The sequence below is a fragment of the Schistocerca piceifrons genome, chromosome X (genome assembly GCF_021461385.2).
Source record: "Schistocerca piceifrons isolate TAMUIC-IGC-003096 chromosome X, iqSchPice1.1, whole genome shotgun sequence".
Classification (NCBI taxonomy): Eukaryota; Metazoa; Arthropoda; class Insecta; order Orthoptera; family Acrididae; genus Schistocerca; species Schistocerca piceifrons.
In genome coordinates, this window is record NC_060149.1 from 690,170,361 (window position 1) to 690,458,718 (window position 288,358).

The following is a 288,358-nucleotide window of genomic DNA, read 5'->3' on the forward strand; positions in this document are numbered from 1 at the left end:
TAGTCCTACAGAAAAAATGAACAGCACCTTTCATAGGAAATGTAATGTATTTAGTTTTGTACTGGGATACTTTCTGCTAGAGGCCGTAGTTTTCGAGTTGTTCGAGAAAAACGTACAAAGGTGACCTACAAGCGTACACCGACTCACACACTCAGGCCCCACCGATCAGTATTATTTTATTGGAGGCACGAAGAGTCTGTCACATTTATTTTCTTAAGCAACACTTGTGGTGGCTTTCTGTTCAGAAAGAGTGAGCTTCGCAATCAGCACAGGTGTGTGTGTGTGTGTGTGTGTGTGTGTTTTGTACATATCATCTCTGAGGCACCGAGTGCGATGTTACGTATTTCTGTCGGCGGAAATGACGCCAAAGCTGCACATGCGCGGCTGAAGCAAACCAATTCTTTCCGCTTCGCTTCCTTGCTTGTAGACGCTTTCGCCGTACTGGATTTTGTAGCCTGATTAATCAATAACTAAACAGCTGTCGGAGCATTCGCCGTCAATATCATTTTGTGCTGCTACTCGGCAAACCAGACGGACGTGTTTGCACATAAACTTTGTTGAATCAATACAGCTACATGCGAAAGCATCAATACAGGTTTGACAGTCATGGCGCCTCAGCTCGCATTTGCATGAACTATTTTTATTTTCTTCAAGCAGTATGTCTCATTACCTTTCTCTGAGAGCACTTTCCGCGTATCATTTTTGCAAACCATGTTTTCGACGGTGAGCTGCACTGTGCCACAGCCTTATGGCCGAAAGCTTTGATGTTACTTTGCTTTTATTTAAATATGTTACTCTTGTCATACAATTTGTCCCGCAATTACCGAATCAATGAACAAATGGGAAAATCTAATCGTTTAGATATGTGTTTTATTATGTGTGAATTTGTTCTAAGTGCATGCTCGTATTTAGATCCGCCCAGTGGCGCTAGCAATAGGCCCAGATTACGACACTCAATTTATGGAGGTTTAGAAAAATTGCAAGTCTCAACAATTAGAGTCGTCTTGCATTTGATTGTTATCCTCATCAGACAAATTCAGAAAAAGCTTTTTCTGTTCCATTATTGATCTAATAATTTTGTAAACTTCCGTCCATTTCTCGCGTCCTGTGATTTTGGAGATACATTTTTCTGCAAGCGGCGGTCATCATCACAGGAACAATACAATGTTTCGGTGGCTCCACGAGATTCTACTAGACGTTGTGAAACACCTCTGCCATCTCGGAAATAAATACTTTGACTTAAGAGGGCGTACCGCAAAGTAATTCAGGACCTTTAACAAATAGCACGAAGATCACCCCTGTTCGAAAACATGGCACAATTCGTCCAGTACACGAAGAATTGTTACATGAAAACTAGTGACATTTAATCCAAGTGTACAGTCCTTGTAAACGCAGTTAGTACCGTACTGACAGAATTTCTATCTGAACCCCATTTATTACAACAAACTTGATTTCATCATGAAGCAGCTGTAGATAAGTCTCCGATTTTGAGCGCTGATATCTGTAGAGCTTAAATTCCCCGTCTCACTACTTCAGACTTGCTATATTGTGCAGATTTTTTTTTTTTTTTTTTTGACAGCACGTAGTTTTAGTGCATCGTTTGTAACACAGACGCTCACGGAATCTACGTCATCGAAAATTATTTTTATTGAAATTTTTGTAGCGATTTGCTCAATGCCTTCCCTTTAAGCGGGGCCTAGCTTTGATTGATGGCTGCTGTGTATGTCTTGCAAAAGGAAACAGTAATTCTACTTGTTGAATTGCACATAACGTCCATGCTGGCTGTGTAGTAAACGCAAGTTTTGTTACTACCCAACGGCTTCTGATGACGCTAATTTGTTTCTCTGGATTTGTGAACACCATTACAGTGGAACCGTTAGCTACATGTTGTGCACAAAATGATCCTAGAGTTTCGTGGCCTATGGGAATCTCTTGATAAACGGAGTTATGTTGACGCACGTAACGTCGTTCTGCATACGTATAGTTCGCGCAAAAACGAAAGGAGACCTAAACAGCTCATTTATTTCTCGTCTGCTGATCACAAATGAAAACAATAACAAGCAGAAAGCCCGCTCGAAACGCTGCGTTCTGCGCATGCGTATTTACACCTACTGAGCATGCGCAGAACCACGGCAAACTACAACACTTCCTATTTCTCCCCGGTGGATAAATCGTCCGCCAAATCCACAAGGTTAGAAATGACCGTGGCACAAGTGCCGTCCCCTGTACGCTAAGCTCCGCCCTCTGCCCTCCACAAACCCTGCCCAACCGTACTTTACATCAAAGTTGATAGATGCGCAGATATGAAAACCAAGGTTATATTATCCAAGGATTACGTTAAATACACAGACATGCTAAAAATATTCAGTAATTAGTACGAAATTTAATTGCATTCCTATACTATTGTAAAAATTAATGTGTGTTATTAACAAAAATAAAAGTATCTTAAGCGAATTCAGTAGCTGAAAATCACCTTCAGTAGAAAATAACTGAAGTATGAGTGTGATATTTGTTAATTCTAATGCGGGACGATTTTTGTAAAGTAATTCTCATAATATAATGTAGTCACGCAAGGAAATATCAGAGATAGCAAATCAAGAAGAACTAATGTTGGTAAAACTGTTACGTTGGTAGTTAAACCGAGGATACAGTCGAAATTCGATTTTCTTAAAGTTGTACAAAAAAATAAATATAGACTTTAGACCTTTTGGTTGTGTGTATGTGAATTCTGAGTAACTCATCAAAACTAAAGAATATAAGAGTTGCTCAAAGTAGAAATGCATGATAACAGCAGGAAGATATTTCAATACGAGTGATTATGTAGTTCATTAGTATTTGCGTCAGTTATACTTGAATATTAACTTACGAAGTTTTTATGAATGAAATTTAACTTGTGAAATAGGATTCTTGCCACATTAGGAACAAGGGATTAATTTAAGGGACTTTAAGTCATTGTGGCTGCTGCTGTGTGATCTGCTGGTGTTGTGGGAGCTGTTGAAAACTATGCAAACGCCTCAGTTAGATCATCTGTTTTTGTCACTATTAGAATTGCTGTGCCCATAGTTCCGCAACGGTTTCAATTTCGTCAGTGTGATTCCGACCAGATAGTTTTGTCACACAAAGGGCCGTATTAATATAAGAGACGCGCTGGAAGGGTGGGATCATGTGGCATTAATGAATGCTCATACTTTCCTTGATGGCTTTCCATCCATGAAATTCTTACGTAGATCGTACTGCGACAGCTTGAGTGACGCTGAGAACAACACAGTGATCTAACTGCCCAGTGAAAGTATAGTCAAAATTTGTATTTTGTCATATATACTGTCTGAATTCCACCTGCCAACTACTCAACAATTCTGCTTTCCCAAAGTTCTTCCAGTCATTCATATTTCAGGTTGTCACATAACATGCATCAGAACCAAGACTGCAGTTTTCTGTTTTTGCCTTGTGTGCTTTTCGTGTGGCTGTGCTTGCTGTCTGCAGGGGGGGTTTGTGGGGACTAGTGCAGCAGGGGATACAACCCGTCGGCTTTGGACATTGACGTCACAAGTCGCCAATCGCGAAGCGATTCTTCTTAGTGTTGTAGCTCCCTTCAGTGGCTGATAAGTGTTTTTTGGCTTTTTAAAAAAAAATCTCACGAGATAGAATAAACAGATCCACTTTATTAAGCAATCAGTAAAAAAAACGAAACTGAAACATAACAGCAAAAGCGAAAATGGTAAACTGCTATCTGGCGACTTGTGACGTCATTGTCCAAAGCCGACGGGTTGTATCCCCTGCTGCACTAGACCCGGTTTGTGTTGTGTGTTAATGTAAAGCCCTACTAATTTTGTTTTCCAGTTGACTCTGTTTAGTCCCAGAGCCATAGTAATATATTTTGAAGTGTATTTAACTTTCATAATTTTCATACTTTGCAGACCAGTAATTTCCCATGGACTTGTCGTGTACCTTCACAGACTGGTGGTCTTTCATATCTTGCCAGGGTTACTGAATGTAGAAAATGTGAAAGAAATCAGAAACGATTTAGTTGACTGTTTACATAGAGCAATCCATTAATGGGTCTGTTTTCATTGCAAAATTAAGCAGTTAGTCTCTTCCCCTCCCCCATTCCTTTTGTAAACCCTGTGACCTAAAATAATTCTTTGCAAGTTTTATGAAAAAGCAGGACAAGTAATTTAGCTGAGTTAAAACCCTCCTCCTACTCCCCCCCCCCTCCCACGCACTCTTCACTTTATACAGTTTCTTGGAATGTAGTAAGTAGGCTCTCACTGTATGATTGGCATATGATGTGAAGCATGTGCCAATCTAGGTTCTTCAGCATTTCCGTGACACCCTCCTGATAGTCACTTAAACCCGTGACAATTTGTGCTGACCTTCTTTGCAAACAACCAATATTGGCAGTTAGCCTTGTTTGGTATGGGTCTCGCACAGTTGAGTAATATTCCAAAATGGGATGCAGTAGTGATTTATAAGCTATCACCTTTACAAGCAGATTGCATTTCCCAGTTTCCTGCCAACAAACCAAAGTCTGCCACCTGCCTTGCCTACTATGGAGAGAATGTGATCATTTCATGCATAACCCTTAAAATTTTTACACCCAAATATTTGTACGATTTGACTGACTACAAGTGTGACTCATTGATGTTGTAGTCACGTGTTACTACATTTCCCAATTTTTGGAAGTGCACAGTTTTACATTTCTGGCCATTTAAAATGAGTTGCCAGTCTTTTTATCACTTTGCAATCTTACCAAAATGTGACTGGATATTTGTACAGCTTTCTCTGGACATTAATTGCTGTAAACAACTGCTTCATCTGCAAAAACTCTTGGGGTTACTAGTAATATTGTCTACCAGGTCATATACAACATGAGAGGCAAGGGTCTCAACTCACACTCCTGGGGCACACTTGATATTACCTATACTTCTGCCAATGACCCTCCATCTCAGATAATATGCTGCATCCACCCTATGAATAAATCCTCAAACGAGTCTAGAATTATGTCTGATATCACATAAAACTGTATTTTGATTATAACTGGTGGAGTACCAACTTGACAATAAATCCGTCTCTTTTGAAGCATAAGAATTCACCTGCTAACACTGACAGGCAATGCTAGCAACATAAATTTGCCCTGTGGTGCTTGTATCACATTGCACAGAAATTTTATGAACTCATATATGCTGGATGAGTCGAACAGCAGGGTTATGGTAGTAATACTTAAGAAATTATGTAGCAACAACTCTTTTGTGGATGAGTCGAACAGCAGGGTTATGGTAGTAATACTTAAGAAATTATGTAGCAACAACTCTTTTGTGTCCTGAAAAGCTTTATTAAGGTCTGCCTGTTACCGGTTTAGGATGCTTTTGTGCTATCTTCTGAAACTGTGCTTTTTATGCCATACTAACACGTTTTAGATGTACTGAAACATGCATCCCTATCTTCCATTGTGTGACAGTAACTAGTATTCGTTGTGCTGAGAAACGGCCATGAATATTTATTATGTCATGTGGACAATAGTTATCCTGTAAGGATGCAGCTCCAGAAATACATTGAAATGAAAAACAGTTACCGCTTCGAGGTCTACAGTGTCCCGGACGTAGTGGCCACTGTTGAAGATATCCAAATTTTGAAACAATACCCAGTGGGGATCCAGATCATTGCACCAAATGTGTATTCAGTATTATGCTTGATAACAATGTGGGCGACAACTTTCAGAAGTGCAGTATCACATAAATGTTCCACTATCATTGCAGTCCAAACTGTAGTAAAGATCCTTTAATAACAGTCAGTACACTAGTGCCTGTATGGATGTATTTGTCATGCCAAAGGTGTCTTTTGTATGATACCAGGGGTATCTGCACAGAAAATTAGACGCAGAGAAAATGTTGTTGTACTATAGTATCAAAGTAGATGCAGAGAAAATGTTGATGTACTATAGTACAAAAACAAGTAAAATATATACCTGTGCTTCTAGATTGTAGCCATATGCAAGGTGATGTTCATTATTCTATCTCAGTCATCCTGAGCTTGTATCAGGTTTCGTGATGCAATGTTGAATTTTTAACGTCTCAGGTCCCAATGGCCCACATCTTTTTTTCACAAATGTGTTGTAGTGTCACTAAGCCTTTTTTCTAGGCTGCAAATTATGACACAACAACCCACTACCACAAAGGCTGATCAAATTCACATTGAAGTTCTGTTAGCTGGCAATATGACATCTACAGTGAAAATAATTTAACGCAAAATTGAGAAAACCGCAATTTCTTGTGTAATAAAGTATGCAAAAAGGAACAAGAAAACAGTATTGTATTTCTGATCTTGTAAAATTTTATTAGAGTACTGTAATTCAGTTTTCTTACAAAAATTTACTTGTAGTTACATACTGTATATTGAAAGTGGAGAAAGAAACTACACTGTTGAAATCAATGTCAAATTTCCTGTCATGATATACATTGGTGTGATATTTCGTGGTGTGAATGATCTCCAAAATGTGTTTGTCTGTTGTAATCAGTGCTGTGCACACATCATCAATTACAAATTTGACTGGTGGTACCATAGGAAAGTAACAATATAGAAACTTGTCAACAATTAGTTGCTCCTTCACATTTTTCTTGTAGAAATCACTTATGCAAATAGAGAATGCAGTTGGTGAACATGAAGGCCATCCATGCTATCTTGTTCACTATATATTCCACTGGTAGTGTTCTCAAAATCTTAAAACAGCACAGTGTTTAACTTTTCCCAGTGATAAGGGTAGCTTTAGAGATCAATTGAAATTGCATCCTACCAATAACACATTTCTTTTCTTATAGGTTTTTACTTCTTATCCTGAACAATAAAACATTTATTGGATAAGCAGTAGTAAAATAAGGCAGTTTTGTCAGCTTTGATGTGTCACGATAGTTGAGTAATGATTGCAATGTAGACTGCAACCAATCTGTAGTCATAATAAAGCTTGATTATCTTTATTGAGAACATCTGTGAACTGTATTGTTCTATTTCTTGAAACGTACCAACCGAACCCTTAAGGTTTGCTGTTTTCTACCTCTATATTTCATTAACTGTCTGAAGCAGATTTACCTTCCATTTAAGTGAAATAGCATTTTGTTTTCATCTTGATTTCTCTGCCAATGCACACAAGAAATAAATGTACAGTACCTGTATTTAGAAACAAAACAAATAAATGTACAGTATCTGTATTTAAAAACAAAACAAAAAAACAAAAAATACCACAACATGATCTTGACACAGAATATATTGATTTCAACTCACTGTTCACCAAGTTCGACATATCCATCACTGGGTTCAAAAACTGACTGAAGTGTTTACATAATGGCGGAGACAAAAGGCAAGCAGTAACTTAACAGCAGCAGCAACCACTGGGTTCTTTGTTTCATTTGTGGCAGTCCCCTACTTGTATTATCCTGAATGACCAGATCCAGTTTGACATTTGCGTATCATATACAGGTAGGTACTGCACACTCCCATCTCCATTCGTGATCCAGGTAACACCATTTCAGAAGAGTGACACAAGAATCAGTGAACACACTGTAGAGTTGATACAGTGGAAATACATCACAACAAGCACAGTGCACGCATTTTTGACATGTTGAAAGGTATCAGCTTGATTAAAATATGCAGCAACTAGGTTTCCCAGAGCAGTTAAACTTAGATGTTGCATGTTTGCTATCACACACAATTGTAACATGAGATGTTACACAATGTCTAACTCGAGACTTTTTATCTAATAGTCTGACACAGGTATTACCTGTAAGCTTTTGGACTGTGGACTCATTATATGCAAACTGACATAATTGTTACTCATGTGATATCAAAGGGCAGACTCACATGGTTGTTAAATCAAGCACCAACTGATTATTTTGGGGTGGGGCTTGACTGTTTAAAGCCCGACCTAAGGATATTTTTTGATTTCAGAAACTGCTTAATGATTTGAAAAGTGTCTAGGTTAGATTTTTCATTTCTAACTGGGTTTTATACCAATAAAGTAATGTCATTTATAAAATTTGCTGAAAATTATTAAATTATAAACACACACAGAACCATCTTACGTAAGTGCGCTGGGAATATCCTACTTACGAGTGTGGCAGCGATCTTGAAAATGATGGTAAATTATGCAAAATTGTTAATTTGTGGATTTATTAATTAGTGAATTGTCTCATGTTACACAGAAAAGTTAGATCACCAAAAGTATAATATCAAAGTTCAGAATGTAGCGAGTACATAGATAAAAACAACAACAGAAAATTGTGAATGTCTGGAGGTCCAATATGAGTTATCGTATAAGTTAATTAGTTTCAGGTAATTTAAATTATGTTGCTGCAAATTTGCAATGCCAGCCATTTTAATATGCTGATTAGCTCACTACATATTGCACATAATGAACTGCAATATTAGACTTTAACCATATTTTCTAATTAATAATGTTGTAATGAAAGCTAGCTATCTTAATGAAATCAGCATATCCAAAATAATCACTTAAACAATGAATTTAAGTGAATCTCAGTCTAATTACTGATTTGAAATATCTGTGTGTATGTTACATATATATTACACAGTTAACAATATGAAAAGTGACTAATAATCAGGTAAAAAAATTAATACTTTAAGAAGTGCAGAAACATAACAGATTCCACCTTGCTATGTCACAAGTCTAATAATAATAATAAGGCTAACAAATCTGGGTGACATAGTGACAGCAGAAAGCAGGTATATTTGTTTATGTGAGAAGAAAAATCTTTTCATGTTACATGATTTTTGTTTTATGTCAAAAGTATATGTAATTACATAGTATTTTGTCTGGGCTGCAGTATTATTTTGTGTTACCTAATGTTTATGATAAGCATTTTTTCTGTGCTTCTATAAAAACTTGATCTTCAGTGGGTTTCCATAACAATTTGGACATCAATACTGTTGGAAATGAAATGTCATATTTATTAAATCTGCACTGGGCAGCTAACTTTTGAAATTGGTAAGTTTTAGAAAGCATAGACAAGGAAAAATGTACGTACTGCCTGGGTGGGGCATATTCATAGTGCGCATGCCAATATACAATGTAGTAATTACCTTGGTGAATAGAGGGAATTGTGGAGGGTAAAAATGCAGGGAAAGACAGAAGTCACTGATGTTGTTGAGGTGAATGGAGAGGGTAGCAAAGGAAAGAAGTAACTGGAAAATTGTCTCAAACTGTGACATATGGACACATTTGTTTACACCCAAAGCTTTATTGAAAATTGTGACACTCAAACCTTATGTTTTACCAACCTTTACTGTAATGATTCTGTTATAACTAACTGCAGTACAATTAATTTTTTGTCCTTTTTTATATGTTTGTTCACTTGAACTTTTTATATGTTTGTTCACTTGAACTTTACATTTCTATGCAAATACATTGTTAAGTAACAGTACAAAATAAAAATCAGTCATTATTGGATCCTCTTTCAAATATTCAATCACAGTCATACCCTATATGTCCAATAAATCAACCTATTTTTTCCTGCTGACTAAATGGGTTTTGGTATTTTGGGTGCTTTCACTTTGCCAGCCCACTGTTTAAAGTGCAGTTTTGTCATGAAGGTGTGATGGAATCACAATTTATTTAAGTCAAAAATTCAAATTATGATTCAGCTTTTTCTAATAATGTTTTGAAATTGCTTCGGCTGAGAAATTTTGGCTCTGGAATCAGTTGCATGTTTAGCTGCTTCGTTTGCAGAACTTAATTCAGGATATTATGTATCCAATCATAAGAGGTGCCTTCCCTCTCAACGGTCTTGTAAATCTTATGGCAAGTCTCTTCTTTCCTGATAGCATGAATGTTGTCAAACATTTCTTCAGAGATTTAAATATTTTATCCATTTATAAATGGTTTTCCATCTCCACAGAAAGCAGTCATTGTGTCCAACTGCCATGCAGAGGACTGGCGTTCAATTCCAGGCACTGTTAGGATCTTTGATGAGAGGACTGGAATACGGTGCACTCATCCTTGTAAGGACAATTGAAGAGCTAGATGAGCGAGAAGTGGAAGCTCCAAGTTCTGGAAATCTGACAACAGACAGGAGAGTGATGTGTAGAACCATGCCCATCCATAACTCAACCAAATGTCACCATATGACAAAGTACGGCAAGGCGGGTGGTCAGCGTCACTAGTTCCTCTGGGCATGGTCGTGGAGTTACTGATAAAGTGTTATGAATGCTGCCACAATTTTTTCCACCAAATTCCCTCTACTTGAGTTGTATCTAGGCCATAGTTCACTTCTTTAAATAAAAATATTTCTTTGCTGAACAAGAACCATCTTTGTCACTTTTTATCAAATGTTTGACATTGATCACATCAGATAGCTACCAACAAACAACTGCATGTTGCCTCCGTTTGAAAGCTAGCTAAAACTTGTTATAAGAACCACACTTCACATCAATAATGCCACTTAACAAAAATTTCCTGTTGGTTTTATAGAAGTTTATCAGACTTACCACGCCACACCTGTATTGTGTCAGGGGTTACAGTCAAATGTTTCTCAAATATCTGGCCTTCCTAAACACTGAAATTACACAACTCTTAATTGACCCAAATCAGATAATCACTCTCTAAGTATCAGATTTAAACTTGTGAGCAATTATATGTGCCTGCTCAGCAGCATGCAGCATCCCCCTTCATTTGGATATTGATGGCAACATATCATATGCTGGAGTCCACAAGATATCAGAAGTGTTTGGGAGCCATTCTGAACCATGAGTCCACTTGCTTAGCTGAGTGGTAACATGTTTGCTGGCCATGCAGCAGGCCTGGGTTTGATTCCTGGCCGGGCTGGGGATTTCTCTGCTCATGGACTGGGTGTTGTGTTGTCATCATCATTGATGCGCAAGTCACCTGAAGTGGTTTCACCCAAAATAAGACTTGCAACCCGACACCCGAAGCTCCCCACAAGGGGTGTCCTGGCCATCAATGCCACACCATCATTTCATTTTTTTCTGAACCATGAAAACTCAATTGTGGCCCCACAACTCACAGGGACTGGTCGGAGTTGGATGTAAGGTGCACACACCTTGCTTACTGTTGTCCCAGATGTGGTCAGTAGAACTGAGGTCAAGTGGCCTGGGGTGAGATACAAGTACCCTCATGTCCATGTAGCATCCTTCAAATAATTCCAATGTGATTTAAACACAGCGGAGTGATGTGCATGATTGGAAGGTTTGTTTAATCTCAAATAGTGTCATTATATTTAAATCATAGGATGAGACAAGCGCCTAAATTTCTCCAATGAATTGTCTTTAACACAGCACTGAAAGAACTTTGAACACCTTCCAATAATCCGAAACATCACTGGGATAAATTTGTGCTGAATCACATTTGTTGCCTTTTTGAAAGTTGTAGATTATTCGTGGGTTTAATTTGGGTTAATCCAAAATGTTTCTGGAGGAGCCATAATTGATTAAGAAGTTGATAATTGTATATCCAGTTTGAACAAAAAGTTCAAATGATTATATCTTCAGTTTTCATGAAGTTTTGACTGATAGCCATAGTGACTTATAAGTGGAAGACCATTAAAATTTCTAGTTGTTTAAATTAACTCGGTTCTCTTGATTGTAGTACAAGTAGTGCCTCTGGTGGTATTATAACATAGGCAATTGTCATAACATAAGCCAGCAACTACTATTGTTTGCACCCTTTTGTTGTATTTAGGCCTTCATTGTTTGTCATTGAGCCATCACAAAAAATCTGAGGAGTAAAATCTAAAGACCGTGTTAACCAACTCCACTCATTATGATAATAAAGAATGACATTCTGGGACAGTGCTACATTAAGGCATGAAGTAGTTTTGCACAACAGCATGCAGTAAGAATTTTATGTGATGCACATTCCCAGACCACCTATAAACAAACTGTCTTTACGTAACCTGTAATCATCCATTGTAACTAGGTGCCCGTAACATCTTAACAGATATTTAATAAGAAGGGACGCTATGCTGTGCATATTTTATCTTCATAGAATTTTGGTATTTGGTACATGATCTTATCATTTCATTTTAAAAAGGTAGATATCTTCAAGACAGAGGATCTTTAGGCTAATTCATTGATGGGTACTGTGTTTGGCTCTAAAGCATGAGATGTCAAAGACATCACTGCCACACCTAATTTTGAAGTTAATTTATTCATTGCCTTTCTTGAGGCCATCAGACATCACATCAGAGAAATAGAGGGTGGAACCCATCCCTGCTTGATACAATTTATGACTGGAAACTGATCTGTGAGGCTGTTGTCATGCTATATGCAGACAAACGTGCTGTCAGTTTCATGACATACTAAACAATTGAGTTTCTTATCCTTCTCCAGAACAGTCTGTATTGCAGCCATCAAAAACTAGTGCAAAGCACTTCTTTAGAGATAGCTGTTGAAGGCTTTTTCTCATGAAACTAACTACAGATATACATGGTCCAGTCACATTAACGTGGTCACCGCCTATGTTTGATGCCCACGTGCAATAACCACTCACAGACAGCCGGCGGCAGCATTAGTGGTGGAGGGTATAGGAAATGTATCAGGGGGACACAGGAAACAGTACAGTCATCATCATAATGTGGAAATGGAGCAGTTTATCTGATACCCAAAAAAACATGGTAATTGGCTTTCGGGCCAAAGATGGAAACATATCCAAAATGCCTAAGTTTGTAAAACGTTCACAAGCTGCTGTGGTTAAAGCATACTGTGCATGGAAAAATTGCACTATTCGACACTGGCACCAAGGCGACTGCGGTGCACCATGGGCCATGAATGACAGAGGTGAACGACAGCAGTGAATATGTGTATGGGCTGCTAACTGCTGAACTCAAAAAAGACATTATGCCATCAGTCAGCTTTCGAGAGAAGGTTGTGATCAAACCGGGGCTATGGCCCCATCTAATAAAGGAATAGGTTGCTTGGCAAATTCCAGTTCTTTCTCCCTAGCTGCAAGCCTATCATGCAAGTCTGCATTATCTGGTTTCAATCGCACCAGTTCAGCAACCAATGCTTGAACTGCTTCCCAACTAGTGAGACCCTATGCTTGAGACACTGTCACTGCATAACCATAACTTCCTGTACACACTAAGAACACAAAATACACTCAAAACAGGCTGTATGACACAAACTATATATATATATATTATGTCTTATCATTTTCATCATCCATTTTGACTCTGTTCCCTGATTGTCCATAGGAGGTCTGTTCAAAAAATTCCAGAACTTTGTCCACAAAATGTTTCTACTCTTACCTTTTACTTATTGTGCATGGTCTCCTTCAAGATACTCTCCTCTGCAACTGATACACAGCTCCAAATTCTGTTTCCATTTCTGGAAGCAGTCTTGGCACACTGCTTGTTGGATCGCATGAAGCACCGTCTGCAAATTTTCTTTTATCTCATCTATCGTTGCAAATCTTCATCCTTTCAATTGGGTTTTCAACTTTGGAAATAAAAAATGTCCACAGGGGCCAAGTCTAGAGGGTATGGAGGATGAGGCAGCACAGTGGTTTCGTTTTTTGTGCAACAGTCATGCACCAACAGGATGAAAGTGCAGGTGCGTTATCATGATGCAAGAGCCATGAATTGTCTTGCAACATTTCAGGCCATTTCGTTCTCACATTGTCTCATAGGCATCACAACACATCCCGATAGTACCACCAGTTGACGGTTTGTCCCTGTGGCATGAATTAATGATGAACTAATCCTTCAAAATCAAAGAAAACTATCAGCATGGCTTTGACATTTGCCTTGACCAACCTTTCCAGACCTATTGTGAAGATTGAACCTTGGTCTCTCAATATCATAACTGTAGACCCACGTCTCATCACCAGTTATGATTCTTTTAAGGAACATATTCTTCTCATTTGTGTGATCCAGAAGCTTTTCACAGATTGCTAGGTGAAGGTCTTTCTGGTCTTGAATCATGAGTTTTGGGATAAAGTTGGCAGCAACAAAATGCATTCCAAGCTGCTGTATCAGGATTTCATGACATGATCCAAGTGAAATGTTACATTATTCTGTAACCTCTTTGATTGGCATGCACAGGTTCATTGATGTTCCTGACATGAGCATTGTCGGCAGATGTTGAAGGACACCCTGAAAAAGGGTCATCTTTATATTTTTAAACCATGAGAACCATTTATAACATCGAGTATGGCTTAAGCACCGTAAGCTTCCTGCATCATTTGATGTGTCTCTGTAAAGCTTTCTTGAGTTTCATGCAAAATTTAATGCAGACACATTGCTCCTCTAACTCTGCCACCTTGAAGTTCACAAACTATGTGACACCATGTTCTACTCAATACGGCACTGAACAATATATAACAGGCATACAACAGTGAAACTTCTGGCAGTTACACATTAAACACAGGCATGTGCAGCAATGCCAACCACATTTTGCTCCAACACACCATTGGCATGAAATTATGAATGCTCCAGAATTTTTTGAACAGACCTTGTATACTCATACTGATGACAGTTAACAAAAGTTACTGATATTGACCCGTACAGGGTGCTGACTGCCCTGTCAAGTTGAGACTAAGCATATCTCACAGGTTGTAAATAGTGCTCCTTTGTATTACCATGGAATTCTGAAAAATCAGTGTTTCCCTGGCTGTATAAATGTAACCCTCAAATCCTTGTGCATCACTCACTTAGAACCCATGCCCTCTGCACATAAAACAAGGAAAAAACCAATAGTCTCTTTGATGAAATTGCGTGCTGTGGTAGCAAAGCTGTGCTGTGTGGAGGTTGACTGTGCTGGCACGAGTTACCAGACGAGGTCCACAAGTACTTCTGGAATTGTGGTGGTTCTGGTCAGGGGTGGCTAGGAAAACTCAACTGCAAAATAAAAATATTTTATTTGGTCTTGAGTTCCAACATCGGTGGGCTGCTCCACTCCTGCATATGCCGCCAAGTGCATGGTACACTGGTGGCTGATGGTGTCGGAAGGTCATGATGCCAGGATGGCCACTTGATGAGTGCATCCCGCTTTGCCGACACTGTCACTTAGCAGTGCCTACCACAGTTGTCATTACATGGCCATGAGTGGGCAGTGCATGCAATGCATAAGTCTGCTGAATTTTCTTAAGCACCCACTGCTACTAGGTTAGAATCTTGCCCTGATGCAGAAGGATGGCAGCAGTACTGCCCTGGCTGTGAACTGCTGCCCTCCAAGGTAGACGTTTGGGGCTGCCATGAAGTCTGGGGAACAGCTCATCTGTTGTGTTATTCTAAATCTACAGGTGCAGACTTATAACTGTGAGCTGATCTGGTGGAGCTGGCTGCCCAGACCAGCATAAGCTCCTGGATGGCCCATAGTGTGATGAACACTTGTGCAATTCTAGTGTCGCAGAGGATGCTGTCAGACAGCATATAAACGTGCTAGAACCAGAGAGTATTCATAGTGGTCAAGAGCACACTTGTTGTGTTGATACATTGCTTCCAGGCACGTCCTTTTGTGTTTCTGTGGTGTGCAAATACTCCACAGGGTGGCTAATAGTTGCATGGCCTTTCTGCAATGCCACCACGATTGTACGGCATGGTCTGACCACCTTGCAGCACATACACAGGCTTGCTTGTGAAACTACACACCAGTGCCTGCCTGTTTGCCTCACACACGGCTGCAATGGAGCTTCTTTTAATTCAGTAATGCCCAAAATTTATTGACAGCATTACAAAATTATGACAACATCCACATAGTGTTTCTTGTAAATGGTATTTTGCTTTAGTGTACTATATTTTTGAAAGAACTTGTTTTCCAGATAATTGACAAATATTTCAGCAAAGGTGCCAGAAAAACTATTGCTCATACTGAGCTCCTGTTTTGGTGATAAATCTTTGCATTAAAAGTAAAATAGTTTTACATTAGTGACAGCTCAATCAGCTCAGTGACCTCACCTGTACTGTTCTCCTTAGGTGACGGCAAATTTGTATTAATGTGTATAGATTTTGTGATTGGAACATTTGTAGTTCAGTTGTCAGTGTCTAGAGATACTCATTTTGCAAGATGTTATGAACATGCTTTACCTACAACTGAGTCTGTGTGATAATTCTTTTTCATAATCCTACAAACTGTTAGATCAAGGTATTTGTATTATTTGACCATTTACAATTGTGACTCATTGATATGGTTTTCATAGCATAATATATGTTTTGGATTTTTTGAAGTGCACGATATCACATTTCTTAACATTTAAAGCAAGTTGCCAATCTTTGCACCACTTTAAGTCTTATCAAGATCTGATAGAATATCTGTGCAGCTTTTCTCATCCGGTACTTCATTATACACTGAAGAGCCAAAGAAACTGGTACACCTGCCTAATATTGTGTAGGGCCCCCGTGAGCTTACAGAAGTGCCGCAACATCATGTGGCATGGACTCGAGTAATGTCTGAAGTAGTGCTGGAGGGAATTGACACCATGAATCTTGCAGGGCTGTCCATAAATGCATGAGAGTACGAGGGGGTGGAGATCTCTTCTGAACAATGCATTGCAAGGCATCTCAGATATGCTCAATAATAGTCATGTCTGAGGAGTCTGGTGGCCAGTGGAAGTGTTTAAGCTCAGAAGAGTGTTCCTGGAGCCACTGTATAGCAATTATGGATGTGTAGGGTGCCACATTGACCTACTGGAATTGTCCAAGTCCATCGGAATGCACAATGGACATGAACGGATGCAGGCAATCAGACAGGATGCTTACATATGTGTCACCTGTCAGAGTCATATCTAGATGTATCAGGGGTCCCATATCACTCCAACTGCACATGACCCACACCATTACAGAGCCTCCACCAGCTTGAACAGTCCCCTACTGATATGCAGGGTCCATGGATTCATGAGGCTGTCTCCATACCTGTACATGTCCATCCGCTCGATAAAATTTGAAACAAGACTTCTCTGACCAGATAATATGTTTCCAGTCATCAAAAGTCGTATGTCTGTACTGACAGGCGCAGGCGAGGCGTAAAGCTTTGTGTTGTGTAGTCATCAAGGGTACACGAGTGGGCCTTTGGCTCCAAAAGCCCATATCTATGATGTTTCGTTGAACGGTTTGCACACTGACGCTTGTTGCTGGTCCAGCATTGAAATATGCAGCAATTTGCGGAGGAATAGCACTTCTGTCACGTTTAATGATTTTCTTAAGTTGTCCTTGGTCCCTTTCTTGCACAATCTTTTTCCGACCGCAGTGATGTCAGAGATTTGATGTTTTACCATATTCCTGATATTCATGGTACACTCATGAAACGGTTGTGCAGGAAAATCCCCACTCCATTGCTACTCAGAGATGCTGTGTCTCGTTGCTTGTGCACCGACTATAACACCACTTTCAAGCTCATGTAAATCTTGATAATTTGCCATTTTAGCAGCAGTAACAGATCTAACTACTGTGCCAGACACTTGTTGTCTTATATGGGCATTGCCGACCACAGTGTCATATTCTACCTGTTTACATATTGCTGTTTTGAATACACATGTCTATACAAAGGTGTTCTGTAAGATTAAAGTCAGGACTTTGTGCAGGCCAGTCCATTACAGAGACGTTATTGTCATGTAAGCACTCCATCACAGGCCGTGCATTATGAACAGATGCTTGATTGTGTTGAAAGATGCACTCGCCATCCCCGAATTGCTCTTCACCAGTGGGGCCTAAGAAGGTGCTTAAAATATCAGTGCAAGCCTGTGCTGTGATAGTGCCATGCAAAACAACAAGGGGTGCAAGCCTCCTCCATGAAAAAACACGACCACACCATAACACTACCATCTCCGAATTGTTCTGTTGGCACTACACATGCTAGTAGATGATGTTCACTGGCCATTTGCCATACCCCGCCCTTCCATCAGATCACCACATTGTGTACTGTGATTCGTCACTCCACACAACGTATTTCCACTGTTCAATTGTCCAATGTTTATGCTCCTTAGACCAAGTGAGGTGTCGTTTGGCATTTACCGGTATGATGTGTGGCTTATGAGCAGCCGCTCGACCATGAAATCCAAGTTTTCTCACTTCCTGCCTAACTATCATAGTATTTGCAGTGGATCCTGATGCAGTTTGGAATTCCTGTGTGATGGTCTGGATAGACGTCTGCCTATTACACATTACGACCCTCTTCAACTGTCAGCGGTCTCTGTCACTCAACAGATTGAGGTCAGCCTATACGCTTCTGCGCTGTATGTGTCCCTTCACATTTCCACTTCACTATCACATCGGAAACAGTGGACCTAAGAATGTTTAGGAGTGTGAAAACCTCGCATACAGACATATGACACAAGTGACACCCAATCACCTGACCAAGTTCGAAGCCCGTGACTTCTGTGGAGCACCCCATTCTGCACTCTCATGATGTCTAGCAGCACAATGCATCTAATATGAAAAAGTATGTTTTTGGGGGTTTCCGGATATTTTTGATCACATAGTGTATGTATTCCACTCATCTTTACAGTGATACAAGTGTTAAATTTGGGCAGTACTCATGAATCTGATTTTGTAAACGAACATTTGAAATCAGGGTTCACAATTTTTGCTGCTATTTTTGTTTGAACACTATGCTGTTTCACTGAAAACTGACATTTTGCTCCCGTGGCTGTGTACAAAATACAGGTTGATTCTTGCAAAGAAGATAACAGCAACCACTCACTTTTTGTAGTGCTATTTATTTATTTGAATAGTGCCGTTACTGCTTTTGAACTGACAGGTTGATCATTAGACGGCATGTTCACATTCAGATACATTTTTGTTACTCTACGTTAGCTGAATGTGAACCTATCTGTTCGAAACCAGTAACAGTACTATTTAAATAAATAAATATTGCTCTAAAAAGCGGCTGGTTGCTGTTATCTTCTCTGCAAGAACCAACCTGTTTGGACACTAACTTTGGTGCCACTACTACCTTTAAATATTACTAGAATTTATTTGGGTTTTGTGAGAGAAATTTTGATAATATTCTGCTACAGTAGTCACTGAAGGCCTCATGTATTGCCTTCTTAACAGCCAAACCTGTTTCATTCATCATCTCTCTAGCTATAGCCCTATACATGGTTTTAGACCTATTATGCAGTTGTCTCCGTTTCTTTAGAAGTTCCTTTACGGTGACTGTATACCATGGAGGGTCCCTCCAATCATGAACTGTTCTAGGTAAATATCTGTCAAATGTATGGTCAACTATTGTTCTGTGTTTGAGCCACAGTTCTTCTGAATGATCCTGTCTAAAGCTAAATGTTTCAAGTTACTCGTTCAATATGACACTACTGCCTGTATCGTAGTGTGCTGAGCATATAGATCTCTCTACTTGTTTTAATTGTCCTTTGCACTTCGGTAATTATTATTGCTACAACTGACTCATGATCGCTGGTGCAATGTGGACATTGTCAAAGAGATCAAGTGTATTTGTTGCAATTATAACTAATAAATTTTCATCACAAGTGGGCTTCTGAAGTAGCTGGTCAAGGTTTTCAGGGAAGGCATTTAGTAATCTTTCACAGTATGTCTGGTTACACTCACCACTTGCAAAACTGTAATCATCCCAGCTGATTGATGGATAATTTAAGTCTCTTCCAATGATAATTGTATGATGTACATAGTAGCAAAATGAGGTTTTCTCTGAAGTTTTTGGTTACATTTGGGGCTGAGCCTGTTGGTCAACAGAAAGATCCAGCTGTAAGTGTATGCCCTCCCTTGATATAAGTCTTGCCTAAACAATGAATTTTGTTTCCTGCTGCATCATTTTCAACAACTGAATCTATATCTACTCACATCAGTTGTAAACCAGTGTGGAGTATTTAGTAATATTTTTATTGAATAAATTTTGTTGTTGGTAAATTAGCACTGTGCTGGTTATCACTGTTAAAATGTGCTTGCAACAGGCTTAAAATGTTTTTTATCTGCATTAATGGAACTGCTAATGTGGTGCTTTAATTTATTTGCAGAGTAGCACATTTAAACTGCCTAGTTAGTTAGCACAGTCGGGGGATGCTTGGGACGCATGACAAAAAATGCAAGAAACTATCAAACAATGTACTAACAACAATATCGTGGAAAGGATAGATTGCTTCTCATCACTTAGGGGAGACACTGAGCTGCAGACAGGCACAGTAAAAAAGACTGCTGAAATATATACTCATAAGCAAGTCCTCCTCCTGAAGTAGAACACACAAGGGGTCAGGCCTCAGTGCCTGTGTGTGTGTGTGTGTGTGTGTGTGTGTGTGTGAGAGAGAGAGAGCACTTTTTAGGTCTTTCTTTAATATCTCAAAAACCGTAGCAGAGGATGGAAAAATGGCAGATTATTAAATATAATGATTTCATAGTATAAAACTAATGTATATAATTAAATAACATGGATTAAGAACAAATATTAAGTTTTTGTACCACTTAAGAATGCAGTAGAACTGTATTAAGTGATAAATTGTGTTCTGGGGGTGTAACAGTGTGGAAAAACAGGTTGGAGTTTGGAAGTTTGAAGTTTGAGGGAAAGTAGGTCGCCAGATTGTGGTCATGCACTTCCCTCTTTCATAGGCCTGCAAAATTGAAAGCAACTTGGAAATTTCCCATACTGTCTACTGCATTATGTCACAAAAGCAACTGTGACGTGTTTCACAAAGTTATGCCAACCCTTTCACAGCTTGCCTTATGAAACACTGACAAACACTGTGCACAGACATGCCCTTGGATATTTATTTTCCACAAAGTTTGTTAACACTACGTGGAATGTGGATACAAATTACTAACAATGCTAATACAAAAATGCATATTGGCCATAATCTATGTACATCTCTGCACACTATTTTACAATGCTAGATGGAAATTGATTCTCAGTCATCCTGTACAACAGCTGTAGCATTTGTAGCATTCTTATGGGAAAGACAACTGCCCCCCACCTGGACATCATGAGTGCTGCACTTCTTTCAGTTTGCAGACAGACTGTACCTCCCCAGCATTTCATGTCCAGTTCTCTCATGTGAGTAGAAAAAAATAACTTCACTGGAGTTATTTTCAGTTTACTGAGTGAGTACTTACAGGGTGTTTCAAAAATGACCGGTATATTTGAAACGGCAATAAAAACTAAATGAGCAGCGATAGAAATACACCGTTTGTTGCAATATGCTTGGGACAACAGTACATTTTCAGGCGGACAAACTTTCGAAATTACAGTAGTTACAATTTTCAACAACAGATGGCGCTGCAAGTGATGTGAAAGATATAGAAGACAACGCAGTCTGTGGGTGCGCCATTCTGTACGTCGTCTTTCTGCTGTAAGCGTGTGCTGTTCACAACATGCAAGTGTGCTGTAGACAACATGGTTTATTCCTTAGAACAGAGGATTTTTCTGGTGTTGGAATTCCACCGCCTAGAACACAGTGTTGTTGCAACAAGTCGAAGTTTTCAACGGAGGTTTAATGTAACCAAAGGACCAAAAAGCGATACAATAAAGGATCTGTTTGAAAAATTTCAACGGACTGGGAACGTGACAGATGAACGTGCTGGAAAGGTAGGGCGACCGCGTACGGCAACCACAGAGGGCAGCGCGCAGCTAGTGCAGCAGGTGATCCAACAGTGGCCTCGGGTTTCCGTTCGCCATGTTGCAGCTGCGGTCCAAATGACGCCAATGTCCACGTATCGTCTCATGCGCCAGAGTTTACACCTCTATCCATACAAAATTCAAACGCGGCAACCCCTCAGCGCCGCTACCATTGCTGCACGAGAGACATTCGCTAACGATATAGTGCACAGGATTGATGACGGCGATATGCATGTGGGCAGCATTTGGTTTACTGACGAAGCTTATTTTTACCTGGACGGCTTCGTTAATAAACAGAACTGGCGCATATGGGGAACCGAAAAGCCCCATGTTGCAGTCCCATCGTCCCTGCATCCTCAAAAAGTACTGGTCTGGGCCGCCATTTCTTCCAAAGGAATCATTGGCCCATTTTTCAGATCCGAAACGATTACTGCATCACGCTATCTGGACATTCTTTGTGAATTTGTGGCGGTACAAACTGCCTTAGACGACACTGCGAACACCTCGTGGTTTATGCAAGATGGTGCCCGGCCACATCGCACGGCCGACGTCTTTAATTTCCTGAATGAATATTTCGATGATCGTGTGATTGCTTTGGGCTATCCGAAACATACAGGAGGCGGCGTGGATTGGCCTCCCTATTCGCCAGACATGAACCCCTGTGACTTCTTTCTGTGGGGACACTTGAAAGACCAGGTGTACCGCCAGAATCCAGAAACAATTGAACAGCGGAAGCAGTACATCTCATCTGCATGTGAAGCCATTCCGCCAGACACGTTGTCAAAGGTTTCGGGTAATTTCATTCAGAGACTACGCCATATTATTGCTACGCATGGTGGATATGTGGAAAATATTGTACGATAGTGTTTCCCAGACCGCAGCGCCATCTGTTGTTGAAAATTGTAACTACTGTAATTTCGAAAGTTTGTCTGCCTGAAAATGTACTGTTGTCCCAAGCATATTGCAACAAACGGTGTATTTCTATCGCTGCTCGTTTAGTTTTTATTGCCGTTTCACATATACCAGTCATTTTTGAAACACCCTGTATTTGCAGTTGTTGAATGAGATTTTATGTGAAAAAAACTCAAAAGTTGGAGCTCTCAGCTGTCTTATCATACTGAAGAGCTTGCCCCAAATGTAACATGCTGTCAATATGTATTCAACAATGTTAGTTTCATTGTCTCCACTATCAATGGCTGGAATACTTTTTGCAGACTGAGAATATCAAATGCATCACCACAGCCTCAGCTCTCCCAACTTCTGAAGAGGCACAGAGGCTTCAACTGTCTTCCTCTGTAAGAAGTAGGTCACCTAGGTGTTATGGAGCTTAAATATTTCAAGCAATGCATTACAGCTGATTATTGTTTCAGATTTAAATGTGATCTGTCCTATTCCATCAGTCATACTGATACCCACCTTGCAAGATATACTGTGCATGTGTGGTAAGCAACTCCAATCATTGCAGCCCCCTCTAGAACTGCCAGCAAATTCTGAATGGAAGAGATTTGTGCAGTCTACTAGTAACACAATTAATGGTGAGAGAAGTGCAGTAACTTTCTGGTATTCATTAATTCACCACCAAATGACTACATCATGGTTTTACAGCTTTAAATATGCCATCAGTGACAGACAGCAGCCAGATGCCACATTTACCAATCTAATCCCTTTCCCACCAAGTCTACATAGGCCAATGACAATATCACACTTACAGATTAATCCTTCACCAGCCACTGTTTAAAGAAAAGTATTTTATATAAAAAGCGCACTTAACAACTTCAAGTAAGTTCTCACTTAATAAACTAAAAACAGCTCCACTACACAAACATGAGCTCAGTGAAGTTCTTTTGTCTACTTAGAACAGTGTGCAGAGATTTCCATAGAATCTGTTCATATGCTTTTCTTTCATTTGTATTATTAGCAACTCATATCTGTATTCGATGTTACATTAACACACTTTGTGGAAAATCTATACCGCCCACCCCCATCCCCACCTTCTCTCCCCTGGGAGTGTCTGTGCACTGTGTTGCCAGTAATTCATAAGGCAAGATGTGAAAGGTTCAGTAGAACTTCATGAAATACCCTGCAGTTGCTTTTTGTGACATAGTGTGGCAGAGAGTAAAGGGAAATATTTGCTCACTCTTTGTTTTGGAGGCCTATGAAGGAGGGAACTGCATGACCACAATCCAATGACCTACCTTCCCTCATGCTTCTAACCTCCATCCTCACCTTACCACCCTGTCACACGCCCAGAACACAATTTATCACTCATGCGGTTCTACTGCACTTTGAAGTGGTACACATGTTTAATATTTGTTCTTAACCCACATTGTTTAACAATATGCACTAATATTATACCATTAAAATATTAATTTTAATAACCTGGTGCTTTTTCATTCTCTGCACTGTTAGAACTATTAGTCCTAGAGAAAAATTGAATAGCAACTTTTTGTAGGAAATTTAATGAGGTTTAATTTTAATTTGGTACTGGGAAACATTTTTGCTAGATGCTGTGGTTTTCAAGATATTCATGAAAAACCTAAAAAAAAGATAACTTTATGTGTCCCCTCCCCCCTCCCACCCGCCGCCCCTCCATCCCCATGCTAACACCCCACTGGTCAGGATTTTTAGTATGCTGTTCATTGTACTCTCCCATACCACTGTACCAAACTTTGTAACTACACAAATTTTTCCCCAGTTGACACATTTTGGATTTTATTGACTGGAGTATGAAACAAAAGCAAAACAATAATGAGCTGCTAGTCACATGTGCATGAGCTATTTATAAAATTTTAATTAAACAGAAGCATACTTACATGTTAACATGTCAAGTTACAGTCAAAACTATGAGGGCATGCTGAAAGGTAATGAATGCCTGCAATTTTTTACATGAAAACTCTTAGGGCCCTAAAATAAAACATATACTATTAAAATTCCACAAATTTATTCTTCATGTTCAAATATTGGTAATTATTTCTCAACATAATTATCCTGGCAACAACCACAGTTATTCCAACAAGAGACCGGTTTGTTGATACCGTCACTGTAGAAAGTTTGGTTTTGTTGACTCTCGCGTGTTGTCTGGCATTGTCATGCTGAAGGAGAAGGAGCTCCACAGCATGCTGTTACTCATGCACTGACACGGTTAAGTTACACGCTGCCATGTTACATGCAAAAACTCTGAGCTCGCTAGTGACAGAGGTTGCAAATATGTAGGAGTGAAGAATAAAAATGTAGAATGTTAATAACATTTTTTTCATTTAAAAAGCTTTAAGAGTTTTCACATAAAAATTTTAAAGGCATTACTTTTCAGCATGCCCTCATATTAATTTACAAAATGTTACAAATTTTTCATAATGTCTTTGTGTGACTGTTTGTGAATATCATAAATAACTAATGAATTACTTAAAGGATTGTGAATTTACAAGTCTAGTTTTCATATTAACAATTTACATATAAATCCATCCCAGATTTGGTACTAACATTTTCACAATGATTATTCATCATCCTTTACATTTCTGGATATGAAGTTTGTTAAAAAATTATCAAACCATCTCCTTAACTCATAACCTAATGTAGCATGGAAGACTGCCTTCAGTGAAGATGTGGTGGGGACATTCATGCCCAGTCATGAACCTGTTCCTGCCAGCAGAAGTCATCAGCTGCAGGCAGTTGGCCAATGAATGAGGATGTGTAGTGAGCACTATTTGGTGTATAGTAAAATGATGAAACAAATTGAGTGGCAATATGCACCAAATTTTGCTAAAAGCTTGACAACACCCAAGTGGAAATCATTCACAAGATTCAACAGACTTTCAGGATGATGCTGTGAAAATTATTGATCTACTTTAAATAATTTCATAGATTATAAGTGATTAACACTTTAGTTTTTATTAACTACACTTTGCACAAAGTAGAACACTTTTACTACATAATCAAAACATGGACCATCTCAAACAAGTACCAAAGTGGCTAGTACTACCGAAACTAAAGCCAGTTTGGATATCGCAAATGAATTACTATTTTAATGTTTGCATTTGACCTCTGTTGACTTCCTTTATTGTCTTCACTACACCAGAATCTCCCCCCCCCCCCCCCCCCACACACACACAAATTCCGCATCCGGCCATCCTCATTTAGGTTTTCTGTGATTTCCCTAAATCGCTTCAGGCAAATGCTGGGATGGTTCCTTTGAAAGGGCACGGCTGACTTCCTTCCCCGTCCTTCCCTAATCTGATGAGACCGATGACCTCGCTGTTTGGTCTCTTCCACCAAACAATCCAATCCAATCCCCCCCCCCCCTCTCACTCCCTCCCCCCCCCTCCAGTTTTTTCAGAGAAATGTGGCCTGGAAGACCTTGCAAAACATCACAAATATTACCCATGCAGTTCACTCCTCACTTGACAGAATTAGAAAATCTAGGAGCTCCTCTAAATAGCGGCTACTTACAAGCTACCTGTCTGTCAGACAGCATATACCCTAAATGGTTTTTAGAAGGATTTGGAATAGATGCCACGACTGACACATCATGCATTACATTTTGTGACTGAGGTATGGGTCAGATGGGCCAAGTGTCATTGGTGTAAGCAGGCTTGAGAAACTCAGTTAATACAGTATCTCGTTTCCTGTTACTTTCAGTTATGAATTTTTTATCCCTGTGATCTATGACCTTATAGGGGTCTATATACTGTGGAAAGTGTGGTGCTTCAACTGTATCATCTCTCAGGTACACAAAATCTCATCTGAATAAATATTTGTGAAAGAAAATGGACCTGTCACAATGTCAAAATATATTTGTTGGCAAGAGGTGGTGCATGTGCGACTGAAATCTGTGTAAGAATGCACCCAACTCCCCAACCAGTAGCCTAGGCTCAAGTGTGGGTAAGAAAAATTCACCAGGGACCTTTAATTGCTCACCAAAGACAAGTTGAATAGGTGAGCAACCCAAGTCATCCTACAGGACAGTGTGTAGCCCTAACAGTACTACAGGCAGTGCATCTGACCAGGCCTGATGTGGTAGGCAAAAGTTGTCTTCAATGTGTGACACATATGCTCTACCATCCAGTTACTAGAAGGTGGTAGTTCATGGTTTGAATATGTTTTCAACTGTACCATCTCATAAGCTCGTCAACAATTGGGATACTTGCGGAATGCCAAATCTTGAGAACCAGCAATTTAGGAGGGTCATGGTGACAGAGACTGCAGAAATATCTGGTAACTGCACAGCCTCAGGCCACCTAGTGAATCTATCTACCATAGTCACCAAAAAGTAAAACCCATCAGAGAGGGTGAGAGGACCCACAATATCAATATATAAATGGGAGAATCTCCCTGAAGGTGAGGAAAAGGAGCCTATGGGGGAAAAAACACGACAAGAAATCTTGCAACACGGACACTTCTGCAACACTGTGCCCAGCACTGATAATGTTTTTGCATTCCTGGCCGAACCACTTTGTCTCTCACCAGTTTAGCAGAAGCTTTGATACCAGGGTGTGATAAAGTGAGAAAGGCATTGAAAACGGTGCATCAACATCTTGCAACAATGAATATTGTTGTTTGAAGCATAGTGCCACACCTGTTCACTCATACTATGCATTGGTCAGCATAAGCTTGTCAGTTCAGGATTTGCATGATGTTGTAGAAGGAAGGTATCTGTCTCTTGCTGTGCTTCAGTTGCCGTCCAGTCAGTAGCAGCGAAAGCTGCACAGTTTTGAGACAGTCAGCCAAAACATTATCTTGGCCCAAAATGTGATTAATGTCCATTGTGAATTGAGCAATGAATGTAGCATGTCTACATTGTCATGGTGAATTAAGTTGTGTCACATGCTGGAATATGGAAGTTAAAGGCTTGTGATCACTGAAAATTTTAGAAACTTGTCCCTCCAACCATGACCATAAATGCTTTACATGGAAGTACATAGCAACAATCTCCCTGCCAAATGCACCCCCCTGTTGTTGCTGTGTACGCAGGTTCTTTGAAAAGAAAGACAGAGGCTGCCAGATCCACAGCTGTTTGGCTTGTGCCCACCAATGAAGCAATGAGGGCACCAGAAACAGTGTATGCCAACATGACAGCATTAACTAATACAGTTTTTAGGTATTGAAAAGCATTTTGAGCTTCATGAGTCCAAGGAATGTTTTTACTGCCAGATGTGTTTTTGCCTGCAAGCAGCTTATTTATTGGTTCTTGTATCTCAGCTAAATGTGGTAAGTGTTGCCAGTAAAAGTTTAATATTCCAGGGAATTGTTTCCTTCAGAAACTGGTGGTAGAAGCAGCTGCACCATATCATTGAGCTTCTCAGGCAAAGGTGAAAAGCTTGTGCGAGAGGCTGCATATGCTACAAATTGTACTTCTTCCTTGGCAAAAACATATTTTTCTCAGTAAACCACAGCCCTCCAGCCATTTAAATAGTGCATGTAAATACCTGAAGTGTTCATCTTTGATTTTAGAATATACTAATATGTCACCCATGTAATAAAATATGAACGGAATCCCTTGTAGCACTTCATACATGAAACGCAGCCAAGTTTAGGCAGCATTTTGTAGACCCAAGGGCATTGTGTTATGTTCAAAGAGCCCAAAGGCTGTAGTCATTGCAGTTTTATGCTTGTTGTTTCTGGCTGTGGGGTCTTGTGAGAAAGCCTTTTAACCATCTGGTATGCTGAAAAAACAAGCACCTACCACACTGTTGTTAAAGTCGGCACTGTTAGGAACCAGGTATGTGTCCAGAATTTTGTGAGTGTTTAAACTCCTATAATCACTACACATTCTCCATGAGCCATCCTTCTTCTTTACCATCTGCAAGGGTAATGCCCATGCACTGAGAGATCTTGTCTCAGATCTGTCAGAAATCATCTTCTCGAGCTCAGATTGCACAGGATGTAACTTATTGGGAATTAATCACCAAAGTCTACGGGCCACTCGTTTCCTTGTGTTGTTTGGATATGGCGTTGAGTTGAATGGCTTCTTTTTCTCTTCGTAGTTACTGAGTCTGTTAGCACTGCAAATTCTTGCAACAGCTGTTGGACAAGGTCACTGCCCACCCTTGCCGCATCCTTGACAGTGTGAGTGAGGGTAGCCACCTGGTCCATGATGCAACAGTGCAGTATAAATGGCAGAAAAGTTCAGGTGTTTTGTTTAGCTCACATTATGTAGCAGGAACTTTTCTCTTCTGTTCAGCATTGCCATCTTGTAACACCAAAATGGCAAACTGCTCTTTATTAAGTAATACATTGACTTCACAAATCTTTGCTTTAAGTACCTCACATGTCTCTCTCAACTGTGAAGCATCCATGAGTGCAGGCGATGTAGAACGAGGAATCATCTTGTGTAACACAAACGTGAGCTTTCTGCATTTAGGCAGTCGCAACATTGAGTGTTTAACACATGGCATGGAAGACTTCAGGTGATGTAGATCAGTGGCATTGTGCAACACATGACATAACAAGGTAGAAAGAAGAAGAGAGAGCGGCACTCTGATAAGCAATGGTTTAGCAGACCTGGAATCACACAAAAATGATGGAGAAAATTGGCCCTCAATATTGGGCCACTCACATCAGTAATAATAAATGTCGAAGTAGGGCAAAAGTCATCATCCGGTTCTAAAAGTCTTCCTGAATGTCTCAACTGCAGAATTGTTATCAGTGTTGAAAAGTGGAACTGTTGTCGATGGGCAGCATTCATTCAGCCTCTTTGGATCTACACTTATCTCAGACCCAGTGTCAATCAAGAATAGGTCGCCAGATTTTTTGTCCTTTATTAATAGTGTAGTCCAGACTGCAACTGCAGACACCATTGCATTTATGTTGCACTTTGAGTGTTCTGTGTGAGTGCATGTGCTTAATGGCACTTGTAATTTGCATTTTGGGTAGAGGCATGGCTTTGTGCACTATCTTACTGCCTCACCGAAGTGTCTGCAGTACCAACACCATATTAAATTTTGTTGGTTACTATTATGGTCTTGAAAACTTCTGTTGTCCTCCTGCCCCTGTAGCCTTGCTTTCAGCCTAGCAAACTCATGCAACAGTTGGCTCGTAGATGGCTCTGTTGCGGTGCTTGCATTTATGGTGAAGTAATGTGTGTATCTGGCCTCCCTGCCACTGCAAATGACTGACTGCATGGTTGGGGGTCTCCTGTCATAACCTCTTTAACTGCTGCACGTGTGCATGTGAATTATTGTCCATACATGCAATGGTAATAGTATCCACTTTGTGTGTCAGCTCATCGATAGGGAGCTCAGTGAAGATGATAAAATAGCCCCAACATTCTGTGGCAATCTATGTATCCAAAAAATCCTCAGAGATTGTTCAGATGAGAGTTCATTTCCAACCATCATGTGTAGCGAATGAAGTACTTGTGAATGAGAACTGCTGGAACATATGTCACTTTCAATAATTCTGTGAAGCTGTGATTCAGGTGGTATCACAAAATGTTGGAGCACTGCCTCCTTAAGAACTATATACGACTGTTGTTAGAAAACATCATCAAATTGTTCTTTAACTCTCAAATACAGCTGTGCTATAAGCACTGTAAATTGTTCAAAGTCTGACACTGGTCCATGTAAACAGAAAATGCCTTCCATCTGGGTCAGCTATAGCTCATCCTTTATAGACCAAAAAGACAGAAGTCTGATATTATTGTCCATGTTGCTGTTGCCTGAGTCATTGTTGTTGCTTGATGTAGCCGTTGAAGGCATAATGTTGCTATTACCGGCAAGCCCTAGGACACCTCTTTCATTGCTGTGTTATCAATGGGGTCCACTGTTCCACTTGTAAGTATAGAACATCGGTTTAAACATTCAGTACAGGGTCACCACTGTGGGAATTGTTGATCCACTTTAAATAAATACGTGGTTTATAAGCAATTAACATTTTATTTTTTATTAATTACACTTAGCACAAAGTAGAACACTTTTACTACACAACCAAAACATGGCCCATGAAAAACAGGTACCAAAGAAGCTAGTGCTACCAAAAACAAAGACAATTTGCATATCACAGATGACTCACTATTTTAATGTTTGCATTGTTTGTTCTTTGATGCTGCCACAATGCCATGAGGAACTCATGGATAAGTGACTAGTACAACCACTTCAAAGATTGCCACACATCAGTGGACGGCAGTCTGCAATGCTCAAAAACCCAAAATGGTATCACTGAGCAAGTGTGGATTTTGGTCATGGTAAACCATCCTATCACATTACGAGAACTTGCAAACAATGTAGGGGTAAGCAGTGGACTGGTACATTCAATTTTGACTGATGATTTGTGTATGAGGAGAGTGTCCATGAAATCGGTATTAAAACTGCTGACAATGGAGCAGAAGTAATGCCATCTGGAAATCATACAGTATATGCTGGACACTGCAAACAGTATGCCCATCTCAATGTGACTTTTGCCTATTTTCCCAGTGAAAATGCCCCTGAAAGGAATACGATTTCAGTCCAGAAGAGTCATGATGTGAAATGTTATTGCCCGGCTGATCAAAATACTGAAATTTGTGTTCCCGACAATGGTTTAAGTGCTAGGAGAAGTTTTTGCATTACCAAGGTGACTACTCTGAAGGGTATTAGGGCTCTGTACTTCCAAATCAATAAATGTATTTCTGTCAGAAGTGGGGTGGTTAGGAGATTGATGGATCAATGACAACCAAGAAGATACAAGGTGTGCTGATGGTAGAAGTTTGTTGGCAGTGATTTAAAACAATGCAGATCTTCTATTTATTAGCAAGTATTAATGAAGTGATCCCAAGTAGGACTAATGGGGAACATTGACTGTATACAGAACATGGCAGCATGAGTGATCATAGGTTTGTTTGACCCATGGGAGATTGTCATGGAGATACTGAAGAAGCTGAACAGGCCGACACTTGAAGATGCAAACTATCACAAGAAAGTCTAACTTACAAAATTTCAAGAGAAACCTTTAAAAGATTAATCAAGGAATATACTAAAACCCCTTACAGATAGATCCCAGGGATTGTGAGGACTAGATCAGATTAATTATGGTGAGCAGAGAGGCATTTAGTCAGTCATTCTTCACATGCTCCATACATGAATGGAATGGGAAGAAGCACTAATAACTGGTACTATGGGAAGTAATTTTTGCCATGCAGTTCACAGTGGTTTGCAGAGTATAGATGGAGATGTAGATTTATAAATGTAACATGTTATAAAAATTGAAATTAACACAAAATAAACATAAAACATAATTTGGTATGTAGAATTCAGAATCATACCCATTGGGCACCAAAATGTAGCATGATCTGAGGTAGCTGTGGGAAAACCAGAGCTAAACAGGAACACTTCTCGCTTGCCAGGATGGGTTCGAGTCTTTCTGTGGGTGTGGTAGAATCTGTAGATGGTTTGGGAAACATGGGGAAGCAGTAGACAGACCAGCAGTGGACATATGCACAGTACCTTAATTAAAAATTCAACTTGACTCTTCCGTAAACATGAAAAAGTATTTAATTAGACCATCTGGCTAGTACAGTCAGTGCAGGCTTCTTCACATGGTATTCCATGCTGAGTGGCAGGTGTGGTAACAGCCAGTGATGCAGAGAGGTGAAGTGCTTACTCAGTGGAGCATCAATGTGGTGCACCGGTTGGTGATGATGGCACAGATGCCGCACGAGGCTTCATATAGCTGTGGTGCACAGCAAGGCCAACTAACAGCATCTTCTGTCTTGATGGCGGCCTGTGGTGTTTCTGGTGGTGAAGCGATGGCATTGGCCACGAACAACCTGTGGACCAACGACTAGAGAACAGAGGTGGGCAGCTGGTAGTTTGTTGGCCATCTGGGCTGGGCAGACAGGCAGCTGTCATTTTTTCATGACCTGGTGGCAGCAGAGTTAGGCTAACAGCTCTGATTGACGCATACTGGGTTTCATATATTTCCCAGCCGGCCGAATGATGCCAAGTTGTTTTGGCCATGGTTAAATACTTCTTCCTCCTACTGATTTCTGCTGTTTACATATGTTAGTGTTGTACAAAACTGTCTGGGTGTGTTGGTGATCACTCTCCCTCCCTCCCCCCCCCCCCTCCAGCTGTTACAGTAGGGTTTCAACAGAAGTGTTGTGAAGCTGCTGACCAAGCAATCCCCTCACCAGCTGTGACCAACCTGGTGGTGGTCTGGTTTCACGAAAGTGCTCTGCTGGTTGCAAGTCTTGTTTATAACTTTATCCCTTTACATTCCTCCCTGCTATGAAGAAAATTTGCCCTAAAATTTTACTGAAATAAAAGCACTAGTTTATTTACACTTACTTACACTCCATATTTGTTTCTCCACTTAAGGTATCACTTTGATCCTTGCACTATTTGCGGTTTTTTAAACCACTGGCTCCATAAGTTCCCATTCACACACTTTTTACATCAGTTCACTTATAATTCTGTTGGTATCTATGTCAATTCTTCTCATGGGAGGGTGATGTACGTTTTGTGCACTCCTATGAGCCATGGACCTTGCTGTCGGTGGGAAGGCTTGCCTGTCTCAGTGACACAGATAGCCGTATCATAGTTGAGATGCCAGACAGATGTATGGTTCCTGAAGAGGGGCAGAAGCCTTTTCAGTAGTTGCAGGGACAACAGTCTGGATGACTGGCCTTGTAACATCAACCAAAACGGCCTTACTGCTCTGGTACTGTGAACTGCTGAAAGCAAGTGGAAACTACAACCATAATTTTTCTTGAGAGCATGCAGCTCTGCTGTATCGTTTAGTGATGATGGCTTATGGATCGGAGCGTGGAATGTGAGATCCTTTAATTGGGCAGGTAGGTTAGAAAATTTAAAAAGGGAAATGGATAGCTTAATTTAGATATAGTGGGAATTAGTGAGGTTTGGTGGCAGGAGGAACAGGCCTTCTGGTCAGTTAAATAAAGGGTTATAAATACTAAATCTAATAGGGTAATGGAGCAGTAGGTTTAATAATGAATGAAAAAAATAAGAAGACAGATAAACTACCACAAATAGCATAGTGAATGAATTATTGTAGCTGAGATAGACATGAAACCCACACCCACCACAGTAGCACAAGTTTATATGCCAACTAGCTCTGCAGCTGATGAAGAGATTGAAGAAATGTATGGTGAGATAAAAGAAATTATTCAAATACTTAAGGGAGATGAAAATTTAATAGTCATGGGGGACTGGAATTCGATAGTAGAAAAAGGAAGAGAAGGAAAAGTCATAGGTGAATATGGACTGGGTGAAAGGAATGAAAGAGGAAGCCGTCTCATACAATTTTGCACAAAGTATAATTTAATCATAGCTAATACTTGGTTTAAGAATCATGAGAAAAGGTTGTATATGTGGAAGAGACCAGGAGACACCAAAAGATTTCACATTGATTGTTTAAAGGTTAGACAGAGATTTAGGAACCAGGTTCTAAGTTGTAAGACATTTCCAGGTGCAGATGTGGACTCTGACCACAATTTGTTGGTTATGAACTTTAGGTTAAAGCTAAAGAAACTGCAAAAAGGTAGGAATTTAAGGAGACGGGACTTGGATTAACTGAAAGAACCAGAAGTTGTAGAGAGTTTCAGAGGGAGCATTGTGGAACGATTGACAAGAACAGGGGAAAGGAATATGATTGAAGAAGAATGGGTAGCTCTGAAAGGTGAAATACTGTTCGCAGCAGAGGATCAATTGATGGAAGGAGAAAATATAAAAATGCAGTAAATGAAACAGGCAAAAAGGAATACAAACGTCTCAAAAATGAGATCGACCAAAAGAGCAAAATGGTTAAGCAGGAATGGCTGGAGACAAATGTAAGGATGTAGAAGCAAATATCACTAGGGGTAAGGTAGATGCAACCTACAGGAAAATTAAAGAGACCTTTGGAGAAAAGAGAACCACCTGTATGAATATCAAGAGCTCAGAGGGAAAACCAGTCCTAGACAAAGAAGGAAAAGCAGAGAGGTGGAAGGAGTATACAGAGGGTCTATACACAGGAGATGTACTTGAGGGCAATATTATGGAAATGGAAGAGGATGTAGATGAAGATAAGATGGGAGATACAATACTGCTTGAAGAATTTGACAGAGCACTGAAAGACCTGAGTCAAAAGAAGGCCCCGGGAATAGACAACATTCTGTTAGACCTACTGATAGCCTTGGGAGAGCCAAATAGTGAGCAAGCAGAAAAGGAAACAAAATAAAAAAAATGGGAGTAGGAATTAAAGTCCAGGAAGAAGAAATAAAAACTTTGAGGTTTGCCGATGACATTGTAATTATGTTAAAGACTGCAAAGGACTTGGAAGAGCAGTTAAACAGAATGGACAGTGTCTTGAAAGGAGGATATAAGATGAATATCAACAAAAGCAAAATGAGGATGATGGAATTTAGTTGAATTAAATCAGGTGATGTTGAGGGAATTAGATTAGGAAATGAGACACTTAAAGTAATAAAGGAGTTTTGCTATTTTGGGAGCAAAATAACTGATGATGGTTGAAGTAGAGAGGATATAAAATGTAGACTGGCAATGGCAAGGAAAGCGTTTCTGAAGAAGAGAAATTTGTTAACAACCAGTATAGATTTAAATGTCAGGAAGTCATTTCTGAAAGTATTTGTATGGAGTGTAGCCATGTATGGAAATGAAACATGGACGATAAATAGTTTGGACAAGAAGAGAATAGAAGCTTTCGAAATGTGGTGCTACAGAAGAATGCTGAAGATTAGATGGGTAGATCACATAACTAATGAGGAAGTATTGAATAGGATTGGGGAGAAGAGAAGTTTGTGGCACAACTTGACGAGAAGAAGGGATCGGTTGGTAGGACATGTCCTGAGGCATCAAGGGATCACCAATTTAGTATTGGAGGGCAGCATGGAGGGTAAAAATGGTAGAGGGAAACCAAGAGATGAATACAGGAATCAGATTCTGAAGGCTGTAGGTTGCAGTAGTTACTTGGAGATGAAGAGGCTTGAATAGGATAGAGTAGCATGGAGAGTTGTATCAAATCAGTCTTTGGTCTGAAGACCACAACAACAACAACAAATTCATGTGTCCCACATTCTCATATTGCTTATATCACAATTCCTCTAACAACTCAAAAAGCAGTTTCAAATATGCTAAGTCATACCCCACATGTACACAAACCCTATGACATGCTATTTTTTTTAAAAAAAAAAAAAAAAAAAAAAAAAAAAACCCTAGGCACTTCTTGACCTGTACTTTTCTTTTCATTAATCTATACACGTACTATCCTATTGCTTTAGCACTATGGCTTAGTAAATGGTGAAAACTGTCTGCATATTTATGCTAATATCTTACAACTTACAACTGATGAACAAGGAGAATGCATGTACTGTGGCTACATTCTGCCTTAACCAAGGTGGAACAGAACTGACCTTTGCATCAGAATGATTTGTGCATTGCCCTATTGTTTAGTGATACTGGCCTGCATGAAATCTGCAGTTGTGTACGTCCTTTTGCTCCATATTCTTATACCTTAGCAATTCGGAAAAGTTTATTTACAACAGTAGGAGATCTATAGTAGCCTTGCTTGGGTCACAGTTTCAAAACACCTTGACTTGGGTATCTAACCAAACTTTGTTCCTCTTGTCACACATTATTAATTTATTAATTAATTCCTCTCATTCTGAGAGATTTATCCAGTGGCCCCACTTCAAGTGCTTTCTGATACCACTGATCCAGCTACAGGTGCTATAACAGATCCATCTGTACTGTATTGAAACCCTAACATTTACCAGCCAGAGGTGCTGTAAGAGCCTAACCTGTACTGCACAATAGCATATAACTTCCCAGTCACAGGTACTATAACCACCCCACCTGTGCTGTCCTTGATTCTTTCCCAAACCTCATGTGCTATAACAGCCTCACTTGTGGTGTGCTTAAATCTTCCCCAATCGCAGGTGCTATAACAGCTCCACATGTGTCATACAATAAAAAATCTCTTTAATTTCATTACTTCCACATCTCTTCCAACATATGACAGATTTTCTCATTTTTGTCACTTGTTTCACTTGGTCGGCTATTGCTGGTGGATCTAACACCATCATGAGCATTGCTTCTTGGGATCCTGCAACGCCTGAATGGACAACATCATGGCCAATGATGTATTTTGCATCTATTTGGTATCTCAGCACTTTGGCTGTATTGAGACAATGCCACATGATGTGAAGAAAGTGAAACCTTACAAAAAAATACTGGTTTGACACTTTTTTCTACTCCTACTCCCTTGGCACTGTACCACAGCTTAAACCTATATTAACAAACTAAGCACTACCTGTTAACTACACACATCAAAAAAAGTTTTGCATCACCTCGGTTCTGAGAGTTCCGGAACCTGAACAGAAAACTGGAATAGAGATCAACATAAACATCATTTCCACCCCTTTTATTATTCATGACAACCACACATTGCATGTTGCACCACAATACAGCAAGACTTTCAGAGGTGGTTGTCCAGATTGCTGTACAAACTGGTAACTCTAATACCCAGTAGCACGTCCTCTTGCATTGATGCATGCCTCTATTTGTCATGGCATACTATCCACAAGTTCATCAAGGCACTGTTGGTCCAGATTGTCCCACTCCACAAACGGCGATTTGACGGGTGGGTCATGTCATTCATAAACAGTCCTTTTCAATTTATCCCAGGCATGTTCAATAGGGTTCATGTGTGGAGAACATGCTGGCCACTCTAGCTGAGGAATGTCATTATCCTGAAGGATGTCATTCACAAGATGTGCACAATGGGGGTACGAATTGTAGTCCATGAAGATGAATGCCTTGCCAATATGCTGCCACTATGGTTGCACTATTGGTTGGAGGATGGCATTCACGTATCATACAGCCATTACAGCACTTTCCATGACCACCAGCAGTGTATATCGGCCCCACATAATGCCACCCCAAAACAGCAGGAAACCTTCACCTTGCTGCACTCGCTGGACAGTGTATCTAAGGCATTCAGCGTGACCGGGTTGCCTCCAAACATGTCTCCAATGATTTTCTGGTTGAAGGCATATGTGACACTCATTGGTGAAGAGAACATGATGCCAATCCTGAGCAGTCCATTCTGCATGTTGTTGGGCCCATCTGTACCACAGTGCATGGTGTCATGGTTGCAAAGATGGACCTTGCCGTGGACGTCAGGAGTGAAGTTGCACATCATGCATCCCATTGCGCACAGTTTGAGTCGTAACATGAAGTCCTGTGGCTGCACGAAAAGCATTATTCAACATGGCGACATTGCTGTCAGGGTTCCTCCGAGCCATAATCCACAGGTAGTGGTCATCCACTGCAGTAGTAGCCCTTGGGCGGCCTGAGCGAGGCATGTCATTGACAGATCCTGTCTCTCTGTATCACCTCCATGTCTGAATAACATCACTTTGGTTTATTCTGAGATGCCTGGACAGTCCCCTTGTTGAGAACCCTTTCCGGCACAAAGCAACAATGCGGACATGATTGAACCACAGTACTGACTGTCTAGGCATGGCTGAACTACAGATAACATGAGCCGTGCACCTCCTTCATGGTGGAATAACTGGAACTGATCGGCTGTCGGACCCTCTCCGTCTTATAGGCGCTGCTCGTGCACTGTTGTTTACATCTTTGGGTGGGTTTTGTGACATCTCTGAACTGTCAAAGGGACAGTGTCTGTGATACAATATCCACAATCAGTGTCTATCTTCAGGAGTTCTGGGAACCGGGGTGATGCAAAACTTTATTTGATGTGTGTATTTTCCCTTGGTGTCACATTTTCCAGGTTACATCTCCTACTTTTCCTGGCTTGCCGATGACCTTAAATCCTATATTGCCTGTCTCTAATTTCTCGTATATATTTGTACTCTTATTGTCATTTTTCATCCTAAAACATTTACTTTAAACAATTCCTTATTTACTGCAAAAATCCTTATTCCTCTTCTGGCTTATCCTTATGAAAATAACATAGTTTATGAAGTACTCAAGATTCTCCACACTTAAGCCAGGCACACTCCCTGTGCTGGCTGGCATAATGCCCATGATTATGCCAAACCCAACATACTATGGGCTGTGACTCAGAGCTTGGGGTGAAGTGCCCAGGTAAACTGTACTGGACGCATATTGCTCGAGTTAATAGTTCAGCCCTCAGGCCCTTACCAAATGTTACAGTGGTACCTCCTGAGATTATAGAAAACAGCAGAGAAAGGCAAACCAAAGGAAGTAGGGAATCCCGCAAGTGAAAGTAAAAAGATTGGTGGAGCTACTTATATATATTGCTATTCCTGTTGAATCACTGCTAGCAAACTTCTGCCATCAGCACACCATGTATCTTCTTGGTTGTCATTAATCCATCAGTCTGCTAATCACCCCATTTCTGACACCAAATATAATTGGTAGAGCACAGAGTTGTCCCCTAGGGTGCCAAACTGTAGGCATGTTCGGACGTAGCTGTAGAAAAACCAGAGTTAAACAAGACCAGTTCTTGGTTGGCAAAATGGGTTCAAGTCTTCCTGTGGGTGTGATAGGGCCCATAGATGGTTTTGAAGGCACTGGAGACTTGTGGAGAAGGGGCATACAGACCAGCGGTAGATATATACATAGTCCTTTATTTAATCATTCAACCTGACTCCTCTGCAAAAATGTGTTTAATCATTCCATCTGGCTATTACAGTCAATATGATGTGTTTCCTTCTTAATGTAATATTCCACACTGAGTGACAGGTGTGGTAATGGCCAGTGGCACAGAGAGGTGAGCTGCTTTCTCAGTGGAGCATTGACCCAGTGAGCTGACTCGGTGATGGTGGCACAGACGCTGCATGAGGCTTCATAAGGCTGCGGTGCAGAGCAAGTTCAGCCAGCAGCATATTCTGTCTGCATGGCAGCTGTGCTGTGCCTGGTGGTGCAACAGTGGTGTTTGCTGGGGTCAACCAGTGGACTGACGACTGGAGAGGAGGGATTAGCAACTGGTTGAGTGTTAGCGGTCCAGGCTGGGCAGACATGTGGTGGTCATGTGGTCATTGTTTCGTGACTCAGTGGCATGGTCACGGTTCCAAATGAAACAGACTGAGCATCACATATTGCCCAGCTGGCTGAAGTTTGAAGAGCTGGTTTGGCCACGTTTAAATACTGCTTCTACCTGCTGATTTCTGCTCTGCTGTTTACATTTGTTATTGTTGTACCAAATGGTTTGGATGTGAGAGCCCCCCCCCCCCCCCCCCACATGTCATAATTGGGTTTCAGTACTCCTGCAGGCTGCAGCACACGTCTGTGGCAAGTGTGGTCTGTTACCACAAATGTATTGCGGAGCTGCTGATCATGCAGTCCCCTCGCTGGCTGTGACCAACTTGGTGTTGACTGGTTTCATCGTGGCACTCTTCTGCTGGTTCCAAGCCTTGTTTATAACTTTACCCCTTTACACACACAAAGCTAGCATAAAACACACAAGGTGAATACAGATCATTGTAGTGAAATGAAATATCTTTGCTGAGCAAAATGATGTAATTATGAAAAAATACTTTCATAAGTACTCAGTAGCGGTATTCAATTATGATCTTGTATCAACAGTTAGATCCCACTGTGAACCTGAATACTGCTGAAAAAGTGTCTCAATAGCTGTTTCCATCACCAGCAAGCCATGGCAAACAATGCTCAAAATCCACAAGAGTTAATGTTGTTCTAAATTATGTGGAAGAGGCATCAACTGCTGGATATTTTTATAGTGTCCAAATGTTATGCATAATTGCGAAAAGAGGAAAATGCACAGAGTTGAAGTGAAGTGAGCACTTATTGTGAATGACTACTGACGTTTTGAAATAAGCAGCAATTGTGCTATCCCAATGTGAAAAGTGGTCATTCAAAGATGCTAAAACACACAATGTCTCAGTTTTGTTTGCTGTTTTATTGTGAAGTTTATAACATAATGCCACAACAGTATCATATGGACACTGCTTTGTGAGTAGACTCTTCAGACTACTTAAAATATGTCAGATGTAGATTGCAACCACAGTAGTGTTGAATGTGCCTCAATGTGTCATTGTAATGTTTTGGAAATGGTTCTGAGACACAAGAATATTCATCAAAGCCCAAACAAGGTTGACCAAAAGTAAGGACTTGAAAACGGGACCAATAGTCGTCCTTAGCGACATGATGAAATTGGATGATATTTCTAAGATGATTGTACACAGATCTTATAACTGTCACAGGATTATCCAGAAAACTATATCTTATAAACTCAAAATAGCTGGCCTCTATGAATGCCATTTTAGTTTACAGAATGAACTCCATTGCATGTTTATGTGGAGGGAAATTAGTAGCTGATACAATCCCAGGTATATAATGAAAATAGACCACTTTGATTGTGGTGGTGCCCTGGTTTGTGGGGTGAGCCAGAGCTTCACATTTGTGATGGCTTGAGAAATACTGAGTTAATGTCCAAATGTGCATTGATGAGGCACTGCAACCACACGTAAAAATTTTTAGAGGTGCAATTGGTCCAGATTTTCTCTTCAAGGATGATAATGCCTCTTTAATGAATAAACTTCTCCAAGGTGAAGATATCCTCTGCACAGACTAGTCTCTGAAGACTCTGCAACATACCTGATCTGGAATTCACCCTTGGTGGTCTCATAATCTGTTGTCCTTAATTACTCTTTTGTCATTAATTGGTTTGAATAACATTCATTAAAGAACATGCACTACACTGCACTACATAGTTTTCAATTTCTTCATATTTACTGAAATGCAAGTTTACTTTTATGATGATCATCATTTTAACAGTCAGAAGTCTCAATATTTAAACCAGATCAGTAAACTGCACTCATTAACAAAGTCTCACATTTCACTGGTGGCAGATTAAATCAGTGGTACATGAGTATGATACAAATAGGTACTTCTCCCACACACGTTGATTCATAATTAAATGGTGTTAACATAATGTTCGATACTGCAGAGTAATGACAACATGTTTTTGTGATTCATTCACAAGGAAGTATATATTATGACAGCTAACCATGGACTGTCTGATGACAACACAGAGATGCTAACATTTTGATGGCTAAACAAGAACTGACTTTAATACTGGTTACAAGGTGTAGATGCAGGTAATGTGAAGTGTTGACTGACTGGGTCAGTGTCCTGCACACTTACTTATAAATGAACATGAGAATAAAAATAAAAATCTGATGTTACATATAAATTATTGACAGAAAAAGTAACAAACTGAGTACACAAAATTGTAACAGGTAAAACAGTAAGTCTGTTTAAATATGATCTGTATTATCAGAAAGAAGCCAGAATTATGGGTACAATTTTATGGTATTCACAGAGCCCACCAAGAGAATGAGAGCTTTTGAACTACCTATACCAATTTAGAAACAAACATCTATTAGCTCACTCGTGTTCTTGACAAATCTCAAATTATTACTATTTCTTTATGAAAATTGTTTCCAGTTAAACTAATTACGCTATTGTCATCATTAATTGGGAAATTACACTTTGAGTAATAAAATTTTAGGAATTCCTGCTTGAATAAGAAAGCAACTATTTGTGTAATTGTCATATATGTGCTATTAAAAAACTAGAGCAACCTTCATTGGATTATATAGATAAATATTGAAATATATATAACTGGGTAATTCAATGTAAAAGACAAATTAGTCACACACGTACACATAGCAGTTAGCACCTATCAACTCAACACAGAAATTTTTAAGTGAATCATAATCATTACATACAGTATATAATTTTGTAGCAAAGTTCTGGTTGAATGTAAATACTTTAAGAGTAAAGGAGACAACTAACAGTAAAGCAGAAGCATTGAGTCATTGACAGGCGCACACAAAAAGGTGCGTATGCCCCTACAAATTACAGATTTCTTATGTGTTGTAGGAAAGTTCTTGTAGAGTGAAAATATTTTTGGATTAAAGGAGATTATTCAGTTATGCCTTCCAGTGAGTGGTCTCCTTTAATCCGAAAGTATTTATAAATTTCTTATGTTGCTATAAATATAATTTTAAATTTTTGAAAATGTGTTTTTCATAAATAAATCTGAAATACTTTTTTCTTAACTCTGCCACACTCACTGCACTGTTGAATTCATTTCTCCAGATGTCCATTTCTTAGCGTGACCCCCAGCATCCACAAGATCTTGGGGGAGAGTCCTTTCTAGTCTTTCATGGCACTTTTAGCACGTAACTCAGGATCTATGTTTGCAGGTACATGGAAACAAACAAAAAACATACATTACCAATCTGTATTATAAATTTACAACATACTTTCAAAAAAGGTTAAGTTGCTATCACAAAAACATAAGTCCTTAATTCAGTATAATAAATTTTAAATTAAGCAGTTGGAAGCACATCCTAATTGTAGTACCTGGCCACTTGCCTGGCCATAACCACCACGAAACACATCCACGACCAGTGCATTGCCTTACCCCTAGGCATCTTTGGCCTAAGGCAGACCCACGCTGAAATTCAAATTATGGTTGTACACACCATGTTCTTACAAACTGTGGCCGATGTCAACAGCAACATGCCATTCCATTCACATGCCGGACTCCTGCAGGCTCCACGAGAGGTAACAGCATTGCCCACCAGCAGTGCACACAGCTGACCATGGTGCAGTGAACATGGTACTACATTTTGTCCGCATCCCACATGTAATGCAGCCACATGTCACATAACACCGCATGAAAATCCTTCTGCCGAATTGTGTGAGATAATGCACAGCCACTACCTAACAGAACTCGTGCTGTGGGCTCAATGCCAACTGTTCCCCGCCATTCATCTGTCAGTAATGTCTTCAGTAGCAGTCTTCAGCACCACCTAGATTGTTGAACCAGGACTCCAACCAGCATGCACATGACCAAATCAGACACCAATCTGGATACTGGCTCGAACACCATTTAGGACACTGACCAGACACTGATCACGCATGCTGAGCTATACATCAGTGAGAGACATTATCATTCTAACAGAATACATATTATTTCCTGTTTTATGTCAGAACTGTGAACTGTTCATTTGTGTGTTTACTAATAAAGTGTTTCTTTCATTGCAATGTGTGGACCATCATTATTGTGTGCTGTCCTGGCCACCTCATGAGTACTAAGCTGTAAGAGTAACATCTTCACATCTGCACCCACTATTCGAGAACAAGTAATGGATTACCTGGAACATTCTGGTCATCCTGCACCATTTGGCATAGACTAGCAGCTGCTGGAATGTGGAACCCCACAACATGACCAGCTGTGTTTGGAGTGATGCTGTGACCAGAAAGCGTTGACTACTGATGAATGGCAACACACTGTGTTCAGTGATGAATCGCAATTGTTCACTATGCCAAATGACCATTGTCGATGAGTGTGGTGTGACCTGGGGAAAGGCCCCACTCTTCCAGTGTTTTGGAGAGACACAGCAGTGTTGCTCCTGCCATCAGGCTGTTGGGAACCGTTGGGCATGACTTGAGGTCATGGGTGATAGTGATTGAGGGAACCGTGATGACAATGGTACATCACAGCATCCAATGTCCTCACATGTTATGTCTCATAAGACAGTATCATGGTGCCATTTTTCAACAAGACAGTGCTCATCCATATAAGGCATGTTCTCTGTGAACTGTCTGCATGATGTTGATGTACTCTTGTGACCAGTAAGATCCACAGATCTGACCTTAATTGAACATGGGTGGGACCAGCTCAGATGTTAACTTTGTGCCAGTGCCAGTATCTAGTATATGAAGGACCAGTTACAACAGTAGTGGGCCAGCTTGCCTTTCGAGAGGATACAGTGTCTTAATGACACTCTTCTCTACTGAATCAGTGCATACATTTAGGCCAGAGAGGTTGCAGTATCTTACTGATTGGCGGGGGGGGGGGGGGGGGGGCTGTGGCTCATACTGCCAAGTTATTTGTATAGTCACAAAAATGACATCACATACATTCTCAATCCATGAAGTTCATTTAATTCCTCCTTCCATTGTGGGTGCTTCACTTTTTTGTCGGGCAGGGGCAGTGTATTATAGCGGTCCTGTAATTACTTTATTAAGACACAAAGGAATTAAAGACATTAGCTGCTAGTGGGTATTGATTTATATCAGTTGGACAAGCTGAAAATTTGTGGTGGATTGGAAATTGAATTCATGTCTCCTGCTTACTACATGAGTGCACTGACCACCATGCCATCCAGGTAAAATGGTAACCACAACCTTATGGACTACCACAGCATGCCTCCCTTTAAACCCGAATTCTCAGCTTATACCACATACTACTGATGTAGTGCCTCTGTTCATTAGCCTCATTGCTCATGGCATCTCGTTTATTCCTGTAAGAGTTCAAGTTTGGTATGCACCTGCTCTGAAGCAGTCACTGGATGACATCACCTTAATTATAAATATGTGTATTTTCATCCTGCAGTCATTATGAATCAAGAAACAAAGGAATTACAGATATTAGTTGCCAGTGGAAATTGCTTTATATCAATGGGGCAAGCTGGAAATTTGTACTGGACTGAGATTCGAACCCAGGTCTCCTGCTTCCTGGACAGATGCACTGACTGCTACACCATTTGGACATAATGGTCACCAGACCTGTATGGACTACTTCAGCATGCCTCCCATTTGACCCAAATTCTCAACTTATACCACACACTACTCATCTAGTGCCTGTGCTCGTTAGTTCCATTACTTGTGGCATCTTACTGATTCCTGTTAGGGTTTGAGATTGGTGTGCATCCACACTGAAAGTGTGGGGCTCTTCTGTTATGTTAATTTCATTCATAACAGGGTATCTGAACCCTGATTCTAACCTAAAGAAGTTACCTCCCTGATACCAGTAACCACAGGGATCTTGCTTTGTGTGACGATGGCTCATCAAACATTTTCTGCAAGACATTCAGCCAACCTAGCTTACCTTCTCTTATTCTACTGTGGGCCATGTCTAGTATACCCTGCCCCTCAGTTGTAGCAACAGGCACTACACTCATATGAGACTTCATATCATTCAGCAGCAGCTTGCTCAGCTCAATGTTCATGCGGCCCACAGCAGTGGTAACCCAAGGCTGTTCAAGGTGCTGTAAGAGCTCCACAAAAGCCATATTTGTGTGAGTAGTTAGTATACCTATTTTATCATTGTCACCCCTGTAGCTACAATATCTGTCTTTAGCCAGGCTGTTCCCTGCTCCACCTCCTATAATAACCTGATCCTATTTGTCAAAAACCTTTACACAGGTTTCCTATGTACTATTAACACTTGGATTCACAATACTTGTAACCTGGTACCCTGTTCCTTGTTTGTCCTGTACCATTTGTACATTACCTCTGTCATGGCCACTACCTAACAGCAAGATTGTCTTCCTGCTACTCTCTTTTGGTACTGACCTACATTTAGTTTCTTAGGTAGACGTCTGCTGCACCTTACTGTGACCAATAGCTGGATAGTGCCATTACGTCTTGAGATTGATTCTGGAATAACTAGAAAGGTATCAGTGGCATTTTGAAATGATGAAGTGTGTTTGGATGGCTGAAATGGTAGATGCTGCACACAAAAAATAGATATCCGGCTGCAAGTCCCATTGACACTCACAGTTTCAACTTGTAACATGCAAACCACAATGTCTTTTCTTGTTCTTCCACTCCCCTAAATGAAGATGAGTTTTTAGCAGTGGAAGAAATTTATCCGAAATGAGAATAAATGAAACATATAGGATATTTTCATATTGGTGACACAAAGTTTTGGTGATTTGTACAGGCTTCCAACTTGGAAGAGTACTTGTTCAAGCAAATAATATCACTGAGAGATGAAGGATAGATTAAGGGCAGACTGACAATTTCATAGTCAGATGGTGGCTTGTTGTAGCAACCTCTTGGTTTTCTGGCACATATTTTACCAATAGAGCACCAGGGCCAACACTGATTTGGATGAGAAGCCATCAATCAGCATTAAGTCAGTTGAAAATGAAATGGGTAATACATAAAGTATTGTATGGAAAGTGATACGGAAACCACAACTACCATTCACAGGAAGTACATACTTTTAACTCCTTATGAGGTTAGGAGAGCTCAGTGTTACTCCTGCTAGTGAATGACATATGTAGCATGCTATTGCTCCATGCTGGTCCAGTGTGCCAAGTGTGCTGGACTGCAGCAGAGCAAAGGCTGCACAAAGAAGAAAGCAGACCAGCTGTGCAGCAAGCCACCTGTCTCAAGTCACAGAGGCTGCAGTGTGTTCAAGAGACACAGAGCAGCAAAAAGACTGCAGTGAGGCACCATCTTTACAGACATCACCAGGGGGAAGGCACCTGCCTGCCCTCATCACCAAATGTTGTCTGCTCCACTTGCAACAGCAGTCATATGTGGTCACATTATAGGCTGCAGCAAGTGGTTGTAGACATTGTACAGGGCTTCCTAACCCCACAAGGCCAGACAGCAGTCATCAGCCACTGCCCAGTCATGGTCCACTGCCCCAGTACTGGAGTTTGCCGCCACGGCCACCCCTGCCCTGAGGAAGGACGGTAGTGATCTTAGAGTGCTCCTACAGTCACTGAACGAGTTCCTGAGTCAGCTACCATTCCTTGTCAACACAGTTAGCTGTGGCCACCAACAACTAGACTCATCATGGATAATGGCCATACCCATGGACTAAGCATTTGCGCGTATAATGCAAAAAGGGAAAGTTTTGCCAATTCCTACAGTATGAGGCAATTGACATACATTTCGTATAAGAAATTTTCCTCAAACCTGGGGTCAACATGCTGGCAGCCAGTTACAGCTGCTACCAGACTGACAGGCCAGCTATGGGATTCCACACTTCCTACGACATCACCAAGTCCAACTGCCGGAGTTAGGCTTGCTGGAAGCCACAGGAGTAGCAGTCAACACTACCGCTGCGAAGATCGTCTTTGTTGCAGTTTACAGGCCTTCCAAAGGACTGCTCCAGGAGGTGGACTTCAATGCCCCGCTGGCCCTCGGGTGTCGACTTTTCATTGTAGATGATTTCAATGCAAAGAACATGGAACAGATTTCTCATCTCACCAATACCAGTGGACATTGTCTTTTCCATGACGTGACACGAAACGGCGCTGTCAACCAGGGGCCATTCGACTCCCACTGCTTTCCCAGCAGAGGCCTGCTGCACGTGCTCGACATTGCCCTGCTGAAGAGCGTTGGCCATTTCAAGTCCACTATTATCTGATCTCATCCCCATTATTTTCGACATGGGCGTTGTCAGCCAGAACTGCCATCCAGCCAACCGCCCATACTACTGAAACATGGATGCTGAGCATTTCTGAGCGGAGGTGCTCATCTTACTTGACGATGTACCTGACCCTAATCGCGTGGGGTCCGATGTAGCGCTGGTCTCTCACAGCTGCAGAATACTCTGAGCAGCAGATGCAGCCTCCCTAAGGTGGCTACAATGGCTGTGATACTTACCACACTCAACCCTGAGGATGGCAGCTCCTGGAGAGTTGTCAAAAATTCCGTGCTTCGTGAGCCAGATGACAAGGCCAGCTTGCTGTCTGACACATTAACAGCCAACTTCACGCCAGTGGCCAACATTGTGGAAGAGAATCACATCCATCACGTCAAATAATAGCCGCCCACCTTCCTGGCAGCCAGGGCAGAAGAAGACGTCATTCAACCATTAGCAGAGAAAGATGTAGCTGCACACCTCCAGTCTCTGAATGGCAGGAGGCAGTCATAGGATCAACAACCATCTGCTGAAGAACGTTTCACCAGGGTCCATCAGCCGTTAACCAATATCTTCAATCAGATGCTTTGGTCAAGGTCTACCCCTCCGCAAGCAAAGATTAGGAAGTGGTGGCTATCCCAACAACTGACAAGGATCCAAGTCAGGCAGCCCACTGCAGGCCCATCAGCTTGCTCCTGTTCCTCTTAAACGTGTTCAAGAGGCTGTATTTGAAGACACTGTTGCAACACGTCACTCGAGAGAGTGTCAGACCAGGTGAATAATTTGGATTTTGAGTGGCCACTCCAACTCTCACCAGCTGCTGCGTCTGGAGGAGCCAGTGATGAGGGCGCTGGAAACAAGAAATTACCTTGGGGTGGTGCTTCTCGATGTGTCCAGGGCATTTGATTACATGTTGCACATTGGCTTCATGTGGAAACTCATTGTCCTTGGTATACCCATGTCACACGAGGTCCTTTGGTCCTTCCTTGCCGGGAGGTTCTTCCACATGAGAGGAGACGATGAGTCATCCATAGTGCGGAAGATACGTGCAGGAGTCCTGCAGGGGTCGGTGCTTGGCCCCTTGCTGTACTCTCTCTACACTGCCGACGCACCGCGGGTGGCGTGTGTAGAATTGGCGCTTTACGCCGACTATAGAACGCTGTTTATCCACAGCATCAACGTCCACGCAGTGAGACGCCACCTGTAACTTGGACGCGATGCAATGGGAGCATGAGCTACGAAGTGGCGACTTAAATTCAACACCGCCAAGAGCCAGGCAGTAGTCTTCAGCCAAAGGATGCTGCCGCCAGATCTCTCGCCTGACAACATCATGGGAGGTCCCATCCCATGGGCAGAGACCGTGAAATACCTTGAGGTGACCCTCGACCAGAGGCTCACCAGGGCGCAGCATGTATATGACGTCAGAAGCAGAGCAGTGGGACGTCTCTGCACTCTGTATCCTTTGCTTAATTCAAAGTCGTCGCTGCCTGAGCACCATGGTATTACACTCTACCTAACACTGGTCAGACCAGTGCTAGTGTGCGATACCGTGGTATGGGGGCTGCAAAGCGTGCGGAACTGAGCTATGAAACTCGCTTTGCATCCTACGAATCTGTATTCTACTCGTCTGCAGCGCGAAGAAAGAAACGGGCATATTGCTGCTGCGGGACAGAATGCGGCAGACTGCTGGCGCCTTCTACGAGAAATCTGTTCAATCCCGCAATCGTCTCGTCTTGGAACTGAGCCATCCACAACACCGCAGGTCAACAACACATTGCCTGCTGCAAGAATAATTTTCTCCGGAGCAGCCTGAGGACAACTCACCACCACATCACCAGAGGCCAATCTTGTTGCGAGAATAATTTTTTCCACAAGCATCTCCACATCACCTGAGGCCAATCCAGTAAGTCAGGACCTCATGAAACCACACCGAGAGGTTTAGCAGCATTAACATTTTAATGTTTAACCTGCACGCATGCCGAGGAAGGACTGCTCGCCAGATAAGCGACTAGCGACTTGGAGGTTATGGATGTGTAATGTTGAAGGTATGTGATGTTATAGGCATGGCATTGTACACTGATTTAAAAATTGTGGAAGGCGATGCAGTTGTTAGTATTGAGGCTATGGAATGTATAAAATATGCTTAGGTGTTATGTATGGATGACGAGGCAGACAAACGTACTGAGCCGTTAAAAGATTTTTGTATAGAGAAGAACTGTTAGTGGAGTGCACGGTCTTCAGGATTTGGAAGAAGTGACGGATTGGATCAGATGAAAATTTTATGATTCTCAGTAACACAGTTACAGTTCCAACATGCGAATGGTTATTATATTCGTCTATTCTGAGCATTCTGTTGACTAGGTAGTTGGTAGCTTTGGTTGATTTGGGGGAGGGGACCAAACAGCGAGGTCATCTGTCCTATCGGATTAAGGAAGGATGGGCAAGGACGTCGGGAAGTTCGCTGTGCCCTTTCAAACGAACCATCCCAGAATTTGCCTGAAGCAATTTAGGGAAATTACAGAAAACCTAAATCAGGATGGCCGGACGCGGGTTTAAACTGTCGTCCTCGCGAAAGCGAGTCCAGTGTACTAACCACTGCGCCACTTCGCTCGGTCGGTAGCTCTCAAATGGCTGTTAATCACAAGGTATTTCTGAGTGTTGTGCTTTTACTTCAGTATTCAGAAATCAGTAAACTTGTAGAGATAATATGTCAGCAATAAATGATCTTCTAGCTGGCGAAACTAGGATGTCTTTTTTGCACACTCTGCCCAAGAACAGTATAATTTATTCCCTATTCTCACACGACAAAAAAAGACGTATACACGTTATCTGCGGTACTGTACTCGTTATGTTTTGTTTGTCTGCTATCAGATGGGATTGCAACTCATAACGCGACACTGCTAAATTTTAGATAATACGTCCTTGCCGGACGATGTCACTTTCAAGTAAGCCGAGCGTGTCGCTAGTTTCTCCTGTCTCCTGTCGCGTTAAGATGTTCCATCTGGCGTATTTTCTATACGTATCGGCAGATGGTGCTACAATCTCTGGTATGAGGCCATAAATGCCATTTAACGCTTGTAGACGGAGCATACCACACCCAGGTGTCGAGCCGAGATGGGACTAGGGTATCATGGATGTTACGAACCTCCACCCACTCCACAAACACACCTCAGTAGAAGTATGCTTCGTCACTACTAAATAGCGAATCTATTCCACTCTAGGGCACTCCTTACAGTCCAATATCTGATTTCGGGATCTCTGTTTGATCTTACTAATCCAGGTGGAATCTTTGCGTGTTTCCAGACCTTGTCGAAGTATATATTCTCCACTTGTGATTTTTGAGCAATGTATTCGCAATTGCTAACTGAAATTTATTACAGACCTCAACTGGTCTTTCTCCTCTGTTATTCCTCCTATCGACAGCAAATTCTCCCGTAACTCTGTCGTCCGTTCCTGCCATTAGTACTGTGTTCCAGTAACCCATTATTATTAGATTTCACCTCCCTTTACATGCCAGTTTCCAAGTTCAATATCGTCATACACTTTGTACATACTCTCGTCTTCTTGTGACGTCGGCATTTATACCTGAACTATTGCTTTGGTGTTGGCTGGCTGTCGATTCTGATGAGAATAATCTTATCACTGAGCTGTTCACAGTAACTTATTCTCCGTTATATTTTCCTATTTATGACGAATCATACTCCCGTTACAGAATTTCTGTTGCTGTTGGTATTGTTCTGTATTCATCTGTCGAGAAACCCTTATCTCCTTTCTATTTCACTTAGCTGACCCCCACCATACCTAGATTGAGCCTTTGCATTTCCCTTTTTAGTTCTCAAGCTTCCAGACTCCGAGTATTGGTATATTATCCTTTCATCGATTATTCATGTTTTCCTCATGGTCATCTCTATATCTACATCTACATTTATACTCCGCAAGTCACCCAACGATGTGTGGCGGAGGGCACTTTACGTGCCACTGTCATTACCTCCCTTTCCTGTTCCGTTCGCGGGAAGAACGACTGCCGGAAAGCCTCCGTGCGCGCTCGAATCTCTCTGATTTTACATTCGTGATCTCCTCGGGAGGTGTAATTAGGGGGAAGCAATATATTCGATACCTCATCCAGAAACGCACCCTCTCGAATCCTGGACAGCAAGCTACACCGCGATACAGAGCGCCTCTTTTGCAGAGTCTTCCACTTGAGTTTGCTAAACATCTCCGTAACGCGATCACGCTTACCAAATAACCCTGTGACGAAACGCGCCGCTCTTCTTTGGATCTCCTCTAATTCTCTGTCAACCCGACCTGGTACGGATCCCACACTGATGAGCAATACTCAAGTATAGGTCGAACGAGTGTTTTGTAATCCACCTCCTTTGTTGATGGACTACATTTTCTAAGGACTCTCTCAATGAATCTCAACCTGGCACCCGCCTTACCAACAATTTATTTTATATGATCGTTCCACTTCAAATCGTTCCGTATGCATACTCCCAGATATTTTACAGAAGTAACTGCTACCATTGTTCGTTCCGCTGTCATATAATCATACAATAAAGGATCCTTCTTTCTATGTACTCGCAATACATTACATTTGTCTATGTTAACGGTCAGTTGCCACTCCCTGCACCAAGTGCCTATCCGCTGCAGATCTTCCTGCATTTCGCTACAATTTTCTAATGCTGCAACTTCTCTGTATACTACAGCATCCATCATCCGCCATGGCAGTCCCCTCCCACAGTTCCGAATGGGGGACTGATGTGGATTCTTTTGCCAATGGAGAGATCATTATAACGCATTTTTTTATTACCTGCCCGATTTGCTGTGGATGTACAGTAAGCGTCTTTAATGCAGGAGTTTCCACTGCCTTCTGCATCCTCATGTCGTTGGTCGCTGCTGTTTTTTCATATTTCCGAGGCCAGTTTTCCGCCCCAAGGGCAAGAAGGTGTCCCCAACCTCTATCCGCTCCTTCGCCCTCTTTGACAAGGCCGTTGGCAGAACGAGGGGATTCCTTACGCTGGAAGTATTCCGCCGCCATTACTGATGATTTTTTTCAGAATATAAATAGTGGCTAGGATCGAACCCTAGACCCAGGGAGCTTTAAGCACTACTTAAAGCCTCAACCCATAGATTTCCTATAAGGGGAAAAACCCAGTCAGACTGGCTTCCCGAACGTAGACGGAAACGACTGAAAGAAAAAAGAAACAGCGTTCCCCTAATTTACACTATCACATAGCCGTAGTCTTCCGACCTCTTCCAGTCATAGCGCTAAGTGGAATACTGATAATGGTGAGGATACACTTTTAGTTTATGCAGCGTAAAAGTAAATTAAGTACGTGATACATTTTGCTCTCAAATTTTTGAACGGGTGGTTTTCAATCGCAAATTGCAATTGAATTCCAATTTAATGGATTTTATGATAGAGCGGTGTGCTGTACTAAGTACTGATGTAAACAAAATACTACAATTTTTTCCCCGTTAAGGGCCATTTGATTCCACCCCAAGTGGAAGTCTTTTTTTCCACCCCAAAAACGTTTCATTCTTCCTCTGGCTGCCTGCTTCCTCTTCCCTGCCCACCTACTGTTCTGTTTCTGCTCATCGCGGAAGCCTTTCAAGTTGTTGATCACTGACCTCTACTTCGAGCGATTAGAGCTCTCTATAGTGCCTTGTTGTTTATTCCAGTTCGACAGTTTCCTCTGTGAGTTACTAATGCTGATATGCTGTCCTACTCGTAAAAGTGGCCACACTACTCTTCATGAAAAATGCCCAAAGTGTTTGACCTAATTGCAGTTAGTTACTTCCGTATATCACGCATAATACCACAAATCAGACTGACTTCTAAATAGTTTTATATACGAAGCTATCATACAGCAATCTATCCCTTTGAGATGATTTTGAATTAATGAATGTATATTACTTAAAGCCGTCTCTGTTCTGTTATATTTTGTATGAAACGAAAATCATATTGAATACAGTCCATACCAGCCGCTTGGTATTGTTTCAGATACTAGGACATCAAGATTCTTAGAAAATCTCTCCAAAAATCAAAATGACAAACACTGGATATTGTTGAGATGGCACTGGCTACTATAACCCCCCCCCCCCCCCCAGGTAAGGAAACTGGTCACTTCGTAAGCCTTCAGAAAAATTAATGTAGTTCCTATATATTATTTTTTCTTTCGCTTAAAAACATTTGGCGTGATACCTTATACGGTCGCAGGTTCGAATCCTGCCTCGGGCATGGATGTGTGTGATGTCCTTAGGTTAGTTAGGTTTAAGTAGTTCTAAGTTCTAGAGGACTGATGACCTCAGAAGTCCCATATTGCTCAGAGCCATTTGAACCATTTTTTTGATACCTTATAATATGTAACTTCAAAATGTGTAAGCGGCAAGTTTCTACCAATAACCATGGTATGGTGAAAAATGAAATTTCCCTTATAGCGTCCACTTTACACCACCTTCCCCCATATAAATAAAAAAACATACTACTGGAAATAGAGAAGTGACAGAATATTAATGACAGTCTCTGCATATAACGCTAGAAAACGTAAGTAGAGAAGCAGTAACAGCATAATTGATAGGTTAGAAGAGCTCGGTAACTTTGAACGTGGACTAAACATTGGATGTCACCTGACTTACCCGCGCGGACTAAGGCGCCTTCGCCTTGACACTGTTCGCCTGTTCGCGCGGCTCCCGCTCCCCTCCCCCCACCCCTACCCCCTCCCCCTTCCCCCAACGGAAGTTCCAGCCCTCCCTCGGGCATGGATGTGTCGATTGTCCTTAACGTAAGCTAGTTTAAGTTAGATTAAGTAGTGTGTAAGCCTAGGGACAGATGACCTCAGCAGTTTGGTCCCACAGGAACTTACCACCAGCATAAGAGAAATTTCAACCCTTCTAAAGCTCCGCAAGTCAAGTGGAAATGGGAAAGGAAAACCATAACTAAAGCAAGGCCTCATGTACTGACGGACAGGCACCGTCGAGCATTGCGGACGGAGCCTATTGAAAATCGCGTGAAATCAGCGGAAAGAATCACTCATGAGTTCCAAAGTGCTATTAGCAGTCCAGCTAGCAAAATGGATATTCGATCGGCTTCTCATAAGCCACACACACATTTCTGTAGTCAGTACTAAGCGGCGCTTGAGACGGTGTAAAGAGCGACGCCACTGGACAGTGGATGACTGGAAACGAGTGATTTGGAGTGACGAATCACGCTGTAACCTTTAACTATACGATGGAAGGGTTTGGGTGTGCCTAAAGCTTGGAGAACGTTACTCGTTGTCACACGTAAAGCCAGCAGTGAAGTACTCCCTTATTGCGCTTAAGAAGACGCTAAATGTGGAAGAATACGAACACATTTTACAGTATTGTGTACAACGTACAGTATAGAAACTGATCTGACACGATGACTGTTTCTGTCAGCATGACAATGCACATGGTCATAAAGCTACATCTATGAAGCAATGGTTTGTGGACAATAACACTCCTGTAATGGACTGGCCTGCCCAGAGTCCCGACCTGAGTCCAGTAGGTCACCTTTAGAACGAGTTACAACGTCGACTTCGCTCCAGACTCTAGTGTCCAACATTACTACATTCTCTGCTTTTGGCTCTTGAGGAAGAATGGGCTGCCATTCCCTCACAGAGAGACGTCTTATTCAAAGTGTTGCCAGCATAGTTCAGGCTGCCACAAAGACGAAGGGTGGACACACACCATATTATCTGTTAATAGGTGCCCCAATACGTTTGATCAGGTAGTGTATAGTTGGCTTGATAATAGCTATTTGAGAAAAATGGCGAGTAAGATGAAACTTACGACAAATTTATACTGTGCTGAAACGAGTCTTGAGCCTTGGACCATTCCAGGACTCGGCGACCGCTGTTAATAAGAGTCCCTGTCTGGCACATAATTCTTATATGGCCTGCAGTATCAGTACAACGCACATACAGGTTCATGCTGTGTAAAAACCGTTCACCCACAGTGCATTCTTCCCGTGAGAACAAAATAATACATTCTTGTGTAAGTCTCTTTCTCGTGTAGCAAATCAGAGTTATTCTTGCTTCAATTTTTTTAGCTGTTATAGAATAGCATCGTGTTAGTAGTAGCCGGAAATGATGAGATCTTCTAATCACTGGAAGCTAGATGGATTGTTTCTGGGAAGATTTCTACATCTGCACTATTATTGACAACCTGCATGCACAGTGCAGCTTTTACACAGTTTTACGGGCCGATTACACAAAATTTCAGGGCTGATGGCGAAGGGAAACTGTATCAATCTATGATCGGGAACCCCCTCCCAGAAACAATTGTCTCGAAAGGTATAAGCAAAAACTGAGACATTTTCAGTTTTATCTTTGTTCTACTCATGATGATAAAAATGCCAGTAGACACATTTTTATAATAATTTTATTCGTACGCACAAGTTGCTACATTCATAGCGCTTCAAAGTTGTATCCCACAGCTCCCATGCAGGCTTGACAAAATAGCACAAAATTCTGTCGTATCCGTTCGAACAACCGCGGTGAGTTGCAACAATGCCACTGTTGGTGAATATTCTTGCCGCGCGATTCTCTGTAGTCTCATCATGCCTTTCCCACACAAAACAGTTCATATCACCCACTCGAAGAAATCAAGTCAGATTACCTGAACATTAATGTGCGGACAGTGTAACGTGGAAGTCAGTCGCGAGCATAAACATGCGAGAGCTCCGAGCGCCCGAACGGGGAAGGGGCAGCGGTGCGAGGGAACAAGCCCCGCCTCCTGCCTACGTCCGTGTTCCGTGCTCCTGCAAAACAGAAGTGACACATTGTCCCACAGACCACCGATCCCTTCTGGTGTTGTGACAGTCGTACTCGAACACCATGATGGACCAGGATTAGTCTGTTCACTCATTTCAAAATAAGAAATGAAAACAAATAGCGACAGCGACGCACCAGTCACGGATCCATGGTTAGGTTTTGGGGGAAGAGGAAGGATCAAAGTATCTTACATACTCTCCCCCCCCCCCCTTCGTCTGATCCAATGAATAGTTTAGTCTCACTCATACTCAAGTCAAGTACCACAGTTGTCTAGGATTTAATAATAGCAACAAATATGTGAAACTTTTATTAGAATAATATTTTGTTTACGTTAATGCAATAAATCGCTTTGGCATAACTTACAAGAACTGTTGTTTTTTAATTGAATTGTGTTTTATTCATCTCATGATGTACATTTGCAATCCATTTGTTTTACGTACAGGAGACATGTCAAATATTTATAAAACAGTTACAATGATTTTTACATAAATACATAATAGCACTATAATAAATAATAACATTATAAGGATATTTCTTGGAATGTGTAACACATTGTATCCAGCTCAAATTTCCAGTTTGTCCTACATGAATTCATCCACTGAGTAATAACATTTCAGTGTCAGTGCCTCATATAACTTTCTTTTAAGTGGACCTAAATTCACCTACGTTAACTCATTCCCTTTTAATTTATTACAAATTTTCATTTCCATGTATTGAGGTCCCTGGGCATACAGTCTGAGGCGGTGAGTGGGGAGCATAAAATTTTCTTTGTTTCTAGTATCGTGTGAATGGACAAAATGGTTTCTCTCAAATAATTCATGTCTGGTGTACAAAAATATAATAATCTCATATATTTATAAAGATGACAGAGTTAATATTTTAAGTTTTCTAAATAATGGTCGACATGGTTCTTTGTGATTTGCAGTGCACATATTTCGAATGATTTTTTTCTGTATTTTTAGTATCCGCACTATGTTTGTCGAGTTACCTCAAAAAACAATACCATACCTAATAATGGATTCGAAGTAGCTTGTATATGCTACTTTTCGTGTCTCCATGTCACTTGCAGTTGATAATATTTGCGTTGCAAATGCAAAGCTGCTCAGTTTGTTTGCCAGATATTCAATGTGTGCCTGCCAGCTCAAATTTTTATCTACATTTAAACCTAAGAATTTTACAGAGTCAACTTCTTCTATACTTTGGTTGATGTGTACAATCTTAATCTGCTCACATTTTGACTGTTTGGTTTCGAACTGCATCACGTGAATCTTAGATATGTTTACATTCAACCCATTTAGCTGAAACCAAGTTTCTGATGTACTGAGGGTACTGATCACAGATTTGGCAATTTTTTCCGAATCCTGATCTTCGCCGCACGGTCAGAGGCGTCTTGTCACGGTCCGGGCGGCTTCCACCGTCGAAGGTTCGAGCCCTCCCTCGGGCATGGGTGTGTGTGTTGTCCTTAGCGTAAGTTAGTTTAAGTTACATAAAGTAGTGCGTAAGCTTAGGGACCGATGGCCTCAGCAGTTTGGTCCCATAAGACCTTACCACAAATTTCCAAAATTTTCCTGATCTTCAACTAAGACAGAAGTATCATCAGCGAACGGAGCTGATGGGGAGCTGATAGTTAATGGTAAGTCATTAACATAAAACAGAAATAGGACTGCGCCTAATATGGAGCCTTGTGGAACACCATGAGATAATTTTTTTCGTCAGAAAAATAATATGCGCCATTTGAAGAGTTGCTAAATCTTTGATTTCTGTTCGATAAGTAGGATTTAAACCATTGTAGGGCGCTGCCGCTAATACCATACTTTCCAAGTTCGTAAATAAGCAATGCATGGTCGCAGAAAATTCCTGCCACCTTATTTCTCTTGTCTAATGATGCACTTATTTTCTCAATGAAACTGTTTACTGCGTCTATGATGTTTTTCCCCTGCTGCAAAGCAAATTGATTGTTTAGAATAACAGAATATTTTGCAATGAATGTTTGGATTTGTGCAACAGCAGGTTTTTCGGATATTTTAGATAGGTCTGAGAGAATCGAGATAGGACGATAATTTCCCATTATCTCTCTTGATCCCTTCTTGAAGAGTGGTTTGACTTCAGCATATTTCAGTACCTCTGGTAAACAGCCCTCTTCAAAACATTGATTTATTATTTGAGCTAGTGGGTTTGCAATTTTGTTGTGTACTACTTTAATAACTTTGGTGGGTATTCCATCCCAATCTGCAGATTTTTTGTTTCCTGTAAAGGAAACAAAAGAAAAATTCGGAGTAGGTATTAGAATTCATGGAGAAGAAATAAAAACTTTGAGGTTCGCCGATGACATTGTAATTCTGTCAGAGACAGCAAAGGACTTGGAAGAGCAGTTGAATGGAATGGACAGTGTCTTGAAAGGAGGATATAAGATGAACATCAACAAAAGCAAAACAAGGATAATCGAATGTAGTCTAATTAAGTCGGGTGATGCTGAGGGAATTAGATTAGGAAATGAGGCACTTAAAGTAGTAAAGGAGTTTTGCTATTTGGGGAGCAAAATAACTGATGATGGTCGAAGTAGAGAGGATATAAAATGTAGGCTGGCAATGGCAAGGAAAGCGTTTCTGAAGAAGAGAAATTTGTTAACATCGAGTATAGATTTAAGTGTCAGGAAGTCATTTCTGAAAGTATTCGTATGGAGTGTAGCCATGTATGGAAGTGAAACATGGACGATAAATAGTTTGGACAAGAAGAGAATAGAAGCTTTTGAAATGTGGTGCTACAGAAGAATGCTGAAGATTAGATGGGTAGATCACATAACTAATGAGGAAGTATTGAATAGAATTGGGGAGAAGAGAAGTTTGTGGCACAACTTGACCAGAAGAAGGGATCGGTTGGTAGGACATGTTCTGAGGCATCAAGGGATCACCAATTTAGTATTGGAGGGCAGCGTGGAGGGTAAAAATCGTAGAGGGAGACCAAGAGATGAATACACTAAGCAGATTCAGAAGGATGTAGGTTGCAGTAGGTACTGGGAGATGAAAAAGCTTGCACAGGATAGAGTAGCATGGAGAGCTGCATCAAACCAGTCTCAGGACTGAAGACCACAACAACAACAACAACAATGTTAGGATAGCATTTTCTATATCCTCCACAGAAACTTTTAAGAATTTTGTAAAGTTTTCAGAGTTTTCACGTAGGCCAAATGAATTTACTTTGTCGTCATAATCTGTTACATCTGCATCAGACTTTGCTACATTTATAAAGAAGTCATTAAAGTACTCTGGTATTTGAGTTGGATTTACAATAGTATTTCCTTCAATGTCAATTTTTGAAATTTCTTGGCTACAGGCTTTAACATCTAACTCAGATTTAATGACTGATCACATAGTCTTCGTCTAATTTTTATGATTTAAAATTAGCATGTTATTTGCCAATTGTTTTGCTGCCCTGACAACTCTTTTAAATATGGTTTTATAGAGTCTAACATATTTAATGAAATCAATATCTTTATTATATTTTAGTTCTCTGTGCTGTTGCCTTTTCCTTACGTGGTTTATTTTTATGCCCTGGGTAATTCACTTTATTTCTACCACAGATGTTAAGTCCCATAGTGCTCAGAGCCATTTTGAACTTTATTTCTTATTTTATTGCTGCAGAGTCTAGGTGGAAATGTTTCATTAAAGACACCAAGAAAACTATTTAGGAATTTCTCAAAGTTTTACTCACTTGAGTTACAATGATCTAAAGGCCATGTTTTCTCTTTTAACTTCTCACTAAATGTTTATAAGTTTTCTTTGCTAAAGTTCCTGCTCACATGGGTTCTCATACGTGAAGTGGTCCTGTCTGTCTGTGGCAGCCCAATGAACAATGCACAATGATCTGAAATACTTAGATCTACACAAAATTTATACACATCTTCATATACATAATTAGTTAGAACTTTGTCAATACATGTTGCTGATTGCCCATTCTATCTGGTAGATTCAAAGAAATTCAATTTGAAACCCTATTTCTTTACCAAGTCAGTGAATCTTGAAGCGTGATATCAATATTAAAATCAGCAGCTATTACAATATTTTCTTTTTTCCTCTACAAAGGTCTTCTAGCATAATTTGAAGCCGAGATAAGAATAGTTTTGTTGTTGACGTCCCTGGAATTCTGTATATTGAGATTATTATAACATTTGCTAGTGAGTCCACTATTTCTACACAACAACTCTCACACACACATTCTTCATTGAAATAATTAAAACAGTTTCTGGTCTCATGATTTATATCACTATGTAGAAGTATATATGAGACTCCACGTGACTCGTTTCTTCTGCAAAAGCTACTTGCTAATCTGAAGTTCCCTATTTTGTCTTGAATTTTAATTGTGTCCTCAGTAAACCAATGGTCATTTAAACAAACAACTCTAATATTTGCACATTCCGACAAAATGATTTCCAATTCATCTATTTTGGAGCTTTTATTGTTAGAAGCATCAGTGTTTAAATCATTTATATTCCAGTGGATAACATACCTACTTTGATATTAGTTATGGGCTTAAGCACATTTCTTGCCAGATAACGGTTTGGTTTTGTTTTGTCTTTCTTAATGCTACACAATTGTTTTCACCCCCTTCACTACTTATCAGTTTCCCTTATTTTCTGTACTACTTTCTAAAGACAAGTCGTCGTTTAATGTTGCTCCCAAAAATCTGAATCTGAAAATGTACTTACCTCTCTATTTCAAATTTTTCTACGATTCGGAAGAACGTAGGCTATTTATATTTTTTAATATATGAATATATATGTAATATGTAAAAGGTAAACGTTGTCACCAAAAATCTCGAAAAGTTGTTGATCGATTTACTTCAGATTTTTGCATATTTCTCTAACGAACATTCAGACAGACATGGGTTATATAAACTCTATGGGCGGAGGGGGGGGGGGGGGGGGGAAGACGGACCACGAAGGCATTACTCGAACGGGACGGAAATCGGTAGTTGTGGTGTATATGCACAAACAAACAAACAGAGGATTACGATTTCAGAAGAATTGGATGATTTACTCAAGAAAAAGAACTTCACAAATTGAGGAAGTCAGTAATGTGTTGGTCCACCTCTGGCCCCTGTGGAAGCAGTTATTCATCTTGATATTGATTGAAACAGTTGTTGGATGTCCTCCTGAGGGATATCGTGCCAAATGCTGCCACACTGGCGCGTTAGTCGTCAGAATCCCGAGATGGTTGGATAATGCTCCAAACGTCCTTAGTTGGGGAGAGAACTGATGAACTTGCCGGCCAAGGTGGGATTTGACAACCACAAAGACAAGCAGTAGAAACTTTCGCCGTGTGCGGGCGGGTATTATCTTGCTGAAGTGTAAGTCCAGGACGGCTTGCCATAAAGGGCAACAAAACGGGGAATGGAATATCGTCGACTTACTGCTGTGCTGCAATGGTGCCGCGGATGACAACCAAAGAGGTCTTGCTATGAGAAGAAATGCCACCGCAGACCATCACTCCTGGTTGTCGGGCTGTATGGCGGACAACAGTCGGGTTGGTATCCCACCGCTGTCCGGGGCGTCTACGAAGACGTCTTCGCTGGTGATCGGGACTCAGTTCGAAGCGTGACTCGTCACTGAAGTCAGTTGTACCCCAATCAATGAGATTCCAGGCCGAAGACGTGTCTGGAGACGCCTCGGGCAGCAGTGGGATACCAGTCTATCATTCGCCGCACTGTCCGACAACCAGCAGCGACGGTCAAGGGTGCCATTTCTTTTCATAGCAGACCCTTTTTCGTTGCTCAATTTGTGAAGCTCTTTCTCTTGAATAAACCAATCAGTTTTTTTGAAATCGTATCCTTCGTTTATCTGTTCTCGTACATCACATCTACCGATTTCCATCCCATTCGAATAATTCCTTCGTGGTGCGTCGTTTTTTGTCTTAAAGTGTATTTTTAATACATATAATACATAAAAAATATATAAAGGGAAGACATACTTACCAAAAACATCGAAAAGTTGTTTACAGAATTACTTCAGATTATTAGACAATACTCTAATGAACACTCGGACGGCCGTGACTAAATATATTTTTTAATATGTAGCAAAGAAAAACGAAGTACACAATGAATTTGGTAATGGCCTCCGCGAAGTTGCTTGCTTGGGTTGACACTATCGTGAACATCGTAGTTCAAGCAAGGTGAGGAACAAGCCATGAATTTTTAATTCTGATTTATCGATGAAAGGCGATGTCTCTTCTCTATACGGATCTCTTACTTGCTGAAAATCCTGACGTGATAGATGATAGTTGATTTCCACGTAGAACAGTATGTGTTGTATACATTGCGCTTCTTCGGCATAGAACAATGAAAACAAAGGAACGCGCTGTCTGTGCTAATAAAGCGTAAGCTCTAAATAACCATTATGCTGTATCACTGGTGTTCTTACCGTTGAAAAAAGAAAAAAGATGTTATAAAATCACTGAAAAATTTGACTAGCGTTTCATCTTCCAAACCTTAAGCCTAACTATCATTTTTACTAGCGCCAAAGGCGTGTAGTTGTTGCTGACGTTGGGGTAAGCTGTTCGTTGTGACAAGAATGAATGATGGCAGAGGTTTAGTCACATTAAATTAAGGCATAAGTATTGTAGAAAAAGTTATCACGAAAAATTAAAAACCGTCCTTAATATTAAATCAAATTGTTCAAATGGATCTGAGCACTATGAGACTTAACATCTGAGGTCATCAGTCCCCTAGAACTTAGAACAACTTAAACCTAACTAACCTAAGGACATCACACACATCCATGCCCGAGGCAGGATTCGAACCTGCGCGGTTCGAGACTGAAGTGCCTAGAACCACTCGGCCACACAGGCCGGCAATATTAAATCAGTTCTGACTATCGTAGTAACATCACGTTGGGCATTAAGCTAGTGCGTTCTGTAAATCTAGACAGGACCGACTTGCACAAGGCCTCTTTAGAGCAGCGAAACGGTTTTTGTCACCCTGAAGGATACTGCTGCAAGTCGATCGAAACTTCCTGTTTAGTTGTACAGAATGGAGATGCCTAATGCCCAGACAAACGCCGTCCGAACAGGCCTTGAAGGCCCAAAGATACCTACCGGCCACCGTGTCATCCTCAGCTCTTAGGCGTCATCGGATGCGGATACGGAGGGGCATCTGGTCAGCACACCGCTCTCCCGGGTTCTCAGTTTTCGTGATCGGCTAATGCCCAAAAATATTTTGATCAGATTGGCAATGATCGCGGAAGCTTACACACTCATTTGAAAATCGTGCAGCTTCATAACTTAGACCTCTCACCGCCCTGACCGTGTTTCACATTCTAATATTTCATTCATGTAACCCCTTCCGTCGTCCCTGTTGTTTCATTTTTTTGTAGCGTATTTGTATGTAAAATTCATTCGTTTTTATTATTGAGTGATTATGCAGTCGACATTTTAATATTGTAGAGGTACTCTTACGGTGAAAAAGTCAATTAGTCATAAGGACAGGAGTGACAAACCCGATAAGTTCTTGAAACGCTTTGAACTGTTTTTAATCTTTTCTTGCTGGAAAATTACATTCTTGCTGGATCTGTTATACACAATACACAAGTCTACTTACAGAGCTGGGGTGTAATTGGACCTAAATTTCGTCTTTTTGCGGATCAAGCCAGCGAGGTGACTATGGGTTCGTCTGTGGGAAGAATCCCGTGCGGTATTCCGTGATTCTCCCAAATAACTCACGGCAAATGCTGTAGTGGTTCCTTTGAAGAGTGCGTCGCCGGTTTCTTTCTCTACCCGCGCTTGTGCTCAATCTGTTCACGGGACGTTAAACCCATAGCTTCCTCCCTCAATGAACACTGGCTGACAGCGAAGTTTTCCAATGAATTCTTCAAATCGATTTAATTCGTTAGTCAGATAAAATCAAAGTTATCTTTGTGAATTTATTACATTTCTAAATACAGAGACAGGAAACTTGTCACTGTATACTTTGTACCTGGAAGAAGCAAAGAGAAACGCAAACTGAAAATAGTGTATGAGGCCACTGTTTCCTTCATTTCTATGAACATGTTGTCAAATACCCCGTCGTAAAGATCTTTCCTTAAAAGCGCGCGTTCATGTGTCTCTCTACATTTCCATTTAGCATGACTGTCTTCAGAACTGTAAAATGTTCGCTGTTCTTTCGTAGTCTAGTGTTGCTTTCTTCGTTTATTGAACTTCCTTTGTACAAAACATTTAGTAATACACGTGCAGACAAGGAGGTGGCTCAGTTCTAGTCCGAAAAGTCTTCCGGGAAAACGGGTACAGCCACGGACATGAGTCACAGGCCATATCTGGTGTGACACGCAAGAAACACACCAACAGAGAAGAGAACGCCACCGAAGAAGAAAGCAAGAAACTTGTGTTTTTGCATTTCTGTGGTACAGTGTCGGGAAAGATTAGCTGGCTCCTGAAGAGATATAACATTTCATCGGTGTTCAGGCCCCCAGCAAAAATTCGACAGCTCATGAGGCCTGTGAAGGACGATCTAGGGCTTAGAACGCCTGGAGTGTACAAGATACCATGTCTGTTTGTGGCTGTTACTACGTAGGCCAAACAGTACGCACTGTGGAGCACGCCGGACGGAACACGAGAGGTGCTTACGCCTACGTTATCCAGAAAATTCAGCCGTGGCAGAACACGCCTGAGAAAATGGACACCGAATTCTATTCGACGAAACATCTGTCGTTATGAGGACGAAGGGATTTTGGGATAGCGTCATAAAAAAGCTGTTGGAATAAAAACCTCTGAAAACACCATCAACAAGGACGGCGGTTTGCAGCTCAGCACAGCCTGGAACCCGGCCATCGTGAGGTTAATACGGGCGCGACGGACGCGGTATGAAAACATTACCATATATGGCGAGGAAGAGAGCACTAGTGACGTCACAGCGAGCAGTCGGCTACATAACGACGCGGCCGCGGCGACACAGCAGTCATTCTTACCACTTGACAATGACTGAGGAGAGCTCGGTCGAAAGCTCGTGGGATTTTAACCACTTGACGCGGCTGGAAGCCCGAGAAAATTTTACTAAGTCTCAGGTGTATCGCAATAACCCTCATAATCCTCAAGAAATGCAGCAAAACATTTCAGATGAGACTGCAGCAATTCCAGCAGTCCAGCTTCGAACCACCTTCGGCAACTTGCTGACCAGGTTCAAATGGCTCTGAGCACTATGGGACTTAACATCTGAGGTCATCAGTTCCCTAGAACTTAGAACTACTTAAACCTAACTAACCTAAGGACATCACACACATCCATGCCCGAGGCAGGATTCGAACCTGCGACCGTAGCGTTCGCGCGGTTAGAGACTGAAGCGCCTAGAACCGCTCGGCCACATCAGCCGGCTGCTGACCAGGGCCCAGAAAGAAATGAATGGTGGTCACTATCAATATCTGCTATAGTCAAGTTAGTACTATTTCCTTTCCTCTGCTGTGGAACTATGTTCTCCGGGCCACTTTCGTTTGCCCCGCCCTGTAGCGGCAGTGTCACCCAACAGGCTAGAGAGCATCATAACGCAATTTTTCATCAGTTGGTGGAAAGAGTGTGCGCAAATATCGGAGTTCTCGGCTACACCCTGTTACGTCGGAGTCTGGAGGAAGGGCTATTCTGCAGACGACATGTTTTCGCTGGGATTTTTGCAGATATTTAGACGACTCTCTAGAGGCGTATTTTGTATCACTGTGCTACTAATGAAGTGTCGTTGGTTGGAGGCACCGGAATTTCATTGTGATGTCACATAATCTAGTACTGTAGTGTGGTATTTCTTATACAATATCTTTGGTTAGAAATGGGTGGTGCTTATAGCATTTTCTACGACGTCTCAACATGACGTCACTGTTTCTGTCAATGTGTTCCTTTCTAACACTATGACGTCACATACTACTAATGGAGTGGTGGCTTTGCAATCATACATAAATCGGGGCAATGATGAAGTGATGTCGTGAAGTGACGCGATGCAATGACGACACATGTCTCTCGGAATTGCGTACAATTGTAGAAAAATAAGAATAATTATATATCTGTCTGAGTGTGGCGTCTGCTGGTGCCTCAGAATATCAATTTTCTATTAAAAATGGACGTTGTTTGATGTAATTTGTTATTAACAAAGAGTCTAGAACCTATCCCTATGGTGAACTGCCCCATACAATCCCAGTTATAAAAGATGGAGTTGGGTTGGTGTGCTTCAATATAAGGGTATCTAATTAGGCCACATACTACATTGCGATTGCCGGAGAGCATCATGACGTCGACACGACGTTGGGAACAGTCTTTCATAACTGGGCGAAAAATTGTGGGAAAATCCTGTAAAAATGCGTAAAATTGAGGAAAACGTTGGAAAATACGTAAAAATGAGAGTATATTTGTATCAGGCTGGGTGTGGTGCCACGAAATATTGTTATTAACAAATAGACCTAGGGTGACGTAATTTGTTGTTGGCATGTAGACATAGCCTGCTCCAGAGTACACCCAATTATAAAACTCGGAAAACTACGAAAAACATGTAAAAATTTGTATACTTACATATCTACCTGATGCTTCGTAATATTGGTATTAACAAATAGAATTCAGATGGCATAATTTGTTATTAACAAATAGACCTCGAGTGACGTAATTTTTTATGAACAAATAGACACTTCCCAAACCTCTTCCGAGGGTATCCAGCTCCAGAGTGCCTCCAGTTATAAAATACGAAAAATGTGGAATTATGAGAGTACTTACAGGGCTATTACAAATGATTGAAGCGATTTCATAAATTCACTGTAGCTCCATTCATTGACATATGGTCACGACACACTACAGATACGTAGAAAAACTCATAAAGTTTTGTTCGGCTGAAGCCGCACTTCAGGTTTCTGCCGCCAGAGCGCTCGAGAGCGCAGTGAGACAAAATGGCGACAGGAGCCGAGAAAGCGTATGTCGTGCTTGAAATGCACTCACATCAGTCAGTCATAACAGTGCAACGACACTTCAGGACGAAGTTCGACAAAGATCTACCAACTACTAACTCCATTCGGCGATGGTATGCGCAGTTTAAAGCTTCTGGATGCCTCTGTAATGGGAAATCAACGGGTCGGCCGGCAGTGAGCGAAGAAACGGTTGAACGAGTGTGGGCAAGTTTCACGCGTAGCCCACGGAAGTCGACGAATAAAGCAAGCAGGGAGCTAAACGTACCACAGCCGACGGTTTGGAAAATCTTACGGAAAAGGCTAAAGCAGAAGCCTTACCGTTTACAATTGCTAGAAGCCCTGACACCTGATGACATAGTCAAACGCTTGAATTTTCGGCGCGGTTGCAACAGCTCATGGAAGAGGATGCGTTCAGTGCCAAACTCGTTTTCAGTGACGAAGCAACATTTTTTCTTAATGGTGGAGTGAACAGACACAATGTGCGAATCTGGGCGGTAGAGAATCCTCACGCATTCGTGCAGCAAATTCGCAATTCACCAAAAGTTAGCGTGTTTTGTGCAATCTCACGGTTTAAAGTTTACGGCCCCTTTTTCTTCTGCGAAAAAAACGTTACAGGACACGTGTATCTGGATATGATGGAAAATTGGCTCGTGCCACAACTGGAGACCGTCAGCGCTGACTTCATCTTTCAACAGGATGGTGCTCCACCACACTTCCATCATGATGTTCGGCATTTCTTAAAGAGGAGTTTGGAAAACCGATGGATCGGTCGTAGTGGAGATCATGACCAGCAGTTCGTGTCATGGCCTCCACGCTCTCCCGACTTAACCCCAATGCGATTTCTTTCTGTGGGGTTATGTGAAAGATTCAGTGTTTAAACCTCCTCTACCAAGAAACGTGCCAGAACTGCGAGCTCGCATCAACGATGCTTTCGAACTCATTGATGGGGACATGCTGCGCCGAGTGTGGGAGGAACTTGATTATCGGCTTGATGTCTGCCGAATCACTAAAGGGGCACATATCAAACATTTGTGAATGCCTAAAAAAACTTTTTGAGTTTTTGTATGTGTGTGCAAAGCATTGTGAAAATATCTCAAATAATAAAGTTATTGCAGAACTGTGAAATCGCTTCAATCATTTGTAATAACCCTGTATATATCTGGCTGGATGTGGTCTTTGCTGTTGTCATGTAATATTGTTATTAACACACAGACGTATCCTCTCCCTGTGCTGTCCAGACCTATAGTAACCCCTCCCCTATAAATGTCCCAGTTATAAAAGCTGAAGGTGTGGAGGAGATGCATGATCGTCATTGGTCTAGTGGAGTGGGAGGAGAAGATGGGAAGGAGGGGAGGGTCTGGTGATTCCCCTGGGTGACTTCGATCACTTCCTGGTAGCTGTCTGGGAGAGAGGGAGTGGGGGCACCAAGGAGCCCAAGTGTGTAATCTGAGTCTGGATGTGTAACACGATACCAGATATGATACGAAAGATATCTTGTTTCGTATGCCCACTGGTATCCTACTTATAGACCATATTGGCCATCTTGGACCATACTGGCGCATTAATTGAACTGTGCCCCGTCACACATCTACTGCAGTCTCCAATACTGGGCAAGGTAAAGTAGGTCAAGGATGAAATTTGAGCCCAATTACATGGGGACTTTATCGTAAAGTCTAAATTTCAGATACATTTCTACTAACCAGAGCAATATTTCTAACTGAAACCAGGGTCGGTTCGTAACTGCAATCACAGTTTTCTCGCAAACGGCTTGTTTGCGGACTCATGTTTACTGGAACGTTTTTGCTTGTGTATCATATGCTTGCACATACGAGTCAGTCATCGCTATTAATTTTGACCCACCCTGTATATTCAGCAACAAAATTTTTGCAATAATGCTTATAAATGAATGAATAAATAAATAATAAAACTCGTGTGGCACACAGCTTGGTGGAAATATTTTCATCTGGCGCATTTCAGTGACGCGTCATTTAGTTTAAAGTAGTGTAGTCGCCTGGAATCTAACGCAGGTCCACCTCGCGAAAAGCTCGAATACTACCACTGAACTATGGAGGGTGATTATTACATCAGCGACACGAGTCAGATGCTTGCTATTGGATGTTATTAACCTCAATGTATCTTGTGTAGTAAATTGCAACTGCTCATCACAACAAAATCCGAGCACTTCGCCAGTGCTGAGGAATAAACTGTTTGCGGACAGAATGACGGGCCCTAGCCAGCTTTGGCACCTCCCTCCTCTGCCCCATTGCAGGGCCGAGAATGACATCCCTACAATCTGGCTGCGACATATGAGTTCGGATGCAGCGTGTAATTGGTCTCCTAGGGCGCTCTTGTTCCATACTGACACTTTATTCTGTGTCCATCTGTCCAGCTCTTTTGTGAAATTAATCTGTGTTTTTACTGTATTCACAACAACAAGCGAACTGAAAAAAATATGTCTGTAAAAAGAAATCATCTGGTGCATGTTATCGAAAAAGAAGAGAACAGGAAAGGAAAGAAAATGAAGACCAAGCTAAGAATAAGGAAGCTTTTTTACGTCGCTTTTTACAAGCAGTGAAAAATCTCGTAAACATATTATTTCTCCTAATAGAAATTCCACGAGCTTAGACGGTGACCTCGCTACAGCTACAACTGACCCTTCATGAGTTGAACCATTGCTGGTGCAGGTAAGAGGTTTTTTTGTGTAGGCCTACTAGCTGCCTAATTTAGTTTCTTGTTCCAAAAAAAAAAAAAAAACCTAATTTACTATGAGTGATTGAATTTTATTATTGTAATTCTTTGTTATTGCAATCAGCACATCGATTTGTAATCAAATAAGTAAAAGTAATATGATATTTAATAATGAAAAAAAAATGAAATGACGTGATCGTATGGCATTGGTGGCTGGGAGGCCCCATGTGGGGAAGTTCGGCCGCCGTATTGCAAGCCCTTTTTCGTTAACGCCACTTCGGTGACTTGCGAGCCAATGATGTTGAAGAACACACAACACCCAGTCATCACGAGGCAGAGAAAATCCCTGACCCCACCGGGAATCGAACCCGGGACCCCGTGCGACGGAAGCGAGAACTCTACCGCAAGACCACGAGTTGCAGACGATATTTAATAATGATGAGTCTCGACAGTTTGGCTCGCACAAGAAAGGGTAAGGGTGGGGGGGGGCAAGAGCGGGAAATGATATTTTGCTTGTGTGGAAAAATATTCTAGAAATAGCCCTGGTAGACAGGTGTAGGTAGCATAAGTATAGGGGTCTGTTAGGAAGTACCTACATTTCTGAATTTCTGCCTCATAAATCTGGTTCTTTCTAGCTTTGTACCTACTTCTACTTTGTATCTTGCGAGTGTATACTTACTCGCAGTTGAAAAGTTTTTTAGAGCAGTCATATCCTTTACAATTTCTTTACCGTATGATAAAATGTAATCTCTGTCATTTCTAGACCCATTTACTCCTCGCCAAGTATAATATGGTTACTAAATATTTGACAGCGACCATTATGCAGAGCCGGCCCGGTGGCCGTGCGGTTCTAGGCGCTACAGTCCGGAACTGCGCGAACGCTACGGTCGCAGGTTCGAATCCTGCCTCGGGCATGGATGTGCGTGATGTCCTTAGGTTAGTTAGGTTTAAGTAGTTCTAAGTTCTAGGGGACTGATGACCTAAGATGTTAAGTCCCATAGTGCTCAGAGCCATTTTTCGAACCATTATGCATACTTTAAGATTTGCTAGTAAAATAGTCCAGCTGTTGGGTTTGTTGCACTGAACATATTTCAAAATTTATGGACAATTTGGCAATATTTTGACGAATAAATTACATCTGTAAATAAAGTCTCACAATATATCGAATGATATACACTTAAGAAGTAAGAACTGATAGTTACATAACGTGATCACGTAATTTATGAAGCTTTGTTTAGTGTATTAAATGCAATGTTGTAGTCAGTTAGTGATATTTGCATATTTCAGGGTAATATAGTGTAGATGCACTGCAGTTAATTCCGGTTGTATGGGTGATGTGACTTAGAGCCATATAAATAATTAAATAAAAATCTGGGATACGGCTGCTCTTGGCCAAATGGCTACCTACGCTACGCTAATAAATGTATGTGTAGCTCCCGCAAATTATCACACGCCACCCCGTACCGGTTCCACATGTATCCGCCACAGATGCTTGCGGCAATGTGACGATATTCCTCATGTTGGAAAGCGGAGGTACAAAAGGGTGGGGGGAGAAGGGTTGGGGGGAGGGGGTGAGTGATATAAATAAGCAGAATGAAAATTAAAGTGAAGGACAGTAACTGTGATGCTTCCCCGCTTCTTCTCCTGGGTAAGTAACGCTTACTTATCACATCACGCCCCACCCACGCCTCGTGCTACGCTACAGATCAGTCTGCTATCACACAGTAGGTAATGACGTTCGAGAACTTTTTGTGTGCACTCGCTAAGAAAGGTTGAGATATTATACTTTAGCCGCATGCCGCGATAGTTCTTTTAACTAATTCATGGGCTACTTGGTTACAATGCCCTCTCCAATGCGCACGGTATTTTGAGAACTTAAAAATAATTTTCATCGTCCACTAACACCGGAGAGTCAGTAAAGGTGTAGGTAAGATCACCGTGTAACGTTGAGAGTACGACTGCAAACAGTGCTGCGCAAACAAATCAAATGTTGTAGTACTTACATGGATGTCGAAGCGTTGTTCTTATGTAACCACCTTTGTATGTGCGATGTGGGAAATTAATCACCGACGTTCGTATCAAGGGATATTCTACATTGACATAAGATCACAACATATTCTGTGTGCGTTGTTCTGTAGCATATGTGGCCGGATATCGTTTCTGTCACCCCACCCACCTGCCGGGACGGAATTTGTGGGCCCCATTTGTCTACATCCAGTGTTATCCCATGTCAAAGTGTGAGAACGTTTCCAAAGTGCTTGTGAATCGTGTAGCAGGGAGATGGATACCAGCCCAGTATTCACGAAGTTGGATGTGGGAAACCGCCTAAAAACCATATCCAGGCTGGCTGGCACACCCGTCGTCGTCACTAATCCACCGGGCGGTTCTATACAGGTCCGGTACATCTTCCCGAATCTCGAAAGTGGCGTGCTAACGCGCGCGGTGATCCGGGCAGGTTACACGAATTACTATATACATGCGGTATGATCTCTGCAGGATTCGACACTACGTACAGGATTGGCTGCAGGGTGCACATTTTATATCATTCTCATGTTCCCTCAGTTAACTCGCAGTGGCTCAGTAAGGAAAGATATGGTCTGGCAAGAACAGATTTACAATGTGTCCACTTATTCTTGAACGGTCTTGTGTGTGCGGGCATGAAGGCCGGTTGGTGGGTGAGGGGAGAGGAAGGGGGTGGAAGTTGGTGAGGCAAAAATGAGAAGCGAGCTCAGCCCCGTGGACACACTCGTAAGCAAAAGAGAGAGAGCACTCCTGTCGCTATGGCTAAAGCAATAGTTGATTACGTCCCGTGACTGGGATGTCGTCAGTTATCATACAAACCGTCGGCGTGGCAGTCGAGTCAAGGATAGGCAAGACGTGCGATATCAGCGCATTTGATCGCGGCGAGATCGTGAGCGCCTGACGCATCGAACACTCCGTCTTCGAGATAGTACAACCTGTGGGTTTTTCACGTGCTCTCGTGTCATAGCTGTACCGTAAGTACCTCGTTTTGGAGAGCACCACTGGTGCCATAGTCAACAGTCGTGGGGAATGATGTGTCAGTGATAGGAGACAAGCGCCGCGCGGTATTAGCCGAGCGGTCTCAGGCGCTGCAGTCATGGCCTGTGCGGCTGGTCCCGGCGGAGGTTCGAGTCCTCCCTCGGGCATGGGTGTGTGTGTTTGTCCTTAGGATAATTTAGTTTAAGTAGTGTGTAAGCTTAGGGACTGATGACCTTAGCAGTTAAGTCCCATAAGATATCACACACATTTGAACAGGAGACGAGCTATTACTCGACAACAGCATGGAGGACTGGTATCTCATTTGCTTCGTCCACTGTGTTAACTCGACACTGAAACAACGATTTAAGGAAACCACGGAAAACCTAAATTTGAACCACTTTCCTCCAGAATGCGCATCGAGTGCTGACCATTGCGCCACCTCGTTCGGTCGACGATGCGAAACAGTGCGTTTGCCCGTACGCGTGCCAAACTTCGGTTCTATCGACCAAATGCACAGATGTCTCAGACTGCGATGGAAACGTTGACAAAAAATGAGTAAGGAATATAACGGATTAACCGCTGCCGACGACGAGGTCATTAGGGACTGAGCACGAGCTCAGACAGGGTTTGGACAGGGACATTTCAAAGGAACAATCCCGGCGATTTGGGGTAATCACGGAAAACCAGTATCTGGATACTCGGACGGACATTTGAACCAGTGTCCTTCCGCATACGAGTCCGGTGTCTTCTCAATGCGTCACATTGCATGGTGAGCTCAGGAGAGGGGTGTACAATTTCGGATTGGACAAGGATAGAGGAAGTAATCAATTCTGTCATTCGCCTTACGTGTTTTAGGGAAAACAAGCGAAAACTAAACTCACGGTACACACGTCTATGCAAAGCACCTTCACCAATGAACGTTACATGCATATTCTGAATTCTTTTTATATTCATTGGTATTTACAGTGAGTTAGGTGATGTGGATTCGCACAGTCTGCAAAAAGTATATCACCATTGACAGTTACATGGCTTAGCCTGAAGTATGAATGTGAACATGGAAATAAATGCAGAATGGTCGTAAATACAATTAATGCATCATTCGTATTAACCTGAGGAGAATTTCTTTTCAATTTAAGCCATTATTTAACAGCAAGTACTTACAATAAATTGGTTGTTAGTTATGCCATAATTACATACTTATGATTGTGTACTTGTGATTAAAATGTCAATGACTCATGTCCCAGTTTTAGCTATGTACAGTAAATAAAGCGGTCTAATATTGGTATTCAATCGGAAGCACGAAAACATAATAACAAAACTTTAGTTGCAGCTAGTTCGCAATTCCAAACCTAACTTATCAGTTACTCTCACTTACAGGAAATGCAAATCATCATAACGGACGTCGTGTCCGCGCTATTAGAATAAAAAGCGTTTTCTCTTTATAAGTCGGACACATGAGAAGTATCGAAACAGCGGTCGAGGCACGGAACAAGCTGACATAAGTAACGCAATATTATGATCGCACTACATGCCTTCAGAAACCATGGAGGTCATTTTAAATGTCACTGAAGAGAAAACCACAACTTGCCACAATTTTGGAATGAATGATTTATCTCACCGTAACTAGTTTCGGATCAAAGCCCACTGTCACAAAGAACAGACAATTTTTCGTTCAAATTTAGAATTTTTGTCGTGTAATAGAATATTTATGATTTTGTGTTTTGTAAAATCTTTGACGTTATATGCAAGGTCTACACATTTTAATCACTTGAGGAAAATTTTTACTTCATACATTAGAACATAGAGGTCTGTGTAATTGATATGAAATAGACAGAACCATGAACTTCGTTATGGAGAAGATGGTGGGCACATGTGTTTACGTATTTTATGTTTATATGTGACGACACGTCGGGAAAGTAATTTGGTTTGCTGTACCAAAGTTCAAGATGATAGAGTCATGGAATCTTCTACATCTATGATGCCTATTACTGTAAAGAATTTTGCTCCTAAGCTACATCACGACGAAAGCTATGAATTTAATTTTTAAAATTAGTGACATTGTCGAGTCATAATTTTTTGTTTGTTTTTGGAAGGTTACTGTTTAGTTTTCCTTTTTCACTTACTAAGCTAAATAAAGCAGAATACATGTTATATGTATCAATACAAAATGCTAGGAGTTGGTGAGGTTTCTTAAATCTTGTTGGTCATTCAAGGTGCGGTCTGGATTGAATGGGGCTGAATATTTCTAATTCTTGTAACAAATTTACCTGCACTCCTTTATCAGCAAAATTTAGTATTTATAAGTTTTAGGCAGTGGTATTCTTTGTGTGTGCATGCTGGACCGTGTCAGCAGCAAAAGTTGATTTATTTAAGTTGTTCTGGTGCTTTGGGTAGTGCATCCTACCAGCTTGGTCAATATAAAATTTTGGTTTATAAATGTTGAATTAGTGGTGGTGTGCTTCATTCTTTAAATTTAATATATGAATTAGTTTATTTTACATTTTATTATTCAGGGAAAAACTAATCTTAATCTTTTTAGCAAGGAAGATGTTTGCAATCTGATCTTAGACCTTGTCAGTGAATGGCATGCAGACATACATATGCGGAGGGGGGATAGGGAGAGGTGGGGGGGGGGAGGGTTGATGTGGTAAAATGTTGATTGTAGGAGTAGAGACTAGAAAGACAGAATTCTTGGCTGCTGCTTTGGCTAGTTGCGCAACCGTCGGTGCTCGACGGCTTGTGCTTTTCATATGTTTTCAATAGGCTCGTGAAACTTTGAACCTCGATTTCTCGGAAACACCTGAGAAGTAAATCGCACTATAGCACCATCTGACGCATTTAAGTATGTTCTGCAGTGTGCGAAAAATGAGCAAGATCGGTGATCCGTCGGGTGTATGCTTCCTGTGTTAGATAAAACATAGCAACCAACTTTAATTTTGTTTCTGAAACGGTTTAGTCCGCTCTTACTTTTGTTACTATCACAGCAGTATTTAAATTTTATAGTTATCAATGCTATATGCATACAGAAATGACACTCTCTGTTAAGATCCGTCTGAAGCCTCTTCTCTGACTTTTCGGGATATGTTGTTAGCTGATTGTTTTTGAAGTGAAGGTGAAGCCAGCTCAAAACAGACTGCCCATCGTGTCTTACTGAAAGTGTAATTTGACGTACTCATTCAGTACGAAAACCTGAAACTGTTATAACGCGATATTGTATATGAAGTTCTCAGTATATAGGTCGTGTCAGATTTAAGTGGGAAATGTGTAAAAGAAGACAACATGAACTCCACGGCGAAGCTGCGCTATCTCGACTGCTCACCCTGAGAAGGGGCGGAGCCGTGGCTCTCCGTCGCTCATTGGCCGCACTTCGGGCTTGTGCAGACTTTATCATTGGCTACTGTACACTACCTCGGAACGGTACAGAATCCTACACCTACGGCGTACATACTGGAAACTGAATTTTATTTCCCGATTAAACTCATAACATTCGTTATTTCATTCAAGTATATTTATTGATGATTATAGCAAATCACGTGTAATAGTCAGCATTTAAAGCAGTTTCTATGTATAACTACTGTCTTGTCTGACTGTAAAGACAGGGAGGCACCGCAGGTGCCCTCCCAGTCTACATACAGTGACGGGAAAAAATCGCAACATCAAAAATTAATTAATCTAGAGTAATGAAATTCTGGGAATACGTTTGTATAGGTAAATATATTTAAGTTATTAACATTACAAGATCAGAGGTTAATGCAGGCGCGAGATCAGCCATTGCAAATGTGAAACGCTGGTGCATTAATAACCGTGTAACAAACACACTGTTGAATGCAAGCATGTAAATGTGCATGCAATGTGTTGTACGGGTGCCGGATATCAGTTCGTGGAATGGAGTTCCATGCCTGTCGCACTTGGTCAGTCAATACAGGACGGTTAATGCTGTTTGTGAATGACGCTGGAGTTGTCGTCCGATGATGTTCCAAATGTGGTCGACTAGGGACAGACCTGGTGACCGAACAGTTATTTTATGTCACTGTGGTGCCAGCCGCTGCTCACATTGCTACTGCAGATGCATTACCATGCACCAAAGCCATACGCCGAACACGATGGACTTCCCTCTCGGTAGTGCCACGTGACCGTCGGGACTCCGGTCTTCTTCCGACCTTACTATTCCCGTGACCACCACTCTGTAGAGCACGTTGAGTTACAACATCGGGTATGTGGGCGAGCGTTATCCTGTTGGAAAACAACCCCCTGGAGTGCTGTTCACAAATTGGCACCAGACAGATCGAATCACCACACTGACGTACAGTTTTGAAAGCGGGATGCCACGCCGGACCGCAACCCCAGGTGTAGGTCCAGTGTGTCTAACATGCAAACAGGTGGACTGCAGGCCTTCAACTAATCTCGTTCGAACAAGATACGGCCATCTCCAGCACCAAGGCAGAACAATCTTTCATCAGAAAACACAACAGACCTCTACCCTACCCTTCAATGAGCTCTCGCTTCACACCAATGAAGTCGCAAATGGCAGTGGTTTGGGGTCGGTGGAATACACGCTACAAGGTGTTTGGATCAGAACTGCCCTTAAAGAAACCGATTTGTAACAGTTATTTTATGTCACTGTGGTGCCAGCCGCTGCTCACATTACTACTGCAGATGCATTACGATGCACCAAAGCCATACTCCGAACACGATGGACTTCCCTCTCGGTAGAGCCACGTGACCGTCGGGAGTCCGGTCTTCTGCCGACCTTACTATTCCCGTGATCACCATTGCCAGCAATCAAGTACAGTAGCTACATTCCTGGCAAGTCTTCTGCGGTATCGGAGAAGGACCATGCAGCTTCTCGTAGCCCTATTACACTACCACATTCAAACCCAGTGAGGTGTTGATAATGGCAACTTTGTCGCCTTAAAGTCATTCTTCATTAACATCAACTCACCACGACCAGTTTCAAAGCTAACTAACTCTCACCACCGTTACAGCGCGTATTTAAAGCAACTTGATTTATATCCTCATAATGGTGTTACTAGCGCCATTCTTATGCGACTGATGCGAAACCTCAGTAGACATCATCTTTCAGATGGAGAAACACGCCTATCAAATTTCGTTTGTGTCGTAGAGCTCCTTTTTGGTGCTACGATTTTTCCTCGGTGTATCTACATACAGGGTGATACTGAGTTCCACCGACAAAATTTCAGAGGTTGTTCGGGGATATTTACTGATTATTTTGGTGTAAGGGACGCAAGGTCTCCTGTGACTCGTTACAGAATAATTGCATTTCATTTTGTTTCTTTTCCCATTTATTTTGTATCTGTTTTGCAATGAAAATACACTATGTGATCTAAAGTATCCGGACACTTCCAAAAACATATGTTTTTTTTATGTTAGGTGCATTGTGCTGCCACCTACTGCCAAGTACTCCATATCAGCGACCTCAGTAGTCATTAGATATCGTGAGAGACCAGAATGGGGCACCCCGCGGAACTCGTGGACTTCGATCGTGGTCAGGTGATTGGGTGTCACTTGTGTCATACGTCTGTACGCGAGATTTCTACTCTCCTAAACATCCCTAGGTCCACTGTTTCCGATGTGATAGTGAAGCGAAAACGTGAAGGGACACATACAGCGCCGAAGCGTACAGGCCGACCTCATCTGTTGAGTGACAGAGACCGCTGACAGTTGAAGAGGGTCGCAATATGTAATAGGCCGACGTCTATCCAGACCATCACACAGGAATTACAAACTGCATCAGGATCCACTGCAAATACCATGACAGTTAGGCAGGAAAAGAGAAAACTTGGATTTCATGGTCGAGCGGTTGCTCATAAGCCAACTATCACGCCGGTAAATGCCAAACGGCACCTCACTTGGCGTAAGGAGCGTAAACATTGGACGATTGAACATTAGAAAAATGTTGTGTGGAGTAACGAATCACGGTACACAATGTGCAGGGTGTGGGTATGGCGCATGCTCGGTGGACGTCATCTGCCACCGTGCGTAGTGCCAACAGTAAAATTCGGAGGCGATGGTGTTACGGTGTGGTCGTGTTTTTCATGGAGGGGCTTGCACCCCTTGTTGTTTTGCGTGGCACTATCACAGACCAGGCGTACGCTGATGTTTTAAGCATCTTCTTGCTTCCCACTGTAGAAGAGCAATTCGGGGATGGCGATTGCATCTTTCAACACGATCGACCACCTGTTCATAATGCACTGCCTATGGCGGAGTGGTTACCCGACAACAACATTCATGTAATAGACTGGCCTGCACAGAGTCCTGACCTGAATCCTATAGAACACCTTTGGGATGTTTTGGAACGCCGACTTCTTGCCGGGCCTCACCGACCGACATCGATATCTCTCCTCAGTGCAGCATTCCGTGGAGAATGAGCTGCCATTCTCCAAGAAACCTTCCAGCACCTGATTGAACGTATGCCTGCGAGAGTGGAAGCTGTCATCAAGGCTGAGGGTGATCCAACTCCACATTTAATTCCAGCATTACTGATGGAGGGTACCACGATCTTGTAAGTCGTTTTCAGCCAGTGTCCGGATACTTTTGATTACATAGTGTATGTGAACAACAGTGTAAATGTATGATTTCAAGACTTTCTGAGTCGTTAGACTGCATGGTACTCGAACTTCTTCAGTAATCGTCTTTGCTGGCATCTTCTTCAGGATTCCACTGGCGTCACTGTATAGCCGAGAACTGTCGAAAGAGATTGCCGCGTTCACTTACAAAAGGCAATTTTCTTGCGCTTTTTCGGAGGTGTGGAGCTACTGGGTAAATATCTTCAGGCTGCTGTCGGTGCGCCGTCGTCATAGGGTAAATATTGAGAACAGATGTTCTACTGAAAGAGGGGTGTAATTTAAAATATTATTGTTGTTTCGCTTCGATGGTTTCCTGGTAGCTATTGACGTTCAGTCCTCGCCGTGGCTGGTTGTTTACTTCCGTGATAGCGGGTAACAACGACGATGGAAGCCTGTAGCCGTCATCTCTATCGAAATTGTATTCATTGTTCGATCTTTCGACTGCTTGAGGGACTTTTCTTCTACAAATATTACTTTCTCTTGCTGGCACACTTATGTTCTCAAAATTCATAACATGGTCACATTCCTCTTGATGCTCCGCTATTACTGATTTTACATCTTGTGTTAACCCTAGATTACTAAACCCTTATAAAATTTAAGATTGCTATTTGCACGAACCTGGTACTGTCAGTATAGGGTGTAAAACAGAATGTATTGTACTTCTTTTGTATGTGACATACAATTGGAGACATTATAATTATAATTAACTAGTGTGTAAACTATAAATTATGGCTTCTTTTGAATAAAATATGGAGTAGTAAAATTTACCATGGTTTATTAACAATGTAACATTTTCCCCACTTTAGTGTTCTAGGGTTAAACTTATGTGACGTTCTTTTGTTGTTCTTCCAGTTTCGCCGTTACATACAGAGTGTTATAATTCAACTTTCGCTACTTGAGAGGGCCTCCATGAAAAACTAGTGATCTTAGGACAAAAAAATTAGTGGAAACGTTTGTAAGGATAAGCGGGAGAGAAATAACGAATAAAACATTTAAAAAAACAGATTTTAATTTCCACATGAGAGGGTAACATTTGTTAATTGCGTACTATGTTTACGTCCTAGGCTATAAACGTTGCTCAGTGTGACGAACATCTATATCCACAACAGCCTGGGACCGCACTAGAGATTGTTCTACTGCTGCCCGAAACATCTGAGGTGGGATGTTGGCTATTTCCCTCGGTATGCTCTTCTTCAGCCTCCAACGTGTGTTAGTGTCTCGGTGATAAACCGACATTCAGATAACCCAACAGCCACCGTTTCAAACACGGCAATCTAGGTAGCCACGCAGGAATAATTCCCAAATCGCCCGTTAATTCGAACTTATGAATCATGTTCTTCATCCTCAGTGCGTAAATAAGACCTCTCCATATTCCTTTAACGCGTTGAAACTCGCGAAGAGCAGGAGCACTATTGCTGTCGTTTTGATAAAACAGCTTCACGAGTAAAGCCCCACTCTTCTTGTCCGGACCCATGTTGACTGTCTGTATCTGTAATTCACACTATTACATGTGTTTCAGCTTTACGAAGCAGTACCAACTCAGGCGCCTAACGGCAGATCATTATACTAACACTACTAACGACGCAAATTCTGCAGCATACAATATGACCGTGATTTCTATAAAAGTTGTGTACCCATACGGTAAATGGTTTTCCGTCTACACCGGCTCAAGTAGCGAAAGTTTAATCATAACCACCCGGTACTTTACCACAGTTACAAGTCACTTCATATACTCCCGCAATGTGGAGTCAGTCAGGAACATTCGTTATCGGTCGGAAAAAGTCTTTTATCTTCTGCTGACTGAGAAACGTTGTTCGTATACCATTCTTCCGAAGGAATGGTTCAAATGACTTTAAGCACTATGGGACTTAACATCTGAGGTCATCAGTCCCCTAGAACTTAGAACTACTTAGACCTAACTAACCTAAGGACATCACACACATCCATGCCCGAGGCAGGATTCGAACATGCAACCGTAACAGTCGCGCGGTTCCAGACTGAAGCGCCCAGAACTTCTCGGCCACAGCGGCCGGCTCACTTACTCCAGTCACAAACAACAACCTTACAGAACGTTCAGGAGGTTACTCGTTCTTCTTGTTTGCATTATTATTTTTACCATTTCGTTTGAAGGCCCCGTTTATCCCTTTCTTTACCGAGTTTCGAAGTTTTGAGAAAAAAAATCTGCATTCGTTTTTACACTTATTTAGGTGCATAAATGTAAAATATGATATGATCTTTTTTATATATTTTATTCCAAAAATGTATTAATGTTGCTTTTAAGCAACAGTGGTTCTTACTGGTAGTGACATCATAGAAACAAAATTCAATAAACATGGGTTCATGTAAGCAAAATATTGGTTTATACATCACATTTTATAGCTTAGAAGTCTATGCACAGCATTTTTATTATTGACAATGTGGTGATGACTAATTTTACTTCGAGTAATTAACAAATTCAGCTCTGTGTATTAGCAAAAATTTGAAATTTTTGTACTGCAAACATTTCACTGTTTTACTTTCACGTATCTTCTCAGACATCAGTGTGTGTTGTATCTTTGTCTTATGACGTTATTATATTCCATGAAACATGTGGAAACACTTCTTATTTACTGTGAGACACAGATGCACTTTACACTTGGTGCAAAAAATTTGTGTAGTAGACTTAATGCAAACTTTGCATCGACCTTTCTTCTCTACCATATCTGCAAAGTGTTCGAACCCATCAAAACGCACATCCATAACTGGAGCTGCACATACAGTCCTTTTTGCTGCAGGAGTCCTTGTCAACATTTCAGAACTTGGTCTTCCTCTCTTCTTTTGGGAACCTGATTTCCCCGCAAGCAGTAGACTTGCAGCAATATTAGCTTGGAACTGCAGGAGTGACATCTTTGAAGTTTTGCCACGTTGGACCACATGACGTCGGTGGAGTAGCCATCCATTGACAACTGCTACAGACAAACACCAGTACACAATGCGCATATACCACTTCCGTGACCTCAAGTTGATACGGTATAGTTCTATCAACATGTCAGCAATGTCCACGCCCCCCATATGTTTGTTGTACTTTTCCACTATGTAACGTCTAGGTACATCAATGAATTTCTTTTCAGATGCAGAATAGCGTCTACATATTGCCATGGGCTCAACACAAGCATATGTTGACACGAAATTTATGCATTTTCCGTCAAACCAGTGTACTAAAGCTACATTGTTTGTTGTCTTCACTCTCCAGTCACAGGAGCCACGTCCAGTTTTCTTGAGCTCCGCTTCAGTTTTCAAGGGACATTTTCCCATCCTGTCTGTCCTGATAGTGCCACAGAATTCAATGCCCCTTTCTTTCAGGGTAATTGCTAATGGTATAGACGAAAACCAACTATCAGCAAACACTTTGAAATACTGTTTCTCTGGCAATGTTTCCGTCAATGCCAAAACAATATCCCCAGACAAACCTAATCCTCTATCACTGCAGGTGTTTTTGCCAACATAAATTTCAAAATCATACATCATGCCTGAAGCACCAGCTCTCGTAAAAGATTTGTAGCCCCACTTGTGAGGCTTATTTCTTATGTACTGTTTCAAACCGCTTCTACCCTTGAATGGTATTATCTGTTCATCAACGGATTGGTATTCTTTTGGGGAGGAGTGTCTTCAATGATTACTGCAATGCAGACAAAAGTGGGCGAATCTTGAAGAGTTTGTCACGATTACTATTAGCTTCAGGCAAGTCTTGATTATTGACAACATGAAACTACCGCAGTAGCTGGAAGAAGCGAGTTCTGCTCATCACATCAGCTATTGGTGAATACCTACAGTCATTCGACCAGTATAAATGAATGGAAGGCATTTTGATTATGCCCATGTGCAGTAAAATACCAACAAACTGCTCCATTTCATTTTTGCTCGTCTGCAAAGAAACTGAATCTTTCTGCAAAGCATAGATATTGGACTGCTCAGCAATGAGTTCAAATTCGGCATTATTCATAAATATTTTATAATATTGCAAAGGTGTCATTTCCTCTACTGGTGGTGGTGGAAGTGGTCCTTTCCATTCTGTGTCTTGTACCACAAAATCAGTTTTTCTAAATTTATAATCACTACGCTTACATCTATGTTTTACTTGCTGCTGCTGCTGCTGCTCACGTGTAGATGGTGCTCCTTCATTTGTATTGTTGTCGCTTACATTTGATTTTGGCTGAGAATCAATAACTTTACCACTCCTGACTGCATCAGCCTGAAATTTAAAGATATTGACGTCTAAAATACGTAATTGTACTTACAATTATGTACTTTCTCAATATTGTTACTTCTGTTAGTGGTCCCTAGCTTTGGAAATTCATATTCTGTCTCTTGTTCCTCTCTAATTGCCGAAATTTCAGCTCCATCCTCCTTTTCCACCATCTGAATGAAATTCATGACAGCTGCTTCGGAAATAGCTTGAGAACTTTCATCAGTTTCGACAGTTTCATCTTTATCTTCATCCCCAACATCTGATATATCCCCATCAGGGACATCAATGTATGCATTGAACTCATTATCGGGTAAATTCATAATATATTCTAGGTCAGCATCAGTCAAAAAGCCAGACATAGTGACGCAATATTTAAAAAGTGTCTGGAATGTGATTTTATACCTGCAAAGCAATATTTCAAACACCTACATCAATAGATTTGTAAAGCGAGGCATTATATTACGGAATTTTCACTCAATTCCACTGTTGCTTTGAAGCAACATAAGGTTTTTCGCAGTTTATCTTGTCTGGAAATCATTATGCAAGTCAAATGTATGATGTACTTATGCAGGAAGGATTGTCACAACACACGATAATTATTTGACTGTAAACGAAAGTGCAAAACTTACGTGTTTTACGCGTTTTTTATCATCAATTCTTCACAATGAAGACTCCAGCAACTAGTCACCCTCAACAATTGTTTCCTTCTTCCCGCACGTTAGTTCCTGCCATCTGTTGTCAGGAACAGTCACTACTGGCATGGAGCTTCAAGTAAACAGTGGCAAAGAGTAGTTAAAATCGGTTTGATGAAAAATACATCTCTGGAAAGACAATGTTTCTTATAAGCTACGCTGGTAAAGAAAGGGTTATGGGAAGGTCGTAATAGTAATTGACCATCAATATTTGCTTAAGTAAATCTAGCTCTCACCGCAAGCTCTTAGTACACTGATGCAAAATGCATGCGAAGGCAGAGTGGTCAGAGCGACTTGCTTCTGGAATGGATGGTGGTATGAAGCGGCGTCTAGAAGCGTTTATGTTGGTAAGTTTCCTATAAAGCGGTTTCAGGTCATCTGTAGATCAACACATCTAAAAGCGGCAGGCAGCTGATTTCCAGATGAATGTTGTTCAGAAATCGTCAGGGGAATTTATGTAACTCATTCCTGTTATGTGGCCATAAAACAAATGTGTCATCCAGTTAACGGAACCAGCAAGATGGTTTTTGCGGTACCGACGGTGTTCTTGTTGACTGCACAGGGCTCGCCGTCTTTGTATGGGTGGCCCTATGGACGCCACAAGATGACGCCATCTTCGCTTCGATTCAGTGCATGCAGATGAAACCCTCTGCACGCCCTATATTCCGGATGACTTTTAGTGAGACAATTACGGACTAGCACGACGATATTGACATTCAGGGACAGAAATTCATATTCACTGACCAACATTATTGTACAGACAATCTAGTTATTGTACGAATATAGAGGAGCAAGAGATTAAGTGACGTATAATTTAAATTACTTTACATCTAATGCAAATAAATATTCTGGTGTTCTACTCATTTACTGAATGTCTGTATTGTCTACACCACCTCTCAGCCACCTCGTTAGGAAAACAGACGAATCCATTTAGTTACAAATTCATGTAGTTGCTGCTCTTTTCAAAGTCTTTCGTACAAGCCGTAATAGTAATCAAACGTATGACAAATGGATCGCTGAACTATAGGGCATGACTAGGATTTGTAAATTTAGCTGAGCATTTGGAGCTTCATTCCAAGACGAAATGCTTCGTGATGCAATTATTCAGAATCTTACTGATAGTAGAATATGTACTGAGATTTTAAGGCATAGCAGTCCTGCACTCACTGGCGTGCTTAAATGGACTGAATCTCAGGAAGTGCACAACTTTCTAGAACTAGACTTTATCGTGCCTGTTGTTGCAGCGCTGACTCAGATAGTTCTAAGCGGGCCCAGCCCTGCAGGGCTCATGTTGACAACACTCACAAGCAGCTACGTAGGCAGACGAGGCATCCAGTCAGTTTTTGTGCAAGTTCACGCGCTCAGAAGTCTTGTGTTAAGTGCTGTGTAATGCATGGCTGCAAACACTGCTTCTGCTGCCAAGCGAAATGTCGACACTGCCGTAAGCCAGGACGCACATAGCAAGTGTGCCTGCAAAAGAGTCACAAAGTAAACTCTGTTCCACACTAATCTAAAATCGTGGGAATGGACGTCAATATGATCTCACATTCTGATTCCAAACCCGTTACTCCAGGAAATACTCACAGCAACCGTAGACCCAAGCGGAAGAATTGCAAAGCTGTACACACAGAGCAAAATTTCGCCCATTCAGATAAGCTCTCTCCAGATAGATGAACGACAAAGCGCTGAGTTAGTTATTCACAAATCAGACAAAGGCAGTCTTCCGAAACTGAGAACTAACAATCACATTCGGAGAAATAACCGCAACACATCTACTTGCATAGCTGTCGTTGCTGTAACTGCCTCATGGCCATTAATTCCTGTGTTTTGATATCACTCTCGAAAAGATCGGGCCTTTTTGTAGGCAAAAGGTCAAAAATATTTCTTTCGTGTACGGGCTGTCGTATTAATCGTTCGAAGCAGTTGTCTGATAACGGTTTCGGCAGTGCTTGCCCAGACAATTTGTCTATACTGCTGGTAGTGTATGCGTAGTTTTACCATTCTATACCAGGCAAGTTAAAATCGCCTACCACTATTACTGCTACTACTACAGTTTGATCAGGCTGTTGCTGTGCTATCTAATTTAGTCTTGTTTTGTATGACAGTATGAGCGATGCGGCTGGATCTGGCAGCCAGTAGAAGTATTGACAATTGATGTTAAGTCCACGTTTACAGATTACCCTTGTCCATATGAGTTACAGTCAAATTTGTTGTTCTAAGCGCTAGCCCTAATGTTTCTGCCTGAAATAAACGCTCCACCCGCTGGGAGATCTAACCTATCTTCCGATATAGACTGCACGTATTGTTGAAAATTTTCCTATTTTCTACTTCGTCTTTCAATCAACAACTTCCTTGTGTTACGTAACGATGACTACATTCTTGGAAAGAGGTAAATTCATGGATTTTGCTACGGACGCTTCGGCTGTCACCAACTAGTTTTTAAATATTTTCACTTTCCAAATATGTAGTCATATCTGAATTAATAATTGATTTCTGAGATGTAGGATTTTCGTCTGGGGATCTCGGAGTTTCATCTAACCCAACGCTGATGGAAGCACTAACTATCCTTCGTAATTTCCTGTTAACCTCAATATATATCCTTGAGCTCAATATCGCAACATAACTAATTTGAGGTGTTTTTCTTCAATTAGAACATAAAATTTCACATTAAACATGCTGTTTGTAATTAATTTTTAAAAATAGTTTTACTTATCATAATAAATATTTTTCTATATTTTAAAATATATGTATGGCGCTCAGTCCGGAACCGCGCGACCGCTACGGTCGTAGGTTCGGATCCTGCCTCGGGCATGGATGTGTGTGATGTCCTTAGGTTAGTTAGGTTTAATTAGTTCTAAATTATAGGCGACTGATGACGTCACACTGCCATCGGAAGCGTTAACTGCGGTAAAATGCCTAGCTGTAAGCATTTGGAGCGAGCTGAAGAGGAACTCGTATGTCGGGCTCAGATTTATTTGCTGGAAACTTAAGGGAAGTAACCCAAACACTAAGAACTGGCAGGTCGGATTCGAACTTGCGACCGTAGCGGTCGCGAGGTTCCAGACTGTAGCGCCTAGAACCGCTCGGCCACCTCGGCCGGCCATACTCTTGCAGTAGTTCTGAATTGTGCGTGACGGTCAGAGGCTACTGCACCAATGTAATTGTGTCAATGGATAGTTTATTGGAAGCTGTGAGATACTGTTAGATTTATATTATGGAGGTATAGCCCACTTGAAAAAAAGGCGATGTATTTCTCACGAAACACTATAGTGTCAACGAAGACTGACACCATTACGCTGTCGTAAGTCTAGCGTAGCGATCATAGGAATACGATGATGGAGAATAGAACACGTGCAGGGACATATTGATAGGTAATCATTTGATATCGACAAAACGCAAGTCTTATTTATTAGATTTTCTTGGTGCAGTCCTCGTATACTAAAGGTGCAGTAGGAAGGCATCCTTGGTCATCAAAAAAGCTATATCTGGCGTAACGATCATAGAAGAGTTTACGGAGGATACGTACAGAGGTAAATAGATAATCATTTTTACTCAATCATTACGTGTGTGAGCGGGATAGCAATGAAAAATCAATAATACGGCTACGATATAGCCCATACCGTGCAGTGGTTTGCGGAATATGTATTTAGATGTAGGTTCCTGTCTATAGTGGGGTTCAGACACCGGTAGGATATAGCGATTTGCAGAGGACTGAGGACTGGTGGGAGCTGGAGCTGAATGTGGATGAATGTAATTACTGAATCTAAAATAGTCTAAGAGATCTGCTATTGTTCTATCACGCGATTTACTACAGGTCACTAGAAGAAGTACCAATCGTAAGAAATATCTGGATGCAAGCATCCACATGGTAGTGAATTTCTTCCTGAACGTTAGTGTGCTATTATTTCTCGTTATGTCAGATCTCTAGATAACCAGTGACAGGTAGAGGTCTAGACAGCCTTCTAACTAATGGGACAGAGCTGTCGCAACATGATGGGATTTCGAGAGAATTAGCAGGGGTCTGTGACTTGGCTGGGAGTATCCAGAGACAGCCTTACCCGCTCTCACATACGTCTCGCAAAGGGACCGCAATCAGAAAATTAGCGACTATACATGAATTGATTGACGAATTTATCGAGGAAGTACAAAAATATTCACGGAAAGACAGAAATACAACTATACAAATACCTCAGGAATGAAATAAATAGGAGGTGTAGGGCAGCCAAGGCGATATGTGTGCAAGAAAAAAAATGAAGAAATCTAAAAAGAAATGATCGTCGGAAGAACTAACTTAGCTTATAGAAAAGTCAAAACAACCTTCGATGAAATTAAAAGCAAGGGTGGTGACATTAAGGGTGTAGTGGAAACCCCCTATTAAACGCAGAGAAAAGAACGGTTAGGTGGAAAGAGTGCATGTAAGGACACTATGAGGGGGAGAATTTGTCTGATGACGTGATAGGTGAAGAAACAGGAGTCGATAAGGAAGACACAGGGGATCCAGTACTAGAGTCACAATTTAAAAGAGCTCTGGAAGTCTTGAGATCCAAATGAATCAGAAGGGATAGATTACATTCTAAAATCATTATGGGAAAAGGCGACCAAACGACTATTCAAGTTGGTGTACAGAATCTATGAGGCTGGCGGTCTACCATCAGACTTTCGGAAAACACAACCACGCAATGCCAAGATATAGCAAGGGTAGACAGGTTCGAAAACTATCGCGCAATCAGGCTAACATCTCATGTATCCAAACTGCTGGCTAGATTAATATACAGAAGAACGGAAAAAGAAAATTGAGGATCTGTGGCGACATGTTTTCGGTATTATGAGACAAACTACGTTTACACATATGCATCTGTCAGGTACGTGACATAGTTCTGCGAGCAACTGTAAAGTAATGATTGAAAATTCAATTTCACTGAAAGTTGCTGATGATTCATTAAAAACTACAGCTTTCGAGATATACACTCCTGGAAATGGAAAAAAGAACACATTGACACCGGTGTGTCAGACCCACCATACTTGCTCCGGACACTGCGAGAGGGCTGTACAAGCAATGATCACACGCACGGCACAGCGGACACACCAGGAACCGCGGTGTTGGTCGTCGAATGGCGCTAGCTGCGCAGCATTTGTGCACCGCCGCCGTCAGTGTCAGCCAGTTTGCCGTGGCATACGGAGCTCCATCGCAGTCTTTAACACTGGTAGCATGCCGCGACAGCGTGGACGTGAACCGTATGTGCAGTTGACGGACTTTGAGCGAGGGCGTATAGTGGGCATGCGGGAGGCCGGGTGGACGTACCGCCGAATTGCTCAACACGTGGGGCGTGAGGTCTCCACAGTACATCGATGTTGTCGCCAGTGGTCGGCGGAAGGTGCACGTGCCCGTCGACCTGGGACCGGACCGCAGCGACGCACGGATGCACGCCAAGACCGTAGGATCCTACGCAGTGCCGTAGGGGACCGCACCGCCACTTCCCAGCAAATTAGGGACACTGTTGCTCCTGGGGTATCGGCGAGGACCATTCGCAACCGTCTCCATGAAGCTGGGCTACGGTCCCGCACACCGTTAGGCCGTCTTCCGCTCACGCCCCAACATCGTGCAGCCCGCCTCCAGTGGTGTCGCGACAGGCGTGAATGGAGGGACGAATGGAGACGTGTCGTCTTCAGCGATGAGAGTCGCTTCTGCCTTGGTGCCAATGATGGTCGTATGCGTGTTTGGCGCCGTGCAGGTGAGCGCCACAATCAGGACTGCATACGACCGAGGCACACAGGGCCAACACCCGGCATCATGGTGTGGGGAGCGATCTCCTACACTGGCCGTACACCACTGGTGATCGTCGAGGGGACACTGAATAGTGCACGGTACATCCAAACCGTCATCGAACCCATCGTTCTACCATTCCTAGACCGGCAAGGGAACTTGCTGTTCCAACAGGACAATGCACGTCCGCATGTATCCCGTGCCACCCAACGTGCTCTAGAAGGTGTAAGTCAACTACCCTGGCCAGCAAGATCTCCGGATCTGTCCCCCATTGAGCATGTTTGGGACTGGATGAAGCGTCGTCTCACGCGGTCTGCACGTCCAGCACGAACGCTGGTCCAACTGAGGCGCCAGGTGGAAATGGCATGGCAAGCCGTTCCACAGGACTACATCCAGCATCTCTACGATCGTCTCCATGGGAGAATAGCAGCCTGCATTGCTGCGAAAGGTGGATATACACTGTACTAGTGCCGACATTGTGCATGCTCTGTTGCCTGTGTCTATGTGCCTGTGGTTCTGTCAGTGTGATCATGTGATGTATCTGACCCCAGGAATGTGTCAATAAAGTTTCCCCTTCCTGGGACAATGAATTCACGGTGTTCTTATTTCAATTTCCAGGAGTGTACATTTCAAAATCAGGATGATGTAAGTTAGGAATGTATATGTTGTAACCCACAAAAATATTCACTAATAGATGTTGGCATACTTTTAATATGATAGTGTTACGGGTGCATGTATCAATTTCGTCGGTGTATTGGAAGTCCATCTCCCCGGAGGTTGCTAAATCCATTCACGAATGTGACCGAAGCTCATATTTTTTATTCGCTAAAACGAATCAGTGCAATCAAGGAAATCGTTCGCTGAATGGAGTGCAGGCCTATGTGGAGAAAGATCCCTAGGATCCTCTCATCTATTTCACGAAAATCCAAAAGTGGCTGACTCTCCTTTCAAAAACTTTTTACGTGTCATCCGTCAATCCTATTTGGTAATGATTCTATACCACGCAGAAATAATCGAGAGAAGGGGTGAACAAGCGTGGTGCATGCTAATCTTTTTTTGTATGGATTTTCTGCATCTTCCAAGTGTCGTGAGAATAAAAGAGTCTCTGTCCTGTCTTTCTGCATGTTGTAAACATATTATTTTGTCTCCGTTTTGTGTATTTAGAAGAGGAAACACATTAAGCACTGTCAAAATGTTACTGTTGTATTACGCTACACTGTCTTGGAAAAATAAAGCATTTACAGTGCATCGCTGATCTTGCACACGCGTCTCAGACTTGTCTGCCACGTTCTTTTTCTGTTTCACCAGTAGACAGATCTCGTATTTATGTCCGATAGTAAGTGTCCAGATACTTAAGATCAGAGAGTCTGTAGAATACAGATTGCATATCGCAAATTCGCACATACGGTCTTCCCGAATACGTATGATGAAAGTGGTCACAGCAAATTTATTAATCGTGATAAGTGTGGGAGGCTCTCGTAGAGTCTGACAGAGGTGTACCGTCTCGCACGCGGAGGCAAAGCGGCATCACATTGGCACACGACCAGCCGCAAGAGGTTACACAAAGCACTTCTGTCTTTACGCCCGCTGCCTGCAGAGGGTAGGGGACAGCATTGGTCCTGCGAGGCGGCGCGGCGTCTCATTACAGGCATACACTCTGTGACGTGCGATGCAGTGTGGTGAAGACACAGTGTGTTCTGCTGTGTGATACGGGTTGCTGCGCGGCGTAGGGAATTTTTTTTGTTTTTACATGTTTTTTTAAGGGATCACTGCATTGTGTGGTATTTGTTTAGATATATACGGTATAATTATTCTAATATTAACCCAGTAGTTATCTCGCGGCAGTACTAAAATGCGAACTGTGGCATATTTATATATTGTTTTAAAATTTTGACTATATCTGTTATGTATTCAGGTGGAAAATGTATTACGTTTTGACTAGAGCGATGTCGCTCAAATTTCCTTTTAACCAAACCACATGTAATTTAACAGTTCCTTCTGAAGAAGGCACCCCTAGTTGGCGTTGAAAACTAGTTATAGAATTTTAAATTCTATTTGCAACCGGTTGGCTGGAAATTTGTGACATTGTAAAATTTGTCACTAAAGCAATATTTACATGTCTCTTTTTAAAAAGTGGGGGAGAACGGCAACGAAACCCGTATGTACATCTATTTTCTTAAAAAGTTGGGGAAAATAGCAATGTACACCTTCTTTAAAAATTAGTATAAATTATCCACGAAACCGTACATAGCGTCGTATGTTGCAGAAAATAGCGCCAGGTGCCAAACATTTGTGAAACCTAGGCCGAAAGCGCTGTGTGCTATGCTACGCTGAAAATTTGCATCACATTAATTTACTGATACTGCTGCGGTTCCTGTGAGATCCACATTAAGAATGACAATCTCATGGGTGCTAATGAGCAGTGGGGGCAGTGGTGTTGGTAGGGGAACGACCAATGCAGTGGGGAGCTGTCATTTTTTGGGTCGTAAGTAGACATAATTAAAAATGACAGTTATCATTTTTAGCTAAAAGCAATGAACACCGCCGGCCGGAGGGGCCGAGCGGTTCTAGGCGCTACAGTCTGGAACCGCGTGACCGCTACGGTCGTAGGTTCGAATCGTGCCTCGGGCATGGATGTGTGTGATGTCTTTAGGTTAGTTAGGTGTAAGTAGTTCTAAGTTCTAGGGGACTGATGACCTCAGTACTTAAGTCTCATAGCGCTCAGAGCCATTTGAACCATTGAACACCTGAGTAAACATGCTGCCATTTTGCACGCAAATTATGATAATTATCGTGACAATTATTGCTCATTAATTATGAGATGAATAAACAAAACATGCACCCAAGTGAACAGTTTGTTTACATAAGGGTCATTAATTTAGGCTAGCGCAAGTGGTTGGTTTGTTTACTAAAGAAGAACAAGGCCCCTAACTGACCAACAGCACACTTTCGCCTGTTACGGTTGTTATCTTTGTGTGAATGTAGATACTAGAATTAATAAAGTTTGAGAAGATGTTAGGCTTTGTTATTCGCTGCCCATGCAAAATCCTAAAAAATCTCCCATTTACGACGATCTATGTGTGAGGGATGTGGGTAGTTGCAGGGTGCTGAAAAATAGTTGACACTAGATAACAGAAAGCGTAGTAACCCCCTATATGACTTCGAAGTCCCACATCTCCTGCTTTCTTTTCTTTCATATACATAACACGTTAACCGTGCTTAGGGACGTATTACTCCAGTATACAAACTGTGAAACACTACACACAGGTTGACATGTTTCCTATATGCAGAGAGGTTCACCATGGGAATATGACAGCTGGCTGCTGTGGAGCGTTTCTGAATTACCGTTGCAAGCTGGTGATATACTATAAATTTTAAATTCTGTAAATGCTTGTTGTGTTCATTGCCAGAACTTTACTTGCAGCTCGTACATATTGGGTTAGAATACCACTGCATTCAGAATCCAAATAAAGGGTACTATAGAATCTTATAGCTGCGGACAGGATGGACCATGTGCTCTAACTTTAAGTGTATTAAACACCACCTGACAGTATTTATAATATGTTCCTCTCTACTCCGAGCCACTTGTTTCCATGTGGTGTCAATTAACGAATAATTTGCAGAACAGTCGCTATATTGTGTTTAACAACGTTTCTACTGATTGTCTACTGGCTTACCTGTAGACTCTGTCTGCATACAGCTATAATAAGCTACTCTGAATCCGACAGAAGTGCTGTGTTAAAACAGGGGAAGCCTTGTTCTCCACAGTACTGTCAGCGGTACACTCTGTACTTCGCGATTCGATACTCTGTCACACACAAATCGCAGTATTTACCAATAAATTATCCCATTACTTTATTATTCGTCGCCATGTTTTTGCTGAATATGCTATGACAGCATTAATTTATACAGAGCACATGTGGAATTCACATACTATTCTACCTCATGGAAGTACAGTAGAAATCTACATTAACGGAAACAGCCAGCTTCGGTAGCTCTATAAAGTTTCTCCTAGTGTGGAGCGTAATGTTCGCTTGAAGGTGATGTCTCGCATATACAGCGACAACTAGGGTTATGTTATACGATATGGATGTTGGGGTTGACTGTTTTACGGGGATGCCCTCCAATTGTAGAGTTAAACTATGCAACATATTTATGTGTCAAACCAAAAGCCCAGGAGTGAGCAAAGTTATTGGTAACTACCTCATAGATTTTGTAAAGTGTCCATACATGCGACTACGGGAAAATTTTGTTTTTCTTGGCTAAAGAACATGGTATTACCAGGTTGGAGGCCACTACACAATGACTGGTTGGTTGATCACTGTGAAAGACTGTTTAAACATGTAAACGATGACTTTTCTATTTATTTTCAATTACTCTGTTATGGGGTATAATTACGTCACTTCTGAAATTACTGGTAATTCCTCTCCACTATTGCTGCTGTAATCACTTTATTTCGTCTCTGTATTTGGTGTATTACAACGTCAATAACTTAGTCTCTGCAACCCGGCACTGTCATGCTGTCACACTGCAGTGTTGAGGTATCATTTTGGTACCATTTTGTTTAAGCTTAGGTTGTTGGAAGTCTGAACATGAATGAAGTGGCTGAGGGCTTGATGTTAAGCGTATATTTCAACTGAGGCAGCATCATACATTGGTGGATTCTCTAACGTCATTTCCGATTGTGATCCACAAAATTTTAGAACACGACGACTTCAACATCTACATCTACATATCTGTATGTTATAGAGAATAATATCACTTTAATACGTGGTGTGGCATTTGTTTAGCATTTATAGCAATGGATGGTGGTCTACAATGTCTTGCGTTAGAAATGATATGTATTTTGATGCTTCATTTTGCTTGCAAGGTTTACGAAATATAATTTTCATAGCGATTTAGCTTATATCATCATCATCATCATCATCATTAAAGACAGATTATGCCTTTCAGCGTTCAGTCTGGAGCATAGTCCCCCTTATAAAATTCCTCCATGATCCCCTAGTCAGTGGTAACATTGATGCCTATTCTGATGTTAAGCCTATTACTTCAAAATTATTCTTAACCTAATCCAGGTACCTTCTCCTTGGTCTACCCCGACTCCTCCTACCCTCTACTGCTGAACTCATGAGTCTCTTGGATAACCTTGCTTCTCCCATGCGTGTAATATGCCCCCACCATCTAAGCCTGTTCGCCCTGACTGCTACATCTATAGAGTTCATTCCCAGTTTTTCTTTGATTTCCTCATTGTGGACACCCTCCTGCCATTGTTCCCATCTACTAGTACCTGCAATCATCCTAGCTACTTTCATATCCGTAACCTCAACCTTATTGATAAGGTAACCTGAATCCACCCAGCTTTCGCTCCCATACAACAAAGTTGGTCGAAAGATTGAACGGTGCACAGATAACTTAGTCTTGGTACTGACTTCCTTCTTGCAGAAGAGAGTAGATCGTAGCTGAGCGCTCACTGCATTAGCTTTGCTACACCTCACTTCCAGTTCTTTCACTATGTTGCCATCCTGTGAGAATATGCATCCAAAGTACTTGAAACCGTACACCTGTTCTAACTTTGTTCCTCCTATTTGACTCTCAATTCGTTTATATCTCTCTCCCACTGACATTACTTTCGTTTTGGAGATGTTAATCTTCATACCATAGTCCTTACATTTCTGATCTAGCTCTGAAATATTGCTTTGTAAACTTTCAATCGAATCTGCCATTACAACTAAGTCATCCTCATATGCGAGACTGCTTATTTTGTGTTCACATATCTTAATCTCACCAAGCCAGTTTATTGTTTTCAACATTCGATCCATAAATAATATGAACAACAGTGGAGACAGATTGCAGCCTTGTCTTACCCCTGAAACTACTCTGAACCATGAGCTCAATTTACCGTCAACTCTAACTGCTGCCTGACTATCTATGTGAAGACCTTTAATTGCTTGCAAAAGTTTGCCTCCTATTCCATAATCTCGTAGAACAGACAATAACTTCCTTCTAGGAACCCGGTCATATGCCTTTTCTAAATCTATAAAGCATAGATACAATTCCCTGTTCCACTCGTAACAATTCTCCATTATTTGCCGTAAGCTAAAGATCTGGTCCTGACAACCTCTAAGAGGCCTACACCCACGCTGATTTTCATCCAATTTGTCCTCAAGTAATACTCGCACTTTCCTTTCAACAATACCTGAGAAGATTTTACCCACAACGCTGGTTAAAGAGATACCTCTGTAGTTGTTACAATCTTTTCTGTTTCCATGTTTGAAGATTGGTGTGATTACTGCTTTTGTCCAGTCTGATGGAACCTGTCCCGACTCCCACGCCATTTCAATTATCCTGTGTAGCCATTTAAGACCTGACATTCCACTGTATTAGATGAGTTCTGACTTAATTTCATCCACCCCAGCCGCTTTATTGCACTGCAATATATTGACCATTTTCTCCACATCCTCAAATGTGATCCTATTTCCATCATTATTCCTATCCCATTCTACCTCGAAATCTGAAACGTTACTGATCGTATTTTCACCTACATTGAGCAACTCTTCAAAATATTCCCTCCATCTGCCCAAGGCATCCACAGGATTCATCAGCAGTTTTCCTGACCTGTCCAAAATACTTGTCATTTCCTTCTAACCTCCCTTTAGAAGACTGCTAATTACACTCCAGAATGGTTTTCCAGCAGCTTGACCCAAAGTCTCCAACCTGTTTCCAAAGTCTTTCCATGATTTCTTCTTGGATGCTGCAATTATCTGTTTGGCTTTGTTTCTTTCTTCAACATAACTTTCTCTGTCTACCTGAGTTCTAGTATGTAGCCATTTTTGGTACGCCATCTTTTTCCTTTTACAGGCTGCCTTGACTGTGTCATTCCACCAAGCTGTTTGCTTCATCCTATCTTTGCACACTACTGTTCCAAGACTTTCTTTAGCCACTTCTAGTACTGTGTCCCTGTACCTTGTCCATTCGTTTTCCAATGACTGTAATTGACTACATTCAACTAACTGGTACCTTTCTGAGATCACTGTTTGTACTTGTGCCTGATTTCCTTATCCTGAAGTTTCTCCACTCTTATCCTCCTACGTATGGACTTGACCTGCTGCACTTTCGGCCTCACAATACCAATTTCACTGCTGATCAAATAGTGATCGGTGTCATCAAAGAATCCCCTGAATACACGTGTGTCCCTTAAAGCCTTCCTGAATTCCTGATCTGTTAGTACATAGTCAATGACCGATCTGGTTCCCCTGCCTTCCCAAGTATACAGGCGAATGTTCTTATGTTTAGAAAAGGAGTTTGTGATTACTAAGCCCATACTGGCACAGAAATCCAAGAGTTGTTTCCCGTTCCTGTTGGCCTCCATATCCTCTCCAAATTTACCCATAACCTTTTCATACCCTTCTGTTCGATTTCCAATCCTGGGATTAAAAACACCCATGAGGAGAGCACTGTCCTTGTCCTTTACTCTAACAACTACGTCACTGAGTGCGTCATAAAAACTATCCATCTTATCTTGATCTGCCCCTTCACAATGCGAATATACTGACACAATCCTAATTTTCTTGCTAGACACTGTCAAATCTATCCACATCAGTCGTTCGTTTACGTACCTTATTGCAACTACGCTGGGTTCCATTTCTTTCCTGATGTAAAGCCCTACACCCCATTGTGCTATTCCTGCTTTGACTCCTGACAGGTAAACCTTGTATTCTCCCACTTCCTCTGCTTTCTCACTCCTTACCCGAATGTCACTAACAGCTAAAACGTCCAAACCCATCTTACTTGCAGCCTCTGCCAACTCTACCTTCTTCCCAGAGTAGCCCCCATTCATATTAATAGCTCCCCGTCGTTTGCCGAGTCGTATCTTAGGAGTCTCTGGTTTGTCAATTAAAGGTGGGACTCCGTCACCTCCAAAGGCCCGAGGCATTTTGCTCTGATTGTTGCCAGCATCATATTTAAAGTACCAGGGAAGCAGGTTGGTAGCCTTACTTGCCCCGGGTCCCATTGGGTTTTACCCCTGACGGTTGAGGGACTAACCGGTGGATTTGGTAGTCTTTTCCGTCTGAGCACAAAGGTGACCACGACTCAGAATATGTCCGAGATGCCCAGCCTTATTCCAAAGTAACTGGTATCCTGACTGTCAGGACCACTTACTTGGACACTCATACATTGCCCGTGGTTTATAAACTAGGACATGACAACAGGAACCCACACCATTAGCTTATACTATAACAAAAATGTATTTTAATGAGTTATGCGGACAATTTAGATTTGCTAATATTTAGTTTCTGCTTACAAATTGTGAGACGTCTTACAATATATGGTAAGCAGTTTTTCCGAGATACCGCCTCTGAAATTGTCTTTGGATATGTCACATCTCTCACTGTTATCGTCTTTGATCGTACATTTAAAAGCAGTGCATATCCCTTTTGCGGTCTAGTGATGTTTTGGTAATAAAAGCACCTCATTCCTTCCTTCCTTCCTTACTTCCCTAATAAGACGGTTGCGTTGTGTGTGCGTCTGTGGTGGTGTTGTTCGTTACAGGCTCTATTGTCGCAAGCTATAGTTTTCAGAAAGGCAACTTCACAGATTGAACATACACTTTGTGTATTTAAATGCAACTGAAACGTGAACTTCGGACTTTTCGGACTGCTGACGTATATTTAGAATATTGGGAGCAATATTATAGGAATAATGCAGTCTATAAAGCTTTTAGGGAACCTGCTGACTGCAGACTGCTGTTATTGTGCATAGCCTTCAGTAGATCAGTGTCATTTGTAGTAATAGCAGTAATTCTCAATTAATATTATCGATTACATTTTTTCTTGTGAATAAAATGATGCATTATCTAATCCTTTAAATGTGGGAATATGTACTTTGAGGGTGTGTTGCAATTTATATCAAGAGTAGGCCTAATTAGTTACATTCAGTCTGTTTATTTATCTGCTTAGCTAACACATATTTATCTGCAGTTATAAGCCTGGTCTGGTTAGACATTGGGTTATTATGCCTAACTTCTAAAATGTCAACTGCTGTTAGACATGGAAATCGAGCACTGGAGTACACACTTTAGAATAGTGGGCACTAATTTGGCGAATATACATATATGTGGAAATTAACGCTCACTTTCTTTTACATTGCAGATGTACATGATGAGCCAAAACAAATGATCACCGGCTTAATGGTTTGTTTGTCCGTCTTTGGAACGAAAAACATCACTGATTCTGGGTACGAGGGATCCGGCAGTTTTTTGGTAGGTTTGTGGAGGTATGTGGCATTAGATGTCTACTCACAGGTCACATAATTCGCGTAAATAACGGGTCGCTGATTTGCATTCACTGTCATGACACCCTATAGCGACCCAGATTGGTGCCATAGGATTTACACCAGGCGATTTTGGTTGCCGAGACATCAACGTGAGTGCATTATAATGCTCCTTAAACCACTGTAACACTGTTCTGCCTCCGAGACATGGACAATTGTACTGCTGAAAGATGACCTCACCGCCGTGGAAGACATAAAGCATGAAGGGGTGCAGATGGTACACAGCTGTCAGCATGTCTTAGATTACTACCACAGGTCTCACGCGAGTGAAGGAGAATGCCTCCCATAGCAAAATACTGCTCTCACCAGCCAGCGTCCGTGGCGTGCTGCACGTTTCGAGCCGCCGCTCACTTCGATGACGGCGTATGTGGAGACGACCATAGACCAAATGTAGCAAAAATGTGATTCACCCGAAGAGTCGACACGTTTCCATTGATCGACGGTCGAATCCCGATGGGCCCGTGCCAACTGCAATAGTAACTGACGACGTCGTTGGGTCAACGTGAGCACGTAGGGGTGGTCTGCTGCGGAGCTCCGTGTTCAACAATGTACGATGAGCAGTATCTTCCGAAACACTTGTGCGTGTTACAGCATTGTGATCTTTCGGCAGAGATGCCACAGAGCAGACAAGCCTCCAAACCTCACATTCTGTGAAGAGTTGTGGACGTCCAACCATGTAGCGCGTAATGGTAGCTTCACTGTCCTTCTAGCTCTTTCGGTAGAAAGCAGCACCTAAAGTTTCGACCAGCTTCATTTCTGGAAACATTTCATTTTTCTTTACATTATTTTGTGTTTTGTAAAAAAAGACAGGAATTGTTTCATTTTGTGTAGGTGCTTTGATTTGGATCTGACGGTCACTAAGGTCTAACGGTTATATGCGATGTTTACGAAAATGATTTTTGTCATGTAACATACTGTCAATAAATTTTATTATTCAATAAAAATACTTATTGTGTACTATTATACGCACCAACTTTCACGAAGACGGAGCGGGTCAGAGCCGACCCGACTGTACTATGTATTTAATCTCCAACAACCATACTGTTTGAGGGTTAAGTTCTGTGTGGAAGTGTGAGAAAGTGTTCTAAATGTTTGCGTAGCGTATGTCTAAGGCGGAACATGGGAACGAACCTGGTATGCACCTAGAGGGATGTGGGAAACTGCCTAAAAACGACATCAAGACTGACCTGCACACCGACATCTCGTTGTCAATCCGCCGGGCGGATCCGCTGTGGGCCCGACATACCACCCCATCCCTTAAGTGGTCATGTTAACACGCGCGGCTACCCGGGCGGGTCTATAGGTATATCTATACTCTGCAAGTTATGATGCGATGTTTGGCGGAGGGTACTTTGTGTACCACTGTCACTTACCCCCTTTCCTGTCACAGTCGCGAGTGATTTACGGAAAGAACGACTGCCGGTAGCCTCCGTGTGCGCTCGGATCTCTCTAATTTTACCTACATGGTCTCTCGCGAGATATATGTAGGAGAAAGCAATATATTTGTTGACTCTTCTACGACTCTCTGGAATTTGTCTTTCTGGTAAGTAGTTTTATGCGGTCATTACACTTTAACTCGCTCCATAAGCGTACTTCTAGATAGTTTGTGAGAGTAACTACTTCCAGTGATATTTCTGCAGTAATTGGTCTTACTGGCTATGTATACAGAGTAAGTTACATTTCCTTATGCTGAGGGGCAATTGCCACTCCCTACACCGAATGTCGATCCTCTGCCGTAGGTGGTTTGCGGACTTTAGATGTGTACCACTAATCTTAAAAATGGCTCTAGGCACTATAAGACTTAACATCTGTGGTCATCAGGCCCCTAGAACTTAGAACTACTTAAACGTAACCAACCTAAGGACATCACACACGGCCGGCCGCTGGTGGCCGAGCGGTTCTCGGTGCTTCAGTCTGGAACCGCGCAACCGCTACGGTCGCAGGTTCGAATCCTGCCTCGGGCATGGATGTGTGTGACGTTCTTAGGTTAGTTAGGTTTAAGTAGTTCTAAGTTTTAGGGGACTGATGACCTCAGATGTTAAGTCCCATAGTGCTCAGAGCCATTTGAACATCACACACATTCATGCCCGAGGCAGGATTCGAACCTGCGACCGTAGCAGCCGCGTGGTTCCGGACTGAAGCGCCTAGAACCACTCGGTCACAACGGCCGGCCCACTAATCTTATAATGAGATACTATCGGGTTCTTTCTCTTTGCTATCAAGACTGTATTACATCTCTGTACATTTAATGAGAGCTCCTATTCATTGCATCAAGGGGATATTTTAATCACGTCTTCCTGGAAATCTCTACCATCGCCTAATGCCTCCCATATGTTGCCGAGGTTGTTTCAACTATGCTGCAGAAGTTTCGCTGAGAAGCCCTTACACATCTTGCAAACAGTTCCGATCTCTCCCCATGTGATTTACGTACTTTTGGAACCTTGAACAAAGAAATTCGTTGCCGTCGGAAGAAGAGATACACGGCAGGATATAACCATGGTTCCACAGGCAACCGTAAACATTTTTCCAGGAAGTAACCGTGCGTCTTGTCTGACAGCGCTACAAATGTATTAACAGTTATGGCGATTACTTTTGAAATAATACTACTTATCTCCGTCTGTTTCATTTTCATTTAACTGAGGTCTATTTACAAGTATCTGCCAGTCAAGGATTTTCTACATTTCTGTGATGCTCTCCTCTGAGTCACATAAACCTGTGTGATCACTCGTGCTGCCTTCTTTGTATACATTCAATATCATCTGTCAGTTCTATTTGGTATAGATCGCTCATAGTTGAGCGATATTCTGCCATTGATTTGTAAGCAATGTCCTTTGGTAATGTGGTTTCTACAGTGATGGGATGGCAACATGGCATGTGTTTTACGATCTGAGGGATTGCATGCCGACCGAAACGGGTCATTGAAATTAGTCTGACCCTTCCTGGCAATAAATTACTCACAATACCAAAGTCAGCCATTTCATTGACCAACGACTGAGAATGACGGACTGATCTCCCCGAACATAGGTGAAAACGGTTGAAAAAAACAGTATTCCACTTATTTACTCGCTCGCATAATCATAGTTTACAGGCCTGTGTTCACAGTCGTTACGCTAAGTGAACTAATGATAATGGTGGGTGCAAACTTCGATTTCATATTTAATAAACTATGACAGTGTCAATGTTTGGAAGTTTATTGCTTTTACGCACTGCCGGAAAAGAAAATGCATTACTCTCAAGGACTGTGATCAGTGGCATCATGATAGTAATCTAAATCTACGTCTACTTGGTTACTCTACAAATCACACTTTAGTATCTGGCAGAGCGTTCATCGAACCACCTTCACAATAATTCTCTATTACTCCACCCTCTCGAACAGTTCGCTGAAAAAACGAACGCTTATATCTTTCCGAGCGATCTTTGATTTTTCTTATTTTATTATGATGATCGTTTCACCTTATGTAGATCGATGTCAAGAAAATACATTCGGAGGAGAAAGTTGGTGAAATTTCGTGAGAAGGTCCCTCTGCAACGCGTTTGCCTTTGTTTAAATGATGTCCACCCCAATTCTTGTATTATGCCCCTGACACTCGCTCCCCTATTTCTCGATAATACAAAATGTGCTGCCCTTCTTTGAACATTCTCGATTTATTCCGTTAATCCTATCTGGTAAGTATCCCACATGGCGCAGCAGCATTCCAAAAGAGGAGGGACAAGCATAGTGTAGACAGTCTCTTTAGTAGATCTGTTGCGTCTTCTACGTGTTCTGCCAATTAAATTCAGTCTTCGGTTCGCCTTCCCCAAAACACATTCTTTGTGTTCTTTCCAAATCAGTTGTTCGTAATTGTAATTCCTAGATATTTAGCTGAATTGACGGCCTTTAGATCTGATTAATTTATCGTGCAACAGAAGTTTAATGGATTCCTTTTAGCACTCATGTGGATGACCTCACACTTTTCATTATTTAGAGTCAATTGCTAATTTTCGCACCATACAAATATCTTTCCTAAATCGTTTTGCGTTTTGTTTTGGTCTTCTTATGACTTTACTAGGCGATAAATGATAGCATCATCTGCAAACAGCCTAACTGTGCATACACAAGGGTTGTAGTGTTAGTGATTCATTTGTCACGGTCATCGGCGATCATGTGGCACTTAGAAGGCCTGTCTGTGCACCCTCTACTTCGACTCTGCAGAGAGTAACTGTGCTGAGGTTAGAGGTGGAAAGGTTTCCAAGATTCATTCAAGGGTTCAGTCATGCCCCGCCGACGAGTATGTTCTCCTGCTGAATTTGAATGGGTAGTATCGTGGACCTGCTGGAAGCTGGATGGGTGTATCGAGGGATTGCTGCACGTGTTGAGTATAGTGTATCGATAGTGTGTCACTGCTTTCAATAGTAGCCTGTGGAATATTTCCAAAAGTGTAGACCAGGTTCTGGACGCCCGTATACTACAGACGCACGTCTAGTCCGACACATTGTGCGAGCAGCGGTGGCCAACCGGACGTCATCCAGAGCGAAATCCGGACACATGTTGCACCTGCCTTGTCATCAGGGACCATTGGCAACCGTCTGCTCGCAGCAGGATTAAGGTGAGTTGTACCTCTGGCCAGGCTACCACTACTCTGGTGTCGTGAAAGGGTTGACTCGAGAGAGGAATGGCGCTCTGTTGTCTTCAGTGATGAGAGTACGTTCTGCCTGTATGCAAGTGATGGACGTACACGTGTATGGTGTAGACCTGGTGAGCTGCCTATTCCAGAGAGCATTTTCCCACGAAACACAAATCCCATCCTAGCCTTCATCAGGTACTACTCATGGTCATATCTGGTGTTTCTGCAGATTAAAGTAACCAGTGGTCGCTACATTGTACAAGCTTTTATTCCCGTTCTAGTGCCCTTTTTTGACACGAAGGTGGTGTGCGCTTTTTTCAACAGTGCAATGCAAGTCCATATACAAGTGCTGCGTTGCAACGCGCGCTTCGTGATGTACAACAGCTGCCCTGGCCAGCAAGACCATCAGATCTCTCGCCAGTTGAACACGTATGGAGCATCACGAAGAGGGAATTCACTCGTTCTCCACGGCCTGAGAAAACCATTGCCGAACTGCGACAAAAGGCGCAAAATAGGACAATCTGTAGCAGGATGCCATTTGGTCCCTTTATGAGGGTTAGCAAATGAGAATACACGCCTGCGTTTCCACCAGAGGGGGATACGTTGTTTATTGACGCGGCTGTTTGGGAACCCTTTACTGTGACATGTGTGTTTCACTTGGTCTGAGTTTGTCATCGTACACTACTACAATGATGAACTATCTGTCACATTAAATAAAAAACAAACACCGTCAGAACTCGCCTTGAAGGTCGATAAAGTGACCTTGTCCTTGAGGGTGTTGCTTTTTTCCGGCAGTGTAAATCTTAAAAACAGTTGTGTGACACAGTTACTTTTCAAATTTTTGGACAAATGCTATTCATATAACTTATTTTTCCGAACTGCTGTTTTTTGGAAGTCGCACTGAAGCACTGTACTAAGCACAGTTTTAAATAGATGATGTAAAATGTTTTAATACGATGATAATATTTTATTATTATTTTTAAAATACTAGGCATCTGTAGCTCGTTAAAAGTTAGCGTGATGGCTCAAATGGTTCAAATGGCTCTGAGCACTATGGGACTCAACATCTTAGGTCATCAGTCCCCTAGAACTTAGAACTACTTAAACCTAACTAACCTAAGGACGTCACACACATCCATGCCCGAGGCAGGATTCGAACCTGCTACCGTAGCAGTCGCGCGGTTCCGGACTTAAGCGCCTAGAACCGTTCGGCCACCGCGGCCGGCTAGCGTGATGGCAAGTTATATTTGGGGGTAGGAGGAGCGGGAGGGGGACAAACTGTGTAACACCCCATCCCCCGCAGAACCGAACCGCAGATACGCACCTGGTTTTGTAACTTTTTACATCATTATAACCTGTGCAGTTCATTGAGTTTTTTGTTGTTGAGATAGATGCCCTGTTTGGTACGCTTGGAGTTCATTTAGTTTAAAATATATTATTTTCCCATGTGATATTTTATGACTGTTTGTTCCCGCAGCCAGCTGAAGTCGCCCGCGTGATCACTGGTTATTTACAACGGCGGGAGGGTCCTCGATGCCACCTCTCCGAGCTACCCGCTCAGCCTCTGCTATCCGGCGCCTAGCTCCGCCTCCACGCTGCGCGTGGCCGGTTTGGCCACGCCTCCCGACTTGCTTACCACGCTTTCCGTCTCACTCTAGCCGTCGAGCCTCCGTCAACTTACCTTATCAGGCCTTACTTTAAGCGAAAAACTTCAATTACCTCCAAAAAATAAAGTCCGCGTACGCTGTTCGTGCGTCGGGTAGAGCAATATGCGGCGTTTCTGCGGAGAGAGCAGGTCTGGAGCGACGATAGGGAAGCGCCAAGTCGGCACTTGACTGCTGATACCGGGGCGAGCGAGCAGCGCCGGGTTCCTGCTACCACACTTCCTGCGGATTCGTAGAACTCCTTGCGGTAGTACGGCTTCAGTCGCTCCACGGCCGAGGGTCCAGTGCTCTTCCTGACACGCCGCCGGAAACTTCTGCTGCACCTGATTCCTCAACTATTCAGCCATGGACAACCAGGATCCTAACAACGAAGAAGCCTTTAAGGCGGGCATTCGTAGGTGAGGAAACGGACATAGCCAAGCGTTGCATGCAGTGTGCCATCATCCAAGCGGACGTGTGGGATTGGAGTCCGACTCGGAGATGGGTGTGGGTTTGAAATGGGTCGTTACTGTACATGGCCGATATATACAGCTGAATGTCCGCCATATCATACCATTAAACATAAATTCTGCAAGCCATGTTTCGGTGTGTGGCGGAGAGTACTTCTAGTACTAATGTGATGCAGTATTTCTTGACATCGTAAAAGCATTTGACTCAGTAGGACACCTACGCTTATTATGATAGGTACTATCGTATGAGGTTTTAAGGGAAATTTTTCATTGGATTGAAGATTTCGTGCCGGCCGCGGTGGCCGAGCGTTTCTAGGCACTTCAGCCCGGAACCGCGCGACTGCTATGGTCGCAGGTTCGAATCCTGCCTCGGGCATGGCTGTGTGTGGTGTCCTTAGGTTAGTTAGGTTTAAGTAGTTCTAAGTTCTAGGGGACTGATGACCTCAGATGTTAAGTCCCACAGTGCTCACAGCCATTTGAACCATTTTTGAAGATTTCGTGATAGAGACGACGCAGCATGCTACCTTACATGGTGATTCATCGACAACTGTAGACGTAACTTCAGATATTTCTCGGGGAAATGTGTCTAAAATCTTATTGTTCAAGTTGTATATTAATGATTCTGCAGGCTATATTAATAGCAACCTCACACGTTTCGCGGATGATGCAGCTATCTATAATGAAATATGGTGTGAATAAGGCTGCAAAACATTTTAACATTTCAAAGTTTTGTAATTGTAAATATTGGAAACTTGCTTTAAATGTTCAGAAATTTAAAATTGTGTACTTAACAAATCGAATATCAATGAATCACAATTGGAATAGAACTCATACTACTTGAGTGTAACAATTTAAAGGGCTTTGAAATGGAACGATCATATAGCCTCAATCGTAGGTAAAGCTGGTGGCAGGCGTCAAATGTTCAGAGTGTGTGAATGCCTAAGGGGCCGAACTGCTGAGGTCATCTTTCCCTGGACTTACACACTGCTTAAAGTAACTTATGCTAAGAGCAACACACACACACACACACACACACACACACACACACACACACACACACAGACACACACACCCTCGAGGGAGGACTCGAACCTCCGGCGGGAGGAGCCGCGCAATCCGTGACATGGCGCCTCAAACCGCGCGGCCCTACCGCGTGGCTGGCAGGCTTCAATTCATTGGTAGGATACTAGGGAAATGTCATCAGTCTGCTAAGAAGATTGCTTACAGAACACTCGTTCACCCATCCTAGAATACTGCGGGAATATGTGAGACTTGTGCCAAACAGGACTAACAGAGGATATGTAACGTATACACAGAAGGGCAGCACGAATGGTCACAGGTTTGTCTGGCTCATAGCAGAGTATCACGGAGATACTAAAGAAATTTATTTGGCAGACTCTTGTAAACAGACGCAAACAATCCCCAGAAATCCTGCTTACAAAGTTTCAAGAACCAGTTATAAGTAATGAATCTAAGAATATACTACAACCCCTATGTATCACTCCCGTATGGACCGCGAGTACAAGATTAGACAAATTACAGCGCTCACAGTGGCCTTTTTGCAATCATTCTTCTCGCGCCCTATAAGTGAATGGAACATATAGAAGCCCTAGTAAATGTTACAGTGGGAGGTACTCTCTGCAATACACTTTTCATGTTTTGCCGAGTACGGATGTAGATGAATATGAAGATTTAATCTTTTCCTGTTCCAGTCGCGAGCGGTGCTCGGACAGAACGACTGCCAGTAAGCGTCCGCAGTGAGTTTGAATTTCTTTGATTTTCCCGTCGCAGTATTTCGTGAGATGTGCAGGAGCGGAAAAAATTTGTTGTCCGAATCATTTTAGAACGTACGCTCTCGGAATTTTAATAGTAAACCTCTCTTTGATTTACGAGGCTTCATTTATAGCGTCTGCCACTGGACTTTGATGAGCATCTCCATGACGCTCTCGTGCTTACTAAACAGAACCGTGACTAAACTCGCCGCTCTTATTTGGATCCTCATAGAATAACACTAAAATTTCGACGAGGAATTTATCATATGACTTTATATATTGCTTCACTCTTTCTGAAAGTGTTTAAAACTATACAGTATCTCAAAGGACGGTTTACCTGACTTCGTCACTCTGAGACACAGGCAAGTTTCATCCAAGTAGAGCTGGACAATGTATAAACTTTTTTCTATTGACATATTTTCTGTTTCAAGATTACTCAATATCTGTCGATTATTTGGTATTAACAGCCTTGCCATCTGTCAATCCAATATCTGGAATTAACAGCCTTGCCATCTGATTCTCGGCTTTCGATTTCAAATGTCTATCAGTTTCGCAATTTTGGTCCAGAAATATTATCTTTCCTAAGAAACTGTGGTGTGAACGTGTCCTTGGTTCATATGGTCAATGGTCACATAGAGCCTGTTTTTTGTTTCTTGTTTCTGTCTCCATGCAATTCACACTCTTGCGCAGAACAGTTCCAGCGAGAGCTTACATTCGGTGGACAGTAATTGGCTTGTGACATGCAGTAATGAGACGCAGCGTTTCACTGAGGCCTGTTGCCATGTACCTTACGTGCGAGATTGCACTCCGTACTGAAACAGCATAGTTGGCTGTGGCGTAGCAGATTATCACGACTGAAGGTTTCAGCATCGAAGCCTATGCCACTCAGGCTTCCCAAGCTAAGGTTGTTTCTACTGTTCGCCTTTCTTCTTTTCTAGTGACTGTGTTGCCTGAATGTTGCAGGTATCACGGGTGGAAGCTATGTTTTAAGTCTCGGTCACACAAAATTACATTAGGTTACAGGAGGTACTTCTTTAATTCAAAATACGAGTTTTACCATATGGTCATTACGCCCAATTCACGGAAGTGTTATGGAAGAAATAATTGTGTCTAAACCAAACTATAGGCTATAATGTAATCTCGTCTCAGATTTATGTGCTGGCCGTGGTGGCCGAGCGGTTCTGGGCGCTACGTCTGGAACCGCGCGACCGCTACCGTCGCAGGTTCGAATCCTGCCTCGGACATGGATGTGTGTGATGTCCTTAGGTTAGTTAGGTTTAAGTAGTTCTAAATTCTAGGGGACTGATGACCTCAGATGTTAAGTCCCATAGTGCTCAGAGCCATTTGAACCATTTATGTGTATGCTATGGCAGCAAAATGTTTTATGCGTCTAACTGAAGTATACTTCCTGATGTTACAGTTTGTCCAGTGGGAACCTGCTTCTTACATTCAGCATTTACGAATTAAAATTGTCCAATGCGGGTTTAATATTTTTACAAATACTTCCGAACATTAAGCGTAGGTGGGGTAGTGAAAAATGAAATGAGAAACGTAACCAACAACGGAAACATCCTCAAAATCAATCACACAAAACAGAATATTCGGATCTGTACAAGACGGTAGGTCTCGGTGTTTCATATAGGCAAGACATTCGATACTAGTGAGAAACCGTTTTTACACTCTACGAAAAAAAAAGATACGATGCGTCACGAAGGAGTTACGCAAATTAGTCACATATTGATATTCATACATGTATAGACGGAAAATGCAAAACTGTAAACTTTGGCGGGCAATGGATGAATGTGTGACGCTGCGACGCATCACTCCGTAGCTGGCAAGGATAGTAAATACTGGACATGTCGATACCAGGACATTAAGTCTTTGCGAATTCCATTCCTTGTACTCAGTTGGACAGTAACTATTCGTCGCAGATAGGCGCGTAAACAATATATGCTGATGCCAGCGTATGAGAGAGGACGAGTAGTAGGGCTCAAAGAAGCCAATCGGCAGGCCGCTCGGCATTTGAATGGAAGCGATGCTCCTATTTGACAATGTGAATCTTGGCCAAACACAGCGTCAAGAAGGACATAATGTGCCTAGAGAGACTACAGAACTTGAGGACCGAGAACTGTCAGGGAGGCGGTCAGAACCCTGGTTTCATCATCATTACTAATCCGACGTGCAGATGGTGCTTCAGTGACGACAAGGACCTTTAACAGGCGGTTCACAGAAAGGGGGCTGAACTCACGACACCCCCTGCGCCAATTACCATTGACCTCCGTACACCAAGCCCGTTTGCAGTGGTGTCGGGCACATTCGACCTGGAACCTCATTGGTTGGAGTAGAATTGCCTTCAGTGATGAGTCCTGCTTCGAACTGAGCCCCGATGATCAAGAAGACGTGCCTAGAGACGCACCGGACTGCGGTGGTATACCAGCCTGACAGTCGCCCGCCTTACAGCCCAGCAAAAAGGGGTGACGGTATTGGATGCCATTTCTTTTCATCACAGGACCTCTTTGGTTCTCATCCGCCGCACCCTTGCAGCACAGCGGTACGTCGACGATATTCTAAGCCTCGTTTTGTTCCCTCATGACACGCCATCCTAGGCTTACATTTCAGCAAGATAATACCCACACGCACATGGCGAAAGTTCCTACTACTTACCTTCGTGCTTGCCAAATCCTACCTTGGCCAGCAAGGTCCCCGGATCTCTCCCCCTATTGAGAAAGTTTGGAGCATTGTGGGCATGGCACACCAACCAGCTCAAGATTTTGGCGATCTGACGCGCCAATTGGACAGGATTTGGCGTGATATCCCTCAGGAGAACACCCAAAAACTTTATCAATCAAATCAGTCAGTGCCAAGCCTAATAACTGCTTGCATAAGGGGCAGAGTTGGACCATCACGTTACTGACTTGATCAATTTGTGAAGCTCTTTCTCTTGAATAAATCACCAAATTTTGGAATTGTACTCATTTGTTTGTCTGTACATGTGCATTCGTCTACCGATATCCGTCCCATTTGGATAATTCCTTCGTGGTGCCTCTTTTTTTTATCGTAGAGTGTGTATGACCATAGTCATGACTTAGTCAACGTCACAACAGTATGCTATAAAGCTATCATTTGTACGGTTTTTTAGTATAGATCCTTAGACACAATTCCAGCACCCCAGACGCAGACCTAAATTTCAAAGGCGGTGAATCACCACAAAGAGTACCACGTTTGAGACGCCTGCGTCGTGAGCCAGTAAAAGCGTGCCCACAACCCAGCCGCAGTCTGGCCTTTAAGTGGTCGATGAAACTGGACGATGTCCCCAGGATAACTTTGTCTACAGAGTTTAGGACAGTTTCAGCAATAGCTGGTCTGCTAGTGAGACATTCGAAGGTGTGTCCCGCTCACGGCAGGTCCGATAGCAACATCGAAATGGAGCAATAAAGTGCTCGTCTCTCCCAGTTTGCAGAATAATGCGCACACCACGTTCTGGTTTCGCATGTCGTGGAAAGAAACTAGCTTAACGGTGGCGGGGGTAGTCATGTGAAGTTAGCACCCGAATTTCGAGAAATATATATTTGTTTCGGAGTTCTTGATAGACACGCTATAGTCCTAGAGTTCCTATTACAAAATTTGAATAGTTCAAAAAATTACGCGAAGAAAACAATAGCACTTTGGAAAATTTTAATCTTATTCAAAAAATTAATTTCAAGATAGGGGGAAAAATTAATAGTCCCGTTTCTGAATAGCTCGCGACGAGTTCTACAGGAAACCCTAATGATATTTTTTGTGCAGATAATAGTTTATGAGATAATTACGATAATGAGGTACTCATTTCCACAGTCATGTGAATTTGGCACCCGATTTTCGAGAAATATACATTTCTTCAGGCTTCTTGTATGTATGCTATAGTTCTAGGGTTCTCTGTAAGAAGTTTTAATAGTTCTGTAGAATTTTTCGAAAACAAGCCATGATCATAATTCTGAATAGCTGAATAGCTGTGAAGCTAGCAACCGATTTTTGAGAAATGTATGTTTTTTTTTCAGAGTTCTATGTAAGACAAGTTTTGAATAGTTCTGCAGAATTTCGCGAAAATACTATTTTGAAAGAAAATACTATCGAAAATACTACTTGGAAAGAAAATACTGTCTGGAAAGAAATACCGTGGGGGTAAGAGCCAGCAGCCTGCTACTGGGGTGGGGGTGATAATCTGGAGAGAGAAGGGGAGGATATGAACAGACAGAGAGGGGAAAGGAGGAGATGGACACATGTTGGGGAGAGGTGGAGGTGGACAGACAGAGGGTGAGGGAGAAGTGGACAGAGAGGGGGAAGAGGAGAAGTTGGACAGAGACAACAGGAAGGAGGAAATGTACAGAGAAAGGACAGAGGAGGAGATGGACAGGAGAATGGGTGGAGGAGATGGAAAGTGAGAGGGGCAGAGAGTGGGGAAGAAGAAGATGGACAGAGAGGGGCAGAGGAGATGACAGAGAGAGGAGGAAGGAGAAGATGGACTGATAGAGTTAAAATAAATACACACTCCGGCAACACTGGGTACTCAACTGGTGTAAAAATACAAAAACTTTTACTGGAATCAATACTGTTTACGCCACGTCCGGCTTCTCAAATGGTTCAAATGGCTCTGAGCACTATGGGACTTAACACCCGAGGTCATCAGTCCCCTAGAACTTAGAACTACTTAAACCTAACTAACCTAAGGATATCACACACATCCATGCCCGAGGCAGGACTCGAATCTGCGACCGTTGCGGTCGCGCGGTTCCAGACTGAAGCGCCTAGAACCGTTCGGCCACTCCGGCCGGCCCGTCTTCGCAACTGTGTGGGTGCTCCATGGAGGTCAACGCCCGTCCCCATTGGGCTGCTCTGGTGGATCGGTTTAAGATAAGCACTGGTTGGTAGAGAATCCTATAAAACAGATCGGGAATATTTTGGGGAGACGTATTGTTGATCAATTCTTCCTGACCTCTGCACAACGTTTTCCTAAGGAAGGGTGTGCACCGTAAAGAAAACTCTGCATTGATGTCAAGCATGTGTGGCAGCCAGGGCAACCATATTCCCTTTTAAGTGTTTTGTTCTCATGGAAGAGATTTTTTTGCTTTGGTTACTTTTTCATAGTTTCAGGATTTATGTGATTTCATATTAAACCCACAATGTCGCGCGATTTAGTTCCACCTTGTTCCGAAATACTTCTTACATACTGTTCAGGAAATGTGTTCCGATTTCTTCAGTATACTTACGTTGTGGTCATAAGTCTACCTGAATGAAATGAAACAAATAGATGATTGTTATTGTAGACTATGATATCTGGGATGGAGCACAAGCCCGGATTGGACAAGACTGGAGCTAGAAATCGGCGGTGCCAGCGTTCGTATTAAATAAACTTGCGATTCTCCAAATCTCACGCTGTTGTCGAAGACACACACCCTACATGGTGTTACTAAAGGCGAACAGGGAGGGTGAAGGATGGGTCGCAAAGCCTTCTGTCTCGATACATGCTTCGATTCAAGATAAGAAACAGCGAAGGACTGTAAGTCTAATCACAGATGACAGAAGAACTTAAAGCCAAGCACTACGTTTTCTAGCCATCCTTTTGGGCTTGTTCGAATTCTGCAAAAACTAGTTTCCAAACCGGAACAAAGTCGCTTATCGCTATGTATCAGAAATTGTTATCTAGTGTAACACGAGTGCTGTTAGATTCCATCAGCAAATTTACACAGTCTGCTCTCAGAGAATGCATTAAATAGAACATATTCAGTGAGCTAATTATCCTTCCGGGCAGCTGTACGGAAACCTATTACGGCCCAGAGAGAGGTGGCGCAGTGGTTAGCACACTAGACTCGCATTCGGGAGGACGAAGGTTCAAACCCGCGTCCGGCCATCCAGATTTAGGTTTTCCGTGATTTCCTTAAATCGCTACAGGCAAATTCCGGGATGATTCCTTTGAAGGGCCACGGCCTATTTCCTTTCCCTTCCTTGACATTATGCGAGCTTGCCCTCCGTCTCTAATGACCTCGATGTCGACGGGAGTTTAAACCCAATCTTCATTCCTTCCTATTACGGCAATGTTATATATAATGAGAACGTTCTTTACATGAGTGTAATTTTCTCTGCTGCGCTTGACGTTACTTCCCCTTATCTATCCTCTGAGTCTGAATGCAACTCCAGCTCTCGTTTTTGATACTAGGTACTTTATGTATGTGCAACGAGTGTGCGACTGTCTCATCGGCAACAAAACTGGCAGTCACCGCTATTAGTATCACCGCAACAGCAATTTTTTAAAATGCCTCACTTGATTGAAGCTGACGTCATCGTCGCAGTTAGTATTGTAGAACTCTGACCTGGCAACATTACAGTGCCACTACCGGTTCACAGCTTTTATTCAAACAAATTTCTTATTTCAGGTTTGTTAATTTTTACATCGTATGAAATAGTTAATATTCACTGGATATTTATCCGCCCCAGCTTCCAAGCCTCTTCGCAGTATCCCACTGAGCGAGGGCACGTGGCACTGTTGATTGTGATCCTTCCCTGAATGGGGACGTTAAGCTGGGCGGCCCCTCTGATATTACAGTGCTGGCCATTAAAACTGCAACATGATGAAGGATAACAAACAACGAAATTTTCCTTGTTATACGAATACAGTATAGTAGGAAGAACAGATAATTAAATTTGCGGTTTATTTGGGAGAATACGAGTTGCAAAGGAAGCAACAAGGACTGTAATCTAGGTGTCCATCGAGAAGAACTGAACTTGGGTGACAGATACAGGTACGTCTTTCCATGATGCGTCAGCTCTATGCCAGAATTCATCTTCTGTACTGCCTAAGGAGTAGAGCTGCGCTCTACCAAAACTACGGTTCAGTAGTTTTAGTACACTACATAAATGACGTAGTAAATGGTAGGATTACCAGAAGTATTGGTAGAGAAAGAAACATAAATGAATGTATAAGAGACAAAATGGGAGCCGACGACTTCTCTCTGTTTTTATGTTTGCGTTATCGTTAGAAGAAGAAGTAACATCCTGGGGATCTTCTAGACAGTTCGCACATAATTAGAACAACACATCAGTCAGTGTTAGTCCATTGTATATTTTATATCCTTGCAGAATATAAATTGCATTTTATATGTATTAAAAATAATTAATCGTCTAACTTCTCTGCTTTTATGTAACCAAGGAATTGCTTTTCATACAAGTACATACAACACTCCCAATGTACAGGTAATGCGGGTATGAAGTTAACTGACCAGAGCTACTAGGAGAACTACGCTTACTTATAGCAGTCTACGGTAGCCTACGGTAGATCTATAACTCTACTAGGGTGTGACAGTGTGTCATTCTCTGAACTACCCACGACCAAACGATTCCAACGGCTCAAAGATTTTGGATCCTGCTGGCCAAGAAAAAGTCGAACACCATCGTTATAGATGTAGTAGGTCAGGACAGCTCGAAGAACACGCGGTCCTGCGTTATCGTTAGAAGAAGGAGTAACATCCTGGGGATCTTCTAGACAGTTCGCAGCCACCGGTCTTTGCATGTCAGAAATGTAACGTTTGTTCACCACAGTACCTTCTATTCGAACCAGAAGGGATCGCATTGTGTACCCATAGTACCGAGGTAAATGCGACGTTCGTTTCTCCTCGGAACCTTGCACACATGGCTACGTTCATCTTGATGCTGTACGCAGAACCGTTGGCTCGTCTGAAAAGACGATGTGGTATCACTCTTGCGTCCAGTGTAGGGCGTACCACTGTGTGTGTGTGTGTGTGTGTGTGTGTGTGTGTGTGTGAATTCCTATGGGACCAAACTGCTGAGGTCATCGGTCCTGCACCACTGTCGGCGTGCCTCTCTCCTGTCACGCCAAGGGAAGCCGTAACAATTCAGAATGGTTCAAATGGCTCTAAGTACTATGGGACTTAACATCTGAGGTCATCAGTCCCCTAGACTTAGAACTACTTAAACCTAACTAACCTAAGAGCATCACACACATCCATGACCGAGGCAGGATTCGAACCTGCGACCGTAGTAGCAGCGCGGTTCCGGACTGAAGTGCCTAGAACCGCTCGGCCACAGCGGCGAAGCCGTAACAATGATCGACATGCTGGCGCTACTGTGCTGCTCCAGTTGTCGTCGCACTGTCCGTGTAGATACTTGTAAAAAGCAAGCCGATTTGTTGACACAAGGTATCTGACGTCACTGCGCGGACAAGCGAACAGTTTCTTTCGTCTGTTGTTAGTCGTGAGGGAGACGTTGAGGTCCTACATGGCGTTAGGTATTGTCCCTCTGCACCCTTCGATTCCAAGTTCGCATTGCCGTCGTGAGATCCCGACCAACACGTGCATTCTGGCAGTTGTCTCTCCTTCTTACACGCCATAACACGATCTACTCGCAAACAACTTCAAATTCGATTTTTGAATGAGATTCCACATGCGTAAACTTTCTTTATACAGGGTTTTCAGAAACAGTCTGAGAACCTTGTAAAGTTCTTCCATGATAAGTTGCGCTAATAAATAACTATTTAAAAAATTCGATTCCTTGCGCCGTTTCCGAGTTAATTAGCTTGAAGTCAGCCAAACAGGTCGTTGTGCGCGCAAATTCAAGCGGCGCGCCAGAGGCGGTCTCGCCAAACGTGTCTTTCGTTTGGTTCCCTAAAACCGAACAAGAGAGAGGTACAAAAGTTGGACACCGGACAGTAGTAAGAATCGAACCCGAGCCAAAAGCTGAACAGTCTCGTGTGTTATCATCTACGCTGTAACAGCTGACACTAATTATATCTGTCGAGCCACTTGAATTTATGCGCGCAACGCCCTGGTTGGTTAATTTCAATGCTAATTAACTCGGAAACGGCGCAACGTATCGAATTATTTCTTAACAATTATTTCTCAGGACAACCTACCCTACAACACCCTTACAAGCTTTTCAGAATTTTTCTGACCACCCTGTGTACAGAATAGAGGTGCTGTTGTTACTCCTACCTACTTAGCGCGGTTGGGCTGAAAAGCTAATCCTATGCATATTCAGGATTGTAATACACTTCACGCCAATTGAATGTTTGTTGTCTGCCTATTATATCGTGTTGCAATTTTAATGGCAAGCACTTCATTCAAGAGCAGTAAGCTATGTGCAGACACCCTCTCACTTCCGTCATCATCATCATCATCATCACCACTACTACCACCACCACCACCACCACCACCACCACCAGCACAAACGCGATACGCCTCTCTACACGCATTCATAAGTCACTTAACCTGAGAATATCGCATTTAAGAGACAAAACTCACACTTCGAAAAGCAACAGTGCCCAATGGATGCGAATGAAGAAGGACTTTTCGATTTACGTTGCTGAATGCCGATAGGATATTCCGGGTAAAAATGCCATATGACATTTACATTTAGTACAAGTATTGCTTTCAGATATCATAAACATCGTAGTACTGTGTGTAAATTTATTATATCTGGTTTATTTAAGTCTCTGCGCGTGAGTTTCGTCTTTAGGTATTTCAGACTATTTGGGAGTAGGTGACTTTCCAAAGTGGTTTGATCCTATATGCACACGCCTGTATTTATTGTTAACTTCAATGTTACAGGTCCAAGCTACTGAAATAAACTTGATATCTCAACGTTACTTAAAATATTAGTTTTTATTCGTAGCTCTTAGCTACAGATATAACAGCCAGAACGCAAAAAATAGCCGAAAAGCAAAATTGTCATTTAACAGGCAACGCTCAAAAGTCTGGTTTAGGACTACTGCATTCTCTAATTCCAAGCAACAAAAATCAAAGGAGTGGCTATTACTGCAGTTTTGCTTCAACGTCATCAGTTCGCTCATTGAGTATTCATATGCAGCACTGTTACTAGTGACGAGTTATAATGAGTTTATGTTAAATTGTTAAGAAGAAATTATCGGCTGAGTCCAAACAAAAGGCATATACCCGAGCAGAGGTCAATGTGAACATAATATTTTGCATCTGGTGGCTCAAAAAGCGTGTTGTGTACTACGAACTCCTCCCCAGGAAGTATACCAGTTGATGTGTTCCTTGAGCAGGCTCGGAAGTGACTACAGCTTGCATCTCAAAGACGAGGATGCCTGAGCTTCGTTAACGCTTTCTGCTGATTTCACAAGCAAAACTCTCCAGGAGGTTGTTTGGGAAATCATCCCTCGTTCACGTATTTTTCTGATCTTGTGCTCTCAAATGTTTATTTTTCCAATTCATTCTAGAATAACCATCAAGCAAAGGCCTTTTCGGACAAAAACACAGTTCAGACCTGGTTTGATGACATTGTTATCTCAGAGCCAGTAGATTTTTACGGGCATGGAATCGGTAAACTACATGAAAACTGTCATACCGTTGTAGATGATGTGAGAGAATGTATTGTTGAACAATTTTTCTGTGGTGATTACTATTGTGTTGAATAAATTAATGAAAAACGCAGTTGAAATATGCACTGTGCTAATACAAACGAAGTATAGCTTACCACGATAACCTTACGGCGAACTTCTGTTTTATTAAAACATACAGAATCTGTAACATGAGCATGCCGACATCGAAACGAATTATTAAGCTATTACTGACTTCGTTTTTCGCCCGTACACTGTGGGTTACTGGAAGTAGTAGGATGATTTTTGATGGATAAGTATTCGTAAGATATTCTTATCGGCTTTAGTTGTGGGAACGACCGAATGAAAACAATAGATTTAGTCGACTGTTGGAAAGCAGTTGACTCATTCGGTTGTAATTTTACATATCGGTTGAATTTTTCGTTCATTCTTTTGAGTGAAACTAATCTATAAGACTAATCGAATGAAAGCAATCGATTGAGCCGGTTGCAACTTTATGTATCGGTTGGCCTATTCATTCTTTCATGCATTCACTCATTCATTCACCCAATCTTTTCAGTGAACCAGTAGGTGGGAGCAACCGAATAAAAACAGTCGACGCAGTCCGACACATTCAGTTCTGAGCGGAAACATTCGATCGTTTTGCCATTGTTAAATCATTGTTATTGTTTGTAGTCTGTTGTCACCTGGCGTCGCTGCTGTTGCCGTTCCTATATTTGCCTTTTATTCAGTGCCAATAAGTAGCGTTTAGCACAGTTATTCATTCGTGTTTATGAATAGGTGTTTTCGTGATAGTGAACTTCGTGTGTGGATCACAATGTCGAAATGATCAGTGACGTGGGAATGGAAGAAATCGTATGAGTGGATAAAAAGTTATTCTGAGGGTAAATTCAATGTGATATACAAAATCTGCCAGGATCATTCATAACATGAAACACTATTAACTGAAGAAATTCGAACAAAATTAGCGAACGATGACTAATATTTCTCGCAAAAGAATACTTCTAGGAATTTACTGTGTATGCTTAAAAAGTGACTAAGTCAACAAACAATTTAAAAAAAATGTATTTTATATGTTTTTTGTTCACGTCACATCAACATTCACCTAAATGAATTATCGATGATGGGCAAAAATCAGCGGGAGGACAGAGAGAAAGACAGGGAGAAAGAGAGAAAGAGAGAGGGAGAGACAGACAGACACAGCCTCAATAAACGTAAATAAAAATTAATTGTTCATTTACTTGAACGTAGTTTTATAATGCAGCACCAGTTATTAACCTTATGAAACCAACAAAAACCCGTTTTTAATGTCAGAAGTACAAAAAGTTTGTAATTAACTAAATAAGTACCTACATTTTGAAAACTTCTCCGTTTTTAGAAATGTGACTGTTATCCGCCTCGCCTTGAAATAAGAGACATTACTTGTCTCTAAAAAGTTGGCACGTTTGACCGAAAACATTGAAAAATCTTGCAATGAAATCAAAAAAATGGCTCTGAGCACTATGCGACTTAACTTCGGAGGTCATCAGTCGCCTAGAACTTAAAACTAATTAAACCTAACTAACCTAAGGACATCACACACATCCATGCCCGAGGCAGGATTCGAACCTGCGACCGTAGCGGTCACGCGGTTCCAAACTGAAGCGCCTTTTTTTTTTTTTTTTTTTTTTTTTTTTTTTTTTTTTTTTTTTTTTTTTTTCTGTCAGGGGTACCGAGTGCCGGTAAAGCTGGCGCCCTTTTTTTGTTTTCTTTATAATTGAACAAACGGAGAGTACATATATATACACAAAGCAAAAGTTCTTCAAGGTACCAGTTAAACATATACAAATGAGTGTTAGGTAAACAAATTATTAGAATAACATGAAATACAACAAACTAGAACATATCCTGTTTTCCTTTTTTTGTTTTGTTTTTGTTTTTGTTTAAAAATTTGTATTGAACAAACTAAAAGTACATATATATTCACTATGCAAAAGTTCTTAACCGCACGGCCACACCGGCCGGCGTAATGAAATCACTCAAACCCGGATGCTGACTGGAAACATTCATGTAACTGATACGCCTAGCTGGACAATGGATCCACCTCCTTCATTGCGGATGCGCTAATACGTCCAATATCCTGCGGGAATCTCAGAGTAGCGAACATGGAGTCAATGGAAAGGGACTGCGGCTAGGGGGCGCTCGGTGGGAATGTGGATCGACCGTGAGGCGTGCAGAGATAGTCCGCGCAGTTGCGATAATGCTGTGCGCCGAATGGCGCAGTGGTTAACGTACCTGCCTGCTAAGTAGGAGATCCCAGGTTCGAATCCCGGTCTGGTACGCATTTTCGCTCACATTAATAAAACGTCTCAAACCTGTAGAGTGACTGAAAACGTTGAGCAGCTGACGTGGGTGCAGGGACTAGTTTCATTCGATTGTTCCATTCGAAAGAGAAAAAAAAAAAAAAAAAAAAACGACTGAAGGAAGAAACAATCGACTGAACAATTGTTTGTTAAAACAAGTAGGTTGTCTCATCACTGATAGATGTTCGATGTGGCTGCTTGTAGCTTTGTCACGGAAAGGCTAATAATTGGCCCTCAGAATTACTGGAATCGTGAACCAAAGCAGCCTCCCATTTACCGGCGACCACATTACCTCAGACCTAGCGAAGATCTGTAGTGTTCATTTCTCCATTATTGTCCCAGTGGTGGCTAGGATATATAAATCACAGTGCAAAAGTCGAGATTAGTTGTAATTTTCGCGAAGAATGACTTTTCCGGACTCAAAACCATAAATTGATAATCTTATATTGCACCGTAGGCGAAAATCACGCAGATAATTCAGTGGAAATGGCACGAAAAATCATGCGAATTTATCAGAATAATTCTGTGGCAGCCAGGAAGTAACTCGTAGGTCACAGAGTTGCCAAACTTTTTCCACGTTGTTGCCAAGATTCACTCATACTACCAGCAGGAAGTATACTAAAAAATGGTTCAAATGGCTCTGAGCACTATGGGTCTTAACATCTTTGGTCATCAGTCCCTAGAACGTAGAACTACTTAAACCTAACTAACGACATTACACACATCCATGCCCGAGGCAGGATTCGAATCTGCGACCGAAGCAGTCGCGCGGTTCCGGACTGAAGCGCTTAGAACCGCTCGGCCACCGCGGCCGACGAAGTATACTAGCTGATGCGGTTCTTGAGCAGGAAATGAATACACGTACGACTCAAAGATGTTGTAGGGGATGTTCGAGAGGCCGACACGTCTCATATCGATGTCCACTAATAGTTGCCTGCATACTTTTGGTCAGGTTGTGTATGCAGAATGTGGATTGCACATCACTAAAATGGAAGCAAATTCTCAAATAGGTTTTGCAGTTTAACTGGTTAGTGCTGCTTCTGGTGGCTGGTGAGAAGAGGAATGGCGGAAGTGCTCCCAGTGTGGCCTGCATACTAAGATACAGGCCCCTTTTTCCAGGGAGGCATATGAGGTGGGGCTAATTGTAGATATCGACACCTGTCCGCGCGTGATCCAAGCAGTCACAGCTACAGTAGCGCAGCAAGCCGTGCTATCTGTCAGTCATTCAGTTCACAGCCTCCGACTCAGATCGCAAGCGACGGCATAGCCGTGGTAGTGTGCAGGTGCAACAGGTGGCAGTGGCTTTAGCCGGCTTCCACGCAACTGGTGGTCGTGGCAGAAGCCGACTAGGCCACTCGCAGTCGCCAGCGGAGACAGTCCAGCTCCAGGTCGAGTGCAGTGGACCACGGAAGAGACAGCGTGTTTTTAAATAAAGATATAATTGCCCTATTCCAGTGATAGTGACACAAGTGCGGTAAATTGTTTGCAGTGTAATTTAGCGGTGTCATGTGTATGTTCATACTTGCCTGCAGAAACGTTCCTATTTGAATTTTTCTTCATTTTCCAATGCTATTTACAAGTCCACATTTGTCTTACAGTGTCAGACTCCTCCATTGCATCCTGATAGTGATATAATTGTTTTTTTTTTCTTTTTTCGGCCTCACTACTAATGCAAGGGTGAATTCCTTACAGTGAAACATAGACTTGGCACATAGCAGGAGGGTGTTTGTTACACTGTACTAATTGTTAAACGCCAATTATTGGGACATCAGGAAATTTGTATCAAGCGCGGGAAGCGCAGTGGTTAGCACACTGGAATCGCATTCGGGAGATGTCGGTTCAAAACCGCGTCCCGCCATCCTGATTTAGGTTTTCCGTGATTTCCCTAAATCGCTTAAGGTAAATGTCGAATAGTTCTTTCGAAAGGGCACGACCGCTTTCCTTCTCCACCCTTCCATAATCCGAGCTGCTGCTCCGTCTCTAATAACCTCGTTGTCGACGGGACGTTAAGCATTAATCTCCTCCTGTTCCTCCAGGAAATCTGTTCGAATAATTCATCGTGGTGATAATTGTTAAACATTTTAAGTCGCATGTTAACCTGTGTGTTCTTGGAAAAGGGAGAAAATCGGCAAAATTGTAACAGATTGCCCCGAAACTGTAAATAGCAGTGGAGCAGTGGAACGTGATTATACGTTGGTGTGCTTGCAGAAAGTGCCATTGGACGCAATACTCTACTGCAACTTACAAAAACTAAATTGCAGATATCAGCTATAGTGTCAAAGTATCTGATGTCATTTTTGGATAATAAATTACATCATATAATATAATTCAGCCTGACCTGACATTCATACGTCACCCAGTTGGTCTAGAGGGATGGTAGAGGTATAGTGCCCATTCTTTTAGGTCATAATTTTGGTATGAAACTTCCTGGCAGATTAAAACTGTGTGCCCGACCGAGACTCGAACTCGGGACCTTTGCCTTCGCGTGCAAGTGCTCTACCAACTGAGCTACCGAAGCACGACTCACGGCCGGTACTCACAGCTTTACTTCTGCCAGTATCTCGTCTCCTACCTTCCAAACTTTACAGAAGCTCTCCTGCGAACCTTGCAGAACTAGCACTCCTGAAAAAAAGGATATTGCGGAGACATGGCTTAGCCACAGCCTGGGGGATGTTTCCAGAATGAGATTTTCACTCTGCAGCGGAGTGTGCGCTGATACGAAACTTCCTGGCAGATTAAAACTGTGTGCCCGACCGAGACTCGAACTCGGGACCTTTGCCTTACGCGCAGGAGAGCTTCTGTAAAGTTTGGAAGGTAGGAGACGAGGTACTGGCAGAAGTAAAGCTGTGAGTAGCGGGCGTGAGTCGTGCTTCTGTAGCTCAGTTGGTAGAGCACTTGCACGCGAAAGGCGAACGTCCCGAGTTCGAGTCTCGGTCGGGCACACAGTTTTAATCTGCTAGGAAGTTTCATATCAGCGCACACTCCGCTGCAGAGTGAAAATCTCATTCTGGTTTCCATAATTTTGGTAATTATGATTAGATTTGCATAAACATAACTCAGTTTACTCAGAGAGTCATGACAGCCATTTTGGGTCACGAATTATGGTAATTAAGATGACAGTCATGTTATTATACTGAGTCAGAAATTATCATCCTTAGGGTTAAAAGTATATGGCCACAAATTAGACTTTTGTAAACATTACTAAGCACACAAGTGAGGAGTTTGTTTACATTAGGGTCATAAACTACACAAGTCTGTTTACATAAGGACGACAAGCCAAGTGGCCCCCAAAGTGCAGTTACCCCATAGCTTATTGTGTGAGCGCCTATCTAGATTCCTCCTGGGCCTATAAATACCCTCGCCACTACTCATATAAGCTTGTCCTGTTGCAGAGGATGTTGGTTTCATGTCTGTCTTGGGTAAGATAATGTATTCATAATGTTGCTTGTTGTAGCTTATCCGCATCCTTATTTTCTTATTCATTTTTTGGCCTATCCCTTCATTACCACAGACTGATTTTGTATTTACACTGAAGAGTCAAAGAAACTGGTACACCTGCCTAATATCGTGTAGGGCACACGAGAGCAAGCAGAAGTGCCGCAACACGACGTTGCATGGACTCGACTAATATCTGACGTAATGCTGGAGGGAACTGACACCATGAATCCTGCAGGGCTGTCCATAAATCCATAAGAGTACAAGGGGATGCAAATCTCTTCTGAACAGCACGTTGCAAGGCATCCCAGATATGCTCAATAATGTTCATGTCTGGGGAGTTTGGTGACCGGCGGAAGTGTTTAAACTAAAGAGTGTTCCTGGAGCCAGTCTGTAGCAATTCTGGATGTGTGGTGTGTCGCATTGTCCTGCTGGAATTGCCAAAGTCCGTCGGAATGCACAATGAACGTGAATGGATGCAGGTGATCAGACAGGATGCTTGCGCACTTGTCATCTGTCAGAGTCATATCTAGACATATCAGAGATCCCACATCACTCCAACTGCACACGCCCCACACCGTTACAGAGCCTCCACCAGCATGAACAGTGCCCTGTTGACATGCAGGGTCCATGGATTCATGAGGTTGTCTCCATACATGTACACGTCCACCCTCTCGATACAATTTGAAACGACACTTGTTCGATCAGACAACATGTTTCCAAACATCAACAGTCCAATGTCGGTGTTGACGGGCCTAGGCTAGGCTTAAAGCTTTGTGTCGTGCAGTCATCAATGGTACACGAGTGGACGTTCGGCTGCGAAAGCCCATATCGGTGATGTTTCGTTGAATGGTTCGCACGTCGACACTTGTTGATGGCTTAGTACTGAAGTCTGCAGTAATTTGCGGAAGGGTTGTACGTTACGTTGAACGATTGTCTTCAGTCGTCGTTGGTCCCGTTCTTGCAGGATCTTTTTCCGGTCGCAGCGATGTCGAAGATTTGATGTTTTACCGGATTCCTGACATTCACGGTACACTCATGAAATGGTCGTACGGGAAAATCGGTACACTCGTGAAATGGTCGTACGGGAAAATCCCCACTTCATCGCAACCTCGGAGATTGTGTGTACCATCGCTCGTGCGCCGACTATAACACCACGTTCAAACTCACTTAAATCTTTATAACCTACCATTGTAGCACCGATCTAACAACTGCGCTAGACACTTGTTGTCTTATAAAGGCGTTGCCGACCGTATTCTGCCTGTGTACATGTATCTGTATTTGAATACGCATGCCTATTCTTTGGCGCTTCAGTGTATGACGCACCACTGACGCATCTAGAAGTCCTGTTCTTTCCTGCCACAGCACTTCTCTAAATGAACCGGTCTGTAATTTCAATATGCGCATTTTTCCTTTCTTTAAATTCTCTAATTTACCTACCCAGTTTAGGGATGTAACTTTCCACGTTTCGATCCACAGAATGCCAGTTCTGTTCTTCATGATGACGATGTCATCTCCTCTGTAGTCCTTGCACAGAGATCCGAATGAAGTACTCTTTTACCCTTAGGATATATTATACAAGAGGAAGCCGTCACCATTAAGCCACACAGTAGAGCTGCATGTTTCGAGAAACGTTCCTGCTGTAGTTTCCCCATTTTTCAGCTATTCGCAGTACCAACACAGCAAGCCCATGTTAGCTAAATGATACAAGGGCACATCAATTAATCATCCAGACTGTTAGCAACTACTGAAACGGCTGCTACGCCTCTTCAGGAACCACACGTTTGTCTGGCCCCTCCATAGATACCTCTCCGTTGTGATTGCATGTACGGTACGGCTATCTGTATCGTTGAGGCACGCAAGACAGCATCAGATGTAAAGGCAACTTCGAGCATACCGCAAGAGATTGTTATAGGACCATTACTTTTCACAATATACGTAAGTGACTTAGTGGATAACGCCGGAAGTTAAACGAGGCTTTTTGTGGATGATACTGTTGTATACAGAGAAGTCGCATAGCTAGAAAACGGTAGCGAAACGCAGGAATGCTACAGAGGATCAACGCTTGTCGCATTGATTGCCAGTTGACCCTCACCATAATCAAATATAGCTTATTGCGAAAAAATAGACGGAAAGACCCATTCTAGTATGATTACACGATTGTGAAACATTCACTGGAAGCAGTCGCATCCATAAAATATCTAATAGTAAGTGTATGAAGTGATTTAAACTGGAAGACCACATAAAACTAATCGCAGGTGAGGCGGATGCCAAACTGAGAGTCATTGGAAGACTCCTCAGGAAGTCTTGTCCACTCGAAAAGGAGGTATGCTAAAACTCCTTGTTCGACCAAAACTTGAATATTGCTCGACTTAGGACTGGTAGAGGAAACAGAGTAGATCCAAAGAAGAGCAGCGTGTTTCGTTGCATGTTCATTTAGTAAGCACGAAAGTGTCACGGATATGCTCAGCCAACTCAAGTGACAGGCTTTGCAAGAAAGGCTTTATGCATCACGGTATGATTTACTGTCAAAGATCCGAGAGGGTACATTCTTAGAAGAGTCAATCAATATATTGCTAGCTTCTACCTGTATCTCGCGAAAGGTCATAAAGGCAAAATTAGAGAGATTCGAGCCCACACGAGGGCTTGACAACAATCATTCTTCCCGCGAACATTTCGTGACAGATACAGGAAAGTGGAAGTAATAAATAAAGTATCCTCCGTCACACATAATAAGGTGGCTTGTGGAATACAGATATAGAAGATACACCAGCTGAACCAGGTCTATGGTTCATAGAGGGATGTCAGGAAAACTAGTATCTTATTTCTTGTATGGACCCTGGCCGAGCTTCATATGCCTCCAACATCTAGGTACCTTTTATTGCTTCTAAGTAATATCCTGCTCAGCCAAATTTCGGACAATAGCGAAGGCAAAATTTACATTTCCAGTAGCTATTACAGAAATGATTTCTGTCTCTTCCATAGTTCTGATAAATTTTCTTACGAGTTCTTGCTGCTTGAATGCAACTTGGTGCGACTTTCAGTTGATATTTTTGCTTTTGTATGCGAAAATGCTATCGATGGTCTTTAGCATGTATTTTAATCTCATTCACTTTTTCCTTATCAATACTTCAGTTCAAGTACTTCCTTCTTCTGTTAGGAATGCAGGAGGACGGCGTAGGTTATCTTCAATTAGAAAGATTCCCAACAATTAGTAAAAAAATTGTATTTATTAAATATGAAGAAATACTCAACTTACATATTGTTTCTCCTTGTGAATTGTCCAGCACAATTCTTACAAGTCCTCTTAAATATTAAATTCCAGTCACTGTGCCTCTGAGTGACACCTACGTAGAGTCCAGAGCTGGCCTATGACGCCTACGGTGTCTACGTTTTGCAGGCGATTGACGAAGCAGCTTTCGGCGGTACCTGGAGACTGTACACGACTCGGCGCACTGAAGAGAACTGTCCGCCGTAGCTCAGTGCTCCGGTATTTAACGAGGCATCGACCAATCGCTATCCACACACGTGATGTGCATGATTTGGCAGCTGCGGCCCCTGGCGGACCTCGGTATAGTTCGCACTACCAACCCGTACAGCTGCTGCGCTAAGGGTATTTCGATGCGGCTTACCGATTGTGGTGCCAGTAGCCTTTTGTTTTGTTCTTCAACTTTTATTTTCCATTACCGGTTTCGAATCGCCTAGCGATTTATCAGATGGTACATAGTTATTGCACATTTGCAGCATTGGAAAATACAATGACGGAAAAAATATCACAACACCAAAAATTATTAATGTAAAGTAATGAAAATTTCAGGAATGCATTTGTGTGAGTAACATATTTAAGTGATTAACATTATAAGATCACGGATTAACGTCAGCACGATATAAGCCATTGCAAATGTGAAGTTCTGGTACATTAATAACCGGTGTAACCGCCAGAATGTTGAATGCAAGCTTGCAAACGTGCATGCATTGTGTTGTACAGGTCCGGGATGTCAGTTTGTGAGTTGGCATTCCATTAATGTTGCACTTGGTCGGTCAACACAGGGATGGTTAATGATGTTTGTGGATGACGCTGGAGTTATCGTCCGATGATGTCCCATATGTGCTCGATTGGAGACAGATCTGGTGATGTCAACGCTCAGTAGAACACGTTGGGCTACAGCAGTGGTATGTGGGTGAGCGATATCCTGTTGGAAAACACCCCCTGGAATGTTGTTCATGAATGGCATCACAACAAGTCGTATCACCAGACTGACGTTAAAATTTGCGGTCATGGTGTGAGGGATAACCACGAGAGTGCTCCTGCTGTCAACCGAAATCGCTCTCCTGGGCCATAACTCCAGCTGTAGGTCCAGTGTGTTTATACGCAGACTGGTCGGTTGCGGATCCTCAACTGGTCTCCTAACCAACACTTGGCCATCACTGGCGCCGAGGCAGAACCAGCTTTCTCATAAAACACAATAGACCTCTACCCTGGCTCCCAGTGATCTCTCGTTTGACACCACTGATGTCGCAAATGGGATGGTTTCGGGTCAGTGGAATGCACGCTACAGAGCGTCTGACGTGGAGCTGTTGTTGAAGTGGTGGTGGTGGTGATGGTGGTAAGTTGCTATGGGACCAAACTGCTGAGGTCACCTGTCCCTAGGCTTACACACTACTTAATCTTACTTAACTTACGCTAAGGACAACTGTGTCATAGTGGTGCCAGCTGCAGCTCAAATTTCTACTGCAGGTGTAGTAAGATGCGCCAGAGCCATACGCCGAACAAGATGGTCTTCCCTCTCGGTAGTGCCACGTGGACATCCGGAGCCCGGTCTTCTTGCGACCATACATTCTCGTGACCACCGCTGACAGCGATCATGTACAGAAGCTACGTATCTGCCAAGTCTTTCTGCAATATCGCAGGAGAAACATTCAGCTTCTGGTAGTTCTATTACATGACCTCGTCCAGACTGAGTGAGGTGTTGATAATGGCATCTTTGTCGTCTTAAAGACATTTTTGACTAACGTCAACTCACCACGTCCAATCTCTAAGGTAACTAACGCTCATGACCATCGCAGAGTGTATTTACGGTACACATGATTTGCATCCTTACAATGACGCTATTAGCTCCACACTGGCGCAAAATTTGAACAGACATCAACTTTCAGATTAGAAACACGCCTACCAACTTTCGCTTACAGCTCCTTCTTGGTGTTGCAATTTTTTTCTGTCAGTGTACGTACCATCTGATGATGAAACGTTAGGCGATTCGAAACCCGTAACGGAAAATGAAAATTGAAGAACAAAATCAAAGGCGGCTGGTTGCAGTAATTTTTGGAAGCATTTTTTCATAATTTCCCGTTCTATTACAGCGCGTGGTCGTAGTTAGCATATCTTTTAACAAGTTTCTTTACATTCCTCAATCTCATCTGATAACTTAGTAGTGCTTTATGCTTGGTTCCTTCACTTAGTCACTCTTCGAAATAAATTATTAATTTGTGGATCATCGCTTTTATTTGCACTGTCCGTTGGTAAGTTCGCTTTCTATTTTACGATTTTTCGCACTAAATGATGGAACAAGAGTCCATATTTTGAGAGTGTTCACAAAATCACAGTAACTTCTGACATCTTCAGACTTTTGTGGGAGTACGCCGTGGAACAAGTCAATTGGTTTTTATTTTTGTGATGGGTTCATCTTCATCTTTTGTTGTTTTCTTCCAGTAAATAAGGATCATAGATACAATATTTTCCTTGGTCATTTTCTTCGTCGTTTCTCGCGTCGTGAGAGATAGCACGTATCTTTAGATAATTTTGCAAGAAGTTGGTCACGGACTCCTTCTTATTATCACTGCATTGCAATTGCGCGTCTGTGTTCTCATAGAGCCGGCCAAATAAATCCCTGCGTCGGCATGCATATGCATTCCTCCGCGGTTCTCGGAAATCTTACTGGTCGTTCTGGCGCGGCACTCCGCCATCGCAACGGTAATTGTACCCGTGGAAAGGTCGCTGCTGCATTTTACGCTGTTCAGTACCGCTTTTGACGAGCTCTCGTCCTTCTCAGATATCGTCATGGGACCTAAACACTTCAGTAAAATCTAATTTGCTCCTAAAGCGGGTAAACGTTCTACGAACATTCACTGGAAAATGTCTTCTTAATACGTTGCGTCACTTGGACTCTCAACTGCATTGTCTGGGTGGCCAGCAAGTACCGCGTCAAGCTATTTTACTTTTGCTGTGAGATAAACTATGTTGAATATTTTGACACAAATGTAGAGCCCCATCTAGCAGTTTCTCAAATCCACTACTCCCTTCTATATACCTTAGGATTGGCCGAAAAAATTCAAATTCTTTTTCGAAATTGTAATACTGCGAAAAAGATGCGAATTAGGGACATAAGACAAAGGAAAAAAGAAATCAAATAGCTCTACGGCTTGCATAAATTTGCAAAATCTCGCATTTTTACGATAGATTTTAATATTTTTCATCTGGCCACCATCCGAATGTGGCTAAATTGTTATTTATTAGAACAGCAGAAAATACTCTTAAAATATTACTTGAAGTTATAAGGTCGCACATTTCCTTCAAAGCCGATGAAACAATGTAAACATTACTTTAAAATAAGGGGAAAAGGTAGGTCACAGATAAAGGATAAAACTATTAACAACTTATAGCTTTCTTGGCGTTTATTATTATTCTTTATCGTTTTATTTTAAAATATTTCAAAAGAATTTGTTTGTCCAGCTGTCGACGTATAGGGACATAGACGTGTGTGTGTGTGTGTGTGTGTGTGTGTGTGTGTGTGTGTGTGTATTTGCACTCTAGCTTGAAAAAGGATTACTGCGAAAGCTAGCAAGTTTTCTTTCTTTCTTTCTTTCTTTTCTTTTTTGTGTATGCCTGTCGACGAGTCAACACTTCTTCTTTTCGGTGAGTGGTCTCATTTATACCATAGTATTTACATTCTAAGCCCTCGTAGATAAACGTTGCTAACAGTTTTAGTGCCAAGCACTCCCCACCGCTCCACCTTCCTCAATAGACCAATCAAAAACAAGATCGCCCTTCTCCAACCCCAACCATCGTGCTGTTTTAAAATTTATGTGGGCGTCTCCATTTTGGGTAGGTAACACTCCCAGATGGAATGAAGACACGTAATTACTATGTCTAAAGAAAATAAACCTAGCAATAATATTAGAAAGTGTGAGATTACTTTAAGTCTCGTACATTAACTACGGGAAAATCCGAGTATAGTCATTGATAATAACGTAATTTTGACTGATCCACAGAATTCCAAAGACACGTGGTGGACAGTTTAAAAAATTATTGCTGCGAAAACTTATCTGAGCATTATTAATAAGTGTTCTTCAAAGATGGGCAGGACTGGTGCAACTGACATATCCCCCACTACACGCGAACCATACTGGGTACATTGGGAGTAAATTTTGTGATAAAATACATCCTGGAACCACATCGATGGTGAACTAGATCTTCCAGTGTACCCAGACATGTAACTCTCACAATATTACAGTGCGGCGTCACTATGAGACTCGTAAATAGATACGGAAATACTCCGAAGTATATACATCCTCACACTCCCAAACGAAACTGAGCAATGACCACAGAGCAGAAACATATATACCTCTCCTACATCCACAGTCACAGACTCATAGAGGTAATAGCACTATAAAGACTGTGTGAATAAAAACGTTCTAATATCGCTTTTATTACGCGTCTATGAGGTATTGGATTTTCCCATACAGTCTTATTATTAACAAAAATGCATTATTTAGTAGCAAAAAAACATCCCACTTGTACTGGTTACAATATCATCAGGTGTATAGCGTTGGACGTTAAGATTTTACCACGATTCCATCTCTCGCCCGGTTTCCCATACATCAATAGAGCTGTCACAACATCCCGTCTATGACACTGTCATCAATGCCGAATAGCAAATCAGGTAATATCAGAGTCAACGTCAGTGTCTGATTTTTCTGAGAGAGGATAAGGCTGTAGAAAGGATATTACTAAATTTTTTCATCAATCTCTTCTAAGACAGTAAATGTGACTCCTCGTTTGGAAAAAAAGCACATACTCCTTGCGTGTAATGTATTTCTCTGCTGGATAATTTGCTTATGGATCATACATTAAAGATAGGGTGTGCAACAATTAAATCCACACATATGAAGCGAACCTGGTGTGGGACAGAGTGACGAGCAAATCGCGTAATGTTGTTTTATGAGCTTGATGACCACACTTCGTAGCAGTGAATTTTTTGTGACTGTAACACACAGCTTATTAGAGGTAGAAGACTCCCTCCCCCCCCCCTCCCCCTCTCCCACCAAAAAAAACGACAGTGACGTAAAGCTGGACTTGGTACCAGTAGTTTCAGTCAACACACAACTTCTGTATTACGTGATCTCAAATTGGACTACGTTCTTTTCGCAAAAAACACTATTGAGAAGTGACATTTGTAGTCAGCATTAGAGAAATAACGACGCTTTCACCGCTCTCTCTAGACCGTTTTCTTTGTTTTGTGAGTACCACATGGTACCATGTGAAATGTGTGTTTAAGAGTGTGTGTGAAAGTGTTCTAAATACACTGGCACCGAAAATTGAAGCAACAAATCGCTATGTGTCTAATTCACGATGTAATCATACAAACTGTCAACAGATGTTCGTACGATCATGTTCTGTGCGGAAGGTGGCATTCCGGTCAACGGACAACCACGCCAACGATGACGACAGGGCACATATCAAACAAGTTAGTGTTTGCCGGGTAGTCCAGCATCGATAACTGCTGTGTACAGAGTCACAGACGATACAGTATGAGACAGAGAAGACGCCTACCAGACTCTCTGCAGTGGATGGCTATAGGAAGAATGGAAGCAGGACAGAAGCAAACTGATGTAGCCTGATGGTTTAATGTGAATCGTTCTATTGTTACTTGCATGTAGCGACAGTTTATAGAGACCGGAACTGTATCCCGAAGACCAGGGCAGGGCCGATAATTTGTGACATCAGAAAGAGAGGACCGTTGTTTGACTGTAAGGTCATGACGGTGCCACCTTGGTACTGCACGGCAAGTGGCATCTGAGCCCGCAGGATCCACTTAACGTGTTGTATCGAGGCAAACGGTGTACAGAAGGCTTCGGCAGAATGGCCTTTATTGTCGGAGATCTGCTGTTTGTGTACCTCGTCACAGAAGGGAACGTCTAGAGTGGAGTAGTTACCATGCCACCTGGATGGTCGAAGAGTGTGTCAATGTTCGTTTCACAGATGAGTCCCGATTTGGTCTGGAGAGTGATTCTCGACAGATTCGCATCTGGAGGGAACGTGGAACTCGATTTTGGGACCCAAACACCATGGAAAGAGACTGATACACAGGACTATCCCTAATGGTGTAGGCAGGGATTAGGTTAACCACACGAACACATCTTCGCGAAATTGTAAGGGTGAATCGGCAAGGTTTAACTGCTGTCAGATATCCTTTGGAGGTCTTGGGACTTCATGTACGGCTGTTACGAAGTGCTGTGGGCCCAGACTTCGTATAGATGGACGATAATGCTCAACCTCAAAGAGTACGGTTGGTTGATGTTCTCTTGGAAACGGAAGATATTGCACCCATCGCGTGGCCTGCTCGCTCTCTCGATTTGAATCCCATAGAGCACGTCTGGGATGCCCGGGAAGACGGGTCACATCACATCATTTCCACCAATCATTCTCCAAGACTTGCGAGCAGCTCTGCTGTAGGGACGGGCGTTATTGCTTCAACATAAGATTGAGGAAATCATTCGCAGCATGCCCCGTCGTTGTTATGCCTGTATAGCTGCCAGAGGTGATCACACCCTGTACTGAGCACATTAACCCGTTGTCACAATGTGTGTGCAAATCCGTTAAGTTGGAAAAAAACGAAGAACATTTTTGTCTACCGTTATACATGTTGCAGTTGTCTACGTTATGTAATTGTTTCTACTTTACTATAAAACCTGTTTGTACTGTTTTCTGTTTTGTGGCAAAATAAACGCAACCTTGCAAAATTCCCGCTTGTTGCTTTAATTTTGGCCACCGGTGTACTATTAGGAATAGACTTCAAAATAGCGTGATCCACTTACACGCGATCTGAGTTCGTACAAGCGTTTCAAAAATATAATGAATCCGTGCATAATATTTGTTCGGGATTATAGGTATGTAAAGCACTGGACGGTCAGTAAAATAGACTTCTATGGAAGCGGTTCTTACGATAATTATAGTCCACATGCATTAAACCGGCCTGGTAAGTGTCTCAGACTGTCGATCAAACCTCATATTTTGTCGTAACAGACCACGAAAAACCTAAGCACGCTATGTATATGATAAATAATTATTGATTCGAAGACCAATCATAGTTATTTATTTATAACACCATACTGACGTTAACACCGCGTAGTGGAACCGTGACACATCTGGAAAGACAATGTATCCGTCAGTCACATCTGCAAGTGAGTAAGAAATGTAGTTCCCCAGTCTTGGTTCTATAGGGCGTAAAGACGTAGACGAAAATTCCACCATTCCAAAGCAGATGCCTGTATTTGCATTTTCTGGCGTAATCGATTTCCACGTTAAAGCTATATGCATAGAGCGAATAGTTTTATAGACAATTGTAGGTCCTGACTGTCTTTCTGTCAAGTACAGTATGGAGGTATTACATCCCACTATTACATAATAATCCATTAAAACTACAGTCTTCGACAACGTTTACACATCCAGCTAAAAATATAGAATGTATTCCAATTCTAGGAGTCATAATAGTAAGAAAACGTCGTGATCAACAACATCTAATCTAGTATTACTCCCCCAGTAAGCAAGTTGCAAAGGATCTTTGTGATACATACACGAAAACTTTAATAGGTAATGTTCTAAGTCTGCTCGACCATTCCTCGTTCGACGTGGTTCCACGATTGTACACACATCAAAAAAGTTTTTCATCACCCCAGTTCCCAGAACTCCTGAAGATAGATGTTGACTGTGGATATTGTATCATAGATACAGTTCCTTTGACTGTTCAGAGATGTCACTAAACCCGCCCAAAGATGTAAACAACCATGCATGAGCAGCGCCTATTAGACGGAGGGGTTCCGACAACCGATCAGTTCCAGTCATTCCACCAGGAAGGAGGTACACGCCTCGTGTTGTCTGTAGTTCAACCATGCCTAGACGGTCAATACTGCGGTTCGATCGCGTCCGCATTGTTACTTTGTTCCAGGAAGGGCCCTCAACAAGTGTCCAGGCCTCTCAGAGTGAACGAAAGCGATGTTGTACGGACATGGAGAAGATACAGAGAGACAGGAACTGTCCATGACATGCCTCGGAGGAACCCTGATAGGAACGCCACCATGTTGAATAATGCTTTTCTTGCAGCCACAGGACGTCATGTTACGACTCAAACTGTGAGCTATAGGCTGCATGATGCACAAATTCACTCCCGACGTCCATGGGAAGGCCCATCTTTGCAACCACGACACCATGCAGATGGGCCCAACAACATGACGAATGGACCGATCAGGCTGGCATCATGTTCTCTTCACCGATGAGTGTCGCATATCACTTCAACCAAACAATCGTTGGAGACGTGTTTGGAGGCAACCTGGTCAAGCTGAACGCCTTAGACACTCTGACCAGCTAGTGCAGCAGGGTGGAGGTTCCCTGCTGTTTTGGGGTGGCATTATGTGGGGCCGACGTACGCCGCTGGTGGTCATAGAAGGCGCCGTAACGGCTGTACGATACGCGAATGCCATCCTCCGACCGATAGTGCAACCATATCGGCAGCATATTGACGAGGCATTCGTCTTCATGGTCGACAATTCGTGCCCCCATTGTGCACATCTTGTGAATGACTTCCTTCAGGATAACGATATCGCTCGACTAGAGTGGCCAAAATGTTCTCCAGACATGAACCCTATCGAGCATGCCTGGTATAGATTGAAAAGGGTTGTTTATGGACGACTTTACCCACCAACCACTCTGAAGGATCTACGCAGAATCGCCGTTGAGGAGTGGGACAGTCTGTACCAACAGTGCATTGATGAACTGGTGGATAGTATTCCACGCCGAATACAGGCATGCATCAGTGCGTGAGGAGGTGCTAATGGGTATTAGAGGTACCGGTGTACAGCAATCTGGACCACCACCTCTGAAGGTCTCGCTGTATGGTGGTACAACATGGAATGTGTGGTTTTCATGAGCAGTAAAAAGGGCGGAAATGATGTTTATGTTGATCTCTATTCCAATTTTCTGTGTAGGTTCCGGAACTCTCGGAACTGAGGTGACGCAAAACTTTTTTTGATGTGTGTATATTATCGCTAAATTTATTCCCGATATACCCGGTATAGTTCACATGTAGTGGGGAATGTCTCAGTTACACCAGTCCCGCCCACATTTGAAGAATACTCATTAATAATGCCCAAATAAGTTTTCGTAGCAATAATTTGTTGAACACTGCAGTGCGCTAAGTACCCAGCATGTGTCTTCTGAATTATATGGATCAATCGAAATTTCTTTAATAGCAATGGCCATAGTAATCTCACATGTACTAAAACTATTGAAGGGTTTATTTTGTTTAGACATTATAATAACGTGTCTTTATTCCACCTGGGAGTGCCATCTGGCTGAAATTATGTCACCACGAAAGTTTTAGAAGCATAATGTTTGGGGAAGGAGGAGGGCGAGTTTGTTTTTTATTGGTCTAGAGAGAAAGGGGGAGGGGACTGGAGTGCTAGGTATTGAAATTGTTGGCTACGTTTATCTGAAAATGCGTTGGCACTTTATGACAGACTTTCTGGGGCGGGACGACACCTCCCTGAACGACTGAGTGCCATTTGTGCAAGTTACTAGGTCGCTCGCATCGGAGGCTATTACTCATACATATTGTTTCAACAATGCGCTTGGGGAGGTGGCTTGGCGTAGTGTTAGGAAGACATGTGGGACTTTCCCCATTCACGACCTGGTGGCTCTGACCGCACGGGGAGTTGCATTCTCTGTCGGCATTATCAAGCGAATACAGGGGAGGAGCTCATCGTAACCTTGGTGTGTATTTGTAGCAGTCTTTGATATTTCCACTAGCGTGTTGGGATCTGTTTGTCATTATTACTGCGGGTGAGAGACCCCTTGGCCTGAACTGCAATAGCAGCAGTGTAACTTCCTCGGCCATTGTTGGGTAGTGTGCCCGCAACCAGCCTGCGAGCATCTGTGTTCCGGCTATACACCACATATCTGATTTCGAGTGGTGGTCTACCCTGCAGGCGACATACTTTTCACAAGTATCTTTAGTTTGAAGCATCAGAATTTTACTATGACGTCACATAGTCTAATAATGTAGAAATGGTTTGGCAGGACGTTTATCTATCGTGGTGTGGTGTTTCTTTTACATACAGTATCCTTGTTTAGAAAGTAGCAGTGGTTATAGAATTCTCTATGACGTCATTGACGTGATCACTATTTCTACCAATGTACACACACACACACACACACACACACACACACACAGACACACACACACGTACACACACACTAGTAATGGAGTGGTGGCTTAGCAATGATACAGTAGTCGGGATCATGCTGCACTGTGATTGGCTGAGTGCATCGTGACGTCGACCTGACGCGATGCGATGTGACGTTGACACGATATCAGGATGCGAAACTATGCTGACGTTAACACGCAACTCAAGTAATTGGCTAAAATGAGTAAAATTTTTGAAAATGTGGAAAAATGAGAGTAATTACATATCTGTCTGCTGGTGCCTCTAATGACTAAATACTAAATTTTTTATTAGCAAATAGATCTCGAATGACGTAATTTTTTTTACAAATAGGCACAGTCTACAACCTAGCTGTATAGTGCCCAGTGAGATGTTCCAGTTATGAAAGATAGAGTTGGGGAGTTGTGCTTCGATATCAGTGCTCTCTTATTCGGGCACGAACTGCACTGTGATTGCCTGAGAGCGTCACGACGTCGACATAACGTCGGGAACAGTGGGATGGATCTTGCGTAATTGGAAAAAAAATACGTGAAATTGTGGAAAACCCGGTAAAGATACGAAAATGGGTGAAAAATACGTAAAATTTTAGAAATTACAAAAATATGGAAGAAATACCTAAAAACGAGAATATTTATCGTACTTTACGGGCTATAAAACTCTACGGACTAAAAGACGCACCTTAATTTCTAAACATTTTTAAAGTAACATTTTTACAATTTTTGTTATTAGATTGGAATGCCAGTCTAAAAAGAATTCTTAGTTTATAAAACGGAACTGATCTTTAAAATCCTGAAAGTCGTCGTATGAACTTTCTTCTTCTTCTTCTTCTTCTTCTTCTTCTTCTTCCTCTTCGTCGTCATCGTTGTCCTCTTCATATATAAGGTGGTATTCACTGCCGCACTTCTTGAAAGATTTAACAATTACGTCTTCTCTCATTCTAGGCTATGATTGTTTTGTCAACTGACACATTCGTTTGATTGTAGGTCTTTTTAAAGCTCCCTCCGGCGTGAATTCATGTTGAGGTTTATCCATCATCCACTTGTTCCATTCCTCTCTCATATACACGTTAAATGGTTTATTTATCGAGTCGTCAAGAGCTTGCAATTGTGAAGTAAGACTCCCCAGAATAACAGCAAGCTCTGTATTTTCCTGCGTCAATTTCTCTTTCACACAACTTTTCAAATGACTACTGCACTGATCTAGCACAAGAAGAGAATTATTCTTCAATAAAGCACCTTTCCTCTATTCCACACTCTGTTAATCCATAATTTCATGCCAGCTTCGTCCATCCAACCATTTTCATGTACAAGAACAACAACATCTGGCGGTATTTCAGAAGGTTTTGTAGTTGTTTTTCGCTCGAAAATGATCATTGGATTAAGTTTAGTACCGTCAGTACAACATGAAAGAAAAACAATGTAGTGAATTTTTTCATGTCCACTTACTTTTATAGTTGCAGTTTTAGTACCTTTCATGGCAACAGTTCTGTTACTAAGCATATCAAATGTCAGAGGACTTTCGTCCATATTTGCCATTTGGCTTAGTTCCACACTGGTTTTCTTTCGATGTTGGATAAAAAATCGATGGAAAGATAATATTTTTTCTTCATGCTCTTGTGGAATTTCCTGAGATCTTTTGGTTTTGGTTTGCATGCTAAGTCTATGACGCTTCATAAATCTGTAGCACCAACCAACTCCACTCTTAAAGTCTGTTAAGTTCCACTGTAGCGCTAGCTTATGATCGTGTATTTCAATCATTTTTGTATTAATTCCAATGCCATTTTCACGGTGTCCTTGAATCCATTTCAATGCGTCATCTTCTAGTTTTGGCCATTTTGCATTCAATCCTGCGTTTGCACAATTAGTCTTCCGAATTTTTTTTTCAGTTATTCCTTACTAGCCCGTCAATCGCGAATGGTTTTTTCTGTTGGTGGAGTGCCGAAATGTAGCTCAGCTGCTCTGTTTCCATGTTCTTCTGGATATGCTATTACTTTCAATTTATAGCCCGCATTATATGAATACCTTTTATTTTTTCATTACGAAACTAACTACTAACAAAAATATTGTTCTGTTATCGGTAACACATATCACTTTCAAGTTCACTGGCACTGTAGACTGCAATTATGCATCATAGGATAGGCAGTGTTCTGGGTTTGTGATGGCGGGGCAGGAGGAAGACTGTGTTAGGAAGCTTGTGAATCACCGCAACTCGTATTCGTGCACTGCTGATGCCAGTTGAATCCAATGTTGCCAGCTAGAGGTAGGTTTCCCGCGGCATCGAATATATGGGCATTTTTAAGATGGTGGGAATTTTAAATCAAACATTGTATGTTTTCGTATTAATTTCGAGTATAAGACGTGCCTGAATTTTGGAGGCAGTTTTTCGAAGAAAAAAGTGCGTCTTACAGTCCGTAAAATACGGTACATTCTGTCTGTGTGCGGTCTCTGCTGGTACCTCGAAGGACGTAATATTACATTCGTATAAAAAATAGAACTCAACTGCTGTGACTTAATGTATTTTTCATCAACAAACAGACGCATTCTACAACTTTTCTCTATGTTGCTCAACTGCAGAGTGAATCCCTCTCACTCAGGTGTGCCATTTATAAAAGATGAAGGTGTAGAAGGAGTGCTTGACCCTAATTGATCCACAGGGGAGGGGAGGAAGTCGCCCAAGTATGTATCCTGACACTGGATGTGTAGCATGACATAGGATGTTGATAAGATCATTATCTCAGCCCGCATTTGTAGTGCTACAATCCTGTATCACTCTCTTCTCAGCTACTGCCTACTTACCTTGGTCTCCTGTAACTGCAGTCTATTTTCTGTACAAGTTGTAGATAAACTTTACTTCCATGTATTTTAAAACTGCTACTCTAATAATTTCAAAGAGTGTAATCCAGTCGACATTCTCAAAAGCTTACTCTATATCTACAAGTTCTGTAAAAGTAGGTTTTCTTTTCTCCAGTCTGTGTTTAGAGATAAGCCCTAGAGTCAGTACAGCATCGCGTGTCCGTATGTTTCTTCAGAACCTAAAGTATACCTGTCTGAGGTTGGCTTCTACCAATCTTTCGATTCTTCTGTAAATAATTTGAGTCAGTATTTTTTAACAGTGGTTTTTAAACTGATGGTTCTGCAACGTTAACACCTGTTGTCATCTGCCTTCTTTGGAATAGGAATTAGGACATTCTGTTTTAAGCCTGAAGGTATTTCGCCTCTCACATATCATGGTATGTTCTCCCAAGGATAGTAATGATAATGAGGAAATGTCGTTTACTCCAGGTGCCTTGTTTCGACTTAGGTCTTTCAGTGTTCTATCAAGCACTTCTCGCACTATCACATCTCCCATTTCCTTTTCATCTACTTCCTCTCCCCTTTCCATAATATTGTCTTCAAGTTCTTTATATTCCTTCCACCTCTCTGCTTTCCCTTTTTTTATTTGTACTGGGTTTTCATTTGGTTTCTTACCTTCAGCTAACTCGTCACCAGTATTTGAATTTGTAATGAGGGTGAATGTCCTTCATTCAGAGTCTGGAGTTGGGGCGGGAGGGGGGGGGGGGGAGGGGGCAGCTCTAAAGGAAGGTGTGTTTTTAATCTGTTATAACACCAAATATAATAACGAGAAAATTTTCGAGACTGTTAAGTCTGAAAGCTATGTTGCAAAGAGTATTTTTCTTCTTAAAGATTAACCCATAGCCGCCATCCCCCTCCCCGGATTCCTCTCTTGCATTGTACGCTCAAAGCTGTTTCCTTTCTTTATTCAATTAATTCTAGGCAGATACTTGACTTTCCTTCGCGTAAGACGTAACATTATTGCAGCTGGAGGAGATCTCAAATGACTGCGATGAGCACGTAACGGTTGTGACTGGCGTGGGTGGTAAACCCCCAGTTGTTCATCAGCGGCCTGCAATGGGTTCCCGGTGCCTCACAGTATTCAAGCTCGCCGTATGTGAACATTACGTGAACTTCAGACGTGATTTCTTGTTCATTAATTCAGGGCCCTACAACTCAGTTTAAACTTAAGAACCAGATTTCTCACCGATGTATAATGAATGACGATTTGTGCAAAATATTATCCGAAAATACCTATTGCTTGCTGGCGAAAGGGAAGAAGACTCTGCTGCGAAATACCGAACGAGGATGCAGAGTGGACTCGCATTCGGGTAACGCGGAGTTCAAATCCTAGTGCGATCATTCACATTTTGGTTTTCATTACTTCCATAACATGGCTTAAAGCGAATACCGGGATGTTTCCTTAGAAAGAAAACACGTTCGACTGCCTTCTACTTCTCGATTAATTCGTGCTCCCACTCAGTCTCTAGAGACCTCGTTGTCTATGGGACGTATAAGAGCAACCTTCAGTTTAATGGGAACAGGCTAGTTCAGCGATAGCTTCCTGCTATTTCTTTCGCTTATGTAATCCTGAAGAACCACACACTCTACTTTACTGGATAGTAATGATGCGGATGGTTAGTGCAAAGGAAAACGAAAGATAATTTGCTCCGAATGGAGCACGTAAGTGTGTAACGTACCGTATGAAAATAAAGCAAGCGTTTCAGAGATTGTCACATACTAGCGGAAGAGCTGTCTCCCCTCCCGAGCCCACTGCCCCCACCCTCTACTCCCACTACTCTGTCTCGTAAGTGCCTCAGTAGCCTTCAGACGACGCAAGTCTGCGGTTTTGTGTCCCGTTGCCATTCAGCGCTACCATGAGCCCAGCAAGAAACTGCACTTTGGAGGATGTAATTCGTCGGTGAGTTATAGTTCGCCCGCGCACAGGCGTTGTTCGTTTTCACCTACGATAGTGACAGTTTGCCGCAACGAGTAAATTTCCGGACAGAAAGATGTAGGAATAAGCCTCTAGTACTGTCTAATCGTGTTTCATTTTTTTCTTTTAATTTTCACTGCCATGAACTCTCCCCCAAAAAATGGCTCTGAGCACGATGGGACTTAACATCTATGGTCATCAGTCCCCTAGAACTTAGAACTACTTAAACCTAACTAACCTAAGGACATCACACAACACCCAGTCATCACGAGGCAGAGAAAATTCCTGACCCCGCCGGGAATCGAACCCGGGAACCCAGGCGTGGGAAGCGAGTTCTGTAAGTTATCTCAATAAATTTCTATATCACTCTCTAAATACTTGGAACTTCTGTGGAACGCAGTCGATGAGATGATCTAGCAAAGAGGCTGTTTACGTGGTTTCACACTTGGATAACAGTTTTATTTGTTTGTTCTTGATGGACAAGTCTATTTTTGATCAAACTTTGCCAGGTCGCTAGGACAGAGACATGGACCTGATCGCTCGCCCACCAAGGTTGCCACAGTGAACTTCCCCTGTTTATCCGCTCGGGGTAAGACTGTTGTACAACGGCTTGTGAAATTAAGACCGTAAATCTACATCGATACCCCGCAAGCCATCGTACAGTGCGTGGCTGTGGGTACCATGCACCACTACTAGTCATTTCCTTCTAGTCATTTCCTTCGCAAATAGTGTGAGGGAAAAACGACAATCTATATGCCTTCATATGACCCCTAATTTCTCATATCTTATTTTCGTGGTCCTTAATCGCGATGTATGTTGGTGGCATTGGAATCATTCGGCAATCAGCTTCAAATGCCGGTTCTCTAAATTATCTCCGTAGTGTTCCTTGAAAAGAACGTCGTCTTTCCTCCAGTGATTCCCATTTGAGGTCCCGGAGCATCTCTGTAACACTTACGTGTTCTTCGAACTTACCGGTAACAAATCTAGCAGCCCGCCTTTGAATTGCTTCGATGTCCTCCTTCAGTCCGACCTGGTACAGATCCCAAACACAAATAAACCACACTTTCCTAAAATTCTCCCAATAAACCGAAGTCGATCATCTTCCTTCCCTACAACACTCCTCACATGCTGGTTCCATTTCATATCCAAGTATTTATTCTGGCATCTAAGTACTTAACAACCCATTTTTCAGTGAAGGGTATCGTGCTGTCAATATTTCTCTTACCTTAAAACGGGAACCAATAACGTGGAGACTGTTTTCATGTGAAATACTCTTACCTTCTTACTTCAACTGGTCAGACTCACTTAGCCTTGCTGCTTCTGAACCTCTCTCCTATATTCGAAACTCTATAGAAACTCCTCTGTACTTCTTGCTGGGCTACCACTTGTGAGTACGAGGATTTTTCAAAGAATACCTTCATTATGCTGTAGAGTTTATATACAGCCTGAGGTATTCACTAGACCGAGTATTGTATCCTTTTGTGAAGCATGTAGCAAGTTTAATAGCGTGGACTAATGGTAAAACTGTAACCCGATATCAGTCCGGAGATTATGACGCACCTGTTGCACGAACGTGTGATTTACTTATTTTAAAAACACAATGCATTTTGGGAAGTCATAATCCCATTATCAAATTCAATAAATAAGGAAAACAAAATGATTATTTCGCGTTATTTTACATACTAACATACATATAACGGAAACTGGTCTGTATTGTCCAAGCAGCATTACGTACGTTAAAAGTATTATGCCATTAGGCACGGGCAAAAATAAGCAAGCAGTAAACATGAATTGTCAAACACATATTACTCTCCACTACACATATCATGATATAACGTTCGTAGTTACTTTGGCATTCAACGCTCTTACAGAGCTCTTTTTACAGACTAACGAAAGTAACTGCAATTTGCCTAACAAAGATTGTAATACCTTATTATGAATACGCCAGGGTCAACCAGTGATACAACGGTAGACTCAAAGACGGTAAAACTTAAAACCAATCAGAATGAAAATGTTTGCAACTATTGAAATATGATATAATATTCACTGATATATCGTCTAAATTGCGCAACCCTTGGCAACCAATAAATGCTGATGACTAACGCTTGATCCACATTGCAAAATGTGCTCACTACATACGTTGTAAATTACAAACTACAAACACAAGAACTTAATGACTACTAAGGAGATTAGCAGATTGAAGAGCCTTACGCAGTATGTTTGACACTGCATGTTTGCTGTTTGCTTATTTTTAATTGTTCCTAATGGTATAATACTTTTAAGGTGTATGATACTATATTGACAATATAGACAAATTTCCTTTACAAGTACGTAAGCAAGTAAAAAAATGCGAAGTAATGATTTGTGTTTGGCTTGTTTATAGAACTTGATAATGAGATCATGTCTTCGCGAAACTTGTGTTTTCACATTAAATAAATTACAGATCAGGGCAACTGATGTGTCATAATATTCGGACTATTTAATAGCATTAGCTGCAGCAGGATTCGAATCTAATTCCTTGCATATAGTGGGAAATGTTGATACTAAATTATCCAGGAACAAATTTTCCGTCCCTCTCAGAGATTTCTTTGGCCAATATCTCTTTATGTTCCAAAACTCATGCACTTCTTACTAGACTAGCACTCTTGCTTACAAAGATATTGCGGGGAATATCTTCGTCGTACTAAGGGAGATGTTGGTAGTATCTTGGTATTGGGAATTTAGACTTTCTTGGCGAATCTCGACGATGAAGTCTTCTCGGGTTATCACCCGAGTCACGGCGTCCTTCTGCGGTAACATTTCAACAAGTTTGCTACTTGTCATCTTCAGGCTGACTGATTCGCCTGAGGATGATTCGGCTGATAACCCGAGAAGACTTCATCATATTGATATTGTGTTCTGCGTAACCTGGACCGTGTCTGTCTCGGGTAGTGTTCTCCCCGACTCATCCGCACAGAATCTATGGTGCAGAATAAAACCAACAACCATCCATTCAAAATCTGATCTAACATGTGTTTGTATCTGAAGTACAATCATTGACTTAGATGTAGTTCAATGGAACAGAAAGTGCGTACAGTATATTTTTCTACCAGATTATTGATTTTACCCGTAACCTGATGAACAATATTTTAGAATATTAAATATTACTCGTCTCTTTCAGAATGCGTAAATGTTGTCGAGTCTACGCTGTTACACAATGAAAAAAAAAACAGAGCATATTTCGTCGAAATATAGAGTGTACATTACTTTTATGATCAGAGCTTGAATGAGCAATTCGTCTGACGCACGTGCTCGTAGACTGCTTACATATCATAACAAACAACTGTCTGTGACATAGACATTGGTGTCGCTACCTTGAAACACAGTGCTCAATCGCCCGTGATGTGTCCATGGTAGATTTTAACACTGTTTACAGTTCGTGACTCGATGTCGAAGAGCGAGCATTAATAATTACAAAAACCCCCAGGTACACATTTAATATATAGTGCACCGTAACTTATACCCGGAGGACCGAATCAAAGTCCAGAGAAGATTATCGCAACAAAGAAATAGGGAGAAAGTTTAGGGTTTAACTTCCCATCGATGCGAGGTCGTTATAGATGGAGCACAAACTAGGCGATTTATTTGGGTGTAAATATGCAACTAGTCGCTTTGTTCTGGGTTTCTTGATACAGTTTATTGCACCACTAACTAGTTTTCAAGCCTCTGCAGGCTCGTCATCAGATGGAGGTGTTACAAAAAACATTATATCGTGGACCAAGAAATGAAAAGTTTGTCATGAGTAAAAATGTAAATGTGTGTTAATTCCTAAGGGACCTAATTGCTGAGGTCATCGGTCCCTTGGCATACACACTACTTAAACTAACTTAAAGTAACTTATGCTAAGAACAACACACCCACGCATGCCCGAGGGAGGACTCGAACCACCAGCGTGAGGGGCCGCGCAATCCGTGACATGGCGCCTCAAACTAAGGGCCCATTCGGCGCGCCAAAGTTTGTCATGGTTTGGGTACATACCGTAGCATATTCGTTGCCAAAATGTACATTTTCATGCAACACACATTAATGTACACAGTATTTAGTTGCAATTAATTTTACAGTGTATATTTGTGTTTGTATATTACTGGTACATTATGGGAACGGGTTTGCTATGGATATCACGATGCAGTGCGCTGTAAGTACCGTTTCATAACATTAAATCACAGTTCAGTTCGTCATCCATAATGGGCATACTGAAAGCACAGACTAGGGTTGGGGAAAGAAATCAAAATTTTCAAAGGAACGAGCCAGGTATCTGCCTGAAGCGATTTCAGAAAACAACGGAAAATCTAAATCTGAATGACCGGCCGGGGAACTTTATCGCTGTCGCCATGGATACCAGTTAATCTTCATACAACTGCGCCCGCTCGGTAGTTAACTTTCTGGACAGAGATAAATTTCGAGAACGGACCACTGCCTTGGGACACCTACACCACTAATCGTCAATACACTAACTCCAAACTGGCTTCTTACAATTTCCATTTAAATGTCCACGAGGACAAAACAGGGTAAAAGTTCAAAGCCACTAGGTCAAAAACCTCACCAAAATACAACACTTCAAGTTTCCACGGAAACTCCGTTTATTAAGTTTTAATTAAACCTCGTCAAGTCCGTCGCTTCCAGAAAACACCATCTCCAAATAGTTAATAGTTCAATTACTTGTACGAAACCTGTTCTGACTACTCACTAAGTTGCAACCCTCGTGTATAAAATTGGAAATGATTAATCAGAATTCGTGCTGCCAACTCGTTTAAGCTTGTAGTACTGGCAGAATAGGTGTATCGACCTCTGAGAACCACTAACTGTCGACTTTTAAACATCATCCCCGCTCCACAGGGCCGAAAAGTTACCTCCTAAACCGCAGGACTCCACGTGATACAAGCAATTCCTGGAATTGTTTAAACATCAGGCTGTTCAGCCAGTCACCCTCAGTAGCTGAGTGCGGGCATTCCCACCGGTCATCTCCGACTGCCGTTATTATTACTCCTCTCCTCCCAGGGCTTCTCACAAGTTTATTTCCATCTTAGAGTTACCGATGACCTACCATCCTCGATTTCAAATACGGATACGTAAACTGCTTGGGGAAGAATGAGCAGAGGACTGGCGCCTTTCAATCTACATAAAAGTCAAGACTACGCTGCGATCCAACAATTAATTAGAAACTTCCCCTGCTATCGAAAATTTCAGGTAAGCAGGACGCTAATAACTACCTTGGCATGAATGCGTGCCAACCGTGTTTCAACTCCTTTCCACATACATCCGATCGGCATCAAGGGCGATTCTTTCTGCGACTATGAGAGGAACGGAAAAGGGGCTATAAACAACTTGCAGTTTTCCTACAGTATCTTCGAAGCACGGCAAACCCTTTTACTCAAAGCATTGTAAAACTGAAAGTGCCCCTTCCAACAAATGCTCTGGCTTTATTGTGTCATTAAGATCCTCAAAGATACAAAACCCTTTTTATCATCTTCGTACTCTTTCTAGTTTATGGTTCATCATTAAGCATTCACATGCACATAAACATTCTAGTTTTACCACCTTCGTATAATTTTTAGTTTTGTTTTTCTATATATACATTTCTTTTTGTAGATAGTTTTTGTCAAACCATATGCTCTTCCCATTGTATTAACTGTTAAACCCACTGCAGATTTTTCTAGTTCATTCTGCTCAATAGTTTCTCCAACATATTTAAATTTTCTAACATGTTCTGTTTTATCCATTTGTGTTTCTATATATTTTGGTACAATTTTTATATTTTTTATGAATTTTGTTTTTTCAACTGAAATTTTGAGACCAGTTCTGTTGAGATGAATTATTTGAGTAACTACCAGCGACAAATTTTTTGTACGTATAGAGAAATAGCTTGCAAAAGCCGGCAGTTTCTCTTAATTCCAATTATTTTACTTTCCACAATTAATAGATCAATTTTGTAATTTTTTAACTCCTATTGTCAGATTCCTACAATTTTTCTAAAACGCAACTTAACAGTAATGATGATAAGCCTTCTCATTGCCTAAAACTAGTTTTTATTTAAAATGGCTTCTCTCATAAATTTAATTGTAGATATCATCTCTGTTAGTTTCACGAATTACAGTTGCTAATTTCGCTTTATACCGAACCCTATAATGTGTTTATCTATTGTTTCTCTATGTGTCGAATCGAATGCTGTCTTGAAATCAGTAAATGATATTGTTTTAGGTTCGCTGGTTAACATTCTCTGGCGAATTATTGATTTTAAGTTAAAAATCTGTTGTCTGCAGGAGAGTCCCTTTCAGAAACCACCCTGATATCCTCTCAGCTGTTAGTCTAAACTATCTTCAACTCTGACCAGGAAAAATTTTGATAACATTTGGTATGCCACTGGCAAAAGTGGCACTCCTATATTACTGTTGACTTTTGTTTGTCTCTCTTTTCATGTTATGGATGGGTTAATGCTGTTTTCCACGCTTCTGGAATCTTTTCTGTTTTCAAAACTTTCTCAAAGAGTAAATGTAGATCCCTTTGGTTCTGGCCATTTCAACAGTTCTGCTGTGAATGAGTGTTCAGGACGTGCTTTGTTGTTTTTGAGTGTTTTGATGGCCTTATGAATTCCAAGCTCTGTTAATGGGAAATATTTTTCAAGATGTTCCGGCATTCCTGGAAATTCTGATGTAACTGAACAGTTTAAGAGTCTGTGAAAAACTATTGCTAATATTTCGCAGTTTTCCCTATTATTTAATACTATTTTACCATTTTCATCTTTGAAACAAATACTTTGTGCTTAATACTATTAATTATTTGTTTAAAAGTGTGGTAAACATTTATGTTATTCCTTTTGGTGAAATTTTCTTGTATTTCTACAAGCTGCAGTTTTTGAAAGACTCTTTTGATTTTCCATGTTATTTTTTATATTTTTTTCGCTTTTTGTTTGAATTTTTCTACGTGTTCATCTTTTTTTAACATCTCCATTTTGTCCATTTTTGAGCCCTTTGTTGTGGTACTTCTTGATACTCCTCATCCCATCTTGTATTCTTTTTATTCTTGGCCAGTCCTAAATTTTTCTCTGCCGCTTTAGTAACTTATACTTGAGGTTAATTCCAATCACCTTTTTAGTTGTATCAATTTTTTCTCTTAATTTTTCTTTATTTTCTATTGTAATACTGGCTTTTCTGAAGTTGTATCTGATTACTTCCTGGATTTTCTTTTCAATTTTATATGTTAAGCCTTTGTTATTTTATACGAGATAATAACATGAGTAAATGAAATCTGATGTCTATGCGTGCTTGCATAAACACTTTAATCATCAGGTGTATACCTTCCCACTTCTACTGATTTCTTTTTTATTTTCTAGTTTCGCAAAAGTCGATATGTCAAGATTCCTCATCTACAGTATAAGTATAGTACCTATACGGAAATTTTTAAATAATCATAAATTGTTGTTCAAACTCTTTATATTGTGATTTCTCTGCACGGAATATAATGTTTTACATTTTTACCACGCTGTTGGCAGTATGATTCAACAAACCCAACGCAAATAAAAGTAATGAAAACTTAGAGGTACCAGAAGTCGTAGGTAATGTCTTGCCAGCCTAGTATCCTCTGACTACAACATTCGGCATGTATTACGTGTCTCCGCTACAGCATACACGGATAAGTGAGCAAGCAAGCCATCAGCGCTTGGCTGCACGAAATCAAATTCCGCGGCATGTAAGGCGATGACTCTTGTGTCGCTAACAGCCAAGATGATATCCTCATGGTCTGTCCGTCTATTGCGTCAGACTCGAAAGGAATAACATTCCTTCCCCTGTCGAAGTCCGAATAGGAACATTCTTCCTCCGAACCCAAAATGCAAGGGAATAATAAATTACACGTTGCCAGACCAACTTCAAAGGAAGTAAAAGAACATATATCACTCCCCTCTCAAAACGAGGTCATACTGCAAAAGCACTGCTTTTAAATGATGTTTGGCCATGGCTATCTGGACATCAGTGTCGTATACATATTATCATTCTTGTTTATATTATTTCATTTATTTCGTTAATTACTTCAAATTATTCTTACAAGGATGCAACCATGGAATATTCAAAGGAATCCTCGAGGCTTTTGCTTGAGGTAGAGTGAGGGAAACCGTAGAAAAGGAAATGTCTGCAGTAAACTGTATGTCAGTCCCCACTGATTGGGTATATACTGCTGCCAATCAAAATTTTAACACCAGGAAAGAAAGAAAGTAGCGAAATATTGCTTGTAGTGTGTAAAAAGTATAGACGGAAGAATACATTATCAAATTTTGAGACGATTTGTAAGTACACAGGGTGCGAAATTTAAGTCACACAGCAGCTATTTCTGGCGTGTCTGTGCACCAAGTCGAATTGACTTTAGATGGCAGATACAGGTCCATGATTCCATACGACTTGACGTCTATGCCAAAGTTCATGAATCGTAGTGGTTGGCGAGTAGCAACATGGCAGTCTGTAGACATGCCTCATGACCAAATGTTTTCAGCGCGTGAGTTATCCTCATAAAGTTCTAGGCGGGGTAACAGTCGAACATCTCTGTACGTGGTAGGTCAGGAGAGCACAGGCAACATGCACTCTTGCATTACCTTGTTGAAAGACAGACCTTGGCCACTGACCTTAACACGTGAGAAATGTGCCCTGATGAGCCAACACATTATGAACACTACCCAACGCGAGATAGAATGCCGACTGGCGGCATTGGGGATACGTGAGGCGCTAAGGAAGAAACCCTTTGATATCAGAGACACTGACAATGGGAAGATTGTTACGGCCGGGCACCTGGGAACGAAAATCTGGAAATCGGCGAAGCTGGTCGTCTGTTTATGTGCAATTGTCGTGAGCATCTATGGAATGTGGTTGAAGGAAGATGAAACCACGAGTAGGTGACAAGATGTTGAACACCTACGCTCCATGACATGATGGTGAGATCGGAGGCATGCTGGCTCTGTAAAGCGGGATAGCCGGCGAGCTGTTGCCCATCTGGCGTCTGGCAATGAGTACAATGCTAGTGCAGGTAGTGCAGGGATAAGTGTAACGGAGCACGCCGTACGGCGCACTTCGTTGGAGATTGAGCTCCGCAGGTGACAACCTCTTTATGTTCCCACGCTAACCCATCGACATCGTCAGATACGATTGTAGTGGAGATGGGGTCATCGAGATTGGGCCGTGGAACAATAAAAATGTATCGTCTAATCGAATAAATCAAGTTTCTTGTCACAACAGATCGAAGGTCGTATCTGGATACGCTGTTATCCAGATGAACAGTTCCCTGAAACATTCACTGCGCCACGGCGTAGGTTGCTGGGGGCAGTATTATGCTATTACGGAAATTCACCTGGGGTCTCATGGGACCTGTGGTAGTAATCGAAGGCACCATGATGGCTGCTGGCTGTGTTAACATTACTGCGGTCCACCTTCATCACTTGATATTTGATGCCTTCCCAGACGGCAACGGCATCTTCAAACAGGCAAAAATAGTGCTACAGTGGTTTGAAGAACATGATAATGAATTCAGGTTGTTGTCTTGTTAACCAAATTCGCCTGATATGAAACCGATGGAACACATTTGGGATGCTATCGGATACCAAGTCCACACCCAAAAACCATCGGCCCGTAATTTGCAGGAGTTGTGTGACCTGTGCACAGACATATCGTGCCACATACCTCCGAAAAACTATCAGAGCCTTATAGAATCCATATCACTCACATTACCTTCCAAAGGTGGACCACCTCGCAACTAAACAGATACTCGGATGTTTTGGATCGTCATTGTATGTGTGTCCTCTCGGGCGTTAGGAGCGTAGGGCTATCGAGATCGTATGTAGTTTTGAGTATAGTCCTCCTGAATCCTTCGATCCATATTGGTAAAACAGTCGTAGGAAGCTAGCGAATGCTAGCAGCAATATCGTTGAACGATAAACTACAGTCTCGAGAGGTACAAGACACGCACTCGTAAGTTGCAGACTCTGTGTAATGGCCAGCAGTGTAGAGCCTAAACAAGCGATAACTTCGCCTTCCCGAGGGGTGATGAGCGGTGTGGGATGACAACCTCCGCCTACATGTCACAGGGCTATCAGCCAAGGTCCGTGTTCTGTGCTTTTCCAACAGCAAGACTGTCATGTGGGCATAGGGATTGCCAGTCTACTCTGGTGTTGTGACAGTCGTACTCCTACCACGTCACGTATCAGGATGGGTCCCTTTACTCATTTAAAAATTAGAAAAGAGAACAACGATCAACAGAAAGCCATGCAGAATAGACAAAACATTTGGTAACAGAACAGTGGAGTTGTTTGTTGAAATTGGCACTATAGTAACGTGATACTCAAGGCCCGATCTTTACCAGTATGTTAAGCAACCTTAATTCAAGTCACCAACGAGCTGAAACAGTCGCGTTAAGGTGTCCGCATTACAGACTTTTCTTCTTCTTCACGAGGTATAACACAATCTTCTCATTAACAAAAAACATTCAAGTGCGATTTTTCAGTGAGAAACCCACTGCACAAATTTTGCTAGTATACGGAATGCAGATGGCGTTAATCCTACTTACTTTGGGCGGTAGCTCTGAAATATTGATCATTTCCATTTCCAAGCATGTGGTATACTTCATGCTAATTTGACATTGTTGCATGCCACCTTTATGGTGTTGTAATTTTAATGGACAACGATGTATTGTAATGGAAACTCCCCAGTGTAAGGACACAGTCCCACACTACAGCACAACCCATAGATCCGAGCAGTCTCGGTACTTTTATGTCGGTCTAGTATTCCGGACGTGACTGTTATCACTCAGTCAGATACAGGTACTACAGAGACTTCTGATAGTTTTGTGCAAAAACTTATTTTAGGATTTTAGATGCCACTCTCGATACCCCAAAGTCAGCATTAATTAGTAAATTTCACGGACTATGTTGTAATTAGTTCCTGCGAGGAAACCAACAATGACACACCAGCATCAGGCCAGACACACTGAGGTACTCAAGTGTTCAGTAATACCTACCAGTATGCCATGGTATATGATTTGTATTATAATAGTGTAAAGAGCAGGTTGTTCATACTCCTCATAACATAGATAATGACTGCATCATAAACAGGTTCGATGATCCTGGTTGTAACTCCCCTTAACGACACGCTGGAAAGACCCACTCTGCCTCGTCTTCCGCATCCTGCTATCTTTCCCATCTCGCATCCTATACCAACTCATCCACTTCCCACAACTTCTCCTCTTTCTGGAGCACCTTCGGACCCAATATATTAATCTTAAGCTCAGTCCCAGCACATCCGAGATATACCCTACTTTCCAGTCCTAGCCACTTCGGCCCACCTCGTGTCGCTATTCCATTTTCTTCCCTCTCCCTTCCTCCACCTCAATGATTACTAGCTATCTGCGGTTCTACGGGACACCGTATTCAGACTCGTCATTCTACCTCCATCATGATCATAATCATTTTCATTCACGACCAGAACCACCATTATACCACAGCACCATTGATACTATCATCAGTGATTATATTTCAGTTGTAGGGAGAAATCACCAAAAAGTTTTCTAAATCATAAAAATGGTCCAATACATTTGTTGTCATCAGTTTCTTACTTGTTTCAAAACTTATTTTCAGTACGTGTAACCTTTTCCTGAAGAGTGAAAAAAAAAATCTGGCTGGAAAATACGTCGGCATCCTTTCGAATATTCTGTTGACTTCAGATATGGTCTACATACAGTACACATACGGCCAATTACATGCAAATAACACGTTTTTAATTATGTTATTAATGTACTTTTATGGCCCTAGCCAAGGTCACGCGAAGAGCGGGATGTGTGATTCTGTAGAGCGCCAGGGCGCTAATGGAACATCATTCAATTAACAATCATTTATTGGCGAGAATTTTACAATCACTCTGTCTTCTTCCCAGCGCTGCCTGGCTGCGACCGGACTTTGTCCACATTGCTTGAAAGCGGAAGGTGGCATGTCAGTGTCCGGCGATGAACTTGTTGAATTCAGGTCCTAGCATTGGCTGTGGTCAGTGATGCGGCCCCGTCGCAGGAGGATGCAGCGGCTATGCGTCTCCGCAGCCTGGCATGGCTATGCGTGTCCGGCAGAACCTCAGCGCTCTCGATGAGTGAATCTGCGCTTAGGCTCAGTCTCAGGAATCTGCATGCCCCTGTGGTCGGCTGTTGAGATGGCCTGTAGGTAAAAAAAAAAAAAAAAAAAAAAAAAACAGCAGAAACATGGACAGCCTGAGCGACAGTCCCAGCATGCAGCCGGTGATAAGGTACTTCTACTGCTCCAGTAGTGATCACACAGGTGCCCAGTGGGTCAGTTGAACAGCTTGCAGACGACCAGAACGGTCGTTCACCCACCGAACATCAGCCCGGCCCGCATCTTAAGTCACTCACCGTTGTGCCCTGCAGGATTGCAGCTTGCAGATCAGAAGTCGCCTCCATTGCTGGGCGGCTGTGGGTTTGCAGCAGTGGACTCAAAGTCGCCGGCAGGTTGTAGACGCTTGTTGAATTCACCAGAGCATCCTGAAACTTAATACAGCTCCGTCTGTATCCGTAATGCAGATGGAATGACCTAACTCTGAGAATGAGCTTGTGCTCTCGTTTCCTGAGCCTGACTGCGCTCTCCGCTGCTCTGGTGTTTAACTTCAGGATTACAGAGTGTTCCTTTACGCAAAGTTTGCATCCAGAAAGGTATTCTTATGACATCGCTAGGTGAAGTTACTACAAGTAGCCTTGTTACAGGTGGAGCGTTCTATTTGCTCCACACTGTAGTCAAAGTGCTGAATCAGTTCCTCTTGGCTTCTCTGTCGCATAGTCTGATGAAACGAGCTCCCAGCTTGTTTGTACTTTCGGCTTCCCATGTTGACTTTCGGTTACTACACCGTTGCGTAGCCGGCAGATGCGCCCCACTTAGCGGTGTCTCTGTCGGTTCTTAACAAAATTTTATTTCTGCTCTTACTTGCTTTTAACTGTGAAACACTGTTATCTGAGGGGGACAGTTTAAATCTCCCAGGAAGTTTCATTTTTCTTACCTGAGACATAACCAGGATTTTTCTTCGTATTTAACGTTGCGTGTTTGATTCATGTTTGTCCGTTCTATGTTAGTCGGCAAATTATTGTTGATGACCATGAAACTAAAAGTGTCCAAAACGAGATACAAGTATTAGATGAAGTTACAGCCTGAATTGAAACGCCTTAGTTTAGTTAATAAATGCTCATTCAGATTTTAAGGTTAAATGTCAGTGGTGTCTGCTTGTTACAGATACATCGAAAGATATCCAGATCGAGTAGATATGCTACTCACGCTGATGGAATTTTGGTCCCGACTTCACTCACTGAATGAGAACATCAGCGAACTGCTGCATGAATTGCGCCGTGAAAATGCCCGGATGGCAGCGGAGGCTGCCGCCGTGGATGCTGCCGCTGCGAATGGGGGCCCCATTGTAGAATTCCCTCCGGATACCGACGACAAGCCGGAGGAGAAGCACCAGCAGTCGGAGGAGGACGACACAGAGGAGGGCGCCACCGGCGGCCAGCCCCGCTAGTCAGGTCAGTCCGCACATCCCTTCTTCTGTTGAGCCCCTCAGTCCGCACACTATTTTCAAGTATATCTCCAGGCTAGTTCATCCTATGCAAGCCTCTTCATCTATGCACAGCTACTGCAACCAACATCAATTTAAGTCTCCTTGCTGTAGTCAGTCTTTGATCTCCTCCTATAATTTTACCCCCCCCCCCCCCATACCCCACCAAGACTTCCCTCTATGAACAAACTGATGACTACTTGTTGCCGCAGGATGTGTTCCATTTACATCTACATCTACATGGATACTCTGCAAATCACATTCAAGTGCCTGGCAGAGGGTTCATCGAACCACCTTCACAATTCTCTGTTATTCCAATCTCGTATAGCGCGCGGAAAGAATGGACACCTATATCTTTCCGTACGAGCTCTGATTTCCCTTACTTTATCGTGGTGATCGTTCCTCACTATGTAGGTCGGTGTCAACAAAATATTTTCGCATTCGGAGGAGAAAGTTGGTGATTGGAATTTCGTGAGAAGATTCCGTCGCAACGAAAAACGCCTTTCTTTTAATGATTTCCAGCCCAAATTCTGTATCATTTCTCTGACATTATCTCCCATATTCCATGATAATACGAAACGTGTTGCCTTTCTTTTAACTTTTTCGATGTACTCCGTCAGTCCTATCTGGTAAGGATCCCACACGGCGCAGCAGCATTCTAAAAGAGGACGGACAAGCGTAGTGTAGGCAGTCTCCTTAGTAGGTCTGTTACATTTTCTAAGTATCCTGCCAATAAAACACAGTCTTTGGTTAGCCTTCCCCACAACATTTTCTATGTGTTCCTTCCAATTTAAGTTGTTCGTAATTATAATACCTAGGTATTTAGTTGAATTTACGGCTTTTAGATTAGACTGATTTATCGTGTAACCGAAGTTTAACGAGTTCCTTTTAGCAATCGTGTGGATGACCACACACCTTTCGTTATATAGGGTCAACTGCCGCTTTCGCACCATTCAGATATCTTTTCTAAATCGTTTTGCAGTTTGTTTTGATCTTCTGATGACTTTATTAGTCGATGATCGACAGCGTCATCTGCAAACAACCTAAGACGGCTGCTCAGATTGTCTCCAAAATCGTTTATATACAGTAGATAAGGAACAGCAAAGGGCCTATAACACTACCTTGGTGAACGCCAGAAATCACTTCTGTTTTACTCGATGACTTTCCGTCAATTACTACGAACTGTGACGTCTTTGACAGTAAATCACAAATCCACTCACATAACTGAGACGATATTCCATAAGCACGCAATTTCACTACGAGCCGCTTGTTTGGTACAGTGTGAAAAGCCTTCTGGAAATCCAGAAATACGGAATCGATCTGAAATCTCTTGTGAATAGCACTCAACACTTCATCTGAATAAAGAGCTAGTTGTGTTTCGCAGGAACGATGTTTTTCTAAACCCATGTTGACTGTGTGCCAATAGACCGTTTTCTTCGAAGTAATTCATAATGTTCGAACACAATATATGTTCTAAAATCCTGCTGCATATCTACGTTAACGATATGGGCCTGTAATTTAGGGGATTACTCCTACTACCTTTCTTGAATATTGGTGTGACCTGTGCAACTTTCCAGTCTTTGGGTACGGATCTTTCGTCGATTCAACGGTTGTATTTGATTGTTAAGTATGGAGCTAATGCATCAGCATACTCCGAAAGGAACCTTATTGGTATACAGTCTGGACCAGAAGACTTGCTTTTATTAAGTGATTTAAGTTGCTTCACTACTCCGAGGATATTTACTTCTACGTTACTCATGTTGACAGCTGTTCTCGATTCGAATTCTGGAATATTTACTTCGTCTTCTTTTGTGAAGGCATTTCGGAAGGCTTTGTTTAGTAACTCTGCTTTGGCAGCGCTATCTTCAGGTCCACGCTTATATTATTAATTTGGAATAAGTGGAGATTGTCTCTTAGGGAGGCGCCAAGTGAATTTTTACCTGCTTTTTTGAATAGGTATATTTTTCTCTTATTTGTCGAGGATTTGGGGATTACATTCTTCAATCTCGCTTCGACAACTCTGTTTTCACTAATCCATGAATCGGTTTTGATGCTCGTTATTAACTCAGGATTATTTATTGCAAAGAGCTCAAGTGTGTTTTCACAACCGTTAACTATTCGCGTGGGCTCATGAACTAACTGCTCGAAATAATTTTCAGAGAATGCGTTTAGCACAATTTCGGATGATATTTTATGCGTACCTCCGGAATTAAACATGTATTTTCGCCAACATATCGAGGGTAAAATAAAGTCACCACCAACTATTATCGTATGAGTCGGGTATGTGTTTGAAATCAAACTCAAGTTTTCTTTGAACCTTTCAGCAACTGTATAATCTGAATTGGGAGGTCGGTAAAAGGATCCAATTGTTATCTTATTCCGATTGCCAACAATGACCTATGCCCATAATAACTCACAGGAATAATCTACTTCAAATTCGCGACAAGATAAACTACTTCTGACAGCAACAAACACGCCACCGCCAACCATGTTTAGCCTATCCTTTCGGAATACCGTTAGGTTCTTCGCAAAAATTTCGGCTGAGCTTATATCCGGCTTTAGCCAGCTTTCAGTGCCTATAACGATTTGAGCATCAGTGCTTTCTATTAGCGCTTGGAGCTCTGGTACTTTCCCAACACAGCTACGACAATTTACAACTGTTATACCAATGGTTCCTGAATCTACGTTCTTCCTGTGTTCAGCCTGCACCCTTTGTGATTGAAGCCCTTCTTGTGTTTTCCCTCTAACCTAAAAAACCGTCCAGTCCACGTCACACAACCCCTGCTACCCGTGTAGCCGCTTCGTGCGTATACTGGACACCTGACCTATTCAACGGAAACCGAAATCCAACCACCCTTTGGCGCAAGTCGAGGAATCTGCAGCCTACACGGTCGCAGAACCGTCTGAGCCTCTGATTCAGACCCTCCACCCGGCTCTGTACCAGACGTCCGCAATCGGTCCTGTCGACTATGCTGCAAATGGTCAGCTCTGCTTTCATCTTGCAAGGAAGACTGGCAGCCTTTACCACTTCTGTTAACCGCTCGAAACCAGAGAAAATCTCTTCTGATCCAAAGTGACACACATCACTGGTACTGACGTGAGCAACCACCTGCAGTAGGCTGCACCCTGTGCTCTTCATGGCATCCGGGAGGACCCTTTCCACATCTGGAATGCCTCCACCCGGTATGCACATGGAGTGCACATTGGTTTTCTTACCCTTCTTGTCAGCCAAGTTCCTAAGGGGCCACATAACACGCCCAATGTTGGAGCTCCCAACTACCAGTAATCCCACCCTCTGCGATTACCCGGATCTTGCAGGCTGAGTATATCCTCTGAAACAGGACAGGCGGCAGCATCTGGCTCAGCGACAGTGTCAGCCACAGACAGCACCTGGAACCTGTTTGTCAGACAAACTGGGGAGGCCTTACGTGCGGGCACCTGGGAAGTCTTTCGCCGCTTGCTTCGCCCCAGGGCGACCTTCCATTCGACCACAGGCGAAGGGTCAGCCTCAGTGCGAGCAGTAATTGGGTTGGCCATCGGCGAGGACCGATCGGAGGACTTTGACGTGCTGGACGTCCGTTGGATGCCCACGGCCGGCCCGCAACAGTGGTGCCCATCCACTGCACCATCAAGCCGTGTAACCGAAGCCATCACAGCCTGGAGCTGAGAGCGAAGTGTCACCAACTCGGCTCGCATCCGCACACAACAATCGCAGTCGCTGTCCATACTAAAGACCGTGCAAAACTAAACTATACAAATAAACGGCGTATCGGCACCTGCTGCGCAACTCTGCTCTAGACCCTGACGGAAAGGCACGAACTGTGTCTAGTAATACGCAGATATTCGAAAACCTAACTACCGAAGCACTCAGGTCAAACTAAATAATTTGCTCCTGATTAAGAACTTGTAATATGTCACAAAATCGGTTTACTTTCCGACGGAAACGAAAACGTGACAACTGTGGCTAGTTGATATTAAATTTACACACAGAAACTCAAGAAACTAAACTATTAAAGCACACAGATGATACAATAAAATTCACTCCTGGTTAGGAACTCTTAAATGACACAAAAGCGGTTACTTCCCTGTTGCTGCGTCTGTCTCGGTCGGCTACTGCTGCCTGACTCAACCACTTCTTTGAATATAGTTGTACTATTAGCTATCCTATCTTTTCCCACATCCAACTAGGTGAATTTCGGGCTGGAACCCGAGTTGCACCTCAGGCAGATGCTACGCAAACATTTAGAAACTTGAAAATTTACTCTAGACACAAACAGATGGGCTACACGAAGTTCCGCCCTGGAGGGAGTTGTGGTACCAGGAAGGGAATCCAGCCACCAACTGCCACTAACATTGCCAAAATCCATCTGACGATGCCATCCTGTAGACACACTGGTGAAGGCAAGGAAGAAGAATAGTTATCCAATCTATCCATCTAATCTTTGGCGTTCTTCTATAACACCACATTTCAGATTTTCCTATTTTCTCGTCTGTTCTGTTAATCGTCCACGTTTCATTTCCATACAAGGCTACACTCCACACAAATATCTTCAGATGAGACATCAGTAATGGGTTGTTACTTCCGGAAGGTGTGGGCGATCGGTTCTCTGCTGGAGATCGATGGAGGTGAAGCCAATGTAGACCACCAATCTGTTGTTAAAACTGCTTATTAACAATCATACATGAGTGCAGATCAGTTCTTCTAGAGCAGGCAGGCAGTAGACGGTAGTCGGCTACGAATCGGGTGGTAGCCAGGCTAGAAAGGCGAGGCTAGCATGACTACCTGCGCAATGAACACGGAATTGCTGGCTCCCGAAAAGCGAGTGGCGGCGGCAGTTGCTGGGCTGTCTGGAACTCGTGGCTCGGGCTGGGGCATGTGGAGGTGGTGGCAGCCCCGGGATTAGGCAGTCAGACAGTGGTCGCAGCTTCGTGGCCTGTAGTCGACAAATATAGCTGCGTCGTAAGTACGTCAACGACTAGCTCAGGCTGTACGTCATTGTAGGTCCCAGCTGTGCCGCTGTTGGACCTGGCCGTTGAAATACTGTGCCCTAGCGCTGAGTTTGCAGAAAGGGCTCTACAGTTTCTAACATTTAAATTTATATTCGCTTTAATACATTTCTCATTTTCATAAATCCTTTTCTTGCTGTTGCCAGATTACATTTTATATCCTGTATACTTCAACCATCATCACTTATTATCCAACCCAAATTACAAAATTCATGTAGCACTTTTAGCGTCTCATTTCCTAATCTAATTCCGCCAACATCACCTGATATAATTCAACAATCATCCATTAGCATCATATTGCTTACTTTGACGCTCATCTGTTACCCTCTTTTCAAGACATTATCCACTTTATTCAACTCATTTTTCAAATACTCTGCTGTGTTTGAAACAATTACTATACCCTTACCAGCTCCTTAAAAAGTTTTGTTTCTTATCCACCAACTTTAATTCATTTTCGAAATTTCTCCTTAAGTCCCTTTACTGCTTGTTTAACGTACAGATTGAATAATGTGGTGGCTAGGCAACAGACCTGTTTCAATCCATTGTCAGCTACTGCCTCCCTTTCACATTTGATTTACTTTTGTAAGTTGTCGCAGTCGAACTACGTTTCTCGAACTGTACATTTCACCATAATTGGTAAACTTCAATAGAAATGCCGTTATCAAGTCCCAACTGCAATCAGATATAGAAAAAAAGCTGAAGTCTAGGGAACATGAAGGAACAAACGAATATAAAAGAGCGAAAGACCAGACAGAAAACTATCTTACATGTAAGACTTACATCATGTGCGTAAGCATGTGTTCGCCGCACTGCGGCCCATGGAAGTGGCATCTTGAAAATGAGTGAAACATATTGCACATACAAAACTATTTCATCTGAGAGAAAGTTTGATATACAACAAAACATCTATTATAAATAACACCTGGAATATTGACAATAGCAATAATAAGAATTATTATTATTGCTGTAATTATGCCTTGCACAGGGTGACAATTATTGAAGTATATGAAATAACATCGTCATAACTTATGAACGGTTTGCTTTAGGACCTTCAAACTGCACGGTTGGCGGGGCATGATGGAAATTAGTATGAGCATGTGTATGGTTTGGTTCACTGACGAAACCCACCTTCATTTGGCTGCGTTCGTCAATAAGCAAAATTGGCGCGTTTGGGGAACTGAAAATCCGCATTTCACGATCGAGAAGTCTCTTCGCCCTCAATGGATGACTGTGTGGTATGCAATGTCCAGTCACGGAATAATCGGTGCGATATTCCTTGATGGCACAGTGGCTACCGAATGGTACGTGAGGGCTGGAAGATGATTTCATCCCCATTATCCAAAGTGACCCTGATTTCGTCAAGATGTGGTTCATGCAAGACGGAGCTCGACCCCATCGAAACAAGAGAGTGTTTTATGTCCTGGAGGAGCAGTTTGGGGACCGCATTCAGGCCCTGGGGTACCCAGAGGACATGTGAATCCTTTTGATGGGGCTGTATTAAAGACTAGGTGTACAGCAACAGCCCCAAAACCATTTCTGAGCTGAAAACAGACATTCAGGAGGTCATCTACAGCATCGATGTTCCGACACTTCAGGGGGTCACGCAGAATTTCGCTGTTCGTCTGCGCCACATCATCGCCAATGATGGCAGGCATATCCAATATGTCGTAACCTAAATCCGAGTATCTGTAGTGACGTTCACATGTTGAATAAAGTGTGTGCACGCCGTAGCTTGTAACTAATTTACGTTTTTTCATATAGTTCAGTAATTGTCACCCTGTAGTTACTGGTGTTACTACAGTCCATCGCAAAGCTTTCTTTTACCGACTGCTACTATAAAATTTTACTTTGATTTTGTGTGTCTGCACTATGCTTTTGACAGCCTGTTTATCGCTTATCGAAGGCCTACATATCTCTTTCGATGGCGACCCAGATGTGCTCAGAAAGTTTGAGGTCTTTCCTTCGAGTTTTTCTCAAACCATTCTAACGCAGCTTACCCATTATATTCTTGCATATTGAGCGTATTAAGAAAAAAGAGTACTTTGACGCAAATAGCGGTTGCTTGTTACGAGACAACACTGCACCTAGCCAACACGCATTGTCGTCGTCTTATGTAGCAAACGGGATAATGGACTGAAACTTCCCAGCATATTAAAATTATGTGATGGACCGGGACACTAAATCGGAACCGCGCTTTTCGTGGAACATGTTACACTCCTGGAAATGGAAAAAAGAACACATTGACACCGGTGTGTCAGACCCACCATACTTGCTCCGGACACTGCGAGAGGGCTGTACAAGCAATGATCACACGCACGGCACAGCGGACACACCAGGAACCGCGGTGTTGGTCGTCGAATGGCGCTAGCTGCGCAGCATTTGTGCACCGCCGCCGTCAGTGTCAGCCAGTTTGCCGTGGCATACGGAGCTCCATCGCAGTCTTTAACACTGGTAGCATGCCGCGACAGCGTGGACGTGAACCGTATGTGCAGTTGACGGACTTTGAGCGAGGGCGTATAGTGGGCATGCGGGAGGCCGGGTGGACGTACCGCCGAATTGCTCAACACGTGGGGCGTGAGGTCTCCACAGTACATCGATGTTGTCGCCAGTGGTCGGCGGAAGGTGCACGTGCCCGTCGACCTGGGACCGGACCGCAGCGACGCACGGATGCACGCCAAGACCGTAGGATCCTACGCAGTGCCGTAGGGGACCGCACCGCCACTTCCCAGCAAATTAGGGACACTGTTGCTCCTGGGGTATCGGCGAGGACCATTCGCAACCGTCTCCATGAAGCTGGGCTACGGTCCCGCACACCGTTAGGCCGTCTTCCGCTCACGCCCCAACATCGTGCAGCCCGCCTCCAGTGGTGTCGCGACAGGCGTGAATGGAGGGACGAATGGAGACGTGTCGTCTTCAGCGATGAGAGTCGCTTCTGCCTTGGTGCCAATGATGGTCGTATGCGTGTTTGGCGCCGTGCAGGTGAGCGCCACAATCAGGACTGCATACGACCGAGGCACACAGGGCCAACACCCGGCATCATGGTGTGGGGAGCGATCTCCTACACTGGCCGTACACCACTGGTGATCGTCGAGGGGACACTGAATAGTGCACGGTACATCCAAACCGTCATCGAACCCATCGTTCTACCATTCCTAGACCGGCAAGGGAACTTGCTGTTCCAACAGGACAATGCACGTCCGCATGTATCCCGTGCCACCCAACGTGCTCTAGAAGGTGTAAGTCAACTACCCTGGCCAGCAAGATCTCCGGATCTGTCCCCCATTGAGCATGTTTGGGACTGGATGAAGCGTCGTCTCACGCGGTCTGCATGTCCAGCACGAACGCTGGTCCAACTGAGGCGCCAGGTGGAAATGGCATGGCAAGCCGTTCCACAGGACTACATCCAGCATCTCTACGATCGTCTCCATGGGAGAATAGCAGCCTGCATTGCTGCGAAAGGTGGATATACACTGTACTAGTGCCGACATTGTGCATGCTCTGTTGCCTGTGTCTATGTGCCTGTGGTTCTGTCAGTGTGATCATGTGATGTATCTGACCCCAGGAATGTGTCAATAAAGTTTCCCCTTCCTGGGACAATGAATTCGCGGTGTTCTTATTTCAATTTCCAGGAGTGTATTACAGACTGATCTACCAGATAGGATTCGGATACGAAATAGAGAAGATTCACGAAAGAGCAGCGCGATTCGCCATGGGTTGGTTTAGTAAGCATGAAAGTGTCATCGAGATGCTCACCCAACTCCAGTGACAGGCACTACCCAAAACGGCGTCGTGCATCATGATACGGTTTGCTGTCAAAATTCTGACAGCGTAAGTTCGTAGAAAACTTCAACCAATTTGTTGTTTCCTCTTACGTGTATTTTGTGAAAGAACCAAGAAAGCAAAGTTAGAGAGATTGGAGTTCGCACGTAGTTTTTCCAACAAACATTTTTGCCGTACATCATTCACGATTGGAACAGGAAAGGGGGGAAGTGACAGTGGTATACAACTACTGTCCGCCACAAACCATATTCACAGTATATATGTAGATGTAGACCTCCTTTCATGCTTGGAGTCTGCATTCGGGGTGTTCCGACACACATGCCCTGTATATGCCTTGAGACGTGGAGCGGTCATAGGGACTCATGGCTTCTCAAACCATAGCAAGGAGATAGTTACGGATGGAATGGCTTCTCACTGATTTTTGTTGGCCAGCACTGAAATGATGAATGATTTACTGCAATTTGGCCCTCATATACTATGATACGATCTGGGACAGTCGAACACGACCCTTGTCATCAACATTTTGTTGACCATGGCGGTGTCAGTTTTTTTCTGAATCTAGGCACGATCTACATGATGGCGCCTGAGAAGCTCAGTGCCTACACGATCTCGGAGATAGTCTCCCATCGGTTGGACACTTTCTGTGTGGTCATGGTCAAATGCTTCCATGTTGAACATCTTGCTAACAGTGTGCTCGACTGTTACGTATATAACGAGAAAAAAGTCATACGCGTCAGTCATGTGACGCGCCTAAGTATTCCATTCGCTGTGGCTGCTGGAGCGTTTTCTTTCCGAGACGACATCGTCGTTGAAGAAATAATACCACGTATCTGTGTCGAATTGGCGTGTAAATGCAAAAGCGCGCACAGCACAGTATTATGCATACTACGCGTATCATCGTGTTGGAAAACGTCTCTTGTCTCAAAGCTTCAGTTAATGGAAGAGAACACCGTTTCAGAAGGCAATCTTTTCTCCGAGAAAGAAATCGGTGCGCAACTGAAAGTGGCGATGTGTTTTGGAGAGCGGTTGACAACTACCATCCATTGCACCAATCGTCCATCTTGTGCAGGTCTACATTTCAGTATTGTTTTCTGGCTTTGCTACCTCGCGATAGGCAACAGCATTATCACCGAATAGCTTGACCGAGCTTCCGGCACTCCATTTGCTCGGTATTTCATTCTTTTGTAATAATGCAGAATTTACACCTTTTTTTATATTGTCTGACTTACGTGGTATCTTTTCAGCTACATTTTCATAGTGAAGAATTGAAAAATAGTCACCCCCGTGGCCAACAGAAGGTATGCCAGCTGACCGAAGTAGGAAATATCGGAAAAGGCATCCACGCGGTATTGTTTCTTCAACGACGATATGAGGAGAACCTGGAATGTTTTTAACTTCACGTGTTTCATTCACCACTCATCTGAACCTTCAGGAAGAAGATTTTACTCAGTTTTATCAGTGACTGACTCACACATGCGTCCATTATTTTTATGAATGTCCAGTCAACGACATTTTCAATGTCTACCGGCATTTGAAGATTAGATTAGAGATTAGATTAGTTTTTCGTTCCATAGATCCGTGCTGAGGAGATCCTCGTGGATGTGGAACATGTCAATTTTTTTTATTTTTTAAAATTTTTTTTAAAGCTGAAATAACAATACATAGCTCACTGGAGAACGATTCTACTGTCGCCAACGTACTTTTCGTGCGAGATCCACGAAGACAAGATAAGAGAATTTAGGGCTGGCGCGGAGACATATACGCAGACAGTAGCTTTTCCCACGTTCTGTTTGCGAGTGGAACAGGAAAGGAAGTAAGTAGGAGTAGTACTAGGTACTCTCCACCATGTACCATACCATGACTTGAGGATTATGTATGTACATGTAAAGTCTTAGCTTTGGCTATTTTTTGTGCAAGACATTGTATGAATAATTTGGATATGCATGTTGTATGGGTCATACACGTTAGTGCAACGGAAAGGGGGTTGGAATGTGATTTGATATTCATTAACGTTTTACAATCAGTGACTATGGTTAAAGTATTCTAAACGCAGCATCTAGGGTAGTACTAAAATGGACGTTTAACAACTTCACTCATGAGTAAGTCAACCTAATCATTCTTGCCCTCCCAATATTTCTAAACAGAATGAACCCGAAATCCATCTAAAAAATTTCGGAGGTCGTTCAGGGATTTTTTTCTGTGTATTTTGGTATAAGGGACTTGTGATCTTCGATGAATGACTGCAGGGTACTAATGTAATTACGAGTTATTCGTTTTGATACCTCAGTTTGCTTTGTTACCTGTGAAAATACCTTCACAACATTGAAAAAGCCTATAATGAGTAATCACCAAAGTAAACAACAAAAACACTGAGTAATATGACAAGCTATAGGTACAGATACAAAAGAACTGTGATTTGTTTGCTGTCGCTGCGCGAACAGTTCGGCATAGCGTCGTAGTGCTGTCTTTCCATTTCATTCAGTGAACACATACGCGAGGTACATACTGGCCAACTCCCAGGCAGTAAACCCATTCGTACTGCTGAATATCACTGTTAACGTACAATTAAAAGTAACCAAAAGTACAGTAAAAGAAACCCGAAGCAGAGCCGAGCAGTACTGAATGAGAGCTTGAGAGCAAAGATTAAAGTAAGTATTCCTGCTGTCGGCCGCTAGTGTTGTAAGTGAATGCAATACATTTGCTTCTAAACAAGACACGCAGTACATACCTTCAACATTTTCCCTGTTTTTCAGATTGTTTCAGTACAGTATCAATTCAAAGATGAATGGGTTCAATAAATCAAACGGAGTGCAATTACGCCAACGGAGACAACGAGTCCCTTATATCGAAAGTTTGTCAGTAAAGTTCGGGTTCACTTTGTATTCCAGTGGAGGTGGTACAAAGGTAACACACTTGACTAGCTTTCAGATGGACGTCGGCTCAAACTTCCATCCGGTTAATCAGACTGGGTTAGCAGTGTTTTCCCAGAATCGCTCAGGTCAAATTCCCAGATTGTTCTCGTCAGAAGAACACGTCGGAGTTCCTTTTCTATCCCCCTCCATTGAGAACTTCCGCTCCTCCTGTAATGACCTTCCTGTCAACAGAATGTTAAACCCTAACATGCAACACTTTATTTTAAGAATAAAATATTCAGCAGTCTACATACATGTTATGATTTTATGACGTCATGTGCTTCCCATAACAATGAAAGTTATAATAACAGCACATATCTGGCACGGATGTCATTCTTCATAAGCACGTGGCCAAAAATTTAGTTATCCACATGAGACATCACACTAATACCGAGTAACGCCGCCTCTAGTCTTGATAGTGGCCTCAATTCGACAAGGAAATCAGTATGGAAGTATCCTCAGAAATGCCATATCAAGATGAAGACTCTCCTACCTGATTATACAGGGTGGTCAGAAACAGTCTGAAAAGCTTGTAAGAGCGTTGCAGGGTAGGTTGTGCTCAGAAATAATCGTTAAAAAAAAATTCGATGCGTTGCGCTGTTTCCGATTTAATTAGTATACAAATTAACCAATCAGTTCGCTGCACTCGCAAATCTAAGCAGCCTGCCAGAGGCTGTGTTGCCAAACATGTTCTTCCTTTGGTTAGTCAAAAAAATAAAAAATAAAGAAAAATAAAAGAAAACAAAAAAAAAAATGCGGGAAACCTTTGGACGGTAGAGAGTTCGGTACTTGCTACATTTCAAAGTTCAGTTTTTGTGTCGCTATCTAATTAGGTTTGAGGAAACCAAACGAAGAACACGTTTTTTAACACCGACTCTTGACAGGCTGCTTGAATCTGCACGAGCAATGACTTGATTTCCTGGCTTCAGTGTTAATTAAATCAGAAGTGGCGCAGCGTATCGAAATTTTTTTGTTAACAGTTGTTTCTTAGCACAACCTACCTTGCAACACCCTTACAAGCTTTTCTTACTGTTTCTGACCACCCTGTATACTGTTGAGCTACTGTGCTGCAGGGATAAGGAATGCTACGTTTCACTCACTGTTCCAAATAGTTCCAGACATTTTCTTTGCGGTTATGACCATGTGACTTTCGAGGAGTGTTCATTATAATGCAATCCCTTACTTATAGTCAACATATTACCAAGCTCAATTATTACGTTGTAATAACTATCTCATAGTTTAAACAACGTTGAAGTATATAGTAAGAACAAATGCGTCATATTTCCAGATGAATAGTACTTATCTTGCAAAATTGGTCTCAGTGTCAGGACTGGTTCCTTTGTTCCTGTATAACCTATTGAAAAGATTTTGTCCAGGTTCGTTCAAATGACAATTCGCTGGCACATTATGTTGCTTTTAACCATTTTCTTCTTTTATTTGCGTGTTCTTGAAACATAATTTAGCCCAACATATTTGACACTTTTCAAATATACATTGTGCAGCTTGCTTGAACCATACAAAGAACATAATCGATGAGACATCAACATGTACCAAACTCAATAGATGCTAAACCCACTCTGACGTGTTTGCCCCAAAAACTTGTATGTATATTACGAACCCAGCTTCCAGTACCTTCTAGAGCAGGATATACACTCCTGGAAATGGAAAAAAGAACACATTGACACCGATGTGTCAGACCCACCATACTTGCTCCGGACACTGCGAGAGGGCTGTACAAGCAATGATCACACGCACGGCACAGCGGACACACCAGGAACCGCGGTGTTGGTCGTCGAATGGCGCTAGCTGCGCAGCATTTGTGCACCGCCGCCGTCAGTGTCAGCCAGTTTGCCGTGGCATACGGAGCTCCATCGCAGTCTTTAACACTGGTAGCATGCCGCGACAGCGTGGACGTGAACCGTATGTGCAGTTGACGGACTTTGAGCGAGGGCGTATAGTGGGCATGCGGGAGGCCGGGTGGACGTACCGCCGAATTGCTCAACACGTGGGGCGTGAGGTCTCCACAGTACATCGATGTTGTCGCCAGTGGTCGGCGGAAGGTGCACGTGCCCGTCGACCTGGGACCGGACCGCAGCGACGCACGGATGCACGCCAAGACCGTAGGATCCTACGCAGTGCCGTAGGGGACCGCACCGCCACTTCCCAGCAAATTAGGGACACTGTTGCTCCTGGGGTATCGGCGAGGACCATTCGCAACCGTCTCCATGAAGCTGGGCTACGGTCCCGCACACCGTTAGGCCGTCTTCCGCTCACGCCCCAACATCGTGCAGCCCGCCTCCAGTGGTGTCGCGACAGGCGTGAATGGAGGGACGAATGGAGACGTGTCGTCTTCAGCGATGAGAGTCGCTTCTGCCTTGGTGCCAATGATGGTCGTATGCGTGTTTGGCGCCGTGCAGGTGAGCGCCACAATCAGGACTGCATACGACCGAGGCACACAGGGCCAACACCCGGCATCATGGTGTGGGGAGCGATCTCCTACACTGGCCGTACACCACTGGTGATCGTCGAGGGGACACTGAATAGTGCACGGTACATCCAAACCGTCATCGAACCCATCGTTCTACCATTCCTAGACCGGCAAGGGAACTTGCTGTTCCAACAGGACAATGCACGTCCGCATGTATCCCGTGCCACCCAACGTGCTCTAGAAGGTGTAAGTCAACTACCCTGGCCAGCAAGATCTCCGGATCTGTCCCCCATTGAGCATGTTTGGGACTGGATGAAGCGTCGTCTCACGCGGTCTGCACGTCCAGCACGAACGCTGGTCCAACTGAGGCGCCAGGTGGAAATGGCATGGCAAGCCGTTCCACAGGACTACATCCAGCATCTCTACGATCGTCTCCATGGGAGAATAGCAGCCTGCATTGCTGCGAAAGGTGGATATACACTGTACTAGTGCCGACATTGTGCATGCTCTGTTGCCTGTGTCTATGTGCCTGTGGTTCTGTCAGTGTGATCATGTGATGTATCTGACCCCAGGAATGTGTCAATAAAGTTTCCCCTTCCTGGGACAATGAATTCACGGTGTTCTTATTTCAATTTCCAGGAGTGTAGTCCAAATTAGTGCTAACACGACTGTCTTAATTGACATTGTTTTTCAGATTTAATTTATATATTTTTTCTGAAAATAATTATTTATGGAACGTTTTATATCCTTAATGATTAATAACAAAGTATGCAAATTTTGACAATATGAAAAATAGTACTTCTTCTTAATTTATAAAATAGATTTCATTACCGATGGCAACGTTAGAAATCTTATAAATGAAGATAGAAATTTCGTTTGCAGGAAAACTGAAGCATAAAAATAATATATTTAGTGTAAATTTGTCTTTTGATCATTTAAGTTGACAATTATGATTACTATTGTAATTTTCGTAGTACAAGATCGATATTACAAGATGGATCGATATGAATAATAAAAATATATTATCAGAAAAATAGTTTTTGGTAATCAAATATTTTCAGAGATATCTTCAGATGATAAATATATAAGTTAAGTAAGAAAATTAACCCAAGTCTGGCCTCACTTTATACAGAATCGAACATTTAGATTAACCTACGAAAGTTCCGAGGAAGTAAGGTTCATTACATCCTTAAGCCAGAAACGTATGCTTGCAGCCCTGTGAACACCCCTGAATGATAGGAGTGTCCATAGAATACTCATCATGAAGATGTAGAAGAAAGGGCAGCCTTTGTCCACCGAAAATGTTGAAATAAACATCCTACTTCATGTTCACAGTAAAATGTTGGAGCGGACACTAGCCACAGCACGGGAAACAGCACAAAAACTTCACAGAACAACCTCCGGCCTGAACTACAACCTCCACACACTGCGTGTTAAACACCTCACAATGCCGTTGGTACGCTTGACAACTCGCATCATTTGAAAAGAGGCAAAATCGCGACTCGTCGCACCCACACTACATGCCTCCGGTCAGTTACCTAAGGTCCTTTCACATTGTTGTTTGGTACATCGAACACGGGCAGTTGTAAATGTTTCTGCGAGCTACCTGACTACAAAATTCCATTTTACGCAGTTCTCTGTGCAATGATCGCTCGGGAAGTAGCTCAGAGGGGCCTGCATTCATTAATAGCAGCAATTCCTGTCTGGTTTGAAACTGATTATCACTGACAATGTCTGATACTCGTCTTCGGTCTCTAGCAGCTAAGATCTTTAAACGACTACCAGCTGCGATTGGCACCCTCTTCCCTGTCGACACATTGCACAGTCCGTGTTTATACACCAACAAATCGGGCAATTTCATTCACGGTGTTGTCACGGGCACGTCCAAACGCGATAGCCATTCTGTCACGCCTCCCACGTCTGCGCCGACAATGAACAACCGACTAACATGTACACTCACGTTAACTGTCATTACTTAAATCAGCAGTGACGTTTGACATGGCTGCCTAGTAGCACTCTTATACTATGTACAGCTCTCCAGAGTGACCAATGCACTCTGTTAACGGGGTGACTATTATCTTGTCTGGCGAGCTTATATGCTTTGTTACCATTTGGACTGAAGAAAATAATATTTCTGCGTTTCTTCTTTTGTAGTACAGTATTTCACTTTTGCAGCAAATGTACTCTATGCGCCGTCCGCTGTGGCCGAGCGGTTCTAGGCGCTTCAGTCTGGGACCGCGCGACTGCTACGGTCGCAGGTTCGAATCCTGCCTCGGGCATGGATGTGTGTGATGTCCTTGGGTTAGTTATGTTTAAGTAGTTCTAAGTTCTAGGGGACTGATAGCCTTAGATGTTAAGTCCCATAGTGCTCAGAGCCATTTGAACCATTTGTACTCTGTGATAAACGAAACGTGTTTACTCTTGTTTACACAGGGCAGCTGGAGCCACGTGGGAAAGGCGATTTGTGCGCAGCGACTTCTTGGCCATCCACCTAACGGCAACACAGCAAGGCAGCTCACAGGAAGAGTCGAGCTATTTTAATTTTGAAAATGGATTATGCAAAGTTGACTTTTGTTACTCATTGTTAGAGAAATAAATATTTGAGTTTCTAAGAACTGACACTTTTTTCAGTTAGTTATTGCATAGATTCACCTAATGTGTGTGCTGTATTAAAACGTTTTACCAATCGTTCGTATAAATTTCCATCTAATACATTCATGGATGTCAACAAGAATCCCGTCCTTTTCGTGTCCCATGAAAAGTTTGAAATTTCGTACCATTGAAATGCGACAGTTATGGAAGTTGTACTTGTCGTGGTTTAGAAACCCGTGGGGTTGACTGAATTTCACTCATGTACGTCATAATCGTAGCCCTGTGTGCCTATCGGCTAAGTCATGTTCAAACAATGGGCCTGACACAATAAATAAGACGATACTTCCGTATTTTGTGCCCAGCAGATAACTATGATAAATACATTCTGAATACACAACAGGCATGTGGGGAAGGGAGCTGACGACAAGAGCAGTGCAATACTTCGTCTATTTATCAATTTTCCTTTCACAAAACCACCCTTTCCTTAACTCAGGACACGTTCTGAATCTCAGCTTAATGTATGTTCTTTGGAGTTTCAAATAGCATGGATTTGTGACAGAGAGTTCGGATTACTAGGATACTACAAATCACCGGCAGATTCATTAACCACGAATTGAGTTTTATACATCTATTACCATTCGTCACAAAACATGAAAATAATCACGGGGTTTAGATCTAACATAAATTAACACAAAGACAAGAAAAATACCATTCCATTCTGATCCCTAAGTGAACGACTGTTTGTAAAATACGAGGAACACAACAAATCATATTATCCAGCACAGTCCGTTGTTTAAGGATTAGAAAGCGATACAGGAAAACGGAAATGGATAATCTTCACTTATTCATTTATGGATACATAAAAGGCTCCGGCCGGCCGAAGTGGCCGTGCGGTTAAAGGCGCTGCAGTCTGGAACCGCAAGACCGCTACGGTCGCAGGTTCGAATCCTGCCTCGGGCATGGATGTTTGTGATGTCCTTAGGTTAGTTAGGTTTAACTAGTTCTAAGTTCTAGGGGACTAATGACCTCAGCAGTTGAGTCCCATAGTGCTCAGAGCCATTTGAACCATAAAAGGCTCCAACAACACCAATCGTACCATCCACTAGCTTATTCAAACGCAGAGAGTGAGTGGAAGTATCAGGGCCATGTGTCTGGCTGGGATAGACACATCTACGATAATCACGCAAAGTAGTACAAATACACCGACGGAAAAAAAATCACAACACCAAGAAGGAGTTGTGCGACATAAACGAAAGTTGGAGATTTGTTTCTACATCTGAAAGATGACGTTTATTCATATTTCGCGCCAGTCGCATAAGAACGGAGGATGCAAATCATGTTTACTTTAAATAAACTCTGTAATGGTCGTGAGCATTAGTTACCTTCTAGACTGGACGTGGTGAGTTGATGTTAGTCAAGAATGCCTTTAAGGCAACAAAGACGCCATTATCAACACCTCACTGATTTGAAGCCGGCCGGAGTGGCCGAGCGGTTCTAGGCGCTACAGTCTGGAACCGCGCGACCGCTACGGTCGCAGGTTCGAATCCTGCCTCGGGCATTGATGTGTGCGATGTCCTTAGATTAGCTAGGTTTAAGTAGTTCTAAGTTCTAGGGGACTGATTACCTCAGCAGTTAAGTCCCATAGTGCTCAGAGCCATTTTTTTGGAACTGATTTGAACGGGGTCGTCTAATAGGGCTACGAGAAGCTGATGTTCCTTCTGTGATACTGCAGAAAGACTTGACAGAAATATACCCACTGTACATAATCGCTGGCAGCGGTGGTCACGATAATGTACGGTACAAGAAGACCGGGCTCCGGACGGCCAACTGGCACTACCGAATACTCGGCGTATGGCTCTGGCACACCGTACTGCGACTGCAGTTGGCACCACAGTGACACAACGAACTGTTACAAATCGGTTACTTCAGGGCCTCCTAGCCAGACGCCCTGTAGCGTGCATTTTACTGACGTCGAAAGAACCGCCATTTGCGACTTCATTTGTGTCTAGGGAGAGCCCATTGGAGGGTAGGGTGGAGGTCTGTTGTGTTTTCTGATGAAAGCTGGTCGCGTGCCGGTGGCAGTGATAGCCGTGTGCTGGTTAGAAGGAGGCCAGCTGAAGGCCTGCAACCAACCTGTCCGCAGCCTAGACACATTCGACATACACCTGGAGCTTTGGTCTGTAGTGCCATTTAGTGCGTATGACAGCAGGAGCACTCTCGAGGTTATCCCACGCACCCTGACTGCAAATTTGTACGTCACCCTGGTGATTCGACCTATTGTGCTGCCATTCGTGAACAGCAACCAGGAGACGTTTTCCAAACAGGATGGCTCTCGTCCACATACCGCTATTGAAGCCCAACATGCTCTACAGGGTGTCGACATGTTGCCTTGGCCTGCTCGATCACCAAATCTGCCTCCTGTTGGGCACACGTGGGACATCATCGGACGATAACTCCAGCATCATCCAAAACCAGCATTAACCAGCTCTGATTGACCGACCAAGTGCAACTGGCTAGGAACTCCATCCCACAAACTGAAATCCTGGACCTGTACAACACAATGCACGCACGTTTTCATGCATGCATTCAACATTCTGTCGGCTACACCGGTTATTAAAGTACCAGCGTTTCGCATTTTCAGTGGCTGATCTCTCGCTTATATTAACCTGTGATCTTGGAATGTTAATCATTTAAGTATATTAGCTAGACAAATGTCTTTCCGAAATTTCATTATTCTACATAGATTATTTTTGGTGTTTAAATTTTTTCCGTCAGTGTATATAGAAATAGGTAACCAATACGAATTTACCACATGTTTAGGTAGCCACTGCGTTCAAAATTAATCACTCTCATATACTGTTTGTATTGGGCTTTGGTGGTAATCAGGATCAATGCACTTCGTCGGCTTTAGGTTAGAATTTAGGCCAACAAATTAAAAAACGGCCAAAATAATATAAATTCGATCTGCATATGGGTATTCGTTAAGCTCAGGGGTTTGAGTTCTGCCGTTTGAGCTATGTCATGCGCCATGCATCCTAAGGTAATGGCCACACGATCAGCTAAAGACCAGACTTAACGCAAAATCTCTTACGTTCAAAATCTGCGAAAAAAATTAAAATTCCACTTGCATGTGAATATTCAATATGCTCAGGTCCAAACTTTTAGGCTAGGCGACGGTTCAATGGTCTTTAAGTAGTGGCCACATGATCAGCTGAAGACCAGAATCAAGGTAGAGTCCAATACATTCATAACCTGCTAATAGTATATAAAATAAATTTTCCACATGTATGTGAGTATTCATCATACTCAGGGCTTTAAGTTCTGTATTTTAAGCTAGGCCATGCACCAGTAATCTTTAAGTAACGGCCACATGAAGGGCTGATGGTCAGAATATAGTCAGTCACAAAGCAAACTCTATCAAAAGCCACGAAAATACACTGCTCAGAACTTTGCACGTTAACTAAAAAAAAAAAAAAAAAAATAGCAAGACACTGCAATTAGAGCTGTTGATGATACTTTAACAACACACTAGCAAGAACACATGTGTAACGGCTTCCATAATGACACAAAGTGAATTTTACAAAGTCACATTTACCACATCAATCGAAAGAAAAAAAAATTAAGAATTGTAAGGGATCGCGAAACGTTTGATTAACTTCTGCAAAGAAATGAATGGAATTGCTTGTATCTTCAGTTTAAACTAAATCCACCGAATACACTCGCAGTAGAAGGATCTCCATACTTCCCCTGCCCGAGAGCGACCATCCCGCACGAAGTGGAGGGAGTGCTGTCCATTTCCATTTTTCCACCTAGGTCATGCAAAAACAGATTTCCACCCCAAGCCACCGACCAACCTCTCTTGTTTCAGCAGTCCCCATCTACAAATAAAGTTTGCATTACCATTTCATCACTCTGTGAGAACTGTAGTCATGCTGGAGCGAACTTCAAAATACATTTTTTCTTATTTACTCACTCACACAGGGTGAAGCGGTAAACTTAATGGACTGTGAAAGGAACAATAAATAAACACAAATGTTCTTCTCTGCTCTAGTGGCTATGTGTTGCTGTGACAGCGTGAAATAGCAGTAGGACTAGACTCTGTCAGCATGCTAAGGCACAAGGTACACTTAACACACTTCTAATAGAAGGACAACCTCAATATTTCTTTATGCATACTCTCATTAAACAATGAAGAGGGGGTCCTAGCTCCTCCTGAAAATCACTCGCAGTGACAAACACACAAACACATTACAATACATTTCGTAAGTAAACATTACAGATAATTTAAGCATATGGCAGATGAATCTGTCATTGAATACAGTGGAGCAGAGATTAAAATTATACATTAGAATGAGTTCATGATAACTCTTTTTTCTGAAGAACTCAAAAGTTACAAATATCAATGAAATTCAGGGAGAGATGTATTTGTCTCCTTCATCCCGTGAAGTTAACAAGGGTATAAGTAAAACAATAAAGATTTTTAATTAACTATTACACAAGACTCCTCACCCTTACGCCACTGATCGAAGTAAAATCACAAAAAATAATCACAAGACAAGAAGGTTGACATAAATAAGATGATATACAGAGTGAATACCCTGAAACTTGCACTGCAAATATTGCGGACTGGAAAGTGCTACTGATGTGCCCTTTTCACAGAATGGATTGGTAGTAAGGGCTCGTTTTGTTAGCCAATAAACAGATTGTAATATTACTTAAAAAGTGTATTTTTTGTGCAACCATTCACTTTTTAAATGGAAAAATATTTATTGACATTAACAACCTAAAAATAGGATAAATTAGAATTTCATTGATGTTTGTTGCAGGAATCTACTGTGTGTCGTTTACGAGATACCATACCGTGAAAAGTTTTCACAGCAACACTTGTTTGTGCCATTCAATCTGAATAGTTGCTAGGTACGATATTGTTACGTTTGCTTACAGTGTGCTTGTGTCTTCCTTGAATGAAGTGCGACTTACTAGTCAGTCAGTGAGTGAAAATCGAAGCAGTACGTCGTGAGTGGCCGCTGAAGTTTAACAATGCAGAAAAAAGCCGGCGTGCTCATGGAGTGTGGAAAGTGTATGAAGAATGCAGTTAGTTCATATGCGGTGTATGCGGCAAGATATCGCAAGAGACGTCAACTATCTCGGCAATTATTTATCAGGCTCTTCAACAAAAAAATGGTTCAAATGGCTCTGAGCACTATGGGACTTAACTGCTCTGGTCATCAGTCCCCTAGAACTTAGAACTACTTAAACCTAACTAACCTAAGGACATCACACACATCGATGCCCGAGGCAGGATTCTAACCTGCGACCGTAGCGGTCACGTGGTTCCAGCCTGTAGCGCCTAGAACCGCTCGGCCACTCCGGCCGGCGCTCTTCAACAGTTACTTGAAAGTGGTAGGGTAAGTCCTAGACGACGTAACAAAAGGAAACAAATAACGACAGAAGAAGGGGAAGTTAATGTTCTTGCTGTCGTTGGAGTTTGTCAAGACGTTAGCTCCCGGGCAATCGTACGAGGAAGTGGCATGAGTCACACAGGTGTCTACGCCTTCTCCATCGACATAGGTTTCATCCCTATCACGTCTCTCTCCATCAAGACCTACACGGAAATGATTATGATAATCGTGCTAACTTCTGTACATGGGCATTAAGACAGGGTACTCCAGATGTATCATGTATCTTGTTTAGTGATGCAGCTACATTTATCAGTCATGGCCCGGTAAACTGCGGAAACATGCGCTATTGGTCTGCTGACAATCCCTGTTGGCTTCGTCAGGTGGAATGTCAGTGTCCATGCAGTGTAAACGTGTGGTGTGGGATACCATCAGCTCATAGGCCCCTGTGTCATAGATGTAGGCCTAATACTGAACGCGCACAAGTATCGCATCCTCCTCACAGACCGTCTTCCACAGGTGTTAGAAGACGTTCCTGTGCAGACTAGGAGGAACCTGTGGTACCGACATGATGACTGTCCAGCCCATAGTGCACGAAGTACAACAGCAGAGTACCTGTACCTCCGCTGGCACATTCCCCGGACTTTTTCTGCGGGGAAAGCTGAAAGACGCAGTCTATAAGGCCTTACCAACTAGATAGACCCTTTAATATGCAACGACGTATTACTGCCACTTGCTCAGACATCTCCCCTGAAACGATAGCAGGCGTGCAGCAGTCGTTCCATACCAGACTGGAAGAGTGTGTTGCTGCTGCCACTGGTCATTTTGAACACAACCTGTGATGGTCAATTATCTCGTTACTGGTCAGAATCCACATAATTAGTGTATGCACTAGTGTTGTTCTTTAATATATGCTACCGTAAGTGTTGCACAAATATCGGTGTTGGAAGTTTTCAAAATACGACATCTCGTTAGAGGCTTGCACTAGAATCCTGCAACAAACACGACTGACATTCTAATTCACCCTATTTTTAGTTTTTTAATGTCAATAGGCACTGTCCCATTTAATAAAGTGCAAGCTTGCACAAAAATACACTTTACAAGTATTACTACAATCTGCTTATTGGCTAACAATATGAACCCTGACTACCAATCTATTCTGTGAAAACGGGAAATCAATAGCACTTTCTTTTTCCACAATATCTGCTGTGCAAGTTTTAGGTGATTCGCCCTGTATACATGTTTTGATCACCATGTGAGAGTAAAGCACGGAAGTATTGTCAACTGTTTAGCTCATATGCACAAAGTAGACTACAATAATTACAAGAAACACATGCAAGAAGTCTAATCATTCAGAATGATAAGTACTATAGTGCGAAGACATTTCCACGACCTTAACGTAATACTTAACTGATTATTACTAATGCTTCTATTGGAGTGCTTTTAATTTTTTGATAGGAGAGGGTATATTACTTCTTTGAAGTGCAGCTCCAGTAAGGTTTCATTAACAAGAATTTGTGCAATTTCCCCCCAAAAGAACATAAACACATAAAATCCACTTCAACTACAAAGCAACATGACAGAAAATCAGAGACACTTACATGGATGTCATTGACATAGACATGCACAAAAGGATTCGCATAATCAAAGAATGAAAAACCAAATGCTTGAAACAAGATGAACAGTGCAAATCAGGCGTGGAACAGTCACAAATGGGTGGCGCACGATGTAGTTAATAATAGTTTCTGTTGGTGGGTGCGTGACATCAAGAAATAAATCAACACATAATGTGCACGCTAGCAAAACGACTCCAGATCTTACATATAGCACATTTGGCACATAACTTGCTGAACAACAAGATTACTAGAATATTTGATTTCATTGTCCTCTGTGAACAAATAATCTCTATGTGGCATCAAAGTTGATTTCATAACATTTACTCAATGCGAGCACTATGATTTTGGGCAGATTGGTCTGAGAAGAGGGAACACTTGACACGATGTTCTTGAGGGAGACCCAGATGCTACCTTGTCAGCATCTGTCACCTTCACCTATCACCTCAGGTTTCAGGTGCAGTCTTCTGTTCAACTCCTCACACCAACAGACTACTTGTGCAGGTGTAATCAATAACCTGGTGGACCGAGACTTGGATGGAGGACCAGCGAGATCGTGTCCCAGCAAGCACTAGGTGCTCGTGTCCCAGCCCGGCGATAATTCTGTGAGGTCGAACCTGTCCATGTGAAAGTCAGCTGACCACATGACGAACATCAAACGGCACCGCCTGCTCCACACAGGACTATGGTGAAGACTTGTTGAACTCTGACGTATTTCTTCTGTGCCTTCTAGGCGCTACAGTCTGGAACCTCGCGACCGCTACGGTCGCAGGTTCGAATCCTGCCTCGGGCATGGATGTGTGTGATGTCCTTAGGTTAGTTAGATTTAAGTAGTTCTAAATTCTAGGGGACTGATGACCTCAGAAGTTAAGTCCCATAGTGCTCAGAGTCATTTGAAGCATTTTCTGTGCTCAAGGTGGTTGAGCTTATTGACATTACAGCCTCTTGAGGGGAGAAGGGCACTGAACATGCTAGGCAGGCAACCTTACTTCCTTTGAGATAAAACTTCGCACCCACCATAATGCATGGCAAGTACGAGAATTACATATGCAGAGTTCAGGCATAATGATATTTCGGGCTGAGTGCGGTACTGAGCACATCAAGCAAGAAACTTCCCTTCTAATAATATAAGGCTGCCACGGAATTTTCCTCACACCTACTGTAAGCTTAGTATGTACGCGAATTGTACGTGAAATGTCAAAACTTTGTTGGCACATGCCGCGTTGCGTGCACCTCATGTGCTCCGAAGCCAAAGAGGGCACGGCTTCGCTGTGGGTGCTGCCACTCGGCCGATAACATCTTGCCTCACGACGTCGCAGCATCTGTGACGGTCCTTCCTCTGTTACTCTGTGCGTTGGCTCGCCTCAAGCTGCCGGGTTTGGCCGCTCGTCTCACGAAGTCGTTCGCTTGCCCGACACTCACACAAAATATCATTCATTTTTTAAGAAAAACATCGATACAGACTGATAAATACACAAACGCATCAATATTTACTCATTTCTCCCCGTGTACATGAAAAGGGAGTACACCAGACAGGCCCAAGCGGTTTTCAACAAACTGGTTCTTAATAATAATGGAAGTTCGCAGTGCAGGAATTACAGCAAAGATTCATCCCCTCTGGGACCAAGAGACAGTAGACAGTTTCTGACAAATAGTTACCAAGCGTCAACAGTATGTGCTTGCCTTTAAAAAGATTCGCAGAAAAAATGTAAAAAATATCACAATGAAGTACCTCTTGGGACTACTGACAAGAAGGAATCCTAAACAATGCAATAAAAAATCGTCTTTCCATACCTATAAGTAAACGGACTAAGACGAGGGCTGAGAAGAAGGCTCTACTTCCTGCTAGTGCTACTTCCTTCAATCTACATCACAGTTTCGGCTATGTACGTCCGCTATGCACTACTGTCAACATTTCCACAAAATAGAGATGCTCATGAAAACTACTATGGCAGAACTACTTGCAGCAACACTTCTCATCACAGTAAACCTGTGGTTGGAAAAGCGCCTATAACATGAACATTAAGACATGTGACACTGCATAAATTTATGTATACTGACGAAACCTTTATATGTAAATTACATACTTCAAATTCAAAAAATCATACCTGCCTTTTCTTCTTACCACCGTAATTCCACACGTGGCACTATCTCACACGAGGATTGTGTTGGGTGAACACTGTTACCTGTTGCTTTAGTGAGCCTCATGTCAATATGAGTGTTCTCCTCGTTTAGCCAAAATACTTCCGAAAATTCTTAGACACAGTCAACGTTGTCATAATTACTCTCATTACGCACTTCAGTAACATGGCTCGGTGGTCATAATGGATTCAGGGGTCCTTAGCAAAAAGAATAAAACAAGAGCACACTACACTTCTAATCTGCAAAAATCTGCAAAAAGATATCTTGCGTGATCTTACTATACAACTTCAAAGGTCTACTCACCCCAATTACTTGCACTTTGATCCCGCCTTCAGTAACGTCTCCCATAGGTAACGAGCTGCACCTTCCCCAGGGGCCGGCAAATAAAACTTTAAAAGATGTCTCGCTTCCCCGCCTGATCTGGTTGACGAGTCCCGTTTTCAGTTGGTAAGAGCCGATGATCGAGTTCAAGTATGGCGCAGACCACTCGAAGCCATGGCGACCATTTGCAGCCATTTATGGACTTCATTATTCCCAAACAAAGATGTGCCATTTCACGTATCCACAATTGTTCATGATTGGTTTGAAGAACATTCTGGACAGTTTGAGCGAATGATTTGACCACCCAGATCGACATGAATCACATCGATCATTTATGCTCACAAAGTCCTACACTGCCAACACTTTCTCAGTTATGAACGGCTATAGAGGCAGCATTGCTCAATATTTTTGCAGGAGACTTCCAACGACTTGATAAGTTTCTGTACTGCGATGGGTAAAAGGAGGTCCAACACGATATTAGGAGGTATCAAATGACTTTTGTCACCTTAGTATACGACGACTGAGCGGTAATCTGTTTCAGTGATGCGGTAGCCTACATTGATGTAAATGTGTAATTGTATGCAGAGAGAGCAAGCAAGTTATGTTTCCTGGTACGGAAAGTGTGACGAGCAGCCAGTCGAAGTTGGAAAAAAATTCCAAACGAGTCAGTGAAGTTTGTATCGGAGGAGGGCATTCTTTTGCCGGGCACGCTAGTCCACAGCAGATTATGATAGAGCTATCAACGTTTTTGTAAGGTGGAGGGCAACGAGAAACAAGTCAGTGTTGTAACAAGGATGTGGATCAAGTTTCGTACTGAACTTTAAAAGGAATTTAAATGGTGGTCTGACAGCAAATCAAAATGTAATGGAATATTGATAAGCCTACAGTGATAATTGAGACCAACAGGTGGGGTCTATACTGACAAAAGCAGTACAGCAGAAAGTGACTGCAACATTGCATCAATGTGAAGAGCCTTGCCCTCCCATGTTCCTTAATGTGTGTACAGTGTAGAGTGATGTTCCGTGTGCAGACACGGTATAAAGTGAAAGTAGTGTGTAGAGGGTAACGATGGGATTGTCTACAAAAGTATGTATCTGAAGACAAGCAATGAGACTGTGGAAACTCATTTTAATGTTAGAATTAGTCTTTCATGTGTGCCAGATAGTAAGTAATCAAGAATTAAGAAATTAGAGGTAAAGTTGGATGTTAAGCCACAGTGGGGAAAAAAAGGTACCCACTTAATAGCTATGAGGTCCAAAAGGTTAACTGGTGGTAATGTTCTTTAAGAATATTACAGACTTCGAAAACAGCAGGGCCAGAGTGTGACGTGGATATGAATTATCATAGTACTGCACACTCTCGATAAAAGAAATATAAGATTTTGTTATCAAATCATGAAAGTTAGCTATTTAAAAACCCATGTCTGTAAAGTAGTGAATTATGAAGAGTCAAACGGTGAAAACAGCTTGGAGATAGGACTGTGGGTATGGGAAAAACTCTCAGTTTAATTCTGTGGTTATATCAGAATTAGAGCGCCGATAACAGGCGCTAGTGGTGGCCGGTGGCGTGCCGACGGGGCAGCGTGGGTTACCAGCTTCCAGTGTTGAAATTCAGCACGATGGCTAATGATCGCAGGGCTCGTAGCTGGCACACAGTTGCGCAGGGATACCGAAGGAGGACTAAATCAAAGTTACGACGTAGTTCAGAGGGAGGACATACCTTTACTTGGATTAGGATGGAAGAATCCATGGGGTGCCGCATTTCGGGGGAAAAATAATCTCTTCAAAGGTTTGTTGTGGCGGATGGTGGGAGACTGGCCATCTTAATTAAAATTCGGTTGCATTTTCTGCTCTATGTGCCTACATAATGGAGAAGGTCAGAGCTACAAGTTTATTTGATATCCAGTTAATGACGGTGGCAGACGTCACTCTCAGCTTTCAGTCGTGGGGAGGGGATCGTACGGCCATTGTTAAAGGAGACGCGGAGGATCGCTCGACTCCGAGACACCTGTAAAAGTGGTTCTCTGCCAGAATGATCGAATTAGCTTTGTTAATGCTTATCCCAAGTGAGAAATGCTATAACAGTTACATTCGCAAAGGAAATCGCTTTGAATATGTGCAACAAGTGTATTTCGCTGGTGAGTAACTGAAGATGTTGGAAGCAATTAGTGAAAGAGCCAAGTCAATGTTTGTTACGTCATACCACATCTACGGATGCAAAGGAGGTGGTTTTCGGAATGCCTGGAGGATGTACAGTACTCAAGTATTGTGTTGAGAACGTCGCTGAGGACAGTATGTCGAGTCTCGCAGTTTATCGTATAGAGACGTCAATTTGGGGAATAATAAGCTGTTGCTTTCGGTCGTCCAAAATATCTCGGACAAATTTCACAAGTCCCGCATGACGAGGCAAGGCAAGGTAATGCGAGGTAAGGCTAGGCAAAGTACTGAAGAAGTTTCTCAACATAGATTAGCGATGTTGTGGCTTTTAAATTCTTACGTGAACGAAGGGTCGTGCAAAGCATTGTTCTGTTGGTAGTGAACCGCTCTCGTCGGAGTCTGCTCCTTGAATTCTGATATGTGCCATCTTGAAGGCTGTATTTTTGTAAGGCAGCTTGAACGATCACTGCCTTTGAAAACATTGGGTCTTCATATTGCAGCTCACTTCTAACATAATTAGGGGCCTTTTTATTTGGTAGTGGTTCACCTCTTCCTAATTGTGGTCGTGTGTAAATAGGTAACAGCAGAATTCACATATTGGAGCGCAGCGTTCCGAGAACTTTACGAAAGGTACGTCAGTAAGATTGACAGGTGGGTGACGTGTGGCAGATATGCAAGCAAGCAGCGCTGACCCCCTACAATGACGCAGACATATATTTTAAGGTGCACTGCCGAGTAGGTTTTGCGTTATACGTCATGAACCAGTTCACATCGACGCAGCAGACGACCGAAACAGGTTTCTGCCTGGTTGCACAGTTGGATAATGTAACAGGATTATGTGCAAATAATTTAAACTGAAAAGTGTTAGGGGATATTTACGTGGGCTGTTTGGAAAGTAAGGTCCGATCGGTCGCGAAATGAAAACCGCAGTGAAAGAAAAATTTTTTTTATTCGCAACAGTTAGCCACACCTTCCAACTACCTCTCTAAATACATTTGTCGTGGCGTTTTACAAACTTTCCAGTACCCTCGTCACAGAATGCAGCCGCTTGTGCTTTCCCCCAATTCTCTACGCTGTCCTGCCAAAATGTTGTCTTCGTAGTCAGCGGTTCATGTGAGCAGAGATGAACAACGTAGGGAGCCAATTAAGGACTGTATTGTGGGTGATCAAACACGTCCCATCGAAAACGCTGCAGGAGCGTCTTCAGTGCCCCTGTAGAAGCGGTTGAAAATGGTCTTGAAGATAGATACATACTTGTCGGGAGACACTGTTGTTTTAGACATTTCTACGTGATCACTTTGCCCTCTGAACTGAGAACAGCAATGTGAAGCGATCGACAGACACACTAAAGACATCGCCCAACACATCTGCGCAACGTTCCATCGGATTTTCAGGGTGGTTCGTGCCTAATCAGACCTTACTTTCCGAATACGCCTCGTATTAGTCAGATAAGTTTTTCTTTCATTTGGCACATAAAGTTGTGCAGGGAAAGATAATACAGTTTTGAATTATTAACGTATGTGGGTGAAGATAATTCAGTGTAATAATTTTGGAGGGGAGCATTGTGATATAAAGTTCATTGAATGGTTATTTATCAACTGTTCAAATTGAAAGTAAAACTGAGTAAATAAAGCTGAGCTAAATTATGACTCAATTTGAGAGATTAAAAGATGAATATAGTAAAGTTAAAAGTGAGTCGTTGCTAGTCAACAAAGTTGCTCACGCATCCTGTTTTCGTGTGGGAACATGGGGCGCGTGTCGACCTAGTTATTTATGATTGAGGGTTTACTTTGTCTGAATATCATAACTGACTTTCACTGCCATTCAGTTCATTTTTGTTACGATTCCACTGGTGAGGGCACTCAGGGCCTAAACCATAGGAATTCGTGGTGGTCTATCAGTGTCGTTAACTATATCAAAGTCATGTTCCAACAGCAAGCTCACTCTTCAATCCTGACGACTGCAGAATGACGCAGAGTAGGGCACAGTGCATGGTTGATGGAGCCAGAACGACCAATATTAGCCTAAGATAATGGACGATTCGGTAAATCGAAGCCAATCTATCACTAAAGTCTGGAAAGCGCAAGTGGATCTACGGTACTCCAAAAGGTTGAAGTGTTGTCGAAATTTAAGACTGACAAATGCCTGCAAAATTAGATAAACTCAGTAAACCATACTATTATAATACGTTTTCCTAAGTTCAGATGCCACGGCATCAAAGGCTTGAAAGATAGATATCATGAAAATTTTGTTAAGTTCAAACATTTACTTAACATGCAGAAGTTTTTATTTCTTTTATGTTGGCATAAGAATTGTATCATAGGTTAAGTTCATTTCACTTTATCGAAGTTCATGCTGGTCACACCACACACCATTACAGAGGGAAAACACTATTGGTCTGCCGCTCATTCATATTTTATGTAGTTGTAATTTATTTATTTATTTGTGCTACTTCGTGTGACTGTTTATAAACTAAATGCCACATTAAGTGGAGGTAATGTAACATAATACATATGCAGGAGAAGGTCCAGCCACCTAAATCAAGATCTTAAAATCTTGAGAGCATAAAAGTATTCTTGGGCCGCGGCAGCGGTGCTGGGCCACCAGCTTGAGCACCACTGAGGAATTTCTAAACCAGCGGGGTTAGCGAGTTGAAACATAGGATTGGTTAGCACAGATATGAGGCTGTCAGTTCCATGCTCGTTAAAGGAACAGTAGCAAACAAAATGTTTGGCCAGCGTTATGAACTGAGGCTTCTGATGCTTTTAGAAGTGAAGGAATATCCTAATATTAAACACTCAACAGACATTCAACCGCTCATCGTAGAATTAATCTGAGTACACTAAACTCAACAAGTAGTCATAATGATGTTGAAATACTGATATCTACATCTACATCTACATCTACATACATACTCCGCAATCCACCATACGGTGCGTGGCGGAGGGTACCTCGTACCACAACTAGCATCTTCTCTCCCTGTTCCACTCCCAAACAGAGCAAGGGAAAAATGACTGCCTATATGCCTCTGTACGAGCCCTAATCTCTCTTATCTTATCTTTGTGGTCTTTCCGCGAAATGTAAGATGGCGGCAGTAAAACTGTACTGCAGTCAGCCTCAAATGCTGGTTCTCTAAATTTCCTCAGTAGCCATTCACGAAAAGAACACCTCCTTTCCTCTAGAGACTCCCACCCGAGTTCCTGAAGCATTTCCGTAACATTCGCGTGATGATCAAACCTACCAGTAACAAATCTAATAGCCCGCCTCTAAATTGCTTCTATGTCCTCCCTCAATCCGACCTGATAGGGATCCCAAACGCTCGAGCAGTACTCAAGAATAGGTCGTATTAGTGTTTTATAAGCGGTCTCCTTTACAGATGAACCACATCTTCCCAAAATTCTACCAATGAACCGAAGACGACTATCCGCCTTCCCACAACTGCCGTTACATGCTTGTCCCACTTCATATCGCTCTGCAATGTTTCGCCCAAATATTTAATCAACGTGACTGTGTCAAGCGCTACACTACTAATGGAGTATTCAAACATTACAGGATTCTTTTTCCTATTCATCTGCATTAATTTACATTTATCTGTATTTAGAGTTAGCTGCCATTCTTTACACCAATCACAAATCCTGTCCAAGTCATCTTGTATCCTCCTGCAGTCACTCAACGACGACACCTTCCCGTACACCACAGCATCATCAGCAAACAGCCGCACATTGCTATCCACCCTATCCAAAAGATCATTTATGTAGATAGAAAACAACAGCGGACCTACCACACTTCCCTGGGGCACTCCAGATGATACCCTCACCTCCAATGAACACTCACCATCGAGGACAACGTACTGGGTTCTGTTACTTAAGAAGTATTCAAGCCACTCACATAATTGGGAACCAATCCCATATGCTCGTGCCTTAGGAGTCTGCAGTGGGGCACCGAGTCAAACGCTTTCCGGAAGTCAAGGAATATGGCATCCGTCTGATACCCTCTGTGATATCTCTAATAATATGTGAGTTATCTTTTGAATGCCAGCAAATCAGCAGAGAAATATTGGGTTGGTGCATGAGTTCGGAGCATTTTAATAAGTTTAATAAACACAACACAGGCACATAACAGAGACTTAAGTCACCAATAACATATGTTCCTTATATATACAACAGCTTGCCGGCGCTGGAGTAACTTTTCGATTCCGCGACTGAGGCGAAGAACAAATCGAGCCATATTTAGACAGCATTTTCGTCCCGAAAGGAAGTTCCTTGAAGGTTATTCGATAGAAACTGATAAAGATGAAAATCTGAGAGCGCAAGATCAGGTGAATAAGGTTGGTGCGGAACTACATCACATTAGATGTTGCATAACATTACATTTTGTGGATGCGTGTAGGTTTTTGTGTGGGGAGTTGCCGCTATTTTTGGGCTCAAACATTCCTTTCTTTTTCTTTTGTTAGCCTAATAATACCATTTCTCATCACCAGTAACGATACAGGATAGGAATGGTCGGTATTTTTCACGAACCAATTGATGGCGAGCAAGCAGACCTGCTGACTTTTGTGATTTTTGAATCTTCCCCATATCATGCAAATGTCCCACGGTAGTAGAATGATTACCGTTCATCACATTTGCCAGTTCTTGAGTACACCGATGTGGATTAATGTGTTTAATCAATCTTCATCAAACACTGAAGGTCATCCTGAATGTATAGAGTCACTAATTTCAACACGATCCTCCTTAAAATGAGAAAACCATTTTCTTGTTTCAAATGGCTCTGAGCACTATGGAACTTAACTTCTGAGGTCATCAGTCCCCTAGAACTTAGAACTACTTAAACCTAACTAACCTAAGGACATCACACACATCCATGCCCGAGGCAGGATTCGAACCTGCGACCTGCTACGAAATTATGCACAACCTAATATTTCATCAGCAATCATCCATGCATTTTAGTTGTTAATTATTTCTTTAATACTGTTCTGTGCAGAAATACATTATTAATTATTTATATGAAGTTATTGAAAGTAATGTAAGTTGTCTGTTACCGTTTGAATCAGGAAGACCTAGACTTTTACATAATGGAAGTACTTTCATTGTAATAGTATTAGGAAAGCGTGGTGGTCGTCCATTTTATTATGTATTGCATTTTATTAAGCATTCCGTATTATTAAGCATTAGATTTAAGAAAGATTGTATTTTGGAAGGGAGACTGACTGTAACCCATTGGGGCGGACCAATATGTGGTCGTGCGTATTCTTGGCAGTTAGTGTTAGTGGGGCGTCAAGAGGCCAGCTGGTACACAGCAGACAGTGTGAAAGGTGGAGTTCATATTACGGGAGGGAGGAGGCAGCTACGTTCGTGGAGTCAAAAGAACAGTTTCCATGACTTGAGCGTCATGTGGTAGCACTTGTTACTTTAACAATTGTCGGGACTCTGAAAATATTCGTGTAATGTGGAACTTACTGCCGGCCGGTGTGGCCGTGCGGTTCTAGGCGCTTCAGTCTGGAACCGTGTGGCCGCTACGGTCGCAGGTTCGAATCCTGCCTCGGGCATGGGTGTGTGTGCTGTCCTTAGGTTAGTTAGGTTTAATTAGTTCTAAGTTCTATTGAGGTGTTTTGTCAGGTTGAGCTCTATAAACAGTTAGCATTGGGGAATCCGATACGTTTGCATATTAATGCACTGCTTCACTGTGGGATTTATTTCATTAATAATTATTTATCTAATCTATGTAGGACCACCAACTTTAATTATTTCAGAGAGCTATTGAATGAATAAACCAATCATTTCAGTCAAAAACTTCTTGGTCGACTACATCATGTAATGGCGACATCACCTGATAAAATTTATTTCAGGTAATGCAACTAGATGTACTCTATATTATATATTATTCAGAATGACTTGACAATATATGGTAAATCAGGCTGTAAGGTCATTGGCAATTGATGTGTATTACGCAGTCAAGCTACTGCAGGATGTTAAAGCTGACAGGTATGCCGCAACGGCTATGACAGTAGTGAGCCAAATTTTGTGAAGTTTTGTTGATATTGGTATTAGCTGTGGTTTAGTAGTATTAATAAAAGTAGTTGCTTTCTTAGTAGTGAGAGAATTTCGAAGCCGCTGTTGTTAGTTGTATAAATAGTTCTATTGGTGTAACTGAACTTAGGTAACGTAGACGTATAGTTTTTTCAGTAACTGTAAAATTTTACCATGAGTGAGAAGTGTGGGCTCTGTCGCTTGTGAGTAATGGGTTACGGTGTGGGATCTGTTAAAAGTTTTTTCATGGGGGGGAATAAAGTCGGGAAGCCAGTGCGCATTCTAGAGAGATCCTCTCATGGGAATGCATAGTCCGTATAGAAATAAGTTGATAGTGAAGTAGGAGCATAAGATCTGTGCCCTTCAGGTGCAGTTAAAATACGCAAAGAAGGAACTAGATAGGTTGAGGAGGGTGAAGGGTGGTGGGGAATGGGAACTGGCAGTTGGCAAGAAAGCAGCTAAGAAGAAGAGGTATTCAGACAGTAATACTTTGCGTATATGCAATAGATTTGACCAACTGTTAGAGTTGAGTGGAGAGGAGCCTCTTGTAGCTGAAGGTGTAGGGAACAAGCAGCAGTCCTCAGCAGTTTGGAGGCCTAGGTCAGTTGGTAAGTGTAATAGAAAGAAGAATGTTCTGCTGTTAGGTAGTTCGCACGGTAGATGTGTTGGCCGGCAGTTGCAGGAATGTTGGGGAGTGAATACCAGGTCACCAGCATTGTGAGGTCTAGTGCAGGGTTGGCTCAGGTGACTGACAGCACAGGGGAGTTACGTAATAATTTTACGAAGGAACATCAGGTAGTGATAGTGGGTGGAGCAAGGAATAGTCTTGATACGGACTGGGAATATGATGTATGTGGTGACCTGCTAAAGATAACTACTCAAACTGCTGGCACAAATGTGCATTTCGTGCAACTGTTTCAGCGTCATGATCGGCCTCACCTTAATGCGGCTGTTTGGCGCGTTAACATGGAGCTGGAAAAGGCATTGATGACAAAGGGCATGGGTAACATTGCAGTGGTGCCAGTTGAGTCTATCAGTAGATCAGGTTTCACTAGGCACGGCTTGCACCTCAATAGGTATGGGAAGGGGAGGCTGGCAAAGCTTATAGGTGACAGTGTAGTGGGTGATGGTGGGATCACTCATGGAAAAATCCCTATAGTAGTTGGTGTTAGAGCTGCACCTTTTTTTTAGATTGAAGTCAGCTAATAGGTACACCTGCTTAAAGCAAGTCCCTCTGACTAAGGGCTCACCTTCAGAGGACGTCATGTTTCCAAGTAGAAAAGGAATTAGCATATTTCATCAAAATATAAGAGGTATTAGAGGTAAAGTTAGTGAACTGCTTATAGATATCGACTCTGAAATTATTGTTATATCGGAGCACCACTTAAATAATTTGACAATTCAGAGGCTTCCTTTACCAGAATACAGATTAGCTGGCTGTTTTACAAGGAGTTCCTTGCGGGGTGGGGGAGTGGCCAAGTACGTAAAAAACGGCATTCAATATGAGTCCGTAGACGTATCACGGCACTGCACTGAACACATATTTGAATGTTGTGCAGGGGCAGTTGAATTTAGTGAAACTAAACTTCCAATTTTTGTTTATTATAGGTCCCCTAGCTCTGACTTCAGAGCATTTCTGCTCAAGCTAGAGAGGACAGATGAGCTTTATTCGTTTATCAATCATCACAAAACACGAAAAGAATGCTAGGGTTTATACCCGATATACATCAACACAAAAAAACGCTGTTCTAATCTGAATCACGTTAACTGTTCTTTATGAAATATGAGGAATGTAATGAATAACATTATCCAACACAGTCCTTTGTTTAAGAATTGGAAAACAGTATAGGAAAACGGAAACGCGAATCATCACTTATTCATGTATGAACACATACAATGTTCCACCAACACCAATCCCACTGTCCACTAGCTTACTGAGACTCAAAGAATGAGTGGGGCATGAGTCCATCGCCAGACAAGATGTATCTACAACCATCACATAAAGTGGGCAAATATATAAAAATGGGTATCAGAATGAGATTCCACATATACAGAAGGCACCGCATTCACAGTTAATCAGTCTCACGTACTATTTGCATTGAGGTGCGGTGGTAATCGGGACGCCAGACTTTTGGTTGGTTGATTCGGGGGAGGGGATCAAATGGCGAGGTCATCGGTCCCATCGGAATAGGGAAGGGCGGGGAAAGAAGTCGGCCGTGCCTTTTCGAAGGAACCATTCCGGAATTTGCTTGGAGTGATTTAGGGAAATCACGGAAAACCTAAATTAGGATCGCCGGAAGCGGGTTTGAATCGTCGACCTCCCGAATGCGAGTCCAGTGTGCTAACCACTGTACCACTTCGCTCGGTCATATTTTAGGAAAACATCGAATAAATTAAAAATCCGTAAAACAAATAAAATTTCCACATACAAGCGAGTATTAATTGCACGCCGAGCTCTAAGCTCTATCGCTTAAGCTACGTCATCGATTAAAAACCTTTAAGGAATGGCCTTATGGTCGGCTGAAATTCAGTATTTAGTCAAAGGGTCAATAAACAAACTCCTCCAAAATCTGCGAAAATATACTGCTTAGAACTCTGCGCATAAATGACAAAAAGATAGCAACATTCTACAAATAGAGCTGTTGGTGATACTTTAGCATTATACCGACAACATTACAAGTTCTCTAATGGCACAACGTGGATCACACAAAGTTACATTTATTAAAAGGATTTTGGTAAGAAAATTAGGAATCATAGGGGAGTACGAAACGTTTGCTTAACCTCTGCAAAGAAATAAGGGAATTGACTGTAACTTCCGTTTGCAATAAATCAACCGAAGACACGCCCAGTGGAAGAATGCCCACACTTCCCGTGTCCCGCAGCGGATGGGGTTTCCGTCACCTGCTGCCCACCTGAGCCACGCAAAAACTGACTTCCACCTCAGGCCACTGACCAGCCTCTCTGGTTTCATTATTGTCCATCTACAAGTTAAGTTGACACCACCATTTCACCTCTCTGCGAAAACTCTGGCCGTATTAGCGCGAACTTCAAAATATTGGCATTTTCTCATTTACTCATTCACACAGGATAAAATAGTAAACTAAACGATTCGTCTCTTCTTCAGAGTCTGTGTATTACTGTGTCAGCGTGAAGTAGAAGAAAGACTAGATTCTGCCAGAACGGTAAGACGCCAGGCGCACCTAACTCTTCTGAAATGGATACTATACCTCTGTTTCACCACCCGAAAAGAATTTCTGTCTGGCAAGTCCTGTATATTGCCTCCTCTACTAGACACTGTGGATGCTGCGTCAGACAATAGTAAAAGACTGTTCAGACTTAGTACCAACTTTGTAAATCGTTAATGCGTATTTGTACATCATTTCAGGGAAACTTTTGCAGCGTTTCCATATATTTGAAGCTTTAAAGAATTTTCGCATTCATCGCACTGGCTAGAAGCATGCTGTCGCCCCTCCAACCGAGTTTGGTCTGAGAACAGAGAACTTTGAATTCCTGTGGTTTGTTTCCTGGCTTTCGGGCTGTGCTGACTGTGCAATTTGAAGTTGTAAGTGTCGCTTTTTGTTAAAAGCATGAGGTTCTAGTTTCATGTTTCAGAGCCCGTACTCTGAGCAATGCGCAGTTAGCTGGTTCGTTGTGCGTGTTTGATGAGGAGTTCATTGGAATGTTTCTCGTGTTTATTTCAAAATGCGAGTTGCGCTGATTAGGATCTCTGATTTTGTTCTTCTTTCAGTTTTCCTAAAGACTTTAATCAAAGACCCCCCATAATTGGATTTACTATTCCACGTTACTTTGCTGCGTTTTGTTTTTCAAGAGTAATATTGCAGTAAGATTGCGTGTTGGGTTTTTATATTTGAATAAAAATTTGGTAATTGTGAAATCGGCATCTACTTATGAGCCCTAATTCCTGAAACTTGTCCCATGATTAGGCAACTCTAATTTAACTAGTATAATCTGGAAGGCTTATTGTATCAATGTGAGCTTGTTTCTGTTGTGTGCAGGGACAAATTATCAATGAGGGTTTAGGTTGTTTGGGGGAGGAGACCAGACAGCGAGGTCATCGGACTCATCGGATTAGGGAAGGACGGGGAAGGAAGTCGGCCGTGCCCTTTCAAAGGAACCTCCCGGCATTTGCTTGGTGCGATTTAGGAAAATCACGGAAAACCTAAATCAGGATGGCCGAATGCGAGTCCAGTGTGTTAGCCACTGCGCTACCTCGCCCGGTTATCAATGTAGTGTTGCATGATACGCAAAGCTGTTTAACATGGTGACGAGTGAGGACTCGCACGTTTATATTTCAGAGCTCAAGCCAGTTACTAATGCAGATTAGTTTCATTAAAGAAACTTCAGAGGAGGCACGTCACCCCCCCCCCCCCTTCCCTCCAAGGTGCAAATACTAAATCTGCGTTTGAAAGAAAGGAAGGAAGATTAGTATTTGGCGTCTGATACAGACCAAAAGTTGGTTGGCAAAGTGGGTTCGGGACCCAGTGCACTGTTGACCGATGATTTCCCTCCCCCCCCCCCCCCCCATCCCCTATGACATCAACGGTGATGTCGAGCACTGTTGTCAGGTTTCTCCTATATAAAATAGCAGTTAATTCATAAAATTACAGGAAATTCGAGGTAGCCTATTTGTGTTAGTGGGTTCCCCCCTCCCCACTCCTATGATGTCACTGAGGAAGTAGGATTGTTGTCCTAAGCGTAAAATAGCAGGAAATTGTCATGTCGGTGGAAGTAGTCCATTTGCGCTAAATATAGAATTAAGATAGATAGAGATCCAAGAGGGAGGACCTGAATTACTGGCACAGCTCTAGGACGTCAGAATCAAAGACGCTAGGATAAAGAGAGAGGAACTAGTTTGAACCTGCCTGCTGACCTACTTAACATGTTTTCCCCAAATTATTCTTCACTCTGACGTGCACAGCTATTTATAGTAGTCAAGTCACTTGTTCTAAATACAGAATTCCCAGGTTTTCTCATCTGACATTACAGTGTAAGCAATAGTCACCCTAAGTTTAAGTTTGGTGGGAAATTCAAAATGGCCAACGCATATGTCATATAGTCATATAGCATCGTGTTGTTGCAATTCGGTAATCAGGAGCACACGTTTCCCCTAAGCTCACTTGTGCTTAAACAGTTTTCCCAACCCCTCTCACGTTACAGTATAAACCACATCTCCTCCCCCCCCCCCCCCCCAGCCAAATGTTGAGAAGATCCAGTTTATACCATGTAAAAACAGCCCACACCGTTATGGAGCCACCACTAGCTTCCACAGTGCCTTGTTGGCAACTTGGGCGAATGGCTTTGTTGAGTCTGCGCCACATTCGAACCCTACCATCAACTCTTACCAACTGAAATCGGAACTCATCCGACCAGGCTTCAGTTTCCAGTCATCTAAGGTACAAACAATATCGTCACAAACCCAGGAAAGGCTCTGGAGGCGATGTCGTGCGATTAGCAAAGGCCTCGTCTGCTGTCATAGCCCATTAATGCCATATTTCCCCGCATTGTACCAACGGATACGTTCGTGATACGTCCCACAGCTATTTCACGTGGTGTTTCAGCAGTTATTTTGCGTGCATTGACAACGCTATGCAAACGCAGCTGCTGTCGATCGTTAAGTGAAGGACGTCGGCCACTGCGTTGTCCGTGGTGAAAGGTAATGCCTGAAATCTGGTATCCTCAGAACATTCTTGACAATGTGGAGCACGAAATATTGTGTTCCCTAACTAATCGCACGAAATATCCCGTGGGTGCAGCTTAAAATATCTTTCCGCGTTCAAAGTCTGTTAATAACCGTTGTGCGGTCATTATCACGTCAAAACCTATTCACATTAATCAACTGAGTACAAATGACAGCCCCGCCAAGCCCTTTAAAACTTCTGTATGCGATACTACTGTCATTTGTATATGTGCAAATCGTTATCGCATGACTTTTGTCACCTCAGTGAGAGTTTAAAATGGTGTGGAAATCCACATACCGCAAGTTTAAAATACCATACTGTTCACTCACGTTATGGCCTGTCAAATGACAGCATGGATGACATACCGTCATACAAACAGTGTACAGATTTGCATCTGGTGGCCACAACTGGACCTAATGATTTTTCTAGCGTGAATCGGTTCCGCTTTAACCCATTAGTATATCTCCCAAGCTTCGCTGACATGCGATAATTATAGCCCACACTGAACCTCCGTCGGTAGCAGCACTTTAATTATAACCACCTACAAATAGCTTGTGTCACCCAGAATCATCGCTGATTGCAATGTAAAAGGTATACCAATACGTTATTAAGCGTATCTTCACTTGTGCTATACATATTGCCCACATACAAGGAAAAACAGTTATAGCTAAAGAATAACACAGTTATCTATCGTAGTTGGTGAATGGGAATAAGGTTTCATATCTAAAAAAATTGTTAGCCGGACTCCACAAAGATCGCCTGTCGTTCCGATGCCTCAGTGGCTAAAATGGCCACCCTTATTCGTTTCAGGAGAAGTACAGTGTCAACCACATCGAAGAACCAATGAAATTGGTACACCTGCCTAATATCGTGTAGGGCCCCCGCGAGCACGCAGAAGTGCCGCAACACGACGTGGCATGGACTCGACTAATGTCTGAAGTAGTGCTGGAGGGAACTGACACCACGAATCCTGCAGGGCTGTCCATAAATCCGTAAGAGTACGGAGAGGTGGAGATCTCTTCTGAAGAGCACGTTGCAAGGCGTCCCGGATATGATCAATAATGTTCATGTCTGGGGAGTTTGGTGGCCAGCGGCAATGTTTAAACTTAGAACAATGTTCCTGGAGCCACTCTGTAGCAATTCTGGACTTGTGTGTTCCTGCTGGAATTTCCCATGTCCGTCGGAATGCACAATCGACATGAATGGATGCAGGTGATCAGACAGGATGCTTACGTACGTGTCACCTGTCAGAGTCGTATCTAGACGTATCAGAGGTCCCATGTCACTCCAACCGCACACTGCCCACACCATCACAGAGCCTCCACCAGCTTGAACAGTCTCCTGTTGACATGCAGGGTCCATGGATACATGAGGTTGTCTCCATACCCGTTCAAGTCCATCCGCTTGATGCAATTTGAAACGAGACTTGTCCGACCAGGCAACATGTTTCCATTCATCAACAGTCCAATTTCGGTGTTGACGGGCCCAGCCGTGGCGTAAAGCTTTGCGTCGTGCAGTCATCAAGCGTACACGAGTAGGCCTTCAAATCTGAAAGCCCATATCGATGATGTTTCGTCGAATGGTTCGCACGCTGACACTTGTTGATAGCCCAACGACGAAACTGGGTGCACGAATGACAAAACGTCGTAAGATACTACTTCAGCTTGGCCATAACTGAATTCTGCAGCAATTTGCGGAAGGGTTGCACTTCTGCCACGTTGAACGATTCACTTCAGTCATCGTTGGTCCCGTTCTTGCTGGATCTTTTTCCGGCCGCAGCGATGTCAGATATTTTATGTTTTACGGGATAAGTGATATTCACGGTATACTCGTGAAATGGTCATAGGGGAAAATTCCCACTTCATATAGCTACCTCGGTGATGCTGTGTCCCATCGCTCGTGCGCCGACTATAACACCACGTTCAAACTCACTGAAATCTTGATAACCTGCCATTGTAGCAGGTAGGCGTTGCCGAGCGCAGCGCCGTATTCTGCCTGTTCACATATCTCTGTAGTTTAATACGCATGCCTACACCAGTTTCTTTGGGGCTTCAGTGTATAGTGACAGCCTAAAACAAACAAGGGAAAAAATCATTCACGCACAATTATGTCCGAAAGTCTAAGCTGACAGAGAATGACAGAAGGGCTTTGAAGAAGATTGTAACAACGGAGCACTACATAGTACCATCTAATATAACACATGAGATGAAAACACATCTACATGAAACCGTATCATCTCAAATTATTAGACGTGATCTTCATGCGATTAACATTCACGGTAGAGCAGCTGTTTCACTATCTTCATGTCATTCATCGCCTTCAAACAATGAAATTGGTGCAGCGAGAATACAATTCGACATAACAAAAGGTTAATGTCGATAAGTCAGGTAGATCGTAGAAAGCGTTATTTACGACCAGTGGTCGCGTTTACATTTGGAGGATGTCAGCAGAAGCCTATCATGTGTGAGTCTCCTTCCTATTACGAAGGAATCGACTGTCGTCTTGGTCGACTTGTAATCCGACATGGGCAGGCTACACAACGGGATTACGTCAGTGGCACTTTAAAACAGAAACTACAGTTACGAATAAGTGTAAGTCAGCATCAACTAGGACCAGAACTTGGTGTTGCGCGGTAATCTGGAGGCAAAACATGGGAATTTTACCAAAGTGACCTTAGAAACAGGCAAGCTGCCGTGGCTTATTCGTGTGATACAGCTGAGCAGATACTTTCATATGACAGACTACATGGACGATTCATGCATGCAAGGAACCATAGATTACTTCATAGCCAGGCAAATCAAGCACGAAAGTATCAACAGGCTATATTTCAAACCGGAATCTTACACAGAAGGGAGGAGCTTGAAGCAGAAATATTCCACATAGATACTGATAATTCACACACACATGTAGACACTATCAGTGGAATAATTGAGGGATTGCCGGGAAAAACTCCCTAGTCAGAAAATCATACTGGAAAAACGAAAAAACCCGACTATCTTCGCCCATGAGCAGCTAATTTGTTTTTATTTTGTCTAAATACTCTGTAGGTATCAAGAATGTTATCACAACTAATTAAATGATACCAAATTACACTACTGGCCATTAAAACTGCTACACCACGAAGATGACGTGCTACAGACGCGAAATTTAACCGACAGGAAGAAGATGCTGTGATATGCAAATGATTAGCTTTTCAGAGCATTCACTCAAGGTTGGCGCCGGTGGCGACACCTACAACGTGCTGACATGAGGAAAGTTTCCAACCGATTTCTCATACACAAACAGCAGTTGACCGGCGTTGCCTGGTGAAACGTTGTTGTGATGCCTCATGTAAGGAGGAGAAATACGTACCATCACATTTCCGACTTTGATAAAGGTCGGATTGTAGCCTACCGCGATTGCGGTTTATCATATCGCGACATTGCTGCTCCTGTTGGTCGAGATCCAATGGCTGTTAGCAGACTATGAAATCAGTGGGTTCAGGAGGGTAATACGGAACGCCGTGCTGGATCCCAACGGCCTCGTATCACTAGCAGTCGAGAAGACAGGCATCTTATTCGCATGGCTGTAACGGATCGTGCAGCCACGTTTCGATCCCTGAGTCAACAGATGGGGACGTTTGCAAGACAACAACCATCTGCACGAACAGTTCGACGACGTTTTCAGCAGCATGGACTATCAGCTCGGAGACCATGGCTGCGGTTACCCTTGACGCTGCATCACAGACAGGAGCGCCTGCGATGGTGTACTCAACGACGAACATGGGTGCACGAATGGCAAAACGTCATTTTTTCGGATGAATCCAGGTTCTGTTTACACCATCATGATGGTCGCATCCGTGTTGCAGGTCCTGTACGGGCCTTTCTGGATACAGAAAATGTTCGACTGCTGTCATGGTTAGCACATTCTCCAGATCTCTCACCAGTTGTAAACATCTGGTCAATTGTGGCCGAGCAACTGGCTTGTCAAAATACGCCAGTCACTACTGTTGATGAACTGTGGTATCGTGTTGAAGGTGCATGGGCAGCTGTACCTGTACACGCCATCCAAGCTCTGTTTGACTCAATGCCCAGGCGTATCAAGGCCGTTACTGCGGCCAGAGCTGGTTGTTCTGGGTACTGATTTCTCAGGATCTATGCACCCAAATTGCGTGAAAATGTAATCACATGTGAATTCTAGTATAATATATTTGTCCAATGAATACCCGTTTATCATCTGCATTTCTTCTTGGTGTAGAAACTGTAAGGACCAGTAGTGTATATTCTCTGGATGGAGAAGGAAAATGGATTGGAGTAAAGGGGGTTTTGCGGAATTTAATGAAAACCTCGTTAATATAATGCATAATAATATTGTAGTGACGTACCATGTAGATGTTATGGCCAAGTTGAAGTAGTATCTTACGACTTGCATTAGTTAAACAATTATTTATTGAAGACAGAGAACGAAAAATGTGATACGCAGCCAAAAATGACATGTCAAAACATTAACCTCCACCTCCGTCACTATTGTCATTATTTTCTGTCTCATAGTCACAATTGGTTGTAGGTGAATCCGCTGATGCAGATGTGCCAAAGTCTTGAGTAGTTATCTTTGCTTGCACGATTTTCGAGATAATTTTGAACTTCGGATCTATGATGATGTGACGCCTCCAGGTGCCATGGTACGCGTCTCACAAACATACAGCTTTGATTTTGAAGTCAATAGTGCATAGATCGAACACTCTGAAGCATGAATACAGGCTTTGGTATTTTTAAAAACTAACTGGTGGTCGCGTTTTTAAAATTCTTGAAATCGTGGTGAGTGAAATCTCAAACAAAAATCTCGAGCTTTCAGAAACCTGTCATCCCAGTTTTCGGGATATTCGGTGGTGGCAGTCTTCCTGCGCTGAATAGAAGTAAGTGAAAAATCCCAGTCGTTTGGTAGGTAGCAGTGACCACGAACGGAGAAAAGATATGTAACTCCTTAAAAAACTTTGAAATTGTACACTGCACAGAAGAGGAAGTAATCCATCGTTTTATTTTTGTTTTGTCCAGGACAGCTGTCACTTATTAAAACCAGCTCCTCCGTTAACGATGAGTGTCTGATCCAGTTAATGGAATGTAGCAGTACTGAGATATTGTTACTGGCACCCTTCTTTCCCTCATTTTACAAATATTTGTATGTTTTGACATATCCTGCTCCAAAAAATCGTGTATCCCAAAGACCTAATACCACAACTGGCGCTTGCAGTATACAACAGTTCTTACTAAATGAAGAAAAGGTAATTCTGCATAAAATCAATCGAAACTTTAATCCGTCGCAATGAAGTCCATGCAAACTTAAAAAAGCATTTTTGCAAACGATATCATCTTCTCATGTTACCCGCACTGTGTAGGTGAATGTCGCGGCCCGATGTGTCATATTGTCTCTATCATCCGTTCTTGATCACAAATTCACGATACCGTGCAAGCCTATCAAAACACTGGGATGACTATCTGGGGCGTCTTTCGACATCATTTTGTTAAAATCTTCAATGATAATGGGCCGAGCTTCTTTCCGCACTTTCTCAAAACAGCATAGCCTCGAACATTTAGCCAAAAACAGACAGAAAAAAACTGATCCTCTTTTAAAGATAGACTGATTATGGACTGCATTTTCCTTAGGTATGACAGGTGTATCACAATCAAAGAAATAATAGAAACTAACAATAACAGTGGTGGTAATTAAGGTGGCCATTCGTACTAGTTTTACTAGGACAGTATTGGTTCTTAGATCAATATCCTGGATTGTTGTGAAATAAAACTAATATGGCTGTGGAATTAAAAAAAAAAAGCAGGAAGCATTTAAATATCAAATAACGTTTTGATTTGCAAAATTACTTTCATAGTGTAAATAAAACAAGTACATTTTATGGTTCCCTTTCTCTTAAATTTAATGAAATATAAAGACAGATGGAGATAAAACTGACATGAAAGTTATTTCAAATGTACTAGTTTGGGATTTCATTAAAAAGTGGTTATCTTATGATGTATGCGATACCAGTGAATAATGTCAATACAATAATATGTAATGTTACGAACCTGCAGTCCTCTCCGGTCATGCGAGTTGGTACCAGTTTCCCGACGTGATTAATGTGTTCTTCACCACGCAGTTCGGCAACACGAATGTTATCCTCATGTTTCGTCTTTCTTGCTCTTATTCGCGGCTACACTGGACCATTTGCGTCCATATTAACGTAAAAGCTTGGAGAACAAAAGTATAACCGAGAAGTACGAGAACGGTTGCAAACAAAGTGTAGCGTTGCAGTCGTTGATCGGGAGTTCAGCAGAGCCTCTCGCAGCAGCTGCCTGAAGCATTATTGACTAGTGGTGTTCTTGCTGGCAACAGTCCAGACTTCTGCGGTTTTTGCAAAATCGCCATATTATTAGAGGCTTATACAGTGCGACTTGAGGTGTTTTCGGCAAAAGTGGTTGTGTCATCACGTGCGAAACGCTGAACATTACATGATGTTGCCTCTGACTCATTTTCGATTTTTTTGACTAGTGGTGTTTTTGTAGCAACTCCTCAATTGTGGTACTCAGCACCAGGACACCGAAATTAATGAAACAGTCATACACCTGGACACACATATACTTCGCACTCACACTAACACTTCACAAAATAGCAATGAAATACAAAGCCCTAACACATACACAGCAGACACCGAGATTAGAACCAGAATGTAGACCTTACATAAGGCCAGTTCGCTTTGCTTATGCACGATGTAGACATGCGAGGTGCCGGGGTGGAGAAGAGTTTGTACCTCTTTAATTCAGACGAACCTTGCATGAGAACGAGACATGCACTCGACCCCCTCCTTATCTACCAGCTAATTAATTATGCGCACAACGGTATCGGAAGGAAATGATGGTAGACCCTGCTAGTTGGTAAAATAAAGAGTGCACACTGACAATAATTTAATAAAAATCGTAATCTACTCAAAAAAAGAGAACTTTATCATAGTAAACAACAGGAAATGGGATTCTGCTTATATCTACGAAATGATATGCGGATTAAATATTACAATGAGATTTATTGTATATCAGAACATAAATGCACATGTTTGTCGACACACTCCGTAGGTTAAAGGATAGTGTATACTGAAATATTATGAGAATAAGAATTGGCTCGAGGACAAGAGGCTCCTACTCTCTGTGATGCAATAGATTGACGATAATGACTGGAGATCCTAATGAATCAAATATTAATCTCCCGACTATATAGCAGTATCGCAATTAGAAGTGAGAGCTCAAATCTACATCTGCATCTACATTTATACTCCGCAAACCACCCAACGGTGTGTGGCGGAGGGCACTTTACATGCCACTGTCATTACCTCCCTTTTCTGTTCCAGTCGCGTATGGTTCGCGGGAAGAACGACTGTCTGAAAGCCTCCGTGCGCGCTTGAATCTCTCTAATTTTACATTCGTGATCTCCTCGGGAGGTATAAGTAGGGGGAGGCAATATATTCGATACCTCATCCAGAAAAGCACACTCTCGAAACCTGGCGAGCAAGCTACACCGTGATGCAGAGCGCCTCTCTTGCGGAGTCTGCCACTTGAGTTTGCTAAACATCTCCGTAACGCTATCACGGTTACCAAATAACCCTGTGACGAAACGCGCCGCTCTTCTTTGGATCTTCTCTATCTCCTCCGTCAACCCGATCTGGTATGGATCCCACACTGATGAGCAATACTCAAGTATAGGTCGAACGAGTGTTTTGTAATCCACCTCCTTTGTTGATGGACTACATTTTCTTAGGAATCTCCCAAAGAATCTCAACCTGGTACCCGCCTTACCAACAATTAATTTACGTGATCATTCCACTTCAAATCGTTCCGCACGCATACTCCCAGATATTTTACAGAAGTAACTGCTAGCAGTGTTTGTTCCGCTATCATATAATCATACAATAAAGGACCCTTCTTTCTATGTATTCGCAATACATTACATTTATCTATGCTAAGGGTCAGTTGCCATGGGATGACATGGAGAAACAAGCTAAGTGGACTTGTAGCAAAGCTGCTGGGGGATTCAGTATAAAATTGATAAGGTCCTACAATGTTGGAACTGCAAAATACTGCACCAGCACTGAAATCTGTAGCGTCCTGATGATGTAGGCGCCGACTTCTGCCGTGCAGTAATTCTGTGTCAACCCCTGGCCGCGAAGGCTGTCCGAGAATTCTAAGTTCTTCCAAAAACGAGCGACCAAGTCGCAAGACCGTCTGACTCCGAGGAAGATCGGATCCCGAATCCACTGCCCGCGCAATGCAAAAGCAAAGCCATCATTGCTCTACTCCCTACTCTCCTCGAAAACTGCAAATAAGCATTCAGTTCTGATTCCAAAATTCCCCCACACTGTCTCAGAAGATCATTCCCGCCAACAGCGACCGTTCCCTCCAGTTTCGAGCAGGGCTTTATGACGTCCACTAGCCTCAGTTTAAGCTGACCAATCATGCCTCTGCTATTCAGCTGAGGATACTGAACTTGCCGTTTGACTGGCTACGAACCCAATCTGCGTAGACCACCGACCCTCCGGCGCCAGACAGTCACACCCAGCAGGGCACAGTCCACAAGTATTCTCAGAATCAAGAGGACAATGCAGTCAGTCGGTGCCAGGAATCTTCGTTCCGGACGCGCTGGAATGGTAAACACATAAACTGCGGCGACGCTCAGATGTCTCGCAGGTCGTTTCGCGCAGCATATAATAGACGAAACTGGACAGTCGTTCCGCCAGGCCCTTAAGCCTATTGTAAGAACCCCTCAGAATTCAGGGAAGTGTAGGCCCCAACCGGAAACGCTGTGTGCCGCGTCCTCCCTTGCTCACCTCGTACAGGCCACCCAGGGAAGTAAAACAACATGTTTAGGAATCAAGTGAAAAGTATTTTTTGAGCTCTCAGTACAAATACTCTCATTACAATAACCTTATTCAGTCTGTTATTACCGTGCAATGACAAAGAACATTAATAAAATTGATGAAAATGAGAGGAGACATGCAAAAGAGGGTATGGAACCTCTCACATACAGTCAACACATTCAAGTACCTGCAGTAAGCAGCTCAGCGACAAGCGGGCAGAATACAAATAAATCAAAGGTTAAAGCAACGCCAGTAACAGTTAGTGGGAGGAAAGGCAACAGTAGTATAGATGTCACAAACACATACACAGACACAAAATCCACGCACTCATATAAAACACATGAAAATACAAACATTGCAAACAAAGACAATCCATAGCCATCTGCGCTGCTTTTAAAAGCAGACGCAGAATATCTTAAGCAAATACCAGAAACAGATATACTCTGATCAGTCAGAACATTATGACCATCGACCTACTGTCGATATAAACTCGTCCAGGCGATAGCAGCGGCACTGGTGAAGAACGACTGATAGTCAGACACACGCACGGTGTATGTAGCATCAGTGAGTGTGTAGCATGAGAAAGACGCGTGAACTATCTGAGTTTGTGTGAGAGCAGATTACGATGGCCTGGAGGTTCTGCATGAGCGTTTCAGAAAGTGCATTACTTGTCGGGTGTTCGAACAGTGCTGTGGTGTCTTCAACACACAGAGAAACCAAGATGAAACTAAGTCCAGACGTCGTGGGGCAGGGCAGCCGCCCCAATAGTAGGGCAACGTTCGTTTCAGTGCAAACTGCGGGTTGCCTGCATCAGGGGCAAGTATAACTTCAGGGGCAAACCTATTGTTCTCTTTTGATTGACAGGTCCTTAACCTATTGTTGTACTATTAGGATCCTGACCCCCTGCAGTAGTACTTGCTTTTGACTGACAGGTCATGATCCTCTGGGGATAATCCTTCCTTTTGATTGACAGGTCCTGAACCTACTGCTCCCCCATCCCCTCCCCTCCTCCTTCTCCTCCCCCTCCACTGCCTCCTCCCCTCTCCAATACGAACACACTTTTGATATCAATTTGATTGACTATTTAATGAAATCTATCAATTAATTAAATCCACCCTCTGGTAAACCCCCCAGACCTCCCCCTCCCTGGAATTGCTGGGAAAAAGACTCAGTTGATCTGTCATTTGGAGGAAAATCGATTGCAGTATATGGAATATTGTTTAAACTATTTATACAATGTGTGGAATATTGTTTATTTAAACAATTTATGGTATTGAAGGCAGTGTATAGAATTTAGTTTATTTATTTAGTTAAGGAATTTGTCAGGAAATTGATTGGATTGCATGGAACATTCTTTAAACAATGTAGACAATGTGTGGAATATTGTTTATTTAAACAGTTTACAGAATACAAGATGGTGTATGGAATATAGTTTATTTAAAGAATTTGTCAGAAAATCGACCGCAATATGGGATAGTTAAACAACTGAGACGATTTTTTTATTCTGGTTGCTCTTGGAAACGCTGAGTAGGCTTGCTTTATATTTGCTGCCGGAGTCAGGGACGTTAAGGCTCTTATTATTTATTTTCCTCACTTTTCGGAATACACTGGTGTCTAAGCACAAATGAGAAAATCAAAACAATTACATATCAAAAAGTTCATGACATATTTCGAAACCCAGTGTCACTTTCTGCAGATGGACAAATTACTAGAATCTCAGTGGCAAACTATTTTGTACAGATCGAGAAATCTGGGCTAGCATCAGCATTTATGTACTGGTTTGCATTTTTCACTGCGTTTCCATATTTTTATTCAACCTCTGTAGGGTTGCTGTGCTTTCAAAGTCAGCCAGATGTTATAGTGACTCCATGCTGGGGTGTTAACTTTGTCTTGTAGTAAAAAACATTTGCCATCTTCTGCTGATAATACACAACATTACAGTACAGTAGTAATGTACTTTCGTATAGGTACAAAACTAAGATTAACGTGCTTTCAGCTGCCTACTTTTAAAGTGAGCCAAACATTATTGTGACCCCATGCATGGGTACTAACTTTAACTGACTGCACAAAATGTTTCTCATCTTCTGCTGGTAATGCTAAGTCATGGTGTCACACAGTGGAAACTACTGTCTTTGAACTGTGAAACTTCCCCTTTGTATGTAGAGAATGATAGTGCTGGAAAAGCTCTTACGTTATTTGATTTTCAAACAGCTGAGAAAAACTGAACGTACTCAGACAGTTCTCTCTTTACTTATTCTGATCATCACTAAACTGACACACAATATTTTTAGCGCAACGCAGTCTAACTTTCAATAATCCCTACGAAAGAATGGCCCTGACTAACAATAACCTATACCTTTCCTGAATCACTTACCTCACAAAAATCTTAGTTACTCGAACTACTGCAATACAGCGAGCACCAATACTGCCAACTCTATAAAAGATTCTAACTACTGAAGGCACTAACTACTGATAGGCATAGTTAGCAAATGAAAGATCTGATAGAGAACAAACAATGTATTCACCTTAATAGTGATCAAAAGTCCAACCAGCCACAGACTTCACACAGCGCAATCAGCGATTTTCATACAGAGCGCTAAGTGGCGTAACCAACATAAAAACCTAAACAGCCTACTTACATAGCCCTCATGCTCCCAACAAAAAATTTTACAAATTGTTTTGGGCAGTGGCCAACACTTATTTGCTATTTTTTTATATTAACAATAACAAATATATCAAATGCACACACTTATTGATACACTGTTGGTCAAAAGCAAAAATTGATCTCACAGTCCATAAAGACAGACCTGATCATTCATCACAGTAGTAATTGCAGTTTTATGCACAGTAAAGGAAAGTGCACACGGAAGTAATGGATTTCCGTGCCGTCTTGAAGAAGTAGTGTTGTCCTTCCAATGGAATGACAGTGCTGACTCTTGACATGCAGACAGATAAGGCGCCACAACAGAGCAAACCCACAGCAGAGTCAGCCAAAGTTTGGAAGAATATTGGTAAGTAGGTCATCACAGAGCAGACCCATAATATTTCTCGTAGAGATAATGGTATTGGTGGGCCACCATAGGTGCAGACCCATTGCAGTCCTTGTAGAGATAATGAAATTGGTGGGCCACCACAGGTACAAGCCCACAGTAGTCCTTGCAGAGATGGCTAGCAGCCATCCGTTGCGACTGTGCGGGTGCACAGTCATCATCGAACAGTCTTACGGATAATATAGTCCATGATCAGCCACTTGTGCACTCACGAACTTTTTGGAATGCCCTTAGAACCAGAAATGCTGTTAACCAGTCCCTTGCTGAATTATCAACACATATCCAAACACTAACACTCTTTTTTCTTTTAACTTCTCACATACTGTGCACACACTATGACCAACAGAAACGTGTGCAGTGAAATGAAACCCTATTATATACTTAATTTGAAGACTGGTGTCTATACAATTACAAATTTACAGCATAAGAATACAATTAAAAAGATACAGAAAACATCATTAAAGAAAATAATACAGACAACATTTGTAGTAATACAGGCTGTACAAAAGAATATAAATAAGCATACACATGAGTATTATAGGAATTGTGACATAAGTAAATAAATGAGAATAGCTTTTGAAACATTAATTTCACACATGAGAATTAAAACAGAACAGAATAAATTATGTCTAAACATCTTTACAAAGTAAAGAACATATTATTAATGCAAATTATACTTGAGGATTATAGTATTCCTCATCATAGTGAATGTAGCTTAGTATTAGAAAAATTCTACAAATAACTCTTATCAGAGAAACACATAAAAACAGGAAGAACACAAATACACAAGGGTAGACAAACACATAGCGGAATAACACAAAAGGAAAGGACAGGGTTTGTTTTCAGTGTAACATTTGGTACTGCAGTCAAACCCAAAACTTCAATCCACAGATCTTTCCTCTTGATTCAACATTTTTCTCGCAAAAAGGTCCTATCTAAGCATGCTTTCTGTATTTTCCATTATCTTACTTCATCATTTGTTTCCAAGTAAATCCTACCTGAACCTGTTGTCCCTAAACCCTACTTTTTTGTTCATATCCTCTTTCAAAATAATTATTCTTCATTGCACACTACTTTTTTTGCCAGACCTTTTTCTTGTAGTTTCTCAATGGATTTCTTCCAATTCATCACAACTAATTCTCTTATATAACTTACCCCCTCTTAAGCTAACTTAAATCTACTGCGCTCAGATACACATACTAGAGAACGAGACAATGCATCAGCACAAACATTAACACAAACAAGAACGAGAAATGTAGGGTTTAGCAGGGATCGAATGAAGGGTAGAGTCACGGGTCGTAACACATCTGAAATGTAACGTCCACTGTTCAGAGTGCCGTCAATGCGAACAAGAAGTGACCAAGATGTGTAACCAATGGCACCCCATACCATCACGCCGGGTGATACGCCAGTATGGCGATGATGAATACACACTTCCAATGTGCGTTCACCGCGATGTCGCCAAGCAGAAAAAATATTACAGTAAAGAGAGGAAATGTCTAATACCTATGTCACATCTTAACGCTAGAGTGATGCATCACAATAACCTACTCTACCAAACACGTTACCAAGTCGTTAAAAAAAATGTATGCAGTTCCTGTGAAGGGAAATGTCTATTTGTGCTCCCTTTGTTTAAAAAAAGAAAGTAGATCATAAAATTATTATTTAGTGGATCTGTAGACAAACAATATTTACATTAGTACATGTATTAAATTTTATTTTAACCAATGATGCAGTGCAGCTAGAAACTAGATATTTACAAAATAGGCAAATATATATATATATTGCAAAGCATGAAACATCATTCACTAGCCATATGGTATTTCATAAGGCAGTAAAAAAATCTCTCAACTAGAAAGACAGTAATCATAATCAGGTGTACAGACGTAAAATATTTCTCATCATTTCATTAGGCATTTTCGTAAATATCGAGCTCCAAGGTGTAATCATATGTTTTCATGTATGAGAGTGTTGTATTTGCGATGCTTTCTACAAAGAAATGTCAATAGGAAGTTAAGGACCTCTTTTTCCTACACCTGTGCCTCTGAAAGGCACACACTGATGGTTTTTTTCCAGGTGACTGTCGTGCAGCTGGGCACCCACAGCGCATTACGTCGAGGTCACTTACCTTCTGTACTGAAACGTTTACAACAGCAGTTCCCGCTACAGTGACAATCTCATATAAAAAATTTCACAGGTTGAAAATTTACATTAGAAGCACGTAGAAACAAAATCTCACATATAACAGTGTCCAAAATATTTTGCCAGCATTGTGGTACTCACATTCACGTACGTACACACATTTCACAACTCTTAAAGTATGATTCTTGGTTTCCAACATCATTTTTCACAAACAAGAGTCCCTAACCACTACTCATTATTCATATACATATAAACATGTAATCACATTCCTCATATAGCAGCATCTTATTGATCATAAACATACCTCAGCAGCATAATACACATCATCATCATAATAATATCATCATAGCATATCAATCACATCTCAAAATTGTTGCAGCTTCTTTCAATAATTTCAAAACCTAAAAAAATTCTCTACTCGTTTCAATAGTGTCATCTACCTCCAATGTACTTCAAAAATCATGATCTCATACCAGATACATCACTCAAATCTCTCATAGTATCACAATGGTTCCAAAAAAAATATGAACAGTTCACAAAGTACAGAAAAAATACAATTTTGTAAGTGTGAATTCACTGACATAATAAAAAAAATGTTTGTCTCTCTTAAATGATCAGATAGCTGTGTAATTCTGTGTTAGAGAAATGTGGTACTGATGTGTAAAACTGAATAAGCAAATACCATATTAGCTAGGGCTTCTAGCGCTTGCCACACACTTAGTACACAAAGTAGGCATGTACCCCCTGAGGATTTATGTAATTCTACCCTCAGGTATTACAGATGACAGCAATGGAATGAAATGTCTCACTGACAACCTTCTCTGTATCTTTGTAATTCTAGGATCTTTCTACAAATGTTCAAAGTACAAAAATTAAATCATTCAAATGCGTTTCTTGTAGCACTTAACTGTGCGTCTTGCTGTAAGATAATATCAGTCATCACTTGACAGTAAAAGTGTCGTAGTCATCGTTGTCTATAAGCAATGTCCTGCAGAAGTCAATGTACTTACCTCGTTATAAATGCCATCTGTATAGATATCATAGTTGTTACGCTCATCGCCTTGATCAAGAAAGTACTATACCGTAACGTATTGTTGTGCTACGAAAAAGGCTGACTCATTGTAGCTGTACAACAAAAGTTACTACTAAAACATGTTTTGCTTTTCATAAGAATGTGGGGAAACTGTGCAGATATAAAATAGATATAGCGCAAAAGCAATAATGTAAACTGTCACACTCATTAGTAACATCGTGATATAATCAGGTAGCTGTCAAAAAACCAAATACTAAGTCATCTGTAATCTCTCAGAAAGTACTTTAAATCCAGAATGTATTTTGAAGTAAACCAAAATGTTGCATTAAAATCTCATTAGCAGTATATGTTCCAAATATGTAAGCCTTTAGTCATTACGTAATCGTGCAACTAACAAGCAAGAATGTACACACAATAACACTATGCCATCTGTTCACTATAACAATGTATTCTTAATTACTGTCTGAATAAGTTCACTAGGTTCTTGCCTGGATAGTTAACTTCAAAACATTGTTGCATGTTAACAGTTTCTAAGTGTGACAAAGCATACTAGTAACATGAAGTGAAAAATTTTATGGCAAAGACTAAGTTAAGAAGCAGATTATTTCTCAATAATCGGTTTTACATGTGAAATGTGGTGTAATCCTTGACCTTTCCTAGCTCGCAGAGTTTCAACTTCAACGCAATTATCATCTAGTATACGTCGGTAAAAAATACTGAAATATTTCTCAAGGTTAGCTTATGTTATTTTTCTCAAGCCCAGCTGGCGCACATGACCGTCTGCGGTGCGAGTCATTACCTCTTTGTTGTTATGCATCGTTACTGGGATTTGGAGATCTAATTTCTACAAATTCACCTTGTCGAGAGGGCCCTGCCCTGTTTGAATCATGCCAATTTTGGTTAAATTATGGTCTGTTCTTAAGATTATATCGTCTGTCTTCATGTCGGTAATTTCTGTAATTTCTTTCTTGTCCGCCACGTGGTGGAGAATTTTTCCCTGAATCATAAGTGCGTGGTGGGCTGTTGCGTCTGAAGTTATGCTGTCTACCTTCATAATAATAGTTCTGGTTCCCATACTGCCTGTTTCTATGATTTCCTCTGTCATAGTCATTACTGCAGAGAGGTGATCTTTGCCTGCAATTATTATTACTCTGTCAACTGTTGTCATACGGTTGGTGCTCGTTTTGGTCACAATTTGCGTTGTAGAAATAGCCTTGTCATGTCCAGTTATTATTTCTGTCGTCACGGAATTGTGACGAATGTGACCTGTAATTGTTGTATTCCTTGTTTCGCGTCCAATTGTCAGTGTCAATTTCCAATTCTTGTAAGAGTCCCTGAAAAGCTTCAATGTCGTCTTTGCAAAGTCCTGCCATAATAATATGTCGTAAATGATCAAGAAATTTAATTAAGCATATGCGAATAAGTTCTGAGGGACTGTACGGATTTGTCAAATACTGATTTTTGTGTAGTTCTTGCGTTATGTGTGTCAACTGATCTTGCACTTCCCGCATTTCTCTTTTGTACTGTGTATTGATTTGATTCTGATTTTGTTTAAATTTCTTAATTTGTTCATACTCTTCTGTGTCAGTGAAGGCTACTGGTCTCGTGTCATTCAGATCATCATCTACCTTTGTAGATAAGTTCGTGAACTGATTCGAATGTTGGGCTACTTTCTCCAATAATGAATTGATTTCCTCCGTATGTTTTTCTGAACCAAGTTTTAGAATATCTACTGTATCCTTTAAATTTACCTGAGTTTTTGCAAGTTGCGTAATCGAATCGGTAGATGCAACTGAGTCAATTTTAACCCCCAAGATGCCGTGATTTTCATGAACAGTAGTTTGCAGCTCTTTTATAGCTGCTTCGTGATTCTGCAATGCATTTTCATGACGTGAAAATATGGGTTGAAAATGCTCACAAATTTGTGTTTTTACGTCATTACAAACTTTTTGATATTTAGATTCGATATTAAGTAATTCAGCAGTTAAACCTTCACGTGTTTGTTCAAGCGTGGTGTCTAACTTTTGAAGATTTTGTTCCATTGTGTCTAATTTTTGAAGCCTTGGTTCTGTCTGTTTTTGATTTTGTTTCATTTGTTACATTAATTGCAATAAAAATGTACTAGTGTTTGGAACCTGTTCCTCTGTGCTTTTTGGCAGTGAATTTGCACCCGCAGCATTCACATTTTCAAAAGCAGAAAATGTATCTTGACTTGCTGAGAAAACGGTAATGACGCAAAACCTGAATCTACAGTATTGGCAAGATTTTTTCCTGTCATTTCGGATTCCTGAGACGAGCTATTGCCGACCGATCGATCGACAATACTATCCTGTTCACTAGCTATTTCACTGTCTGCTCCATTATTTACCGCCTGGTCCATTTCCCTATGCACAATTACTAAATTACTACTTTGAATGTCTGTTAATTCATAACAAGGTGCTGCTGATAAGCTACACTCGTCGTCACTATCATTTCTCAATTTACTTTGGAGCCTAGTGCTACGTTTTTCACACTCCATAATTATCACGTATTTCACACGATAACACAGAAAAGCACAATTTGAACAGCAAAAATAATAAAACACATCGACATAGCACTGAAAATAATATCTAATCAATTGCAAGCACGGCTGCAAAATATTTGGTGCAAATCTACATGCATGCCACAACTGTTTTACTGTACGACTTTTATCCATTGTGGATGTGGAACACTGCGACTGTGGTGTGAAAAGGTTTTCAGAAATTACTGCAACCAGTCGACTGGTTGCAGTAATTTCTGAAAACCTGTTTTACTGTACAACAATGAAAAACTACAACTACAAAGGAAATTCTCTCTACAATTAATTACGCGCTAGCAATAAACAATAACTACCCCACTTACTCAAACTACAAGGAAAAAATCAGTAAATTCCAGTGAGGCATCCTGGTTAAAGGTCGACATATGAAACGTCCCCTTTGTATGTAAAGAATGACAGTGCTGGAAAAACTCTTACGTTATTTGATTTTCAAACAACTGAGCAAAACTGAACGTACTCAGATAGTTCCCTCTTTACTAATTCTGATCATCACTAAACTGACACACAATATTTTTAGCGCAACGCAATCTGACTTTCAATAATCCCTACAAAAGAATGGCCCTGACCTTTCCTGAAGCACTTACCTCACAAAAATCTTTGTTACTCGAACTACTGCAATACAGAGAGCGCCAATACTGCCAGCTAAATAAAAGATTCTAACTGCTGAAGGCACTAACTACTGATAGGCATAGTTAGCAAATGAAAGATTTGATAGAAAACAAACAGCGTATTTACCTCAATAGTGTTCAAAAGTCATTATATTCAGTTCATGGCATCCAGTCTTACAAATTTCCTTTTTCTGACGGACACACGTCCGGATCGTCCGCTCTTAGTAACCTCTCAAAACTCTGGCATATCTCTCCCCACATCCACCACTGCTGGCGGCTCACCTCCAACTGCCCAACACTACGGGCTGTTCACATCCAACTGCCCAGAACTACACTAGCGACTAATCCAACAATGAGTCCAACCAGCCACAGACTGCACACAGCGCAGTCAGTGATTTTCATGCAGAGCGCTACGTGGTGTTACCAACATAAAAACCTAAACAGCCTACTTACACCTGGATATTTTTCGGAAATATTACATATCAGAATTTTTCTGGGAAATCTGTACAATTTACAAACACTTATTATGGGGCGTCAGGTACTGAAGGGTGCAGCTACTGATGGATGTCAGATACTGGGGGCTTTTCCCAGTGTAATCGGTCGATGGGTAACAGGTGAATGGATAAACAGCTAAACAAATAAATGGGTAAATGGATAAAAGATAACAGGGAATGCATACTGGCTAAATGTGTAAACGTTGCTCATTGCTCAATGACCACTGACCATTCACCATTGACCACTGACCATTCACCATTAACCATTACCCAGTTCGAATATAGTAGTTTCCTCAGTGTAACAGCGTGATTTAGCATCATCGGAAGTAGTTGAGAAACCTTTTTGTACTACAATATGAAGTTAATTCCCTACCATGGGCTCACTGTGATGTTTGACTGACTTTGAATGTGAGTAATTTAAACCATAGTAACACTTGTTCCTGACCTGCATGCATGTGTGTCACTAATGTACTGCAATTTTCGACATTATCAGTAAAAAATGGCAAACATTGAATTGCAAGATGAAGCTGATACCCAAGCATGAGGTCATAGTAATGATTATACGACTTTGATTTAAGTTTCAGAGATGAGTTTTGACGAATTTAGACGTGGGAATAACACTGCTTATTTTGATAACTCTCATCAACAAGTGCACTTTAAACTGTAAGTTATATTAAGAGATGTGTTCACTTGTATTTTGCGATGCAGCATACATGTATAATTATACTGAACTGAGAGTCAATTGCGCTTGATGTCAGCAAGACAAGACTTGTCAGAAGCAAAACGCTCAGTCAGTGAGTTCAGTCCAGCTGATACCTGCCTCCATGCCTTGTGAAATTTGAATGTGTGACTCTGTTGTGCCATACACCATTTACTGTACAGAAATAAAACTTTATACATATATAGTTGGAGTTTTATTCAGTTTCTTGAATAGTTACTTTTGAACATGAGGCAAAAAAATTCAGAGCATCTGCATGCTTCCGACACAGTCAAACATAGTGCATATTATAGCATTTTAGATAAATACTTTTGAACATAGTGCAAAAGAACAGTGTGTTCAGATAGTTTTGAGCACAGCCAAGATGACTACTTTGTGAACTTTACGTAATGTTTTGGTTAAATACTTTTAAATATGACACAAGAAAATTCAGAGCATTCAGATACCTTTGGGTAATGGTTTGGTTAAATGCTTTTGAATATGGCGCAAGAAAATTCAGAGCATTCAGATACCTTTGAGCACTGAGATGGCTGCATTGTAATTAGCTGTTACATTTTTAATGGTGTGTAGAGTACTACATACTAACTGTAGGAGAGTGGGGAGGGGAGGTGAGAGGGGGAGGAGGGAAGGTGCTGTAGTGCACATCTGGACTAATTCTAATATTGGATTTAAAAAAAAAAAGTTATCTACCTTCAGTTTTTAAAATTCCTACCATGTACCATCTTTAATTTTTATTTTTACCACCGTCCCCCAAATTTAATTTTTAGTTTTCCTGCTATCTGTTATCTTCATGACATCATGCATTTAAGGGTATTGATTTGTTGGAAATTTGTGGTAAGGTCTTATGGGAACCAACTGCTGAGGTCATTGGTCCCTAAGCTTACGCACTACTTAAACTTAAACTAACTTACGCTACGGACAACACACACACTCATCCCAGAGGGAGGACTCAAACCTCTGAAAGGGGGGGGGGGGGGGGGAGCCGCATGGACTGTGCCATTGATGATATCACTGCCCCTAGCATGCGGGCACCCTGCACAAACACATGCACTTTGCAGTATCAAGTAGCTGCTATCTTGGGTTCTGATATCAGTGGTACGGCATAATTCGATAATGCATGTAAGTGCATAGTACTCCACAACATACATAGCATTCACACTGTATGTTCCATGTAACTACCAGCACAAAATAACTGCCAGGGATATGTTGCACAAACACACTGCCTGACAAGAAAAAACTGAAGCACCTGGAAGACATTATAGTAACTTCATACGCCTACACACCATCGAGAGAAATGTAAACGATTAGAGTTACAAAATCTTTGTGACAGGTAGAACCCCAACCAGAGTGTATTAGTCTTGTTCGTGTTTAGTATTGTTACCAGGCCTGGTAGGCTGTGTATGGAGCACAAACAACATCAGATGTTGAGTTATGACTGTGGAGTAGACGAGGGGATGCTGCCACACGCATGTAAGATAGCGTTGTTAGCACCTGAAAGAGTTTGAAAGATGTCTCATTGTGGAGCTCCATTTAGCTATCAAATTGTGCAATATCCATATTTGTGGGACTTTCAGACGTGGCAGTGGCTCGATAACAGACTGCAAGGGAATGTGAGGATAGGCGTACTCATCGAAAAGGTTCTGATCGACCACGTCTGGCAACAAGGGACGATCGCGAAAATGTGCACCAATCACATCATAACCTCTGCGCATCTGCTCCTGTCATCTGAGAATAAGTGACAGACTTCCTGCAACGTTCTGTGTCATCCCGCAACATTGGTCGGAGACTAGAAGCAGCCAGACTAAGGAATTACTGTCCAATGCACATGATGCTGTTATCACTACAAAGAAAACGGCTGCTTTTGGATTTTTGCTGTGATCGGGAGGCACGGATTTCTAGTGAATGGTGTCGCACTGTTCAGCAATGATGACGGTTTTGCATTAACTCAGATAACCTTCGGCGGCGAGTATGACGGCGACCGGAAGAGAGGTCTCATTCTTCCAATATTTTGGAAATGTGAAGCGGTGGTACACTTGGCGTCGTGGAGGAGGAAGCCATCGAGTATGACTTCAGGCCACGGCTGGTAGTGATTGAGGGAACTTCGACAGCACAACAGTGCGTCACCGATATCCTGCTTTCTCATGTGTTACCTCTCGTGCGACAGTAGCGTGGTGCCATTTTTCAAGAGAACAATGCTCGTCCACACATGGCACGGGTCTCTGTGATCTGTCTGCGTGATGTTGAAGTATTTAAGTGCCAGTAAGATCCTCAGACCAGTTCCCGGTACGACATGTGTGGGATCACCTCCATCCAGTGCCAGCATCCATGATTATGAAGGACAAGTTACAACAGCTGTGGGCTATCTTGCCTCAGGAGTAGGTACAACGGTTGTATGACATCCTTCCCAACTGAATCACTGCATGCGTCTAGGCTACAGGAGATCCACATCATTCCGATAAGTGGGCCAATACTGCCAAGTTCTTTGTAAATCTGACTCGATTTTGTAATCACGGTCATAACATCACATACCCAGTCAACCAGTGAAGTTTCATTTCGATTTCTTCTCCCTTTCCAAGCGCTTTACCAAGCAGTGTATTATAGTGTAATTATCTTGTGTTTCGAAGTAGTATTGTGGGCTTAACATTTGATAAACAGCATAAGTAGCGGACGCATATTACTATTTAATGAAACCTCTATGTAAGGTGTCTCTCGGCCTTTAGCTACATATACTAGATAAGTCACGAAACATGTAACACTCGTTTCATTTCGTAGACGGTTCAGGATATCGAAACAAGGGTTAACGCAGCAAATTATTACGAGTTGCCATCTTGCATTGAAAGCGTAGCTTGCCATGGAGCCAGGAAGAGAGCGGATGTTTGGTTCTCACGCAGGCACAGCTGACGCTGGCTACTGGGTCGAGCGAGCCGAGTACTTGCTTACCGCAAGCAATACGTTAGACGTACTGTAATCTCTATGAATCTGAGAAAGTATTATTAAATATTAATAGATCTTTTTCGTATCAATAACTTCGATGCTTTCGGAAATATAAATTTTTACCTAAAACACACAATAACCGTGCTTTCATTGTGATACCGAGTTATGGACTGTAATGTATTCATCTATAGTATGAACTGAAACTAAAACCAAGAGGATAGGTTCATGTATTCTAATTTTCTGGAATTTTCTTTAGTTTCACTACCACAGATTTCGGACGTAATTAAAAGTACTTTAGAAAATTATTATTTCATCGTGTGTGTTTTGGAGAGGCTGAGACAGTGAATGGAGGGTGAGAGTGTGATATTGTATTAAAACTATGTAAATGCATGCGTGAGAAAATTGTTGTCGAATATGGGATTTTGTGGCCTATGTCCGAGCGAGCTTGATTTTGTAAAAGGCAGCCAGGACGGGCGTTAAGTATAAAATTTATCAGTAATTTATTTCGTGGAAAGGAATCGTATTTTCAGAATGAGATTTTCACTCTGCAGCGGAGTGTGCGCTGATATGAAACTTCCTGGCAGATTAAAACTGTGTGCCCGACCGAGACTCGAACTCGGGACCTTTGCCCGCGAAAGGCAAAGGTCCCGAGTTCGAGTCTCGGTCGGGCACACAGTTTTAATCTGCCAGGAAGTTTAGAATCGTATTTTATTTCATTAAATTTTAATTATAAAATTTCTAGTCTAAATTACCTGTGGTAATCTGATTGGCTGACATAAGAAACACCACGAGTATAGAGGCACTCGAGATGATCTGATTGGTTGCTTAACATACTAGTCAATAGCAATTCAGCATTTCCCACGCGTTTGAGTAGGATTTGGTGCCACGGATCTGTGAGTCGATTGAATAGCTCGTGAGCCGTCTTCTGGTAAATACCTATATTAAACCGCGCTGTTCAAATTTTTGTATCAAAATGTTTGATCGGTTCTCGTGTCGTTGACCAAAAGCGACTACAATATTGAGTATTTTGTGAAATATTGAGCTTTGTAAGTAGTTTATTTTGTGAGATATTCGTATGTGAACATTTCATGTAGTATATAAACTCCGAGTGGTGCGTTGCTAGCAGATAACGAAAAGCCTACTGAACAACTGAACGGGTTAACTCGCAAGTAGTCGTGGATCAACGACTGTTTAGGACGTTTAAAATATCGGGTCGGACTAAATATCCTCGGGTCGCTTTCGGGTGTGAACTTGTAAGAGAGACAATCAGTAACATTGCTTTGCTTAATAGAAGAGATAGAGAAGATCCAACGGAGAGCAGCGCGCTTCGTTACAGGATCATTTAGTAATCGCGAAAGCGTTACGGAGATGATAGATAAACTCCAGTGGAAGACTCTGCAGGAGAGACGCTCAGTAGCTCGGTACGGGCTTTTGTTAAAGTTTCGAGAACATGCCTTCACCGAAGAGTCAAGCAGTATATTGCTCCCTCCTACGTATATCTCGCGAAGAGACCATGAGGATAAAATCAGAGAGATTAGAGCCCACAAAGAAGCATACCGACAATCCTTCTTTCCACGAACAATACGAGACTGGAATAGAAGGGAGAACCGATAGAGGTACTCAGGGTACCCTCCGCCACACACCGTCAGGTGGCTTGCGGAGTATGGATGTAGATGCAGATGTAGAAATGATATCGGCATATTAAATAGGGATTTGACACCTATTCTCTGTGTTTTAAAGACAATAAACCAACTTACAGGAAATTTTAGACGTTTTTACACAGAATTCACGCAAGAATGCCGAACTATCGATAGTTTAACTAACTGTCAGCTACTGCCTATCGACTGGAGTTATGTAGCCTTTGCGTGGTACCTACACCAGTACCTACAATCGCAGGGTGAAGGGGCCGGCGACCTGAAACCTATCCTGGTAGATGGACTGATTGTTTAATTGATAGTGAGAGACCAACCCGCCTCGCCGCAGAGGTTTTTGTCAAATGATAGTAGATAAAGAGGCGCGTAATTTAGTTGCATGGTTAACATGATTCAACCTTATATCAACCCAGTTATTGATGCAAATATGTCTCTTTAAAAGAAACGATATACTTTTTTAAAAGGCGTCCGAGAACTGTTAAAAATACGAATGCACTGAAAAAATACACTCCTGGAAATTGAAATAAGAACACCGTGAATTCATTGTCCCAGGAAGGGGAAACTTTATTGACACATTCCTGGGGTCAGATACATCACATGATCACACTGACAGAACCACAGGCACACAGACACAGGCAACAGAGCATGTACAATGTCGGCACTAGTACAGTGTATATCCACCTTTCGCAGCAATGCAGGCTGCTATTCTCCCATGGAGACGATCGTAGAGATGCTGGATGTAGTCCTGTGGAACGGCTTGCCATGCCATTTCCACCTGGCGCCTCAGTTGGACCAGCGTTCGTGTTGGACGTGCAGACCGCGTGAGACGACGCTTCATCCAGTCCCAAACATGCTCAATGGGGGACAGATCCGGAGATCTTGCTGGCCAGGGTAGTTGACTTACACCTTCTAGAGCACGTTGGGTGGCACGGGATACATGCGGACGTGCATTGTCCTGTTGGAACAGCAAGTTCCCTTGCCGGTCTAGGAATGGTTGAACGATGGGTTCGATGACGGTTTGGATGTACCGTGCACTATTCAGTGTCCCCTCGACGATCACCAGTGGTGTACGGCCAGTGTAGGAGATCGCTCCCCACACCATGATGCCGGGTGTTGGCCCTGTGTGCCTCGGTCGTATGCAGTCCTGATTGTGGCGCTCACCTGCACGGCGCCAAACACGCATACGACCATCATTGGCACCAAGGCAGAAGCGACTCTCATCGCTGAAGACGACACGTCTCCATTCGTCCCTCCATTCACGCCTGTCGCGACACCACTAGAGGCGGGCTGCACGATGTTGGGGCGTGAGCGGAAGGCGGCCTAACGGTGTGCGGGACCGTAGCCCAGCTTCATGGAGACGGTTGCGAATGGTCCTCGCCGATACCCCAGGAGCAACAGTGTCCCTAATTTGCTGGGAAGTGGCGGTGCGGTCCCCTACGGCACTGCGTAGGATCCTACGGTCTTGGCGTGCATCCGTGCGTCGCTGCGGTCCGGTCCCAGGTCGACGGGCACGTGCACCTTCCGCCGACAACTGGCGACAACATCGATGTACTGTGGAGACCTCACGCCCCACGTGTTGAGCAATTCGGCGGTACGTCCACCCGGCCTCCCGCATGCCCACTATACGCCCTCGCTCAAAGTCCGTCAACTGCACATACGGTTCACGTCCACGCTGTCGCGGCATGCTACCAGTGTTAAAGACTGCGATGGAGCTCCGTATGCCACGGCAAACTGGCTGACACTGACGGCGGCGGTGCACAAATGCTGCGCAGCTAGCGCCATTCGACGGCCAACACCGCGGTTCCTGGTGTGTCCGCTGTGCCGTGCGTGTGATCATTGCTTTTACAGCCCTCTCGCAGTGTCCGGAGCAAGTATGGTTGGTCTGACACACCGGTGTCAATGTGTTCTTTTTTCCATTTCCAGGAGTGTATTTGTTATGTTGGCGTTGAAACTTTTCGCAACAGTTTTAGAGAAATGAGCTACAATTGAAAGGAAAAGTGGCCGGAGTCGGGTATCGAGGCGCAAGAAGAAGGACCTATGTTACCAGAAATAATGTACAGCGTTTCCTAGTTGTTCTACTTTGTACGGCCTAAAGGGTGTCGTCTACAATCTGTTAATAATCAGCTCAATGACTTGCTTTCAGTCAAAATTACATTCACTTCAATGTCAATATGAATACGTCATCGTAATGGGGAACATGAACACAGACTTGTTGAGAGACAATCCATCCACAACAAACCTAAGAAGATTGTTTAATTTCAACTAGATGAACATACTCCCATTACAACCTGCATACCACACAGCGCAGAGGCACACTCTTCAGATGTTACTGCAAGTAAAGGGATTGAGAAAGTAAGAGGTATAGCTCAGACGAAAGCTCCAGACCTCTCAGCACGTGATGCAGTATTCCTGGTCCATTCCTCACAGCCCCCAAAGCTCATAATTACCACATGACATAACTTGTAGGAATATTAAACATATGGATCGTGAAGCTCTAACAGCCGACTTCTCAGAAACCTCATAGCGTCAAATAATCGGACGGCCCATAATTGATGGTAAAATCCATGATTACTAGTAAACTCATTACTCTCCACGACAAACGCGCTCCTATACATACAACCCGTGTAAGCGAAACTCCTTCTTGGCTGACAACGAAATTACTTCAAATAATGAACAATAGGAATGTTGTTCACAGACATTTCAAGACAAATTCAAAACTCGAACATTATGAGGAATACAGAAAACAGCGAAGCAGAATAAAGCAGTGCGTTCCCAATGCGAAAATCCCGAAACCGGGTAGCATTAGCAGGTAACAGGACCCACTCCTCCGCCGGCCGTGGTGGCCGTGCGGTTCTAGGCGCTGCAGTCTGGAACCGAGCGACCGCTACGGTCGCAGGTTCGAATCCTGCCTCGGGCATGGATGTGTGTGATGTCCTTAGGTTAGTTAGGTTTAAGTAGTTCTAAGTTCTAGGGGACTGATGGCCTCAGATGTTAAGTCCCATAGTGCTCAGAGCCATTTGAGCCATTTTTTGAACCCACTCCTCCTGAACTAGCCTAATGGCCTACAGGTAATAGCCCCGAAGCCTCCCAGCAGTTTCTGGGCTCATGTCTCAGTCTACGGCAAGTCATTTTAGAGTGAACATGCCCTCCAACGCACTTGCAGTTTCACTAAGTAGAATGGGAGGGAAAATGTTAGTTCTGAAGGATAACACCTTCAGGTTTCAAAAATTGTTGAAAAGTGGAGTAGCGCAATGGATGTGCAACATTAAGGATTGCAGAAGCTATTAAAACGGTTTATATTCGGGATCTGCGAGTTGTGGAGATTGAAGAAGACCACAATTACACAGAAATACCTGGTAATAAAATTCAGAGGAAAAAAAAATTGTAATCTGAGGAGACAAGTCACAGAAGATATTTGTGAGAGACCATCAAAGCTAATTTACAATCAGATAAAAGGAGAATATACGCAAGACATAACAAAACTTTCATAAATCTATTTACACCAATATTTTCTTTCTTTATTGAACAACAAGAAAACTTAGTCTTATCAGTACGTCTTTTAAAGAGCTGTCGATAAATGTAATGATTTAGGTCTGAAATGTTCACCATGAAAGATGTTTTCAGACTTCAAAGACAGCATAATGAACGCTGGAAGTGATGTCTGGACTGATATAAGAATCCACGAATGTAAATTTCATTTAACCCTGAGCTAGTGGCAAAAAATACAAACACTGGGCCTTCACAAGACAGTTACGCAAGAAATGAAATTGGAAGATCTCTGTCTTATGTATTTGGTTTGCTGATCCCGAGATAGCTGATTACTGTTTTGTTGAGGATTCCATGTCAGCGATGCCTGCAGCGGAAAAATGGCAAACGTTCTGTTATTACTTAGTGTACACTTACGTAGAAGAAAACGCACTCTTTCCTCCATCTATGTAGGCAGAACTAAGTTGTAATAGGCAGCGAACCATCAATGCTTGTGAAAGTTTCCACAGCAAATATAATAGTCAGTTCTAGTTCTGGAGTCCAGACGTTTACAAACTTCTTGAGGTAATAAAGCACATTCATCTCGACTGGAAAATCGCAATAGATCCGTCAGGAACTAAGAAAAGATTTCAATATGTAAAGTCGGCTTCTTAAAAATCAAATCAGGAAGTACACAGTTACAAAAAAGAAAAAAATTGTCATTTTTAGATGTACATATACATATTACGATATAAATGAAGAAATTTTGTAAATAATTTTAAAAATAAAAAAATTAAATAAATAAGTATTTTTGGGGTGAGAATAAGTTCGCTTCCTCGTGATGCACCCTGGGTAACGCTAAACGAACTGCCATTCTGGACATGCATTTTCTTTAATTACATTTTTTTTAACAACATTGAGCCCATTCTCAAGAGTTAGCAGCTTTCATTCAATTAATACTAAACAGAAATTCAATCTGCATTTGGATCACACTTTCATGACTCTTGTGCAGAAAGATGTATAGTGTTCTCTTGCATCCCTAAGTAAGATACCACGAGATGTCAAAGATCTTAGCGGTAATCCTCGCACTTTCCAATCTAAACTGAAGAATATCCTCATGGCAAACTCCTTTCATTGTGTCTATTAGTTCCTAGGAGAAATTTCAGCCAGTTGCTGTGTTTCATTGCTATTGTGCTAGTTTATATCCAGCCGTTTTACGGACTTCTTACGGTCCAACGGAACTTGACGAATAAAAAATGAAATCCCCATGTCACATTTATATTCAGGATAAACGCGAAAAAGTGTTACAGCTTCTACTACAAGTACATATGCTAGAAAGCTTTGCTTGCTTGGAGTGCTCATAAAGTTTTGACTGAAGAGTGGGTCGGGATGAGCGCGTCTTCTGGGTAGAAAAATCCCGTGCGAGAACGCTAACGGTTCCGCCGGCTGGTCTCACACTCCGGCCTCTTCGCCAGATGCGCTGAAGGGCTGTCACCAGCTGCGAGATACGTCTGTCTGGTTTAAACGGGAGGGATGGGTCCCTTCTTTTTCCCGACCCTTGGGGGCTCGAGAAGGAAGGGTCCCATTTTTGTGACCGTGGGATGAATGAGTCCTGTTACCAAATCAAGCACTTTCGTTCCTTTATGTGCAGAGATACGGCACCTGCGACTCTGTAGAATAATCTCCGCAGCTTGGGAATCGCAAAGGCATCAGAAACTGCTTTATAGGTCTCAGCTGACGAAGTGAATGAATTTTGCTCACCGCCAGTCAACTCTCCAGCTACAAAGGACTGACGTCCACAAGAGAGACCGCAGACTACCAAACTGTCCACTATACTTTCCTCCTAAAACACGTAGCAATAAATACAACAAGGGAAACGGTAACGAGAATCTCTTCTGAAGAGACAAGCAACGACGGTACCATGATCAAAGATGTTGCACAAAGCTTAGTACCTGCCTTAAGAGGTATTTTAAATTTTCCTCTCGTTGACGGAACGTATCCCACTCCACGGAAAAGGAGCACAGTCCGACTTCTCCTAAGATCAAAACCCCGCAGTCGCTTTGTGATTATCGAACAATCAGCAGGTTACCCGCTATATCCAACGCCCTGGAGTGTATTGCTCACGATCAAATTACTGAACGCTTACGCGAATTCAACTTATGTGACAGATATCACTCTGGCTCTTGTAAACACAACAGCATAAACACTGCGTTAATTACGGTAACTTATGACCTGAAATATACCGTGGACAATGACACTATTAGACTTCATCAAAGCTTCTGATACTGTTTCTTTGATGTACTGCTGGAAAAAATGCGATAGCTAAAGTTTTCAGACAGTTCATCGAAGTGATCTCAAAGCTAATTGAAAAAGAAATAATAATGTATTATCTGTGAGATTAAAACTTCGTCATGGAAGCATGTTATGTCAAAGAGTACGGCAAGCTGATAAAGAGAGAGTTAGAGAGAAGTGATATATACGTGTATAATAGAAACCTTTTCCTTCAAAAACATTTCTCTCCTACATATCTCCTCTGTGTCACTGATCTCATTTGTACTAAGATTGCAGTGCACGCGAGGTGCCTATTTTCTTCCACCGCCCAGAGTGGCATGCATAAGTTCTAATAAAAGTTCACCAACCTGCAGTCTTCTATAGTTGTTGTCCTCTGCACAGAAAACAGCACGTTGGTCATGAATCCGTAATCTTGAGGCTGTAAGAAACTTTTAGCGATGAACTACTATTTTAGAAATAATTAAATTTCCAATCAGTTTGTTTATACGGGACGCCACTCGATTTTTATTAGCAGAACACGAGAAACTGCACAATTAATGAACTGTGTATTTTTGCAAGTACACTCACACTGTTTTCAGCTGCACGTCCATATAACCGTACTTGCTAATAAAGTCTTAACCTGACACCGACCGCGGCAGACAACGTGTCTGTCCTCCGAGACTGTCGAACCAGCTCTATTCACAAACTAGACATTGCAAATTAAGTCTTAACTGATACCGCAGCGGACAACACGTCCGTCCTCCGAGCCTGCCGAACCAGCTCTTATCTTACAGCCGAACCACTTCACCCGCCATCCAAGTTAGGCGCGATCCGAAGAGCACCGAATTGCTTCGTCTGCTTTTTTTTCCGCAGCTGTTTATTATTCTGCTGGTTACTAATACTTGTAAATTAATGGAACGATTGTACGCTGCTGAAAGCTGCTTTAAATATGAAATACAAGTAAATACACTGTTTAGTTTTCCTAATATTAATAACAGAAAATTGTCATTTTGGCGTGCAACTACCGAACGCAGCAGCCAATCGTGGTGAAGGACCACAATTTAGGCGGTCTTTCTCAAGATACCCTTACCTAATAAGCCATCTGTCATCGGTACCTCACACCAAATTACGTCATCTTGCCACTTCTGCCTTCTCAACTGCTCTAAGAAGAGGTTCTTGTGCCTGATAATGATGGCTGCAAAGCCAGAAATAATACAAGAGCACCGCAAAAGTCTGGCAAGTACCAACTTTTATTTTCGTTGTGTGTCAATGATATTTCGTCGTTTCTGTCCTGAAAATATCATTTCTGCGCCGACGACATCCAAGTGCCACACCTGGAGCTAACAGTACTGTGGTCTTGTAAATGGGACTTAAACAGATTGCAAATAGGTCACAAGTAGTCTTAGTGGCGCATCATAAATTAATAAGTTCGGAATTCCCCGATCAGTTGTCTCGTATTCTGCTCGATAGTATTCCAATACCGTATGAGCATTTCAACAAGGCAGAAAATACTGCCTCCACCTGCAAGAAGACTACCACTTGTCCATAAGACCTGAAAAAGTTTCGGAACAGATTTCCAGAGGATGTGAAATGTAAACTCGTGTAATCACTTGCTCAACTGAACCTTCACTACTGTCATGTAATTCAGCATGGCACGAGTAGTGAAAACACTAGACGGTTCGAGCTAAACATGAATGGAGATTCGCTACATCTGCAACATTCGTCGATATGACCATGTCAGTGTTTCATAGGCCCAGTTAGGGTGGCTGTGGCAAGACAAGTTACACGACTACCACACGCAATGTTTACTTCTTCGACTCTTCAGTGCGCAAGCACCTCAGTACTTCGCATCAGAGATTAAATACCTGTCGTCTCATCATAAACGAAACACGAGGTACTCGCAAAACGAAAAAATTCGCAAATTCATTATCTGTTACTGCTGTCCTCCTCTGTAACAAGCCGAACACAATTCAAAGCCCTGTTGCTTTTAAGATGTTCAAATGTGTGTGAATTCCTAAGGGACCAAACTGCTCAGATCATCGGTCGCTATACTTACACACTACTTAAACTAACTTATACTAAGAACAACACACACAACTATGCTCGAGGGAGGACTCGAACGTCTGGCGGGAGGGGCCGCGCAATCCGTGACATGGCGCCTCTAACCGCGCGGCCATCGCGCGGCTTGCTTTTAAGAAGCAGTTGACGTATTTCCTTCCGTCACCCTCATAACGCTTCTACAAAAACGAGGCCAGTTCCCCCTTTGTCAAATAGAACGCCAGTGCTCCTGCCTGCTCTCAATTATGATTTTAACTCTTTTCGTTTCCCTGTCAGTCACGCCATTCCCTTTTCCTTATATTCATAAAGTCTGAGTTGTCACATTCCTCTTTCTCTCACTGTCCTATTCCTTTCTCTCGTGCTCATTGCCGGTAAGACTCATAGCTAAAACACACCTTTTTGTAATTTCTGTTTTTTGTTATACTTATCACGAAGTATCTTTTTATCTGCACTATTATAATTATTAATTTAGAAATGTAGTATAGCGTGCTTATTGTTATATATGTAACGTGGAATATGTAGTAAAATCTTCAACTTTTGCAATCCTTCAGGTGCGTGTAATATTACTGTATGTTCATAATTTTTACTGTTGGGCCGTCTAATCACATCGAATGAAACACTGTTTTCGTGCCATACGCGTTTCGCCTTTATTCTTTGCAATGTACCTTTAGTGGCATGTTCTGCGTATGTTGTTCTACTCTGAAGCGCCAAAGAAAATGGTATAGGTGAGCGTATTCAAAAACAGAGATATGTAAACAGGCAACATACGGAGCTGCGGTCGGCAACACGTATATAAGACAACAAGTGTCTGGCGCGGTTGTCAGATCTGTTACTGCTGCTACAATGGCAGGTTATCAAGATTTAAGTGAGTTTGAACGTGGTGTTATAGTCAGCGCACTAGCGATGGGACAGAGCATTTCAGAGGTAGCGATGAAGTGGGGATTTTCCCGTAAGACCATTTCACGAGTGTACCGTGAATATCAGGAATCCGGTTAAGATCCTGAAAGAAGGGGATCAACGACGACATGAATCCATGGAACCTGCATGTCAGCAGGGGATTGTTCAAGCTGGTGGAGGCTCTGTAATGGAGTGGGGCGTGCGCTGTTGGAGTGATATGGGACCCCTCATACGTCTAGATACGACTCTGACAGGTGACACGTACGTAAGTATGCTGTCTGATCACCTGCATCCATTCATGTCCGTTGTGCATTCCGACGGACATGGGCATTCCAGCAGGACAATGCGAACACCTCACACATCCATAATTGCTACAGATTGGCTCCAGGAACACTCTTCTGAGTTTAAACACTTCCTCTGGCCACCAAACTCTCCAGACATAAACATTATTGAGTATATCTGGGATGCCTTGCAGCGAGTTGTTCAGAAAAGATCTACACCGCTTCGTACTCTTAAGGATTTATTGACAGTCCTGCAGGATTCATGGTGTCAGTTCCCTCCAGCACTACTTCAGACATTAGTCGAGCCCATGCGACGTCGTGTTGCGTCACTTCTGCGTGCTCGCGGGGGCCGTACGCGATATTACGCAGATGTATCAGTTTCTTTGGCTCTTCGGTGTACATACTGTGTGTTCATTCCATTTTTGGCGCTGTTCTTCGTCTTATAATTGGCATTTAAAATTTTGTTTTCCAGGCTTGACAGAATTAGGAACTGAACACTTGTTTTTATGCTATGTTTTGATTGATGTTGCCGACAGTGGACTGTGGACAGTCGGTAACACCAATCAAAACATAGCATCAAAACAAGTGTTCATTTCCTAATGTCGTGAAGTCTGAAAACCGCCGGCCGGAGTGGCCGTGCGGTTCTAGGCGCTACAGTCTGGAACCGAGCGGCCGCTACGGTCGCAGGTTCGAATCCTGCCTCCGGCATGGATGTGTGTGTTGTCCTTAGGTTAGTTAGGTTTAATTAATTCTAGGTTCTAGGCGACTGATGACCTCAGAAGTTAAGTCGCATAGTGCTCAGAGCCATTTTTGAACCATTCTGAAAAACAAAATTTCAAATGGCAATTATCAAAAGAAGAACAGCGTCAAAAATGGAACAAAAATACAAAATGTAGAACAACGTCCACGGAACCTGACGCTTAAGATGCCTTGCAAAGAATAAAGACGATGCGCGTAAGGAATGAATATTGTGCTCTATTCAGTTGTAATTAGACGTTCCAAAATAAAAATTATCAACATCGTAAAATATGTACAATACCTGGTTACGTGTACGAGGGCATGATGAGGAGTAATGCCTCCGAATTTTGTACATGGAAAGGTTTAAAGCTTTTTAGATAAAAGAAACATTATTACATTCTACATCTTTATTCTTCAGGTCCACACATTTACTTCTAAACATATTCATCCCTGTGAAGAACATATTTCTCCCAACCAGCAGTCATTTAGAATGTTTGATTTTGTTGGCGGAGCTATAACCTCACCTCTGCTTGCACCCCTTCATCACTGTGAAAGTGAAGTCCTCGAAGGTGTTCTTTAAGTTTTGGAAACAGATGGAAATCGGATGGTGACAGTCGGAACTGTATGGTGGATGATCGATGACACTGAACCCAAGGTGTCGGATTGTTACAGAGGTCGCAGCGCTCTTGCTGTGGACAGCCATTGTTATGCTGAAAGAGAGCGCTCTTCATCAGTGGACGAGCTCTTCGAATTCGAAACTCGATTACAGCACGCTGTTTCTCAGGCTCTGACACTTTTTAGTAGTTACATTGCACACCGCCATGTCGCACGCAACAATTCGGAGCCCTATAGTGGCAGAGGGCTGCAAATACACTACGTAGACATGAGGAATAAAGGTGTAGAATGTTAATAACGTTTTTTGTATTTAAAAAGGTTTAAGTCTTCACATAAAAAAATTCGGAGGCACTACATTTCAGCACGCCCTCACAAGGGGCGGCCTGATGGCGCTAATCTTGCAACGTTAAATAAATAAATAAATAGATACAAAGCTACCTATGATTGTTGTAAACTGAACTTTATGTTAACTTCTAGTGTATCAAAAGGGGCCTAAGTAAACTATTTCAGATTTAATATCTTCAACGTTTGTTGTCCTGTTGTTTGTAATATTATGTTTATAATTGTCACGTTAGGTCTGTCTGTGTGCAACTGAATAAAAGCAGTTTTATCGTTCCATAGCATATTAAATGGTTTTATTCAGCTGTGTGTAGAAGTGACAATTACCAGCATAACATTTAAATTGTTTGTACTTACTTATGCGTATGTGAAAGGCTTTTGAGGAAACAAGTTAACAGTCGAAAGGATTGATACAATAACCGAGCCTGGCATAAGATCCCCTGCTGGCGGCGATTACGCGCCAATGGCCGAATCCGGCCACCTTACCTTTCAATTTTAGCGTATTTCACCGCTACATTTTCCATTTCCAAAATCTGATACCTACACTAACCAGCGTTATATTACCGTACTTTCCTTTTCAAAAGCTTTAGAATGACGTTAAAAAAGTACATTGGATCATTAAAAAGAAGCATACTTGCTCTCACGTGTTGGAATGTCCGGAACTGGTTTACTAAATATAATGTTCAAGTACAAACCCTCGTGTGCCCCCTCCCTCCATCACTCCTTTAATCCGAATATAATTAATCTTTTGTACGGTATCTTGGAGGACAAATTTCGCAGTCAGTTTCCTCTTCTCAATTAGTGTCTTTTTGAAGAAGTGGGAACATATTACTGTGACAGTTGTTAATGACTTATATTTATCGGTTTACTGTGAGCACAAAAATTACATATGTGATATAGGTATATGAAATCAGATGAATCACTGTTAAAATGAGCTAAAGTGAACTTGTTAATTTGAATTTGCCTGTTAATTTACACGAGCTAATACAGTAACCAAAAGTGACTCATCTAGGACCTATACAGCATGTTTATTGGTAGTAATTCTATCAGTAAAGTATGTCTACTTATTATCTCCTTATAAAATGTGTCCCTTACACTGCGGTTTTATCTTTCTCTATTTTACTCTCGCTCTCTTTTTTTAACTGCCCAATGCAATACCGCATGCTGTCTAATTCTGAACCTTCATTTTAATTAACCTAATGAACTTACATTCAACTGCCCAATGCAATACCGCATGCTGTCTAATTCTGAACCTTCATTTTAATTAACCTAATGAACTCACATTCAAATACCCTATGGGTTGCTGTAAAATCAGATTTAATACATACTGATTGTTTCACGAATCAGCTAGTATGATTGTTGGGTATGACAAACTTCAAAAAAGTCTTCTAAATATGGAGCAATACCACACTTTTTACACTGGCATGCACTTTCCTTCTTTTTCCTCTTGAGGAGTACATAACACACCTTTTCGTGACATTCTTTTTCTTCTGAGTTGAGGGTATGTGTACTGAGAAATGAGCCCATGGCGTTGCGTGAAGTCTCATAGCAGTGGTACTCCTCAATGGTCGCCTGCGAACAGAGCAATCAGATAACTGTGCATTCTCTAACAAAATTGGTTCAAATGGCTCCAAGCACAATGAGACTTAACATCTGAGGTCATCAGTCCCCTAGACTTAGAACTACTTAAACCTAACTAACCTAAGGACATCACACACATGCATGCCCGAGGCAGGATTCGAACCTGCGACTGTAGCAGCATCGCGGTTCCGGACTGAAGCACCTAGAACCGCTCGGCCACATCGGCCGGCATTCTCTAGCAGTTGCTGTAAACTCTCCTCATCAGAACCACTAACTAATTTCTTGGTCATGCTTGTAAAGTAAACATACAGATACAGAAGAAGCAGTCTAGAGCTCACCCCTCAACTATTTCGTCAGAGTATCACTACCTACTGTATTCTCACGAATCTTCCAGTTTTCGATATATAGCATTTGAATCCCCATGATTTACACGGAAAGAAATTTGCTACCCCGGCCTGCGCCGCGTTTTAGAACACACTGAATAACCATCTTTTAGATATACACGTATACTGAAACACCCATTTGCGAACCGAGCTCGTCATACAAATGAAATGCCACACAACGTCATGTGACTACGTCTTGTCATTTGATGCTATTGGATTAAATCAGTTAAAAACCATGCTTAGACGTTTTAAGAATGAAGCACTAAAGATTGGAAATTATATGTAGATGGCTGTAGAGACGTAAAAGCGAACAAATTGTTAAAAAATATTTTTCCATTTCAGGTTGGATACAAGCCGTAGTTCATACAGAAGGAGGGCCAATATCCTGCAAACAAAGACTTTTTTTGTCAGATGTTCACATTATTACGTGTAGATGTACTTTCTCTATATTCGTACAAAAATGCCAGATTTTCCCTTCCAATGCGCCAGTTGTACACGACGTTTGTACAAACTTTGATTTGCTTCGTGAGGCCACAATACGCAGTCCCATGGTTTTCAGTACGGTCGGCTTTCTGGGTGACAGGCTGCAGGTAGAGCCGTGAGGCCCCCCCTGAACGTTGTTGGGACAACAGCAGCACCTCACCGACAGTCGACAGGCTGCAGGTAGAGCCGTGAGGCCCCCCCTGAACGTTGTTGGGACAACAGCAGCACCTCACCGACAGTCCACATTCCGGTCCGAATATATGAACACTGCACCCAGTGGAATTTGCACCCAAACAGAAATATGTGTAATTCGTACCCGGTTTTCCTGGAAGCTACTGCCTGAAGTGCGGGTCTACCTTGGAGTCCTCATCCACCGGAAATGATCCCTGTAAGGCACGGTCTATGTGCACTCCGAAAGTCCTCGTCCACTCCAGTGGCTGACCGCTTGGACAGTCACTGACAGTATGACTAAGTTCCGTAGTGTTCACTTCGTGTGCTTTGTGTGTTTGCGTGCTTATAGTACGGATATGGAAACGTTAACTACCGTATATAGGAAACCATGTGGCCACTATGAAGGTTAATCGTATATTACAAAGAGAACCAAAGCAGATGGGACTGTGATTTGGCGCTGTTCAAAACGTAGAACAATGTGTTATTGAGGAACGCTTAAGACCAAAGGCTGTAACGTGCTTAGTTCAAATCAGCATCAACGTGGATCACCGGATGATGCTCGTTTAGAAGTACAAATGACTATGAATCAGGCGAAGAAATCATTACAAGATGAAGAGACTTCGATTTCTAAAATGTGTAACGAAGAGTTAGGTGACTTGTATAATCGAGAGTACAGTTTTGTTACTGAAATGCCAGAACAGCAAGTAAGAAGAGGACATTATGCAACCACCGGGCCAAATTACACGGAAATAAGAAAGAGCCAGTAACATTGCAAGAAGTTGTTCTTCAAGCAGGGATACTACCTATGAATGACGGTAGCAGTTTTCTCTTAAGTGACGACAACTTGCAGACAGGATCATACTTTTGAGTGGAAAATCAGGAAGAGAGGTTCTAAAGACTGAACAACACTGGTTTTTGAATGGGGCCCTCAAATCCTGCAGCAAGCTATTATACACTATTCAGGCAGACTTTGGAAGTTCAAAGAATGAAACAAACATCTATCCAGTGGCCTTGGCATTAGTACCCAACAGAGGAAGAGAGATGTATATCTGTCTTTTCCGGAATGTTATGAATAACGTACCAGAATGGAACTCTAAAATTGTCATCATTGATTCCGAGTCAGCTGTGATTGCTGCGCTAAAAGTTGTGCTCCCATCGATTGAAGTGCTTGACTGCCATTTCCATATGAACAAATCTCTCTGGGAGGAAGTGTAAGACTTGCGACTTATTTGCGAATACAGAGAAAATGAACAAGTAGCGCTTCTTCGACTAGAAAATATCAGCGATGACTGGCTCGAGATACATCCACAAGCACCGCATATCGCCTAGCTATCTCAGTTTTTCGACTATTCTCTGGCTAGATAGATGGAAAATGATTAAGTCCCGATCAGTCCCTGAAGCTGCTACAGACGGCGCCATCATGCTACCAGCGCTGTAGGTGACTGGCACAGCAAAACTATTAATTTGCAGGGAAAATCGAATCCTAAAATTAAAGACGTGATCGAGTATATGAAGAATCGAGTATATGAAGACAGAAGCAGAGAACTCGGGGTGCGCATTAAGGAGGTCAGAGTTAAGTATGAAAGGCAAACTAAAGAAAACTTGATGAAAGGCTGGAAAAATAGTGAAAACGTACGAAGAGGATGGTGACATCAGGACGTGTTTGAAGGCAATTTGCTGCCTCCAAAAATTTGAATGAAGTCGTCAGCTAGTGTCGGACGATGTATATGAAAAAAATGTACAAATGCAATAGTAACATATTAGTTTAGAAAATAATAAAAATCAAATAAAACTAAAAACAAAGCAAAAATAATAATTTTGACAGTAAAATGTTGATATGCTCATAAGCTGATTTTAAAGACGCCTAAATGACAACTTACTCTGGCCATTTAGTCAGCCGGCCGCAGTGGCCGAGCGGTTCTAGGGGCTTCAGTCCGGAACCGCGCGACTGCTACGGTCGCAGGTTCGAATCCTGCCTCGGGCATGGATGTGTGTGATGTTCTTAGGTTAGTTAGGTTTAAGTAGTTCTAAGTTCTAGGAGATTGATGATCTCAGATGTTAAGTCCCATAGTGCTCAGAGCGATTTGAACCATTTAGTCAGTCCAAAGCCGGGATAAAGTGTGATGGGTGTCGGTTTATTACGAAAAATCCACAGGCATAACATGATCACCTCCTGCAAAAAACGACATTTCATGTGTGGGGCACCATAACTGACTGTTTCGTAATTTTTTTTCTCTCTCCCTCTGACGCAATCACATATTTTTTCCCTTATGACCTGTTTCGAACAACGTCAACCATCTCCAGAAACAATACCGGATACCAATAGAAGGTGATTTTATTTAACACACGACCGGTTTCGGGTTTGTGCTCATCTTCACGTGGTTTTGCATTCAATTAAATGTTTCAGTGTTCAATGTTGGATATCACTGATTAAATAAAAAAATAAACAATGTGCTGGTGACTAAAAAGACTCAATTGAAACAATTGTGAAGTTGCTAAGCGACGTGTGTTGTAAAAATATTACAGTACTTACATACAGCTGCCCTAGATAATATTCACTCTCTCCTGCTTGTCAAATGCATAATTTAAAATAAACGTAAAATAAAATATGGCTCATACCTGCGGATGGTATATGCATGAACTTTGTCCACATAAGCGACTTATCATTTTGCGTTCCTTCCCTTCCCTGCCCCCTTTTTCCTGCGTACTCAATCACCTGTGTACACATAAAAATTTGCACGAAGTCCTCCCTCTCAGGTTGGAGCCCAAAGTGGCAGCTTGTGTCGCTTGGGCCTTAAACCGGTAGTCAGTATATGTAATGCATAGTACATACTATGCCTTATCGCATAATTTGCGTAGATGAAGAAGTGCTCGTAGCTCTTAAGGTATGCGTTTTAGAGCCCATAATTACTGAGACATTTTTGGTTCTTGTATCGCGTATTTTCAACGGTATGCGTTAATGCCAGTAATTATGATACATCCTGCTTAGGAGGCGTGTCAGTGTAGCGCTGGGAGAGAGTAGAGAAACTATGTACAGCTTACTTCACCTATACAGGGTGTTACAAAAAGGTACGGCCAAACTTTCAGGAAACATTCCTCACACACAAATAAAGAAAAGATGTTATGTGGACATGTGTCCGGAAACGCTTAATTTCCATGTTAGAGCTCATTTTAGTTTCGTCAGTATGTACTGTACAACCTTCCACCTACGCTCAATGGAGCACGTTATCATGATTTCATACGGGATACTCTACCTGTGCTGCTAAAACATGTGCCTTTACAAGTACGACACAACATGTGGTTCATGCACGATGGAGCTCCTGCACATTTCAGTCGAAGTGTTCGTACGCTTCTCAACAACAGATTCGGTGACCGATGGATTGGTAGAGACGGACCAATTCCATGGCCTCCACGCTCTCCTGACCTCAACCCTCTTGACTTTCATTTATGGGGGCCTTTGAAAGCTCTTGTCTACGCAACCCCGGTACCAAATGTAGAGACTCTTCGTGCTCGTATTGTGGACGGCTGTGATACAATACGCCATTCTCCAGGGCTCCATCAGCGCATCAGGGAATCCATGCGACGGAGGATGGATGCATGTATCCTCCCTAACAGAGGACATTTTGAACATTTACTGTAACAAAGTGTTTGAAGTCACGCTGGTACGTTCTGTTGCTGTGTGTTTCCATTCCATGATTAATGTGTTTGGAAAAGAAGTAATAATATGGAAATTAAGCGTTTCCGGACACATGTCCACACAACATCTTTTCTTTCTTTGTGTGTGAGGAATGTTTCCTGAAAGTTTGGCCGTACCTTTTTGTAACACCCTGTATGTGTGTGTGCTCTTGGGCTTCCAGTTAGTTAACAACGCATTTTACGTACATTACGTGTACCATCCGCTGTTCCACGGGTGTGGACCACGTTTTATTTTATTTTAATTTTAAAGTATGCCTTGTGAAGCAGAAGCGATTAAATTTTTAATTTTTTTGTTTGTAATTTGGTTTTTATGTTAGGTATGACAACATTGCCGGCCACTGTTGCCTGGCAATGTTTGTGGCAAAACATTTCCGAGCCAGATGTGTTTACATGAGCCACGACATGGCCGCGTAGTGAAAGAAAGCAAGAAATGGAAGTGAGTGCAGCTCTCCTGCATTTGAATTTCACATGGAAAAAATCATCAAGAACAAAAGAAATAGGGCATCGTGGATGTGTTGTGCATAATATATATTTTTCTTAGTAGTGGTGCTTTCATTATCCAACATGTGATCCACGATATTTTATATGCAATGGAGAAGTTCTCAATGGACTAGACTGTACGTCACGCTAGTTTATTTATCGCTATCGCATTTTGACAGATGTTGATGCAAAGAATTCCATTATAAATTCTTATAAAGGGTGTCCCATTTATCTTGCTCACCCAAAATAACTTTTTTCTGATGCGTAAAATGAAAAATTATTTCACTGAGTAATTGTTACTGAGGGTATACTTTTTATGTATCCACACAGATGTAGGAGATACGGGGTAGGGGTTAATTTTTTTAAGTGGAACCAACAACACCCAGTCATCACGAGTCAGAGAAAATCCCTGACCCCGCCGGGGATCGAACCCGGGAACCCAGGCGCGGGAAGCGAGAACACTACCGCACGACCACGAGCTGCGGACGCGCGGTTAAATGATTTAGGTAATAAAATGCGCTGAAGTGATATTTAAATTAGTGAAATTATGTATTAGTTATCATTTCAATAGCTACCAGTTTCGTGGATAAAATGTTACAGTGTGATACATTTCTGAATAGCTTTTGGAGAGTATGAGTGTATTCTTAAATAAAACGTACATGGTTCCATCAAAAAAAAAATTAACCTCTACACCGTATCTCCTACATCTGTGTGGGTACATAAAACGTATACCCTCTGCAAGAACTACCCAGTGTTGTTAAAAAACATTGCTTGAAACAATTTTTCATTTAACGCATCAGAAAAAAGTTATTTTGGGTGAGCAGTATAAATGGGACGCCCTGTATAATCTCCGACTTATTCAGTTTACTTCCCGATTGTATTAATATCAATGACTATATTCGGTGTGAGACACAGTGTTCCATCGCATCATTTATAGCTACATCTGCATCTACACATCTATTCTCTGCGAACCACTGTCAAGCGCATGGTAGAGGATACATCACACAGTGCCAGTTATTAGGGCATTTTCCCGTTCCATTCACGTGTGCAGCTCGGGAAATATAATAGTTTAAGTGCCTCTGTGCGTGCTGCAATTAATCTGATCTTTTTCTCAGGATCTCTATGGGAGCGATATGTAGGATTTTGTAGAATATTCCTTGAGTCATCATTTAAAGCTGGTTCTTGAAACTTTGACAATACACTTCTCGTCATAGTTTCCGACTATCATCAAGAGTCTGCCAGTTCTGTGCTTTCAACATCTCAGTGACACTCTCCCATGGGTCAGACAAACCTGTGACCGCTCGTGTTGCCCTTCTCTATATGCGGTCAATGTCCCATGCTATTCCTGTCTGGTAGGGGTCCCACACACTTGAGTAATATTCCAGGATGGGACGCACCAATGATTTTTAAGCAATATTGTTGGTAGACTGATAGCATTTCTCTAGAATTTCCGAATAAACGGAAGTCTGCTACCTGGTTTACCCACGCTAATCCTATCTGATCGTTCCATTTCATGTCCCAACTAGTGTTACACCCAAGTATTTGCAGGAGTTCACAGATTCCAGCAGTGAATCACTAATATTATGTTCATAGGAATCTATGTTTCTTGCCGGCCGGTGTGGCCGTGCGGTTATAGGCGCTTCAGTCTGGAACCGCGTGACCGCTACGGTCGCAGGTTCGAATCCTGCCTCGGGCATGGATGTTTATGATGTCCTTAAGTTAGTTAGGTTTAAGTAGTTCTAAGTTCTAGGTGACTGCTGACCCCAGATGTTAAGTCCCATAGTGCTCGGAGCCATTTGAACCATTTTTTTCTATGTTTCTTCGTTTGGTGAAGTACACAATTTTACACTTCCTAACATTCAAAGCAAGCTGCCAATCATTGTGCCACTTTGAAATCTTATCAAGCTTTGACAGAATATTTGTACAGATTCGTTCAGAATGTACTTACTTCATTATAGATAACTGCATCATCTGCGAAAAGGTTACTATAATATTAGTCGGAAGATCATGTAAGTAGGCTGTTTAGGTTTTTATATTGGTAACGCCACGTAGCGCTCTGTATGAAAATCACTGGCTGTGCTGTGTGCAGTCTGTGGCTGGGTGGCATTGATGTAATATTCGCTATTGTAGTGTTGGGCTGTTGGCTGTTAACAGGGCGTAGCGTTGCGCAGTCGGAGGTGAGCCGCCAGCAGTGGTGAATGTGGGGAAGTGAGATGGCGGATTTTTGAGAGCGGATGATCTGGACGTGTGTCCATCAGAAACAGTACATTTGTAAGAATGGATGTCATGAACTGCTATATATATTATGACTTTTGAACACTATTAAGGTAAATACATTGTTTGTTCTCTATCAAAATCTTTCATTTGCTAACTATGCCTATCAGTAGTTAGTGCCTTCAGTAGTTGGAATCTTTTATTTAGCTGGCAGTAGTGGCGCTCGCTGTATTGCAGTAGTTCGAGTAACGAAGATTTTTGTGAGGTAAGAGATTTGTGAAAGGTATAGGTTAATGTTAGTCAGGGCCATTCTTTTGTAGAGATTTTTGAAAGTCAGATTGAGTTGCGCTAAAAATATTGTGTGTCAGTTTAGTGTTGATCAGAATAGGTAAGGAGCGAAATGTCTGAGTACGTTCAGTTCTGCTCAGCTGTTTGAAAATCAAATAACGCAAGGGATTTACTAGCACAGTAATTCAATAATTTTTCTAAGGGGACGTTTCATATGTCGACCCTTAGCCGAGGATACCTCACTGGAATCTTCTGATTTTTTTCTTGTAGTTTGTGTAATTAGTGTAGCTATTGTTTATTACTAGCACGTAATCATAGAGAGAATTTCCTTTGTAATTGTAGTTTTTCATTGTTGTACAGTAAAACAGTTGTGGCATGCATGTAGATTTGCACCAAGTATTTCGCAGCTGCGCTTGCAATTAACTATATATTATTTTCAGAGCTGTGTTAATGTGTTTTCTTATTTTGCTCTTCAAATTGTGCTTTTCTGTGTTATCGTGTGAAATATTGTGACAATAATAGCGTGTGAAAAACGTAACACTAGGCTCCAAAGTAAACTGAGAAATAATAGTGATGACGAACGTAGCTTATCAGCACCACTGTTTAATGAATTAACAGACATTCAAAGTGGTAATTTGGTAATTGTGCATAAGAAAATGGAGTGGGTGGCAAATAATGGCGTAGCCAGTGAAACAATTAGTGAACAGGGAAGCATTATCGATCGATCGGTCGGCAACAGCTCGCCTCAGGAATCCGAAATGACAGAACACAATCTCGCAAATACTGTAGATTCAGGTTTTGCGTCCTCACCGTTTTCTCAAATAAGTCAAGACACATTTTCTGCTTGTCAAAATGTGAATGTTGCCGGTGCAAATTCACTGCCGAAAAGCACTGAGGAACATGTTTCAGACACCAGTGCATTGTTATTACAATTAATACCGCAAATGGGACAAACACAGCAAAAGTTTCAAAAGTTAGACACAATGCAACAAAATGTTCGAAAGTTAGACACAATGGAACAAAATCTTCAAAGGTTAGACACCACGCTTGAACAAACACGTGAAGATTTTACTACTGAGTTACATAAAATCGAATCGAAATGTCAAAAAGTCTGTTATGACGTAAAAACACAAATTTGTGAGCATTTCCAACCTATTTTATCGCGGCATGAAAATACATTGCAGAATCACGAAGCAGCCCTAAAAGAACTGCAAACTATTGTTCATGAAAATCATGAGACCTTGCAAGCTAAGATTGACTCTGTTGCATCTACCGATTCGGTTACACAACTTGCAAAAACTCAGGAAAACTTAAAGGACACAGTAGATACGATTTCAACACAAATGGACACTCTGAAACTTGGTTCAGAAAAACACACTGAGAAAATAAGTTCACTATCGGAGAAAGTAGCCGAACTTTCGGATCAGTTCACTAACTTATCTACAAAGGTGGATGATGATCTAAGGCCGGCCGGAGTGGCCGTGCGGTGCTAGGCGCTACAGTCTGGAGCCGAGCGATCGCTACGGTCGCAGGTTCGAATCCTGCCTCGGGCATGGATGTGTGTGATGTCCTTAGGTTAGTTAGGTTTAATTAGTTCTAAGTTCTAGGCGACTGATGACCTCAGATGTTAAGTCGCATAGTGCTCAGAGCCATTTGAACCATTTGATGATCTAAATGACACATAACCTGTCGCCTTCACTGACACAGAAGAGTACGAACAAATTAGGAAATTCAAACAAAATCATAATCAAATTAATACGCAACACCAAAGAGAAATCCGGGAAGTACAAGATCAGTTGACACAGGTAATACAAGAATTACATATTTCAGAGGACACTCGCGCTCCAATACGGGAAGAGGGACATAGATACGGAACAGCCACAAAATAATAACACGAGGCACTTCGGAAATTATGAAAGAAATTGGCAAGGTACACCGAATTTTGAGATGGAACCGCCGAAACGAAGTAACAATGACCGATATGCGTCTCGCCGACACGATGATTTTGACTTTAAGCTGTTTATTACTACACATAAATTCAAAACATTTAAGAATTCCGGCAACGACATTCATCCACAAGCGTGGCTTCATCAATTCTCTCATTGTTTTCCTCCGAACTGGTCATTAGAGCACAGACTAGAAATTATGTGTGGCTACTTAGAGAATGAACCAGCTGTAAGAATGTGATCGGTCATTCACGATTGCCACAGTGAAGGAGAATTTTACCATGCCTTCCTCTCAGCATATTGGTTTCAAGTCACACACGACCGAGTAAAACATAGCATCATAATGACGAAACATTTCGAACAATCTGAATTTTCCAGTCTTGTGAAATATTTTGAAGACATGTTGCACAAGAATCAGTACCTGTCAAACCCTTACAGCCCCTCAGAACTCATCGGCATTTGCTTAATCAAACTACCTGAACATTTACGATATATTATTTTGGTAGGACGTTGCAAAGACGTCATTGAAGCTTTTCAGGGACTCTTACAAGAATTAGAAATTGACACTGACAATCGCGGGACGCGAAAACAGGAACACAACAATTACAGGTCACATCCGTCACAATTCCGCGAGGAAAGAAATAATAACTGGACACGACAAGGCTATTCTTACAACGCAAATCGTGAACAAAACAGACATCACCCATATGACAACCACTGGCAGAGTAATAGTTACAGAGGAAGTTCGTATTTCCGTAGTAATGAATATGACAGAGACAATCAGAGAAACAGACAATATGGGAACCAAAATAATTATTATCACGGGAGACAGAATAACTTCAGACGCAACAGTCCACCGTGCAGTGATAATTCAGGGAGAAATTCTCCACCACTTAACCGACAAAAAGCTACAGGAACTACCGACATGACGACAGACGATATGATCGTAACGACAGACCTGAATTGCATCAGAACTGGAGGGATTCAAACAGGGCAGGGCCCTCTCGACAAGGTGAATTTGTAGAAGTTAGGTCTTCTAATCCCAATAATGACGCACGCCAACAAAGAGATACCATCAATGACTCGCACCGCAGGCAGCCACGTGCGCTGGCTGGCTCAGAGAAAAATAACGTAGACGCTAACCTTGAGAAAAATTTGAACGTTCTTTACCGATGTACCATATACCACATGATAATTGCGTTGAAGTTGAAACTCTGCATACTAGGAAGAGTAAAGGATTGCACCACATTTCACATGTAAAACCGTTTATTGAGAAATAATCTGTTTTTTTAACTTAGTCTTTGCTATAAAATTTTTCACTTTACATTACTAGTTTGCTTTGTCAGACTTAGAATCTGTTAATTTGCAACAATGTTTGAAGTTAAATATCCAGTCAAGAACCAAGAGAACTTATTTAAACAGAAATTACGAATGCATTGTTATAGTGAGCAGAGGACACGGTGTTATTGTGTGTGTACATTCTTGCTTGTTAATTGCACGATTACGTAACGACTATAAGTCTTACATACTTTGAACGTATACTGCTAGTGAGATTTTAATGCAACATTTTGGTATACTTGAAAAGGCATTCTTTATGTGAAGTACTTTCTGTGAGATGAAAGATGACTTAGTATTTGGTTTCTTTGACAGCTACACGAATATATCACGACGCTACTAATGTGTGACACAATTTACATTGTTGCTTTTGCGATGTATCTGTTTTACATCTGCACGGTTTTTATGTGTTATTCTGGAAAGTAAAACATGTTTTAGTAGTAACTTTTTTGGTATAGCTACAATGAGACAGCCTTTTCCGTAGCACAACAATACGTTACAGCACAGTACTTTCTTCATCACGGCAATAAGCGTAATAACTAAGACATCTATACGCAAAGCATTTCACTTTTGTTTATGAGGAGGTGAGTACATTGACTACAGCAGAACTTTGCTTACAGAGGACGATAACTACGACACTTCCACAGAATTATCTTACAGCAAGACGCACATTTAGCGCTACAGGACACGCATTTGAGTGATTAATTTTGTACTTAAAACATTTATTTTTAAAGATTTTTGAATTACAAAGAAAGTTTTCCTTGGTACATTTCATTCCATTGCTGTAATCTGTAACACCTGAGGGTATAGTTACATTCATCTTCAGGGGGTACACGCCTACTTTGTATACCATGTGTGTGGCCAGCACAAGGAGCCCTAGCTAATATGGTATTTGCTTATACAACTTTACACATCGGTACCATATTTCTCCAACACAGAATTACACAGCTACCTGATTATTTAACAGAGAAACAAACATTTTTTTTACTATGTCAGTGACAGATGTTGACGCGATTACACCGTTGGATAACTTCATACTTATGAAACTGTATTTTGTATGTACTTTGTGAAATCTTCGTATTTTTTCAGAACCATTGTGATACTATGAGAGCTTTGAATGATGTATTTGGTATGACATCATGATTTTTAAAGTACGATTGAGATAGATGACACTATTGAAATGAGCAGAGAATTTTTTTAAGTTTTGAAATTATTGCAGAAAGCTACGACGTTTTTGAGATTTGGCTGAGTTTTGACGATGTTATTATTACGATGACAATGTGTATTATGCTGTTGAGGTATGTTTATGATCAATAAGCTGATGCTATATAAGTAATTTGATTATGCTACGTATTTATTATGATGAAATATTGAAGAAGTGTCGACGAAATGTATATGTGTAATAAGGTAAGGAATAATGAGTAGTGGTTAGGGACTCTGACTTGTGAAAAAGGATGTTGGAAACCAAGAACCGTACTTTAAGAGTTATGAAATATGTGTAAATGCGTGAATGTATCACAATGCTGGCAAAAATTTTTTGGATACTGTTATATTTATAGGATTTTGTTTCTACAGATTTGTAACGCAAATATTTCGACCTGTGAAGTTTTATTTGTATCAAACTGTCACTGTAGCGGAAACTGCTGTAAATATTTCGGTAAGGAAGGTAGGTCACTGTAAGCACCCAGCTGCACGACAGTCGCCTGGAAAAAATCCATTAGTGTGTGCCTTTCAGAGGTACAGGTGGAGCAAAAAGGATGCCATTATCCTCACTATTGACATTTCTTTGTAGAAAGCATTGCAAATACGACACGCCCAAACTTGAAAACATATGATTACACTGTGGATCTCTTAATTTATGATATTTATTAAAATGCTTAATGAAACGATGAGAAACATTTCACGGCTATTGTGTTGCTAGATGAGAGTTTTTTACTGCATTATGAAATGCCATATGGCTTGCTTTATGTATTTATTTACTCAGTTTGTTTAATATCTAGTGTCTAGCTGCACTGCAGCAATGGTTAGAATAAAATTTAATAGATGTACTAATATAGATATTTTATGCCTACAGATCTAGTAAATAATAATTTTATGATCCACTTTAAAAAAAAAAAAAAAAAAAAAAAAATAAAAAAAAAAAAAGGAGCACAAAAAAAACACTTCTCTTCACAGGAATTGCATAAATAATTTTTTTAATGACTTGGTAACTTTTTGTGATACATCACTCTAGTGTTAAGATCTGACATAGGTATTAGACATGGCCATTTTTACTGTAATATTTTTTCTGCTTGAGCTTTGTCATATTTAGGTATAAGTTATAGCATTTGCTGCTGCTGTTTGCCAGGCATACTGCTACTGAATGTCCCTTTGTATTACTCTGTTAAGCCAGTTTTACTACTGATTTATTTTTCTTGTTGCTGCACATTGGCTCATATTAGTGATAATGTTGCATTTGCTTTGCAAACTTATATATTGCTGCTTGCTTTGCAAATCTGCATTTTTTGTCATTGCTGTTTGTGTTAATTGTTTTGTACTGCTGCATTGTCTCGTCCCTTAGTATATATATCTCAGCTCAGTAGATTTAAGTTAGCTTAAGATGGGGTAGCCTATATAAGAGAACGTTACGATGAATTGGAAGAAATGCATTGAGAAGCTATAAGAAAATGATTTGGCCAAAAAAGCAGTCTACAGTGGAGAAAAACCATTTTTGAAAGAGGATGTGAACAGAATATAGAAAGCATGCTTGGATAGAAATTTTTTTTTGTGGAAACAAATGTTGAAATAAAAGGAAAGATCTATGGAATGAAGTTTTGGGTTGGACTGCAGTACCAAATGTCACACTGAAAACAAACCCTGTCCTGTACTGTTATTACGCTATGTGACTTTGTGTTTTTCCTGTCTTTATGTGTTTAGCTAATAAGATTTATGTTGTAGAATTTTTCGAATACTATGTTATTTACTTTGTAAAGATGTTTAGACATTATTTATTCTGTTTTGTTGCTCATGTGTGAAGTTGATGTTTCAAAAGTTATTCTGACCTTTTATGTATTTACTTATCTCATAATTCCTGTAACACTGATGTATATGTTTATTTCTATTCTTTTGTAAAGCCTGTATTACTACAAATGCTATCTGTACCATTATGTTCTTTAATGATGTATTTTGTACCTTTGTAATTGTTTTCTTATGTTGTACATTTATAATTGTATAGACACCAGTTCTTCAAATTAAGTATCATTTCACTGCACACATTTCTGTTGGTCATAATATATGCACAATATGTGAGAGGTTGGGACTGTTAGTGCTTGCACATGTGTTAATAATTCAGCAAGGGACTGATTAACAGCATTGCTGATTCTAAGGACAATTCCAAAAGCTTTGTGCATGCACGAGTGGTGGTTTATGGACTTGCTATATTCTCCGCAAGACTCTTCGATGGTGATTGTGCACCTGCACAGTTGCAACAGATGGCTGCTGACCGTCTCTACAAGGACTACAGTGGGTCTGCATCTTTGATGGCCCACCAATACCATTATTTCTACTAGGACTGCACTGGGTCTGCATCTCCGGTGGCCCACCAATATCATATTCTCTACCAGGACTACAGTGGGTCTGCTGTGTGATGACCTACCTATCAATATTCTTCAAATCTTCGACTGACTCTGCTATGGGTTTGCTCTGTTGTGGCCCATTACCCATCTGCATGTCAAGAGTCAGCACTGTCTTTCTGTTGGAAGGACAACACTACTTCTTCAAGACTGCATGGAAATCCACTACTTCCGTGTGCATTTTCTTTTACTGCTCAGACTTTGAGAAAAACTCTCCTATTTTACTGTGATGAATGATCAGGACTGTCTTTATGGACTGTGAGAAAATTTTCGCTTTTGACCAACATTGTATCAATAAGTGTGTGCAATTGATTTCTTTCATATTGTAATTATGAAAAAAATTTTCAAATCTGTGTTGGCCACTGCCAAAAACAACTTGTAAAATTTTTTGTGGGGAGCGTGGGAGCTATGTAAGTAGGCTGTTTAGGTTTTTATATTGGTAACGCCACGTAGCGCTCTGTATGAAAATCACTGGCTGTGCTGTGTGCAGTCTGTGGCTGGGTCGCATTGTTGTAATATTCGCTATTGTAGTGTTGGGCTGTTGGCTGTTAACAGCGTGTAGTGTTGCGCAGTTGGAGGTGAGCCGCCAGCAGTGGTGGATGTGGGGAAGTGAGATGGCGGATTTTTGAGAGCGGATGATCTGGATGTGTGTCCATCAGAAACAGCACATTTGTAAGAATGGATGTCATGAACTGCTATATATATTATGACTTTTGAACACTATTAGGTTAAATACATTGTTTGTTCTCTATCAAAATCTTTCATTTGCTAACTATGCCTATCAGTAGTCAGTGCCTTCAGTAGTTTGAATCTTTTATTTAGCTGGCAGTAGTGGCACTCGCTGTATTGCAGTAGTTCGAGTAATGAAGATTTTTGTGAGGTAAGTGATTTGTGAAAGGTATAGGTTAATGTTAGTCAGGGCCATTCTTTTGTAGAGATTTTTGAAAGTCAGATTGAGTTGCGCTAAAAATATTGCGTGTCAGTTTAGTGTTGATCAGAATAGGTAAAGAGCGAAATGTTCGAGTACGTTCAGTTCTGCTCAGCTGTTTGAAAATCAAATAATGCAAGGGATTTACTAGCACAGTAATTCAATAAATTTTCTAAGGGGACATTTCAACCATTAGTATACAACATGAGCAGCAAGGTACCCAACATGCTTTCCTGGGGTACACATGAAGTTAATTCTAAATCTGTCCATGACGAGAGCCGCTATATTGTAAGACGGCAAGAACTATGCCCCTTACATGAAGTCATTAAAGATAACCTAACTCACGTTGAGCGTAAAGTAGTGCTGAACAAAAATGACTGACAAGGCACACTGCATCTTGTAGAGGGTATAGTAGGGACGTATTGAAATAATTAATGTCGGGTGATGGTTTTAAAGTAATTCACATGACATGAAAAATTTGTGGAAACATGTTGATTTACTGAAGGCTAGTTTATCCCAGGGAAGTACCCAGAATTGACAGTGGCTGCCGGGGGAGCGGCTAAGGGAAGTGACAATAGGCAGCTTAGGGTGGCTCAAGCTCTGAGAAAGTGGTAACGGGGCGCGGCCTCCAGCCGCCTTAAGATGAGTTACAGTGAGTAGGTGGTTGACGCCATGCTGGCGTACCGGGAAGCAGACAGAGAACTTGTATGCCTGTTGATAAATGTCCGTCGTCCTGTTTTCAGTGAAACATGCGAGAAATCCGCGAAAAGCCACGGTGGAGCGGTCAACAGAGGTCAAAATATGCGTGTTTGTGACTATAGCAACTTCATGCTGAATTCACAGTCCGCAGAGTCTGAAGTAACTCAGGTGAAGAGCGACAGAATGAAATACGCCGTCCTCCGATGGGAATGTAGGACCAAGGAATTTGAAGTACTCTCCTGGGAGTCAGGATTCCGGAAAAATTGTTTTTTTTTGCAGACGCTAACCTTGATGGGTGGCCTGGGAAGAGCTAAATAGCAGAAGTTGAGAGGAAGGGAAATTTTGTGGGAATTTGTTCACTTCCCAGAACAGGCACTGGTCGGCACTGGGAAGCGACGCATAATTAACGCAACTTGTGCTGCAATTGGCATAAGTGATTTTGCTGGAGGGGAAACCGAGGCGAAGAGCGGACTGTGAGAAGTCTCCGTAGAGGTCTTTCGTTCCCAGCTTGCCTAGAGTGCGGATGTGGCGTTCTTTACTCAGCTTGCCTGAGAAAGAGTGAGCATCTCTGCAGTTTAGGACTTAGCAAATGGAACGATTGAGTTTGGAGGTAGAAAGTTTTGGTTCAGCTATGTATTGAGCAAGATAGCTAGGAGTGAATAGACGAGTGCAGCCTTGCAGCACCACGAGGTCAGCCGATGTGACAAACAACACCGCTCCGCCACGCTGTATTCGGTGATATTGCACCTCCTCCGGCCACTGATTAATTTGTTGGATCACATCGGCAAAGTTTCCACGAGGGTCTCAAGGGCTGTGTATTGTAGAATTCTTCTCGCACTTCGCATTACACCTGGATCAGTCAATAGGAATTACTTTTGAGTTATCACGCTTTACTCCACGCAAACGCAATTTATTACAACTGCCTGATCGGAGAGTCTTGTAATGTGATGATTGAAGGTCAGGAGTTAAAATAAACTTGTGTTAATCGACTGCATCTGTTTTTAATCAAGTAGTTGAAATCCCAAGTCACTTTCTTAATTAATTTTATGTTCAACATTTGCATCTGGTGTTCAATAGCTGAATATAACATCAATGTACACCCCTTTTTAATTAAAAGTGATCAATTCTGAATAAATTAGTGTCAACACTGCCACCGCAGCCCAATCAGGAGTCACAGGGCCATATTACTTTTTTGCATTATCCGATATTGCGGCAGTTGTGCACTCTCTGTTGATCTGTTAGTCAATTAGTTGGGGTGAACACACGCCAAAACCAGATAAGTGATGGGTGGGGTGTTACAATATTACTCCTAATACTCCAGATGATCGTATTTTTGATATTAAGTTTAGTTGTGGTACTGAGTGAAATACTTTTCCAAAATCGAAAAATACTACATCTTTCCATGTAGGCTTTCACGGCCGGCGTCTTTATCAGTAAACACTTCCGGGCTAAGTTGCTGTGGTCGATCTGTAGAACTTCTTCTCCCTGACGTTTTGTTCTCAACTACGGAGATCATCTTCCGAGGTGAGTCGACTCACCTCGGAAGATGTTCTCCGTAGTTGAGAACGAAACGTCAGGGAGAAGAAGTTCTACACATCGACCACGGCAACTTAGCCCGGAAGTGTTTACTGATAAATACTACATCTGTCTGACTATCTCGATCTATGGTTTTCAGGATGTCATGTGAAAAAAGTGCGTGTTGGGTTTCGCTTGTTCTGTGATTTCGAAATCCATGCTAGTTGGAGTGTGCGTGGAAGATGTCGGTCTGTTTGAGATTCCTCATTGCATTTGAGCTCAGAGCATGTTCTAAAACCCTACAACAAATGGATATCGAGGATATTGGACGGTAGTTTTGTGGATCACTTCTGCTACCCATCTTGTAGACAGGAATGATCTCTGCTTTCTTCCACCAATTGGGTACAGTTTTTTGTTAGAGGCATCTACGATAGATTATAGTTAACAGAAGGGGTAACTTAGCTGCGAATTTGGTGCAGAATCTGAAAGGGATTCCATCGGGCAATGGGGCTTTCTTCTTGTTTAACGGTTTCAGCTGTTTCTCAACAACACTGACGCTAATATCTACTTCACTCATCTTTTTGGTGGTACGAGACTCAAATTCGGACAATACTCCTGTCAATTTCAGGTTTTAACCAGCTTTCTGCGCCTAATATTACAAGAGCTTCAGTGCTTCTTAGGATTGCCTCAAACTCCGGCACTTTGTTGCGAATGCTTCAGCAGTTAATCACTAGGATTTTGATACTCTCAAATGCGGGAGGCATTTCTTTGGATCTCACAGTGATATTTCTGGGTTTTCCACAGCTGTCATTATCTGGATTACATGTTGATTCGCAGTTATATAATAAACATTTCATTTCGTTTTCAGCACTGTTTGAGAGCGGGCTTATTGTTTCATTCGTATTTCAGTGGAATATACGTACGACAGCACTGTTATGGTGTTATTCTCGTATTTGGTGAGTGATTAAGGTAGGATGGAGTGCAATTCATATGCTGCTTAAGTTGCACTCCAGTGTTTCTATAATTAATTTGTATAATTAATTTGATGGTTAATGAAGGGTTGAATGTCCTTCATATTCTGATTAAGGTGATACGGAACACTTCTATGATTTTTTTACTGCGTAATTCTGTTTGTTCAACATTTGCTGAAGGTGCTTATCTGTGTGTATGTAGATTTGTATTTCTTCTAAAATGTCCGTTAACTGGTGTTTCGAGACATACGTAAAATAGTGAAGTTTGGTGTTTTCAGAGGAGTGTTTATTCTCACTTAGGTGCACGCCGAAAACTGAAAGCTTATTTTCGCGTGTGTTTATGTATTCCGCATATTTCGTTTCAAACGTCTACCTGTCTTTCCAATGTACGCTTTATTACATTTGGTGCATTCGATTTTGTAAAAGCGAGAATGGTTATATCGTTGTGTTTTGTCTGTTTTATAAATGATGTTGTCGCCTAGTGTATTGCTGTCAAAATTGAGATAATACCTACGATAAATAAGCCAATGTGACACACGGTGTGATCCACTGAGAACAACTTCTCCATTCTATATAAAATACCGTTGTCACGTGGGGTACAGCATGCCGGATGTTGTTGTTATGGTCTTCAGTCCTGAGACTCGTTTGATGCAGCTCTCCATGCTACCCTATCCTGTGCAAGCTTCTTCATCTCCCAGTACTTACTGCAACCTACATCTTTCTGAATCTGCTTAGTGCATTCATCTCTTGGTGTCCCTCTACGATTTTTACCCTCCACGCTGCCCTCCAATGCCAAATTTGTGATCCCTTGATGCCTCAGAACATGTCCTATTAACCGGTCCCTTCTTTTTGTCCAGTTGTGCCACAAACTCCTCTTCTTCCCAATTCTATTCAATACTTCATCATTAGTTATGTGATCTACCCATCTAATCTTCAGCATTCTTCTGTAGCACCACATTTCGGAAGCTTCTATTCTCTTCTTGTCCAAACTACTTATCGTCCATGTTTCACTTCCACACATGGCTACACTCCATACAAATACTTTCAGAAACGACTTCCTGATACTTAAATCCATACTCGATGTTAACAAATTTCTCTTCTTCAGAAACGCTTTCTTTGCCATTGCCAGTCTACATTTTATATCTTCTCTACTTCGACCATCATCAGTTATTTTGCTCCCCAAATAGCAAAACTCCTTTACTACTTTAAGTGTCTCATTTCCTAATCTAATTCCCTCAGCATCACCAGACTTAATTCGACTACATTCCATTATCCTCGTTTTGCTTTTGTTGTTGTTCATCTTATATCCTCCTTTCAAGACACTGTTCATTCCGTTCAATGCTCTTCCAAGTCCTTTGCTGTCTCTGATAGAATTACAATGTCATCGGCGAACCTCAAAGTTTTTATTTCTTCTCTATGGATTTTAATACCAACTCCGAATTTTTCTTTTGTTTCTTTTAGTGCTTGCTCAATATACAGATTGAATAACATCGGGGAGAGGCTACAACCCTGTCTCACTCCCTTCCCAACCACTGCTTCCCTTTCATGCCCCTCGACTCTTATAACTGCCATCTGGTTTCTGTACAAATTTTAAATAGCCTTTCGCTCCCTGTATTTTACCCCTGCCACCTTTAGAATTTGAAAGAGAGTATTCCAGTCAACATTGTCAAAAGCTTTCTCTAACTCTACAAATGCTAGAAACGTAGGTTTGCCTTTCCTTAATCTTTCTTCTAAGATTAGTCGTAAGGTCAGTATTGCCTCACGTGTTCCAATATTTCTACGGAATCCAAACAGATTTTTTAATTTTTATTTACATGTCAAATTCCGTAGGATCAAATTGAGGAGCAAATCTCCAAGGTCATGGAACGTGTCAGTACATGAACTTACAACATAAAAGTAATAACAGATAAAAATAAATGTTCATGAACCTGAAAAAAAATCAGTCCATAAGTTTAAGCAAACGCTATCAGCAATACAATGAGAATCAGCTTAATTTTTCAAGGAACTCCTCGACAGAATAGAAGGAGTGACCCATCAGGAAACTCTTCAGTTTCGATTTGAAATCGCGTGGATTACTGCTAAGATTTTTGAATTCGAGTGGCAGCTTATTGAAAATGGATGCAGCGGTATACTTCACACCTTTTTGCACAAGAGTTAAGGAAGTCCGATCCAAATGGAGGTTTGATTCTGCCGAGTATTAACCGAGTGAAAGCTGCTTATTGTTGGAAATAAACTAATATTGGTAACAAGAAACGACAATAAGGAATGTACATATTGAGAGGCCAATGTCAAAATACCCAGACTCGTGAACAGAGGTCGACAAGAGGTTCGTGAACTCACACCACTTATTGCCCGAATCGCCCGTTTCTGAGCCAAAAATATGCTTCTAGAATGGGAAGAGTTACGCCAAAACATAATACCATACGACATAAGTGAATGAAAATAAGCAAAGTAGACTAATTTACGTGTCGAAGTATCACTCACTTTCGATACCGTTTGAATAGTGAAAATGGCAGTATGAAGTCTTTGAACAAGATCCTGAACGTGGGCGTTCCACGACAGCTTACTATCTATCTGAACACCTAGGAATTTGAACTGTTCAGTTTCACTAATCATATGCCCGTTCTGTGAGATTAAAACGTCAGGTTTCGTTGAATTGTGTGTTAGAAACTGTAAAAACTGAGTCATACTGTGATTTAACGTTAGTTTATTTTCTACAAGCCATGAACTGAGGTCATGTACTGCACTACTTGAAACCGAGTCAATGTTGCACACAACATCCTTTACTACGAAGCTAGTGTCATCAGCAAACAGAAATATTTTAGAGTTACTCATAATACTAGAAGGCATATCATTTATATAAATAAGGAACAGGAGTGGCCCCAACACTGATCCTTGGGGCACCCCCTCCCCCCCCCCCCCCACTTGACAGTACCCCACTCAGATCCCACATCACAGCCGTTATCAACATTGTGAATAATGACCTTTTGCTGCCTGCTGCTAAAGTAAGAGGTGAACCAATTGTGAGCTACTCCCCTAATTCCATTCGTCTGTAAAGAATTCGTGTTAGTATTTTGCAGCTGTGACTTATTAAACTGATAGTTCGGTAATTTCCATATCTGTCAACACCTGCTTTCTTTGGGATGGGAAATATTATATTCTTCTTGAAGTCTGAGGGTATTTCGCCTGTCTCATGCATCTTGCTCACCAGATGGTAGAGTTTTGTCAGGACTGGCTCTCCCAAGGCCGTAAGTAGTTCTAATGGAATGTTGTCTACTCCCGGGGCCTTGTTTCGACTCAGGTCTTTCAGTGCTCTGTCAAACTCTTCACACAGTATCATAACCCCCTTTTCATCTTCATCTACGTCCTCTTCCATTTCCATAATATTGTCCTCAAGTACATGCCGGAGAATGAAGAGAAATATTTATTATGAACATAGATTAACATAATACACAGGGCAGCTCACGGCTGCAGACAGATGCTGCGGCAATATGTAAACATTTTATTTTCCCTTGTATCAGGCGGTACACGTATCTGTCGTCTCGCTCAGCCGGCCGTCGTGGCCGAGCGGTTCTAGGCGCTACAGTCTGGAACCGCGCGACCGCTACGTTCGCAGGTTTGAATCCTGCCTCGGGCGTGGATGTATGTGATGTCCTCAGGTTGGTTAGCTTTAAGTAGTTCTAGGGGACTGATGACCTCATAAGTTAAGTCCCATAGTGCTCAGAGTCCCTTGCATTTTTTTTTTTTTTTCGTCTCGCTCACATCGAATTGCGCTCACTCGGCGGTTTGGTCGCTCTGCTTTGCTGAGGACGCAGCCCCGTTGCCAGTGGTCCAGTTGTGGCAGCCACGGCGAGGCACGCTACTCCAGCAGCGAACTCTTGGATGGCGGCCGCTCGCCGGCCTGCGGTGGCAAGCGGCACTCGCGCCACGCAGACCAGCTCCCTGCGACGGCAGACGGCTGATGCTGATGGGTGGATGTTGCCTGCAGCAGCGGGGATGTGATCCCCTGTTCCGGACAGGAGGTGACCGTTCTGCTGGAAGGCCAGGTCAGACCCACTGCTGGCTGCTCCGAGTCCCTTGCGAACTCAGAGGGTCGAACCCGTAGTCCTCCGTCGGAAGCTTCGTGTGGCACCATCGTCCAAGAGAGCTGCGACACTAAAAACACTGATATTACTTGATTGCCGACTATTTATGCTCGGCAATGTGCATATGTTTTGCGAGCACGCCTCTTCAAGTCATGTACTTACATTCATTAGGTTAGCGCCAGTGCGCTGGTTTCGATGGCAGCTTGCGGCTAGAGTTAATTGCAATCCCGCCGAGCACGCCGTTTCGGCAACTCTTGCATCCATGTCTGCCCGACATGCTTTGCCACTTCACACTGCGCAAAGTTATTATCAACAAGCCCGCGTCTCACTTACGGGTACTGCTGCAATCCACTGCCGCAAATTCACGCTAAAACTACCTTATGCGGTGACGCCGCTATATTATTTTCCCGGAGGGAAGACTCGGTCCCCGGATCGACCTCTAACTGCCTTTACATACCCCTTAGTTTCATGGGTTTCTTTTAAGCACAATATAATCTTTCACACATCTTTTACGAGCGTTCATAATAAATATGTTATTTCGTACTACTCAAGGCGTTTTGCTTCACCCACACTCGCATGAATCCCACGGTTACACTGTTACTTAAGCACTAGGCACCAAGAATCCTGGAGTTTCCTTCTCCTCTCATGCCCTTGGTATCCATTCCACTGGACTTGTACCACTGATGGTTCCTTTCGTTTGCTGCCTTTCCGCATTATAAGAATAAAAGCAACGCATGAAGGGCCAGGGCCACTATGACGCTCGGTACGGTGGCGCTCAGAGGGACTGTTACCCATTGCTGTCCTCTGTAACGCGTGACATGTTGCATCAGCTACTCGGCTGCAAAGCGCCCCTCTTGCTCGGCATGAACTGATTCACGGACTGTATTAGGCCCAGCTACAAAGTCTGACTCAGAAGGGTTATATTCCGTTCGGGCAAAAATCGTAATGTTGTCTCTGGCCTGTACAGCTGTGGCTGTGTGATGTTCAATTGTGTGATCCTGGTAGACGCTGGCAGATGAAAAGTTGGTCCACTATGTTGCATGCAGTCACATTAATCATCATTCCACATCCTGCAAGTTCTATGCGTCTAGCTGCGGTGATCTGGCTTGCTCTAGCAGCTTAGAGCTATTACCAGACTTTCGTAGATGGAGTAAACCCAATGCAACCCGACTCGCTATAGACTCAGGTTGGGTTTCACTATATCCCTCGGGCAGTATTTTTCCTCCTGCTTGGCTAGACACAATTGCATCGCACATGCATTCGGATCGATGTGTGTCACCCTGGATGGATACACAGTTATCCCCCTTCTATGGCAATTTTTAAACTCTTCCCTTTAAATTTCGGGGTACCTGCCTCTACCTGCCGAGATTAGCAACATCAATCCTCAATTCCACGAACCTCCTCAAATTATCCCATTTTTCTGGGTATGGACGGATGGAGTAGCAATGGAATTTCTAATGCTTCCCCATTACTGGAAATCGGAACAGAACGTATACGCGCGATTGGTCAGTCTTTACTTTTGCCGATGCCTCAAGATAGTAATATGGTAGGTTTTGCTTGCTAGGTTCCATTAACCAAACTTAAACCTGGAGGCAGTTCTTTCTATGCTTTACGAAATCCCAGCAAGTACTGGCCCGGTGGTAACATATTAGTACTAAGCTCCCCTCGTAAGGCATAATACCTTCCTGCAGGATCGTCACTACTCCCTGTACATCCCACACATTGCCAGCTACTTCTTGCAAAAGGCTCGTTAGCACAATCGTGGTATCCAGCATTACCAAGTATCCCTGTAAGGCTCCTAGATTTTGGTTCATGACGTCACCCGATGTTTTAGCATACTTCACCACCTTTTACTCCAACCCGCATGTTGTTCATGACTTCTCATCCCAAACTCTCCACCGAGCGAGGTGGTTCAGTGGCTAGCACACTGGACTCGCATTCGGGAGGACGACGGTTCAATCTCGCGTCCGGCCAACCTGATTTAGCTTCTCCGTAATTTCCCTAAATCGCTCCAGGCAAATGCCGGGATGGTTTCTTTGAAAGGGCATGGCCGACTTCCTTCCCCGTTCTTCCCTAATCCGATGAGACCAATGTCCTCGCTGTCTAGTCTCCTCCCCCACTCAACCCAACCCAACCCAACCCCCCACCCCTCCCACCCCAAAACTCTCTATCTGCATCGCGTGCCGCACCTTCGTTGGTTTACTCTCTTCTGAGAGTTTCTTTACAGTTTCCGTAGCGCTGTTCAGTTCCCTAACACCGCTTCCACCTGCCGTTCCAGTCGCTGTCTTCCAAATTTTCCCATCTGCGTTCAACCATCTCTTCTTTCGCTTAGCATGCGGTATAGCTTCCATCATTTGTCCCAGAAGTTGCTGTAGCATTCAATACCTCTACTACTTCCCCAAGCACTCCTTTGCTTTCTGCACCTCGTTGAACCTCATCAAATGTCCCCTCCAATCTCCTCACTTCAATCCACATTTATCATGTGTGTAATACTATCCTTAACGCCCACTTGTGACTCGTCACCACCACATCCTCCTGCCTCGAGTACAGTACTCCTCCGTCTAAGTGCTGGAGCTGCATATTGTCCAGACCGATGAGGATGACGAGATGCACCACTGCCATGATCCCCATTTCAGTAACCTGGGACGGGGACCATCATCACCCTTTCTCCCTTTTCAAAAGACTGCAGCCCCTGTCAGGTTCTATAATACTCATAAAATCCAACAACGTAAATAAATTACAACAAAATAGAATGGTCATTCGCTACCATCTAACAGCAAAAACTGCACATATATCCAGCTACTTTCTAGATTACAACGCCTATGGTACCTCATCCTCTGACCCAATCACACCTTTCTGTTTCTCCCTTCGCTATACTTTTTTCTTCTTCCCTTTTCTCGCTTGCGAATTATCCGGAATTACATCTGGACAACCCTTAAACGGCCGTATGCGCGCAATGTGGACAATTGTCGTTTTGGCAGGCAATTGAAAATTAACGTTGAAAGGTGAGGTGGTTTCTATTAGCTGATATGGCCCTTGATACCTGATGATCAATTTCTTGGTCTTCCCTTTCGTCGTGTGTGGACTGGACAGCACACCCATTGCCTCACTCTGTACTGTTGTAAACTCGCTGTTCGTCTCACTGACTCCTCCTGCTTTTCTAAAGCTCTTGTATTTACCTTTTACACTCTTTTCCACACCTCCCAAACCGTTCTCGCGAACTCGCGCACTGATTCTTCGTTTCTTCCCCGTTCCTACCTTTATCAAGTCAAATTGAGATGGTATTTTCCGTCCGTATACTACTTTATATGGAAATAACACGGTATTTGTGTGGATTTTTGAGTTGTAAGCACAGAAATCCCAGTCCTGATGCTGAGAGTTTACATAGTAACCTAGTGTCTTACCAGTCGTTCTGTGCACTCGTTCCTTCCTCCCATTTGCCTGCAGATGCAGCACGCTCATCCTCAATATCTTTATGTTCAGCAACAGACAAAGTTGCTTCAATAGATCTGATATAAATTGGTGCCCTGGTTGGAAGCACTCGATGTCAACACTTCCTTACTTTGTCAAATGCTTCCTGACACTCACTCGTCCACTCAAGACTTCTCACATTTTCATAACAACCATGTCAACGGCTTTGTTATGTCAACAAATCCCTTCACAAATTTTCCATAGTAATTCGAGATCCCGAAAGGACTGAACTTCTTTAATTGTTTTTGATTCAGGAATATCCCGCACTGCCTGTACCAACCTCGGATCTGTTTGCACTCCGTCATTACTAATAATATGGCACAACTACCTCACCTCCTCCAACGTAAAATGACACTTAGAAGCTGCCTATGCTGTTCCACGCTACTCGAAAATGCCATGATGTCGTTTAGGTATACAAGAGACTGCGATGGTTTCAAACCCTGTAACACACTGCCCAACGACCTCTGAAACCTTGTGGGAGCATTCTTTAGGCCAAATGGCATCCTTCTATATCGTTAGTGGCCTCAGGGCGTGGAGAATGCACTTTTCGAACTATCCTTTTCTAACTGATAATCGCTCGTCAGATCCATGGTAGAAAAGTACTGGCACTTTCCCAAGTGATCCAATGTCTCAGATATATTTGGAATGGGGTGCGCATCCGTTACTGTCTTGCTGCTGAGATAACGATAGCCACAGCAAAACCTGTATTTCCTTGTCCCATCCATAGACTTTTTTGGCACAACCACGATAGTGGCTTCCCAAGCACTATTACTATGTTCTATTATACCGTCAGTTATCCGCTGCTTAATAAAATACTTCATTATCATTTGCAAATACCTTGGTATACAATAGGATTTACGGTAAACCGGTACAATGGCTCTTGCTGAAAAGGCAAATCCTCCGATTCCCATAACGATTCTCCCATCCGCTCCTTCTCCACTCCTTTCAAATGCTCAGTTTTCTTATGTAATACATTTTCGTCAGCGGCTCATGGTTGTTCACTACGGGAACCCATCGTGCACCAGTCCTCCTCATCCAGAACATTTACATTCGCTGTCAACATCCCTTTCTTCGGATTCACTTTCATGGTGCTATAATTATCAACGTTCACCTGTACTACTCGCACGCCGTTCCCACCTGTATGCCTACAATACTACGTTTCACAAAACAACCCAATGGATCCAAGACGTCATTTTCTTCTAATGACTGGACGACACACACCATACCGACAAGTAAACTTGACTCCACATTCACCCAAAGTGACTTCCCGATACCACTAGACACACAATCATGCTATTTTGAGCCTTAATGCTAACAGTCGCAGTTCATTTGGTTTGTTCATCATGCTGAATGCTCTTCGAGACAGTTCCGCATTAACAACGGCTTCCCCTACCTAAAATAACATTCCACTAAACTCCATAGTTCGCTGTCCAAAGTCAATTTTGGCAAGATGCTGAAACAAATAATATACCCCAGGATCATGTCATACCTTCGCTCACAAATAGTACAACCTCCACGCACTGATCAAATTGAACCTTCCCTATTCGAAAATCCAAATGCACTGAACCCACCAGTGTGATCTCCCCATCCTCTACTCCACACAACCTATGACGTGGTGGGTTCAACTTTCTTTGACCCACTAGACTCTTGCTAGCCATGGACACATGCACCTCTGCCTCCAACAATTTCCTTATTCCTATAAATCTTACCAGTGAACATTCTACCTCTGTTTACGTACTTTTAGTATTGAGGTTAAATGGGAACTCCTTTACGTGGACGTTTGGCTCCCTCTGCCGTTTAACAACTGCTTAAAATTATCACACCCACCACTCTATCCTCCAAATTGCTGATTACCAGCTCTACCTCTATTCTTTGGCGGATGGCGACACTGCATCTGTACATGCCCCATATGACCACACTTATAACACCTTATACTAGTCGAGAAAACTGTCCACTTATCACGTACTCCCGTTGCTACGTCTATTTCCTCATACTGAATCACCAACTGAATAGCAGAGAACAAATCCCTCGACATCCCTCCACACACCTTCCTAGATGTATTCGACAGCAACCCCCTCCATAAGACTTCAAGTGCCCTCTGCTCGGGCTTTTGTACCAGAACCTTATTTGCCTCATCGCTCTGTCCCAATTCATAAGTGCACTTGTTCATCCCTCTTATCCTGGCTGTGAATTTCTCTTCCATTTCCCCTTGCCTCTTTACCATCGTACTCAACCTCTCCTGAAGGTATCGTGGACTATTGTGTTTCTTATATCTCTCCAACAATCCTTCCTTCAACTGTGCAAACTCTGTCGCTCTTTCAAGGCCTCAGAACGCCTCACATACGTTTTGACTTCTCCCACTAAACGCAGCTTTACCATGCGCAACAGCTGATTATCTGTCCAACCACTCATCACAGCCAATGTTCCTAGATCCTCTACAAGAGGACGAAAATCCTCAGATGTTGTACCCGACAAGGGCACGATCAACCCTGCTCAATCGGCTCTCTCTCCTGTTGTGGCTTTTGAGGCAACGACGACTGCTCACCCTTGGCTGCTAACTGATTACTAAAATGCGTATTATCCAATGTTAATTTAGCTACCTTTCCCAATAAAATCCGCATCGCCTCAGGTTCTGAGAAGATTTGCATCCCTGACTCTGCCACTGTGCTGCTTTCACCCTTCAACATCCCAAATCACAAACCGCACAATCATAGAATGAAAAATTTCTCTGCCTGGTCAGGCCACTACATCTCATATTTACTATAGTAAACCATTCAAATACAATATAGAACAAAACAATCTTTATTCCTACATCTTACGTCTTAGACTCAAAACATTGATTTGTATTATGGCCGAAACGACGACAAATATAACATTCTAGTGCCGCAAACTCCGTGCTAGGCGCAGAACGGCCCACAAATTACACTGGCCCCATCTTACAGATACCAAATAATCATGATTCCTGCCCCCGCAAGACTATGAAACAACAACAGGGTACTCATACTACAAATCTCACTAAGGTTCACAACAAAGTCATACTTAAATTCTTCTCGGTAACCTTCCTTAATAATCAACTCAAACAAACAAAAATAAAAAAAATAAAATAAAAATAAGAAAACACACATTTAACTCTGCACCAGTAATTGCGTAAAGTTCATTCTACACCACTTTGCATGGCTGCCAGATTTATTCAAGATGGTGGACCCTCCTTCACTAGTCGCCCTGATGTAGATGTGGCAACATTGCACTGATGATGTCACACTTTTGAGATGAAATTAATTGACTAATTAATTAAATTGATCAATTAATTACCCCCTCCCCCTGGGAAATCCCCTCACCATCCCCTACTGGTGGGAAATTAAAAAAATAGGCGGGAAATTCGAACTGTCGTGGTAAATTCGAATTCTAATTATACTGCATTCCAGAGGACATAATAATAATAATAATATATTCTGTATTTGTAAAACTTCAATTTTCATATCGCTGGTATGGACGGACGTGGGTATTCTCTTTATTTCATCATCTTTGGAATACTGAGGCAGTCTAACAGTGACGTCACAATCCACGATGGCCGACCCAGAATACTGGTGCATTCTAAAACCCCTCCTCGTATTTACGGGAAATTAAAAAATTCGTAGGAAATTCAAAAATCAGCAAGAAAATTCTACTGTATCATCTGTGTGCATTTTATCAACTATGTGTATTTTATCTACTGGATTTTTATCAAGACATGTACATGTGGGAATTGCGTTTTATGCTTTGATTTCATGTAATTTAACACGGCAGTTTTATAGCAAGGTCCATAAGATCAGATGATGGCAGCAGAAGACTGTTGAAATCAGTCATCTTGAAACAATAAAAGTGTCTACACTGGGATGATGGCGTACCACTTGTGTTCATTTTCAACCATATCGATCGCTCCACAGCCCAACATGTGTACCTTAAAGTATGTTTTGTTCATGGGAAGATTTTCCTAAGTCTTTCTACACCGAAGGTTTACAGAATCACTCATCGGATTAAAACAACATTCGTCCGAAAATATCAGCCTGGCCTACTGCTATCGGTCCCAATCACACTATCAAACACATCAACGTTGTGGGACCAATGAACCGCACCGCAAGTAAAGGGAATGGAGAAAAGTGTGGAAACACTACAAGAAATGCATCCTTTAACATAAATGCAGATGCTAATCAGACCTGCAGGTTGCACTGTTGTATTTGACCATGCACGTTCTCAATACTTCGCAAATTTCAGTCGTGGTCACAAGTGTTCTGCGTACTGGTGAGCGCATTATGTCGCAGCTAAGTAAATTCAGACGTGGACACTTTGTTGGTGCTTGAACGGTGGGTGCTTCAGTAACGAAGCTAGCTGAAGTATTTGGTATTTCAAGAGGCCCCTTATCAACGATTTATATCGCATACCGGGAACGCGGAAAAAAGTTAAGTCACAACGTAGACGAAAGTGCTGAGTGATCGTGACAGAATTGTAAGGAAAAATAAGGCGATAACAGCCGCAAAAATCACTGCAGAACTGAAATTTGCGCTCGCTAACTCTGTCAGTAGTAAAACAACATGAAGGGAGCTCCATTAACAGGGAATTACAGAGCGAGCTGGCATTCCAAAAGCACTCATACGTCGTGGAGATACCAGTAACAGGAAAACTTGGTACCGAAGCCATAAGACCTGGATTACGGAACAATAGAAGAAAGTCATTCGGTGGAATGATTCTTTTTTCGCAGTGTTTCCAACTTATGGCCGAGTTTACGCCCCAAGAATGAAATATGGCGGGGTTTCGCTTATGATTTGGGCTGCCATATCGTAGTGTTGTATGGGTCCCACGGTTACTCGCAAAGGTTCGACGACAAGGCCCCTTTTCACGCAGCTCGCAATGTCCAGCACTGGTTTTGTGAGCACTGGGATGAATTGAGCATATCCCCCGCCCATCACATTCAGCATATTTCAATATTATTGAGCCTCTCTGGTCTACTTTGGAGAGAAGGACGCGTGATCGCTATCGACGTCCATAATCGTTACCTGAACATGGCACTATTTTGAGGGAAGAATAGCATAAGATTCCCTTGAAATTCATACAGAACCTTTATTTATCCATTCAGAGACGACTGGAAGCTTTATTAAATGCCGATGGATTTCCTACACCGTACTACGCGTGATCATGTGAAGTTTTTGTGGTTTTTCCATACTTTTGTCTACCATCTGCACTTCCGCAACTACCTTAAATATTGCGACTGTCCTATTGTGGTGTAGTGGTTCTGTGGTCTGGGAGTATTCAGATGCACGTGGCGCCATCGAGATCTCGAGCAACGTTTGCAGAAGCAATAGACCAATTGCTTTTCGCCACTTTAGTAACGAGAACAAACTCTTTCCACTTCCTTTACATTCGTAACGACGGTAACATGTGGCCGACCTAAAGCCTGGAGATGTGGATTCGGAGCCATAAACACTCACGTAAAACGCACTAGCCATTGTCTAAGAGTATTATGAACTGTACACAACATTACCGAGCTACCAACGTTTGCAAACGCCTTTGATGTCTCAGCGTGTCCAGGCTTACTCGCTCTCTGCAGGGCATTTTTCCACGTCGTTGTGTGTACCCCTAGCCAGGACCATCTAACTACAAGTACCTTCATGCAGACAGCAGACGACTAGCCACTTCAGTAATAAAAACTGGCCAGGTCTGACAAGGGGAAGGCCTCAGACAAGGCCAACCGATTCGGCTCAGATTTGGCAGGTCGCTTGTGTACAACCTAAAACGAAGAAATCTAAGATATTTTTGGTCAACACCCCCGCGTTTTTGAGAAAATCACCCCTAAAGGTTATGACGAGCAACCGACGCAAAATGGCGGGATCGATAGATAATTGTAAATAGAGCATGTTTCATCATCAAGTATGGGGTCCGAAAACGCATACTTTTCCAGAAATCGAGGTAAGAAACCTTTACAACTGCCGCTTCTGTACCCACATGGTAAACGCTTATTCGCCGGCAGCAACGATAGCGCAACGGCCAAGGTAACTGGCTGGGAATCGGAAAATTCGAAGAAATCTACTGGGTGTTTTTCTTTTCGTTTGTATTTTTCCATATCTCAATTGATAGGAATGGGAGGGTCAATAAGGTAAGTAAATCAATAAGGAATGATAGTAACAAGGTAGGCAAATAAATTTCTCAAACCTCTTGGGATAGTAAACAACTAAAATGATACTCCAGGTCACTTTCCAATGGCTCTTCCAGTCACCGCTACGTGTCCTCACTTTTCTTCGAACAACTAGATGGAGGTACTTGTCATATAAACATTCGAAACAAATATACTTACGGCACCAAGAACATCTAACGAAGGCAATCTTTCGACAGCTACACTGTTCCTTCCGAAGAGTCGGCGGAAAACAAACTTCGTTTACATTTAAAAATATGTCTTTTTCGGGAGTTAATTTTGATGCGTACCACGCATACGATATCATTGCCTGAAAAATCGGTGCTGAAAGTTGGTTATGAATTATGCTATGAATAGTTATTGCATCCGTGCGATTGTGCAATTCCCGCTGTATTTCCAGAAGTACACTGCAATTCTGAAGCCTGGAAATAAAGTTTTAACCTGGCGATAGAAATAAACATCACACGGTTGGCATACAGGTGTGCAGTTTGGCGGTATTGCTTTTACTGTGCACGTCGGCTGACCCTCGCCATCTATAAACATTGTGTCATATACTGTAGTATTAATTTGTTCACTCCAGGAGTCCAATATTAGACAAAACTTGGTATCAGAAACGTATGGTTTTAAAATATTCTCAAGAAATGTTCCGTAAATCGCATTCGTCAGTTTCCCGGATTTGGAGCAGATAATTTAAACATTTTTCAACGAGTCGGTTAAATGATTGACCTCTTCTATAACCCGAGGACCAAATGTAGCATTCGTTTCTTGTAAACACAGGAAAACCTTAGACAACACTTTTCCAGAGGCTGTGATGGCATATTGCGCCGTGTACGAATGTGTTAGTTTGTTTTGACTACCAACTGCGACAAGGGTTCGTTTTTCTCCCTTATGCGATAACGTGCGTCGAATGTTTAGCCGATACTCGCATCCTGTTTGATCGGTGTTGATCACGTAATCACGATTGAAACCGGTCATAAGTGACGCCGTTTGCGTGCTGAAATGAGCCGCCACTTTCTGTATATCTATTATATATTGTACCTCCTTATGAGAGACGTATTTAGTGACATGCCGTTGACTAATTTTATTCTCCGATTTGAAATTTATTGCCAAAGAGAATGATGCAGCAAACGTAAAATCCTTGTTGGCCATATATTGAAGCGTTGCACCTGCAGCCCACTCCTGAAGTATTCTCGTTGTTACATTCTCGTTACGACAAGGAGATTCGACAAATCTGTCGTATGTCCACTTATTTATCGCCTGGTATTTGTCGTATCTTGTCCCTCCTTTAACGATATCGCTTTCCCACAATTTCAAGTCCTTCTTCCTTTTCAGGACTGTTGTTGATCCATTTTTTGCAGTGTTTGTAAGTTCCAGTTTGGATGATTCCTGGCTAGTGCTACCACCTTTACTTTTACTTCAAGGGGTATAGTGCCGTAGTTCAATCGTTTAGTAACCGGTTCGTAATACTCATAGAGAACAGATGAAGCACATATTCCCAGTGACGTGGAGATTTCCAAAGTGTTATGAACAATTTGCGATTCACTAGTCGGGATATCTTCCACTGAATCACCTTCTGCTTCGTCTTCATGGTATAGTACTTCAGTATCAACAAAAGTCATTTCGTTCATCAGCTCCAAAACTCGCTCGACGATAGCCGCTCCTACCAATCTGGAACGCCGAGAAACAAAACTGCCTGCTTCCGGTAGTGCATTGATAATGCATCTGTCTTGCAACACTTTTACAAACCAAAACACAGCGTCGGTAACTTCCCGCTTGCCTTCGTCTGTGACAGGCTCCAAACTATATATTACAGCGCTAGTCGAAGGGTGTACATCCTCCATTATTCAGATTATGCACCTGAAAGATATGACACAACAAACAATAACTAGTTACTACGGCATAAACAGACGATCTAATTACTACAAACTACATACAGTACTCGTCATATGATACTTAACGGAAGAACACTGTATTCATTCACAAAACGTATTTCATTCGGCGCATTAACGATGGAAAAATCACTACATGTATCCACAAGGTTCGCTGCAGCCTAATGACGGAAAACAACTCTTTCCGATTGACTTCTATAAGGCTCGTGCTGGACACCTTCACTCTTCCAGGTTCACAACTATGATACGATGAGGAGGCAACTGGGACAACATAACTCTCCCAGCGTTCATTCTGCCCCGTGCATTCCGTCCCGTGCCTCATCGTAAACAAGCTACGCTAGCACACTGAACTGGCATTCGGGAGGACGACGGTTCAATCCCCGTAAAGCCATCCTGATTAGTTTGCCTACCTTATTACTATCATCATTCCTTATTGATTTACTTACCTTAATAACACTCGCATCCCTATCAACTGAGATCTGGAAAAATACAAGCGAAAAGAATAACATCCGCGAGGTATCTTCGAGATTCGAACACGGGTTTTCCGGTTCCCAGCCAGTTACCTTGGCCGTTGCGCTATCGCAGCTGTCGGCGAAAAGCGTTTACCATGAGGGCACAGAAGCGGCAGTTGTAAAAGTTTCTTTCCTCGATTTCTGGAAAGTTTGCGTTTGCGGGCCCCATACCTGATGATGAAAAATGCTCTATTTACAATTATCCATCGATCCCTCCAATTTTGAGTCGATTGCTCGTCATAATCTTTATCGGTGGTGTTCTCAAAATTTCATGGGTGTTGACCCAAAATACCTTAGATTCCTTCGTTTTAGGTTGTACACAAGCGACCTACAAAATTTGAGCCGAATCGGTTGGCCGTGTCTGAGGCCTTCTCCTCTCGCACGTTGAGGGTTCCGTAGAAACCCAGTTATGTGTATAGGCAGGTCATGCATCCGGGGTATCGAGGATCTCGACGATTTGTGCCTGTTATCGATGTCGATACTGACAAGTTATCGGTCACGGGAATTCCAATATTTTCGAGATTGTTTTAATTTTACATCTAAAGATAAGTGACAAAAGAAATGTTTTCTTTTCGTGCTTTATAAGTACAATTTAACAACTTTTCTCATTTGTTTGGGTTCCGTACCTCAATCGGTAAAAAAGAACAGAAGGGAAAAAAATTGGTCAGTGCGTCTGAGTGCCATGCAGATTCACAATTACATGCGTTCGAGTCCGGATATCGCCTGGGATTTGCTGTATTCAGCTTCTTCGTGACAGCTGAGGAGCTAATTGTACGAAAAGTAGTGGGTTCACTATCTGGAAAAACGATGGCGGCTGGGAGAGCGGTGTGCTGACCCAATTCCATCCGAATGGCGCCATACGGCATAGGCTGACATGGCGGCCGGTCGGCACTGCACGGTCTTCTGGGCCTGATTGTGATTTTTTTCATGTAAATATCTTTCTCGTTCAAAGGTGTAACAGGACTTACATAACTTTTCATTTTTCATCAAACGAGGTTAATCAGGGCACCAAAGCGTGACACGAGTACAGTAGTCCCGTTTTCCAGCTAACAAGGGGACTACCAGACTTGTTGAGCTCAGATTTTGATGAAACTTAAGAATGTTGTAGAAGAACCTGTGATGAGTACCTAGGCAGCGGCTTTTCATGCGACAGTCCCTAATTTCTGAGAAAAAGAAACGTTCAAGTTTCATACGTACTTACCGTACCCATAATACTCTTTAAAGTTTCGGCTAAGCTAGCGTAGCGCAGTAGTTGAGGTTAATGGGTACCACGCTGGCGGTAGGGGTTAAAATCCTACCTCTGCAACGTTGTTTTCAATTTCATTGTACAGAATATCGTTAAATAGTATATGTCATGCAAAATTATTCGAAAGAAGTCATTGTCGTCGTAGTAATTTCATTAATAAATCAATCATTACCGAAAACTTTCTTCGGATGTGTATTCCGTTTGTTGCAGAATAGACTACAGAATTACTCGCTATCTCTTGCACTGCTTGCTGTGCGAGAATGCAATTCCAGATGGTATTTGTTGTAGAAGCAAACGAAACACAAAATCGTGAAGCTCCGTCACATTTAATGAAAGCTACTGCCATGCAGGCACACCGAGTTTTCAGAAACAATATCAGAAAACACAGTTCGTTTCGAATCTTTCCCTACTCTTGCAGTAGCTCTAAATTGAACATCGAGGTGCGAGGCTGTTGCACCAGTGTAAATGTTCCAGTGGATAGTGTGTGTGTTGGAAGCTCTGTGATACTGTTAGAATTGTATTATGGTGTATCCCAACTGAAAAACTAGTGATGACTATGCTGTGGACGGAGACTCTGATAGCATCATGCCAGAGCATATCTAGCGTGGTAATCATTGGAATATGATAAAGGAGATTAGGACACGTACAGGACATATTCATAGACAATCATTCTATATCGACGAATTGCAGATGTATCAGATTTTCTTTGTGCAGTCCTCGTATAGCAAAGGTGCAGGAGTAAGGCATCTTTGACCATTAAAAATCCTACATATGGAACAGCGATCATAGAGGAGATTAAGGTACATACAGAGGCATAAACATATTCATTTTTAATCGATCTTTCCGCATGTGACTGGAGAAGGATCGAAGAAATCGATAATACTGCTACGACATAGTCCACATTGTGCAGTGGTTTGCAGAATACGTGTTAAGATGTAGACTCCTGCCTATAGCAGGGTTGCGACTCCAGTAAGCTATAGCGATTTGCAGAGGATTGAGGATTGGTTGGCCTTGGAGCTGAATATAGATAAGCGTAACTATTGAATCTTAAATAGCCGAAGAGACTTGTTACTGTTCTGTTGCATCAATGACTAAAATTCACTAGAAGCAGTATCAATCGTAAAAACAATCTGGACGCGAGCATCCGCATGACGGTGAATTTCTCCCCGAACGTTAGTGTGCTACTATTTTCTTTTTCTCATTGTGATAGCTCCCTACATAGCCAGTGGCGGGTAGAAGGTTAGATAGCCTCTTAACTAATGGAACAGTGTTGTCGTAGCGTGATAGAATTAGCAATGGTCTGTGACTTGGCTGGAGGTACATATCGTCTTGTGAAGTGACTGCAGTGAGAAAATTAAGGGCTATACCTCAACTGATCGACGAACTGATCGATGAAGTATAAAAATGTTCACGAACAGACGGTAATATGGCTATGTAAATACCCTAGGAACGAGACAGCCACTGCGGTACGGCAGCAGGAAAAAAATGTGATGTGCTATTTTTCTCTTTGTGATAGCTCTCTACCTAGTCAGTGACGGGTGAGGGACTAGACAGCCTTCTCACTAATGGAACATTACTGTCGAACATGATGGGATATCGAGAAAATTGGCATGGGTCTGTGACTTGGAGGGGGACATCTCTTACTCGTCAAAATCAGGTGGATTGAAACAGTACATAACGAAGACTGGAAGATTCGTCACAATATGGGGTGAGCGATTTTCTAAGAAAAGAGGGGAGTTGAGAGGTGAGCTTTATGCAGCTTCTTCTAAGTGTTGTGGGCAAACATATTACAGCCTCTCACAGACATCTCACGAAGTGACTGCATTAAGAAAATTGCAGCCTAATACGAAGGTTTATACTGAGAAACAATCAGCAGCAGAAGTTCTGTCTTCCGTGAGTTTTGTGTGCCTGTAAATGGACGGGCTGACGTCTTAATAGGTAGAATAAATTTACATCTTCACCTATATGCATACTTCGCAAGCCGTCGTACGGTGCATGGCGGAGACAATCACTACTAGTCATTTCCTTTCGTATTCCACTCGCAAACAGAGCGAGGGAAAAAAAAGGCTACCTATATGCCTGCATATGAGCGTTAATTTCTTGTATCTTACCTTCATGATTCTTACGTGAAATGTAGAATACTTCCGTAGTCAGCTTCAAATGTCGGTTCTATAAATTTCCTCACTAGCGTTCCTCAAAAAGAACATCGCCTTCCCTCCAGGGATTCTCATTTGAGTTACCTGGCGAGTGTAATTCGACTGCAGGAAAAAAATTTACTCATCGTGCAAAAGGACTCTCCTGATCAATTTAATTAATTAATTAATCAGCTTGATATCAATGACACGCCACCAGTCGGTTGGAAGCGAGGGCGAGAGTGCGACGGATACGATGCCACGGATATGATTCACGAGTTGGCACCGTAATGAGGCGTTTTTTCGTTGCTACAGATCTTTTAACGAAATTTCAATCTCCCACCTGCACATCGTAATAAAATCAACCATATTACCGAATTTATGAAGTGATACATAGTATTTACCGGATATTTACAACTCCTCTGTGCTGCTATTTGGCAACCTTAAGAGACTTTGTAGATGATGAGGCATTTGACTACCTTAAGAGAGTTCGAAAGTGAAGAGGTATCCTGTGACAGACGTAGAGCATGCGTCCTGAGCCCAAAATGAGTTTAATATTATAGTTCTGTGGTGCAGGATGCCGGCAGGAGTGGCCGTGCGGTTCTAGGCGCTGCAGTTTAAAACCGAGCGACCGCTACGGTCTCAGGTTCGAATCCTGCCTCGGGCATGGATGTGTGTGATGTCCTTAGGTTAGTTAGGTTTAATTAGTTCTAAGTTCTAGGTGACTGATGACCTCAGAAGTTAAGTCGCATAGTGCTCAGAGCCATTTGAACCATTTGTGGTGCAGGATGTAACAAATATTAAGCTGATAAGGGTATATCTTTTTACCGGATGAGAGAACACTTAAAGGAAATATAGCTTATACCATACTGTTGTACAGGATTTTCACTCTAAGAGCGATACCTTAGCGATGTGAAAACGTGTGTATGCTCCTGTATTCGAAAATAAAGCGCATAAAAGGGAGGAATCTACATGGCGTGTGAGAAATTCGAGATGTATGGGCAACAACATCCCCATCTCGTATTGGGTGAGGTGGATTTTGTAAACTGGGGATCTATGTTGGAGGTTGAATTGCAGTTAGAACACTACATCCAAGCAGCACTGCTCGTCTCGCTATGTGCTAGGAGTTAGCGGTGCCTATCCGAGGCCAGCGGCAGCGCGGTCACGAAGGGTCAGCTGACCGGATGTCACGGCTTAGCCTCTCGTGACTGACAGGTACAAAGAAAGGCTCCGACCTGTCAACTCTTTAGGTACATAACACTCTCGTTAGATGGTACTGGACTAGAGTGGAGGTGACTGGCCAGTTGTTTCATCTTGAGATGTCGTGTTCATTTAAGATAGTGAGCACTAAAAGTAAACTAAATTCCATCCAAATAGGCCTTGGAAGGTCCAATGGTACCGAACGACCGCTGTGTCATCCGCACACCGCACTCCCAACCGTTACCAGTTTTCGTGACTAGAGCCGCTTCTGCTCAGTCAAGTAGCTCCTCAATTCGCCTCCAAAGGGCTGAGTTCACCCCGATTGGAAATTTGTGGTAAGGTCTTATGGGACCAAACTGGTGAGACCATCGGTCCCTAAGCTTACGCACTACTTAATCTACATTAAACTAACTTACGCTAAAGACAACACACACCCGTGGCCGAGGGATGACCCGAACTTCCGACGGGGGTAGCCGCGCGGACCGTCACGAGACCCCCCCAGACCGCGCGGCTATCCCGCGCGGCCCCACCCCGATTGCTAACAACGTTCTGCAGTCCCGGACGATCACCCATCCAAGTGCTAGCCAAGCCCATCAGCGCTTAACTTTTGTGATCTGACTGGAACCGGTGTTACCACTGTGGCAATGCCGTTGACCAAGATGTTGAACACTACACTCACAAAAAACATCGCACGATGTATTTCCCATGATTCTGTTATCTACGGAGTGACTTGTGACTCGTAAATAGATATAAATGTGTTTCATTCCCCAATGCTGATACTACACGACCCTCGTATATAGGGGCACGGATTTATAACAGCACTGGGACAGTGGGTCGCTGTCCTAATATTATTATCCCTCCTTATGTCCTTCTTAGCAGCTACTGACTTGTAAATCGGCAGGAGGGTGATATTTTGCTCACCTATTATTATACTCATCCTTCCCACATACGGTTAATGGCTGGAGCAACAGTTAGTGCTAGATTAATAGCGAAAATATACTCTCTACGTATAACAATTATTGACAAGAATGGCTACTGCCAGTCTCTGTCGCTAAATCAATGTCAACTACCCCCCCCCCCCCCCCAATTCCCATGCTTCACAGCCAGAGGAAAAAATTTGAATTTTCCCGCTGATTTTTGAATTTGCCGCCAGTTTTTTTTAAGTACACACCTATTTTTTAATTTCCCGCCAATAGGAGGAGGGGAGTTAGACTGCGTCAGTACTCTTGGTGGGCCATCTTGGTATGTGACGTCATTGTTAGATTGCATCCGTATTCCAGAGAGTCCACACCAGCGGTATGCAAACTGAAATTTTATAAATAAAGAATATATTATTATTATTATGTCCTCTGCACCGCAGTGTAAACAGCATTAGAAGATTCCGCCAAAATTCGGATTTCCCTCCAATTTTTGGGTTTATCATCAATAGGGATGGAGTGGGGAGGGGAGGGCTGGACATTTTCCAGGGGGGAAGGGGTAATTAACTATTCAGTTTAATTAATCAGTCTATGAAATTGATATAAAAAATGTGAAGTCACCAGTGCGACACTGCCACATCTACACCAGTAGGACTGGTGGGGGGGGGGGGGGGGGGGAGGAAGGTCATCCACCTTGAATAAATTTTGCAACAAGGCAAAGTGGCATAAAACGAATCCCACTACTTGCACTCCCCACACTTCCTAAATATTACAAAAAAGAAAAAACAATTGTTCATCGATCACCAAACATTCTGAGTGCTGTATCTGACTGGCTCTTGCAGATTATGTAGGTGGTGGATCCAAATGCCGTACTGAAGAAACAATGCCCGCTACTCTGACATCAGATAAAGTCGCCAGATGTATGGGGATGCTGGAGTGGGTACTGTGGGGTGGGGCACAGGGCAGCTCATGGCTGCATAGAGATGCTGCAGCGATCATTTTATTTCCCTTTGTCTCAAGTGGAACAGGTGTCCGTCGTCCAACTCATGTCGAATTCCGCTTACTCAGTGGTTTGGTGGCTCTGTTTTGCTGAAGACGCAGCCCTGCTGCCCATGGTCCAGTTGCGACAGCAGCGGTGAAACACGCTACCCCTTAGCGAACTCTTCGTACGTCGGCCTCCGGGCCACACCGACCTACTCCCAGCGACAGCTGAAGGCAGATGCTGGTGGGTAGATGTCCTCTGCAGCAGCCAGGATGTGACCCCCTGCCTCCGGGCAGGAGTCGACCGTTCTGCTGGAAAAATTGGTCTGGCCCGCTGCTGGCTGGCTCCAAATACCTTGCGAACTCGAAGGGTCAAATCGTGGCTCTGCCTCAGACTGGAACTGCGGGCCTCGATCGGGAGCTTCATGTGGCCACCTGTGTAGCACAGTATCGTCCTTCAAGAGAACTTTGGCACTAACGGTACTGATATTACTTGACTGCTCCTTATTTATACTCTGCAGTGTGCATACACTATGAGATCAAAAGTATCCGGACACATGGCTGAAAATGACTTACAAGTTCGTCGCGCCCTCCATCGGTAATGCAGAAATTCAGTATGGTGTTGGCCCACCCTTAGCCTTGATGACAGCTTCCACTCTAGCAGGCATACGTTCAGTCAGGTGCTGGAAGGTTTCTTGTGGAATGGCAGCCAATTCTTCACGGAGGACAGGTATCGATGTCGGTCGGTGAGGCCTGGCACGAAGTCGGCGCTCCAAAACATCCCAAAGGTGTTCCATAGGATTCAGGTCAGGACTCTGTTCAGGCCACTCCATTACAGGGATGTTATTGTCGTGTAGCCATTCCGCCACAGGCCGTGCATTATGAACAGGTGCTCGATCATTTTGGAAGATGCAATCGCCATCCCCGAATTTCTCTTCAACAGTGGGAAGCATGAAAGTGCTTAAAACATCATTGTAGGCCTATGCTGTGACGATGTCACGCTAAACAACAAGGGGTGCAAGCTCCCTCCATGAAAAACACGACCACACCTTAACACCACCGCCTCCGAATTTTACTGTTGGCACTACACACGCTGACAGATGACGTTCACCGGGCATGCGCTATACCCACACCCTGCCATTGGATCGCCATATTGTGTACCGTGATTCGTCACACCACACAGTGTCTTTCAACTGTTAAATCGTCCAATGTTTACGCTCCTTACACCAAGCGAGACGTCGTATGGCATTTACCGGCGTGATGTGTGGCTTATGAGTAGCCACTCGACCATGAAATCTAAGTTTTCTCACCTCCCGTCGAACTGTCATAGTACTTGCAGTGGATCATGATGCAGTTTGGAATTCCTGTGTGATGGTCTGCACATATGTCTGCCTATTACACATTACGACCCTCTTCAACTATCGGCGGTCTCTGTCAGTCAACAGGTGATCTCGGCCTGTACGCTTTTGTGCAGCACGTGTCCCTTCACGTTTCCACTTCACTGTCACATGGGAAACAGTGGACCTAGGAATGTTTAGGAGTGTAGAAATCTCGCGTACAGATGTATGACACAAGTGACACCCAATCACATGACCACGTTAGAAGTCCGTGAGTTCCACGGAGCGCCCCATTCTGCTCTCCCACGATGTCTGATAACTACTGAGGTCGCTGATATGGAGTACCTGGCAGTAGGTGGCAGCACAATACACCTAATATGAAAAACGTATGTTTTTAGGGGTGTCCGGATACTTTTGATCACGTAGTGTATGTTTTGCGAATGTGCCCCTTCAAGTCATGCACTTACACGCATTAGTTTAGCGCCAGTGCGCTGGTTTCAATGGCGGCTTGTGGCAAGAGTTACTTGCAGTCCCACTAAGCACGCCGTTTCGGCAAGTCATGTCGGCCCGACATACTTTGCTACTTCACATTGCACAAAATTGTTACCAACAAGCCCGTGCCTGATTTACGGATACGGCTGCAATCTGTGGCCGCATATTCACGCTAAAACTACGTTATACGGTGACACCGCTACTATATACTATATACAAAGTACATGATTAATTACACATATAAACTATAATATCACTCTTGCTTTTATTATCTACGTTCAAAGCATCCACTCATAACAGATTTTGTTCTTTGTAATAGGTGGGTTTTGGAAATGGGCCAAGTCCAAAACTAGTAAGCCACCACTAAATGATCAATTAGCATGTTTGGTGTAAACTTTTAAAAATGTCCTTTCTTTAATATTTGTGAGATGCAAGACGTGACGCACTGAACAAGTTTGTATCCTTAAAGTGCGCTTCTTATCGTTATGCCTACTGGTACATGGCATTTGCAACACTTTGGTGGAAGAATTCAAAGAATTTATTAAACTGGTTTGAAATAGCAACCAAATGTTTTTTTCGTACATTATTGAAGTTCATCAATATAGTGAGAGAGCTAAGACTTTCGTAAATGCTATACATGTACGACCAGAGCTATGTTATGTGAAAAGTAATGTATATAACCACCACAACAAATAAAAAAAGAATAAAAACAAAAAATTGCCAAACTGCTGCCTAAGTAACACGTGTGATGAAGCTTCAAAAAAGTTCAGACGTGTTAATAATCGGTATAAAATTAAAGTATGTTCACTACTGCAGGTCTCCTACTAAGATGGTAGCAGCGAGAATGTCCTTCTTCAGATTTCACACTTTGTATACATTATTTTCTGTTTCCATAGTTCTGGTCGTAGAGGTATGTACCACATTTATGGATTTCATGGTTGTCTCGTTTGCCCAAATTTACATACCCATAGTTCCTTCTGTATTCTTGGAGAAGTGGTTCGTGTAATTCATTAGAAGAACCCAATCTCCAAAAATGAACTAATACTGTTTTACGTGACTTGAACTGCAGCACTGTCCCCGTGTGAAAGAGGAACAAAGGGTAATAGAGAAGCGTATACACTCAGGGACAGAGACAGATGTGAGCCGGGCATTGGTGCATTGCACCATTGTTGCCGACAACACTATTGCAGCCACACATTGCCATAAAATGAGGCCTGTGTCAACGCGCTGTAAGAGCCTTCGGCTCTCTTGCCTGCAGGACAGAGATTCTACCGGCGGACGGGGAGCTTAGAGGACTGGGTGCAAATTTCACTAGGTGTAGTTTACAGGACACCTTCCGGCCCAATTTCCACAAATCGTCCTCCCTTATCAATCAGAGAACTGAACTGCATGCACAAGCGCTACACTCCCGATTTATATGACTAGAAGAGTAAAATAAAAGAATTTTAAAGTAAATTGTACGGTATGACACCAACGGTAATGTTTTGGCGCAGAATCATGGCATACACAATAAATGAAGCATATCAGTTGCAATACATATGAGCAAAGACGGTATAAGCTATAACTGTTTTACAGTGTACTGTAGTGGTGCAGCCGGCCGGAGTGGCCGTGCGGTTCTAGGCACTACAGTCTGGAACCGAGCGACCGCTACGGTCGAAGGTTCGAATCCTGCCTCGTGCATGGATGTGTGTGACGTCCTTAGGTTACTTAGGTTTAATTAGTTCCAAGTTCTAGGCGACTGATGACCTCAGAAGTAAAGTCGCATAGTGCTCAGAGCCATTTGAACAATTTTTTGTAGTGGTGCAGGGTAAGTCTATATGAATAATTTGGTATAGGAATGCTACGCCACGGAGTAGAATAGGGGAAGAAATGAAAATATTTCTTAACTTCACAATAGCACAGCTACTGTGACACCAGGCAGAGGCAGAGGCCATAACAGATCGTAAGTCACTAACTTGAGTTTTTAGTGCAAAATATCCACCATCCCCAGGCAGCAAAAAGAAACAATCATCGCTGTAAGTCAGTCGCATAACGCATAAACGAGCACATGTTGCTACATCAACATCGACAGCCAGGCACACATTCAGCAGACCGTTCACTGAGAGAGAGAGAGAGAGAGAGAGAGAGAGAGAGAGAGAGAGAGAGAGACAGACAGACAGACAGGGATATATTCATTAGTTGTTGTTATGTGGAGCAACAAGCTATACGTCAGTCACTGCAACACCACCAGGGACTTGACAGTTCAATTAATAGACTGTAATAAATTGTAAAACAAACACAGTGGAAGAGTACCGTAGACCACTAGTATGGAAGCAGGTGACATTTGGTCATAACAAACAGAGCCTTATATCATTGCCTCCCGCCTGTCTCCATAAATACTGCAGTTCTCCAGCTCTGAATGCAGATGGTCATTAGGATCAAATGGTTCAAATGGCTCTGAGCACTATGGGACTTAACTTCTGAGGTCATCAATCCCCTAGAACTTAGAACTACTTAAACCTAACTAACCTAAGGACATCCCACACATCCATGCCCGAGGCAGGATTCGAACCTGCGACTGTAGCGGTCGCGCGGTTCCAGACTGTGGCGCCTAGAACCGCTCGGCCACCCCGGCCGGCGGTCGTTAGGATTGATGGTATTCATACCGAAGCACTCGATTCAATGATTATTACAGAGCAGCGACATCCATGTACTTGATCTTGCAGTACTTTTCGCTAACACACTGCTTGCCAGTCCCAAGATGACAACATCCAAGTAACCATGACCTACCACTCATGGGACTTTGCATTGGTCACCTACTACATCACTGATGGAGAGACTGAGGATCTTCCGTCACCAGTACAGCTCATGCACTAACTTCATCATCACTGCAGGGTGAGAGGTCTGTCCGGTGCCTCTGTTCCTGAATGACATTGCAAGCGCTTCTGGGTGCCATGGGCTACCTGTCTGGTAGAGTCAGATTCATCCAACAACATGACTACCGCCAACGTGGTACATTCCGGTGGGACATCATGGGTCATCGACATAGTCTGGAGATTTTGAAGTACTAAAAGAGAATTTAATTAAGTCTCCCATATTACAGCAGCTTAATTTTGATGAACCTTTTATCATCGCTATGGATGTAAGTGGTGGAGTGGTGGGTGTAGTTTTAGCACAGGGCAAGGTTGGAAGTGACCAATAGGGTACACTTCAAGATCAGTAAATAAAGCAGAGAAAAACTACCTAGCAACTGAGCTGGAGTGCTTGGCATTAGTTTGGGCAACAAAGCAATTTAGACCATACATGTGCACAAGGAGATCCATGGCCATAACAGATCGTAAGTCATTAACTTGAATTTTTAGCGCAAATTATCCAGCATCCCTAAGAATGTTCATACAAAATTGTGTACAAGCAAGGCTAATTCAATGCAAATGCAGATGTGTTAAGCAGAATGCAATAAACTGATGTAGAGAGAAGTGGAAGGAAGACACAAGAGCAAATAAGAACAATAACAGAGCACAGGAATGGAATGAGGACACGTTAGAAATTAGTGAGTAACAGAAGACAGAAGTTGTGAAAGCAGTATATGACAATCCATTGGGTGGTCACCAAGGAAAGCAAAGAATGCTGGATCATTTAAAGAAATATTGCACTTGCAAAAGAACGAAAAGGTATTTCGAGAAATTCATTAGAACATGTGATGAATGCCACTGGAATAAAGGCCGGCCGGTGTGGCCGTGCGGTTAAAGGCGCTTCAGTCTGGAACCGCGTGACCGCTACGGTCGCAGGTTCGAATCCTGCCTCGGGCATGGATGTGTATGATGTCCTTAGGTTAGTTAGGTTTAATTAGTTCTAAGTTCTAGGCGACTGATGACCTCAGAAGTTAAGTCGCATAGTGCTCAGAGCCATTTGAACCATTTGAACTGGAATAAACTTATGCAAAGTAAAACAAATATGTCATTAGTGATTACAGACACTGCAGAAACTGCTTTTGACAATTGTTATGTGGACATACCTATATTACGTCCATTAGCAGTAACATCAAGGGGCAGTAGGTATATTTTGACATTTCAGGACGTTTTGAGTAAGTTTATAGTAGCCATCCCACTAAACAGGGAAGACACTTATTGTTGTGACTACTAATTGTTGTGACTACTACACAGTGAGACAACTCGAAAGTTAAACACTTATTTATTGACAGAACACATACAATCACAGAGAATCAAAGTAATCCAAAAAAGGTCCATTAGTCGATCCAAGGTACACATAGCACTGAGTACAGAATATGATCGTAAGGGTGCAGCGAACAAAGTGAAATCTGGAGCTTGCGCTGCAGCCCAAGGAAGATGTCACAGTTCAGGTGAGTGCCGGATGGCACACTATGAGTATCGGCACACTCAGCCTGTGTCACAGACTTGCGGCAGGGGAGCAGGTGCTGTTTCTTGTGGTCGGCTGAGTGATGAACGCCGTGGGTAGTGGGCGAGCCTTGATGACGTACTATGGTTTTACAAAAGGTGGAAACAGTGCTGTGCTGTCTGACTGGCAACAGGTAAACCGTGAGTACTTTGGAGTGGCGTCCAGAATGGGTCATGGTACCCTCTGCTGGAGGATCGCCATTAGAGAAGGGGACACCTGATAACGTCTGCTATGCGGTAACATATGGGCACTACCGCACCGATACTGAGGCAGAAAAATTTGTAGACGGAATTGTATTAAGCCATGGTATTCTGTCAGTGGTATTAACAGATTAAGGTTCTAATTTTCTAAGTAAGATATTTACGAGAGGGCGTAAACTATTAAAGAAGTATGAACAGACAACCATTTTCATCCCCAGACAAATGGTGTGTTGGAAGAGCTCACTGGACATTAGCGGAATACTTTAAACATTTTAAAGGTGAAGACTGCAGTAATCAGCATCCATGGGTACAATACTTTCGTTTTCAATACTACAGCACATGTCTGCACAGAATGTACGCCCTTTGAGTTGATCCTCAGAAGAACAGTAAAATTACCAACAGTATTGCAAAGGGAGTCAGCCACAATAGGATAAAATTATGACGATTATGTATATCAGTTCGGAGCCAGAATGCAGGAATCACATCGTGGAGTAAGAGATAAAATAACAGAGGCCAAAGAAGCAAGCAAAGTCCACTACGATGAGACAGCGCACTTAGGGTAATTTCAGATAGCAGATAAAGTATTACTGCATGACGAGACAGTAAGGTGAGGGAGATAAAAAAATTGTATTCTCAACTGAGAGGACGTAATGTGGTTGTAAGGGTAGAATTACCTAATGTTACAACAATAGGTAATTCTACACTTACAGCATCATATCACTCTCTGAATAGGAGACAACAGTTCAAGGTACATGCCAATAGGTTGAAGCTGCATTATTAAGATAGAGTTAGAAAACCCCTCTCAAAATCTTAAACGGAATAAGATCACGATCTTGCTTACAGAATGCCAACCCATTATTGTGCCAGTGTCAGCGATTACTTGGTTTTTGATTATCACCTGCAGGTGATGGACCTACGATCTCGAGTGCATGGAGCAATGAACAAGACCAAGGAGATTCACACGATAAATGCGTTACCAGAACTATATTACCGCCATCAAGGAGAAGTCTAAATTACCAGCAAAACTTCGATGTTAGTAACACACGTAAATCTTAAAACACTGGATGAGAAATTTCATGCAATAATAAGAGTGGAAATAGGAGCAGTGCAACAGCGTAAGTGCATGAATATTAGGAAAACAGAACGTAACATGTTGATTAATGGGGTCACATGCAACATAGAAATATTGGAAGAAATGAAGTCCCTAAGACATCAGTTAAAAAGGCCTAGAGGTTGTCAGAAAAGAGGGATCACTGATTTTATAGGGGAACTTAGCAATACATTGATCAGGACCCTGGAAAAGACACAGCTCGATATGATGTAGTCTAGATGAGAACAGCTGTTGAAATTATCTAAAGCGTAAATGACAGTATTCAGGACTGCATTGTCTTGTTTGAATCAGACAGGAGATTCAATTGCTTCGAATGAATAGTTGCTTAATAAAGGAATGATGAAACTACAACAATATCAATCATGTACTTTTTGAAGATTACAGATCAAGCTCTAAAGAGAATTTCAGCTTTCATGGCGAACAATGAACAACTCTTACAGTTACAAACCCTATTCACCGAGTTAAGTATAGAGTACAAAAAGTGAGTGCAGAAGTTAATGCACAGAAACACATTCTTTCAGCACAAGTTGTTAAAATCCTAAGGCTAATTTAAGATGAATTAAGAGATGTGAGATTTCTGATACATTTATTAGAAGACTATGTATTTGTAAGAAGATGTATTTGTAACCAATGAAGTGTTAGGCTATGTAATTAATATTCTGTTAATTGAGAATAAGAAGTTCAATTTATACAAAATGTTACCCTTATCACTCAAAATGATGATGCACAGAGCAGTGTTACACAAATTATATCCTGATCAATTAGAATGTAAGAAGACAGACAAAAGGAAGAGAATATGCAGACAAACTTTTATGTTAATCTCGATGTGTAAGCCACAAAACTGTAAAGTTCGGTTATTTCAAGATGAGCAGGTACCTAACAATAATGTTACGAAAATTATTTCATTGCATAGAAGCTCATGAACACCTTTAAGTGCCAAGGAATTGTTATGTGTAGTACCTAGAGTAGAAATCATGATTATATTGTGTAAAATGTACCAATCTCACAATATTAAATCAAATGGCGCACTGGATTGTACAGGAGACTGGTGTTATGTGGCACACAGAGGATATCTAAAGTGAGAGAAAGGTTCACAGTCCACAAATAGGTGCAATTTATTCTATAAAAGGTTGACCAAAACAACAACACAATGAATAGGGAGATTAATGTAGCCTATGAACACGCATGCGCAAGGAGTGGGCAATATCTAATTCTACAAGCAAATCTCATGGGAACGTTCAGAGAACAAACAGCGATAGGAAGAATGAGCATTAGCACTAAGATCTAGGGTTGCAAGAATTCTGCTAAAATTGGGTAGTTTGAGAATTAAATTCTCCCATCATACCGGTATTCGTTTGGCCCGAAATCTTGAGTTTTATAACATGCACTGTAATATTAATTGGTTAGTATAGAATCGAGAAAACATGGGATGAATCACGCTCACTGGGTATGACTAAGTCGCAATAAACTATCTATCCTTTAAACGGAAATACGTACGAGATACGCAAAACACGCTGAAAATATGCAAATGAGAATTTCTTAAGGCGTTTATCACAGTACGTAACCATTCTGTGGCCAGTACCGCTTGGGTTACGCGTGGTGATTTACTGAACAAAGGCTGAGACATCATACACAAAGAGTACCTCGTTCGCTTGTGTTAACCTACCTCTGCAGTGCCTAGGCGACGTTATTATCGTCGCTGTCGGCGGCGCGTAGGTCTTGTGTACAAGGCTTTGAAAGCCATAGACATTGACCTTGCTGTGCAATTCAGTAAACAGCAGCCTATTGGAGGCCCAAATGTCTTTCGAGGACTGAGAATGCAGTCTACATGTGAAGTATTTGCTGTGTTTGGAGGTAGTATATGGCTGACTCTTCTCTACACATCGATCTTGCCAAAAGCCGAGAAGCGATTCTTCTTGGTGTTGTAGCTCTCAGGGGCATCCTGGGATGCTCTCTGCATGAGGCACCTCTGAGCATCTCTGTAAGTCTCTATACTAGCTAACGTGCCATATACACACATCAAAAAAAGTTTTGCATCACCTCGGTTCCGCCGGCCGGTGTGGCCGAGCGGTTCTAGGCGCTTCAGTCAGCTGGAACCGCGCGACCCCTACGGTCGCAGGTTCGAATCCTGCCTTGGGCATGGATGTGTGTGTGATGTCCTTAGGTTAGTTAGGTTTAAGTAGTTCTAAGTTCTAGGCGACTGATAACCTCAGATGTAAAGTCCCATAGTGCTCAGAGCCATTTGAACCTCGATTCCGAGAGTTTCGAAACCTCTACAAAAAATTGGAATAGAGATCAACTAAACATCATTTCCACCCTTTTCACTGCTCATGAAAACCACACATTGCATGTCATACTATCATACAGTGACACCTTCAGAGGTGATGGTCCAGATTGCTGTGAACACCGGTACCTCTAACACCCAGTAGCATGTCCGTTTGCTTAATGCATGCCTGTATTCGTCATGGCATACTATACACAAGTTCATCAAGGCACTGTTGGTCCAGATTGTTCCACTCCTCAACGGCGATTCGGCGTAAATCCCTTAGAGTGGTTGGTGCGTCACATCGTCCCTAAACAGTCCTTTCCAATCCATCCCAGGCATGTTCGATAGGGTTCATGTCTGGAGAACGTGGTGGCCACACTATTCGAGCGATGTCGTTATCCTGAAGGAAGTGGTTCACAAGACGTGCACGATGGAGGCACGAATTGTCGTCCATGAAGGCGAATGTCTTGCGAATATGCTGCCGTTATGGTTGCACTATAGGTCGGAGGATGGCATTCTCGTATCGCACAGCCGTTACGGCGCCTTCCATGGCCACCAGTGGCGTACGCCGGCCCCACATAATGCCGCCCGAAACAGCAGGGAACCTTCACCTCGCTGCACTCGGTGGACAGTGTGTCTAAGGCGCTCAGCCTGACCGGGTTGCCTCCAAACACGTCTCCGGCGATTGTCTGATTGAAGGCATATGCGACACTCATCGGTGAAGTGAACGCGATGCCAATCCTGAGTGGTCCATTCGTCATGAGTACCGCGCTGCATGGCGTCGTGGTTGCAAAGATGGACCTCGGCATGGACGTCGGGAGTGAAGTTGCCCATCATGCAGCCTATTGCGCACAATTTGAGTCGTAACACGACGTCCTGTGGCTGCACGAAAAGCATTGTTCAACATGGTGGCGTCGGTGTCAAGGTTCCTCTGAGCCATAAACCGTGGGTAGCGGTCATCCACTGCAGTAGTATCCCTTGGGCGGCCTGAGCGAGGCATGTCATCGACAGTTCCTACCTCTCTGTATTTCCTCCATGTCTGAACAACATCGCTTTGGTTCACTCCGAGATGCCTGGACACTTCCCTTGTTGAAAGCCCTTCCTGGCACAAAGTAACAATGCGGACACGATCGATCCGCGGTATTGACTGTCTAGGCATGGTTGAACTGCAGACAACACGAGCCGTGTACCTCCTTCCTGGCTGAATAACTGGAACTGATCGGCTGTCGGACCCCCTCCGTCTAATACGCGCTGCACATGCATGGTTGTTTACATCTTTGGGTGAGTTTAGTGACATCTCTGAACAGTCAAAGGGACTGTGTCTCTGATACAATATCCACAGAACGTCAGTCTTCAGGAGTTTTGGAAACTGGGGTGATGCAAACCTTTTTTTGGTGTGTATAGTACTTTCATTCCTGGTAAGCCCTGTTGTACTGTCTACAGCAACAATGAATAAGTTCAATGCTTATCAGTACCTGTTTATTTGGGCCAAAGTAGGCAATGGAAATTGTAAAAATTCCTTATCTCCCTTTCCTAATTCATTATCTCAATAAGTAAAAAAACATTGATCCACTTATCTAGATTCTTAGCGCGCGCTACGAGCGTACGTTCAATTGAGAAGGCAGTTGTGGTGGTTAGTAGTCGCGCCAGATCGCTCACGAATTTATTTTTTTAAAAACGTTGGTACCATTGGTTGCTGCGCTCGGCATTTATGGCGTGTGATTGGTGCGCCCGCAGTGCGTTATGAAGCAGAGCCCGGCAGACAGAGCGCACTAGGAATACAATTCAACACACGATCCTTCACACGGGCCGTGAAAGGTTACGGAATGTAATGAGTGGCTGGTGGAAATCTCACACTTCGAATAAAATTCATGCTTGGGACTCGTTCTGAACGAACAAAGTGCACCCTGTCAGATTATGCTCGATATTCAAAATTCAGTAAAAATATTGTGTCATGATTGGTACGCCACGTGAGGTTGGCGCTGCTTGCTCCTGCGAGTCATGCATGGTACATCACTGGCGAAAGAGGTGTTTATATAGTGAGCGCGAAGCAGGAAGTGGGGGCGACAATTACGGACCGGACTCGGCTGACATGTGGCTCGTGTCAGCCGATTCGACGCACGGCTTTGGAGCCCTGGCTGGCTTGTATGCTAAGGCGACCACGATATCAACAGGTTTCCCAGCGGGATATTGTTCTATGGATATACTGTGGAAGTGGCTGTACTCCAGTGGTCCTCTATAGTAATACTATTTTACTGGAATAGCTTGTGGAAAAGTAGACTCTTTTATGAATATTGTGCTCTGAGGTGTTGCAAAACTGTGTTTCCTGGAAGTGTCAAACTCCAGTAAAGCTGATGGATAGGGCTCTCCACAATGTGCTGAATTTTAGTCTGTTTCATTTCACGTATTTTACTGCAGTTTGCTCACGTATCAAAAGGTCATGCCATTTTGGAACCTATGTAACGTGATGTGGTGACACTTAGCTAAACAGGCCAATCTATCAGCGACGACATTCGAGAAGATAATTACGAAACTTCTCGGAGTTGATAAATTTCATCTAATCCATCTCGAAATTCTTCATTGCTAAAGTTGTCTATTTTAACGGTGTTCACGTTAATATACCGGTGATTATAATTAAACTTTCCCTATTTAACACATTATAACACGGAAACTAATTACCATGTGAATACTGAACTTGGTAGCATTAATGTCCAGAGTATGGGGTGCATGATTTCCAAATACCACCGTCCACTTCCAGGTTGGCCACCAGGTGCTGTGATCAGTCATCGCGATTCATAGTCCCACACACCTGACCAGTCGCAGTGCACTTCTTGACATGTTAACACGAGCTTGGACGAAAGGAGCAGGGCATTATTGGTGAAGGCCTATAATCAAAACAACAGGAATGCTGCAGTTGCACTTCGAGAATACCGCCGGCTGAAAGGATTATGGAAGGGTCCTCTTTCTCCACCTGCTGTGAGGAGCATGATGAAGAAGTTCGAATCAGGTGGAGAACTGGGCCTCGCTTCCCAAAGAGGCCAACGAGCGGTTGCATCACACGTGGTTGATGAAATCGCTGTTACTATGGCAGACAACGCTGCTCGCAATTCCCGATGGTCAGGCAGTGCGCGTGCTGAGTCACGACAGTTGACATCTCGTGCACTGCAATGCAGTGTGACAGGCCACCGTTACTGTGATATGCGTTGCCAGAATGTTATACCCGCTCTATAGGAGAGAGATGCATTGAACTCAACAGTTTTCGTACAAGTTGGGGCCCCACCGCACATCGCTCGTAAAGTTCACCTGCTTCTCCAAAACACATTTGGAAACGATCGGCTGATCCAAATGATTGGCCAGCATGATCACCTGATCTAACTCCCTGTGATTTCTGGTTGTGGGGCTACCTGAAGGATAGGGTTTACCAAGGAACATTCACACACGTGCTGATCGGAAGTGCAGCATATCATGAGAGGTAGCCAGCATACCTACGGACATGCTTCGTTCTGCTCTGCAGAATGCAGTCCTTTGCTTTCAGACTCTTTGGGACATTAATGGGCGACATTCTGAGCCCCTGTTGTAGCAGTAATGGTACCGGTATGTAATGGCACGATGTACCGTAGCAGCACATTAAAAGTGTTTCAATTGAATTGATTCTGCATTATTTCTCTTCTCCATGTCTTTGAAATTAATGCTGCCAATTTTGGTACTCGTACGGTAAATAATTTCCATGTTATAACGTGTTAAATAGGGAAAGTTTAATTATAACCACCCGGAACATTTGGACATCAATCACCTTTAAGAGTTGAAGCTGTTACAAACTTGACTCTTAAGCAAGATGTAATTGCATTAGTTGATTGCTAAGCTATCAATTGTTTTCTGCTTTCTACCTATGATGGTAAATATATGGGACTGTGCTTAAGTAAACATCACCTGGGTATTAGAAAAAATATTTGGCTTCACTTGAGGGACCATTTTCATTTGAAATCTATGCGCTCACGTGGAGAACTGAGTAGAGTGTGTTTGGAAGTTATGTCCTTGAGCGCATAGTGTTTTCATTAATGTGACTTGTAATCATCCTGAAAATTTGTGCTCATGTAAACCTATCTGTTGCAGAAATTGGCTTAGGCGATGTGACACCATAACACTATGAACGTTGACTTTATATTCAGAATTCGTATACAATTATGATTCTGAAATTAAGTGTATCAGTATTTCTTTCATGGTTAAATTCGAAAATTTTATATTCATCTGTTTACAATAAATATGTTGTGTTTAAACTGGCACCCAGACTCAATTAATCTCCTCACCCTTCCCTAAGTTCCAACATCCTTCTACACTACACTACAACACAACAAGATCAAGATATTGCACATTACTTCTCTAGCATAACGTAGCTGAAATAGATTAAACATTCTTATAAACTACATTAACTCATTCTGATACCTTCATTAATAACCTAACCAGCCTGACCACAAGTGCACGTGCGCATTCTTACAACTTCACAGTGAGAACAAGGGTAACGTGAAAAACTCGTGTCCAAACTGTCTCTTCCACGAACTGGTAAAAGCGAGAAGGTCCCTTTAAGAAGCATATGGCCAACTGCATCTGATTGCCATGTGGAACCAGCCATTATATTTGACAGAGACCTTACTCTCTGCTATTTCCTTCCACAAACTAAAG

The 288,358-nt window shown here is 42.2% G+C and overlaps 1 long non-coding RNA gene across 1 annotated transcript; it reads left to right on the forward strand.

The window, feature by feature from the left end:
* The first annotated feature begins 401 nt into the window (after positions 1–401).
* LOC124721917 lies at positions 402–172,900 on the forward strand. The gene is made up of 3 exons (XR_007006410.1): positions 402–595; positions 155,836–156,122; positions 172,715–172,900. It is a non-coding gene; the product is annotated as an uncharacterized LOC124721917 (long non-coding RNA).
* Positions 172,901–288,358: the final 115,458 nt, after the last annotated feature.